The sequence below is a fragment of the Emys orbicularis genome, chromosome 2 (genome assembly GCF_028017835.1).
Source record: "Emys orbicularis isolate rEmyOrb1 chromosome 2, rEmyOrb1.hap1, whole genome shotgun sequence".
NCBI classification, from domain to species: Eukaryota; Metazoa; Chordata; order Testudines; family Emydidae; genus Emys; species Emys orbicularis.
In genome coordinates this window covers 89479567-89713025 of record NC_088684.1, presented here as the reverse complement: position 1 = coordinate 89713025, position 233459 = coordinate 89479567, and the positions used below count along the sequence as shown (strand labels likewise).

General features: G+C 42.7%; 3 protein-coding genes and 1 pseudogene across 6 annotated transcripts; 1 reads left to right on the top strand and 3 right to left on the bottom strand.

The window, feature by feature from the left end:
• Positions 1-8791: 8791 nt before the first annotated feature.
• Positions 8792-57861, bottom strand: TWSG1 (twisted gastrulation BMP signaling modulator 1). Its single transcript, XM_065399545.1, has 5 exons — positions 57838-57861; positions 54373-54537; positions 28557-28656; positions 19001-19267; positions 8792-9627 (listed from the first exon to the last, which is right to left on the bottom strand). The coding sequence occupies exons 2-5, from the start codon at positions 54493-54495 to the stop codon at positions 9446-9448; spliced, it is 672 nt and encodes a 223-aa protein (XP_065255617.1). The 5' UTR covers positions 54496-54537; positions 57838-57861; the 3' UTR covers positions 8792-9445.
• A 9983-nt stretch (positions 57862-67844) lies between these two features.
• On the bottom strand, positions 67845-177053 carry ANKRD12 (ankyrin repeat domain 12). Of its 4 annotated transcripts, none has more exons than XM_065397810.1 (13): positions 176914-177053; positions 142839-142976; positions 132460-132607; positions 127030-127098; positions 116870-117016; positions 113263-113463; positions 109221-109363; positions 106475-106622; positions 95012-99717; positions 80430-80528; positions 72547-72690; positions 69550-69645; positions 67845-69156 (listed from the first exon to the last, which is right to left on the bottom strand). In XM_065397810.1, exons 2-13 carry the CDS (start codon positions 142923-142925, stop codon positions 68971-68973), a joined length of 6174 nt encoding a protein of 2057 aa, XP_065253882.1. In that variant the 5' UTR covers positions 142926-142976; positions 176914-177053; the 3' UTR covers positions 67845-68970. The 4 variants fall into 4 exon arrangements, with proteins under 4 accessions (XP_065253882.1, XP_065253884.1, XP_065253883.1 ...); XM_065397812.1 differs by lacking the exon at positions 176914-177053 and adding an exon at positions 175988-176012; XM_065397811.1 differs by lacking the exon at positions 176914-177053 and adding an exon at positions 145085-145159.
• Positions 177054-190090: 13037 nt separating this feature from the next.
• Positions 190091-227681, bottom strand: NDUFV2 (NADH:ubiquinone oxidoreductase core subunit V2). The gene is made up of 8 exons (XM_065398588.1): positions 227567-227681; positions 226058-226123; positions 204154-204216; positions 203945-204061; positions 200744-200912; positions 197027-197136; positions 191788-191864; positions 190091-190251 (listed from the first exon to the last, which is right to left on the bottom strand). Exons 1-8 carry the CDS (start codon positions 227606-227608, stop codon positions 190158-190160), a joined length of 738 nt encoding a protein of 245 aa, XP_065254660.1. The 5' UTR covers positions 227609-227681; the 3' UTR covers positions 190091-190157.
• LOC135875063 (negative elongation factor A-like) lies at positions 220110-220867 on the top strand (annotated as a pseudogene).
• Positions 227682-233459: the final 5778 nt, after the last annotated feature.

Here is a 233459-nt window from a genome sequence, read left to right as displayed (position 1 = left end):
GCATTTACTAAACCCATATTGAACAGGCCTGCACCTAGAAACTCAGCAGCACATCTGCTCTTCCGAACAGAGGTTTTTTTAAATACAAAAAAACTAGCATTTGCCATAATTCAATTAGAATATAACTAAGTCATGTTATATTCTCCTTAAAAATGTTGCAAGAGTAGAAAACCCAAGCATTCTTTAAGAAGCATTGATAAAACCATAAGGATCAAGACAGCTCTCTAGATCTGCACATTCACTTTGCTTTTGGAATAAAATTAGAACAAAGCTTCATGGTTACCAGTGATATACCTATATCACAAAACAGCAATATATTATGACATCCGCATTTGCCAAGAAGTCGTCTAGCATCTTTTTTGATTAGTCTTTGCCCTTCCATAGAATACTAGAGAATGGAGAAATAATTTGGCTGTTGGTTGAGCATGTGATCGGTGCCAGGAAATGCATCTTCCATCTCAGTGCCTACTTTGTATGTCCCCTAAATACATTTTTGTACTCTGCCTCCTTTGAAATGTGAGTTTCTGGATACATTAAACACCTGCATATCTTGAATCTCTTTCAGGAGTCTAATCAACAAGGGAATTTGTTTCCGTAAGTAGTGCTCTGACTCATTTCCACAGCCTTCAAGCATAATCCTAAAGCTATTGGACACATTAATACTGTGGCAGTTTGCCACCTGCTTCATTTATTCACTTGAGATTCAGTACTCCTTGATCTTTACAGAATGGATTCTTTGTGCAACTTTCTGTGGTAACGTAAGGGTCCCCCACATGAATTTGTGTGTGTCTATTCAGTAGAAAATACAAAAGGGAGGGTTGTAAACACTCTGATTAGTGTTCATGAGCACAGAGATATTGTCCTACAATGTATTTCCTAACCAAGCAACTCCCACACATTCCTTTAGAAGAAAATCCTAATGTCAAAGACTAACTGTTACAGTTTAATATTACAAGCAATATTTTTGTCATACAAAGGCTATAATACAGCTGGCAACAGGAGGAAACAAAGGTTTCTTCACTAGCCGCTCTAGTTCTTTTAGATGATTGCTTGTATGGATCCCTATTCTTAGGTGATGTTCACCAGAACACTCACTCCCAAGAATGGGGATTCATGTAGGCAATTCTCAATGTAAGCTCACAATCATCCCATTGGCTCACTAAAGCAGAATGAAACTTTTCCCATTTCTAAGGAGGGCAGACAGGTGAAAGCATATTACACTGCACTAGCTTCCAGTTCACTGTCATGTGAAATTCACTATATTAGTTTCTACGTCTGTAAAGCTTCAAGTGGGCAGGGTCCCGGTTACCTCAGAAATAGTCTCACTCTCTCCATCTCATTACATTTACTGTTGGCAGAATTTTGTTGGCTGTCTCAAGAAAAGAGCTCATAGGAGCTGGGGAAGGGTATCTGAAATGACAGGTCCTCCCTCTGGAATTCAATCTTGCTGCTACCGCTGAGCCTCACAAGTATAATAAATAATGGGTTGGAGTTTTGGAAAGGGTGTGTTTAGAGAAACCAAGAAAAGCACAGCTGTATAAATTAAGAAGTGTTCATTCCCTCTCCTGCCAGCTTTAACACTACTTCAGGAAAGGCAGTTTGTTTGTTTGTTTAGAAATCATGAAAACTATTTCATGGAAGATTTTAAGTACACTGCTGAACTGACACACTAGACCAGTTCCATTCCAGCCTCCGAGAAAGTAGGTTTATTGAAAGAGTTACAGAAAATCTAGTTGTCCCATAAAGAGTTAATGTGGCAATATAGAAGAATGTATTCTATCGATAAAAGGTATAAAACAGGGATTTTAGTCCTGTTTTACTTGGAAATCTCAATGCAACATTCAGTTACAGAGTTGTTACCAACACCACCATAATAAAAAGGAGGAAGTGGCTAACAGAGGAGAAAAATCTAGTGTATCTTTGCAGAATGCTTTTCAATATTGCAGAGGGATCCAAGGAGACAACTATTGGTAAACTTGAACACTAAAATTAAGGGTTGACTCAGCCAACATCTACACTACAGCACTTACAGCAGCACAGTTGCACCAATGTAGTGCTTGTGGTGGAGACGCTCTAAGCCAACGGGAGAGAGTTCTTCCGTCAGCTTAATCGCTCCTGCCTCTGTGAAAGGCGGTAGCTTTGTTGGCAGGAGAAGCTCTGCTGCTGACATAGCGCTATCTACACCGGCACTTAGGTCAGTATAAACTTTTTTTGCTCAGAGGTGTGGATTATTCACACCTGTGCACAACACAAATTATACTAAAGTAAACTGTAGTGTAGACAAGGTCTGTGTATGCAAAGCCAAATTATTTACCTTCCAGTCTTTACCAAAGGCTCTTAAGCAAAGTAAGGTGTCAGGCTATAAGAGGGAACCAGTCCTCTCATGGATCAGTAACTGGTTAAAAGATAGGAAACAAAAGGTAGGAATAAACAGTTTTCACAGTGGAGTGAGCTAAATAGCAGGGTCCCCCAAAGATCCATGCTAGGACCAGTTCTGTTCAACATATTCATAAATGATCTGGAAAAAGGGGTAAACAGCGAGGTGGAAAGTTCACAGGTGACACAAAATTACTTAGGATAGTTAAGTCCGAAGCAAACTGCAGAATTACAAAGAGATCTTCCCAAAGCTGGGTGACAAAATGGCAGATGAAATTAAATGTTGATAAATACAAAGTAATGCACATTGGAAAACATAATCCCAACTATATGTACAAAATGATGGGATCTAAATTAGCTGTTACCACACAAGAAAGAGATCTTGGAGTCATCATGGATAGTTCTCCGAAAACATCTGCTCAGTGTGCAGTAGCAGTCAAAAAAGCTAACAGAATGTTAAGAACCACTAGGAAAGGGATAGATAAGAAGACAGCAAATAGCACAGTACCATTATATAAATCATTGGTATGCCCACACCTGGAATACTGCATGCAGTTCTGATCACCCCATCTCAAAAAAGGTGTATTAGAACTGGAAAAAATACAGAAAAGGGCAATGAAAATGATTAAGGGTATGGAACAGATTCCATATGAAGACAGATTAAAAAGACTGGGACTATTCAGCTAGGAAAAAAATGACGGGGGGGAGGGAATTACAGAGGTCTATAAAATCATGAATGGTATGGAGAAATTGAACAAGGAAGTGTTATTTACCTCTTCACATAACACAAGCCAGGGTCACCCAATGAAATTAATAGATGGGAGGTTTAAAACTAACATAAGGAAATAGTTCTTCACACAAGACAGTTAATCTTGTGGAACTCGTTGCCAGGGAATGCTGTGAAGGCCAAAAGTATAACTGAATAATATACTTTATATTGTATAATAAGAATTAGATAAGTTCATGAAAGAAAGGTCCATCAATGACTATTAGCCAAGATGGTCACGGATGCAACCCCATGCCTTGAGTATCCCTAAACTTCTACTAGAAGCTGGGACTGGACAACGGGGATGGTTCACTTGACAAATTGCTCTGTTCTGTTCACTCTCTCTGAAGTTTCTGGCAATGGCCACTGTTGGAAGACAGGATACTGGGCTACGTGGCCAATCTTATGTTCTTATGTGCACAGGAAAAGATCAAAACAGCTGATCAGAGGTGGTCACCATTCATCTCTCAGCTTGTGGAGAAGGTGTAAGGGGGTAAAAGAAAGGAAACTGCCTTAAGAGGATTGCAGAATCAATTCACATTTGGATACTGAATGGCAATTGCCTTAAAAAACAATACCCACCCACCACACAGAACACGATTTAACCATACTAGACAGGTAGTGAAAATATCCTGAACACCTCCCCCCAAGAACTCAAGAGAACATTGCAGGGTCTGGCCCTCAGTTTTGATAAGCTCAGTCATCAGGAGTTAAAGATTCATTTTATTATTCTCCATTGTTAATTTTATCCCAGGGATGCCATACATCTCCACTCGCTGGCAGCTGGGAAGACTACTGGGATAGATTTGCTGCATGACATTTTGTTAACAAAACTAGCATACATTTTTTAAAGCAACAGGAAGCACCAACTCCTCAGGAAGGCAGCAAGGCTAGTTGTTAGAGCAGAGGACTGGCAAGTAGGAGAGCTAGGTTCAATTCTTGACTGGTACTCACCCTGTATGACCAGTCCTGCCTGTGTCACAGGTCCTCCTCCCCCTGCCATTTGTCATGTGAGCATCAAACCCTTTATAAAGAACTTTGAGCTCCTCCAATCAGAGGAGCTATATATAAAGTGAAACGTATTAGACCAGTGGTTCTCAAAGCCAGTCCGCCGCTTGTTCGTATCAGAATTGTCTGAAAGCTACATACTTTACCCCAGGCATTTTTTATGCTTACCATGGATGAGTGTCACCCACCAGACTCACACCCTGCTTGTTAGAACAGCTTATGCCAGCAGCACTATCTCAGCATGTGAAGTGACATGTGAAGTACTAATTTTTCCTGGTAATAGATTGTAAAAACATTCTCCCCATTCAAACAAAAAGGGCCAAAGAATCCACTCACTCAGAAAATAGCAACAGTAGGAACTGGTAAGCCCCAAAAGTATAAATCCAGTTCTTGTTATAGATGTGGTGAGGTGCTCACCCTTATATCCATTTCTTAAGAACAGGAAAGTGGAGTGGATGTTTCCTAGGGCAGTGGTTCTCAAACGTTTTCTTTGTGGACCACTTGAAAATTGCTGAGGGTCTCGGTGGACCACTTAATGATCGTTCCAAATGTTGTTTGTACCGTTAGCTAACTATTGTAAAGCACTTTGGATAAAAGCACTATATAAAAAAACTTTATACTAATTAACGTTTTTTTGTTCTACAAATAAAAGCACACAACTCAATTTAATATCAGTAGACGTAGTCTTACCTTTCTAATGCGATGGATGTGCCCTCTCTCCCCTGCCGTGGCAGCTCCCGAGCTGGGGCTGGGAAGGAGGGGGTCTCTCCCTCTCTCCCCCACCGCAGCTGCCCCCAAGCTGGGGCTGGGAAGGAAGGGGTTCTCTCCCCCGCCACAGCAATCACAGAGCTGAAGCTGGGAAGGAGGGCCGTCTCTCCCGGGCAGCCGCAGCCCTGGAGCTGGGGAAAGTCACCTCTTTCTCTGGCCGCCACAGCCCTGCATGTCCCAAATTCCCCCCACCCCGTCTTCTCACCCCACTGCCCCCTCGCACCTACCCCGTATTCCCCCCAAGGCCACCACCTCACCTTACATGTGCGTCTTCTCCAGGGTCCAGGCACCTAATTAGTGCAGCCACGCCTGCGCGACTCCACTAATTAGGTGGGTGGCCCTTCATTCTCTCACATGCGGCTGCCCAGGCACGCACCTTAGAGGGAACTATCTGCGGACCACTTGAATGGAGCTCACGGACCACTGGTGGTTCACGGACCACAGTTTGAGAACCTCTGACCTAGGGCATGACAGGAGTCCCAACAAGTGATATGATAGCGTTGTGTGGAGCCTTGTGTGCCCTCTCTGCAGAGAGGGACAATTATTTGATGATTCTGAACAAAAATGCCAGGTTTTCAGCATACGTCAGATGACTTTTACTAAGGAGCTTCAGTAAGACAAGATATTGACAAGATTTAGGAAATTTACCTCTCCCAGTAGATACTAGGACCCGGTGAAACTAAATGAAGATTGACAGGAACCAGAGAAAGACTAATGTGTTCGATGTGTGCACTGCAGTAGTGATGGGCATGCAGGATGATCTTCTATATGTCAAAATACAGTCTGGCTTTAGACACCGTGGGCCAGATTCTCTGCTGGTGCACACTGGCATAATTCAATTGAAGTCAATGAGGTAAGCCAATATACACCAGCTGAGGGTCTTATTCAATGGGTTTAAGCACAGTATCACTGGGCTAAGTCCAGTGTATTAAAATTCTGTGCTGTGCCTCCCTGAAATGCAACATAGAAGGTGCAGCTCAGGGGACGGTGGGGCAAAGGTGGCTTTAAGTGTCCTTTTCACCTTTGGGATTCTGGGCTGCTTCAGGTACCGAAAGGCCCCCCTGGCAAAAATTAAAGCAGTCCCAGAGGTGCTCTAGTTTATGGCAGCCTGATATAGGCTGATGCACACTCCAGAGCAGCCCAGAATCTCCACAGTGCACTGCAGAGACTTCTTCCTACACACCTGAGTGACCTTCCTGCTACCAAGATTCCCTCTGCACTGAGGATCCACTGTAGAGTCCCCATGGAGAACCTGGACTGAGATAATTCACCCTTAGCCCATTGCAGCACAGGTCTATCCCCTGTATGCTGTCAGAGCTACCTACTGGAGCAGATATGATCTGGCCCTCAGTTGTTTTTTAAAAGTATATGACTTCAAAATGAAATGACAACTGAGTTATAAATCACACTGCATTAAATACTACACTGGCATTACATTACCATTCCACAAATTACACATCAATAATTTTTACAGATATTAGAAATCTGGGGCTGAGAGACTAATTGACTGTTAAAATATTTTATATATTACATGTCTGTGCTTTAACATATCAGATAGCAACAAAGAGAATTTAGTTGATCAAGAATTTACCTGGGATTTGTACCACTGATTGTTACACAGGGGCATTTTTTATTGAGTACTTAAAGTTTAAGGATTTACAATTTTATAGTGAGTGTTTAATTATATAAGTTGCCCAGATGCTTCAACTGGATAAGATACCAATTCAGCAAGGTATTTACGCATATGCTTCACTTCAACCCCGTGTTTAAGTGCTTTCCTACAATTAGGGCCTAACTGAGATGTGTCCCAACAATAAAATATTTATTATTTTTCCCTCCATGCCATGTAAATTACATAGTATTCTCCTATAATGGGATTTTCATAGATAAGAAAATTTCAGAATGTTACACGAATTGCATTTTGTAGGTTTCATGTTTTATATAAAGTAAATACATTCAGTTAGAAGCAAAATTACAATTTCATCTGTAAAACAATTTTCAAGCTGCTAAAAAGGCACTTTGTCACTACACGTTAAGAAAAATAAAGTTATCAATTGAGACTACAGTAATAGGATTAAAATTAGTGAAATCACTAAAATAAATTTATACTTCAACTCCATTAAAAGCTTTTGCCCTGAGAGCTTAGGAAGAAGCAGCAGTGATAAAAGAATCACACAATCCAATAATGTCTCATTATTTATTAAAATACTTGTTTAAACAAATGAAATATAAGAAAATACATCTGATGTTGCCATAGATCATTTGCATACGCACTGAGTTTACAGCACAGACTCTCCGGAGACCATCATACATTACAAAAATAGAGCAAACCTAATTTAAAGTGGACTGTCCCTACAAGCAAAAACTTTTCAAGGTATTACACACACAAAAAATTACCTTTTGTGATTTTCCATGATTTTTATGGACATTTAACTCTTTAAAACAGAGGTTCTGTCTCCCTCCACACACAACCTCTCTACCCCTCCTACTTGATCTTGAAGTAAAATCATAATGTAAAGAAGGGTGATGTCATAAATCCACGCAACAGGGTCCCAAATAGACAATCAACTTGATTTGTCTTAAGATTCTGAATCCACAATATTTTACATTTCAAACAATCCAGTATATGATAACTCAAAGCCTTCAGTGTGTCACTGATTTGCAGGGACACTTGTAAAATGTTTTATTAAATCTTGATCAGAAATAATGTATAATCCTCAAGCACACAAAATACAGATACTCACAACATAAGCATATCCTCTCTCCCCCTTCACTATAAGAAATTCATGAAGAATTTCTTTGCACAAAAAAAAAAAAAAAAAAAAATGGAAAAGATGCAAGGAACAAACCATAAAAAGAAGAAGAAATAACATTTCCTTCAGTTTAGGCTGATCTTTGCCCTTCGCCCAGAAACCATGAATTCAAAACTTTTCCCCATAAATCCCAACTTTAAATAGGAAAAAGTTTTGTTTACCACCAGTTTAAAAGTTTAAGCAAACCTCCAGCTTTCAAGTAATACCTGGAAAAGAGTTTAAAAAATTAAGTCCTGCACAACAGCAGACATTTTTAGATTTTTCTTATTTGAAGAGTTGTATGTATCAGGATAACTAAAAATTCCCAAGTCAATTTTTCAAATAAAATGAGAGTTGAAAATAATTGATCTCGGTGTTTAGGAACATGTTGGTAGGAGGCAGTTTGACCTAGAGAGGTTGAGGCGAGAGGGAGAAACAGGAATAGTCAAATCCATCTATATAAAAAATTAGTAAACTTAAAAAAAGTTATTGTTATAAACACTATCATGAGTTTCTGGCGAGATCACAATTGTACTCAGACTTTATTCTTGTGGTTTCTATGCCATCATCACAGGAAAAACCTAATGGTACCATAGTAATTACCTTATAATTTGCAGTTGCCTACTACTCCATATATTAAAACACAGCAAAATGGACAAAGTGTTCCATATTCAGAGAATGCTCATTTGTCTCAGAGGATAATTACTTCCCCATTAAGTCCTTTTATATCATAAATCTGAATCAAAACCAACCTCAAAGCCAAACCAAACAGTTAGAATAAGTGTTCCACAGAGCAGTACCAAATGTGGTAATGTGACAACTGCCAGCTACTCAACAAATAAACTTGCTGAGCTTATTAGGATATGCAGTTTAATTCCCAGTTTATACATGCTATTTTTTCTGTTCATAATAACCACCTTCCAAATTTGCAGCACAGCACTGAGTTTCCAGGCATAAGACAACCCACAAAGAGTGCGATAGCAAGTGGACATGACTAAACTTACCAGCTTTATTTTGGTTTATAAGAAGAGTGCACTGATGGAACAAAATTTCTTTATGAAATGCAATACCTTGCCTGCAGGAATGGAGGCATATAACAGCTGGAGCAATGATGTCACACACATGGTATTGTAGTGGGTGGGACACCCTGCTTAGGGCTGGGATTTTATCTATTACAGTTCCAGTTTTGAAGTGGGAAAAAAAAATGTTTTCTTATTTTTGAGGACATTTTCACAATAGGAGTCTGGGCCACTGGTGTAAGACCATAAGCCACTGGAGTCTTATGGCTCTTATACTGGAGAGTTATAAAACATACATGGAAGAGCATTATCTATTTGAGCACTTGTGGAACTTCTAAATAATGGGAATCTTGTTGAGGCTTCACTATTCTGAACTGCTAAATACAACATTACATTCTGAAAATGAGTATAGGCAATATATTCAGATCAAAGCAAAACAATCAGGACAGGAAGCATGAGGATGGTTATGCTACTCGACTAAGAATAAGGAAAAAATAAACAATACAGTTGAAACATTTGCCAATTAGCATTGTTTACAGGATTTAAAAAGAAAAAAAAATTACAGCTATGCTTTGAATTGTATACATCTTTTCTCAAATCATTCATGTTTAGTTGCTCCCAGAACATATCCCATAATGCAATACTTCCAATCCCCATCTTTTTAATTAAGAGACGCTGCTTTGGCCTCCACATTACTATTATACAGCTTCTCTGCTTCAAAACATGCAGTTCATACATTTTACAGTTTTACTGCCATAGTCGATACATTCTGGCCCAATACACTCACAGCAGGCATTGTGAAACCACCGGTATTTTGATGCTCCCATGGACTCACAAGAGATCTTGCACTGATGTATTGACATGCAGTCATCAAAATAGACCACAGTGCACATGTTTTCTAAACAAAGGGAGAAAAAATTTTAAAAGGTTACTTTAGTTAAGTATGTAGCTGTCAGATGTTTGAGTGTAAGTCATTCAAACTACGTGCCACAGGGGAAACGGAAGGGTGAGGAGAGGAGAAGAGGAGAGAACATAAGGCCTGCTCTATCAGCCTGGATACTTTCTTCATATTGTGGCTCTAACCCCCTTGTAGGTAGTACAGTAGTCTTTACTTCTATGATCATATACTATTTCTCAAGTACATGGTCATACCACTTTTTGCACATTACAAAGTGCACATTGTAAAATGCAGAGTGGATAAGGCAGGGCTACACAGGAGCCCTTGCCTCAATCACCGAATGGCTTGGGTGCGCCTACACTGCAACTTGGATCATGCTTGCCAGCACAGGTAGACAGACCCGCCTGGACCCCATGGATACATACTTAGGCAGCTAGTCCGAGCCGCCACCTGTGCTACCTCTGGCTCCACTGTTATTTTTGCTATGCGAGCTCAAGCAAAGTTAGTGCTTGTCTGTCTACTCACACTGGGAAGTGCCCTCCCAGTTGCAGTGTAGATGTACCCCCTTTAAAAAGCCTGGTTTTCATGAACTCTGCTCTACACAGTACTGCAAGATGCTGCAGATTTATATTTAGTATTATACAAAAAACATAAGGAATATTGTATTGCTTGAAAGACAATACGGTCATGGATTCCAATACAGTCCAACTACATACATGAGGGAGCAGAGATAAGATTGCACATGCAAACCTATTTTTGGCATTTCCTGAGTTGAGTGCTTACCTGTGCAAGCTAAAAGTATTTTTAATAGAATTTTTGTGAAATACCAAGTGTGCAAGGTGCTTTAACAGCGATTTATCATTTAAACAGATAATACATAGATCAAAGATCAGATTAAAAAAGGCAAGTAATTTAGTGGAGATATATATAATCATGTTTCATTAGTTCCATCATTTCTCTATTCTACAGTATCTTATTACCACAGACTACCAATCCAGTTTTTAGCTGAGAAATTGTTAGATTGCTTCCTGCTGATGCCTATACCAATTCCAACTCTCCCATTTGCCGCCTTAAATTCCATGCTAAACTTCCTTCTTGGATGCTCATAGCATCATCTCTAGCCTTCAATCTGTTAATCTTAATCCCAGCTGCAAGCTTCTCTTTGCAGCATCCCCGACAAGCTCACTCTTCTGCAGGGGTGAAAGTAAGTCCAGTGACTTACCGGTACGCTGGGACCAGCTCTGGCCCCCGGAAGGGGCGGGGCCTAGGGCAGAAGGGGCGTGGCTGACGGAGTCAGAGCCAGTCCCAGCCCACCCTGTAAGGTAAGTGCCCCACCACCACCAGGGTAGTAGCAGCAGCCCGGGGCTCCGGGGGCTATTCAAAGGGCCCGGGGCTCCCCTGCTTCTATGGCCCCGGCCCTGTAAATAGCCACCGGAGCCCTGGGGAAGCGGCGGGGCTCCCGTGGCTATTTAAAGGACCGGGGTGGCAAAGGCAGCTGGAGCCCCTGGGCTCCGGGGGCTATTTAAAGGGGCCGGGGCTCCCCTGCTTCTACCGCCCCGGCCCTTTAAATAGCCGCCGGAGCCCTGGGGAAGCGGCGGGGCTCCGGTAGCTATTTAAAGGGCCGGGGCAGTGGAAGCAGTGGGAGCCCCGGACTTTTTAAATAGCCCCCAGAGCCCCACAGCCCTACCCCAGGGCTCCAGCAGTGAGGCTCTGGTGGCAATTTAAAGGGCCTGGGGCTCCAGCCCCTGTTGGGAGCCCCAGGCCCTTTAAATTGCCCCCTGAGGAAGCTGGGCCGCCCCAGTACAGCAAACTGGCTCTTGCCGGTACGCCGTATCGGGGTGTACCGGCTTACTTTCACCTCTGCTCTTCTGGCTTCCCTGTGCCAGGGGTTAGTGAAAGCTTACACTATCTAGCAATTAGACTGAGGTTTCCAGCTCTGCTGTGGAGGGGTTAAATACAAGTAGGAGATCAATTAATGGGGGATAGCCATTTCCTAGTCAGCAAATCATCTCTAGTACTAAAAAAATTTTGGGCAAATGTGTAAAGGCACATGCCAATTAAAGAAAAAAAGGAAGTGATGGATTAAAGAGACATCCCAAATTCTAAGCTATTATTTTATATATATTTTTAATGGATGACCTTCTGTGAGTGAGAGACACAAGCTTTCGAGCCTACATAGAGCTCTTCTTTAGGTCTGGGAAACATATTCAGTGTCACAGCTAAACATAAGGTGGAATAGATTGTTTACCATAAGTAATTAACATATATTTCGAGGGACCATTCAAGGTGAAGTGGTTGGTTAACACCCCACCAGTCATAGTGGGAAAAAGAAGGGGGTGCAACTGTGGGGGTTGTTAATGGGTTACAGATTGTTGTAATAAGCCATAAATCCAGTGTCTCTATTCAGTCCATGATTTTTAGTGTCTAGCAAAGTTATGAATTTAAGCTTCCAGGCTTGTCTTTTGAAAGAGTTTTGCAAGTTTCCTTTGAGGATGAGGACTAATAGGGCAGGTCTACACTACAAATTTACATTCGCACAGCTGCACCGATGCAGCTGTGCCACTGTAGTGCGTATGGTGAAGATGCTCTAAGCCGACAGGAGAGCGCTCTCCCCTCAACTTAATAACTCTACATCCGTGAGAGGCAGCAGCTAAGTTGGCGGGAGATCTCCCACTGACATAGCGCTGTCTACATATGGGGTTAAGGTCAGTATAACTACATCGCTCAGGGGTGTGGATTTTTCACACCCCCGAGCAATGTAGTAAGTATGTAGTGTAGACCAAGCCATAGAGTGATCACTTTGTGATAGGGTGCTTTTATTTTTTATCATTTTCCTGTGTGAGTTCATTTGAGACTGTAGTGATTTTATTTAGTTAATGGGCCACTTCACCTTGAATGGTCCCTTGAAATATGTGTTAACTACTTATGCTAAACAATCTGTTCCATCTTGTATTTAAATGTGACACTCTTAGTATGTTTCCCAGACCAGAAGAAAAGCTCTATGTAAGCTCAAAAGCTTGTCTCTCTCACCAACAGAAGTTGGTCCAATAAATATTGCCTCACCCACCATGTGTCTCTAATATCCTGGGACCGACACAGCCACAAACACCACTGCATACATTTTATAGATTTGTTTGCTTAAGTCCACATAATTCTTAATATAATCAACATTTCTCCCCACTCCAAAAACAAAGGTCATGTCTCTTGGGAAAAAGCAACCAGCAGCCCAGCACTTTTGAATAACTACACTAACAAACCAACATGCACACTAGGGAGGAAAGATCTTTGTTTCCAGGATACAGATTTCAGTTTCCCATTTGCCAGTGATTTATTATGAACTATTAAGAAAAAGCCAATTTTTACAAGTTATGGTAGCTCTATTGACATCATCCTTAATCCATACCGAATCATAGAAGCATTGAAATGTAAGGCTTGAGAGGTTATTTAGTCGATCCCTTTGTGCTGATGCAGGACCAAGTATACCCTCACTAGTGTTTGTCCAACCTGTTCTTAAAACCTCCAATCACAGGGATTCTACAACCACTCTTTGAAGCATATGCCAGAGCTTAGCTATCCTTATAGTTAGAAAGATTTTCCTAATATCTAACCTAAATCTTCTTTGCTGCAGATTAAGCCCATTACTTCTTTTCCTACCTTCAGTGGAAATGGAGAACAATTGATCGCCATCCTCTTTACAACAGCCCTTAACATATTTGATGACTTATCAGGTCCCCACTCAGTTTTCTTCCCTCGAGACTAAACATGCCCAGTTTTTATTAACCTTTCCTCATAGATCAGGTTTTTCTAAACCTTTTATCATTTTTGTGTTCTCCTCTGGACTCTTCTCCAATTTGTCCACATCCTTCCTAAAGCGTGGCGTCCAGAACTTGACACAGTACTCCAGCGGAGGCCTTCCCAGTACTAAACAGAGTGGGGAAATTACCTCCTGTTTCTTACAGATGATACTGCTGTTAATACACGCCAGAATGATATTAAGCCTTTTTTGTAACTGTATCACATTGCTGACGTATTCATTTTGTGATCCACTATAACCCCAGATCCTTTTCTGCAGTTCTGATGCCTAGCCAGTTATTCCCCACTTTGAAGTTGTGCATCTGATTTTTCCTTCCTAAGTGTAGTACTTTGTGTTGGTCTTTACTAAATTTCATCTTGTTGATTTCAGATAAATTCTCCAACTTTTCAAGGTCCTTTTGAATTCTAATCCTGTCCTCCAAAGTGATTGCAATCCCTCCCAGCTTGGTGTCATCTGAAAATTTTATGAGCATCCTCTCCACTCCATTATCCAAGTCATTATAAAAATATTTAATAGAACTAGGTCCAGGACAGACCTCTATAGGACCCCACCAGATACACCCTCCCAATTTGACAAGAAGCAAAGACAACTCAGTCTTTCAACTAGTTTTGGGGCGCCCATCTTTTATAGTAATTTAATCTCTAGACCATATTTCCCTAATTTGTTCATGAGAATGTCATGTGAGACTGTCAAAAGCTTCACTACAGTCAAGATATAGCACCTTTACAAATAACGGAGTTGGACTTGTTTTCCTCCTTACCTTGACATTGCAGATTTATACTTAAAGCGTGATAAAGGAGACCTAACACTTAACAAAATGTACAATTTCAAAAATGGTTATTTCTCAGGAATGGGAAGCTTTTTGTTTGAGTTGGCGTTTAATAGTCCTAGTCACCAATTCCTTCCTCCAAGGAGACCAAATCATCTGTGAATACATACTTGGATCCTCCCCTCTCCTCTGCATTTGAAAATCTCTCATAACAATAAAATAAAGAAACAAACAAGTTGTCTGATGCAGAAAAAAGAACAAAGCAAGCACACTGTTTCTGCTATATCATTGACTCTCTCTCATCCAGCAGTCCAAGAACAAATCTTTGTTCATGTATGACAGGTGATGGAATTCTGCCTGTTGCTTCTAGCAAGTTCAGGAGCCCTTATCTAAAATGATTATTTCTTGGTCTGGTGAAATGGGGCCATGTAAAAAAAGTTACACCTACAGGTTCACAATATATTCTGGAAAATCTATTTAACTGTTGTCAATTTCAAGAACCAATTATGTAAAACATCCACTTGACTGTCTCACTGTAGATAAAAGGATGTTACTTATTTCAGTAACAGTTCTTTCATTTGCATTTTAACAGTTTTCACGTATGTCTAAAAAGGAATGTGGAAGAGAGAGTTTTCAGGGGAAGAAAACACTGCAGATAAATAACTCATTATCTCAGAAAATGAAGATTTTTTTTTTAAATTCAGAATAAAGGGAGGTTTGTGTGGCAGAGAGAATAATGTACAACTGTCTGAATTCAAAGTAATCAAAAGAAGAGAGCCTCGTGCTTCCATCAGCATGTTGTTATAATCTTCATGTTTTCCAGTGCAAGCAATAATTATAAAAGAACTACACTGCAGAGTACTCTGGGAAGTCACAAGTTCAGAGCACACCACCTCTGATGTGCAATATTTGTCTTTAAAATCTTATCTATGAGATGAAAAATTCTTCTGATCCTCTCCAAGCCAAACTATATTTACAGCATTGCCAACAAATGAAAGAGAAACAATACATTTCTCGTAAGAGAAAATAATTAGGTAGTCACATACAGTGCTTTTCATCAGTAGATCAAAGCACTTAACAAAAGAGATAAATATATTATCAAAATAAACCAGCATACAATTTTCTGGTAATTAAAGATGATAAAAGAGAGACCTATTTCAACATCCACCTGTTGTATCCAGTAAGCTAGATACACTGTTGGTGACAAACTCTCTTCCTTGGTTGGCGTTCCAGAAGAGGGTGAATTCAGAGCCCATCCAGAGAGTAACCAATGGTTAATGTAAAGACACCCTTCCCTGCACTATGGATTTTGTTTCATCAGCTGCCAAAAGATACTCTGCTATCCTTCCTCCTGCTGCCAAGATTCTGTCATCACCTGTGACAATTAAGTTCATTCTAAAAGGTACTGAACTGCAAGTTCTGAGCTCTGAGGCCACCAAAAAGGAGTTTAAGCTAAATATGTGGAATAAAAAATGTGATTTCCAGAAAAACATCCTGAAGTTGTGACTCAAGAGTTGACAACCCTTGGTATGAACAATTACCACTAGTTCCAGAAGTTCAAAATAATATCTAAAGTGTCAGAGTCAAGTTGGTGAGGAAATCAGCAGCATGGTAACATAATGTGATTTTAAAGTCCAATAGCTCGCAATGTGCCAGGGCTAGAAAGGAATGCTTTGTACCAAGAGAAGTTCCAGCTTCCCAGTGATATAAAGCAGTCCTTTCTAGCCCCTGTGGTTCATGAGGTATCTGTCATTACAACTCTCAGTGGTCCCTTGGTCTAGTGATACTATTTTCAGTTCTAGATGAGTACTGAAAAAGTAAGTCCAACACCTCAGACAAGTTTAGTTTCAATCTCTGCATAAGCATTGTATGGAATCAAAGCAGTCAGAGAGGCTGTGGCAGAACATGGCAAGTGTAGTTTTAGGCAGGGCCCATTCCAAGTTTTGTGGGACCCTATACAAAATAACGTACAATAAGCTGGGTCCCATCTACCTCTGACAATCCCCTCTTTCAAACCTCTAGTTATTGACAACACACCCCCAGCTCCAAAGCTAGGGAAAAAGTGGAGGGGGCATATGGAAGCCAGCATTGCTCCTTATGGACAACAAATAAAAGAGTCATGGGTAGAAAGAGGATATCTGGGCCGTACCCTCTTAGCATGCAATGCTAGTGCCAGATGGCAGGTGTCCACAGAAGGAAGACAAACTGAGCAGAGAGGAACCACGGCATGCAAAAAGCCCAAATGTCTTTCTAGTAGCCCCATTACAATCGTTAGCAGCACTACTAGTGGGACTGATGGATGTTTGGCATCCAGGGCCCTAGATGTGCAGGGCTTTATGGGATTCCATAGGCTTAGTGGACTGAAGAGCACCGCCGACTGTAGGATATGTTGGTTCTAGCAGAGCATTTTTCTTGTAGATGTTTTAGCTTGAAACAATACGGCTGTTGTTGGTTAGCCTATGCACTGTCCTACTTATCTGGTTTTGATAGTCTGAATACCATGTATATGTATTTTGTAGTACTTGTGCTTACACAAGCTGTATGAAAGCCTTCCTGCACAAGTTACATATACTGTGATTGAGCATATTATCTGTATGTCCATACTGCCCAGCAGTTTCTATTCCTCCTCCAAGTACATGATGTTGGAAGCAATTTTACACCTTCCCCATCTACAATCACTGAAGATCTCAAAAGGATTAGATCTGCTCAAGTTTCTTAACAATAAAAAGTTCACTTTTATTTCTGTGCTGAATTCCTACCGTAGCCTGTTAATAAAGGGCATTGAGTACCTATTTCTAAGTTTAACTCAATTGTCATTCTCGGAATTTAGCAGTAGCATGCTGATCTTTGAACCTAATACTGAATACAATGTTGCTTATGGAACAGGCAGTCTCATGAAATAGACAAAACAACACCTGGATTTTGGACCTTTCCCACTATGAATAAAATGCAAATTGTTATTAGAACAAGTTGCCCTTTTCATAAAGTCTTGAGAAAATTTCCCCCCCAAAACTCCAACTTTTCATCCAAAAAGGCAGCAAGTAAAATTGACAAATGCCTTCCAGAGTTACGAACATCAGAGTTACAAACTGACTAGTCAACCACACACCTCAATTGGAACAGGAAATATGCAATCAAGCAGCAGCAGAGAGCAACAACAACAACAAAAGCAAATACAGTACAGTACTGTGTTAACTATAAACTACTAAAAAATAAAGGAAAAGTTTACAAAGAGATTTGACAAGGTAAGGAAACTGTTTCTGTGTTTGTTTCATTTAAATTAAGATGGTTAAAAGCAGCCTTTTTCTTCTGCATAGTAAAGTTTCAAAGCTGTATTAAGTCAATGTTCAGTTGTAAACTTTTGAAAGAACAACCATAATGTTTTGTTCAGAGTTACAAACATTTCAGAGTTACGAACAACTTGCATTCCCGAGGTGTTCGTAACTCTGAGGTTCTACTGTATAATTCACATCTTTAAATATTGTACTTTGTGCACATATGGCTTTCTGCAGCTTACCATTTAACATTGTTACTTTCATTATTCTAAAACCAGACAGCAAATATTTTAATAATGTCAAACACAGATATGAAGTAGATGTTTTCTGACCATATGGTTTCCTGCATCTGGAATTAATTTATTTTCTTAATGTTCCTTAAAATCAAAGGAAATTAGTAAAGTCTCTCTCTGAGTTCCATTTAATGAAGAACAGTCTTGTTTAGAAACAAAACTAGGTCAGAGGTTCACACTTATATGGAAATGCAATAGGTCTCTATCAATTGTATTCCTTTCATTAATTAAATAAAAGAGCCAGCACAGGAAGAACAGCACACAGTTACCAACAGTCAAACACAGCACTGCTTATAGATATGACTAATAAATCAGACGGTATTCCTCTTTAAAAAAAATTGTGTTAAGAAATCATTTAGTTAAGACGAAAGAACAGTTTAAGAAGTTTCTCTAAGTTTCATGGGAGGGTGTCGGAGAAAATATCGTAAATTCTGTTTAAAAAAATCAACCGGCAGAAAAGGAGTCTCTCAGCCCCCCACTATTGTCACTACAACTGAATTTGGCATCATTTCCCCCTGGCAATCAATATTTTATCATCCTTCCTCCAATCACGTACATCCCCTGAATCAATGCCATCAATGCCAAGAAAGAGATAACACTTATTCAGATCTACAGTTAATCCAGTATTACCTGGAATATCATTCTGTCACTCAGATGCTCAAAACATGCCATCTTGGAGCCACGAGTTTAACCTCTATTCCAGATCCCGCAGCAAAAACACCAGCTCTCTGAATTTTTCCTTTTTAGCTCTTTAAAGCTACATATTTAAAACTGTTCCTGCAGCCTACTTTTGTATTACTATGGGATAGATTAGGTGTAGTTCCTGATCTGAGTCTGATTTTCTCTGAGTCAGAAGAGGCAACTGCTTCAGCTTCTGACAGCATTTTACATTATCCCACCTAGAGTGGTGTGAACTGATGAAACCTCATATGTTGGAGGGGGAATTCCATGTTGACAAATTGTTTTATGGTTCATTTCCCCCCCCCCCCCCCGGACTGTCATATGCTCCTCCCTTTGCCCATGCTGTTGTGTTACTCCCCCTTTGTCTGTCACATTGTGACAGAAATTACACCAAACTCTTCAGGGCAGGGACCATGTCTTTTATTTGTACTTTAAGGAGGCTAGCGCACTTGAGCATAGTTAATAAAAAATTGTTGTCCTTTTTAGGGCCCCTTCACAAAGGTAACACTAGAAATTTAGCCTTTAGACAACTAACTGTTACCTTTGTCGCTGGAGTATGGTGAGTGGACAGTGTTGCTTGGAACAGAGACATTGTGGTGCTGCGGCTGGTTAACTGTTTCTAAAAATGACACTAGATTCTCATGATGTGACAGTTCTTCTGCAACAGGGAAGGAAACAATATTCCAGTTCAGCTGAGTATCCCCTTCTGTGAGTGCCCGGAAGAGGGAAGGGATTGGTTCATGCAGCTCCTCTACAGTGCTCTTGGAAGTTGGAGGGGTGTCACTGTAGTTGCGAGGATTGCACATACCTGCAGAGGAATGAAAAGTGTAAAATGAAAAGTCATAAAACTGTTTCCCGTCCGCCCCCAGGAAGGGCAGCATTTAGAAATAATTTTTTTTTTTTTTTTTACAAAAATTAAAGGGGGTGAAATCCTGACCCCCAATGGTATCAGTGGAAAAACGTCCATACACTTCATTAGGGACAATATTTCACCCATTGGGTTTAAGATCTTTGCAGTGATGCACTAAAGTTTTAAGTGAGATGCCTTGCAACACTGAAGTACATAAATGAAGACACCACAAGAACTTTTGTGCACAGCACTCTGCTTCCCTTTCTCCATTACTCCATTACTGTTATGAAAAGTTCAACTGAAGCCGTTTGTTTTGTTGAACAAAAATACTACAATACTAGAATACCAGCATCTGAAAGAAAACAGATATTTATTTACATTAGTATGATCAGAACTTGAAGAGTTTATCCAAAACCTAAGAGCCAGGGTGAAAAATACCTATAATGCCACTCCCCTAAAGCCAGGCCTCCCGGAAATGAAAGGAACACATAATTGTTTACTGTGTATTACAATTAATACAATATTCATGTCAACATTTTATGTTGTTCTTTCTCTTGCTTTTGTTTCATCTTTACTCCACATCTTTCTTTTCTACTTGAGATCATAGTGCACCTCTTCCTCAGTGCTTTCCAGTCATTTTCCTCTTTTCTTTCTTCCCCATACACCTGCTCATCTCTCTTTTTCCTTGCACTATGTTCTCTGGCTCTGCCTCTATATTTTCTATCTTTCACTCCCCCCGCTTCCCCAGGCTCTCAATACCATACTTATGCTCTCTCCCACACCCTCAACTCTAACCACCCCCATTTATATTATTAATAATTCATATATAGAGCTTGAAAACATTGCCAGACACCTAATGGCCAGAACTTCCTTGACTTTATGAAGGTGTTTGATAGGATCCACAGAAAAGCCTTCTGGAAGATCCTGAGACACTATGGAATTCCAGCAAACATTGTTAATGTGATATACACTTTGTATGACGAATCTGCATGCTGCATCAGCACACGGATCAGTGACAGGGAATGATTTAAGATTGCTACCGGCAAGGTTGTGTACTATCCCCACTTCTCTTCTGCATGGTCACAGACTTTGGGATGAGAACAGGAATGGCTGCTGCCTAGTGCACTCGTATTGTCTGTGCAAGATATAAGCTGTGAGACTTAGATACCAACTTGGATGGAATGAAAAGACTCTCTGTGAGCATAAAAGCAGAAGTGGCCAAAGTGGGACTTTGTATCAGTACGCAGAAGACCAAGATCATGGAAAGAGAACGAAATGCTGCCAACACTGATGGATGTGTGATTGGTGGAGAAGCGTATGAAAGAGTTCACAACTTCATCTATCTTTGAAGTACAATATCTACTAACGGACAGATCATTAAGAAGTGCAGGCAAGAACTGGCAAAGTCAGTGGATCTTTTTCCCATTTGCCAAACATCTATCAGAGTAAGATGAAAAATATACACACTAAAATGAGATTGTACAATGCAATTGTCCTCACAACACTACTGTATGCCTCAGAAACACAGCAGGTGGTGGAAATACACAACAGGAAGTTCATTGGAGAGATTGTGTAACCAATGTGGAAGTGTTGCACCACACAGGTCAGCAGAATGAGGACTCAATACTCAGACAGAAATGGTTACAGTGGTTTGACCATGTCATCAGGCTATGTTGTGGCAGAAGCACACGGTACATCTTAGATTGGATCCCACCTGGAGGGAAAAGAAGAGGTGGAGGACAAAGAATGACCTATTGCAGGACAATCAAAAAAGATGCTGCCACAATGGAGACAACTTACGGTAGAGTCAAACATCTTGCTCTGGACAGACAGCAGTGGGAAAAATGGGTTGCCACATGTGCCATTAGGCACAGGAGATTCTAAAGCTAAAGCTAAGCTAAAGGCCAGAAGACAAACTATAACAAGGGGACCCAGTGTCCTTCCTTTTATCAGCAGAAGAGAAAGGGAAGGGTGTTTAAATTCCTACCAATGTGCTCTCCCTGGACCCTGCTTGGGGACTCCCCATTTTGTAGCATCCAGATAGTAGGTATCTGAAAAAAGTGAAGCTCTTCTTGATTGCTCTTCTATGAGCCACAGACACTCCCTCACTGTTCCCTGACTCCCAACTGCTGCAAGGGTGGTAGGGATCTATGCTGCTTCATCGCTATCCTGGCCTCCATTTTTTAATAAATTCCTTTTGATTCCTTGCTCTCCACAGTCATTAGCTCTAGGAGCTACCTCTACTGCTGCTCAGAGCTCATCCAAGCAGCAGCATGAAATAGACTCAATTGAGGACAACCGTGAAGCTATCAAGAGAATTCTAAATAGCACCAGTGAAATTGACCAAAAACTTTTTAATTCCACTCCTGCAGCTGCTGCAGGGCAGCAATCTGTGAAACACTAATCTTTCTCGTGCTGCTGTTGTATCCGTTTAGTTTTTGTTGGAACCTTTTCTCCACAACCATAAGGGCTAGATGTATTTTTTTTTTTTTAATATTAAAACTTACATCTTGCAGAAGGCAGTAAGCCTGGACCCACTAAATCATCCTACCCCCCCAGATGAATGGACTTTCCAAGGCTGAACATGACACAGGAACATGCTTTACTATTCTTACACTTCACATAGGCAACAAGTGTCTCCCCCATTCCGCCCCCATGCAGTTTTCATACAAGATCTGAATGTTATTTGGGCTTGCCATTGCAACTAGAAATAAAAATTCTTATCAGTCCCTGGGAGTTAAAAAAAATTAAGTTTATATATTGAAAAGCCCACTAAAAGTAAGGACAAAAGTCACAATGGAAAAAAGCCAAATACCAGTTCAATCATTACCAGTAATGTGGTTTTCAGTTCCAAATTCATGTGGCCTCCTAGAGCTGGAAATTCTTTATGCCCCTGGAAAGCTAAGCATTACAACTGTTCAGCAGCATTTGCAGGACTTGCAGGACTCAACACTCTCATGTTGAGCTGAAAGCATCCCCTGCTGAGCATGGGTGCCTCAGTCATCAATTTCTGCAAACCTGAAGCTTTCATTTAAGAAGTTAAATTTCTAGTCCCGTGGTTGCAAAAATAATCTTCCAACTATGAATCTAGTTTAAGTCTAGGTATAGTTCTCTTTTTGAATCTGCCTACCAACAACTGCAGTGCCTCTGCTGTTGCTGATACATGGCAAAACTACAAGCAAAGTGAAGTTTTGATAGTTAATTGGCCAGTTTCAAAGTGGGCAGTCAAAACCCAATGACCAGAGCAGAACAACCAACAATCATGTCCATTTCATGCTATTGCTTGGGAAGCTATGAGCAGCAGTAGAGGAGGCAGGCGCTGTAGCTATTCATTATCTTCAACAGAGGGGAGAACCAATCAAAAAGAAGCTGTGGGGAAGGTAGAACAATGAAGACTTGCCCCTCTCACAGCAGCCAGGAGGATCTTGAGTGAAAAGAAAGGAAATTAATTTTCCTTTCCAGCATCCAGAGGAGGGTTGAAACTTCTAATATATCAGACACCTATAAGCATGTGGCTAAGGCCTGGTCTACACTACAAGTTTAGGTCGACTTTAGCAGCGTTAAATTGAATTAAGCCTGGACACGTTCACATGACGAAGCCCTTTCTTTCGACTTAAAGGGCCCTTTAAACCGGTTTCTTTACTCCACCTCCGACGAGGGAATTAGCGATAAAATCGGCCTTAGCGGGTCGGAATTGGGGTAGTGTGGACGGAATTCAACGTTATTGGCCTCCGGGAGCTATCCCACAGTGCTTCACTGTGACCGCTCTGGACAGTACTCTCAACTCAGATGCACTGACCAGGTAGACAGGAAAAGCCCCGCGAACGTTTGAATTTCATTTCCTGTTTGCTCAGCGTGGAGAGCACAGGTGACCACGCAGAGCTCATCAGCACAGGTAACCATGATGGAGTCCCAGGATCGCAAAAGAGCTCCAGCATGGACAGAACGGGAGGTACGGGATCTGCTCGCCATATGGGGAGATGAATCAGTGCTGGCTGAACTCCGTAGCAGTAAACGAAATGGCAAAATATTAGAAAAGGTCTCCAAGGCCATGAAGGACAGAGGCCATAACAGGGACGCACAGCAGTGCCGCGTGAAAATTAAGGAGCTAAGGCAAGCCTACCACAAAGCCAGAGAAGCAAACAGAAGGTCCGGGGCAGAGCTGCAAACATGCCGCTTCTACGCGGAGCTGCATGCCATTCTAGGGGGTGCAGCCACCACTACCCCAACCGTGTGCTATGACTCCCTCACTGGAGAAACACACAGGGAAGCGGGTTCGGGGTACGAGGAAGATGAGGATGGAGATAATGTAGATAGCTCACAGCAGCAAGGAAGCGGAGAAACCAGTTTCCCCAACAGCCAGGATATGTTTATCACCCTGGACCTGGAACCAGTAACCCCCGAACTCACCCAAGGCGTGCTCCCATCCCCTGAGGGCGCACAGGGGACCTCTGGTGAGTGTACCTTTGTAAATATTACACATGGTTTAAAAGCAAGCGTGTTTAATGATTAATGATTAATTTGCCCTGGCAATCGCGGCCAGTACAGCTACTGGAAAAGTCTGTTAACGTGTATGGGGATGGAGCGGAAATCCTCCAGGGACATCTCCAGAAAACTCTCCTGGATGTACTCCCAAAGCCTTTGCAAAAGGTTTCTGGGGAGGGCTGCCTTATCCCGTCTGCCATGGTAGGACACTTTACCACGCCAGGCCAGTAGCACGTAGTCTGGAATCATTGCATAACAAAGCATGGCAGCATATGGTCCCGGTGTTTGCTGGCATGCAGACAACATCCATTCCTTATCGCTCTTTGTTATCCTCAGGAGAGTGATATCATTCACGGTCAGCTGGTTGAAATGGGGCGATTTTATTAAGGGGACATTTTATTCAGAGGTGCCCCTTCCTGCTCTGCTGAACAGAAATATTCCCCGCTGTTAGCCACGCGGTGGGGGGGAGGGGTGAAGTGATCATCCCAGAGAATTGGGGGGGGGAGGGGAGTTAGTTGGCTATGTGCTGCATGTTAACCCGGAAACCGCAGCCCCTCCTTTTACATTGCAAACCCATTTTAAGGGGCCAACCCAACGGGTGCTTGGTATGGGAAATGAGAGCGCTACTGTTTGAAACCATTCCCACATGTTAAGAAGGTTAAAAAAGCCAAAAGACTGTGTCTTACCATGGCTGCCTGCAAGCCGAAATCTGTGGCCTGGCACTGCGTGAGTGATCTCTCACACCAAACTGGCAGGCCCTCAATATAAGAGGAAAAATGCGACCTTGTAACAAAAGCACATGTGCTGTGTAATGTGAACAGCAAAACTGAACGTGAAAGAGTGTACCCATTGTTCTCTAAAATGTGTCTTTTTTAACCACCTCTCCCTTCTCCTCCACCAGCTGCAAATGTTTCTCCTTCACAGAGGCTAGTGAAGATTAGAAAGAGAAAACGGAGGACGCGGGATGATATGTTCACGGAACTCCAGATGTCCTCCCACGCTGACAGAGCACAGCAGAATGCGTGGAGGCAGTCAATGTCAGACTACAGAAAAGCACAATATGAACGAGAGGAGAGGTGGCGGGCTGAATCGCGGGATGAACAGAGCAAGTTGCGGGCTGAAGATGATAGGTGGCGTCAGCTTGCAGACAGAAGGCAAGAGTCGATGCTCCGGCTGCTGGAGCATCAAACTGATATGCTCCAGCGTATGGTTGAGCTGCAGGAAAGGCAGCAGGAGCAGAGACCGCCACTACAGCCCCAGTGTAACCAACAGCCCTCCTCCCCAAGTTCCATAGCCTCCTCACCCAGACGCCCAAGAACACGGTGGGGGGGCCTCCGGCCACCCAGTCACTCCACCCCAGATGATTGCCCTAGCATCAGAAGGCTGGCCTTCAATAAGAGTTAAAGTTTTAAACCGCAGTGTGTCCTTTTCCTTCCCTCCTCCCCCACCCATCCTGGGCTACCTTAGCAATTATCCCCCTAGTTGTGTGATGAATTAATAAAGAATGCATGAATGTGAAGTAACAATGACTTTATTGCCTCTGCAAGCGGTGCTCGAAGGGGGGAGGGGAGGGTGGGGTGGTTGGCTTACAGGGAAGTAGAGTGAACCAGGTGGGGGGGGGGGGGGGCGGAGGGTTCATCAAGGAGTAACAAACAGAAGTTTCACACCATAGCCTGGCCAGTCACAAAACTCGTTTTCAAAGCTTCTCTGATGCGCACCGTGCCCTGCTGTGCTCCTCTAACCGCCCTGGTGTCTGGCTGCGCGTAATCAGCGGCCAGGCGATTTGCCTCTACCTCCCACCCCGCCATAAATGTCTCCCCCTTACTCTCACAGATATTGTGGAGCGCACAGCAAGCAGCAATAACAATGGGGATATTCTTTTCGCTGAGGTCTGAGCGAGTCAGTAAGCTGCGCCAGCGCGCTTTTAAACGTCCAAATGCACATTCCACCACCATTCGGCACTTGCTCAGCCTGTAGTTGAGCAGGTCCTGACTCCTGTCCAGGCTGCCTGTGTACGGCTTCATGAGCCATGGCATTAAGGGGTAGGCTGGGTCCCTAAGGATCACGATAGGCATTTCAACATCCCCAACGGTTACTTTCTGGTCCGGGAAGAAAGTCCCTTCCTCCAGCTTTCGAAACAGAGCAGAGTGCCTGAAGACGCGAGCATCATGTACCTTTCCCGGCCATCCCACGTTGATGTTGGTGAAACGTCCCTTGTGATCCACCAGGGCTTGCAGCAGCATTGAAAAGTACCCCTTGCGGTTTATGTACTCGGTGGCTTGGTGCTCCGGTGCCAAAATAGGGATATGGGTTCCGTCTATGGCCCCACCACAGTTTGGGAATCCCATTGCAGCAAAGCCATCCACTATGGCCTGCACGTTTCCCAGAGTCACTACCCTTGATATCACCAGGTCTTTCATTGCCCTGGCAACTTGGATCACAGCAGCCCCCACAGTAGATTTGCCCACTCCAAATTGATTCCCGACTGACCGGTAGCTGTCTGGCGTTGCAAGCTTCCACAGGGCTATCGCCACTCGCTTCTCAACTGTGAGGGCTGCTCTCATCCTGGTATTCTGGCGCTTCAGGGCAGGGGAAAGCAAGTCACAAAGTTCCATGAAAGTGCCCTTACGCATGCGAAAGTTTCGCAGCCACTGGGAATCGTCCCACACCTGCAGCACGATGCGGTCCCACCAGTCTGTGCTTGTTTCCCGGGCCCAGAATCGGCGTTCCACGGCATGAACCTGCCCCAGTAACACCATGATTTCCACATTGCTGGGGCCTGTGCCTTGTGAGAGGTCTATGTCCATGTCAATTTCCTCATCACTCTCGTCGCCGCGCTGCAATCGCCTCCTCGGCTGGTCCTGGTTTTGCTTTGGCAAGTCCTGGCTCTGCATATACTCCAGGACAACGCGCATGGTGTTCATAGTGCTCATAATTGCCGCGGTGATCTGAGCGGGCTCCATGATCATAGTGCTAGCTATGGCGCCTGGTCTGAAAAAAGGTGCGAAACTAGTATCTGACGGACCAGGGGAAGGAGGGAGGGAGGGAGGGGCGAGTGACGACATGGCGTACAGGTACAGGGAATTAAAATCAACAAAGGTGGCTGTGCATCAGGGAGAAACACAAACAACTGTCACACAGAATGCCCCCCCCCAAAGATTGAACTCAAAACCCTGGGTTTAGCAGGCCGTTGATTTCACGGAGGGAGGGGGAAGCTAATGAATACAAAAAAAATCTATTTTTTACATCTTAAGACGACGGTGCAGCATGACTGATAGCCACTGCAGTATGATGACGATGGATACCAGTCGTAATATACCATCTTCTACCAAAAGGCAAGGGGCTGCTGCTGTGTAGCAATGCAGCCCCACATCTGCCAGCCCCACGTCTGCCAGCACCCAGATCGCCCTCAGCCTCTTCTGGGTGCTTAGCAGAAAATACTGGGCGCTTGGCAGAAAATAGCATACTACGACTGATAGCCATCATCGTCAAGACAGTTCAATAGAACTGAGCATGTCTGCCCAGGTGCCCATGATCGACAGTCACTGCAGTATGATGACGATGGATACCAATCGTAATATACCATCTTCTACCAAAAGGCAAGGGGCTGGTGCAATGCAGCTCTACGGCTGCCAGCCCCACGGCTACCAGTCATGCTGCACCGTCTACCGCCAAAAGGCAGTTAGTTGCTGCTGCTGTGTAGCAATGCAGTCCCACGTCTGCCGGCACCCAGATGACATATGGTGACGGTGAGCTGAGCTGAGCGGGCTCCATGCTTGCCGTGGTATGTTGTCTGCACAGGTAACCCAGGTAAAAAGGCGCGAATCTATTGTCTGCCGTTGCTCTGACGGAGGGGGAGGGGCCTGACGACATGTACCCAGAACCCCCCGCGACACTGTTTTGCATCATTCGGGCATTGGGATCTCAACCCATAATTCCAATGGGCGGCAGAGACTGCGGGAACTGTGGGATAGCTACCCATAGTGCAATGCTCCAGAAGTCGACGCTAGCCTCGGTACTGTGGATGCGGTCCGCCGACTAGAGCACTTAGAGCATTTTATGTGGGGACACACACAATCGGCTGTATACAACCGATTTCTATAAAACCGGCTTCTATAAATTCGACCTAATTTCGCAGTGTAGACATACCCTAATACAGAAGATGGAATCCCTAAGCAGAGTCCAGGGATAGCGCTCACTAGTAGAAGCCTTAGCTACAAGCACTGGGCTTCTTGTCAGGGCTTTATCCCCCCCAGCCTCACTGGTGGAACACTCACCCTCATCTTCCATACCCGTTTGTGGATAGTAAGTTTACTCTTCTGGCTAGTAGGCATCTGGTAAAGTTTTTGAGTATTTGTTTCTAGCTCTCAGGGTTCACAAGACAGCAAGCCTTAAGCTCCACTGTTTGTATATTTCTAACGGCACTTTGTAGTTAGTACTTCCACTGGATCACAAAATGTGATAATTGAACACTGTTGGTGTACTAAGTTCCTCTCAGGTGACAAATCAAGGGGTTGTCCATAATCTAAAACAGAATTAGCAAATCAGTTATCATGACATTAAACTGAATAAAATCAGGAATACCACAGATAATGTAATCAAGTGACCCAGTAATATCTACTTGCTTATAATTAGCTATTCTGCTCCCACAATGTGCTATTTATTAAAATATTTAATATAGATCCTGCCCTGAAGAATTTACAATCTAATTACAGAAATGATGCAATGAGCAGTAGTGGTAGGTAATAAATAATGAACTTACCAACACAATCACAGCACTCATCCCAAAGTGTGCCTAGGCAAAGCATGCACTCTTTGCAACAGGAACAGTTTCCTTCACCAGGTCGGCATTGACATAGCTCCTGAAAACACAATACATTATGTTGGAGCTTTCTGAGATGTAGAATACTAATAAGTTATGACAATTCTCCATCTAGCAAGCATTATTTCTTTGCATTTACAAAGGAATATATTTACTATTTTAGGTTTCTTTAAGGTCAGGATATCATTTTTATCAGCAACTGGGATACTGAGCATTTAAAACAAAATCATTACGCGTAGGAGAGAATGTACCTACCATTTCTCCCATGAACACCTGGATTTACAAACTCTCTGCTAAGAGCTAAGTGAATATTTTTGCATCCTGGGCATGGTGTTCTAAGAGATTTTCTCTTTTCAAAATAGAAATGTGTGGTTTCTAAAATGTAACTTCTCTCAAACAACAAATAACTATAGGCAATATATGCATATTCATAAACCTATGAAATGTTCACACAGATGCTTCATCCATGGATTCTGATAGCAACACATTTGGTGCAATCACTTGAACCCAAGATTTGTGTACAATTTCTAAGTTTTCTTATACAATATTTGAAAAAGGTCACTAGATTGTCACCATATTTTAATAAGCTCTTAGAAATATCTCTTTGTTGCCCTGCATGCTATTTTTAACAGCAATATTGTTTGTTAGACAGAGAAAAGACAGATATGTGGTCAAGACCAGCTTTTGATAATGACTGAGAGACATAACTTGTCCCTTCCCTTTACAGATGGCAGTGGTATTTTTGCTATCACAAACACACTACTATGATTTAGCTGAATAATTTATGGAAATAAAGTATTTAAATAATCAAAGGGCACATTAAAGTTTATCAGAAGGATTTTTTATTCATTATTTTTTCTTTTGTAATAGAAAGTCAAAGGTGATCTACATAGGAAAAATGGGTTGTGCTTTTTTGGGGAGAGGACTCAGGCATTTTTGACACGTCACCTAAGCCTGAGAGCACTGGCTGAGCTGCCCTACTGAAGAAAAAGTGCTTACAGAGTCTCTAAGTATGGAAACACCTTTGATGTATAAAGGAAGCCTGGAAAAATAAAAAGTGTTCCGCTTATTTTATTTATTTATTTTACATTAGAAACTTGCGGTTTAGTTAATCTGCTTTTACTGAATGACTGAATGGTTGGCTGGTTGGAGAACACATATAAAATCAGATCACAGGCACAAGGTGAAAGCTGAACAACTGAGAGGGGAAAGGTCTTTAATTCAGATGGTCTAAGACTTGGTTTTTCATAACAATGCATTTAATTTAAACCTCAACAAACAACTTGGAAGGAAGTTCTTTTTGTTAAAAAATTCAATAATGCCACTCCTCCAATAAAAGCTGAGAAAGCTCCTCTGGGCCCCTCCAAAGACAACTCCAGCAAAATCAAGACGGACAGAAACATCAATTACTAAGTTAAACCAAATTAAAAAAAAAAAAAAAAAGCACCACAGAAAACAAGCTTGGAACAGCTGTGGGGCCTTCTTGCTATCTTTTAAAAGAAGCAGTGAGAGGGCAGAAACCCATTTTTTTAATTCTTTACCCGTCATCGTTAAGGAACATCAAACTCTTTTGCAGAGCTACTTGAACGTATCTTGTTAAGAAAGTATTGTGGGGAGGGGAGTGTGCTTGCCACATCCTTTCAATGGTCAAGCTATTCTTGTATATATTTTCTGGTACGGCAGAAGGATGAGTTTCAATACACTCTTGATTTACAGTTAGGTGTAAACACAAGGGGTGGGGGAGAGAAGAAGGGAGTATTAGTTATTATAGGGGGCACCTTCACCCTGAACTTCAATAAGTTAAGGCTCAGATTCCCAGATAAAAAACAGGAGTACTTGTGGCACCTTAGAGACTAACAAATTTATTTGAGCATAAGCTTTTGTGGGCTACAGCCCACTTCATCAGATGCATAGAATGGAACATATAGTAAGAAGATATATATACATACAGAGAACACTCCACTTTCATCCCACCCTTCTCCTAACACAGCAAAACACAAAACGGGCAAATGCAAATATGCACACAACATCAATGGATTTTCACTCTGTTTAACTGTGCAGAAGGTCTGAAACAAACAAACAAACAAACAAAAAAAAGGTACATATATAAGACCAGGTCTGGCTATATGGGGTCCATCTACCTGAGTGTACGAGGCAGAGCCAATGCAGTGCAAAGAACAGTTCAGTCCCCTTTGACCTTATTTGAAAATTACTGTGTATAATTCTTAACTTTCTATTTCCTACAAGTCAAATTACTGATGAACAGATTCTGAACATAGGGTTTTGTTTGCTTATTTACATTTCTTGTGTATTACAGAATTAAGAACTACAAAGCTTATAACCCACTGTGGTAAGAACACTAGGAAATTAACTGATGTAGAAACATCAATAAAGGTAACAATGTAAATCATATGCAAAGATATAAAGAAACCCTTCTCCGTGCCTTTTTGTATTGGGCTCAACACCATTTGTTGAAGCAGCACTGCCAACTTAAAAAATATACCTAGTCTTAAAAACTCAGAACTCAAGAACTGAAATATCAGAAAAATGTTTCCAATTTACTTTACACATATGCCAGCACATTAAAGACTCAGTTTCACAGTTCCCCCTATATGGTCATTTTTTTTCTTGTCTGTGTGGGTCTTTCAACAAAGCCACAGGACAGAGAAAAAACATTTTAAGAAATAGGAAAATGTAGTAAAGCCACAAAAATTGGAAGGGGGGACTCAATGGCAGGGCAATACCTGAAGTTACTTTTATCTCTCCCTGCTGACCAGCCCCTTACAAAATGGCTGCCAGTATATACTGCAGCGATGTCATTTGTTTTCATCATATGGGGTAGGGTTACCATATTTCCACAAGTAAAAAAGAGGACACAGGGGGGGGAGGAGCCCCGCTCTAGCCCCGCCCCTGCCCCGCCCCCATCCACTCCCTCCCACTTCCCACCCCCTGATTGCCCCCCTCAGAACCCCCAACCCCCCCGCTCCTTGTCCCCAACTGCCCCCTCCTGGGACCCCTGCCACTAACTGCCCCCTGACTGCCCCGACCCTTATCCACACCCCCACCCCATATTCACACCCCCGCCCCCAGACAGACCCCCGGGGACTCCCATGCCCTATCCAACTGCTCCCCGCCCCCTGACAGGACCCCCAGAACTCCTGACCCATCCAACCCCCTCCGCTACCTGCCTGCCTCGAACCCTCTCCACACCCCTGCCCCCTGACAGCCCCCCCAGAACCCCAGACCCATCTAACCCCCCCTGCTCCCTGTCCCTGACTGTCCCAACCCCTCTCCACACCCCTGCCCCCGACAGCCCCCCCAGAACCCCCGACCTAACCCCCCCACTCCCTGTCCCTGACTGTCCCAACCCCTCTCCACACCCCTGCCCCCCTGACAGCCCCCCCAGAACCCCAGACCTATCTAACCCCCCCTGCTCCCTGTCCCTGACTGTACCAACCCCTCTCCACACCCCTACCCCCCTGACAGCCCCTGACAGCCCCCCGCAAACTCCCGACCCATCCAACCCCCCCCGTCCCCTGACCAGGGCTGTCTTTAAAGAGCCCAGGAATCGGGCTGCGCTCCGGCCGGAGTTCCGGCCGGGGTTGCGGGGCTTGGGGCCGGGCCGGAGGTGCTCGGCCGGGGCTGGGCCGGCGCGCTCGGCCGGAACCAGAGCCGGCGCTGCTGGGGCCGGAGCCGGGCCGGAGCCGCCGAGGCCGGCGCTGCTGGGGCCCGAGCCGGGCCGGAGCCGGGGCCGGCGCTGCTGGGGCCCGAGCCGGCCCCGAGCCGGGGGTGCTCTGCCGCCGCCGGGCCGCCACCCTGGGGCCGGAACCGGGGCTGCTGCTGCTGGGGCCCGAGCCGGGCCGGGCCGGGCCAGCGCTGCTGGGGCCCGAGCCGGGCCGGGCCGGGGGTGCTCAGCCAGTGCCAGGCCGCCGCCCTGGGGCCAGAACCGGGGCTGTCGCTGCTGGGGCCCGAGCCGGGCCCGAGCCGGGGGTGCTCGGCCGCCGCCGGGCCGCCGCCCTGGGGCCGGAACCGGGGCCGCCGCCCTGGGGCCGGAACCGGGGCCGGGGCTGCTGGGGCCCGAGCTGGGCCGGGGCCGCCGGGCACCGCTCGGCCAGGGCCGCGCCTCCCCAGAGCTCTCCTCCTCCCGTCCGCCCCGCCCCAGCTTACCTCCTGCTGCCTCCCGCTTGCCCCTGCTTCTTTTCAGACTTCCCGCGAAGATCTGATTCGCGGGAAGCAGGGAAGGGGGAGGAGAAGGGGGGCGGAGCGTTCAGGGGAGTGGAGGAGGGGGAAGACAGCTGCGGGCCGGACAGCGTGGTAAGGCTGCAGGGGATGGGGGGAGCCGGGAAGCAGCTTTGGGTGCCCAGCAGCGCTTGGCCGCGCTTTTCTGTCTATAAATAGCCGACGGGGGGAAATCCCGGACATTTTTAGATTTTTAAAAATCCCCCCCGGACGGCTATTTATAGACCGAAAAGCCGGACATGTCCGGGGAAATCCGGACATATGGTAGCCCTAATATGGGGTCTATACCTGCATAGCACTTACTACTATGAGAGTGTACAGAAAGAGGGTTAGTTTTGTAACTCTGACAGCGGAGCAAGAGTTCTAGGCATAGAGCAGATGTCCCCTCTTGACCTCTGTGAGGAGTTAAAGGGGATTTGGAGAACCAATATTCTTGTTTTAAGACAAACAATTTGGTTTTATCTTCATTAAAGATAAGCTTTATAGAAACAATGCTAGAAAGAGGATTTTGGAAGATAGTTCATTTTCTTATCCTTCTAAAATTGAATTTGTTATAGAATTTGTTTTTCTTATCCTTCTGAAGTTGAATTTGCTGTAGAATAGGATTTTTGTTAATCTTACTGTGAAAGTGTCTGGTGCCTCATTCAGGCCTCAGGGCCCCATCGTGCTAGGCCCTGTTCATACAAAATTAAAAGATGGTCCTTTCCCCAAAGAGTTTACAATTACAGCTGGTCATGAATTTTATGTCAGAATGATTTTCCAATAGAAAATGCAGTTTCCACAAAAATCAAAATTTTCCCCATGGAAAACTTTGATTTTGCTGGAAACATTCGGTTTTCCATTGGGAAAATGTAAATGAAAGCTCCCAAGCTTTGCATCTCCTTGCCTCGCAAGCTACTGGGGAGCCCAGGTTTCCAGATTTTCCCTTTGCTTCCAAATTCCAAGGTCAGAAGTTAAAAGTTTGAAATAGTAAAAGTCTTGTTTTGATGACGGAGTGGAAAAACACTAAACATTTTTACTTCTTTACCTTCTGCCAAAATTTATTAAGATGCTTCTTGGCACCACTATTTCTGTATCAACTGTCTTGGGAGAGGATCACTGAGTTATACCGAAGAGAATTTAAATAAATTAATTTAATCATTTTTAAGGGAAAATGCTTATCAACATTAAAACATTTTTCTTCTTCCACTTGAAAAAACAGAAGGAAAGGTAAATTAGTACCATGCACAGCTCCCCATTCTGCCCCCTCAGAGTCTGATTGTGTGTCTTTAGGGCAGGAACTGTATATTTTTCCATATATGTTTTTCTAACCCACACTTTCAGTTCTTCAGACTGACTCATCCACACTGGATATTTGTAAATCTTTTTAAAGCAAGCTAGCATGAGACCTGGGTGAAGTAAAGCTGAATGAAAACTGTACCCTATTGATAGCTGAGGGGTGGGGAGGATACAGTGGAAAAAATATTACTCATAAACTTGGCTACTTTCCAAACTGAACTGTTGAAGGTACATCAAAGAGTAAATTTCGCTACACAAAAATAGGTCTTTTAACATAAAAATATAGCATGAAGTAGGAAAGAGACATGTTCACACAATGAAGATATTTCTGCTCTGAAGAACAAGATTTAAAGGCCATGTCTACACTACAGACTTTGGTTGACACAAGCTACGCTGAGTACAGATGCCAAAGTCTGTGTATCGCTCATGCACAGTTGGCTGCTTGCGTCGGCGCCGGATGTACTCACCAAGAGTGCTTGTGTCAGTGCAAAGTGTGGTGCACCACAGGTAGGTATCCCAGTGTGCCATGCACCACTGTCCGGCACAATGCCTTTTGGGAAATTTTCTCAATGTATTGTGAGAAAGAAATGATGTACCTCTGGGACCTAAAGGTCAAGTTTCCAGCATGCAACTTTCTCCATCCCATAATGCCATCCATATCCCATAATTTTCACATATTTTTTTTTAAATCCCACAAACGTGCCTGGCACTTTTCACTGTCATCCATCTCTGACAGAAGCCAGGAGCCCGCAGAGCTCTGCGCTATTCTCATGAACATTACAACTACAGTATGCTTGATTCTTCCGTATTTGCAGACCCACAGGAAGTACTCCAACAATGGGGGACATGATGATTTCTTTGATGATAGTTTGCTAAGGGATACAGGAAAAAACAATTCAAGGTTGGTGATGGCGTTCACAGAGCAGCTGCAAACAGTAGAACGCTGCTTTTGGGCCCAAGAAAAGGAAAACTGACTGTAGGATCGCATCCTAATGCAGGTTTTGGACAACGAGCAGTGGCTACAGAACTTTTGGATGTGAAAGGCCACCCTGAACTCATGCCAGTCCTCCAGCACTGGGACAGCAGAATGAGAGCTGCATTGATAGTGGAGAAGTGAGTGGGGATCGCACTCTGGAAGCTTGCAACACCAGATTGCTATCGGTCAATGGGAAATCATTTTGGAGTTGGAAAATCCACAGTGGACTATTAATCATCGCCTGCTAGGAAGGACTGTGACTCTTGGCAATGTGCGGAACATAGTGAATGGATTTGCAGCAATGGGGCTCCCGGAGTGCAGTTGGGCGATAGACAGCACACATATCACCATTTTGGCACCAGCCCACTAGGGTTGCCAGTTTTGGTTGGATGTATTCCTGGACGTTTCATCACATGATATAATCTTTAACTAAAGATTAATCCTTAATTCCTGGAGACTCCAGGATAATCCTGGAGAGTTGGTAATGCTACAGCTCACCTTGCCACAAAGTACATAAAAAGAAAGGGCTACTTTTCTGTGGTTATGCAAGCATTGATGGATCACTGGGATGCTTCACTAATATCAACATGGGCTGGTCAGGGAAGGTGCACAACACACATCTTTGAGAACACAGGACTGTTCCCATGCAGAGACATTTGTTCCCAACCAGCAGATTACCACTGCTACCCCTATTGAAATGCCAGTAGTGATTGTGGGGGACCCAGGCTACCCCTTGCTCATGAAGACATACACCAGCCACCTCAACAGCACCAAGGAAAGATTCCACTACCAGCTCAGTAAATGCAGAATAGCAGTTGAATGTGCTTTTGGAAGGCTGAAGAGATGCTGATAGTGTTCCCTAACTTCATTGGATCTTAGTGAGAAAAACAGCCCCATGGATATAGCTGCCTGTTGTGTCCTGTATAACATCTGTGAGGCCAAGAGGGAAGAGAAGCTGCCACCCAGGTGGAGGACAGAGGTGGAGTGGCTGTCTGCTGACCAGTGAGACTCAAGGGCTAATAGAAGAGCTCAATGTGAAGCTATGCAATTGAGGGCTATGCTTTGAAAGAGCACTTTAGCAGTCAGCCACAGTAGTGTTCTCTGCTGGACTGTCCTCTGAGCCTGAAATTTTGGGTGCTGCTAAGAAGTGTGTAGTGCTAGCTGTACATTTGTAAATACAACTAGGTGTGTTCTTGAAGCTAAGAATTATGTTGTTTGCTGTACATTTACAAGTTTGCTTTGAGTACTGCTATGCATTCTGCAACATGTGTTGTGAACTAATGAAAATAATTTTATTCTCAAAAACAGAACTTTGTTTTTCTGCCCTTCTTTCCCACTCAATAATGTACAAAATAATACAGACAATGTAATACATATTTTTAACATAAATTAACTTTAAAATTGGAAAGGCAGTAAACATTTCTATCCATTTCAGTGCAATAATGTAGTCAGTTGTGGCTACTACAAATTCCAATGGTAGTTCTCACAGGTCAGCGTATGTGAAGCTGTGGTTTTCCTTGCTGTCCCCAGGTGCGGAGTGGCAGGGGTAGGAATGCAGCCTGTGATCCCACGTGGTATGTTGGGGAGCTCTCCAACGACCGCCAAGAGTGGATTTTTTGACCTGTGGGTCAACCACAGTCTGCAGCATTTGTTTGCTGCCTGAGAAACCCCTGGTGCATTTCCCTCTCCTGGCCCTGCTGGGACTTCTGAGCCTTTCTCCTGTCCTCTCTTTCCTCCTCCATGCCATCAGTTGTGGTGGCCCTCCAAGCCCTTTGCTCACGATTCAATGCAGCGTTGGCTTGCAGGATCTCACAGAACATGTCAGGGTTCAAAAAAGAACTAGATAAGTTCATGGAGGATAGGTCCATCAATGGTTATTAGCCAGGATGGGCAGGGATGGTGTCCCTAGCCTCTGTTTGCCAGACGCTTGGAATGGGCAACAGGGGATGGATCACTTGACAATTACCTGTTCTGTTCATTCCCTCTGGGGTACCTGGCATTGACCACTGTCGGAAGACAGGATACTGGGCTAGATGGGCGTTTGATCTGACCCAGTATGTCCTCCCTTGTCCTCTTCTTTCTCCTCCCCACCAGCGTCAGGCATTCTGCAGATGTGGGTGGGGGCATCCTTCAAAGCCGCCATGCCAGAAGCTACTGATAAAAACAGACTGATATGCCATTGAAATTACAGTCACAATGGAAAGGGAAAAATATGTTTCACAACGACCTTCCTTTATTGCTATCAACACTTTTAAGAAGACATGCTGATTAACACTTTAGCTTTGGAGTGCCTCTGCACGGCACCGCTCTTCAACCCCAGCCATTGTGGGCATGGCCTGCCAGAGCCACTATTTTCCACAGGCAGCAGTAACTTTAGCTGATATCTCGCTCCCGAGGGTCACAAAGGCACAGAGAATACAGCTACTACTGATGTCCTGAAGATGCCCGGTCCCACATGCCGCTAACCTGTTTACTGCAATGGTGCCAGCCGAACTGATTGCAGGGCGGCAAGGGAAAGTGCCCTACTGCATAGGAAGAAATAAGGCAGCCATCCCTAGAAACCTTTGGGAGCGGACTGCAGAGTATCTCCATGAATGTTTCATCAACCTCTCAGGAGCATAAAAGGGATAATTGCATTCCTCCCCATCTAGCCCAAGAAGGGAATACAAAGCAGACATAAAATTTGTCTCTGTTGTACCTCTACCTCTTCTTGTACGAGTAAAACAATGAAGAGTCGATACCTGCGTCTTGGTAACTTGGGGATGGGCCGGGCCTCACCCTTAAATTTAAACATTGTAAGGGAAAATGAATGCACACATTTATCCAAGATCCCTTCCCTTTCATCAAACTAATCCGTGCTCAGGAAGCTAGGCTGTGGCAGAGAGTTTTGAACAGATCCTGGCTTGCAGGATGGCTGGAGCCCCCTGCTGCATCTCCTTCCCCTCCCCTCTCGCTGTTCATGGCAGGAGCCTCTTTCTCGAGCGCCTCTGAGGTATCCACAGTGCTCTGCAGGGTTCTGGTGGGGTCTCCACCCAGTATGGCATGCGGTTTGTTGTAAAAGCAGCAGGTCTGCAGGGTACCACCAGATCTATTGTTGGCCTCTCTGCCCTTGTGGTATCCCTGGTGAAGTTCCTTTGCTTTCACACAGCTCTGCTGCTGATCCCTGTCGTACTCCTTTACTGCATCTTCTGTGCAATCTTTTCATAGATGTCCACTTTCTCCTCCTGATCCATAGCTGTGCTTGCACAGCCTCTTCTCCCCACAGGCCCAGGAGATCCAATATCAACTGTCTACTCCAGGCAGAAGTGCATCTAGTGCATGGTCAGCTGGGCAGTTGCACACAAGGGTGAGCTGCTAAGTGTGCTCACCAAGGTGGGCAATCAGAAAAAGGCATTTCAAAACCACACAGGTGTTTTTTTAAAGAGGAAGTGGTGGCTTCCAGTCTCGGATGTCTGGACAATAGAGTTTACATTTGCGACCAGAGCAGTCACTGTTGCAGGGAACAGGGCATTGTGGGACAGCTGCTGGAGGACTGTTAGGGTTGACACAGGTCACACACTGTCTACACTCACACTGCGTCAACCTCAATAGATTGACTGTGGCTCCATATCATTTGGGGAGGTGGTTTTACTACACTGCTGTAACGAGGTGCTCATGTCAGCCAGAGACAAATTGGAGTGTAGACACTTGCACAAATAGATCAATGCAAAGCGACTTATGTCAACCTAACTTTGTAGTGTACACTAGGCTTTAGTAAACAACTGGAAAGCCTGCGTCCTTCCACAAAGGCTTTGAGAGATGCAGATATTAAATATCCTGTATTACAGACTTCAGTTTCTGAGTTCAGTGAGAAACATGATCTCAAGGTATTGGCAACAGCTGAAAAAGTGAATCCTTTCTTTTTTTCCCCAACATAATTTAATATGAGAAAAATCTGTTGCAAGCAACCAGATGAAAACTATTTTGTTAACCAAATTTTATTATGTACTAGACCTACAACATATAAACAAAGTTTATTTGTGGTATAGCAAAAACACAAAGTTACAAAATATTCTTTATTCAATATTACAGTGCTGAAAAGACTTCAAAATCCTTTATAGCTGATTTAAGTGCTTAAGCAAAAAATTAACAGCAGATCATATCTTCATTGAAAAATACATCTTAAAACAGAATGAAATTACACCAGCCATGGTTGTTTCAGGCATGCAGAGTCAAGTTGACGGATAAACTCTTTTCATTTCTTGATATAATAAACTCCTTTCTTAAGGAAAGATCTTTAGTCCAAGTTTGAATTATAGTATATTTTGTCACCTAGGTACAGCAGTCATTAAGAAATAGTGCATTTCAGTACAGAGTTCAAAGTAATTCTATACATCTGCTTAAGCTCTAGTTGATCTTACCAAAGAAGACAAAGGTGAAACATGTTTCTTTTGTTACAAGCGCCTGGGGAGCAGGGGCAGGGAAAATACTCAAGCTTTTAAAGGGTTTGCTCTTATGTTAAAGAGCTAGCGTTTAATGCTAGTATCATAATCTAATTATGTGTCTTTACCCAAATTCTCACACCCCTCCAAACTCTAGGACCCAGAATGGCTCCTGCTTACCACAAGCCAGCCTGGCTCCTGCCTCTGAAACCTGTCCCTTGCAGAGTGATTGTGGGAACACCCCATCAGAGAAGTTTCTAGTTCCAAGGGCTTGTTCTGTGTACTGAAGTGTGTGGAGGCGTGTATTACTCTTCTAAAAGGCAGACTGGAGCCTATAGCTGGAACAGTCTGGGGTGTAATGAATGAGACCCTACCCTGCTCTAGGGCTGGGCTATATAAACAGGAAGAGGAAGCTGAGCAAGGGAGAGAGGTGGGGGAGTACAGGCCATGTAGTCTGTATTTGGCGGTGGTTTCTCTCAGACTTAAGGAAACCAGCCTCATCAGATTTGGAGTTACCAATAAGTTTGGGAGCTCTGAACCAGGGTCCTGAGATGAGGACCTTATCAGTGTTTGTTGTAATTGCTCCTGTCCTGAAGCCTGGTTATATCGATGCTACAGTGCCATATCGTTAAGGTTGCATGACATCACAAGTTCTGTTTAAAGGTTGTCTTTTTAAGGGCTTGTCTACTTAAAAAGCTACAGCAACACAGCTGCAACTGTGCCGCTGTAGTGCTTCAGCATAGACACTAACTACAGAGATGGGAAGAGTTCTCCTGTCAGTGTAGTTAATCCACCTCCCCGAGAGGCGGCAGCTAGGTTGACGGAAGAATTCATCTGTTGGTCTAGCGTCGTCTGCACGGGGGTTAAGAAACCTTAACTACATCACTCAGGGGTGTGAATTTTTCATATTTCTGAGCAACATAGCTGGGTAAATTTAACTTTTTAGTGTAGACATGGCCTCGAAAGTTGACATGCTTAGTAGTATAATTCAGTGCACCTCAGGAGGGTGCAGTGTAAGGTTGATGACCCAAATTGGGGTAATTTGAGCTATGGATTGTGGAAATATAAGCCCTGAAAAAATTACATTTTTTCAAAAGTTTCTAGGTGGGTGGTTTTTTTTTTTTTTTGCGCAGAGCTAGGGATCAAACTACTGATATGATGTGGGTCAAAATGGTCTTAATGTATCAACTTTTACCCAAGGTAGGGCTTGGCACCCACTAAAACTTTGGGAAATGCAAATTGAGAACAGTGTTTAAGAAAGTGTATATTTTGTGTACATTGTGCATACACCAATACAGAAAAATAACTAAAGGCTACCATTCCCACCATTTTACATGCTTGAAAGCTCAACTCTTGTACATGCTCTAAAATCCAAAAGGTTAATCTGATTTCTTTCAAATCTGGTGTGCTTTTTGGGTGTGCACGGTAGCATTAGTCTTTCAAGATTGGAATCATTTGACAGAGGGGGGTCCTGAGTTACAGGCCCTCCAAAAAACAGTTTTCTTTTGCTGTCTTGTACTTTAAAGTGAGAGAGGTACTAATGACTGGATGAATCATAGACCTTGTTGAGATTGATGGTTGTGAACACACCCTTCCATTAATATAGCTAAGGATAAGTTAATCACCAGCCTCTATCTAAGACAGTGGTTCCCAAACTTTAGCAACCTGTGAACCTCTTTCACTAAAATGTCAAGTCTCGTGAACCCCCTCCAAAAAATGAATATTTCCAGGGATTTTCTCCTTTACCTGAGTATAAATTATAAAAGCAGTGCTCTTGGAAATATAAAATTTGTTTTTATAACATGCTTATTACACACTATTTATTATTATTTATCATTACAGTATTTTTATTACATTATGAAAACGGCAATGCTCTTCCAATATCTCACTTTCGTAGCTTGTATCACTTTGAATAAGCCTGTTATAAGACAAGGCTCCTATGTTTCATCAAGGAGTATCAGATGTGAAACAGCATGAAGGTATTTAAGAAGCCAACTCAAAGAGTTCCTCCTACACAAGCATTCAGGTCTTGAGCAGTCCAGGCAAACGACACACGTTACAACAAAGCTTAAACTTGATCTTCATAATAATTTTTAAAACAATACTAGCTGCGTATTTAATTTTAAAAACAGCAAAAAATATCCACCTCCCTTTCCATTTCTTATAAGGAGTCTTGAAGTTTAAATCTCCTCAGTGTGATAGATATGCTTGCTTTCATCTGCTTAGCTCTCGGAAGTCCAGGGGCTCCGGGCTGCTGGCCCCGTGCTGCCTGGGGTCCCTAGGGACAGCTCTATCCGCCATTAGGGAATTTTTTTCCCCTAGAACCCTCTGTAACATTTCGCAAACCCCCAGGGGTTCACGAACCCCAGTTTGGGAACCACTAACCTAAGACAAAAGGAGTTCTGGACTGAGTGTTCTGTTAATTGAATTCTGTGATTCATTCAGTCACTACTACCTCTCACTTTAACAGTAAAAGGCAGCAGAAGGAAACCATTTTTTGTGTAGTCTGCAAGGATTATGGTGCACACGACAAATAAAGAGAAACATTTAAGAGGGTTTCCAGGCAGCCACTTCATGCTTGTCTCTTGCCTGGGAATTTCAAGGAAATATGCCAATGTCATTGCCCTGGTGAACAACCTGCCACTGCCATTTCTAGTCCAAGCCTTTGTACACCTGGACAATAAAAATTTAATAACTCATTGCTTGCGACAAACTGTCTGTCATAACAATGGGGTTTTTTTTATTTTAAAGGAAGGTTTACTATGAACACAGAATAGTCAGCAAATTTTCTAACCAAAACTGTTGTTCTACTGGGTGGGGAGGAACTGGAGACAGAGGACTATGTGTATGTGGGGAACTGGGAGAGTGGTTGTGGCTATGGAAGAGGTGGGAAATATGGACCCTTCATTTGCACGGATGAGAATCTGTATTTTATTAGCCCTTGTGGGCGCAGGGGAGGTAGGATGGGGGAAGAGATAGTGTTTCTGAAGATACACACTGCAGAGGTTTGGTACAGACCACGCAGGTACCTTGATCACTGAAGGAAAAGAAATGTTTGTGCTGCCAGGATTGCCAAAGGGTGGACACTTGGCAATTCCTGGGTCACCAGGCTGAAGAAGTCTGCAGGAGAGCAAGGAGTACATCATGACATGGGGATGGCTCATTTGGATGTGTTTTTCCCACTCTGCAGTGTCTAACCCGTGACATAAGAGGTTGTGAGCTACTGGACACTATGATGATTGACTTGGGTGGAAATGATCTGGGCCTTACTCCTGGTGTTCACTTCATACAATGTATGAGAACAGATTTGTACCACAGTGATTTGTGTCCAAGAACTATGGACAGTATGTGACAGTTTTCTCTGATTCAAATGAAGTTCTGCATAATTGCTCGTGATACTATGAAAACTATTAAATGTTGGAAGAACAATAATTGGGAAACTGGAGAGTCCATGGCTGACCAGAAAATGTACATCATATGGCACAGACCCATTACAAGCTCTGATACATCATTGTTTCTCAGAGATGGGGTACATCTATTGGACAGAGCTCAAAGGATCTTTCTCTCAAACATAAAACTCAATATTTTGGAACAGAAACCCTGGCTGTGATTTCTTGCACCAGCCATGCCACGAACTCCACCCTGCAATCATTCTGAAACATGATCAGGAACACCATTCCACTGTAATGTAGCTGTCGTTCGCGCCAGGAACTGCATGTCAGTCAGGTGGGAGGGTGGGGAGTAACAGCAATAGAAATGTTTGTACAGCAAGGAGTGAAGACTTCAGGGAGATGCATTCCTGCTTCTGAGGGTGGGGGCAGGAAGAGAGAGAGAGGGAAGATAGAATGAAGTAAATTGGTCAGGGTATGGCTGGGGAGATACGCCAAAGCAGGGCCCAGTTGCTGGGGGCCGTAGCAGGAGGGTGGGCGGGCTGCCTGCCTGGGTGTGCAAATTGCAGGACATGATATCCTCAACTGCCTAAGTGACTATGAACTCTTACCAACCCCATATCTTTTCCTTTTAAAAAAACTAGGAAATTCAACAGCACAGAAGTGTTAATAAAGAGTTAAGGTTGCTTAGTGGTATGTCATCCTCTTGCAGAAAGTTGAAGTGAGCAAAATTCAACTTCTGAAAACCAGGAAATACACAGTTAAGGTTGCCCTGGCAACCTTAACTCTGCCCTCTTTCAGCAATGCCTGAATATGCCTCTTTAACACACATACCTTTACTCTGCCACCCACACGCTTGCTGAAATGTACAAGCTCTTCACTTCCTTTTACAATCCATTTCACTCTCACCCACAGAATTCTATCAACACTATAAAGGACAAAAAGAGAAAATAAAGGTTTTCCACTTCACTTTACCTCTGTTCTTCTGGAGTTGGGAGAGGCCATTGGGAATTATTTGCATACACTCCGGGGCAATCAGTGTGTTAGCTGTACCTACAGTAAATGGTACAGGCAACAGCTGGGTCCGCTTGGTAAAGGTGTGTTTCTGATATGAGGATGAGTGAACTATTTTGAGGTGTGTGACAGAGCTGTGATTCTGATATGAGGAGATATATGTTGTGACAGACCCAGACCAGTGGGGTACAGGAGTCTGGTAGAGGGCAAATATACTCGTCACTAGATGAGTAGTTTTCTGTTCCCTGAGTGACCAGAGCAGGGGCTGCACTAGAGTAATCAGGAATCTGCTAGAACCAGTTAAGGCAGGCAGGCTAATTAGGACACCTGGAGCCAATTAAGAAGCTTCTAGAATCAATTAAGGCAGGCTAATCAGGGCACCTGGGTTTTAAAAAGGAGCTCACTTCAGTTTGTGGTGCGAGTGTGAGGAGCTGGGAGCAAGAGGTGCAAGGAGCTGAGAGGGTGTGCTGTGCTGCTGGAGGACTGAGGAGCACAAGCGTTGTCAGACACCAGGAGGAAGGTCCTGTGGTGAGAATAAGGAAGGTGTTTGGAGGAGGCCATGGGGAAGTAGCCCAGGGAGTTGTAGCTGTCATGCAGCTGTTGCAGGAAGCACTATAGACAGCTGCAGTCCACAGGGCCCTGGGCTGGAACCCGGAGTAGACGGCGGGCCCGGGTTCCCCCCAAACCTCCCAATTGACCTGGACTGTGGGTTCTTCCAGAGGGGAAGGTCTCTGGGCTGTTCCCCAACCCACATGGTGAATCTCTGAGGCAAGAAAATCCGCCAATAAGCATAGGACCCACCAAGATAGAGGAGGAACTTTGTCACAATGTTTTGCACCCTCCCATGTGTGCAAGCAAAGAGAAGAGCTGCATGTGTATCTTCAGGATCCAGTATGTATAATTTCAATGCAGAATTGTGTATGCTATATAATTAGCAGGGCACAGGGGTTTTATTACAAAGGGCGTTGTCAGTAGCAAGTTGGGATATGGGAGCAGTCTAACCATTTATCTGCATGCACTTATGTACAGTGAATGTGGTCGGTATCAGGCACAGCTGTACTGAATGGTGGGGGCAGTAGTTTGCTCTGCTTGGTATAGGTGTGTTTGCAAGATCTGGGGATTACTTTGAGGTGTGTGACAGCCACTGTGATATGAGATCTAGGTTATCCACCCTCATATGTAAACAAAGGGAAGAGCTGCTTATATACTTTTAGGACCCAGTATGCATCATTTCAATGAAGAATTGTGTAGGTTATGTCAGTAGCAGGGCACAGGGCTTTTATTACAAAGGACATTGTCAGGAGTAAAGTGGAATACGAGAGGATTCTAATGTTTTAATGATGGTTAAGTGAAAGTATAGGTTGAAATGGTACCTATGAGTAAGGCTAGGTTTTAATCAGGGGTACTTTTTAATAAAAGTCATGGACAGGTCACAGGCAATAAACAAAAATTCACAGCCCGTGACCTGTCCATGACTTGTACTATAGAACCATGACTAAATCTTGGGTGCTCTGGGACAGGGGGTGGCCTGGGGGCGCCGCGGGTGCTCGAGGGGGAGGGGGCGGTGGCACGAGGCCCGGGACCTCTGCTGGTGCTGGGGGGGTGGCGGGCAATGGTGCGCAACCCGGGACCCACGCTGCTGCTGGGGGGGGAGGAGGGGGTGGCAGCCTGAGAGGGAGAGGGGCAGCGGCTGAGACTGCCCCAGCAGCAGCCGGTGCGGCTGGCCCAGGAGCTGCCTAAGCTGCCCTGGGGCCTACCACACCACCCGCTGCAGAAGTCACGGAGGCCCTGGAAAGTGATGGAATTCGTGATCTCCGCGACAGACTTACCTATGAGTAAGTGTCATCATAATCGGCGATGCCTCGATTTGAGGATGATCTCTATCACAGATTTACGTATGGGTCCTGAGATGACTCAGGAGTCTGATCCTGGAACCACAGATCCGCCTGCAGTAGGTACAGACATTTTCTGGAGGGTCATCTGCCTGCTGGGAGAAAGTTATTTTTCCTTCCTTCTCTCTCTCTTTTCAGCTTCAAGGGCAAGGCACTTAATCCTCAAAGCGAGCCACTGCCTGACAGAGGATGTGGCACCACTGAGGTCAGTTGGTGGCTTGCTCCTCCCAGCTTGTGATGTCCACATTAGTTTTCTTGAGATACGCTTTCAGTGTGTCTTTGTAGCGTTTCCTCTGATCACCCGGGATCTCTGATCATGGGTGAGCTGAGAGTAGAGGACTTGTTTTGGGAGGCTAGAGTCTGGCATCCGCACACAATGTCCAGCCCAGCGGAGTTGGTGCATGAGGATCATTGCTTCAATACTGGTGACATTGGCATCAGTGAGGATGCTGGCATTAGTGCAGAGATCTTCCCACTTGATGCGAAGAATCCTCCGGAAGCATCGTTGGTGATACCTCTCCAAACTCTTGAAGTGCTGTCAATAGGTCACCCAGGTTTCCCATCCATAAAGTCTCGGGAGCAAAATCAGGACCTGTACATGGCCTTCTTCAATTTGATAAAGGCCTTCGACTCCGTTAATCATGAAGCCCTATGAAAGGCGCTGGCCAAATTTGGCTGCCCTCCAAAATGTATTAAGGTCCTAAGGCTTCTCCATGATCAGATGACTGCCACCGTTCTCTGTAATGGCCTGGACATGGACCCTTTCGTCATTAAAACTGGGGTTAAGTAAGGATGCATTATTGCCCCAACCCTGTTCTCCATCTATTTAGCAGTCATTTTGGTCCTTGTTAAAGACCGCCTCCCCAATGGAGTTGACATCCAATACAAAATGTATGGGCATCTTTTTAATCTTCGACTCCACTCAAAGTCTAAAGTCCTCAGGGCGTCCATTACTGATCTTCAGTATGCTGATGACTGTGCCATCCTCGCACACACTGAGAATGACCTTCAGTCCACACTGGATTTTTTTGTACAAGCTTACCGAAGCATGGGACTCTCACTCAATATTGAGAAGACTAAAGTGCTCCATCAGCCAGCTTCAGGCCTTGCACATGACCCACCACAAATCACCATCGAGGGACAGACTTTGGAGAGAGTCGAGTACTTCTGTTACCTCAGTAGCCAACTTTCTCAAAACACAAAAATTGACAGTGAGATCTAGCACAGGATCTAGTGCACAAGTGCGTCCTTTGGGAAATTGCTCTGATGCATTTTCAAAGACCGTGACCTACAGAAGCACACCAAGATCCACGTCTATAAGACAATTGTTATTCCTACACTCCCTTATGTATGCAAAACCGATGAGTAAGTGTAAGGGAGATGTAAAAGACTGTGATGCAGTTCTTAAAGTGGAGATGTGTGGTATTCTTTCTGGGGAGCTGGCAAAGTATATGACTGTACACCAGGATCTGGAACCTCCTGAATCTTATAGTACCAATGCATATTGAGGCATTGCTTGAAGAGAGTCGAGGGAAGATGAAGAAGGCTATCGTATTTTTTTCCTTTTTGTGCTTTAATAGTGTTAGATGGAATCTTGTAGGCAAGAGTCAACTGGCTGCAAAAGGAAGTAAAGAGCTTGTACATTTCAGCAACTGTGGGATTGGCAGAACAGAATGAAAGGAAAGATGGATACCATCCTACATGAACAACAATCTGGATTTAGACAAGGGAGATCGTGCACAGATGCTATTTTCACCCTGGGATGGATTATTGAGAATACAATTGAATTCCAAGGCAGGCTTGCCATCAATTTTGTGGACTTTCAAAAGGCATTTGACAGTGTAAACAGAGAAACAATGTGGAAAATTGTGGAACAATATGGAATTCCAACAAAATTAATTAACATTATGAAGGCATTCTACACCAACTCAAAATGCTGCATTAAAATGGATTGAATAAGCCATTCAGGATCAAGAAAGGTGTAAGGCAGGGGTGCGTCCTGTCTCCTTTTTTTGTTTAAGCTAGTCATCGACTATGGATTAAAACAACGCAACAGTGATACATATGGCCTAAAATGGAACAATTCAAGGCTATTTGGTTTAGACTTTGCTGGCGACATCACTCTTATCAATTAAGATGCCAAAGGACTACAAAAATGTACAAACCAAGTCAAAGTAGTAATGGAGAAGATAGGTTTGAGATACAATGCAAAGTCATGTTAATGCAGACTGTAGGGACAGAAATCAAAACTGAAGAAGAGAAACTGGAGAAGCTGGACAATTTTATGCATCTTGGAAGTACCATCAGCCAAGATGGTACTAGTTCTGAGGAAATAAGAAGAAGAATCGGGAAGGCAAACGCTGCATTTGGAAGACTCAAAAACATCTGGCAACTCAAACCTCTCCCTCAAGACAAAACTGAACATGTACAAAGCAATTGTTATCGCCATCACAACATATAGCAGTGAGACATGGCAATTTATCAAGAAAGACACAAAAGCTGGATGCATTTAATCACAAATGTCTGAGAAGAATATTTGGAATAACATATAGAGATAGGAAGACGAACGAAGAAGTCAGACAGGGCACTCTCTCACAAATAATCTACAAAAAAAGACATCAGTGGCTGGGACATGTGCTCAGAATGGAAAAAGAACACTTACTAAATATCACCCTTGAATGGAAACCGGAAAACGCAAGAAGAAAGAGAGGAAGCATAACATGGAAACAAACAGTTCTGAATGACATCAAGCACCTCAACATGAAATGGGAAGATTTGGAGAAAAGGGCAGTTGACAGGCAAGGATGGCAAATGTGGGTAGCCCAATGTGCAGCAAAGCACAGGATGGACTAAGGTCTAAAAGTAAGGGGTTGGCAGAGCAGAAGTTGCATAGGCAACCGCAAACTGTGTTTGAATTTCGCTCAACTCAACTTTCTGCAAAGGGATGACATACCACAAAGCAACCCTTACCTCTGCATTAACATAGGGGGTTTCTTTGCAATTGAAATAAAAGAGGGGATAAGTTACTTTGTTCATGTGTGCTGGCTTCTCCTTGACCCAGGCTTTTAGAGCAAAACTATTGCTGCCCCATCATGGGAAATGAAGGTGGGCACACCTGCAGTGCCACACCAGGCCACAAAAGGGCTCATAGGGACTGCACACACCTGTTCAAAGGGACACAAGTCACCTAGCATGTCTCACTCTGAGCACAGAGGCAGAGAACCATCATCCACGAACTGACAGCTAATTTGATATTTATTATTTTATTTTTAGGGACACCTGTAAAGCATATGGACTGAACTCCCACTCCCTGAAAAAGAAGCTGTTTGCTTTAGCATCTTATGACTTCAATTGCTGACTCTACTAAAATTTCATCAACATGGGAAGGATCTTCCAGTAATGGGTAACAGCTGGCTAACTAAGGCGAGGTCTACACTACCGCGGTAGTTCGACGGCTGGCAATCGAAGTTCCGGGTTCGATTTATCGCGTCTGGTCTGGACGCGATAAATTGATCCCGGAAGCGCTCGCCATCGACTGCGGTACTCCAGCTCGGCGAGAGGAGTACCGCGGAGTCGACGGGGAGCCTGCCTGCCGCGTGTGGACCGCGTCTGAACCGCGGTAAGTTCGAACTAAGGTATGTCGACTTCAGCTACGTTATTCACGTAGCTGAAGTTGCGTACCTTAGTTCGAATTTGGGGGTTAGTGTAGACCAGGCCAAAGGTACATGCATGACTGCAGAAATCTAGCTTCATAGTCTTACACTGTTTATTTTCTTAAACAAAACAGCCCTGCATACACATACGCACACACAAAAACTAACCCTCAACTCCTCAGATACAAGACTGTTAAATCTTTGTGGCTTGTAAACATTTAAGATATAAAGTCCCAAGTTAATTTATTATAATGTTTGTTTAGAGGAAAGACTAAAGGGATACAAAATTCTAGCCAGCAAACCAAGGGCACAAATGAAGCAACTGTACTTGAAATATACAAGAAAAGCTTTATGAATATGAAGTTGTTGATCTCGTGCTCTTTTCTGTTATGGTTCTAACAAAATAAATATTTATGTCGGGACCACCCTTAAGCACTGCAGCTTGTAAGGAGTGGAAGTAATGACTGTATTGCCTTCCAGCCATGCTGGCAAAAATATTTACATAACTATGTGCTACATATGAGAGAGAACATGTGTTTTTTTTCAGTATTTCTTCAGTCCAGGTGGCCTCACTATTTGAACATTAAAATGACAAATATTCACATGCTGCAGCAGTACCCCAGTAATATTAAAGAGACATCATCCATATTCCAGACCACAAGTTTTACCTACTTTATGGCTGTTCTACTTTGACAGGGAAAATCCTTTATATTCCAGATTCAATATCTAGTAGTTTTACTTATTTAAGTTCACAATTCCATTACCAAGAAAATTTTAAAAAAATGTAAAGTTACAACCACCACCCCAACTCTTAGGCTTGGCCCACACTGGGGCAGGGGATCGATCTAGGAAACGCAACTTCAGCTACGAGAATAGCATAGCTGAAGTCGACGTTTCCTAGATCGAACTAAGTTTACTTACTGCGGGTCCACGCGGCGCAGGCAGGCTCCCCCGTCGACAGCGCTTCCTCCTCTCGGCGAGCAGGAGTTCCGCAGTCGACGGGGGAGCACTTCTGGGATCGATTTATCGTGTCCAGATGAGACGCGATAGATCGATCTCTACCCGCCGAATCAGGCGGGTAGTGTGGACCTAGCCTTAGACTCAGGGCTCAGTCAGAAATAATACATATCTCGCTTAGCATTCAAACACTAGTCCCAGAGCTATGCTAATACCTTAAGTGCTGGTGCTGCGGAAGCATAGAAGCAAATAAAAGATGATATGATGCTTTAGAGGGACAGTCAAGACTTTAAGAGTTATTCTATTCATGAGCTGTTTTATGTTTGCACCCAAGTTATCCCTTCACTGTTCCTACCTGATACTGAAGCACATCATTCCTGTTCATAAGACGAAAGCAGACAAGCAGAGTAGATGAACAGCTCACATATTCCTCAGTTGTAGAGACACCCTAAATTACTGTAGGGTCTCAGCACAATTGCACATATTTTGCATTCTTCAGTTTGGGGAGCAATTTTAGAGGGATAGAGATGACCATGTGAATTTAAAAGCAACATAAAGGTAGGTTAAATGTTGGGCCTCTAAAGCTCAACAGTAACCCTATGTACTCCATTAAAACCAGATGAATGCTTGAGAGGGAGAAATCAGTGTTTGACAACTTAAATGGACAACAGGAAGGGGGGAAAAAGTCTTATTTTCTAATATAAGGCCTTGTCTAGACTTGGAATTTGCTCTGAATACCCATCATTGTAGCTGCACTGGTGCTATGTGTACAGGGGGAGCTTAACTCTATTTCAAGCAGGGCTAACCTCCACTAGTGCAAACAGCAACTAGGCCTCTCTGGGCTGGAGAACATAGCTACACCAATCGCTGTACAGTAACTCCTCACTTAAAGTCATCCCGGTTAATGTTGTTTCATTGTTACGTTGCTGATCAATTAGGGAACATGCTCGTTTAAAGTTGTGTAATGCTCCCTTCTAACGTCCTTTGGCAGCCGCCTGCTTTGTCTACCGCTTGCAGGAAGAGCAGCCCATTACAGCTAGCTGGTGGGGGATTGGAACCAGGGTGGACCGGCAGTCCCCCTATCAGCTCCCCGCTCCCAGAGGTGAAAGTAAGCCGGTATACCACGGTACAGCGTACCGGCAAGAGTCGATGCGCCGTACCGGGGTGGCCCGGCTTCCCCAGGTGGCAATTTAAAGGGCCTGGGGCTCCCAGCAGCAGCTGGAGCCCCAGGCCCTTTAAATTGCCGCCAGAGCCCTGCTGCCGGAGCCCTGGGGTAGCAGCGGCAGCTGGGGGCTCCGGCAGCGGTTTAAAGGGCCCAGGGCGGTAGCAGCGGCTGAGCCTTGGGCTGTTACCCCGGTGGGGGAGGGGGAGGGCACTTACCGGTACAGGGAGGGCCGGGGCTAGCTCTGACCCCCCATCCCCGCCCCTTCCGCCTGAGGCCCCGCCCCTTCCGGGGGCCAGAGCCGGCCCCAACCCAGCCCCATACCAGTAAGTCCCTATTTCTACTTCCACCCCTGCCCGCTCCCCTAAGTTCCCTGTGCAGCAGCTGCCCAGCAGGCTAGCAATTGCAGCTGTCCCTTCCCCCAATGCCATGTGCTGCTCCTGCCCTCTGCCTTGGAGCTGCTCCCCGAGACTCCTTTTTGCTGTGCGGGGGGGAGAGGGGGAAGAGGGGGGCTGTCAGGGTATCCCCCTCCCCGCTGCTCCTGCACCCCGCTTACCCCATCTTCCATAGAGCAGGGGGGACAGACAACGGAGGGAGCTTGCTGGTAGCAGCTGGTCTCAGCAAGCTGATCTAATTAACAAGGCAGTGTACTTAAAGGGGAAATGCGCATCTCTCTCTCTCTCTCTCTCTCACACACACACACACACACACACACACACACACACACACACAGAGTGTGTGTCTCTGTCTGCGATGCTGTCTCCCCTCTCTCCATTCCTGCTGCCTTGTAGAGTGAGAGAGTTAACCCTTCAGGGCTCAACCAATTGCTAGTTCATCATTTAGCAGTAAGGCATTCCCTGGGAAATATCCCACCCTCTGACTCCTCCACTCAACCAAGCTTCACAATCATCATCACCGTGTACCAGTATTAAATTGTTTGTTTAAAACTTATACCGTGTGTGTGTGTATACAGATAGATAGATAGATAGATAGATTAGTCTTTGGTGAAAAAAAATTCCCTGGAACCTAACCCCCTCATTTACATTAATTCTTATGGGGAAATTGGATTCGCTTAACATCGTTTTGCTTAAAGTCGCATTTTTCAGGGACATAACTACAACATTAAGTGAGGAGTTACTGTAACTCACGGATATCCACAATTTGCACAAGGCCTAAGAAGGCATTACAAACTATGAAATGTAAACTTTTTAAAATTAGATCATCTCAGTAGATGACAGGGTCAATTCAAGACAACGCACATAAGCATTTGCTATGGTTCTCTAAGTCACAATTCTTTGAAACTGAAGTTCTTTCAATTTTATGGTTCTATTTTCAGGGATGCTAAGCACCCACAATTCCAATCACCATCAGTAAGAGGTGTAAGTGCTCAATGCCTCCGAGTATCCGGACATTTACTAATTAGGCATTTTAAACTGTTTTACCCTACCAATTATTACCAAAACAAATAAGTTGTTAGAGAACTTTACAGTAACTAGTTAGATTTCAAATGCACTGTACATTTAAAAGTTATAATTGGTATATTCCTTTTAAAGAGGTTTCAAGTGCAGTTTTACTCAGAAATGAGACAATAAAAATGATTCTTACAACACATCAGCTCTCTGTAGGCACTGAGTCCCATCTGGTAGCTTTACTAGCAAAAGTAACTTTTTTACTTTAAACAAAACCAAACCCCACTCCTGTTAGCACTTTTCTAGCTCATCCATTATTCACAGAATTATTAACTAGTTTCCAGATGCAGCAACTTACAGTACTAGAGGCAATGCAGGAGCCAAAAAAAACAGTTTGGTTTTCAGATCCCAGTATGAACATGCATGTTTGGCAAAGGTTTTTATTTGTAAACTGTGCAAATTTTATATGGAAGTCAATGAAACAAACATGGAAACTCTTGATGTTGTTTTTAGTCACTTTTAAGACTACAGCATACTTTAAGTAAGCAGACAAAATACATTGCAGACAGGAAATGAGGGAGAGGAGAGAAAATGTCATAACTTCACTCATCTAAAACCTGAGGTTAATTGTAAAAAGCATCGTGCTCCACTGCCTGCAATTTCTGACGCCAGTACATCATCCTGAGCTGAGGTGCACATTAAGAATTCCTGGCCATCATTTCCAGCTGCCATATTTCTACAGCTGTCACAAAACAAAATTTAAAGATTTCCTTATGCATCTAGGAACCCTAAGAAGTTTCCATGTCTACATGAGACAGTTTTAAAGAGCTTTAGGAGCCTCATGGAAAACACTGAAAGCATCCTAATTTAAAGAAGCAAACTTAATGCTGATGTAGGTTTTCTGTAGTTCTCTTCTTTCCTACTAACATTATTAAAAGCGTGACTGTTATCTGTTATAACCCAGATGAAATTAAAATCTTTTGTTAGCAGAACAGATTTCAGAAAAAATACAAACCACACCTCTTATGTCACAAACAAAGGAATCCACCTTCATCTGCTTTAGAATGTACAGGAGTCAAATGAACTCTTGTTTTGTGTTGGTTTTTAAATTTGGAATTAATGTTTTCATGAAACCATTCTTAGCAATAAAAATAGAGAAAATGTCATAGAAATATACTTGCTTACAAAGAGAATGAGGATTCAGCTGCCGTTCAAAGTACTAATAAGCAGCTAAGCAAAATAAAGTTTTTTTTATTTCAGCATATTTCAGTATCATTGGATATTGTCTATTTAAATCACTGAATCTATTTGAAAGACTTAAAAACAAATTCTGAAACTAAGTCTTTAGGGTAAAGAAAGGAAATACCTGTATCAGACATTTACTGACATCACTAGCACAGAGAGCCTTATTGCAGCCCATTGATGGTGGAATCCATAATAAGAACAGCAGGATAGTTACTATAGGCACTGTGACGTACTGTGACCTCATGATTTCCTGCAGGCAGTCAATTTCTGGAATCTCCAAGCAGCACTGAAATAAGAAAAAGCAACTGAAAATACTGTATTTGCTGGAGTGGAAGCCAAATCCTTTTTGTTTTTCTTATGTAATTCCTTTAAACCAATTTTAAGGGCTTTGCAGGGTGGAGTGATTTAAATCAAATTGAAAATTGTGAAATCAATGTGAAGTTATGCTGCTGAACATTAAACTTTATAATAAATTAAAATATAAGCATGTGGGTTTTCTTAATTGCCACTACTGATTAGGGAATCTTATTTGAATGTTATAAATCTGCTGTATGCAAAAAAAATGTTTTCAAAGTATTAAAATTAAGGCCCTGATCCTGCAAACCCCAAAACCAGCTATGTTACTTTTCTCACACAAATACACTTAAAGTATGTACACAGGTGTGCGTAGCATCAAAAGCTAAAATTGTATTTTTACTAAAAACTTCTTAGTGGCATGAAATCTTTATCACTTCAAAACAAAACCGCTTCAGTGTTAACAATAAGATGTTTAGACTTTCAATACATTAACAATACACACATGCCAACATTTCAAAAAAAAGGAGCCTAAAGTTAGGTTCCTAAACCTGTACCTTAAACACTTAAAGGTGGGATTTTTCAAAAGCACATAAATGACTGGAGTCAATGAGACACGTGCACCTAAAATTGGAGGAATATAGCTTGGTCAAAGAATTTCAGCTTCCTTCACTTCTGGAAGTTCAGTATATCATAGATGATATGGTTTTTCAAATACTACGTGTTTGACTTCAATATTTATGTTATCAAAATAGTTTATGGACCCCAATCATAAACTAGGACCCCATTCTGGCAGGCACTGTACAAATACATAACAAGGAGCTTAGAATGAGCTTGTATTGTTCTTATGGTAAAGATGTTAATGAGGCCCTGGATTTGTCTTGTTCAGAATTTATGAACCTTTTAGTAGAAAAACAATTCTATGTAAACTAAAATTCTACTAGCAGTTAGGAAACTAATTAAAAAAACCCAAGTACAACATATCCACTCGAGCAATTTAACACTATAAAATGGGAAGAAATTAAATAAATACCAATATATAAATAAAAATGATTTAAATATAGAATATCATTTAAAATTAATACAGTTATTTTTTAAATAAAAAAAAAAAGCATTATTTGTATCCAGAGTTTTGGGGGGCTTCCCCTATTCATTCCAGGGGCATATACAAAGAACAGAGGATCTTTCACACAATCAAGAGCCATTTACTTTCACTGTTTACATAATAATGTTTTGACATACATAAAGTTTGATGTTTTATCATAAATTATAATCTAGATTTAACAATAAATATCTTAATAAAAAATGGCAGGAACTAAAATAAATATATGGTAAGTAAACAAGTACTTACTTTACAAAGGAGAAGCTCTGATAGATTAGTGAATAAAGATATGTTTTAACACAGCACCAAATTGTTTCAACGCCATCAATCTGGATTTAGTCATTATATATCAAAGGGCTTCTGAATACACAACTGGATAGATGTCACTAATATGAATACACTGCAATGGAGTTATATTAACAATTTAATACAGATGTGTGTTGTGGGGTGAGTGGCTAACAATTTCCATGCTTCACTGCTTATTCTTAGTTGCCACTTATCCTTTCAATCTACATTTTCACTACACCCCATTTTCTGCTTGCCCTCAAAACTTTCTCACTGGCTGTCTTCATTCCTTACCTACATTCAGTTTCTGCCTGCTACCTATCCCTGTTGTTTAACCCTTCATAATTCAGTTGGCTCATTCCCAGTTACTCACTTCCTAAACTGCACACTACAGCTTGACTTGGAAGGTCAAGTTTAAGTCTCGCTTAACTAACACTAGTTACTCCTCACCTTGTATCTACATGAAAGGCAGTCAACACCTTTAGTTGATTTCAGGTGATCGAGTTAGCCAAAGCATGTGTTAGTTAAGTCCATCCTAAATGCCCATTTTTTCTAATCTAAACAAAAGAACCATGACACAGGGGAGAAAAATACTTCTGAAAGGCCCACCATGAGCACTGATGATTAACTCCCTTTCCCTGCACAAACAACTGTTACTGCTGTCTGAGAGGCTGCTACGGCAGCAAAGGAGTAGATCACTCTCTTTGCATGGGTCTGGACCAACACATGATTGGTCAGAATGATATGGAGAAATGAGGAGCAAGGTACTTGAACTGTAATCTCTTCGGGACAACCTCTTTTTTGTTCTGTGTTTGTACAGCACCTAGCAGAGCAGTCCCCTTCACTATCTACATTGCTCTTGCCCTTTGAAATGGCTGGGGTCGTGGCGGTCTGTATTTCATACCATTTGGTTCCATAAACAGAAAAAAGACTGAGGTCTCTGTTCCTCAGAGATTCATTTTGTCCTGGGTGGCTAGGTAGTCTTCAAGTAAATGACTGTACAGAAACAACTCACAAATATATCTGATGACAACTTGAACTTGATCTCCCAAATAACGTAAAATATGCATAGAAGGTTGGGGTTGTTTTTTTTTTGCAATGCAACCATTTCCCCCTAAACGTTTTTCTACCAACTCATGTGCTAACTGCTCACAAAACACTCGGAATTGACTTAATACTCCAAATAACAGTCCGAGCTCATCCACACACCCTGCCCTTCTAACCGAGTCACCATTTTCCTACCAAAGATGGCCCTGGCACAGGCCTCCCGACGGCTGGCGACAGGGGGAGAAAACAAGCACAAAATGTTTCATCCCGATACTTTCCCAACCTTCTCTGGGGCGGAGGCGCTGGAACAATGTGTCTGGCGGGGATGCTGAGAGCCATTGCACCAACCTGCAAACGCCGCATTTGATGGAAACCACTTCAAGCCAGGGGGTGCAGCGGCAGCGCCCCCAGCACCCCTGCAGGGCGGCGTGGGGGGAGGCAGCCGCACCAACCACAGCCACAGGCAGAGCCAAGAAACAGCAACAACTCCCCGGCCAATCCCCACCCCCCTTTCCCGGGAGCGTGTGCCAGGCGGTGTTTCGGCGCTGGCCGGGCCGGGAGTGTTTCCAAAGCGCCGTTAAAAGGCAGCAGTGGCCTCCCCAGCGCAGACTAGCGCCCCATGCCTGGGAGTGTCTAGCCTGTCTACAAAGGGAGCAGTTCGCTTCGAATCAGAGGAGCGAGCCGGAGCTCCTGAAAGAGCCACAGACTCCACGCCCACCGCCCCGCTCCCCCTTCCCGGCACCGGAGCCCCCCGATCTCCTAGCCCGGCTGCCCCTCTCTCTGCCCGGCCCCTGGCGCCCCAGTGCCTCCGTCCCGGCTCGCAGCGGCCCCCCTGCCGGCAGCCGGCGGGTCTCTTACCCCAAGGCGTCGCGGGCTGGGCAGCCCCCCCCCGTGCCTAGCGCTCCGGCTGCTCGAGAGGCGGCGGCAGCGGCCGCGCTCTGCAGCCCGCGGCTTCCTTCGCCTCGGCCGCACGCAGCGAGGAGGCGGCCCGCGCGTCGCGCCGCTCACACAGGGCCCGGCAGCGCCCCGCCTAGGGGCACCGTCAAGGGACAGGACCCTCCCCCGCTCTGCCCGGCCTGAGGGAGGGGCTGACTCCCCCCCTCACACTCACTTGGGGGGAACCAGGGTGCCCCCGCCCGCTTGCATCGCTCTGCCTAGGCCCCCTTGGTCCCATCCAAGTTGCCCCAGGGAGGGGACGGGCCTGCTCCACCTTCCTCACCAGCTCCAAACCGGGACCATTTGGCGGGTGAGTTTGCCACAGTTGCCAGACTTTTCACCTCTGCAGCAGACAGGCCCCTGGGGCCCAGATGTGGCAGCAGCTCCACATTTGAACACTGGACTGACTCTCTGCATGGTTGGGGTGGGGTGGAAATTCACCTTGAACGCCTTGTGCCGCGCTGGTCGCCCCGTCTCAAAAGAGTTACACTGAATTGGAAAAAGTACAGAGCAGGGCAACAGAAAGGAGTAAGGGTGTTGAACAGCTTTGAGATGAAGAGAGATTAAACAGACTGAGACTGTTCAGCTCAGAAAAGAGAGGCGAAAGGGGGAGATAGGATAGAAGTGTATAAATCATGCATGGTGTGAATAGGGAAGAGGGGGTTAGTTATCTGTAACTGGAGGTTCTTCAAGATGTGTGGTCCCTGTTTGTATTCCACCCATGGGTGCGCACGCGCGCCATGCACCTGAGTCCAGAAGTGTTTCTTAGCAGTAGCCATAGACCCACATGTGTAGTGCATGCTCAAAGCTGAGGGTATAATAGGTCTTGCGGGTCGACACCTCTCCAGTGTCCCTTATTGTTGTGCAGTCCAGTCCACAGCAGAGGGGATGGAGGGTGGGTATTAGAATACAAATTGGGAACACACAGCTCAAAGAACCTCCAGTTGCAGGTAAGTAATCTCTTTTTCTTCGAGTCATGGTCCCTATATGTATTCCATACGTGCGTGATTAGCGAGCAGTGATCAGTGCAGAGGTGGGTGCGAGGATGCAATAGAAAGTGCAATCAGCAGTACAGCTTGGCCCACAAAAGTCCGTAGCCGCTAGTTGTGCGATGGCATTGTGGGGTGTGGACGGAGTGCCAGGTTGTTGCATGACAGATGTCTTGCCACGAGACGTCAGCGAGGCAGGCTGATGTAGCTGCTTGCGCTTGCATGGAGTGCACTGTGGCTCCATCAGGTGGAGGTACATTGGATTGTCTGTAGCATTCACGGATCCACCCAGAGACGCATTTGGGGATTCATTGGGAGGAGAGAGTTTGGCCCTGGGATCAGTTGGCAATGGCCACAAATAGTTTTGGCAATGTGCAAAATGAGCGAGTCGGGTGGAGGTAGAATGCCAGTGCACAGCGGACGTCTTGGGAGTGCAGGATCCTATCCATGTGGGAGGTGTGTGGTTTGGGTCAGAACACAGATAGGTAGTTGCACTGATTTAGATGGAACTTCAACACTATTTTTGGGAGGAATTTAGGTGTAGCCATAAGGAACATTTATTCTGGTGAAACACGGTGTAAGGGGGGTTTGCCATCATGGCCGCCAGTTCACTGACCTGTCTATCTGAGGTAATGGCTACCAAGAATGTCACCTGCATGGAGAGCTGGAAGAGGGAGCATGTTGCCAGTGGCTCAAAGGGTGGCTTTGTGAGGGCAGAGAGAATGAGATTAAGGTCCCACAGGGTGTGAGCTTGAGTACTGGTGGGAAGGTACTGAGTAAACTCTTCATGAAACGGATGGTGGTAGGGTGTGTAGAAACACAGAGGCGCTGTCCACGGGGGAGAAAAAGACACTGAGTACTGCCAGATAGACTCGTATAGAGCTATGGGCAAGATTGAGAAGGTGGTCGAGGACGATAGGTATAGATATAGCGCTCAGTGGATGGTGATAGCAGTGAAGTGTCTCCATTTAGCTCTGTAGCAGGCCCTGGTGGATACCCTCCTGCTCTGGTTAGGGATGTGTTACGCTGGGGTGGAGAATGCCCTATCTCCGAGCCCCATCCAAATACTAGGCTGTGAGGTGAAGATAGCCCAGCTTGGGATGTCAGACCTGGTCCCAATCTTGCATGAGGAGGTCCGGGAGTGTTCAGAGGCAGAGTGGTGTGTGGATGGAGAGTCTGTGTAGGTCTGTGAACCAGAATTGGCAGGGCCAGAATGGGGCTACGAGTATCACGGTGGCTCAGTCCAGGCGGATCTTGTGCAATGCTTGTGGAAGGAGGGGAAATGGGGGGAAAGGCATAGCGGAGGTTCTGTTCAGGGGAGGAGAAGGGAGTCACCCTGCGAGTCTTCCCTTACGGCTCCCCTGGAGCAATAAAGGGGCAGTTTGCAGTTCTCACAAGTGGCAAAGAGGTCCCACCACAGGGTGCCCCATTTATGGAAGAGCTATCCAAGCATGGCATCATGTAATTCCCTCTCGTGGTTGAGGTAGAGAGTCCTGCTGAGCGCATCAGCTAGGGCATTTTGGGTGCCTGGGAGATATATGGCTTGGAGCATCACCTAGTGCTTGATGCACCAGTTCCAAAGATAGACAGACTCAGAACAGAGGGAGGGAGACTTGGTGCCACCCTGCTTATTCATGTAGTGTTGTTGGAGAGCAATTGAATGTGGTCGGACTGGATGAGAGAAAGAAATGCCTGGCACACGAAACTGACTGCCCACAGTTCTAGCATGTTTATATGCATTTTGCTTTCCCATGCATTCACACCCCCTGGGCAGCGTGACCATGGTCCCCAACACACAAAGGAGGCATCCATTGTAATGGTAGGATCAGTCCATCATGTGAGGGAGGTAAGCACTGTTCAGGAAATGAGGATCCTGGCCTCCATATGGCCCATGCTGGCGCTGTAGATGGAGAGGAGCCACATCTGGAAGCAACACATATGCAGACATGCATGCAGTGTATATGTTCAAGGACAGAGACACAATGGTGGACCATGGTGCGTGGCTTGCAATGCAGATCTGCAATAATGGTTGTCAGTGTTGCAAATTGGTCCAACAGAAGAAGAGCCCTTGTTATGGATGGAGTTGAACCATGCTTCCAATAAAGTGGATCATCTGTGTAGGTCTGAGCACTGACTTTTCCTTGTTGATGCAAATACCTAGAGACCCCAGGAAAGTGCAGAGGGTGAGGATGGCAGAGGTGAGTTCTTGTTGGGATAGCGTGACAAGGAGCCAGTTGTCTAGATAGTAGCCGAGATGGTGTATTTGTGCTGCTACTATTGCGAAAACCTTCATGAAGACTTGTGGAGCCATGGCTATGCCAAAAGCGAGAACCCGGAATTGCTAGTGTTGTGTCCCACCTGAAAACGTAGAAATTTCCACCGGGCCGGGTGAATGTCCACATGGAAGTAGGCATTCTTCATGTAGAGACTGTGAGCCAAGCCCCCTGGGGGAGAGATGGGATAATTGATGCCAGCATCACCGTGCGGAATTTGGATTTTCTGATAAAGGTGGTCAGCAGCCGAAGGTTGAGAATGAGGCAGCACCATCCGCCCTTCTTAGGGATGAGGAAGTATGGGGAGTAGAAGTCTCATCCCATGTTAGGAGGTGGGATCTACTTTATAGCTCCCTTTAGGCAGGGCCGGCTCTAGGATTTTTGCCGCCCCAAGCAAAAAAAATTTTGGGCACCTCCCCTTTCTTTTTCGTGCCCCTCTGCCCCCGGCCCCACCCCAACTCCACCCCTTCCAAACCCCTTCCCCAAATCCCCAGCCCCGCCTCCTCCCCCGGCGTGCCGCATTTTTACCCCCCATTGCTTCCTGCGGGCCCCCCGTGACCTCCCGCCCTAGCTCACCTCCGCTCCGCCTGCTCCCCCGGGCGTGCCGCTGCTCCGCTTCTCCCCCCTCCCTCTCAGGTGAGGGAGGGCGGAGAAGCGGAGCAGCGGCGCGTTCAGGGGAGCAGGCGGAGCAGAGGTGAGCTAGGGTGGGGGGGCGCAGGAAGTAATGGGGGGGTAGAGGAACCGCTCCCCGCTCCAGCTCACCGCTGCTCCACCACCACCGCCTCCCCCAAGCGCCTGCCACTCGGCTTCTCCTCCCTCCCAGCCTTGGTGCGTGAAATAGCGGTTTCGCACGTGGCAAGCCTGGGAGGGAGGGGGGAGAAGTGGAGTGGCGGCACGTTCAGGGGAGCAGGCGGAGCGCAGGTGAGCTAGGGTGGGGGGGCGCAGGAAGTAACGGGGGGATAGAGGAACCACTCCCCACTCCAGCTCACCTCCGCCGCCTCTCCCGAGCGCCCCGCTTGGCTTCTCCTCCCTCCCAGTCTTGCTGCGCGAAGCAGCTGTTTCACGCGCGGCAAGCCTGGGAGGGAGGGTGGAGAAGCGGAGCGGCGGCAGCGTGCTCAGGGGAGCAGGCGGAGGCAGAGCAGAAGTGAGCTGGGGCGGCGAGGGCACTTGTTCCCCATGCCCCGGAGTCGGCAGCTATGATGACCGGCGCCAGAATGCTGCCCCTAGAAATGTGCCGCCCCAACCACCTGCTTGTTTTGCTGGTGCCTGGAGCCAGCCCTGCCTTTAGGAGAAGAGAGTCCACTTCTTGTTGGAGAACACATTGAAGGGAAGGGTCCCCTGGGGGTATCCAGGGGTGGGGGGCTGATGCGGGGGAAATGAGAGAAATTCTATGGAGTATCCATGGTAGATGATCTCCAGTACCCAACAGCCCCAATTGTTGGCAAATAGGCCAAAATAGCCCCCAAAGACAACATGAGGATCTGCAGGTGGCAACTGGGGAGGTTCGCGGGTCTTGACCATCACATCAAAACTGAGGCTGCTGGTGGAAGAGGGTGGAGGAGGTGGTCATGGCAGCGGCAGGGAAGCAAGGTCACTGAGAGCAGTGCTGCCTACGTGGGGCCTCCTGCTGGCATTGGTAGTAGGCTGGGTAGGGCGCATGCGGGCATGGACGGAACTGCTACCATTGTTGTCTGAATCGCAGGGCCATGGTATATATCCCTAGGAACTGTAGCATGGCCCTGGAGTCTTTCAAGAATGAAGGGACTAGTCTGTCTTGCTGTGAAACAGTTTGCACTCGCCAAAGGGGAGGTCCTCAATTGTACTTTGGACCTCCCTTGGGAAGCCAGATGACTGGAGCCACAAGTCCTGGCGCATGACAACCCCAGTTGTGTGAGAGCAAGAGGATGTGTCAGCCACATCTACAGCTGCCTGGAGGCCCACTTGGGCAACCAGGTGCCCCTCGTCTACCAGCACCTAATATTGCTGCTGTTGGTCTGGTGGCAGTTTGTCCCAGAACTCTGCTAGCTTAGCGTAGTTATTAAAATCATACTTGTCTAGCAGAGCCTGATAGTTTGCGATCCAGAACTGTAGTACTGCTGAGGAATATACTGTCCTCCTCAACAGATCCATGCACTTTGCAGCCTGGTCTGGAGGGGTTGACTTCTATGTTTGCTGGCATGCCTGCTCAGCTGCCACGTGCAAAAAATAAAATCCATCCTTTTAATAGGTACAAAATATCTCCACCCTGCCCTCTAACATGTGGGGACACAGAAGGAAGGGGTGTGCCACACTGCTCACACTGGGTGAAGGATGACTTCATTAATAGGTAGTGCCACCCTTGAGGGCCCCTGAGGTTGGAAAATGTCCAGGAGCTGGTGTTGCTTGTCCTGAACCTCCTCCAATGGGATGCCCAGGTTTGTTGCTACCCTCTGCAGCAAGTCATGATATTGCCGGTAATCATCCTGTGAAAAAGGGAGAGAGGAATAAGTGCCTCATCCAGTGAAGAGGAAGCAGCCATGGGGACTGGTGAAGCCAGCGGCACCGGTTGGACATCTGCCTCTTCCTCAGACAGTGGCGGTAGAGGAGCCGGGCAGTCATAATAGGATGCCTGGCAAGGTGGGTAGCATTGGCGGTAGGAGTCCCAGGGTGCCCAGTACAGCCCAGGCGAAGGGTCCTGCGGTTGCGGTGGACCCCACGGGTACTGGTACTAGACCCTCACTGCTGGATCATATTCCAGTGGATAAAGTGGTCAGGGATGTGAGTCGGAATTGTGGTGTGACATTGGGGAGAATGAGGGTTCTGGCTCCGAAAACTCCTCAGACTCCAAGGACAGTTCTGGCACCGGGGAACTGGCGTACCACACCACAGCCACAGGTGGGCTGTGGTGTGGCACCAGTAGGAGCCTGTCTGGCAGCAGTGGAAGTGGTTTGTCCTCTGGAGTGGTGATCTCTTGGGTGAAAAGGGGTCCAGAGAGGAGCAGAGAGGGCGGGTACAGGAGTATCAGCTCCTCTGCCAAAATGAGGGGCTCAGAGCAGCCGGAAGTCCTTGGAGTGCCCGTGGAGATGCCAGAGGATCCCGTGGCATCTGTTGGGCTGACTTGTCTGAGCAGCGTGGCAGTGGCGATGGGATGGGTGGTGTGTGCACCCCCTATCCAATCACCCCTGTTCCCCGTCCCCTGTCCCCCTCCAAACCTTTGCCCCATCCAACTGCTCCCTGTCCACTGACTGCCCCCCAGGACTCCCTGCCCCATATCCAACCCCCCGGCCCCCTTACCATGCCGCTCAGAGCAGCATGTCTAGAGTCACGCCTCCCGGCTGGAGCCACACACACTGCTGCGCTGCCCTGCATGAGCACAGAGGCCGCGCAGCAGAGTAGCTGTGAGGGAGGGGGAACAGCAGGGGAGGGGCCGGGGGCTAGCCTCCCCGGCTGAGAGCTCAGCAGCCGGGCAGGACGGCCCCGTGGTACGGACGTGGCCCGCGGGCCGTAGTTTGCCCACCTCTGCTCTAGGTTTTCCTAAACCTCTGACTGCCAGAAACTGAGACTGGGTGACGGGATGGACCACTTGATAAATTGCGCTGTTCTGTTCACTCCCTCTGAAGCATCTGGCACCGGCCACTGTTGGAAAACAGGATACTGGGCTAGATGGATCATTGGTCTGACCCAGTATGGCCGTTCTTATGTTCTGAACCATTTGGTGGAAAAGAGAGAAGTGGGAGGAGGGGACAAAACATCTCCAGACAAAAGAGTAACATTTTGCACTGGGTTCCCACAGTTCTGCTTCTTATACTACTGCATCCTCACATGGGTTTAAACTGGTGTGGATACATGGGAAGGGAGGAGACTTTGGAGCTTACAGTGCAGGTGGCTTGTGTAGGCTGTGGAAGAATGACATTTTAATTGCTGATGTTCAGGGTGGATTTGATTTAAATCACTAGTCAGGAAAACTCTATTTAATCATGGATTTCTACATAAAAGTGCATTCTTGTTGGTTGTTATACCTTAATACATATTCTTCACAACTCAGAGATAGATGTCAGTTTCATTTTTAGAAGGTACATACTATACATTTTTAAAGTGATTTATTTTGAAAACTTTTCAGATTAGTTTTACAGCTATATCAGAAAATGAATGATTGTTTGGTTATTTCATTTACCAAAGGTAATTGAAGCAGATATTTATGAGGTTATCAGGAGGTGAACTGTCTCCAATTCAACAAGTCAATCAATATTTGGAGGATTTTCTTGCCATGCTGAATTAGGAGGAGAACATTACCAGACAGACATTTAAATTGTTTTATTTAACTAAAACAAAAACGTTATGTATCCCTGATTTTTTTTCTTCAACAGTAAACATAACATTTTAACAAAACAAGCATCTGAATTTTTTAATTTAGTTAAACATTCAAGTCTTTTAAAATCAGGTTTGTTTTTGTTAAAATTGTTTTTAACTAAAATAGTTAAATGAAATATTAAAAAAAAAAATTAAATCAACTATGCCAGCCAGGTCAACATGAGAAACTGAAAATATTGGCTTCTGCAGCTAACTCAGTCGTCTTCACCTTCATTTTCCTGTTTGTTCATAATCTGGAAAAGAAAAACAAGCGTTCCTGCTATTTCAGGTCACAAACGATTTCTCAATTTGGAATGAATTAGTCTAAACGAAGAAAATATTCTTTCTACACCAGCAGAAGAAGCTACTGCTGTTAAGAGTGAGATTATCACTTCAACAGTTTCTGAATCCAAGTGCTTAAGTGACTTCCACCAGTTCACTGGTGTGACTTTCTTTAAAACATCATCAGCAAACATATTTCTTGAATGGTTCTTATTCCCAAACTGGGTCTCTTTTAAGGCCTGCTGCCATTATGGGTTTTCCCTTCTAGTGAGAGAATGGTATGGTAGATCTCAAATCAATGAAGGCTACACTCAGAAAGACCTCAAGACTTCTGGAATATGCTGCTCAAACAGTTTCACTTTTGTTTCTACTACCCAGCCAGCACATCCCTCGGCCCACACCGCTTCCCGCAGCCCCCATTGGCCTGGAGCAGCGAACCGTGGCCAGTGGGAGCCGCAATCGGCTGAACCTGCGGATGCGGCAGGTAAACAAACTGGCCCGGCCCACCAGGGTGCTTACCCTGGCGAGCCGCGTGCCAAAGGTTGCCGATCCCTGCATTAGAGGTTTAACCTGTTACACATGTGACTGTCAGGTGCCAGGGTGACGTACTTGATCCCTAGGATAAAAAAATTGGGAATTTGGGGTAAGACATCTTCCTGAAGAAGTCTGACTATAATCTATGAAATAAGGCCTTTTCCACTACCGTGAGTGGTGGTTATTTTCAAGCCTGATTATTTTTTAAACCACACCAACACTCTTAATGGGGTATGTGGTAAGACGTATATAAGAAATCCTTGTACAATGGATTAGAAGGCAATCTAGAGAAACTCAACAACTGGAACAAAACCTGGGAGAGCTGAGCATTCACTAGAGAGCTTGATGGCCAAGAGCCCTTATTTGTCTACAAGGGACTGCAACACTAGAGGACACAGTCCTTTCCTCAGGATAATTGCATTTCTGCTTAACCCATCCACAAGAAAATGTACCTTTTATGTGCAGTGGGAAACTGAGGACAATTAGTCTTCTCTCTTTTAAGACTGTTACTGTTACCCATTGGACGATGGATAGCAAAGTCTCTTAACAAACTTGAGTCCTGGAGAGGAAGCCACATAACCATTTAATGTTCAGCAAGCTTATAGTACATGCCATGGTGAAATCCTGGCCCTAGTGACTTCAATAGAGCCAGGATTTCACCACCCATAGTTTTAAGTTACTCGTTATTGTTCTAATAGATTTTGTTACTTTCTTGATCTTTGTGAATGTAAATGCAAGTTGAAAAAGAGTAGGTGTATAGTGTGGAAGTTTAAAATTATTTTATTACTTTTTGTAGTTGGCACAAAGTGTAGCCCTATTCTGTTTGAGTTCGTGTCTCTTATCCAGGAATGGGCCTAGTTAAGACCTACACAAGTGAGACCTTGATATTATGTCAGTCTGTTCAGTTTGTTTTTTCTTCATCTGAAAACAAGTACATTCTGCATTCATACAGGCACATGGCATAATATTCTGTATTTCACCAAATAACTAAACAGCTACTGTAAGTTCTACCCTCCATACTTATAACAGCTTTCCAACTAGCCAGTTTCTCTCAGATAAACTCTTTTTTAGAAAGCAATACCTTCAAAAGTAATCTCAATTGCGGATATCAGATCCAAAGTATTCTTGAATATTTCCCGCACTAGCTAGTACAAAAATATTTTCATGAATATCTGTAACCTCCTACCAATAAATATTTCATTACCCACACATTAGTAGTGCTAATAATTATAAAAGTGTTAAATGTAATAACACAGGGAAGTTTTTCCATAGTTGAATGTTATTTCTGCTCTCAACCCTTACATGACTATGATAGAAGTGATAAAAACTGACCTGATCATCAGCTGTTCATAAACTACTCCAAAGGTGATCAGTATATATATTTACACACACATTTTCTCTCTGGACCCTTTCAGCTATCAATTATAAATCAATTCTTATAACATTTTAAAATATTTTTGTTAAATATCTAAAGCTTCAAGATTTAATTTCAGTCAAAAAATCCAACCATTTGTTAACATGACCAATAAAATTTATTAAACATATTTACAACTATTTACATATCCTTCCATAGGTAAATATTAAAATAGACAATGTACAATTTAAGAATTTTCATTCAAAGGCATTTTGTTGGGGGAAAAAATAGGCTCTATTGTGAGACCACCATATAAGAGCAAAAGGTGTTTTAGTTTAAACAAAAATATTTTCGTCATAGTAAGTCATAGGTATGGCATTACAATAGCAGACTAATATGAAATGTGGTTTTGTAAATATTACAATTATTTAGGTATCAGTTATTGAAGTAAGGGAGTTAAGTTGAGTGAAGCATGCAACACCATTCAGTTTCAAACCTTTTACAGTTATGGTGATGAAACAAGCAGCTAAATCAAACACATGCCTTACTAAAAGAACTGCCAACCAGAAATACACTACACTTAATAAAAACTACAACTTTGGTCCAATAAAACATTAGACAAAACAGTTTTACAGTTAAAATATCTATTTTTGTACATGTTTTCAACATTAATTACAAGACTATTTACATTTTCACAATATGTATAAAATAAGTTATTTAAAAAGGACAACAATATTACATCTTTTCCAAAAAGAAAACTGTACAAATTTACAAATATAATAAAATGAACAGACTTTTTTCCTTTCAAATCTTGTATTTCTTCCACAGACTGTCATTTTTCTGTGGGAGTTCAACTGTTACTGAAGTTTCATAATACAAAGCTTTAAAGCAGGCTTTATTAAATATCAAATGCTTTTCAGTGGTTATGTAACTTGTTAACAACTTCCAGCGCTGTTAACTCACCGTATCTTGTCATCTTTTCAATGAATATGCTCTAAAGTTGTAGTTAACATTTAAAATATAAATAATGGCATTTATTGGAAAACTGCTTTTTGGAACTACCATCCAATATAATTAATGTCATTTATCACTAAATGAAACAGTATTTACTATCATCCATTTACCATATTTAACAAGACCATATTTGTGAACTATTTTTCTGAAAGAATACCTTGATTATTGGACAAGGAGATATTCCACAGAATTAAGTGCTATACCTCAAGAGATACATACATTTCTGCCCATTGCTGTCCATTTCTCTCAGGCTGTCTCCATTGAAAGAGACAGCCAGCTGTCATATAGGTGTCAATTCAAAATCATCATTAACATCAACAAGAGGAACATAAAACTCCTGAATTTCATAAATGCTGATAGATTTGTATGTAGCAGGATCAAGTTCTTGTAGTTTAAGCTGCCATTCCAGTCTCTGTACAGCATTTAAAGCTGCTGCTTCATGCTGTTGCCTCATCAAAAGGCATGTCTATTCAAAATGAAAAATTAGGTTAATGTTTTCAAATATTTAAAACAAACATTTTAAAAAGAAAATTGCATTTAAGTAACACCAGAGACCTTTAAAGGGAACTTCAGAAAGCTGAAATACATATCTAATATAATATTCACTTGGCTTAATTATATATGGATATTTAATTAAAAACTAACAAAACAGGTTCTTCCACCAAAAAATTTCTTTACATATCAACGTAACAGTAAGCTGCTCAAGATTATGATTTTTTTCTTTTAAATGCTCCTTACATTACTATAATAATTTATGGTATTGCACTCAAAAAAGTTTACCATGCTTATTCATCTCATCTTTGTAGTTGCATTTGTAGTCTAATTTTTTGGCTTTAAAAGGACAAATGCAGATACATACCTTTAATTTGTCAAATTTATCATCTACATCTTGTAGCCATGACATGAACTGCCTTGCATTAAATCGATCCCTAACTGATGTTTTACTGTCATCCGCCTAGAAAAGAAACACATTAGAAACAGTTTTTCAAATAATGAAGTAATGCAAGTTGTTAACCATTACTTACTCCTGTTACAATACTGGAGAACAAGGGGTTAAAAAGCAGCTCTGGGCCCAGATGGCCCTGTCCTGCTACACCTGCAAAGTTTGCACAAGCGTGAGGTGGAGTTTAAAAAGGGAAGCAGGCAGTGAAAGAGAGCAGACCTCTGCTCTGAGCTCTGGGCAAGTATGGCCCAGGAACTCTTGTTGCCGGAGACATGGCAACACAGCCCTGACAAAGCCTGCAAAGGAGAGATTGATGACTGATTACAAAGGCCAGAAACTTTATTTGTGGTTCTTAAATTTACCCCATGGGGAAAAAGGGGACTTAGGTAGGAAGTGATCTCGGGAGGCAGCTGCTTAGCACCCCAAAGGGCAGAACTTAACTGCCCACCATTGGGCCCTGGATCAGACCTGGGGCTCCCCTACCAACTCCAAAAGATATGACAACAGGGATGTTTACCTCAGTGGAAAATCCACAATGGGAAGAACCGGGCTGATCAAGAACCCAGATCCCCAAGTCCCCAAACTAAGGTGAAAGCCCTGAAGCCCTTGCAGGTGCTGAAAGACTTCACCGTGCTTGGACTTTTTGTATACCCCAAAAGGGGTGGACTGGGACATGTGGCCCTCTAGGGGGTGGGGGAGGCTGATCCACAAAAGGAGGGACAGACCCACAAGACAGAACTATAACTATAAAGGGGGGGTGGGGGGGAATGTCAGGGAAGAAGACAACCTGCCGCACCCATGCCTGACCACTAGGTGGCACTGGTGGCAAACATCCCCTTTACAGGTGCCTACATAAAAAATGCTTTTTTAGATGACAAATAGTAGACTTTGATTCAATGTCTCCAGATTTTACGTGCTGACACCACAAATGATGTAGAAGTCACCATGCTTACTAAAGACTGGAGTTTGCAGATTCTATGACCCAAAGTTATCTGCTGTATACCAGGTATAACAATTATTTTTAGGAGTCTCTGAAAAGTAAAAGATTTAAGTATGTCTTTCAAAATTTTATGTAACTTATATACACTAAGATAAACCTACCACAACATTGCTAAACTACTTGTTCTACTTGAAAAAATGGCAGTAACCAAACAAAAGACATTGAACTGTCTTTCAGGCTCAGGGAAAGCAACAATAGCACTCAAAGGAACGTTCAGCAACCTGAACTGATTGGCTGCAGAAGATATTCAAAAGCAGGACAAGAGAAAGATCCATATTACTTTTTATCCCACATGACAAAAACCCTTTGCAAAGATGTTCCACCTTAAAATGTCCATCATTCAATGCCTCAGTATTTTTCTTATAGCCACAGAGAAATCAAACTACTTCTATTACGAAAGGGGTCACAACCATCATAATGGGGGTCTGATCATATTTCCATTGTCATTCTTTGTTGGGACTGTTCATGGAAGGCTCGTAATATGTAAGCATATTCAGAATCATGACAGCAGCAAACTTTAATGTCATTCCACACATAATTAAATATGCAGAGTAATCTCCGAGTTTACTGCTTATTTTTAACAAACGTTGTACATTGAGGATGAAAACTAGGGAAACCATAGTATGCTTTTAAGAAAAAAGTCTTTCAGTTGGCAGTGTCGAAGATCTTCACATTTGCAACTATAAATTTTTATGACAAAGAGGAGTATAGTTAATAGAATAAGGTATATAAATACTAAACAACTGAACAAAAACCAAAAGAAAAACATCACCACAGTACTCCTTCAGTGAAAGACCATACCGCTATACTTCAAAAATTCCTTAGGGAACAAGCAGATATTTTACAATACAAAACTGCCACATTCTTTCACCAGGTACTAGACCAGGGGTCGGCAACGTTGGCACGCGGCTTGCCAGGGTAAGCACCCTGGCGGGCCGGGCCAGTTTTATTTACCTGCTGACGCGGCAGGTTCGGCCGATCGCGGCCCCCACTGGCCGCGGTTCGCTGTCCCGGGCCAATGGGGGCGGCGAGAAGCCGCAGCCAACACATCGCTCGCCCGCGCCGCTTCCCGCCGCCCCCATTGGCCCGGGACGGCGAACCGCGTGCCAACATTGCCGACCCCTGTACTAGACTATTGAAGAGTATTTTAAAATATCACAAATCTCTTAAAACACTGAATGAAATTAAAACATTAAACACTATACAAGTTTTTTTCATGTAAATATTGTTCAGATATATATTTCTACTTCATTTCTTATACCACACTGGAATCCCCCCTTCACCCATCCCTTCAAAACAAATCAACAAACAAACAACACCTAAAACTATGGTAGCAACCATAATAGCAAATACTCTGAATAGATTATATGAAATACTGGATTGGGTCTATGCGTCTAGTAGCCTGCTCCAATAGTAATTATGGGAAGAAGGCAACAAGCCCCTATAATAAACCTAGTTAATTGTGCAATGCTGTCTAGGGAGAAGAAATCCCTCCTCAGCTGTGCAGGCGAATAGTTTATGTCCTAAAACATGAGATCTGACTACCTTTATCTTGGCTTCTTTAACTACAAATATGGCTAATGACTTTAAAGTTATTTGGTGAAATTTTAGTGTTCATAAAAGTGAGGAACTTTCACTTTTCAAATAACTAATTATTGCCATACACAGGGCAGGAAGGTATTGTATGAGCTTCTCCACAAAGCTTTTCCAGTCAACATTTGTGCAAAATCGCACCACTATCCATGTTCCAGACACCCAGGAAGTCAAAGGAAGTTTTGCCATTGACTTCAATGGTACCAGGATATTACCCAATATCTTCTGTCAAGTCAGACTTAAAAGTACTTATCAAAGATAAGTAATAGGAGAATCATCTAACTGAATGTTCTGAAATCCTAAAACAAGTCTCCTTTTACCTGAGAGTCCAGGGGCACATTATATACTTCAGCATCCAGCAGTACGGTGCAGGCACTGAATGGTAGCGTCTGATTAGCTAAAGTTCTTGCAGCTCGATAATGGACACGCAGAACTTCTTGTTCGTTGGATACAATAAGCTTTTCCTAATTGGATAAAAATATTAACATATAGCTGAATACTTCATAAATTGTCATTTGAATTTGCATCTGTAAAAATATTTGCACACCAAAATTCTTCTTTTCAGGCTTTTGATTTTTTTTTTTTTTTTGAGGGCTTTAGTGAGAAAAAGCAACATTCCCCTATTTTTCTGGCTTGATAACATTTACATTCTGTCATTTTGAATGTCACAAGATTTCTAAAGAAAAATAAAATAACTTTTGTGAACTTGCATTCTAGAAATTTCATTAGAAACCTAAAGGTGTGGCTCTACTTGATGATGCCACTGAATTAAATTGAAACTTCTGAAAGTATAATTTAAAATAGAAGCAATATGCCCTACTGTAATAAATGGGATCCTCAATAACTTTTGTGTTTTATGAGGGCCTAAGAAAATGCTCTGTTCTACTTTTAAAATTGTTTTTGACAGTATTTGCTCTCTACTTTTAGGCATGAACAATAAGGGTCCGAGTAAAATCTTTTATTGTTTAGTCTTGAGTACTCTCTTTCTATTTAATGACTAAGTTCAGAATTACCGTAATGTGGTCTGCTTGAATTTCAAATGTTTACCTGATCTGACTCAGATAATGAAAATAAACATGCGTTGGTCTGTACTGCTTTGGATTGTTATCGAGCAGAACCTGTCATCAGCATGGACGCATGTCCCCTGGAATGGTGGTTGAAGCATGAAGGGACATATGAATCTTTAGTATATCTAGCGACGCCGGTTAAAACAGTGCAATGCGAATACCTGTTCTCACTTTCAGGTGACACTGTAAACAAGAAGCAGGCAGCATTATCTCTTGCAAATGTAAACAAGCTTGTTTGTCTGAGTGACTGGCGGAACAAGAAGTAGGACTGAGTGGACTTTCAGGCTCTAAAATTTTATATTGTTTTAGTTTTGAATGCTGGGGTTTTTAATACATAATACTACATTTGTAAATTCAACTTTCATGATAAAGAGATGCACTACAGTACTTGTATTAGATGAACTGAAAAATACTATTTCTTTGGTTTTTACAGTGAAAATACTTGTAATCAAAAATAAATATAAAGTGAGTACTGTACACTTTATTCTGTGTTGTAACTGAAATCAATACATTTGCAAATGTAGAAAACATCCAAAAATATTTAAATAAATGGTATGCTATTATTATTTAACAGCGTGATTAATTGCAATTACATTTTTTAATCGCTTGACAGCCCTAATATAAAAACAATATAAAATGTAGTTACATTGGCTGTAATCAATGAGAGGACATAGACCCAGAAACATATTCTCCCATTAGGCAAAGGTCTGCATATATAGAGAGATTTATTTTAAACACACTGTGCCTTGAAGGTCCACAAACTTTGATTCAGTTGGACCAATGAGGAAAGAAAATTCCAAAGTTGAGGGCCCCTGCCCTGAAAATGTCTTGCCAGTAGACCCCCAAACCTTTAAATATAGGGACCAAGTACTGTAGTAATACAAATAATTAATAATAATCTGACTTCAAATATTGTGGCACAGTAGGGAAACGGAGGCAATTTCTCAGCTAACTAGGACTCTGATAAATAGGGCTTTATAGAGCACTATTAACATACTTATGGCATCTGCAAGGAGCCAGTAAAGTCTTTGGAAAACACATTTTCCTTGTAGTTAAAACCACTAAGCATGCAGATAATTACATTCTACAAAAATCCGTTGAAGACCTCTCAGAAGCTGCATAGTTTCCTATGCAGCACATTATGGTAAATCTAGCTGGCTGAGTGGAACAAGGACCAACATTGAACTCAATGGCATTTCTCTCTTTGTTTATATCTATATGAGATAACTTTTGAACACTCCATCTGACTAATTCCAAAATTTCAGTGAATGTTCTAGGCATCAATGGGCAGAACTCTATTGATTCTGGTGAAAACTGGAAAGCCAGAAGAGCTTGATTTCCATCTTTCAGGCCCACAGAGTGTCCATTTGGTGTTGCAGGCACCGGATTCCTTAAAGCTGCCTAATGCATCACAAGGCAGCAGCAGCTTAATATACTGCACTCTCTCACTGGCTGCACAGGTTGGACTACAAAAGCAACAAAGTGTTTTCAAAGTGCCAGAGATGTTTGTACCAACAATGCAGAACTGCCTCTGGCAAGATGTAGCTGACACATAAGAAAACAGTCTCTGTGCCAAAGAGCTTACACTCTAGCTCAGACCCATTTGAACATTTAAGTCCCACAGAGCACACCAGGGATTGTTTGCAGGGAACTCACAGAAGTCTCTCTCAAGAGAAATGAGCTCTTGGGAGAGATGTGAAGGAAGAGCTGGAAGTCACATGATATGGGAAGGAGGCAAGATTGTTCCATGCAGAAAGATGGGGGGCATACAATGGGGTGATAAGTAGGGAGGCTTGGGTGAGTGCAGATGAGATGAAAGCAGGAGTGGAGCTGGGTAGGGCATTGCAGGTGAGAAGTCTGATCTTCATGCAGCAGGAACAGGGTGCAGCATAAAGATCTGAAGAACTGATTGACATAAGCAGAGTATCAGGGGAGGAAGGTGATTTTAGGAGTAGCACTTTGGCTGAGCTGAGGGGAAGTAAGGAGAGAGGCAGTGAGGTCAGAGAGAAGTCTGCTGCAGTAGTCAAGGGAGATGACCACCAAGGCCGGAATCAAGGCATGTGTATGTGGATAGGTGGGGGGGCATGGGTATGGAGAACAGAGAGGATTCAATGACAGCCTGAGTGTGGGTGGAGGCAACGTGGGGAAGTAAAAGCCAACATGGAATTTGTAAGCCTGAGTGGTGGTGAAGTCAGGGACAGAATGGGGAGATCTGCAGAAACTGACTGTAATGAATCTTATTTTCTTCTGTCCCCTGTAGGCCAAAGGGGATGGGAAGGTGAATTCCCTCAGACCTATAAAGTACTCTAAGATCCTCAGATTGCAGTGCTCTAGGAGGGCTGGGTATTTGCATTCAGGAGTAGAGTCTGTGTTCCTGCCCCTTCCCCTCCTACCACCTGCCAACAACAGACAATTCTACTGAATCCTTAGCAATCACATAAGCTTCAGGTTGAAGGGTTGTGGCACCATGCAGCCAATCAATTCCAAAATTTCAGGGAATATTTTATGCATCAATGTGCAAAACCTTATTGATTTTAGTGAAAATTGGAACACTGGAGAAGCCTGATTTCCACTGCTATGAGAGGAAAATCAGTACCAATGTGTCTATTTGGTACTGCAGGAAACAGAATTTCTTATATGCTTAATATGTTATTCTCTCTGATTGAGTGTACAAGCTCAGCCTATGAAAGCAACAAAGCGTGCAACCCTCTAGTAAAAATGCAGGGAAAAGAGATGATGTTGCGAAAACATGAGGTAGTTGTGGGTACATAAGAACGGCCACACTGGGTCAGACCAGTGGTCCAACCAGCCCAGTATCCTGTCTTCTGATACATCTCTACCCCGATAATGTGACCTGATAGAACACGAATTTGAATATAACGCGGTAAAGCAGTGCTCGGGGGGGGGGGGGGGGGGCGCACTCCAGCGGATCAAAGCAAGTTCGATATAACGCAGTTTCACCTATAAAGCGGTAAGATTTTTTGGCTCCTGAGGACAGCGTTATATCGGGGTAGAGGTGTATTAGCCAAAGCTAGATGCTTCAGAGGGAATGAACAGAACAGGCAATCATTGAGTGATCCATCCCCTGTCGTCCACTCCCAGCTTCTGGCAAACGCAGGGGACACTCAGAGCATGGGGTACATCCCTGATCATCCTCGCTAATAGCCACTGATGGACCTATCCTCCATGAACTTATCTAGTTCTTTTTTGAACCCAGTTATAGTTTTGGCCTTTACAACATCCCCTGGCAAACAAGTCCCACAGGTTGATTGTGTTTAGTGTGAAGAAGTACTTCCTATTGTTTGTTTTAAACCTGCTGCCTATTAATTTCATTGGGTGAACCCTGGTTCTTGTATAATGTGAAGGAGTAAACCACTGGTTCTCAACCGGTAGTCCGCATACCCAACTATGTCTAAGGAGTCCACGAAAGATTTAAAAAACGGACTGAACAGAATTCAACTGTATATACAGACAATAGATTTATAAAGAGGTCTGCACCTCCATTCAAAATTTCCAAAGGGGTCCTCAAATGAAAAATGGTTGAGAACCACTGGAATAAATAACAATCTGTTATTCACTTGCTCCACACCATTCATGATTTTATAGACTGCTATCATATCCCTCCCTTAGTCCTCTCTTTTCCAAGACGAAAAATCCCAGTCTTTTTAATCTCTCCTCGTATGGAAGCTGTTCCATACCCCTAAACATTTTCGTTGTCCTTCTCTGTAACTTTTCTAAGTCTAATATATCCTTTTTGAGATGGGGTGACCAGAACTGCACATCGTATTCAAAGTATGGGCAAACCATGGATTTATATAGAGGCATTATTATATTTTCTGTCTTATTATCTATCCCTTTCCTAATGGTTCCCAACATTCTGTTAGTTTTTTTTGACTGCCATTGCACATTGAGCGGATGTTTTCAAAGAACTATCCACAATGATTCCAAGATCTCTTTCCTAAGTGATAACAGCTAATTTAGACCCCATCAGTTTGTACATATAGTTGGGATTACGTTTTCCACTGCATTACTTTGCATTTATCAACATTGAATTTAATCTGGCATTTTGTTGCCCAGTCACTCAGTTTTGTGAGATCCCTTTGCAACTCTTTGCAGTCTGCTTTGGACTTAACTATCTTGAGTAATTTTGTATTATCTGCAAATGTTGCCACGTCACTTTTACCCCTTGTTCCAGATCATTTATAAATATGCTGAACAGCATTGGTCCCAGTACGGCCCCTGGGGGACACCACTATTTACCTCTCTCCATTCTGAAAACTGACCCTTTATTCCTACCCTTTGTTTTCTGTCTTTTAACCAGTTACTGATCCACAAGAGGACCTTCCCTCTTATCCCAGGAGTGCTTACTTTGCTTAAGAGCCTTGGGTGAGGGACCTTGTCAAAGGCCTTCTGAAAGCCTAAGTACATTATATCCACTAGATCATCCTTGTCCACATGTTTGTTAACCTCCTCAAAGAATTCTAATAGATTGGTCAGGCATGATTTGCCTTTACAAAAGCCACATTGACTCCTCCCCCCAACAAATTGTGTTCATCTGTGTGTCTGATAATTCTGTTCTTTACTATAGTTTCAACTAATCTGCCTAATACTGACATTAAGCTTACCAGCCTGTAATTGCCAGGATTGTGTCTGGAGCCTTTTAAAAATATTTAAAACATTAGCTATCCTACAGTCATCTAGTACAGAAGCTGATTTAAATGACAGGTTAGATGCCACTTAGTAGTTCTGCAATTTCATATTTGAGTTCCTTCAGAACTCTTTGGTGAATACCATCTGGTCCTAGTGATTTATTAATGTTTAATTTATCATTTGTTCCAAAACCTCCTCTACTGACACCCCAATCTGGGACAGTTCCTCAGATTTGTCACCTAAAAAGAATGGCTCTGGTGTACACAATCTCCCTCAGTGAAGACAAGCAAAGTATTAATTTAGTTTCTCCGCAATGGCCTTATCTTCCTGGAGTGCTCCTTTAGCACCTCGATCGTCCAGTGGCCCCCCTGATTGTTTAGCAGGCTTCCTGCTTCTGATGTACTTGCACTTTTTTTTTTTTTTTTTGCTGTTAGTTTTTGGGTATTCGGTCCTGGTTTGTGGTACTAAAAGAGCAGAATGCTCTCATATGTAACTTGGTTTAAGACCCCACAAAGCCCAGGGCTGGCCCTGATCTACATAACATTGCATTATATTTCCACTCAGCCAGTGATCAAAATAACTAAAATGTGCAATTTAAATATATACAGAATTTGGTAGAACATCTGAGAAGACAGAATTTTGTGTGTGCTAAGTAAAAGGAATTTTTTTTCATTAGGTATAAAGACTCAGTAAGGCCATGATCCTGTATTGTGTAGCTCATGGCAGACTGCTGCATTTGCAGAAAGCTTCATTGAACTCTGTATTGGTACAGAAGTCTACCTTTATGACATACAATGCAGGATCAGGACCCAATATAACATTAAAGTAGAATCACAACTGAATTAATTATTATACTTTCCTCAAAGTAAAATTATTTAGAAGTTCTATTTATGGACCCAAATATCCCTAGAGTTCAAGCAGCTAAAAAAAAAAAAAAAAAAAAAAAAATCTGCTATAAAGTGAATGAGAGACTCCCATCAAAGGAAAACAAGAGTGGATTTGTAAATAGACAATCTGAACAAGGAACAGCTAATATTATGGAGAAACAATAGCCTCTCCCTAAAGTTGCAAGCAGTTTTCCATTCAAAGGAAGATTCTGGGCCACCTCTACATTGTCCAAAATAGGTCCTTTGTGCTCGAAGTTTCATATGTTGTCTTTGATAAAGATACCAATCTTAGAAAAAAATAGATGTTTTTCACTTTCTGAAAATTCTAATGCTTTTTCTCAGGTTATCTTAAAAGCAATTTGACCTAGAAACTTCACATGTGTTTCATTCAAGAATACTTGTGATCTAGTGTACAAGCTTTGTTTGCAAGGGTCTAAAGGAGGAAAAATTGGGAAAAAATGCCCTAAATCAAAATTCTGGGTTAATGTACTCATTCCTGATGGACAGACTCTTTGATTTTCTTGGTATAACCTGTTGGATTAAAAGACTTTAAAAGATCCCCAGACTTTTCCTTCCTAAAGTATGCAGATTTCTTAAAGCCCACAGCCCAAAAAAACATGTTGAAATAAACATTTAAAGAATATGCATTCACAGATAGATAGTCTTCCATTTCTAACTTCCACAAAGTCTGCAAGTGTAGCCATAAAAAAAATGTTGGTGAAATTCTAACAAGCAGGAGACCAAAACATGTTAAGTATCAGAGGGGTAGCGGTGTTAGTCTGGATCTGTAAAAAGCAACAGAGAGTCCTGTGGCACCTTTATGACTAACAGATGTATTGAAGCATAAGCTTTCGTGGGTGAATGCATCCGACGAAGTGGGCATTCACCCACGAAAGCTTATGCTCCAATACATCTGTTAGTCTTAAAGGTGCCACAGGACTCTGTTGCTTTTTACAAAACATGTTAGTTAACATTTGTAATCTAGGATATATCTTTCAAAGCCAGATAAGTCTCCTGATTTAAACTGAATAAAACTCTAGTTGGGAATTATTACACCACGACTCAGACCCAGTTTTATTATTATTAATTAACTAACAAAACGGACATACATTGTATTATTTCCTTAACAGAGTACAAAACAGTCAAGTAAACCAAGTACATGCCAGTTGTAATATTTACTAGAAGTATTGGCATTCAAAAAAAATCCAAAATGTCTGACTTTCTTGGTTTCCCACAGTTTACATGGAAACTGCTATTTGGACAACTGAGCAAATTTTCATTGCAATAAGCAGCAAATTGCAGCAAGTTCTCATGTTAGTATATAAAGGACTGTTGTGTATATTACCTCATATACAGTACTGAAATTATACTGTTATTTCTAGTTTGATCTGCAGTATGAATGTGTGCAACATTTCTCTGAATTGTAAAACAGCAGTGTAAGGAATTTACTTCTAAAAGCAATGTTAATTTAAGTAAAAAAAAAAAAAAATATATATATATATATATATAGAGAGAGAGAGAGAGAGAGAGAGAGAGACTAGACTAAATGTATATATATAAGTTTAAAATAGGGAAATGAACATTTTTCTGTATTCTTACCCTTTCAATACTGTGCTGTAAACGCAATTTCATCCTTACAACTTCCTGTTGTCTAAAAAGTTCTTTAAGTGGATCTGACAGTGATGGTGGTGGTGTAATCTAGGAAAAAATTGTTACAAATTTAAATTTAACATATAGCGTTTACCTGGACTGGCTTTATAATTGCAAACATGCATTTAAAAATAAAAGCACGAACAGAATATTTTTCACTGGAAAAGTATATCATCCAGCCCCAGGAACGTAACTGAATTCACAGATTTTTGTTGTAATCTATTAATTACACCACTGTGTACCCTTTTATTAAATCACAGAATTAAAGATTAATTTAAAAAAAGTTAAAATCTGTCCATCTGTGGTTAAGTGCAGTTTAAAACAGTTATAAAGAGTTCTAAAGGAAAGTAAATTATTTAAGCATTATTTGTTATGTGTAGACAGTGCCTTTAGGACTGTATAAGACACACAAAAGAAGAAAGTCCCTATCCCAAGGATCTTGCAATTAGAACACACAAATGAGACAAAATGCACTGGAAAGTCCAAATGAAGTATTTATAGAAATGGTATTGATTTTGAATAATGGGTAGATGACTCCATTTTTAAAGTCCCACTCCTAGATAGCAAAACATTCAGATATATTTCCATGTGTGCTGTTTTGTACTAGTATTTGTTTGAGGGCAGTTGCACATGTTTATTATTATATGGGACTCTTCAGATTTAAATGAAGGAAATAAGTATTATATAGTTAACTAATCTGTACAACAAAACACTGTAAACATAATGGTTTGTGGTCATGATAGTAACCAGACAGCAAAATTAGAGTTGTCTGAGAGGTCATCAGAACCCTGAAATGTTTGTTAAAACTTTGTCCAAAGTGTTCTTGTTTTATATATACCACATTTCCATATTTTTATTCTTTACCTAGCTTCTTACCAACAGTGCTGAATATTTCATAACTATTTGATAAATAGAAGAACACTTGATACTGCTTTGGATGGACTACTCAAAACTAGCTGAAATATTGTTTGCCATAACTGGTGTCTAGATAGCACAGCAGAAATACATTTATAGATGAATAGTAATATCATCCACTGTATATAAAACTAACAAATTGATCTAATATCACACGTTGCTATTGATATGTTTGTGGCTACTCTGAAATACAAGGTATTATACCTACCTCACACTAAACACATGTTACATTAAGGATATTTTTGGCATTGTGAAAGAGTGATGTATCTATAAAGATTTATTTAATGACTGATATCCTGAAATAATTTTTACCATAGAATATGAAAATGAAGGCAGTCTCTTTTGGAAGCAGGGTTTATCATGGTAATGAACAAATCCCTTTTACTACTTCATATAAATATATATATATATACTGCCTGAAAGACTCATACTGCTAACATTATGTATCTACTTTTTATGAAAAAGCGTTTGGTCTCTGGACAGTTGAACAAAACATATAGCATTTGCAATTATGTTCAACTCACAGACACATTTTTAAATAGGCTTAATGCATATCTCATCATAGCTGTGGCTATCTCTTATGGTTAATTATAAAGGGGTAAAGGAGATCTTAAATCCTGCTTAATAAACAAGGGAAATTCCAGACACTCAAAATTATGTTCTCTAATATACCAAGAATCTCACAGTAAATATAGTGAATTTTGAAACTCCCCAATATAGTCTGGCTTTATAATCTAAGATACTACAAATAAGTGCCATGGCATTCATGGAGGTATTAAAAAAAAAAAAAAAAAATTTTCCCCTATATAGTAGCATACACAAAAAGACCCAAGAAGTGGAACTATTCTGTATGGTCGATATAGAACAGTTATTTACCCAACAATAGTTGTGGTTCTTCAAGATGTAGTCAGTGTGGATCTTACTATAGGGGCACTTGCACCTCATGCACAGGATATCGGATCCTTTTGAATAGCAGAATCTATCAGGCCACATATGGGCCCTCTGCTTCCTCACTCTCCTGTGCAAGAGAGGCTGCGAGTTTCCCTCAGTTCTCTTATAATTCAAAGCCTGTGTCAGCTGAGAACTCCAAAAGTGGGGATGGAGGGCAGGTCACAGGATCTATGCTGACAAAACATGAAGAATCAGTTACTATAGGGTAAGTAACCATTCTTTCTTCTTCAAGTATGTGTAAGCGTGGATCCACTGTAGGTGACTTGCAAGCAGTATCCCCTTAGGATGGTGGTAATGAGGAGTTCGAACTGAATTCTGTCAAAAAGATTGAAGGACTGCTCTCTAGAATTTGCGGCTAAGTACAATGCATCATGTTTGACAATGTTACTCCACATCATCGCTTTGCAGATTTTAGCATATTTTGAAAGTAGACAGAGAATGTCGCTTGAGCTGTGGTGGAGTCTGTCTTGAAGTTCAGTGGGATAAGTACACCAGCCAACTGCTAACACATGATATATTGTTTATCTACAGTACTCATATATTCTCTGTGAGATGGCCTGACCTTTAGAATAGACATCAGAAATAAATGAGAAGCCAGTCTGAACAGTTTGGTTTGGACAGTGTAATAAAGTAAGGCTTTGGAAACATCCAGAGTATATAACTTCTCTCCTGGTATGGAGTGGGGCTTCGGGAACATGACTGTTAATCAGCTGATTCAGGTAGAATTCTGAGACCTTGGGGATGAATTTATGGTGAGGTTTCAGCATCACTTTGTTCCTATGAAATGCTGTGTAAGGAGGTTCAGTCAATAGTGATTGAAGTTCACTCACTCTCCTGGCCAAGTTGATGGCAACTAGAAAGGTTGTCTTTGGAGTGAGATGATATAAGGAGCATTCTGAAAGGAGGTTTGAAGGGAGCCTCCATAAGCCTCAGAAGGATGATACTGCGGTCCCAGTAGGAGTAGGTGCTCTGACCGGTGGAAAAGCTTTGATACTGTCAGGTGAGAGGATGACTATACAGGCGGATAGCACTCAGACTGCTATAAGGTGAAACTTAATGAATCTGAATAAAAGGCCAGAATGTTTTAAGTACAACAAGTATTCAAGGATCTTCAGTATCATAGTCTGCACTAGGCCCAGGCTATGTTAAGCTGTCCAAACAGAGAATCTCTTCCATTTTAATAAGTCTTTCTGCTCTGTATCAGGATCTTCTGGACCTGCGGGGAACAGTTTCTGTCCGTGATTCTCACCCAACCAAAATCCATGTGCCTTCAGATGCAGTGACTTTAGGTCGGGATAGTATCTGACTGTGGTGTTGTGAAATCACATCTAGGCAGACTGAGAGCTGGATAGGCAGTTGAACGGACAACTTTAGCAGGTCAGTCAAGTAAGACTGCCATGGCCAGTCAGGAGCTATGAGGATGATCGTGGCGCTGACTCATTTCATTTTAGATATTACTCTGGGGATCAGTGGAATCAGCGGAAAGAGATATAGGAGGTCTTGATTCCATTATAGAAGAAAGGTGCCTACTAGTTGTCTCAGGCTCATGACCCCTCTGGAACAAAAGTTCTGATACTTGGCATCCCTGGTGGCAAAACAGACCTATCACAGGAGCCCCCCAAGGATGGAAGATTGTCTGCCAGGAAGTCCTCCAGATGGTTACTAAGTTCTGGGAGGTAAAGAGCCATTGGAGTTATCCCATGTTGGTGGCATCATGTCCAGAGCTTGATAGCTAGAAGGGTGATGAGCAAGTGCCTCCTTGCTTGTATACATAGTGCATTGTACATGTTTTGACATCAGGATCTGTACCATGGAATTTTGAAGAACAGGAAGGAATGCCATACAGATTAGCCTGATGGTTCTGAGTTCCAGGACATTTATGTGAAGTTTCATATCTTTTGTGGACCAGGTCCCTTGCACTTGTAGATGGTTCAGGTGGGCTGCCCAATCTGTCCCTGATGTGTCCATCATTAATGTCATTGTCAAGGAAGGGCCAGAGAACGGTACTCCTCCTTTTACAGTCTTGGATTCTCACTATTTATCTCAGTTTTGCAATTACTTGAGGTGGCACTAAGACCTTCTTGTTCATCTGATACCTTGCCAGATAATACATTGACCTGAACTAGAGTTGTAAAAACTGCAGATGAAGTCTGGCAAATGGTGTCACATAAATGCAGGCTCACATATGGCCTAACAGCCCAACGTAAGTCCATACTGTCTTAGTCAGGTTCGATTCCATCTTGAGTAATAGCAACTGCAAAACCAGGAACCTGTCCTTGATCAGGTATCCTCTGGTCGACCTGGAGTCAATTACAGCTCCTATGAACTCTATCTGTGATGAGATACGAGACCATTTTTTTGAAGTTCACCAGGAGGCCTATCTGGGTGAAAGAGGGAATATTTTAGTCACACCACCATCTTCTGCTGGGATGGAATAGCCATTGATGATGATGTTTGTGTCCATTTGTCAGACCAAGCCTGGTAGAAAGGGTCTGGACTGGCTCCACTGTAACTCCCGACACTTGAGTCAAACATTCTGCATCTGGAAGAGGAGAATGATGGGAGTCTCCTGAAGCATCAAAGTCTTTTTCTTGGTGGGTACCTAGACTGTGAGTCCTATGAGTAGGATGGTGTCCTTTGCCTCTGTTGGAATTGATATTTGTATGGCTTTATCACAGATTTACCAGGTTGGTGCTATGCCCCAGCCTTCAGTCTCCTGGGAGTAATTCCTTTACTGTGCCAGATCACCAGGGTCCATCCACATAGCCTCAATGACTCTGTGCTTCGGCCTTTGGGCTCCAGCACCCCCACAGAGCTCCTACAGCAAATCCACCTTCTGAGGGAGCAATGCAACTGAGTAAGTATTGCAGTGACAGAGAGTAGCCTTTTCAAAGCAAAGTAGCATTGATTAGTCAGTTGGAATACAGCATCAGAGAGTCATCAGATTAGCATTAGGTTAGGGAAAAGCCAGGTTTAAGACAGCATCCATATTGGTTGAAGCAATGGCTATGCCAAGCCATGATTCTCTGAGGTCCATCTTCACTCTCTGTCCCTGTATGTGAGTCTCTGATCGCTGAATGAACCTTAAAAGAGAGTCCCCATGATACTTCATACCTTTGTTTCCAGTTGCAGTCTTTTTACTCTGCTTCCTTCAGAGAACTGAAGGAAGTAGCCTGCTCTTGGCTGTCCCACTCATTAAGTGTTAATGGACAAGTTCTTGGCTCTTCCATTGTCAATGTAGGGTCTTTCATTCACATGTGTGTAGATTCCAGCGAGTCCTTGTTAATATGGTTCCAATCAGGACATTTTACATACTTCAACCCCCATCCTTATCTCCCTTGTCCCAGGAAGGAGAATAACAACCCCCGACACCCATGTCCCATCCAATGGGTGGCCATACAAAGTGGGTAGGTACCCTGAGTCTTATATATGGTTCATAAAAATATTACAAAATTCCAACATTCATCACAGACTCTCAAAAGGGAGCCAGTATGTAATTCTCTAATTATCTCAGAGTGGCCCTTGAGTTTTTAAGCAAATGGTGCTCTTCATCTGTTCTGTTGCTAAAGAGTTCCATCTCTTCAAAGGGCAGTCCTCGATGGTGAACTGTACCTCCTTGGGAATGCTGGCTGCTAGCATCCATGAGGACAGTATCATGGCGACAGTTGTGGCCATTAATCTCATAGCTATATTGGATGCATCCATGGCCACTCGTAATGCCTTTCTGTGACCATCTGGCCCTCTTTTTTTATGTCTTTTAGTTCTTCCCTATTCTCCTGTGCAATCTTGGACAAAAAGGGTGTGACTCCTTCCCAGGTGAGGAAGTTAAATTTTGTCAACAGGGCCCAACTGCAAACTATCTGGAGCTGTAATGAAGCAAAGGAATAGGCCTTGCACCTGAAGAGTTCTAGTTTCTTAGTATCTTTTTTCCTTTGGGGTGTCCTTTGTGGACCTGGATTTCTCTTGCACCACTGATAATACCAGAGTTCCTGGATTTGGTTAGAAATAGAAATATCTGAAAACCTTTAGAGGCACCTGAGTATCTCTTTCCACTTGTTTGGATGTGGGAGGAAGAGTGGCCTGAGACAGAGTGCCTTCACTGGCTTGAGTATAACCCTGTTGGTTGGGAGTGGAATCCTGGCTAGGCATGTGGAGTTCAGTATTGTTGGGGCTGGTGTCACTGCCTCATCTGGCAACAAAGATGATTCTTTGGGAGAGGACAGAGGTTATTGCTGTTCCTCTGTCACCTCAAGCTGCTCACAGAAACTGATGTCCTGCTTCATCATGTGTGGCCTGACTAATGACACCACTTGACATCCCAGCCATGCTTAATGTTTCATTCAAAACTTGATGGATAGAGTTCTGGATTTGTCAGTAAAAACCGTGAAAGAGCCTTTGGATACACCCCCCCTTCACTTTTGTTGCTCTGTTTTTATGTTCTAGGGCAGGGGTCAGCAACGTTCGGCACGCGGCTCGCCGGGGTAAGCACCCTAGCGGGCCTGGCCAGTTTATTTACCTGCTGACGCGGCAGGTTCGGCCGATCGCGGCCCCCCCTCGGCGCAGTTCACCTTCCCAGTCCAATGGGGGCAGCGGGAAGCAGCGCGGGCCGAGGGATGTGCTGGCCGCGGCTTCCCGCTGCCCCCATTGGCCCGGGATGGCGAAACGCGGCCACTGGGGGCCGTGATTGGCCGAACCTGCCGCATCAGCAGGTAAACAAACTGGCCAGGCCCGCTTGGGTGCTTACCCTGGCGAGCCGCGTGCCGAACATTGCCGACCCCTGTTCTAGGGCTTCATCTGAACCAAGTGCACAGAAGGGAGCTGGTGACCTTTTAACAACCCAATTTCCCTTTAAAAATTCCTCCATTTTTCTACACCTCTTATTTCAGGGAGGTACCAGGCAATCATTGCAGTATAGCTAGTTAAATCTAAAGCAAAGAAGTATTTAACAAAATCTTCCAGTGCTGCAAGGCTACAACACGGCTACCCCTCTGACACTTGAGAGTGAGAGCTCGCTTTCTTCCTTGATGTGTGAGAGGGGGATAAGCTCTGGGACATGTGTAATGATGCTCTTCAGTAAGGCCAATATGGCATGTTGTAAGGATACTGGCCAGGTCGAGGCAGGTCACCGCAGTGCCATTCATGTCTTGCTTGAGGGGAGGGTCCTAACTGAGAAGCCTCTGGTATCCTCCTTAGGGTCACTTTCTGACGTATGGGAGAGGGGGAGTCTCTGCTTGATGTCAGCAAAATCTAGTGGATTGGAAGTATTCTCTCTCGAAAGATGGTACCTTAGAATAGTGTAGCCTCTGAGCCAGGATATTTCAGCAAAGGACATCAGCTACTCCACTAGGATATATCTCCAGACCCCGATGGGCTTGACCTGATGTCAGTGTCAAGTTGTCACTTGTGTGTGCCATACCAGCAACCTGTGTTGCATTTCCAGTCTTAGAAGCAGTGGATGACTTGCAGGCTTTATCTCTGGAGGACTGGTGTTTATGCTCTCCTTGCAAGGTGATCCCATGTGGTGTTTGGAGCCATGCTTATGCTCTGTCCTGTCCTGCCTCTCTGTTGCTTTTCAGTGCCAGGGCATAGGTATGAGAGCTATCAGTACTGAGGCTGGTGCCGAGGCTTTTGTCATCAGCACCAAGGCTGTCAGTGCCAGTATTGTTGGCATCATCACTGATGCCTTTTTTCTCACCAGATCCCAGATCATGGTGCCTGCTTGAAGGCATGCTCAATAATGAGAATTTCTTTGGTTCTGATCTGGCAGTTATTGCTTCCTTAGGGTCAGAAGTGGTCCACATGGACTGTTTTAGCAGTAGTTTTTTCTTGAAGACCTGCCCACTGAGCACCAGTCCAGGATGTGGCTTTCCCCTAATCAGAATAGTCTTCGACTATGTCCGTCAGTGAGGGGGATGAGGCTGTCACAGGGTGGGTAGGGTTTGAATCCTGACAGTTCTGAGTATGCCAGAAGGTGTGGCAGTTAGCACAAAGTGCCTCATACTGCTGTACAGAGAACTTACTGGAAAGTTTCTCCTCTCTTTTCTTTGGAAACATCAAATTTTGGGGTTTGTGAAATAGTAATAGTAGTAGTTCTTAGAAGATTTGTGAAAAAATGAATTTTGAAGTTCTGAAGAAAGTACCACTCGCTGGGTTCTGTCTCACTGCCATGGGCAGTAAGAGGGAACTGAAGGAGGGTCGCAGTTGCTCTGCCCTTTATGCCCTTTCATGGCAGCATGAGGAGACACAGCCCCAGACACACTACTCAGAAGACTTTGATCTCACATGCATGAGGTGCATGTGCACCTACAGTGGGATCCACACTGACACAAACTCAATGAAGAACTTTGTGAATCTGGGCTGATTTTACTTAGAGTATTTCTTACTGTGAGGAATTTTCCATGTACTTCATAGACAATATCCTTCTGGGATTTGGACTGGATTGTGTGCCTCCAGGGTAGTGGGTTTGAGTATGGCTGAGTCTATCAGTTTTATTTGTTTTTGTTTTTTTTGCCAACAGCCTATCATCTCCTGTTTCATTATACAGAAATGACTATAGCCCCAGTCTTATGTCAGACACTTTACTGAAAAATGAAGCAGAAGATCTTTCTCTAAAATATAAGTCTTCTGTAGTGGAGGAATAGTGACAGTTACAGGCAAAGTAAACTTGCTTTGTCTACAGATATTTTTATTCAAGTTTATCCAGTTATGCAAGTTCTCTTTTAAAATAAAATAAAATGGACAAGTGTTCACACTATCTTGAACAACCTGAAGCTTTTACCTTTTTTAAACCCTCCCCCCACCCCCCAATTCACATACAATCACCACCACTACCCAAATTCACATACAATATGTAATTTCACAGTAAAAATAAAAAGCAAAGAAAAATATCCTGAAACCAAATTTAAATAAATTCCTCCACAACATACATGACAACTCTGCCTCTGTGAAAAACTGATATTGCACATGGGAAAAAAATTATTTTTCATACCACTGAATACTGCTTTTTAAAAAAATGAATACTCAGCATATTGACTTTCATACGAATAACTAAAAGGGAAGAAAAATGTTACTTCATCTAATATTTGTTAATAAATCTTCACTAGTCCACATTATCGGACTTCAGGTGCACTATAACTGCACATAAAGACTTCTTAAGAAGAATTTTAAACAAACAGCAGGTGGCACCATAAAACTGTGAATTAAAACAACTTCATTATTCAAAACTCAGGTGACACATTCTGCAATGGATTTCATTCACATAACTTTTCCTATTACAGTGGTTAGCTATGGTTTGACAACAGAACATCTATTTTAAATAGCAACTGAAATCCCCCCCCCCCGAGTAACAAAGAAATAAAGGATTAAATATACACTCTACAGACGATTTCCCCCCAACGCTTCAATGTCCAGCCTTTTCTTTTTTTAAAAAACCTTCCTTTTGTTGAGCACTGGATATGACTACATTTGGTGCCCAAAGACCACTCATAGGGTGGCTAGAGGATTGCGGCTGCTGCTGAGTAGTAAGTTCATTCCCTCTGCAATGTTCCCAGGAGCTACTGGCCTAGGAAGAAAGATTTGAACCTGAGTCTCGGTAGTGATGAGAAAAACCCATCTTCCTTTTTTCCTGAATATATATCCTTTCAAGGTTTATCACACATCCTGATTTGACTGGGTCCAGTTCCATTTTGAGCAACACCATCTAGTGTGTAACCCAGGGCAGAGGAAACAAAACAAGTTTCTCTCTTAAAACTCAGGGTGAAATCCTGGCCGCACTGGGCATGCCTACAAAACATGCTAAATCCAGGATCTGACTCAGGTTTAAGCCCAAGCCCAGCTTCTGTTTACACAGAATATAGTTTGACTCAGGCCAGGAACCCTCTCTGAACTCGCTGCTGGGAGGGGCGGGTCAGAGACTGAGTCCCACTGTGATACAGATCAAAGCCCAGGCATTCTATAATGTGGACACAGCTCAAGTCCGGATTGCCAGACTCGAGTAGGGAGAGTCCACCAATGCTATACCACAATCCCTTGGGACTGCGTTTCCTAGCCCTTCCATCCTAGTTGCTTCCCAGGAACCAGAACAACCTTCTGGTTCAAATGCAGCTGCTCAGCATTTAATCCTTCCATAAAGACTGCTCAACTGGAAACACAGTTAACCCTCACGCGTATTAGCATGGACAGCACTAAGAAGAATCACTGCATCGAGCATGCTGCTAGCTGGCCAGAGGAACACAGCCCTCTGGTGCCAAGTGAGCAAGATGTTCATCTTCAGCAAGAGCACAAGAAATGGTTCACGCTTCCACTTGGGTCACAAGAAGGTTCTCCATTGGTCACCACATCCAGAGCTGGATTAACCTATCTCTGGGCTCTGACCTAAGCAAACATACACTTTTCCCGGCCTGGGAGACTCTTGGGGAAGGAGGGGCATGTTGGAGAGCGAGCCTGTGCTGCATCCACTCTGCATTGGCAGCTCCTGTTCCATGGGGCTGTGCTTGTCTACCCAGCTCCAGGCATTGCAACCTGGTGCCCAGGGTCACAGTGCTGCTCAGGTTTGGCACGGCCAGAGGCTGCACCAGGTCTCAATGCCCAGAGAAGGGAACTGGGTCTAGCCGCACAGGACAGACGCTGCCACTGTGGGGGGAGTGTGGGCAGGCTAGCTCTCCAACCCCCTGGCCCTCCCTCTTGGGGCCTCGTCTCCACCACAGGCTGGGATTAGGTTTGTGGTGCCAAAGCTGAGGGTGCATATATGTAATGGTGGGTTGCAAAGAAAGAAAAAATGCAGTTCATTGATTGCCTTAGTAAAAAGTTTGGGAAGCGCTGCCCTAAGCTACAGGATGTTTGATGTGTCTGTGTCTGACTGACACACAGAGAAAACATGTTGTCAGAAGTCCTCTGCAGACTGCAGTCCATCACACAAACTGTTATGAGGGTGAAAGAGTTGACAGTGGTGGCTTCATGTTGATATATTTATAGATAATGTTAAAAACATCATAAAAATGAAAATAAGGTGGTGTACTTCTAAATAGCATATATGGATTAATGTGAGGCAAAACTCAGATCCAAAGAGGTTATATATTTTTGCCTAAAGGGACCCTTAGTCTCAAAGAACTGTTTGGTGAATTATAACAACTATGTATGGTCTTGGGGAAAGACAGGTTTTGCACAAGAGTATTAAAGTCACCACAGGGAATTGCCTTGCATACTCCTGAGATGGAACAGAAGGCTCTTTATCCTCATCCTCCAGGTTCTTAGTCTATCCTTGCCTGATGAACACTCATGTTCCTCAGAACTGGAAAAGGCCTTACCAAGGGAGGATGCCCAGGGCACAGCCCCTTTAAATCTGGAAGTTTTAAAAAAAAGTCAGGAAAACGTGCAGTGGGTGCACAGTGAGAAATCCTGACTATGACTTCATCTGCTCCCATGCTGTTGGGGACAGAGAGGGAGGAAAAGGCAAATGCAAGTACAGCCTTAGAATCATAGAATATCAGGGTTGGAAGGGACCTCAGGAGGTCATCTAGTCCAACCTGCTGCTCAAAGCAGGACCAATCCCCAGACAGATTTTTGCCCCAGATCCCTAAATGGCCCCCTCAAGGATTGAACTCACAACCCTGGGTTTAGCAGACCAGTGCTCAAACCACTGAGCTATCCCTCCCCCCCCCATTTTAATAAAGAGTGGGTCCATCCAGGGCCATCGTTAGGCATACCTAGCATACGCTGCTGCATAGGGCACCCGAAAATTTGGGGCAGCCCTGGGTCTTAGTGTCCACCCTCCAGTCTCTTTCTATCCCTGTTCTGACCCTTCCTGCAGGCTCCCACTACAGCTGGCTGCTGCAGCCTGGTGAGTCTTCCTCCAGAGGGGATCTAGTACTTAAAAGTGAAAAAGCCTTCCAGCCTGCCAGACCTATTAGCACAACATTGAAACTGTTAAAGAGCCATTTAACAGGCATTTGCCAACTCCCAGGTATATGCTGTCAGTTTCTGAATTTACTGACAACAACAGTTGTGCATTACTGTAATACTTACTCAGAACATGTTAGTCTACAGGACCTTAGTTTAAAATCTGCTTTAAAAATATTTCATTAGTGTGTTGCTGACGATTATAAAATCACATCTCTAAAAAAATCCTTGCATAGATTTTTAGATGCACAATCTGAGTATTCATCTTTAGCCTTAAATGCTTGGATCTTCAGACATATAGTTTTTTAAATAAATCCTTCAAAAGACTACCCTAATCTAAAATACACATGCGAGCCCGGGCTGCTGTCGGGCATAGAGGCACCAGTTTAGTAATACTGCATAGGGCCCCATAAATCCTAAGGATGGCCCTGGGTCCATTAGCAAAGAGACTTCCAAATACCCAGCTTCTATACATTCTGGCCTTAGCAAAGGCCAAATTGAGAAGCTTATGAGGCAGAGGTAGAGCTGGGAGAGCCATGGGGTTGGCGGGTCCTTCCCATTTATTATTTCATGCTAAATGGGCTGCAGAGGAGAAAATCCCATGGAGAAGAATACTGCTCATAGGAAGGTGCCTTCTCTGCAAAGGACACAGAATGGGCACCATCAAACATATAAACCTTACTGGTGGAATAATCAAAATTTTAACTCTTCTCTCCCCCACTCTCTTTGTCATGAAGGCAAACATATAAGATAGAAAGACCTCATGAAGCCCTAAAAGTAGCCTTGAGACCCCAAGAGGCCATTAATAGGTTTAGAACATGAATCTTCCAGTCAAAGATGGATAAACTAATCATCCCTGATCTGAGAAAGCAAAAACAACAACAACCTCTTTAGGAAAGTGTAGTATGTGAAACTAAACTGGGAAAGACTAAGCTAGATGTATTTAAACACAACCTAAACTACCCAGATTTATTGGGATCACTGACATCTAATGTGTTTACTACAGAGACTTCACTCAACATTTTTCAACTGACAGACAGGAGATTTCTTGTAATGGTCACCTCCTGAAGAGTGTTCACCAGACTTGTAAGTCTTGGGCTGAAGACTCTTTAGGTTAGATCATTTCTTACTTCTAACAATTTTTTAAAAATGAAACCATAAAGCCATCACTTTCAGAATATTAAGAAAAATACTAATAAATAAACTGAGAATAATTGTGTGATACTAAGGACTTCAAGACCCAAAACAATAGGCAGCGGAAAGACTAATTGAGGGAGCTGTATTATACTAGTATGTTTACAACAATGTATATAACGTGGATTGTTGCTAAATTTCAGGAAAATTTAAAACTTCAACATCTCTTGTGACTACTTAAGAGGAAATTGTAACAATTGAAAGATTGTAAATTTGACAAACAATCTTATTAGTGAAGGATATTTTTCCATATTAAAAGGAAGGTTAGTATTTTTAGACTCTGACCTTGTCAGTCAGTCCTCAACTCAGCCTTCAATTGTAAGCGCAATTTGCACTTTTTGGAGCCACAATTAATTGCAGACACATATATTAGTAAATAGTGCAAATTACAGTTAGCCATCTACCTGTATGTCTGTGTCTGGAATCCAATACAAGGGTAAAGACAACAGGCACAAATTAAGTAAAAAAAAAAAAAAAAAAAAAGGAGGCAGCCTCAGGAAAATCTGGCCATAACTTTCTACAAATGTTATCAGGAAATATAACTATGATTTCAGAGATTCTTACAGCTGAAGTCTTTAATTTTTTTTTTTTTACTTCTCTGGGCAATGGGTGTAATCTGCCTATATTTGAGTCTCTCAAACCTTCATAGAAATAAATTTGGTAAACTATGCTTCTCATCTCACATTAAGGACATTAATGGTATTCAATTCTTTGTACTTTTTGGTACAATCTCTAATTATTTGTATAAACTACATAATCAGTAGAGTTTAACATTAGCAAAATAATTATATGTAGCTATTACAAATATTTCTCTTATTCAAAGGAACTATGAAGGACTTTGAATCAACAGCAACCACATTTTTGGCAACTATTTTTTACTTATTTAGTGCCCTTCATCTAAGTATCTCAAAGTGTAAGGTAAGAAGTATTATAAGTAAATTGACAGAGAGATTAAGCATAACGTTTTCAGAACTACTTAAATTATTTAGGAACCTAAATCCCATTGACTTTCAACTCTACCAAATAGCTTAAAACATTTAAGTAATGGTTAAATTACTGGCACTGTCAGGTTAAAAATAACATTTAAAGAACAAATGTCCCTACCTGCATTACTACCAACTCCTTAATTTGTTAAAACTGATACAATTCTAAAAATCTTTATTTACTTTAAAAAAGGGAGGGGGAGGGAGAGAACTGAGGTCCTCAAAAAAGAATATAATTTTAGCATTGATTTCACTTAGCAGGACTTTTAAACTGGAGAATGCTTTTAAGTATCAGAAACATTTTTTCTGTGCATACCTTTTACATACATCTTCTATTATGGTGACTGCTGGGATACCACTGCTCATTGCTTATGCAGAGGAAACCATGTGCACTCAGGGGCAGTACCCACAATACCATTAGTCAACATTGGTCAGCTTATGCTTTTCAGCAAATGTGCTCTGCCCAACATACCAGAACCAGGGATAAAATTTTCAAATGTGCCCAAGTGAACTGACAAGAATATGAAAGATATACAGTGAGCTGAAAACATGCCATTCATTGAATATACACCAAAAGATCTGGTTACTTACAGTTGGAATGCATATCTTGCTCAAGGGGTTGCCATCCAGTAGGTATGATCCATTGAAGGTCACATATTCATCATAATACTGAGGTGCCTGAGGAATAACGCTACACAATAATTTACGTTTCTCTTCTATTTTTCTCCTTATATGCAAGTATTCAAAATATGGATTTGCTCTCTCTGAACTGTATGGCTGAATCTCTTCGAGTTTCAGAGAATCTACAATAGCTGCCAGAGACTGCTGGGTTTTCTCCTTAGCTTGTAGTAAAGAGGGATTCACTTGTACAGGCTGAGGCACACGTGATACCTTTCTTTTGCGTGGATGGTGTACTTGAGCATCATCTTCCTCAATTAATCTTATCCTTCCTTTTATAGATGCAGCTGACTCAGAGTCTTTTTCTGATGTTTGTGTGCAACCAATAGAATTCTGTTTACTCTGACTAGCAAGCATATTTGCTCTATTTCTAGTAATTCTTTGAGAAACTTCTTGCTGTTCTGTTTTATGATCCTCAACAGTTTCTTCTACTTCTAGTTTAACTGTCTGACTGTATTTATGTACTATTTCTTGTGCAGTTTGCTGTGAATTATCTTCCAAATTAGACAATGGGTACTGTGGCGGGTCATGTGTTGAAATATTTTCTCCGCCATCTATAGTGCAATTATTTTTATTAGCTGATTCATTTATAATTCCTTTTGGTATTCCTGCATTTAGTTCACATAGATCAATGTCAGCTTTACTATTATCTAAATGTGCTGAAACCAAATTTTCTAGTTGGGCTTTTTCATTTTGGATTTCTTGAGTGTTAGCTGTGCTACTATCTACTTCATCAGCATGAGAATTCTTGTAAATAATTTTACTCAACGCATAAGAATTTGTATTTAGTTGTGAACAAGCATCATCTGCAGTAAAATCCTTTTCTGACAGTAATGTAGATAGAGTATTAGCTCTTCCAAAATTCTGTGAAATATCCTTAGTGACACTTTCAGGATATACACTGATAAGCACATTGGCCTTTTTAATATTTGATGGGAACAAAGTGTTTTCAGCTTCTCTTGTACTACTGGTGTCTGTGTCCAAAACAGAACTGGTAGTTTGAACTAGATTTTGTTGCTGTTGTACAAATATTGGCTCTTGATTGCTAATACCTGGTAAAGATATGTGTTTAGACATACACTCTATATCTGGGAGTGGCTGGATATGCAAAGAGCAGGGTGACTGTGAAGGCAAAAATGATGTAGATTCCGGAAAACTGGAATTTCCCACAATTTCAGTGTGTTGAGGTAAACATTCAGACAGTTTCTGCTCTTTTAATGTCCTGTTTTCAGAATCATGCAATGCTATGACAGTACTAGTATCTTGCTCGGACATTCCATAACCTGAGCAGTTGGATCCATTACTTAATAAATTAAGTCTGTCAAAAGGCACATCCCATGGTTTAGATAGCTGATTCAGACCACTTTGACTATATGGCTCTAGATGCATATGAATTTCTTCGGAAGGGCTCAACTGAGCAGTATTTTTAACAATATTTGTATCCAGTGTAACATGCTTGTTGCTACCAGTTTTAGTTGGAGAAGATGTAAAATTGGAATGTAAACCAGACATACTATTTTGAAAATCCCTTTCAGGCAAACTACAAGAAGATACTTCTGGTTTGGGAGAAGTGCAAGTATGACTTGGAACTGCTAGTAGAGCACTCTGACTATTTTCTTCAGATGTTCGAGGCTGTTTTGTGTGTTCAGAAATAACACTAGGCATACTGCATCTTCGCACTTCTACAACAGGTCTACAGTCATTTAAAACCACTTTAACATCTTCAACAGAAGCTGATCTAATGTAGGCTGGTGGAAGTCTGTTTGCAAAAGGAGGTTTAATGCGCTCTGGCAACTCTGCTAAGCTATCAGTCTCCCTTTCAAGAAGGGCCGGAGATTTGGCCAAAAATGGTGATTGTGAAAAGGACATTTGGGAATCAGAACCTTCTAGCATAAAGTCTGAATCATATTCAATTATGGGTCTTGGAGTAGTTACTGTAGTATGGCAAGAATCTTCTGAACTAGCAACTGAAACCATTGACACTGACCTGGAGCTTAGACCTGTCTTTTCACTTTCTGATCTAGGAGATCTATTTAAGTTGTTATCTAAAACTAATAATGACTTTCCAGAATTTGTTAAGTTCTTTATGTCTACAGATTGGGATCTACTACTTGTAGCATCTTTCAGCTGCTTCTCTTTCATGTAAATGTCTGACAATTCTGAGCTTTTTGAACGAATCAGCTCTTTGTTTTTTGATTCAGTTAGTGAATGTTTTGCTTTTTCTTTATCTTTTATCTTGTTAAGTTCTAAACAGGACCGATTCCTTAATCTTTCCTTCTCTTTTTGTTTTATTTTTTCTTTATGTTTCCTATGCCATTGTTCAATTTCCAGATCTTTAAGGCTAAGCATTCTTTCGAAACTAGTTTGCATTAAATCATCATTCACTAATCTCTTTTCTTTAGGTCGAGTATCTTTTGGTGTTGATGATGGCTTAGGCTTAAGTTTTTCAGATTCAAGTTTTAGTTTAGGAAAATTATTTTGCTGCATTTTATCTTTGTGTTTGTCTCGTTCTTTGTATCGATCTATGTCTTTATCCTTTTTATCTTTCTCTCTACCATCTGGAGTTTTCAGCAATTCATCTTTTGGTTTCTCTTTCAAGGACAATAATTTTTCATGCAATGCTTTACTATCTGTAATATTACATTTCCTCTCTTCTTGCATGTGCTTTGAGTTTGCTACTGTTAAGCTGTCTTTATCTCTGGACTTTTCCTTTTTCTCAGCCTCCTTTTCTTTGTCTTTATTTTTGCCTTTTTCTAGTTTACTATACTCACTTTCTTTTTCTGATAGTTTGACCTTTCTCTCAATGCAATATTTTTCTTTGCTTTCAGGCAGGTGTCTGTCTTTGTCAATCTTTTCTTTGTCATGTTTTTTATCAACTTTTTCTTTGTTTCTTTCTTTGTCATCAAGTTTTTTAATAGTACTAACATTTTTTATCTTATCATTTTCTTTATGACATTTATCTACTTGCTGGGAATTTGTCTTTTCCTTTGCTTTTTCTATACTTTCATTTAGCTCTGCTTTCTCTGGCTTATAGTCATGTTTTATCTTTTTCTCTTTATCTACATTTTTTCTTTCTACCTTCTCAATGTCCTTTTCTTTAACTGAGGTTCGCCTCTCAGCTTTTTCTCTGATGTTTTTTTCCTGCTTTTCAGTATCTGCTTCTTTTTCTACTAAATGCATACTAGCTGGCTCATCTTTAGTACCTACAGCTGAACAGAACAATTCTGTTTCTTTATCTGTGAACATGTTCTCTTTTTCTTCTTTTGTATCTTTCACTTTTTCATCCTTAAATAATTTCTCATTTTCCTTTCGGTTTTTTTCTTTTTCTTTCTCATCTTTAAAACTTCTCTCTTTCTGGACGTGTTTCTCTTTTACTGATTTATCTTCTTTCACCATAGTTTTTTCCAGCTTTGATTTTCTCTCTGAGGGAAGAGATTCATGGTCCATATTTAACAATGTATCTTCAGTTTCATCACTTTTAAAAAAGTTCTCTTTCCAAAATTCTCTATCAAACTCAATATTTCTTTGTACCTCTTTAGCACTATCTTTGTGTTTGTGTTTTTCCTTTTCCCCATCCTGTTCTTTTTTGTGCTTGTCCTTTTCTCTTTCTTTATGCTTCAGTTTATGCTTTTTAAGCGTTTTACCTTCCTTGTCAATTTTTTTCAGCATACATTCTGAATTCTCAAATGCTGAACTATTTTCTTCCTCTTTAATTTTAGGACTAGATTTTTCACTCAATTCTAAGTGCAAATCTTTCTGATGCTTGCTTTTTTCTTTGTGTTTGCAAGATTTGCCACTAGAACTTTCCACTAGATATTCAGAATCTGTATTATGATCATACCTAACTACTTCAGATTGTAATGATATTTCAGAACCTCCTGGTGATAAGCATGTTTTAGTGTTTTCTTGCTTTAGTGGTGTTGACTGCTTTTCACTTAATCCACAGGGATGTTTAGGAGATTTGCTAGCAGTAATATGAAATAAGGGTAATGAAGAATCTTCTTTTGGGCTAAAAGATTTTTTAAACATCTCCTCCTCTCTAGCTTTGTCTAAAGAATCTAGTCCAGAACTAACTACATTCATCACTCTAGTATTTTCCTTTTCTTGCTTTAGTTCTTGATTCTCTTTATTTTTGCTCTGATTTTTTAGCTTCCTTTTAACTTTCCCTTTTTGCTTGTGGTCGTTTGAGACAATATATTCTTTTTTCATTCTTATATCAGAGTTTGGAGTTTCTGAACAAGGAGGAGAGACAATCTTTTTGTCTTGAAGAATTTCTTCATCTGAACTTTCAGAACTTGAGTACAAAACTCTAGACGGTTTCTGTTTTTTACTTTTAAATGATTTTGGAAAAACAACTTTTTCCTGTTTCACAAATAAATTATTTTCTATTTCAGACTCATCCTCTTTTCTTAGATCCTTTCTAAGAATACGTTTGTCATCAATCATTTTTATTTCATCTTCCTCATCATCTTTAAACTCATATTCATCAAGAGCAGTTGAAAGTGGTGCCTTACTAGGGACCATCTGCTTGCTGTCAATGACTAGAGATTCTTTTTCTGCTTCAGAATCAACATTCCCATCTACACTGGAAGGATTTACAGATGGAGCTTCTTCAAAATCTAGATTGAGAAAACAAAAACAAAGAAAATAATGATGGAGATATTGACAACTCTGAATCATATAAATATTATGGACATGTATGGATAAATCATTAATTAATTACAGAGGTAAAATCTTCACATGACAAAATATAGAAGTTTACTGTTACACAATAGTTTTATAAAAGACAGCATAAAATATCACATATTCGAGAATTCACCAGTACTATTACAATATTGTCATATACTCTATACTTCAAAAGCCAGTGGTTTTAAAGTAGTAGTCTGACCTAACCAGACATCTTTTACACATACAAACTTAAAACCGAACAAAACTTTTTTTTGCATCCAATAAGATTAACTATGGTAAATGTATTTACAGCTTTCAAATTCACAAAACAAATGTGAAAAAACAAAGAGCAAGAGTATGACTAATAACACATTATGAAATACAGTTTGTGTACATCATATAACAAGCAGTATATTAGTTTGTGACTTGTCAAAATCAGGATTACATTACTTTATATTTTCTATGGTTAAGTGAGTAAAATGTGATACACTGTTTTTCATGCATTAGTTTTTCACCTCTTGTGAACTAGGACCAAGTTCTGATTCAATTCAGTAAGAATTTGCAAGTCTTATCTCAATTTATCACAAAATTGCCACTTACGGCTTGTCTACACGTGGGGTTTAGTCTGCAGTAACACGAGTTTGTCTGGTGTGAAAATGCCTACATACACACAACGTAATTCATTACAGTGCCCTAACTCTGCAATTACCGGAGTCCTCTTTCAAGCTCTGCTAAGTTTGATACAACTTGAGGTAGTGCAGCCTATTGTTCATTTGCATGCAATGCTGCCACGCACTACTTTGGCAGTCCTCCAACTACTATCCTAAACTGCTTTGTGTGTTTGTTACTGATCTGTCTGTTTGCCTGTGTGCTTTCCACTGCTCTGGGATCAAGCTGACCAGATGTCTCCCTCCCCTGCTTAAAAACTGGCATAGGGCCAGAATCTGCCTATTTGCTCTTGGATTCAAATATATCAGCATCGCTGCATATTACTCCAGAAGCATTACAACAAGCCTCGAGCAGCTGCTTGGAGCTGTGCAAAGAGCCTAGATCTCTTCACCATCTGGGGAGAAGCACTGATGCAGCAAGCTCTTGTGGCCAGTCAACAAATAAAGACGTGTTTGTGGACATTGCTATGCAGATGTCTTCAAAGTGTCACAACCAGGATGCTGACCAGTGCCAGACCAAAAGCAACAGCTCAGGAGGACTTTCATTAAAACCAGGGATGCCAGAAAACAGTCGAGACAGAATATAATCTGTCCTTTTTTTGAGAAGCTGGACAGGATTTTGAGCAATGACACCATTACTGAACCCAAGGAGGGTTGTAGGTACCCTGCTGCGCCCCTCCCCTCCCAACCTATGCCGATGACAAGCAGCAAGAATCTTTAGAGGAGGAACATGAGGAGGGCAGTAAAGAGCTCTCCCCACAAAGCCAGGATCTGTCTGGGACTCAAGACCTTGAAACAAACTGTGTAAGAAGCAAGTCCAATTCCCAGCCAGATACCCAGGCTGAGATTAAGGAGGCAGATCCTAGAGAGGGAGCCTTAGCATGTAAGTATCTGTCTTTACAGCATATTATTCTATTCTGCTGTCCTAGCTTCTGTTCCCGGTGTCCCATGACCACAGCCATTTTTGGCAGATTTGAGCTAGAAGCTTCTCTGAGGCCTGGTCTACACTACGAGTTTAGGTTGAATTTAGCACCGTTAAATCGAATTAACCCTGCACCCGTCCACACAACGAAGCCATTTACTTAAACATAAAGGGCCCTTAAAATTGATTTCTGTACTCCTCCCCGACGAGGGGAGTAGCGCTGAAATCGACATTGCCGGTTCGAATTAGGGTTAGTGTGGACGCAATTCGACAGTATTGGCCTCTGGGAGCTATCCCACAGTGGACCATTGTGACCGCTCTGGACAGCAATCTGAACTCTGATGCACTGGCCAGGTAGACAGGAAAAGCGCCACGAACTTTTGAATTTCATTTCCTGTTTGCCCAGCATGGAGAGCACAGGTGACCATGCAGAGCTCATCAGCACAGGTAACCATGCAGTCCGAGAATCGAAAAAGAGCTCCAGCATGGACCGTACAGGCGGTACTGGATCTGATCGCTGTATGGGGAGACGATTCCGTGCTAGCAGAACTACGTTCCAAAAGACGAAATGCCAAAACATTTGAAAAAAATCTCAAAGGGCATGATGGAGAGAGGCCACAATAGGGACTCATATCAGTGCCGCGTGAAAGTTAAGGAGCTCAGACAAGCGTACCAGAAAACCAAAGATGCTAACGGAAGGTCCGGAGCAGAGCCGCAGACATGCCGCTTCACGTTGAGCTGCATGCAATTCTAGGGAGGCCGCCACCACTACCCCACCCCCCCATGCCTGATGATAGTGACTTTAGGGAATGAGTCAATCAAGGGGGCGGGTTTTCATCAAGGAGAAACAAACAGAACTTTCACACTGTAGCCTGGCCAGTCATGAAACCGGTTTTCAAAGCTTCTCTGATGCGCAGCGCTTCCTGGTGTGCTCTTCTAATCGCCCTGGTGTCTGGCTGCACGTAATCAGCGGCCAGGCGATTTGCCTCAACCTCCCACCCCGCCATAAACGTCTCTCCCTTACTCTCACAGAGATTGTGGAGCACACAGCAAGCAGCAATAACAATGGGAATATTGGTTTGGCTGAGGTCTGAGCGAGTCAGTAAAGTGCGCCAGCGACCCTTTAAACGTCCAAATGCACATTCTACCACCATTCTGCACTTGCTCAGCCTATAGTTGAATAGCTCCTGACTACTGTCCAGGCTACTTGTGTATGGCTTCATGAGCCATGGCATTAAGAGGTAGGCTGGGTCCCCAAGGATAACTATAGGCATGTCAACATCCTCAACAGTTATTTTCTGGTCTGGGAAGTAAATCCCTTGCTGCAGCCGTTTAAACAGACTAGTGTTCCTGAAGACGCGAGCGTCATGAACCCTTCCCGGCCATCCCCCGTTGATGTTGGTGAAACGTCCCTTGTGATCCACCAGTGCTTGCAGCACCATTGAAAAGCATCCCTTGCGGTTTATGTACTGGCTGCCCTGGTGGTCCGGTGCCAAGATAGGGATATGGGTTCCATCTCTCGCCCCACCACAGTTAGGGAATCCCATTGCAGCAAAGCCATCTACTATGACCTGCACATTTCCCAGAGTCACTACCTTTGGTAGCAGCAGCTCAGGGGGAGGGGGAGACTGCGGGAACTATGGGATAGCTACCCACAGTGCAACACTCCGGAAGTTGACGCTAGCCTCAGTACATGGATGCACACCGCCGAATTAATGTGCTTAGTGTGGCCGCATGCACTTGACTTTATACAATCTGTTGCCAAAAATCAAATTCTGTAAAATCGGAGTAATCCCGTAGTGTAGACATTCCCTGAGTCTCCAGCCCTTGCTTCCTTGATTCCTTGGACCACACTGTCTGTTCTCCCCCCTCTACATATTTTCAAAATGGTGATTGGTCTGGCCAGGCAGTCGGCTTCTGTCTCATACTAATGCCCCAACCATTCACTGTTTAAAAGCCCATTTCATGGAGGGCACATACCCATCTACCTATTTTCCTTTCCTCTCCCTGCATCTATCCTGTGGGTCTTAGGTCCATTTGCTCTCTGAGAAGCCTGAGGTTGGAGAGGAAAAAACACACAGAACTACTCGAAGAGAGCATTGCAGTGTCCAGAGACAGTGTCATCATGACAAAAGACACTATGGAGAAAAAGGGATGTGGAGAGACAACCGAGAAGCAGAACACTCTGCTGCAGAACATGCTGCTAGCAGGCACACAGACAATCTAATGCGCTCAACCAGGACCAAGCCATCTTCTGCAGCCCGTGGACAATATGGGGTACTGGGAACACCAGCATATGTTCTCTGCTGCACCCCTGCAACCATGCTCCCAGAGACCATTTCCCTCCCCAGCCCAAGGTCAGGGCAGTGAAAACAATTGCACCTGGCAACCCAGCTTTTAGAGCCATCGAACGCCTTTGATTTAGAGCCCTGACACTGAACACCATAAGGCCCAAGAACAAGAAGAGGCAGAGGTAAGGTGTATACTTGCCTGTGAATTGGAGAGCCCCCCCATCCCATTGTTGTGTTCTGTACTCCTCTGTACTGTGTCACTTTAAAACTGCATTTCATTGTTTTAATTAAAGGTTTATTTCTGGTCGTTATATAATAAATTGTTGTTTAATAAGAAAAAACATTAAAAATTCATTCAGGAAGAACTGACAATACATTTTACACAGAAATCTTTAAACTGAGCATGTCATAGGCTTTTACAAAAATGTAAGATAAAATGAGTGCCACAATGTGCTACTTGTTTCACCCCATCGAAGACACTGTAATGCTCACAATCCATTTGCCCCTCTCGCCAGGATAAAAGCTGGATATACAGCTGCACAATTTAAATGCTCTGAGTCTCAGGCCTGAAAGCAACAGGCATCCCTGACAATTATCCTAGCTGTTTCCATTTTTCAGTGGATGTCTTGATGGCTGCTCAAACCTCTGAGCAAGTCTCTGCAGTCTCAGCCTACCACCCATCATTAAGGCTTTCTCCCTTAGTCTCACAATATTGTGCAAAATTCAATATGCAGCTACAATCTTAGGCAAGTTTTTTTCTGCAACTTCTAACCTAGCTCATAAGCACACTCAACTGTCATGCTGCAACTCCTGAGGCAATAGTTAAATAGCTCCTTCCTTCAGTCCAAGTGGCCTGTAAGTGAACATCTACACTGGAATAAAAGACCTGTGGCACGACCACAGCGGTCTTGGGTCAGCTGACTTGCAGGGTCCCAGAGATTGGGCTCTAGCCCAAGCCTGAACGTCTACATACCAATTTTACAGCCCCGCAGCCTGAGCCCTGTGAGTCCAAGTCAGCTGACCCAGGCCAAGCGTGGGTGTTTAATTGCTATGTAGATGTACCCTGAATGGCTTCCTTAACCAGGGAAGCAGAGGATAAAATGGGTCTCCCAGGATGATCAGAGCAATCTCCATGCCATTAGTGTCCATAGTGATCCTGGGGGCAAACTGTCTTTTATTCATTAAGGTAATCAAAGCTGAATTCTGAAATATCCTAGCATCATGGACCTTCCCAGCATTTTTGTTTGTGAACCTTCCATGGTGGTCAACCATGTTCTGGGAAGACCCTGGAGAAATACCTTTTTCTATTGATCAACTCTGAGCCTTCATGAGGATGGCAAACAATAGGCACATGGGTCCCATCAAAATCCAATACAGTCTGGGAACCCCAGGTGTGCAAATTCATCAATAATTTCCTGACCATTACCAAGCTTTATAACCCCGTGCAACAGTATCTTATGCATGGCATCACATCCTTGCATGACCATGGCCCCAACAGTCAATCTCCCTGTACCAAATTGCTTTGCTATGGACTAGTAACATGCAGGAGTGGCCAGCTTCCCAACTGCATTGACGATCCACTTCTCAATGGGTATGGGGCACCATACATTGGCACGCTGCTGCTGCAGCAGTTTCAGGGCTACTTCAGCACAGATCTAAAAAAAGGTTGCCTTTGCAATCCTGAAATTCTCTTGCAACTAGTGGTAATTCCGGGTCTTCAGAACAATCCTCTCCCACCAATTCTTAGGCCGGAACAGTGTTGCACTGTGTGAAGCTGATCTAGGAACCGTTCCTGTAGTACCAGTTGCTCGGTGTCATCTTCTTCTTCCTCCCTTCTCTGCTGAAGCTGCTGCTGGAGAAGCTGCTACTGTGGTAACATCATCTGTTTGGTGGTGCTGAAGGTGAAGTCCAAAATTGAAGCCACCCAGCTTCAAGAGCTCAAATAAGCCCAAGCAGCCTCTGTGTATTCACAGTTGCCAGCAAAGCAGTGCAAAGGATTGTTGGGTCCATGCTGGCTAACAGCAATTCAAAAATGGCATTAGCCCACCCAGAAAGAGATGATGCATGAGGCAGATCAGAATCATGGGATTTTTTAAAAATTTGACCCAAGACCCAGAATATACACTGGCTTCCGCTATGCACCCCACAGTGCACACAAGAAAAATCCCAGAATGCACACTGTTCAGCAGCAAAGCAAAGGCCCATGGGACACCCTCCCAGAATGCCATGCGTTTAGTGTACAAGAAGCCCTCGCAAATGATGCAAATTGAAAGAGGGCATAGCCATCCTGCGTGTACGCTACTACTATGGCTTATGTACAGTGCATCAAAAAGCATGTGTCAACTCAACTAACCCCCCCTTGTGTAAACTAGGCCTTTTTTAAAAAAGGGATATGAAACAAACGTCACATTATTATGTAACTGAAATAAAAAGTTATTTCCTCCTTCTTAAGACTTGCATTTTTAAGCTTTTTTGAGCCAACTGAAAAGATCAGAAAAAAAATTACAGAGTTATATACTCCCTTTACGGTATAACTGTCTATCCTGTCTATCTAGATTCTTATATCACACCAATAATTGTTTTACTTGAATACACTAATCAGCATATAAAAACAGGGTCTTGAAATGAAAAGTGTTAGACAACGTTAACTACAGGTGTTGCTACAAACTCTCTCTCTAATAAACTGTACTAGCTATCATTACTAAAAGACTGTCAAAACATGCAAGTTGAGGTGAACAAATCTATGTTCTTTTACCAAAAAAATATAAAAGAGGTTATTTATAATGCATTTTTCTAGTACTGTGCAATTAAGGTTTAACTCTCTAACCTGAGCAACTGTCTTCATCATCAGAAATAGGCACCTCCTTTTTCAGTAGCAGTTCCAGTTCTTCTGTTTCTGCTACATCAACTGGTCTCTCCCCATGTTTGTTGGCCTGAAATGGATTTCCACCATGTCGAAGCAGCAGCTTCACAATCTGCAATGTGAGAACTTGGTTGTTACATTTTGTAAGAGCTAAGAAGTGACCCACTAAATAAAGACAAAAACATTAATTGTGCATTCTTCCTCATTTTTGCCTTCTTGAGTAATAATCTCCAATTTGACATGGGCTCTGTGTACTGTAATGACATAACAGAGTGCTCCAACCTTTTACCTACGGAGGCCCAGATTGCAGAACTGGACTTCTGGGTTGCATACTACCTGCTGAAATGGGATGTAGCCCATCAAATTAAGGAGAAAAAATGCACCCCCTCCCCAATTAAATGTCTTCAGTTGTTTGGACCAAGCAACAGCAGGGGGAGCAAAGGAAGGAGCCGCTCTTCACTCTTGTCCCCTCTGCTCCAGCCCTGCTCCCACTCACCCAGCTGCAACTCCTGAGCTCTCCCTTACTCTCCTCGACCCATCAGCACAGCACTCTGCTCTGAGGAAGGGGAAGTGGCACTTCAAGAAGTGTAGTGACAAAAAGCCACAGGTGGTTTTTGGGTTTTAGGAAGAAAAGGGCTGTGAGCCACTGCTATAAGATGATGAAAAACTGGAGGACCATAACTTTTTATTAAGTAAAAATTTACTTGTTTTCAAATTGAAAAGAGGTTCTAACAATTTGTTGATTTTAACTAACTGAATCAGACAAGGCAGCACAGTGAGTTATTTTTACCAAGCATGCATTCCCATGCCATGACCTATTCCTCTTCTCCATAACTGATGGCTGTCTCATACCTTCCCGCCAGAACTCTCCTCTCCTTCCAACATTAACCAGCGCTCTCTTTCTCTTCAGACCCTTTCAATATCCTGCATTATTTGGCAGCCAGATCTGAGCAGTTGGCACGTCTTCCTGGAACTATTGAGCTCTCCCTGAGTGCTTGAGGGAGACAGCAGAGGAGCTTACAACTGAGCATGCAGGTAAACAAGGTACCAACCCAGCACACAGCAGCAACTGTGACCTGTAGTACAGGCCATGGCAGTAGGCAGTATCAACATAAGCCTTTCAGTGTTGCTTGAGGCTCAAGAACTTCGTAGCAGTAACTGGTGAGAGAGTGAAGTGATTGGCTAGCATATTTTTTTTAAATGCATAAGACTTGAAATTTAACTTGTGATTAACAAATGAACAGGCCAGACAAAATCAGTGGGGGCCAGAGTGGGCCATCTGAACCACATGGACAAAAACCCCAAATAACACTATATAATAAAATTAGTAAATTGTAAAAAAGTGTATATTCTATAACTGGGTTTAGAGGTACAACTAGAAAAAAGAAAAGTTTGTCCTTATGTAATTCAGTAGTTGTAAAATGAATTTCTGGTAACTCATTACACCAACTGGACAGCTGTGATTCCTGCTCAGCTCTCTCAAGTAGATGAACTAATAGGAAGATTTAAAATTTTTGTTGCCATCGCTCATTTGGAGGATAATTTCTTTCCCAATCCAAAATACTTTTTGTAACAAAACAGAAAGCACTGAACAAACAAGAGACAGCTACAAAATCCCATCTAAAATTATCTTCCTTGCCTACTGATCTAATCACATCACCAACCCTTTTTGAATCCCTCCAGTTTAAAACTTCTTGTCCTTACCTTTACAGACCTATATAATTCTGCCCTGGCTCATGCATCTCTGAACTTGTTTCTTATCACATGATCCCCTTAATTCCTTTAAGGATGGAAGCTTTCATGCCCCTTTTGTACACTTCTTCCACAACTATCTTGGGGACTTTGTCCATCCAGGTCCTACATGCCTAGAACGCTCTATTTTCTGTTTTCCAAGCCACTATCCTTTCTTCATTCAGTTCCATTCTGAAGCCCCTCTTCTGCCATGATACCCACAAGAAGGAAGTCAATAATTATAATATAGCAAAAAAACTTGTCATTTTCTACTCCAGATTTCCCAGTGTACCCTGTCTTGTTTAGAATGTAATCTGTTTGATGTACAGATGATCTATGTTTTTAGTCTCGTACAGTGATCAAAGCACATAGCACGTAAAATAAGGATTATTAATAAAGCTAACAAATAAACAAACAATCAATGACTGGAGCATCTAGTCTGCAGAAATCCTGCATAGAGATAAAAAACACAAATCCAGAAATGATGGAGAAAATAGATGGATGTAAACCTACAGAAATAATTTCAATTTCCTTCAAGACGTGACAGCAAGTAATTCTTAAGAGTATCAGGAGAAACGCTTATCTAGCTTCATACATAAGTCCATAAATAAATGGATGAAATACTATAAAAATACTCTATAAAATATCAATTTAAAATATTCACTAGAAGCTACAGTGTAGTTTAGAAGTTGTTTTCTGTTGAAAAACAAACACAGCAGAAAAAGCCTTAGGGAAAAAAAAATCTTGTTTTTTAACCTGCTTCCATTCAATAGCTTTTAGAGTCTTTCTACATTTTTTGAAGCAGAGAGTAGGACAAAAGATCTGTCGAGTACTGAAAATGGCAAAAAGCAAGACAAAAGATTTTAAGATGTCACAAAGAGCAGAATCAGGATTACATGGTCATTCGGTAGAGACTACACTAGATTCAACATTTGCACCTACAGATATTTACTTTTTTTTTTTCCTAAAGCATACTTACATCTCTATGCCCACTGCTAGCAGAATCATGAAGTGGAGTATCATCATCCAGTCCTTGTGTGTTCACATCTGCTCCTGCTGCTATCAGAACCTTAGCAACATCATAATAACCAACATTACAAGCTTCATGAAGCGGAGTCCAACCTGTAGTCATGGAAGTCAGAATGTTTAATTTTTGACTTATAATATTAATATATTGTTTGTATGGGTCATTTCAAAGTGGTGTGTGTATATCCTAAGAAAATTCCTGTGCTATACTGGACTTTATATACATAATGTGGCACTATTTGTAACACCTTCCGTCTCAAGATCAAAATTTGTTTTATAAATGTTAAGCCTCACACTAACACACTATAGAAGGTAAGCATCCTATATTTAAACTGAGAACGGAGCTCACAATGCAAGTTTTTGGCAAAACTGAGAATCTGATCAGAAACCACCACCCTAATTATACACCTCACTCCTTCCTGGTAAATAAATATATTAGACACATTATTATTTGATTTATATGCAAATGACTGAATAAGACTCCATTTGGAATTATAACAAACCTCCATCTTAAGAAGTTTGCTTATGCTAACTGCCAATCTCTTCTTCTAGAGTAACTGAACATACAACGGTAATGACTGACAGCTTTCACATTGTTGAGTACAGGTGTGAATAGCACCTACCCCTTATCAATCATTCTAGATAAGCTACTGACAAATAAACCAAAAAATGTATTTCCTGATATTTCTTAAAGCCACTAGCATTAATTCTCATAATCAGGGACTTCAAGTTCCATCTTACTAAGCCATCTGACACCAAGGCTGCACATTTTCTCCACCTCACTTCTTCATTCAACTTGCATCCCTAGTTCAACTCTCCCATTCACCAAAGGGCCATTTACTTTACTTGGTCTTCATCAAGCAGTGCTCACTCCCCTTCTCTCCGATTTCTCTGTTGCTGAGTTACCGCTCTCCAACCATCAGCTGGCCTCTTTTCAGCATCATCCAAGAGCCTCCCCTCACGCCCCATACTTGGCCTTTCTGTGACTTCCAGCCAATCAGTATTGATGACTTCTCATCTGCTCTCAGCCCTCTCCTCCCTTGATATGGCTGTTGATTCTTTCCAGGCACCAATCTCCCATCACAAAGTCTGTCCTACCAACCTCCCATCCCTAGCTCCCCACCCCTCCCCAGGGCCAATCAGCGGGGGAGGCAGGGACCTGGAGGGCCATTTAGCCTGGGCCTCAAGCTCAAAGGGGGCCTCAAATTTAGACACTGCAGGTCTGCTCTTCCAATTCAAACCTAGACCCTGTCCAATCTGGTTTCCACCCACTGCCCTCCCCCTAAACTGCTCTCAATAAAATCTCTAATAACCTCTTCTTGGCCAACGGTCAAAACCAGTGCTCCATCCTCAGTCTCCTTGACTTTTCAGCTGCCTGTGACACTGTTGCCCATGCTCATCTCAAATCTCAGCCTGCCTTGGCTTCTGTGAGTCTGTCCTGCCCTGGTTCTCCTCCTACCCCTTTAATTATCGCTTCATCAGCATGTCCACCAGAGGATCCTCCTCAACACCCATCCAACTTTCTGAGAAAGTTCCACAGGGCTCCGTCGTTGGCCTCTTCTATTCTCCTCTACACCTTATCAGTGGGTAACCTCACTGGCAAACACAAATTCAGCTACTGTCACTATGCTGACGACTCTCACATCTCCCTTTCTCCTCCAGACCTCTCTCTTGTTCAAATTAAATTTTCACCTTGTCTGTCTGACATCAATTTGTGGATGTCTAGCTGTCAGCTCAATATCAACATGGCTAAAACATAACTCCATCTCCCTCCACCCTAAAGTTCACCTCAGTACCTCATTTCCTGATCGTTGTGGACAACACCACCATCCTGCTCATCACTCTAGCTCAGAGGTCTCAAACACGCAGCCCGCGGGGCTATTTCCTGCAGCCTGCCAAGCGGCCCGCACCCCCCCCGGCCTACCTCCAGGCCAGGGGTAAGCAAACTACAGCCGGCCCGCGGGATTGCCCCCCTCGAGCCCCGCGTCGCTCCCTGAAGCGGCTGGCATCACGGGGGGGGGGGGGGGGGCGGAGAGCAGAGGTCTCCGTGTGTTGCTCTGGCTTCCAGGCACCACCACCACCACCACCACCCTGCAGCTCCCATTGGCCGGGAACGGGGAACCACAGCCAATGGGAGCTTCAGGGGAGGTACCTGGAGAAGTGGCAATCAGCGTGCGGACCTCTCCGCCCCCCCTCCCCCAGGGGCAGCAGGGACATGGTTCCAGCTGCTTCCCGGAGCGGGAAGGGGTGGGAAGAGGTGGGGTGGGGCCTCATGGAAGGGGTGGAGTGGGGGCAGGGCCGGGGGCAGCAAGGGGTGTGTGTGTCAGTGATGTGGCCCTCGGGCCAATGAACTAGTCCTCATGTATCCTTCGTGGTCATTTGAGTTTGAGACCCCTGCTCTAGCTTGTAATCCAGGTGTCATCCTTGACTCAGAGCTCTATACAGGTTCTCACATCTAGGCAAAAATCTAAATCTTGCAGATTTTCTGCAAAAAACATCTCTAACATACGACTTTCATGTCCAACCACACAACTAATCCTCTTTCCCAGGCATCCCTTGATTTTGATTACTGCAACATCCTGTCTCTGGCCCTGAGAGATAAAATCTTGTCCGGCTTATATCCACCAGAATGCTGCTACATGGATAAATTTTCCTAGCCCATTGCTTTGACCACATCACACCTCTCTCTTTGCATCCCCTCACTGGCTCCTTCCTCTCTACTGCAACAAACATATGCAGCTTGTCTTCACTTTCAAGGCCCTTTCTGGCCTATCCCCACCCTACCTATCATCTCTCACTCACTACTGAGATGCCAACTCCTGATTCTGATCAACCAATACCAGCCTCCATCACCCACTTGTTATATTTTCAAACAAGCATCTTTGTGCTTTCTCCCACATTGCCCCTTATGCTTGGAGAAGATCTTCATAAACATCTGCAAAACTAACACATTGTCCTCCTTAAAACTCTCCTTTCCACTAGGTCTACAAAACCATGACAAGCACTAGGCTGCTGGTGTGCTAAGACCACTTGATGATCATGCTGACCAAAACCACCTGTTTCTTTGTAATCCCCAACAACTAGACTGCAGGTGTGATACAACCACTGCCTGTCATGCTGACCATTGTTTCCTTGTACTCCCATCTGCCTATATCCATCTATTGTTTCTTGTCTTATACTCAGACAAGGAGCAGGGATCGTCTTTTGGTTCTGTGGTTGTACAATGCCTGGCACAATTCCTGGTCCATAACTAGGGCTCCTAGGTGCTACTGAAATTCAAAATTAATAGTATCTGTAATCAGCAATAAAGACAAAGCTGATGAAATGTTACCTACTGTTCTGCCCCACCAATAATGCCATCAGCCTCTTACAAACATCATTGTGCTTTCTTCTACTTTGCCACTTGTGTACAAAACAGCCTTACTGAACTGATCTGCAAAGATACGACTCTCTCTGCCTTCAAATACCTTTCCATGGCCAATTTCTACCATGATGTCAACAACAAAAACTGGCCAATGTTTAATGAGGCAAGTGACTCAGAAGCAGGTAAGGAAAGTCTCTTTTTAGTGTAATAACAAAAACTATATAAAAACCCACAAGTGAGAAACAGACAGTATAAATAAATAAAAATGGTATAAATTGCTGGTCTCTCTTATCACCCCATCATATATTGCTCATAATCTTCAATTAGAAGTTCTTCAAATATATACCCCAGTTTTAGACAATACATAGCGTAACAGGGTCCTGATCAAAACTGAGGCCTCTGGATGCTCGTATTAATAATAAAAAAAATATATACACAAACCCAATCTCATCCACCAACTACCCCAGCTGCCTTCACAACCACTATAGCACAAGTTGAGAGACTTCTGGTAATTATTTTTAAGTTACAGTATTAATTCATATCAGATTTAAATTGGAATTAAGTCTGACCTCTAGTAACAAATTCGGGACTAACGTTGACTTTTAATGAAATGAAGGCATATCAACCTTACCTGCAAAATCTTTTACATTCACATTTGCGCCTAGGCTGATTAACTCTTTAACTTGTTTAACATCCCCTCGGATGGCTGCCATATGTAAAGGAGTTTCCCCTCTTTCATTTCTCTTATTAACTTTGTCTTTTTGTCTTGATGAGGAGCTTGGTGTTTTCTTTTGTGTTGGTGTTGTCTGTAAAGGATGATGCAGGTTGGAATCTACAAAATAAGTTTAAAAATAGTCAATATAAATTTTGTAGCTGGATAATTTTTGCTTTACTTTATTTTACTTTCTCACTATCTTCAAATTTCAGTGTCCACAATTGGTCATGTCTTTTAATAGATTCCATAGTTTATGGAAATATCCTGTAATCCAGGGGTGGACAAGCTATGGCCCGCGGGCTGGATCTGGCCCATGGGATTGCCACCCCTGTGGCACCGCGGGGCTAAGGCAGGCTCCCTGCCTGCCCTGGCCTCGCACCACTCCCAGAAGCAGCCGGCACCACGTCCCTGCGGCCCTGGGGGGAGGGGGACAGAGGGCTCCACGCGCTGCCCTCGCCTGCAGGCACTGCCCCCCACAGCTCCCACTGGCCTGGAACGGGGAACTGCGGCCAATAGGAGCTTTGGGGGAGGTATCCGCAGTCGAGGGCCAAAACAAATTGCTACGGGCCAGATTTTCAAAGGTATTTATTTCAAAGGTCTAAAGGTGCAGACAGGTGCCTGGTGGGACTTTCAAAATTACCTAAGCTTCTTGGGCACTTTTGAAAATTCCACTAGGCACCTAAATACTTCCAAAAATCTGGCCCTAAGTCTACTTCACCAAAATCTTCTCACTGTCTCTAAGCAGAAAGGTGAAGAACTGAATGTATATGGACACTGGACTATCCTCTCAACAACAGAGATGGGAACCCAAAGTAAGGCAGTGTGATGCAGCTTGCATAACTGCTGCCCAAAATATAGATGTTTTGTGGATATAGTGGTTTTCAGGTTACAGGAATGTCAATTCAGCATCTTCCAGGAGTAAAAATCCTTTATAATTAAAAAAAGAAACAAACAGAAAAATGTACCCATTTGAAATAACAGATGGTTCTAGAATAATCAGAAGGTACTACTCAAGTAGAAAATATCATAAATCATGAGACTATAATTAAAGATGGTCAGCAATACTCAGAGAAAACATTCTGTGGAGACAATTTTGGTGGAGGTCTGACAGAAAACACAAGGTGGGTGAGGCAATATCTTTTATTGGACCAACTTCTGTTGGGAGAGACACCAGCCACACAGAGAAACTTTCCAGCCATACAAAGCTCTTCTTCAGGTCTGGGAAAGATACTCCCAGCATCACAGCAAAATGCCAGGTGGAATAGATTGTTTAGGATAAGTAGTTAGCACATATTGTAAGGGATTACTCAAGGTAGAGTGGCCTTTTAACACGTCTGCACTCATAGGACAAAAAGAGAGGGTTAGTGGGTTTCAAATTGTTGTAATAAGCCATAAATCCAGCATCTCTGTTCAGTCCATGATTTTTAGTGTCAAGCAGAGTAGGCAGATTTCCACTGGAAACCTGCCCGATTTCTTGCCAGCTGTAGGCCTTGCATGAACAACGTAAGAAGTAGTAAGGAAGGGAAGTAAGGAAACAGAGGTTAACACTGTACGAAGCATAAACTTATAAGTGGCCTTGTAAATAACATGTAGTTAGATAAATAAATTGCAAGAAGAGTAATGTGTGATAAGCTTGCAGCTGCAGCTTTGCTTACTACCATACTCTGCAGCTTGTGAACCGTTCATGATGTGCACATAGACTGGTTACAATAATTAGTAGCCCAATCATAAAGTGTGTGATACAATGTATTAACCAACTTATTACCTGTAAGTGTGTATGTAAGCTGATTCATGATTATATAAATTGGATATGTGGTATAACCTGTCCCCATCCCCTATACTTGAGCCAGATCAATTCAAGTGTAGTTTGATTGTATGCCAATAAAGAAACCTGTGACGAGTCCAGAGTTGAACTAATTTCTTGAATTCCAGAGAACTGGATAAAGTGTACTCTGAGCACAGGATGAAGTATTCTGGATAAGCTGAGTGGAAAGGGCACCAGCTTCCCCACCCAACTCTTTGACAGCTTGGCTCCTGGGGAGCCCAGGCTTCCAGGTTCCTGGGTATTCAGGAGCCTGTCTGCTGGGCAGCTGAGAGCCTAGAAGTCTGGAAGCCTTGGCTCCCAAGCTCTGAGGCTCCTCAGCAACTCACTAGGTAGGCTGATAGGGAGCTGGGAAGCCCTGGAATCACCTGCTCCCAAGCTCATGGCTTCTCAACAGCCCAGAGTCTCAGGGCCTGTGGCTCCCAGGTAGCCAGCCAGCCTGCCCTTGGGCTCAGGACCCCGGTGCTTCTGGAGTCCACAGCTTCAGGGAAGCCAGCTAGAAAGTCTGCTCCTGAACCAGATTCTCCAGGATCCCCTTTCATGGAGAATTTTGAAATTTTTTATTTCTTTGCCAAATCAGAATGAAACCAAATTTTGAAATATTAAAATCCTACACAAAATGGAAATATCTTTCTCTTCACAGCTCTGGTTATAACCACAACAGAACAACTTGGTTTATCAAAGGGCTCGGCAATCTTTCAGAAGTGGTGTGCCGAGTCTTCATTTATTCACTCTAATTTAAGGTTTTGCGTGCCAGTAATACATTTTAACATTTTTAGAAGGTCTCTTTCTACAAGTCTATAATATATACATACAACAATAGTTTAGTTAAAGTAAATAAGGTTTTTAAAATGTTTAAGCAGCTTCATTTAAAATTAAATTAAAATGCAGAGCCCCCCAGACCAGTGGCCAGGACCCGGGCAGTGTGAGTGCCACTGAAAATCAGCTTGCGTGCTGCCTTCGGCACACATGCCATAGGTTGCCTACCCCTGGTTTATCAACTACCACCAAATTCTGAAAGTTAATTTAGTCATTTACCTTCAGATTACCTTTGTTAAAGTATTAACTTCATAAACACTTATGTTAAAATGGAAGTTAAATTGTTGTTATGTTAACAAAAATATATTACAGCTCCTATGATGATTGATTTTTATAGTTTATTCCTGTAAACAGCATTAGACACTAAGGAGCTGATCCAGCCCCCGGCTGAAAATCCTGACTCTATTTAAGTCAATGGGAATTCTGTCACTGATTTCAAGGGGGCCATAATTTCACCTCATATGAAGACTCCCATGGTCTTCAGTGAGAGTTGAATTGCACACTAAACTAGTAAGAATATATTAAGTGCAACCCTCCCGCCCGCCCCAAAAAACACCCCAATAAAAATGTAACATGACATCTGAGAGATGGAATACTCAAAAATGGGAAATTCATTATTAGAATCACCACAGCAATCCTAAAACAACCCCTTGTATATTATAACTAAAGATAGTTAGGAATTTTCCATCAAAGTATTTGACAGAAAATGCAGTTTTCTACAAAGATGAAATTTTCCATGAGAAGAATTTTGCTTTGCAAATTCAGAAGAGTGCTTGATTAAATCAAAGATTGCTTTAAAAAACAAGAAAAAATGTAACAGGTGGAGGGGGGTTTAATAGGGAGGAGAGAGAGAAACAGTAACTCAGTGGTAGTTGGTATCACCTGGACTGTTGTCTCTAGCTGTCATCTGCATAAGAAGGGCCATCTGTTTGCGCTCCGAAAGCGGATAACCAAAAAGAATGCTAACTGGTGTCGACTTCTTACTTCCAGTTTCCTTTTTCATTTTCTTCTTCTCTGGGCCTTCTTTCTCTGGAAATATTAGCACACTAATAAGTTTCTGAAAAATAGCCAACTATAGTACAGAATCTCACACAGACAGAAATAGCCATTTTCAATTATTTATGTGAGCTGGAGGTTGGAGAAAAAAAATTCATTACTATGTCATGCTGCCCCACTTAGTACATTTGTGTTACTTTTTCTTCTGTCAGGAGGGTATGCACTCCTAGTTTTGTCATAGCTTTCAGCTGACTGGAACAATATGCTCATGAATAAAGCACTTAAAGATTTTAGAAGTATATCATACAAATAAAACTATAAAGTCAATAACTTGTTTTCAGACTGATGTGTAGTCACAACTTTGATTTTTCATAGAATCAAGAAAGAGGTGGAAAATTCCTTAAAGTCCTCTAGTGTACCCCAATCCCACTGCAAGAGGGTCCCCAACTATATCTTCTAGTGCTTTGTAGAATCCAGTTTGAAAACATCAGAAATAATGGGGAATTCATTACCCTCAGGAGACTATCCTACTATTTAACAAAACTCATTATTAGGAAATTTTCCCTGATATTCTGCCTAAATACTGCTGCCCTCAAATTCATCTCATTACTCCTAATTTTACCTCCCTTTGTCCCACCTTAAGTAATTCCTTCCCCTCCTTACTCTTCCAATATGTGCAGCTACTATGTGTTTTCCCTTGGTCAACATTTAGCAGAATTATTTAATATTTAGGATCAAAGATTTTGAATTTGGAGCCTAAAGTTAGGCACCTAAATAAATGGCCTGACTTCCAAAGGTGCTGTGCACCTAAAAATTTCCACTCATTTCAATGTGAGCTGCATATGCTCTGAGTATCAGACCACTTTTTAAAGTTCCTAAAAATGAATGTAGAACATAATATTATTTGTGCCAATTTGAAAACTTTGGTCTGTGTCTTTTTGTCTTTCCTCTTAAAATTCCATCGTTTGCCCATTTTCTTCTGACTGAACACAATATTATAGGTGTGGCTTCACCAGAGCTTTATAGAGATGGGAATAACGTGTGATGTGTTACCTCTGACCATGCAGTCCTAAACTGCACTAGTGTTTTTTCCACCTTTCTAGGTGATTTTTATTTTTTCTATCCTCAGTGATGTTTATAAATGCATGTATTGTAGTGTTGTGTAAATGTAGATAATATACTGTTCATCTTCTCTCAGCGTATTAAGATGGTAAAATTATCATTTTTACTTGTAAACTTGCTTTGGAATTCTAAGGTAGCCCTCAAGTGTTTAACAGCAGCTTTGGTAGTTTGGCCTTGTTTTATTTTTAACTTTTACTTTACCTTTTTTTAAAGATTGTATTTGCCATTGTTAGAAGGCAGGGTCTGTAGGTTGCTCTGAGGATGTCACGCAGCAGAACAAAAAGAACAACTCAACACACTCCTGCTAAACAAATTCTCCCCTCTGTCTCGCCTCCTTAAAGGCCCAGTACAAGCAATGGATTAAATGCAGAAAGCAATCCTCTAACAATACTAGCAGGAAGTATAATATTTCATGATGGCACTGTCTGCCTTACCAGTTCCTCTCTCTGAGCCTGCTTGCTTAGACCTCCTCCTCATACCATTAAGCTCAGGACCATACTCTGCCATGTACGGTAACTGGTAACCCCTTTGCCTTCTTAATTAGATCAGTAGGGGCAGGAAGATGGAAGGAATTCAGGTAGTTGGGAGACAATGTCTGCTTAGCTGCTTGCTTTCTCCTGTTCAGCTGGCTGACATTCTAATCCAGGGGTCGGCAACCTACCACGCGTGCCAAAGGCGGCATGTGAGCCGATTTTTACTGGCACGCTGCTGCCAGCCGGGGTTCCAGCCGCCGGCCCCGCTCAGACCACTGCCTGCCTGGGTGAATGGAATCCTAGGCCGGCAGCGGGCTGAGTGGGGCCGGGACCCCAGCTGGCAGGAGCCGGCGGACAGAACTCCAGACCGGCGGCAGGCTGAGCATTGGAAATGCATTTACATTACCCTTACGACCATAGCTCTGTCCCTGTAGTGACACTAGCCTCCCATCTTCCCTTCCCTTCATTACCAGATTCTGAAAACCTGATTCACATTATTAAGGGTTTGCAGGCACAGAACCCATGTATTATAAGCAAAGTGGATAAAAATCTATGATTAAAATAATATCTTTTAAAATTTAAATTAAATATATTTTTCTGTTAGAAAACAAATCTATTTATAGTTAGGTTTGGCCTTAATGTATTGTCATAATTTCTAATTTAACTTTAATCTATTAACGTCATTTAAAATTGAATTTAAAAATATCCAAGTGTTTACTGCTGAAGTTTTAAAGAAAGAAAAACCACTGAACTAGAGGAAGTCACTGGCTAAGCACGTGGAACCATAGTTTGTTGAAGTGTTAAACTGGCGTTTGACAGCAGTAGCCTCTTCTGCAAGTGCAGAGAGAATATTTTCTCCATTTCAGTTTATTCAACTTGTTCTGTTCAATGATTAGCTCATTGAGGGTTGAGAAAATGCTTGGGAGTTGAAAAAGCAGGAAAGCTGGTTTTCCTTTTCCAATCTATGAATAAAAACAGGGTCTGAGAGAATGAGATCTACTAGTTCTAAAATCCCAAAGGACCACAATGAGTTCAATTCACTAACTACTAACAAATTTTCTTTGTTTAATAGATATTAATTTTAAATGCAAAACATGCTTTGATAAACTTACATACGGGGGGGGAAGTATCCAACATATTTAAGGTAGTTTTATTTAACTAAAAAACTATTTTAAAATGCAATTTTCATGCATTTTAATTGAATTCCAATTTCTACCCAAATACAGCTTGACACAAATAAATAAAATTTATTCAGAATCTAGAAAACAAAAAATGAATCATTCATTTTCTAACATCATAAAAATATAAAAATTAAGAATCGGAATAAATATACACTAAGCTATAACTGCTTAAATAAATGTGCATACTGTAGATGTATGCAGTGGTGTTGTAGCCATGTTGGTCCCAGAATAGAGAGACAAGATGGGTGAGGTAATATCTTTTATTGGACCAACTTCTGTTGGTCAGAGAGAGAGAGAGAGAGAGACCAACAAAAGATATTACTTCACTAACCTGGTCTATTTATAGATATAGTGTATCCTCTGGTTTAGCAAAAGAGGGTTACCTACCTTTTGTAATTGTTGTTCTTCGAGAGGTGTTGCTCATGTCCATTCCAATAGGTGTGTGCGCGTGCCGCATGCACGATCGTCAGAAGTTTTTTACCCTAGCAGTACCCATCGGGTTGGCTGTGGAGCCCCCTGGAGTGGCACCTTTATGGCAGTGTATATAGGTTCCTGCCAACCCCGCCGCCTGCTCAGTTTCTTCTTGCCGAAATATTCCAACAGAGAGGAGGCGAGTAGGATTTGGAATGGACATGAATAACACATCTCGAAGAAAAAGTTATGAAAGGTAGGTAACAGTCTTTTTTTCTTTGAGTGATTGCTCATATCCATTCCAATAGGTGACTCCGAAGCAGTTTCAACAGAGAAGAGGTCGGAGTTCACCGAGTTGCTGATTGCATAGTGTGACGTGAAGGTGTGGATGGAAGACCACATTGCTGCCTTGCATATGTCCTGAATGGGGACTTGTGTGAGGAACGCAGCGGAAAAGGCCTGTGCTCTTGTGGAGTGCGCCGTCAATGCCGGGGCTGGGATCTTAGCCAGGTCATAGCACGTTCTGATGCAGGACCTGATCCATGACGAGATGGGAAGCCCTTTCATCTTCTCAGCGATTGCAATAAAAAGCTGAGGTGACTTACGAAACGGCTTTGTGCATTCAATGTAGAAGGCTAGGGCACGCCTGACATCCAGGGAATGGAGTGCTCGCTCTTTGTTGCTGGCATGAGGTTTAGGAAAGAATACCAGTAGAAATAGGTCCTTGTTAATGTGAAATTGCGATACTATCTTGGGTAGGAACGCTGGGTGAGAGCGTAGCTGCACCTTGTATTTGTAAAGGACCGTGTAGGGGGGCTCGGAAATCAGCGCTCTGAACTCTGAGACCCTTCTGGATGAGGTTATGGCCACCAGAAAAGCCACCTTCTAGGAAAAGTAAGATAAGGGGCAGGTCGCCAGGGGCTCGAAAGGGGACCCATGAGTCCGGAAAGGACTAGGTTAAGATCCCACTGAGGAATGGGCTGCCTCACCTGGGGGTAAAGCCTATCCAAGCCCTTAAGAAACCAGCCCACCGTGGGATTGCTAAAGACTGACCTGCCCACCACACCCTGGTGGAAGGTGGAGATGGCCACCAGGTGCACCTTAATAGAGGAGATTGTCAACCCCTGTTGCTTCAGGTTCAAGAGGTAGTCTAGCACAAGGGGAATAGAGGTTTGCTGCGAGGAGGTACTTTTCTGTAGTCGCCAAATGGAGAAACGCTTCCACTTCGCCAGGTACGTTGTGCAAGTGGAGGGCTTCCTGCTCCCCAACAGAACTTCCCTAACAGAGTCTGAACACTGCAGTTCAAGCTGGTTCATCCATGGAGTTTCCATGCCCTGAGGTGGAGGGACTCCAGGTTGGCGTGTTGTAGTTGGCTGTGATCCTGTGTGATGAGGTCCGGGAGCATCACCACTGGCCCGTCCACAGATTGGTTCACCACGCTGCTGAACCTGTGCTGTCGGAGCCACGCTGGTGCTATGAGGATCACTGAGGCCCTGTCCTGCCGGATCTTGATGAGGACCTTGTGTATGAGGGGGAAGGGCAGTAACATAGCAGGTGACTTGTCCATGGTAGGTGAAAGACGTCTACTATGGAGCCGTGGCTGTGGTTCTGAAAGGAACAGAATAGCTGACACTTTCTATTGCTCCGTGTCACAAACTGGTCCACGTCGGGATAGCCCTGCCTCTGGAAGATCAAAAGGGCAATGTCTGCTCTGAGTGCCCACTCGTGAGTGTTGAACAAGCGACTGAGGTGGTCCGCTAGTTTGTTCTCTGCTCCCGGCACATATGAGGCGTGTAGCTGGATGCAGTGTGCGACACAGAAGTCCCACAGTCGGAGAGCTTCCAGGCACAGGGGAGAGGAATAAGCACCACCCTGTTTGTTTATATAGAACATCGCTGTGGTGTTGTCCATCAGTACTGAGACACATTTGCCCTGAAGATGGGCCTGGAACGTCTGGCAAGCCAGGCGAATCGCTCTAAGCTCCCTGACGTTGATATGCAGTGATAGTTCTAGTTGTGACCATACGCCTTGAGTTCTGATACTACCCAGGTGCACTCTCCTGCCTGTCTCTGATGCGTCCATGACCAGCGACAATGAGGGCTGAGGTTTGGCGAAGGGTACTCCCACACAGACCATTTAAGGTTGTAGCCACTAGCTGAGGGACTTGAGAATCTTGGGTAACCAGGGTCCAGAGAGTCCCATCTGGGTCTGTATACCCTCGCCAACCAAGCCTGGAGGGGGCGAAGGCGCAACCTGGCATGCTGCACTATATACATGCAGGCTGCCATATGCCCCAGAAGCTTCATGCAGTTTCTGGGCGTGGTAGTTGGGAACCAGTGGAGGCTGCCGATGTTGCCCTTGATGCTTTGGAACCGGGACTTGGGTAGGGAGGCTCTGGCCTGAGTGGAGTCCAGGAGAGCCCCGATGAACTCTATTTTCTGGGTTGGGACCATGTAGACTTGGGCACATTCAGAATGAGCCCCAACCTGCTGTAGTGCCAGGGCTACATGCTCTAGCACTTCCACTCGGGAATTGCCCTTGATGAACCAGTCATCCAGATACAGGAAGACCTGTACCCGGTGTTTGCGCAGGAAGGCTGCCATGACTGCCAGGCACTTTGTGAACACATGCGGGGCCGTTGAAAGTCCAAATGGTAGTATGGTGAACTGTCAGTTCAGGCCGCTGATTACGAATCTCAGGAATCTCCTGTGTGCTGGAATAATTGATATATGAAAGTATGCGTCCTTCAAGTCGAGGGTGGCAAACCAGTCCCCCGGATCCAGAGAAGGAATGATGGTGGCCAGAGAGACCATACGAAACTTCAACACGTTCATAAGAAAGCTGAGGTTTTGCAGATCCAGAAAGGCCTGAGCCCACCCTTGGCCTTTGGGATGAGGAAATATCAGGAGTAGAACCCCCTACCCCTGAACTCCTATGGAACCTCCTCTATTACCCCCAGTGCAAGGAGCAATAGCACCTCCTGTAGCAGGAGTTGCTCATGAGAGGAGTCCCTGAAGAGGAACGGGAAGGTGGGTGGGAGGGCACAGAACTGGATAGAATATCCCACCCCTACCGTGCTCAGGACCCAGTGATCTGAAGTAATCTGGGCCCAGGCACAGCAGAAGTGGGACAGACAATTCACAAAGGAAGGGCAAGGATCCGGGATTTGGGCTGGTGCTCCATCCCTGGGTGCACCTTCAAATGTTAGATTTAGAGCTGGGGGGGCTGCTTGGAGGAGCCCTGACTATGGCCGGAGGAAGACTGCGGGGGACACCTCCTGTTGTTTCTTCCCCTCCTTCGATTATAGTCCTGCCTGGGGGGAACTGGATAAAATCGTGAGGGGGGCTGGGGCTTGAAGGGCTTTCTCTGGGGTGCTGGTGTGTGAATTCCCAGAGACTTGAGGGTTGCTCACGAGTCCTTGAGACTGCAGTCTCGAGTCTGTCTTGTCAGCAAACAGCCCCTCAGTCAAATGGGAGGTCCTGTATGGTATTCTGGACCTCTGCTGGGAGTCCCGAGACCTGTAGCCATGACCTACGCCTTATTGTGATGCCCGTAGCCATGGTTCACGCCGCTGAGTCAGTGGAGTCCAGAGCAGCCTGGAGGAAGATTCTAGCCACCACCCTGCCCTCTTCCAGGACTGCAGCGAATTCCTGTCAGGTGTCTCTGACCTTGCACTTGATGTGGGAGACCCAGGGTCTGAACCCCGTGGTGGGTCCTTGGGAGCCCTGGACTGATCGGGGCAATGGACGTTGCAGAAGGAGGGGCACAGGCAACAGAGACCACCGATGCTGCCCTCGAACCATGCCCTTGGCCCTGGTGGTAGCCCCAAGGTGTCCAAAAGAGTCATTGTACCGTTCCCTGCCACTGGGGAGGCCAGGACAGCATCGGTACTGAGTGTTCCTCCACCCTACAGTGCCGAGACTCTTGACTGGTACTGGCTGCGTCGGAACATGTACGACTCCGCCTCTGACTCCAATGAATAGTCCGAGCCCGGGAGGGAGGGGCGGATCCTGATGGTGCCGGGGAGCGGTCCCATGGCAATGGGAAACGCCGGTGCATCATGGTAGACTTGCCCTAGTGCCGGATAGGAGATACCTATCTGTGTCGGAAGTGGTGCAGCAGCCGGGGCTTGTGCCGCCTGCACCTAAGGCAGTGCACAGGAATAGGAGACCGAGGACTGTGCCGTCATGGCAATTAAATCCTGCGCAGCCTCAAAAGTGTCTGGTGTGGAGAGGAGGTCCAGGTCCTCCTCCAACACTTCCCGGACTGGAGAGTCCACCAACATTGGACTTGACGGTCCTCCCCTCGAGGCCGGAGTCGACGGTGCCAGGACTGATAGACCAGCCTTCTGGTGTCCCCCCATGAGAAGCACCACACTGGAGTCCTGCCCGCTCTTCTTGGCGGGCGAGTGGCCCCGTTCCGCCTTCTTCTTATGCGGCACCGGGGCTTATGATCGGTGCTGCACCGATGAGCCGGCCTTCCGCACAGGGGAACGGTGCCGATGCTCCTTATACGAGTCCTTCCTCGGTGCCGAGGTGTCCCGCACTGAGGCTGGTGCGCTGTGCACCAAGGCTGCTGGTGCCCGCTCTTTAGCCGGTTGGGGCTGGAAAGCGGACTCCATCAAGAGTCTCTCTCCCTCTGAGTTCTGGGCTTGAAGCCTCTGCAGATGGTGCACTTGTCTTGCAAATGATCCTCTCCCAGGCACTTTAGACAAGCGGCGTGCAGATCCTCTCTGGGCATAGGCTTACCACACCTATCGCACAGCTTGAACCCCTGGGGCAGCGGCATGCCCCAGTGACGGGGGGGAAATATCAGGAGGGAACCCCCCAACTTAAACGTACTAACGAACTAACTGACTAACTAACTAAGATAGTGAAGGATAACTATATAAAGGGAAAACCACTAGGAAGCACTTGCTAAAGCTAGAGATCAGTTGTTCCAACGACTGTCACTGGTGGTAAGAAGGAACTGAGCAGGAGGCGGGTCGGCAGGGACCTATATACACCTCCATAAAGGCGCCACTTCAGGGGGCTCCGCAGCCAACCCGATGGGTACTGCTAGGGTAAAAACTTCCAATGATCGTGCACGCAGAGTGCGCACACACACACACACCTATTGGAATGGACGTGAGCAATCACTCGAAGAAGAAAAAGTAGTACTAAATTTAGCGTAAAGGCTATATTTAGTTGCATATCAATGTGTTTTAATGGTTACCTGCCAATGAGAATCAACTTTCCTTAGGAAAGTAACTAAAAAGTACAAATGCAAAACAAGATTAAAAGTTATTATTTAAATCTACGTTTCCTACTTGCTGATTTAAATAAATCACCAATTTTAATAATGATTTAAATCAACCTACCCTGATCATAAAATGTGTTATTTTAAAAACAAGGATTTTTTTCTAATGGATATAAGAAGTTTGCAGACTATGGCTGCAGACATCTTAAATTTCGAAAAGCCTTTGTACTAGTACAATGTAATTCTTCCATCTTCCCCTCATCCTCTTTTTTCATGAAAGCTTTTAAGAATTCTGCAGTCTGTGGAAGCAATAATCTTAATGCTGGAGGAGACATTATTAGTACAGACTGTAGTAACATATAGAGGAGGTAAATTGCAAATGCACTAAAAGAGCAAACTTCATGTAAAGCAAATAAAAAGTCAAGGTGGGTAAAGGAGTTGTTGGCATATGTTGATACACTAAGTGCAAAATTTTCAAGTTACTTAAGTATCTAGAAGCCTAAATTCCATTAAGGACTCCACCATATTCCATACTCCTCTAGTCCTCTGCAATAGTCCCTTCTCTCCTGCCCTTCTTTGCCCCCTGCAATCCCTTTTCTGTTTGCATCCACTTCCTCCCCTAGCCCCAAGAAGTCTCCTTTCTGCTCCTATCCTCTCCCTTCCCACCTCCCTTCTTTTCTGTCATAGATCTGCTGTAACAAACTCCTCCTCTGCCTGACCCAGACTCCTCTTTGCTCACCACTCTAAGCTCCCCCTTCTGCTGCTGCCTCCCTGCAAAGCTTGATGTTCCTACAGTTTCTCCAGACTTAATGCTCTCTGAGGAAAAGAGAAGCAAACAATAGATACATACTTTTGTTTTAAATTTCAAAAACAATGTTAATCGAAACTGTTTTAAGCATGAAAAATTATAGAACTGTGCACATGTGAATTTATAGTTTTTTATTCTGGTTTCAACTATGGAGAAGTGTGATCCGCTCCATGGAATATTTACTGTGTACTCTTCATCCGCTAATTTAGTAATTCTATCCCAAAAAAAAGTGCTTTAGTTTGTCTGGCATGATTTGTGTTTATAAATTCATACTACTTATTGCCCATGGTTCTTTTCTACAAAAAAGTTTTATATATTTAACTTTTATTTCAGAATTACACCTCAATGTTGTTTTAACAATGTTCAACGTGGCAAAATAATGTGCCAAAACCAATACTGATATAGTTAGACACACTTTAAAGATCTGTCTTGCATGTTTGCAGTGCAGTATACTGTACATTTTCTGTCACCTTCTATTTTACCTATGTTTATTATCACTTTATATTTTGAACAGTGTATTCAGCAAATGATGGTAATACATTCCTGTCCTAACTGCTTAGCATTGAAGAATGGTGTTAAACAGTTGCACTTATGGATACTTGGTGATGAAAGGTAGCATATAAATTAAATTATGTTCATTTAGGTTATTTCCAGTCATTCCTTTGTCATTCCGGAAACATTTCTTTATCCATCTTTCTGTTAGAATTCACAAAGTGTTTTAAAATAAACTCTAAATAGTCGATCAACACTGAAATTAACAATGTTAACAAAAAGTCACTGGACTACAGCAGGTACACCTGATAATACATTTACCTGAATATGTCCTGTAAGAAGGTATTAATCTCTCCCCCCAGTTTTCATGTGTATGTCCTGGATCTGAATCTACAGAATGAGAAGACACAGGAGACAAGGGGTGGAGGGAAGTATGGCATACAAAAGAGAAACTCTGAAATACCATTTAAAAAGATCTCTAGATATTTAGTCAAAGACTACAGGACTAGTTTTTCCCACAGCTTTTAATTGATAATCACATAAATCCACAGAAAATTCCCGATTAATGATCAGGACCCTTGAATCATGCAACCAATTATAGCAATATATACGATATGTAAAAATCACTCACTGCTCCAAGATCTCTTCATAGAGCGCACTGTACAATATACTACAATAGGCAGGCAAGGCTTGGTAAAGTGCGTTATAGAAACCTTGAGTTAAAATATTCTTGCTTTTCTGGGTCTCAGAACACTATTGTCTTCACAATTTGTGTATTTAATTTGTTTTGTTTTATAAAGGTATTATTTGAACTGAAATAATTTTCTTATTAAAAGTGACAGTGTACGTTTAAACATGAAATTTTTAAAAAATTCCTAGCCTACCGGATTTCACTCAGAATATCCTAGACTGTTAAAAGTTAAGTCTTAAAAATCTAACTTCTCTTTCACTATTTTGTTGTTTACTTTTTACATTTCTCCGCCTGGACAATACAACCAGAAAAGTCAGTTTTCCTTCTATTTATAGTGAATTCCTGGTCAATTTCACTTTCAGATTCTCTGTACTAGTACAATACTACAATGATAGGGTTAGAAACTATACGTAAGGGAATTTCCTTTTTTTTTTTAAAACATCTTTCTTCTGCTAGAGACTGTTTTGTAAAAAGTTTAAAAAACAACCTCAAATTTTTGGGCCAAATTTGGTTGGACAGCATCCCTTTAACATTTTCCTCTTTTGCTGTAGCTTTCTTAACATCTTTAAAAACAATTAAAAATGGTTAAGTTATATAAGGGCAATGTTCTTAGATGCTTTTCCGCACTTCTTACTGTAGGGGTTCAAATGATCAGCCCTCATGAAATTCACACTGAAGCACTAAAGGAACTAGAAGTAGAAATGTCAGAACCACTGGCAATTATTTTGGAGAATTTATGGAAAACAGATTATGTCCCAAGGCAAACAGTATTGTACCTATTTTTAAGGTTAGAAAAAAGGTGAATTCCTAGAACAAAACATCAACTTCTAAACACTTTAGGAAAATAATATGCAACATGGGCTTTTCAAAAACAAATCATGCCAAACTAACCCAAATGCTTTCTTTGGTAGGGTAACAACATTAGTGGATAAAGGAAATGCAATATAATTAACATATTAGCTTTAGTAAGACATATCACATGGTCTCATGCAAAAATTTCCATAGGGTAAAATGAGACATATGAGTACACATCTGGTTAAAAAACAAACAAACCAACCAACCAGAAACAAGAGTAGTTAATAGGTCTGTGTGAAGGCAAGGTGTGGGTTAGTACTGAGAGGAAATTGATGTTTATAAATCACGTAGAAGTGATAAGTATCTTTACTATTAATAATGTCAGAGGACAAAGTCAAGAAAGATGACCAAATTAAAAGGACAATACAAAACTGATGGACTCAAACTAACCTGGAGGTTAGGTTTAAACCAGTATAATCCTGGTAAATTCTCTGAAGTCAAAATGATTTTAAAGAAAAACATATGATTTAATGTAGGAAGGAGAAGTCAAATGAATAAATATAGAATGTTGGGAAATAGGGATGAAGGAAATAATGATTAGGAAGTATACCACAGAGAAATGTGTGTGGGTTCTAGTGGATGTTAAACTAGAAAGCTTGAGATAGACACTTATTTGACATTTATAAAACAAAAACCACTAAAAAACAAATTAAGAGTTAATAGCATTTTTAAGAAAGCTAAATGCCCCAATCCTCAAAATTAAGCATTTGTATAAGTATTTAAAGCATGCAAGTAGTCCCACTGGCTTCAAAGGAACTACTCGAGGGTGTAAATTGAAGCATGTACATAAATGTTTGCAGGAGCAGGGCCTTAGGTTCTATTAATAAGATCTGCACCCAGAAAAAAAAAGCTATAATTGATACTGGTTAAGCCTCAACTGAAGTATTATTATTTTGGGTATCACATTTTTCAAAAGAGGGAAATTGGAGAAGAAACAAGAAGGGGAAAACAAGGAAGTTATTGTTACAAACAAATAATAAAAGGTTTGGAAAATAAGACTTGTGATAAGAGGTTAAGAGAACCAAACATATTTAAGTTTTGCCCAGAGACTAATTATTCACAAAAAGACAAGAAGAAAGAACCGCAATCAACCATGTAAAGAACTTATAAACAAAAACCTATACCTCATTACTCATGGTAGGTGGGGAAAGGAAGATTTTCCTACCTTCAATAGAGTTTCTACTACTTAGACAACTAAATTATCTTTCTGCCTGTTAATCAGGCAGAAGAATCAAACAGAAGTGTTCATACCAAAAACAATTTTGTCTTACTGTTCATCCTCAGACTACCAGAAGAGAGGAAAAATTGGAGTAGAGATGCAGGGCCAGATGGGGATGGGGGGGAGTGGATGTCTGAGTGGGGATGGAGGGACACACATGGACAGGGGGTGCAAGGACACATGGAGGTGCAGGGACACATGGGGACAGGGGCAAATGTGCCTGCCTGAATGGAAGAGGCTAGGGGTCAGCCAGGGTCTCCATGGGGGAAGCTCCCTAACAATCCCTCGCTGCCCACCCAAAAAACCTGTTCCATACTTTTCCCACCCATACCCAACAACCCTCCAAGTTCACACCCAGGCTCCTTCCCAGCAATTACTTCCCTCTCCCTCAGCTCCTGTGTTACCCCTGACTCCCCCAAGCCTTTGCACTGCTTCTGAGGGATGCGGGAAATACGGTTCTGTATTGTAGTTTAAATGAATTATTACTCAGAGTTCTGTATTAATATGCCTAGTAAGGAATCTATTTGTCAAAAAACATTTCCTGTATCATTTTTGTTGTCTGCATTGTTACAGACATACTTGCTGACAGGTATTTTGAAATAAATGACCAAAAATAATTGACACTGGTGTAATTAATTGTGTTATTTTGACAAATAAAATATGCAGAATTTTGCAGAATTTGAAAATATCGTGTGCAGAATTTTTCATTTTTTTGTTGCAGAATTTTAAATTTTATGGTGCAGAATATAGTTTAGCCTTCGAAGCGGCATTTTAAGGGGTATTTATTTTAAAAAGCAGTTCATCAGTTGCAGAACCCTTTTTTAGGCCTGGTCTATACTTAAAAGTGTAGATGCAGGTAGGTCGAGAGAAGAATGAATCCCACTTCTCTCCAAACTTATTCTCTCTTGCTATTTTTCTCCCACCTCCAACCCCCTTTAAGTACAGACAACCAGAACTGTTGGCAATCTCTCCTAAATACAGTGAGCAAGCACAGATAATGGCAGAGGCAGCACAGTTAGTCTAATGGATTAGTCATGGGAGTTTGGAGTTAGGAGATGTGGGTTCGAGTCCTAGCAATATCAATGACTCTGGGTGATTTCAGGCAAGTCACTTCACCTCTATGTTTCAACTTTCTCATCTATAAAAAGTGGATAACAGCAGTAACCTACCTACTGGTGCCATAATGCATACAGAGATCTGCAACCCGACTGACAGCAGCTAGCCAGGTGGTGAGTGGTGATCACTGCTACAGAATGACTAATTGTGAACATCCTATTATTATATTACATTGCCCTACCCGCTTGTTTGTCTCCTCCATCTGTTATGTCTTGTCTTTTAGACTGTAAACTCTTTCAGGCTGGGAGTGTCATTTATTGTAAGTCTGTATGATACCTAGCATAATGGAGCCCAACTTGGTTGTGATGATTGCTATTGTACGTGCTACTACAATATACATGTTAAACAGTTAATAGTAATACGTCACAAGACATTGTGATGATTACTTAGTTCATATCTGTAAGTAGTTCTGAACATGCAAAATACTATATAAAAATGCTAAATATTAATAATAAATGCTTCTAAAATCCAGACATTAAACTATTACTAGTATCTAGCACTAAAAGCGCTACCTGAGATAGCAGATACTAATAGCGCATTTAAAATCTAATGCTAGGAACACGACTTTTTCAGAAACGAGAGGGAGCATTATTAATTAGCATAATATGCAACAATTCCAAAGTACTACTAAAAGTTGAGGTCTAATGCCAATACCTCATCTTGAATGCAACATAAATAGCTCTACTAGCCATTCAAATTGGTATAACATGTGATAGTCTCTCAAGCGGGGCAAAAAAAATTATGCTTCATAGTGGGCCTACATGTTCAGGGGGCAAATCAACTGCATGAATGAGCCCTGGATAGACAATAAATGACTAGTGGTGGATATACTCTTATCTTGCACTGAGTTCTAAACTTGTTAACGGAGGAAGTTTACAGAGATAGTTAAACTTATTATGGGTAGAAGAATATATAATTACGGGCACTTAAGAAGAAAATGTAATAATAATCCTACTGAGGAAATGCTATATGTGGAGACTGCCTTGCAACGATCTCTGAGAGCATGATGTTTTCTTGCTACTATCAGAATTCTCATTGGACTAGTGTCATATTCAGTGAAGTTAAAATACTGTGGGTTGGTGCAGGTGGGGGCGGGGGTTCCTAATATTCCCCCTCTTGATTCTAAAACAGCTATGTTAAGAAAGACCATGGAATCTCAAAGAAATTGATTCTAGTTGAATATGCTTGAATGTGTCACACAGTTGCATCCTATATAGATCACAGAAGATTATACCGTAGGAAAAGTTTCTTTCCAGGGTTGGTTTGAGACCAGTTTGTTCCATGAGCTTAGCCGTCCTAGTCCTTTCCACATAGGAGGACAGAATGTGAGCCTATAGAAGGCAGAGGAGCTGTATTTCAATTATCAGAGGGGTAGCCGTGTTAGTCTGGATTTGTAAAAAGCGACAAAGAGTCCTGTGGCACCTTATAGACTAACAGAAGTATTGGAGCATAAGCTTTCATGGGTGAATACCCACTTCGTCAGACGCATCATACAATATGCACTGTATTTCAATTGTGGCACTTAAACCTCTGTCTTTTCATATTCATCAATATGTTTCTTTGAGCAAATGGGCATTTAGAGATGACAATGAAGGAGGCAGATTTATGACTAAAATAGAAGCAGAAGGATGAGTTTGTGGAATTGTTGGAAAAAATATCTGAGAAGAATTGTGCCAGCATACAAGTTCTCGGCAAGTGCCTGACGGGATGAAAGCCTATCAGATGGGACTGAGATCTGAATCAGAAACAAGCAAGCACATCTATACTAGTTAGTATCCTTTGCATTTAACTCACTATCATAACATAAAATAATTATAATCAGGATGTATTTCAGCAACAAATGATTAGCCAAGGAAATAAAGTGTTCTACCTGTATCTGAATTTCGATCTTCATTTCTGGATGGACTAATAGTAAAAGGAAGTTTACGTTTCATGGAAGACTTTTCTTTCATCTCCTTCCCCACATCATTCCTATCCACTTTTGGAGTTTTGCTGTACGATGCAATCTTGTCCTTGCTCTGATAGAAACAAAAAGTATACTAAGCAATGTTTGTATAGAGAATAGTGTACTTACTAAAACAGTGCATACTTATTAAAAATAATGACGTACATATTTAACTGTTAAAGCAAAGTACCACTACTGAAAAATAGAAAAATAATTTATGTTCTTGCTAGAAGCACAAGTTAAAAAAAAAAAAAAAAAAAGGTGAGGGTGGGAGGGAATAAAAAGTAGAATTTTACCTCTAAATGTTGTTTCTGTTTCTTAAATATCTGAATCCAGGAATGATGGGCTCCTTGACTGATCAGTACAGGAACAGTACCAAAGGAATGCTAAAATAATGGCACCCTTTGGTCCCAACTCACTTCTTGCCTTCCCATACCATAAGAATCATATTAAGAAGATATAATCTATCTGATATTGAACAAATGTAACCCAGAACTGAATACAGTAATGAAATATAAAATATATTCAAAACTACCTTCCCACCTCAGAGAGGGGACGGGGGGAAAGCAAGAGAGGAAAAATAGTGAAATCTATTTATTTGGAAAGATTTTATTAAAATCTCACAAGTAACATTGAAAAAGGTTTTGGCAAATCTAGAAAAAATTTCTTAGATTGGTATTATATGCAAAAGCAACATTTACAAGTAAAATTATACTTTCTGGGCTCTTCGGATACACAAATTTGAAACTTTTGGGATCATTTTGGGCATACCTTTATACAAGGAAGAGAAAAATAATAATAAAAAAAAAAGACGGCAGGGTAGTAGGGGCAATACAATTTAACATCTTTGCTGTAATAGCCAAAAGCGTGTAAAGGACAGTCTTTGGAAAAAAGGACAAAGTCAACAAAGCCTACTTGACAGATTTTCTCTGCCAAAGCCCCCCCTTTTATTTTTTTGCTGTTCATAGCACAATGTACTTAAGCACAGAGAAGACATGGAGTCCTCTTTGCATTATAGTCTTTGGAAATATAGCATCTGAGTAGGCCACAGAAATTTAGGTATTTTAGTCCCCATCCCTCCCATCCTGAGACACTCTCAAAGGATAATTAGGTCAAACTACCAGATGACTGACTAATTCTGTCACAGTAATACATCAAAGTACAGTAGACATCCAATGAATAACAAAGCATTCTTCTGGCACTTTTGGAGAAGAGGAGATCTGTACAAGATTTATCTCCTGCATAGATGAAACTGGAAGAAAACACTTGAAAGAAAAGAAGGTACAATTCTCAAGACCACCTTCGGTTTATTCGGAATCAAAACTAGGAATGAAAGTGGAGTTCAAATAGACCATCTGACCAATCTGGTTGAAACTACAGCCAAAGTGAAGATAATTCTTTCTAGCCATCAAAGTTAAAAACCTCAGAGATTCAAAAGAAATAACACAATCTGCACAGGACTGGATTTAAATTACAAAGGATACCCTAATCATGAGTCTAATTAGGGAGACTTCTTGAAGGAAAAGTTATGATACCCCACTGAAAAAAATCTACCTTTCCTATTTGAGTCCACTGAGATTGGAAACGTCAACTCAAAAGGATACAGGTAGTTTTTCTAAGCCACCACAAAAGAAATCTAAGACCAATCACAAGCTCTCCTAAGGTCTGGGACAGATCTTAAATGTCCCTGCTGTAACTGTTAGCTACATCAGCAGCCTTCAACATTGCTGATTGTGAAGTGCTGATAATCCTCTTACAAATCTAGCAAGGGTAGACATGGATTGTGTTAAGAGGAGTCCATTCCTACCATTTAGATATGACACAGAGGGTTGAGGTAGGCAATTGTTCTCTCTCACCAAGAGCTCTTGCCTGTGTCCCATACAACTCAATCCAGCCATCCCTCCTATAGGTTTAACATCTAGTTAAACATATGTGGGGGAGATAAGAAGACACTAAGGATATAATGATAGCAATATACCCATGACACTTAGCTCTATGTCTCCTCATTAAGTGTGGACAGTATATGACCCTGTTGTCTCAACATCTGAAAGTTAGGTATCTGAATGAGAAACAGTTGGCACAAACTCTATCTGGGTAACATTGATGAAATACTCGTAGGCAGAGGTAAACAAGTTGAGAAGTTAGAAGTAGGCATGAAGATGGCATAAACAGTGCACCTGCACGGCAGATATTTCACACATATGTAGGTTAGAGACTGGAATTTTGATTTTACAAGAAGCACAGCACTTGAAAAAAGACTTTTTGTCACAGTCCACAATGCCAACAAATGGAAAACAATGACACTGAAGTTGAAATGCTGACAATACCATCTAAAGAGCTCAAAGTGCCACAGTCCCGGGAACCACAAAAAATACCACGTAACTAGCGAACACTAAAATTATTAGCGCCCTGTGCAGATACAAAATTTATATCTGCGGATATAAATCAGTATCCACGGAGCTGAAGAGCTCTATTAGGAACTGCAGCAGAAAAAGCAACAGCCCGGTGGGCAGCCACTCCCAGGACTGAGAGCCCCAAGATGACAGCTCCTTTGGGATGGTTGTACCATCCCCAGCCCTGCCTACTGCACTAGCATGACCAGGAACATCTGTTGGTGAGCCTGGTGCCCGCCCCACTGGGTGGGATGGGGGGCAGCACAGCCATGCCGGAGGAGCTGCTGTCGTGGGTGCTGGCTCCTGGGAGAAGCAGTCCACTGGGTTGCTGCTTTCACTGCTGCGGTTCCCAGGATGGCATTGTGTAAAATGTATGCAACAATATATATTCCAAACAAAAAAATCCATGTTAATGCAATTTTTAAATTAGTTTATTATTTTTACAGCTCTATAAATGTGCCTAGTGCATTAGAGATAAAAAAGCCCTATGTCCTGAAAAAATAAAGGAAGGTGAAAGATATAATAAAGCATAACTCAGCTCCTTAATACATTCTCATAGGGGAGCAATCTTTATACGATTACTTACTGTGATAGACCCAGACCAGTTGGGAACAGCAGAGTAGCAGAAGGGAGATATACTGGCCACTGGATAAGTAGTTTTCTGTTCCCTGAGTGACCAGAGCAGGGGCTGCTCCAGGCTAATAGACCACCTGACTCCAATTAACCTGCTAAGAGTCAGGTGAGGCAGTTAAGCACCTGACTCTAATTAAGGCCCCCTCTGATGCTATAAAAGGGCTCACTCCAGTCAAGCCAGGGGGAGCCAGGGAGTGGAAGTGTGTGAGAGGAACTGGGAGCAAGAGGTGTGCAAGAAGTTGAGAGTGAGTAGGCGTACTGCTGGAGGACTGAGAAGTACAAGCGTTATCAGACATCAGGAGGAAGGTCTGGTGGTGAGGACAAAGAAGGTATTGGGAGGAGGCCATGGGGAAGTAGCCCAGGGAGTTGTAGGTGTTGTGCAACTGTACCAGGAGGCACTCTAAACAGCTGCAGTCCACAGGGCCCTGGGCTGAAACCCGGAGTAGAGGGCGGGCCCGGGTTCCCCCCATACCTCCCAACTCCTGATCAAACACAGGAGGAATTGACCTGGACTATAGCTTCTACCAGAGGGGAAGGTCTCTGGACTGTTTCCTGACCCACAGGGTGAATCTGTGAAGCGAGCAAATCCGCCAATAAGCACAGGACCCAACAAGGTAGAGGAGGAACTTTGTCACATTACTAATTCTCACAATAATACTGTTTCTATAACCTTAGCTAAGTTTGCACTATTACAAATGTATGCAAAATGACAACTTTTCATTCTTGTATCACACTTACACTAAACTGTAAAACCGAAGCTAGTTCTACTGACCCTAATTTATTATGGAAGCCAACTGAGTTCCTCAGCCTACCAGGAATACAGATGTGGCAATGATTATATGCCATGGAGACAGCATTATCACTGAGTTCCACAATTTCAGAGTCTTGACTAGCTCTAGAATTGGTATTTTCTCACCACTCTCTTGTATTTCTGTTCATAGCATTCTCAAGTAATAGTAGCAGTAATTAAATTCACAAGACTGGTCAGTTTCACAGCTGCTATTCAGAACCCTGTAGGTTGCAGTGAAACTGACAACAATTAGAATTTCACTCTACTGCTGTTTGGGAAAACTATAAAAAAGAGTAGCATTGATGGCAATGACTAGCTCTCCATGAGGGAAGGACTGTGACTGAGCAGATATCCTCCACTAAGAAATTATATTAGATATAAACAGACAACATAAGAATCGGGCCTTTCTGATTACACTAACAGAGAATGGGTTTGTAACCTAAGGATCTAGTTAGACTTCCTGCTACTAGATGAGCAGGTAGCAGTAATGGCCATGCCACTTTCCCCCCCTATCCTCACACACCAAAAGGGTAAGACCACTTATTTCAGATGCAGACCATACAACTGTCATCCATGCCTCTCTCATCTTGAGATTGGATTACTACAGTACTAGATCTAGAAATCAAACTGCAGCAAAATTCATTAATCTGTTTATGCTGTATATATTTGTTTGGATTTTTGACCTGTGCTCAGGAGGCAGATTAAGATATGTTGGGGCCCTGCCCCCTGCTCCTCCCCTTACCCCCTAGACCCCAGCACCTGTACTGACTCAGGCGAGCAGCTCAGCCAGCTCTGCCTGGGGGCAGTGGGAATATGCATTGCTCACCACTCTTCCACAGACTTCAGGCTGGGCTGGAGGCAGGGTCTCAGAGGGAAGAGGAGGAGCAGGGGGTATGGCCTGAGTTCCCGCCACTCCTGCGGGGCCTCCAAATTGTCCGGGGCCCCCATCGGCCCATGCGGTAATCCGCTGCTGCCTGTGCTCCATTATTGGCACTTGCTGCCTATATGCTCCTGGGGCCCAGATCCTTGGATGGTCACTTTTTGGGTGCACCTTCAATAGGAAAACAGGTGTGTTCTTACCTTGTTAACTAGTCTAGGTTTCCCAAAGTCTTTTCCCTCATCCTGGTAACACATGTGAAAGCTACAAACTACCTTGTCACTAGGATTTTCCTTAGTAGTAGTTACCACAGATTAACTAACATGAGGTAAGACAAGGCCTTTTTCAAAGTTAGTGCAAATAGAAAAAAAGAAAAAGGAAAGATTATTGAATAAAATGGGAACATACCATGTAGAGAAGATCTAACATTCAGATATCACTAAATCATAAGTATTGTTCACACCTAAACCCATTAAAGTAGCCAAAAAGTTTAATCGATAGGCCTCTTAACCACTCAGAATGTCATTAACACAGAAGTGGGCATGCTGACAGCAGAGGTTGAGAGGTTCAATGTCAACGAGAGACAGAGAAACTGAAAGATGCATGAACTCTTAAGGGGTGAACATTTTATTACCTTAATTATCTACCGAGTAACTAAGGGCAGGTCTACACTTACTTCCTGGTCCGGCCATAAGCAATCGATCTTCTGGGATCGATTCCGGAAGTGCTCGCCGTCGACGCCGGTACTCCAGCTCGGCGAGAGGAGTACGCGGCATCGACGGGGGAGCCTGCCTGCCACGTCTGGACCCGCGGTAAGTTCGGACTAAGGTACGTTAATAACGTAGCTGAATTTGCGTACCTTAGTTCGAAGTGGGGGGTTAGTGTGGACCAGGCCTAAGGTTTTAGCCTATCTAGATAGATATGGGTGTAGTCCTAGATATGGCTTAAAAAAAAAAAAAAAAAAAGGCAAAACTCTTTTATTGCAAATGTTAAAAGAATATACATGAATATAATGTTTTCCTTTTGTTTTCAATAATATATCTAAAACTAAGCAGGATGGCACCATACCGATCTAATAATATGAAATTGATACAAAACCATATGTTAAGAGTAAGTCTATTACTTATTTTGAAACATTTGATTTTTTTCTCCCATTTAAATTGATTGTCAATTTTCTAATAATTTAAAGGTAATTTTGGTTTCAGGCTATACTTTGGAGGCAAGAAAACAAGAAAGTCCAAAAGAGTCCAACCTGTGGGGAGAACAGGCCAGGGAGGGGTGTGTTTTGACTGTGGTCAACAGGGGCACATAAGCAGGAGATGCCCATTTATGAACTGTGAGGTGAAGGTTATAAGGTTATATAAAGTCCAGTAGCTAAGCACCTAGGGGCTGCAGAGAGAGAAACTGCAGTCACTGTCAGGGTAATAAAAGGCAAGGTAGGAAACAGCCCAGGGATACATCAGTGAGTGACAGGAACTGACTCTATAACAACATTAAACTACCAATACTTAACACTACCTTATACTAAACTAAACACTAAGAATAACAATTATAAACTATAAAACCTTCCAAATGCAATCAGTGGAGAAAACCCCTGGATTCAAATAGACTGGAGTGGTTCACTTCCATCTGGCTCACTGGTTGGAAGAACTGAGATAGTAGAGGACACACCACCCATTTACATAGTCTCATCCTCAGAATGTTGGAGGACACTGAGGGAAGGGATAGGAAGGACTCGTATGAGTTCTGACATTACTTCTAGGCGGCTCATTACCCATAAGTGGAAATACACAGAGCCACTTGAACTTCAATTCACACTATCACACAAATCAAAACTGCTTTTGATTTCACAGAACAGTGGCGTGATTGTCTGTGTACCACTATCAAAAATTGTGTGTGGACAAGGAGTTGCAATACCAAAATATTTTAGTGAAATGAGCTTCTTGCCTTGACATCTCCTCATTCTGAATCTACTGCAGCAACTTTACTACAGTATTGTCTAATCATCAGTGTCAATGCCTTCGCACATCAAGTTCAAATAGTAAAAGGAGCCAAAGTTTTAAAATTATAAAGCTTTAAACATTTAAGTATCCATAAGAGATTTATTTTGCTGTCTTTGCCTATTATCCAGCCCTTTTAGCCACACTTGGGAGAATTTCCTTCTGCAACATTGTTATAATTCATTTGTACTGCTTGGTTTTTACTTCAGAGGTCTGAAACTGTATTTTTTTTTAAATGTAGGCACTTGGCTTCATGATTTTTTGTTGCTCAAACTCATTTTAGATTATCCACTCTTCTAAAGATTTTATAGTGCTGGTACAGGTACTAGGTTGAATCAGAAGAATTTAGCACTAGTAATAGTTTGTGCATTTTTTTGTACATGAGAATAGACTGCACCTCCCTCAAATGCAAAGGTCAATTAATAACCCTGTAGATGTACAAAGAAGTCACTGTTTGGGTTTATGATTGTCTAAATGATAATTTATTTAAAATCTTGCTTGCTAGATTTAGTTATATAAAACTAGCCAAAAAACGTAATTAAACTAAGGTTTTGCAGAATGCTAAAAACCTGCTTTATAAAACTATCTAGTGAAACATTAAAATATTAACTACTATATTAATTTATCCAGGACTTCATTTTTTTGAATGTTTTACACCATGGTTTAAATTGCATAATCCTGGAAAATCCAAAATATAGTTCTACATCTTCCTCTGGTCACAAAACAGCATCATTCAATATATTCCCTATTTCCACACACAACTGTAAATACCATTTCAACCTGCATTCTTCTTAATCAACACAGTATTCAATATTTTTATGTTTAACATCAATATAACCACATACTTATTTTTCCAATCCATAGCTGGAGTATGAAGTTGTGTACATGCTAGAGAAGGTAGGTATGTTGATGGGTAGTAGCATTGGAAAAGGTAATCTGAAATGAATATGGGGCAGTGTGGAAGGATGAAATTAACTAGGAATTTCCCATATTTTTTGTGTTTGTATTGGTGACTGAAATTTCAGCAAACTTAATTTACACAACAAAGATTTTGGTGATTGAATAACCAAATAGTGACAAGGTTCTTCAGAGCTCATGTGACAATGAAGTGGTTTTATGCAGTCACTAAGAGTGTGATCAATTTGTTCCTTTTACCCCAGGTAAGAAATTACAATTGCTCTGAGGGATTAATGCAGTGAAACAATATACTCAAATCTATGAACAAATGTATTACCTATATGTAAAATTATACCTCTGACAGAGCAATGATGTGCTAGACAGTGCAAAAGAGGTGCATTGTCTTGCTTTGAGGCTTGTGTCCTGGGATAATGTCAAACTGTTTAAAGGGGTAAAAGACGATAAAAAGTTGTTTCAGCCTATACAGGCATTATATAAAATTGTTATTAAAAATAAACAAATTGAAATTGAAAATGCTGGCACAGACAGGATGTGTAAGAATTAAAATCTATGTATTATGGGTTTTCAAAGTTCCTGGGATATCACAAAAATGTTTCAGCAATAGACAAAAGTGGTTAAGATGACAGGAAGCATCCGTATATGAAACCACTGGATAACTGTTTTGATTGGTTAATTCTGATGAGACTTGGCTGCCATCTCTTTTGGACAGTTTTTCTTGGAAGCACTAGACAACTTATTTAGGAGTGAGGAGCAAAAAATGATGTTACTGTGTACCAGTGAGCTTCACTGTGTTGACTTTTCCCATCCTCACCACCTGATGGGACCCCAGGATTTACCTTTGAACCACTTTCCTGATGTTGAACAATATCCTCACTAAATGACACCATCTACTCCATCAGGTTGGCCAAATCCTAAGAATTTGGATGTGAACATAAGGTTCTTACCATTATTTCTTCCCTTGCACGTCAATTTCTTTCCCCTACTTTATTTCTCTAACCTCTTCCTCATCTTCCTCTTTCCTCCTTCCATCTTAGCCAGGAAAAGTATAACTTTGCATTACTTTTCTGTGACCAAAAAGGCAAGCTGAAATAAATGTCTTAAAAGCCCAATTCAGTTTGCCAGATTCCAGGAGTGGCAAACAAAGTTATATATTGTGTTCTGTGCCGTGATTTTCCAGAAGTTAAACTGCAATCAGCAGAAACAGAACCTAAATCTTCACCTTGTTAGTTGTTGTTGTTGTTTTCTCTCACCCCCTTCATATTAATTAGCTTAGCTTCATCTTAAAAAGAAACAGGATTGACTCCAACAACTCAAGAGGTAACACCTGTAACTAACTCTTTTTCTCAAGGTTATTTAATACCAACTGAGAGAATGTCAAGCAATGGATTTTCCTTTTAAAAGACTGTACAGCTAAAGAAAATAAGGGAAATTAAGTACAAATTAATTTTAACAATTTAGGTTTCAAATTATCTTTCTTTTTAAGTGTTTAATAAATGGTTTAAGAGGTATTGATGGTGATTGTTACAGTAGGAGTATTTGCTTTACGTAAAACCTGAGCCACAATTACTGTTTAATGTTCCAACGGTAAAACAAGGATTCTATCAGTACTTTAACAACTTCAAGCCCAGCACCCTTTCAACACAACAACCTGAGTTTTTCTACCTGGAATCTTTACACCTTTGAAAGACATAATATCTCCATTGGCAGAAGAGGGGGAAGAATAATACTGGGTAGCATCACTTAGCACACCCTCTCCCCAATGTAACTATTGTACAGAAGAGGACAATGTATGGCACCCTGGCATACCACCTTCTGGGATTTGATAGTGCTGTAGACAGCACTACCTCCCCCTCAATGTCTCTGAGCCCTACTGCCAAATTATGGATGCTCATTACATGTACAGGTACCCCAAAGAACTCTCTGTAGCACACTTACACAGAGTTCATCATAACTGGGTCTTAGAAGTTTTGAAAATGGGTGAGACAGTAATATTACTGAGTAAAATTTCAGTTTGCATAATCATATAACAACAAACGGTATACTGCTTAGGGTCAACTTTATCTTACTTTTTTTGCTTCACTCAAAAACTAAATCACACAATTTTTAAAGTAGACTCACACTCCAGGAACTGCAGCATTTCTAAGGTAATTACACATCTTTTTTCTGTATTAAGGCTGGAAGTCAAATGTCAAACACTCAACAACGGCCTGTCCTACGCAAGGAATGTATTTGTGTTTACAACATTGATCTGTGCTTTTTCTAGAGGAATTCAGAAAAAGCTACTAAAACTACACATACCGGTACATATATATAGAATTAAATGCAGTAATCTAAAATAGCAACATCAATACGTAAAGACATCAAATGACATAAGACACGAATAGCACAATAAAAATAAATTCAGCATGTCCAGTTTCTTTTAATATTAAACTGAAAGAGTAAAAGGTTTTTAAAAATTCCTAATGTCTGCTGCACATATACTGATGAGCATATTAACAATCAAAAACCTGTAATCTATTTTAGCTAGATTTTTAAAGACCAGGATACCAAAATACAGATTCACATATATTTCCTAGGGTTGTAATGGCATACCTTGACCTATGATATGGTTTCTTATGGTTCATACATGTTATATAGTCCTATAAAATTAATCGTATTCCGGTGTAATTTATTTAATTACATTTCCTTTTTACCTTTCTTCCAGTTGGTTTCTCCACCATGGTGCTATCACTGTCAGAATTTTCAATCTGAGCTGCTTTTGTAGACCCAAATTTGGGCATTTTATAGCTGTTCAGCTAGCTGTATCTTGTATGAGTGTGTTCATCGTGTGTCTGCAAAAAGAGAAAATGTATTTTATATACAGATGCATGCGCATCACAAAGCCATGCAAGCGGCAGTGTTGTCACTGTAGAAGACACTCGAGTAGCGATGAGACATTAGAGTAGAGCTGAATCGGATTAAGAGTAGGAATAGAGCTGAATCACAGCAGACAGACTCTCTTCAGAAAGGAGCAGGCTCAGCTCACAGCTGAACTCAAGCTTATGGCTACATCACACTGGACACTCTGACAAGTACAGCTTTGTCCTTGGGATGAAGAACAGGAAGTCTAGCATAGACACAAAGCTGTTACTAAATGGTGTTAAAATGGAACTGAGTTCAGCTGCTGAACCAGCTCCACCCTCTAGCGTGCCTCTTTCACTGACTGCTGTTAAGATTTCTATGCAGTTCACAGACTTATTGACCAAGGCCTCATATCTCTGAGGTAAAGCAATTTATCACTGCACCCATTTTACAGTTAGAGACTGAAAGATTGCACAAAATCACTTCTAGCAGAGCTACAACAGAATTCAGTTCTCTAGTATGGCAGATCCAAAGTCTCATTCACCTAAACACACTCCCTTTCAGAATGAATGTGTCAAATCTACGTACTTGGCTATCTTATCTATAACCATCTATGAAACTAACATACCACACTTTCTTTATAGAGACTAGAATTTAATTCAGGAACCTTGATCTCCAGGGTCCTACTTTGCTATCAGCAAAATGCATTAAGTGAAGTTCAAGAGGTTTGTGGTATGAACTCAAGGTGTTCAATCCCCACAGCTACCATCCAAGGGTCATTATGGTACTATCTGAGAAAATATCTGGAGGGTTCCCCCCCCCCCCATTTTTCCAATTAAGTTAAGGTTGCAGCTAAATTACTGATTAAAAACATATTTTGTATCCTCTCTAAAATCTACCAAGGAAGTCAGGTTGGCCTGAAAATTGGTAGGTCAGAAGCCTGGCACAAGGTCACCTCTGGCAAAGCAAGGAATACAATCCAGCTCCCTCAAATAGCAGAATCAAATCTCATCCTCTCAGCCACACTGCACCTAAAAGGTTACGCCAGATCTGTGCCTGGCTAAGCTGTCCATACACTGGGGCTACTGTTACCTATCCAGCTCTATAAAGGACAGATATATAAGTGAGTTTGCCTAGCAAATAGTTGCACGATGGAATTTTGTGCAGAGAATGAGGAAGGAAGAAATGGTGTGGGAGGGGACGATAGTCCTGTGGTTAAGGCACTTGCTGCCACTATGGCATAGCTCCAGCCCTGTCAAGAATGGGGAACCCTAGACCTCTGTTGTGCAGGAATAAAAAGACTCATGGGTCATGAATATGCTGGGTAGTGACCCTGTAACCAACTTACTGAGATGTGCACAGAGAAGCCTGACACTGAACTTCAGGAAGCTCACTGATCCAAAAACTATGTGTCTACATCCAAGTCTTCCATCATTAGGCTCCCTGGCGGCCAACCTACACTTCTGAGCCTTAGAAGGCTCATATGGGCCACCCACAAAATGCCCATGAACCTTAATAAGCTATTTTGGCTAATCCAGGACTCAGGAGCTAACTTTGACTGATTTGAGGATAAGGAACAGTCAGCCCATGCTCCAGAGAATCACTTTGTAGAGGGTCCTGGGACAGGAAGGAAAATGGGGAGTGGAGTGTTTGGTTAAACTGAAAACTCATGGACCAGTGTTGTGTTTTGTGTAGCTTTTATTTTTAAACGGGCGACTATGCTTCCAGTTATTTCTGGAGCCACCATTTTACTGTAGCATTCCCTAAGCTACCTACCAAGTTCACTATAGCCACTTTATTGCCATACTCCTGAAGAGATCAGATGGGATGTCCAGAGATGGTGTATGCTTAGGGCCATTGTTGTGCTTGGCGTAACATAGAATTGTCAATAAAGATTAGGTCTTTTCCTTTCGTGAGATAATTACTCTGAAAAGAGCTGTTGTACACACAGACTCTCTTGGCTGTGTTTTTGGAAGACTTATCAATGATGACCGCCTGAGTCAAACTCTTAGATTCAAAACAAAGTTTAATATTGTCTGCTAAAACTTGATATCCCAGTCATAGGAAAGCAGACCCAAACCAGAGGAAATTCACTTACAAAATACTTGGTTATGGTGGAGTTGTTTGCTGCTGCACAACAGTGCCACCTTGTCTTCATATCTTTTCTGACTGTGGGATTTCAAAATGCCAAACCTAAACGTCGGAAAACCAGGAAATGTATTTCTTTTAACACTAATCACAAACTTATGAAAACCAAGAAATGTGCAATTAAGGTGCTTTTTCACACACACACAATCTTAACTCTGTCTCACTGGGATGGCAATATGTAGTGGGAATTTCACAATATCTCATCCTGCCATTACCAAAAAAAAAAAACCAACCAAAACTATATTCTGTTCCCCCACAATTCCAGACCATGACTCATCCTCATACAATGCAACAGGACCCTTAATGTGGCCTCTGTAGCAACAATAATATGGAAAATAATTGCTTATGGTTGACAGAGCACACTGGACACACTGAGCTCGCTCTCCTCTTTGTTTCCAGCTACATAGTCACAATTAAAAAGGTTAACACCACAATGGAGGATATCCTAAAATTAGTTTTCTGCAGTTTCAGAATATAGTCCTCATTCCCAAGAGAAGGGATCAAGATGCTGGCCTCCCTGTGCACAAAGAATTAAGGCTGTGTGATTACACTGTATGTGAAGAAGCATCTTAACCATGCAATTCCTGGTTTTCATAAATTTGTGGTTTGTTTTTTCTTGTAATGCTAAAGTTCTTTTGGGTATAGGAGGAGAGACTGAGCACAATCTCAACTTTAGCTGTTGCTAATGGCTCTGCTATAAAAAAGTAATCCTGTATATGTTCCTGGCAATCAATAAAACTTAGCTCTTGATAAATAACTAATTTAGCCCTCAAAATTGAATTATTCTAATATCTGATTTTGATAGTGTGGTGACAATGCCCTGTAAATTCTTATTTTAATTACATTTCACTATAGCACTGTAATTGTGATTGTTTTAAAATAAAAGTAAACAAACACTTATTTGTAATGCTGCTTGGAATTATTATTTTTGATCATTTTACTACACTTGAAGGACACCAAGCTGAACATATTCCTGATGATAGTGAACCTATTCATAGATTCATAGACTCATTAGAACACGCAGTACAAGGAGCTCATGATTTTCCTTAAATAAGGGAGAAAAGGTTCTGAAAGCTCTCTGATGCGGTAATGTAACTTTTCTTGCTATAGAATGTCTTGTCATCTTAGCATTTGTCTTCCATGCAAAGTTAACTCAAGTTATAGGTCAAGTGTTGCCCCTACTTGAATCATGCCCACACACAAAAAGCCAGGAGCATGGTGGTGCTTTTAATTCAAGTTTGCCAGCCTGTCATGGGGTGTATGCTAAAGCTTGAGTTAGCACAACTCTTCAGCAGCTAATGTGACCATTCTGCAATGTGGATACCGCTAGTCCTCCAATACCTTCCCTAAATTCCCAGCAAGTGCCCCAAAAGGACAGACAAGTTCTCCCACAATTCACCAGGAAAGAATTAATAGAGCAGCTCATCTTAGTGAAGCAAAAAGAATGATACAATATGCCCACAGAAATTTTAATGCCACAGCCTCATAATTAACTTTTTGGAAAGTGTGAACATTAATGGTTCAGATGTTTAAGAATGAGTGAAGGGGGAAAAGTTATCTTGGAGGGAACATCTCTTCCTGGAGATTATATACCAATCCAGATGCTTGGGGCATAGCTCATTCCACCTCAAAGAAGAATACAAACTCATGATCATTCTTCTGCTGTGATGGATGTAACATGAACACTGAACTGAAGATGGAAACAACTAACCTTGCCCTGGTTTTCTAGGAATACCTGCTTCCTGTTATAGCAAGTTCATCATATATACCAGAAGGGGCTTACAGTCTCTCAGATTTCTAGGTTCTTATGTCTGTAAATCTTAGAATCATAGAAGATTAGGATTGGAAGAGACCTCAGGTCGTCATTTAGTCCAACCCCTTGCTCAAAGCAGGACCAACCCCAACTAAATCATTCCAGCCAGGCTTTGTCAAGCTGGGCCTTAAAAACCATTAAGGTTGGAGATTCCACCACCTCCCTAGTTAACCCAGTCCAGTGCTTCACCACCCTCTTAGTAAAATAGTTTTTCCTAATATCCAACCTAGACCTCCGCCACTGCAACTTGAGACCATTGTTCCTTGTTCTGTCATCTGCCACCACTGACAATAGCCTAGCTCCATCCTCTTTGGGACCCCCCTTCAGGTAATTGAAGACTGCTATCAAATCCCCCCTCACTCTTCTCTTCTGCAGACTAAATAAGCCCAGTTCCCTCAGCCTCTTCTCATAAGTCATGTGCCACAGTCCCCTAATCATTTTTGTTGCCCTTCGCTGGACTCTCTCCAATTTGTCCACATCCTTTCTGTAGCGGGGGCCCAAAACTTGAAGCAATACTCCAGATGTAGCCTCACCAGTGCCGAATAAAGGGGAATAATCACTTCCGTACATCTGCTGGCAATGCTCCTACTAATGCAGCCCAATATGCCGTTAGCCTTCTTGGCAACAAGGGCACACTGTTGACTCATATCCAGCTTCTCGTCCACTGTAATCCCCAGGTCCTTTTCTGGGGAACTGCTGCTTAGCCAATCGGTCCCCAGCCTGCAGCAGTGCATGGAATTCTTCCGTCTTAAGTGCAGAACTCTGCACTTGTCCTTGTTGAACCTCATCAGATTTCTTTTGGCCCAATCCTCCAATTTGTGTAGGTCACTCTGGACCCTATCCCTACCCTCCAGTGTATCTACCTCTCCCCCAGCTTAGTGTCACCCACGAACTTGCTGAGGGTACAATCCATCCCATCATCCAGATCATTAATGAAGATGTTGAACAAAACCGGTCCCAGGACTGACTCCTGGGGCACTCCGCTTGATACCGGCTGCCAACTAGACATTGAGCCGTTGATCACTACCTGTTAAGCCCGACGATCTAGCCAGCTTTCTATCCGCCTTATAGTCCATTCACCTTCTGTTGGATCTTTATTTTACCACACAATGTTTAAGGCTACGATTATGTCACGGAGATCACAGAATCCATGACTACCATTGACCTCCATGACTGGAGATCCCAGCCAACCCCGCCCCTGCAGCTCCCCACCCTGGTGGGGGGACCCCACAGCTGCTCAGCCGCGGCAGGGACAGGCGGTCGGCAGACCCCGCAGCTGCCCAGCCACACGAACGGACCCCACAGCTGCCCAGCCGTGGGCGGGCAGCCGGCGGTGACTCCCCGCAGCTGCCCAGCCCTGAGCAGCGGCTGGGGTAACCTGCAGCTCCCAGCTGTCCCAGGGGCAAGGGGACCCCGCAGCAGCCCAGCCCCACAGGCAGGCGGGCCCCAGAGTTCCCACACACCGCAGTAGTGCAGGACCCAGGAGCCCCAGCAGCAGTGGGTGCTGAACCTGCCTACCCTTTTTGCCAGGGATATTTTTTAGTGAAAGTTAGAGACAGGTCACAGGCTTCTGTGAATTTGTTTATTGTCTATGACTTTTACTAAAAATATCTCTGACAAAAACTTAATGTTAACAATGGTATACCTTATTGTGGTACCAATTTAAAGTACTATAACAGTGGTGCTGGAACAATCTATATAGTGGGGGTGCTGAAAGCCATTGAACCAAACCATAAACCCTTTATATGATGGAAACCACTCCAAGCCAGGGGGTGTTGCCACATCCCTAGCACCCCTAGTTCCAGCACCTATGGTACCATATTTAGTCTTAGTTGCGTTAGATAAAAACATAGGTTATACTGAAAAGGTCTTTAAATTACTTTAAAAAGGGTAACAAGTATTATTAGAATTCTGAAACATTTACAGAGGAGGACAACAAACTAGGATTAATAAAATCTAAAGCAGAGAAGAAAGGGGACTTGACTGAGGTATGCCCAGTTATAAAGATACAATGCTAAGTGATCAATCACTTTTTGGTACATACTGTCTCATAACAAGTGAGTCATTTGATTAAATTTATGGAAGCTTACATTTAAAGCTAATGGAAGACCATGTATTCACATTATATATAAACAACCTGTGGAATTCATGCTCCACATTGCATCATAGTTGCTGTCATCTCTTCTCTCCCCATTCTTTGCATTTGTTCTTATTTTTTTCTTTTTGATTTTCAAATTTAGTCTTCTTTATTTTCTTGTTCTGAGGTTTGCCTTCCTTGTTCCCCAGCCAGCAGAAGGCTACATGCTGCTAAGGGTCTGTGGCATCTTTTAGTAGCTGCATGCAACTAATCTCATAGTTTAGCTGAGTGCCATGGAGAGGAGAGAAGCATGAGACTGAGCTGATGTAGGAGCAGAGATAGTGGGTGGATGATCTTCAAGGAGCTACTCCCACTGCTGCTTTATCCACAGGTTCAAAAGCATATTTGATTTAGAGGGGATGGGATCTGGCATAATGCACCTTCTCCACCCGTACTGTTCTCTCATGCCTCTTAACCTGCCTGGGAAGTCCCTCCCCACTCGGAAGCGACACACTCCAATCTGGGAAAACCTGTCATAAGCTGTTTTATGGCACCTATATCACAGACGAATGCATTCTGAAGCATCTAAGTGATCCAGAAATGCCAAATGATTTCAAAGAGGAGTGGGTTTTTTGTTTTTTTAAGGTTAAATGACTGCTAACAAATATATTCATTTTGCCAAGCTGCAAACTACACTTTAAACCTACGCTTTTGCCTAATTAGAAATATATAAATGATGAAATCACTGTTTATTCTACAACAAAGTCTCTCCAATATGTGCAGAGCATTAACATTGAAGTTCTATTTACCTAAGGGCGGTGAGTCATGTTTGTTCTAAAAGACAAAGTACTTGGAACAGTTGTTACTGCAGTATGTGCTAGCTGCAGAAACAGGATTCTACAAATTAGCATCAGTTCATCAAATGACTGAACACAATTTCTTACTCCTCATGAATTATTTTCAACCTAGAGCATTAATACTGTGTATTCAAAAGCAAAGATGCTGATATGATAAAATATCTCATAATAATTTTAGCAATCTGTGCCATATTTCAAAACTGTGTGAAAAAATGCTGTGAATGTTTATAAGGCTTTGCTGCTTTTGCAGAATGCTAAAATAGAAACCAGGCATGAAGATTGAGGCCTGAGATGCAACCTATTCATTTTAATGACGTTAGCAGAAGATTTAAAGAGAACTATTTTACACAGTTTGAAGCATCATGGTATTCAAAAGCAGCAGCAAATAAGTGTAAGAGCAAGTCATTTATAATTGATGTGAAAAGAGCCAATATGGATTTCTTTTCTATTTCAATGGAATATTTGAAAAGTATAAAAAAGATCAATTAACTTCTGGCCTAAAATTTCAGTGACTGGTAATTTTGGGTGTCCAACTTGAGACATCTCATAGGAGCCTGATGTTTAGAAAGTGTAGATCACCTGCTCTCTGTAAATCAGTCCCTTTTAAGGTGTCTCAAATTGGGGATCCAAAAAGTTACTAGTGACCTATGAAAATTCAGGCCTCTATTTTATGCAAAAGTTGGAGACATGAGGAAGGAGAGACTCAAGAAGGCAGAAAAATTGCCTAGAGTGGAATCACAACGGTGAATTTCAATTTGCTATTTCTATCCAACTTGATCTCAATTTGTTCAGCACTATTTGTAAAACACACAAGCAGATCTACAAGTGAAAAGGGGAGGGGAAGACTATTAAATTTCAAGAACAAAACAAAGGACTTCCACTAACAATAAAATAATTCATTTTAGTTCAACTTTATTAATAGACAACACACAAAAATTGCATTTTGCTTGATGAAAATGCCATGTTAGAGTTCACTACATTTTTTTTTTTTCAAATAAAGCGAAAAACAAAGTCACAAGATGTAGAATTTAAACAAAAAAGTATAGGAAAGAAAACACTAAGAATTGGGAAAAATATTTGCAGTTAAACCATATTCTGCCCCAGTTCAGCACACCGTCAGCAAGGTGTCATTTTATAGACAAGGCTACACAACCCCATACAACCCCTTCTCCAAAACTGTGAACATGAATGCCAGGTCTGAAAGCATGGAGCATCTGCAGAGCCTCTATTTTCTCTAGGATGGAAAAATTTAGTTCCCTGGTCTTGACCCCTGAAGGGCAAGGATGGGTATCCAGGCTTTGAGGTACCTCACCACTACTACTTGACCTTCGCATGAAGCAGTCTTGTCTGTGCCTGCTGTGGCTCAGCTCCCTGAAACCAACAGCTTCTGATTACAAACAAGCACTGTTTTCCAGGTCTCCACAGACCCCAGCAGCTCTGTACAAGCTAGGGATAGACACACACCAACACCCATGTCCTTGGAGCATCTCCAGCAATATCCAGTCCCAATCTCTGCTCACAATCAGTAGTCACCAGGTAAGCTGTCCCCGAAGAGACAGTACACATAGTTTGACTGGCACAACTCAGGATCAGAATTTTTATAACACCACAGCACAGAGAAATAGTTATAGTGAAGCAATCTTAAGTTTATTATCAAAGATTAAGATTTAAGAGATACTGAGTAAAGATAATGGAAACAGAAATGATTACATAAAAAACAAGATGTATAACATGCTTATAAGAGTCTAAACTTATCTTTGACAGGATAAAATCCTTGTCTAAAGCAGTTTCTCTCCTAACACAATCTTTCCCAGCATCACCAACCAACATGACTGAGGGGGATCCACACTTCATTGATGGAAAAAGTGCTGTCCTTTTTGCTCCCTCAGTGAAAGGTGTCCTTTTAACTTTCCCCGATACTCCCTGTCATAACTATAAAGGGAAGGGTAACAACCCTCCTGCGTACAATACTATAAAATCCCTCCTGGCCAGAGATACCAAAATCCTTTTACCTGTAAAGGGTTAAGAAGCTCAGGTAACCTGGCTGACACCTGACCCAAAGGACCAATAGGGGGACAAGATACTTTCAAATCTTGAGGGGGGAAGGCATTTGTTTGTGCTCTTTGTTTTGGGGGTTGTTTGCTCTTGGGACTAAGAGGGACCGGACATCAATCCATGCTCTCCAAATCTTTCGGAACAAGTCTCTCATATTTCAAACTTGTAAGTAACAGCCAGGCAAGGCATGTTAGTTTTATCTTTGTTTTCTCAACTTGTAAATGTTCCTTTTGCTAAAGGGTTTACCTCTGTTTGCTGTAACTTTGAACCTAAGGCTAGAGGGGGTTCCTCTGGGCTCTTTGAATCTGATTACCCTGTAAAGTTAGTTTCCATCCTGATTTTACAGAGATGATTTTTACCTTTCTTTCTTTAATTAAAAGCCTTCTTTTTAAGAACCTGATTGATTTTTCCTTGTTTTAAGATCCAAGGGGATTGGATCTGGACTCACCAGGAATTGGTGGGGGAAAGGAGCGAGAATGGTTAATTTCTCCTTGTTTTAAGATCCAAGGGTTTGGATCGGTGTTCACCAGAAAATTGGTAAAGTCTCTCAAGGCTACCCAGGAAAGGGTTATAGTACTTGGGAGGGAAATATTCTCGGGGGGAGGTAGACAAAGTTTCCCAAATAACTCATAAATAATTTGGGTGGTGGCAGCAAAACCAAATCTAAGCTGGTAGTTAATCTCAGAGGTTCTCATGCAGGTCCCCACATCTGTACCCTAGAGTTCAGAGTGGGAAAGGAACCTTAACAGTCCCCCTAAAATTATTTTTCTCCACTCAGTCAGTAAAGCCCATTAGTGTTTATTCTCTGGTTCCTATTGACTTCACACGTCTGGTTTTTATTAGCATTCAGTTCAGACCGGTGATGGGAGGCACAGTGAAACAATACAATGCTTAATTTACATATCATTTAGCTAGCTAGATGGACAAACTCTCCTGCTCTGAGAGAATATGCGTCTCTGTGGTGACTCATACTTTCATACATACTCTCAGGATATATTTTCAGTATATACACATAACTTTTAAAATATTGTCAGTACCTACATTTCATAAAGATATTAATGACCAGCATTACACCAGCTTTCAACTGATACCGTACAAGACACTATATGAATAAATACCACAAAATCGATGTGCTAGGTCTAGTGAGTTTGTCAGGCCTGTTAGGAGTTGCTGATACAGAGTAGTGAACTCTTTGCCAGCTGGCACCAACAGACTTCTGTGTCACAGTGAGGAACAATATTCCACTGCTGCTTCATTCCTGGTAACATCAGTGTTCACTAAATCCTTTGCTGGACTTTACCACTGCAGCGCAATTCATCCTCCCCTGCCGTCTGCTGTTTCTCCAGAAATTATGCTCTACAAAACACTATCCTTCTGAAATTCCAAAGATAAATATTGTTGTCCCTTTTTGACCTGAATGACTAGTCAAACCTTGAGGTCCTGGGGATACTTTTGGTTTTATTTTAATATGAACAACAACAACAACAAAACAGGACAGGTACAAAATTATATGGCAGCGTTTCTTAAATTAAATTGAGAAAAGATTTAAAAATTTAAATCAGATTTTTCTTTTAAACGTACAACTTATTTAGAATTCCCACTTGAGTTTAAGTTTGCACAGTATATAGCTAGAATTACTTAAATTGAATCAGTATACCATATATTGCGTATCTATGCAACTGTCATCTAGGTAAAACATTCAAAAGCACCTAAGTGACTTTAGACACAACTCAAGTCACTTTTGAAAATGGAGAGATGCTTTTCAAAATTCTACCCTTTGTCTTTTGTTTTCCCCCACCATTTCCATTTCAATGACACCATTAATCTAAACACACTCATCTACTTCTCCCATAATCACTTAAGGCTCACCCCTCCCCCCCCAAACAGTGCCCCTTATAATTGGAATTTCATTCCAATATATACCTGCCAAACTTCCATTCTTGCACATTTCAAATAACGCCTAAAACTTGCACTAGTGCTCTAAAAATTACTGTATAAACAGCACTTTGAAGTTGTGGCTTGGGCTGGAGCTTGGGCTCTGAAGCCCAGCCTACCCCCTTCCCTAGTCTTCAGGGTCAAAGCTCCAAGTCCGAGCCACACCTTCAAAGCGCTGTTTATACAGCTGTTTTTAGAATGCTAGCACTAGTGCAAGTCTGCTGACCCAGGCTGGGAGGCTCGCTCCTGCTTGCTCCAAAATGTTACGTAGGCATAACCCTTAGACTGTAAATGCTATGTGTGCATAGCACCGAGCACAACAGAACTTCAACTTGACTGATGCCTCTAGGTGCTACTACAATACAAATAATCATATTGAGAAAATAGGTATGTTCAAACTAAAACAAAAAAATAATCTTGAAACTATGCAAGTAAACACAGCAATCTCATTGTGGTATGCATTATATTACAGTAATTAATTATATGTCACAGTTTCAGGATAATTGCACTTGTATTCCCTCTCCGTGGTCCCTTAAGGGCACCCACTTAAAGGTTTCTGGCTCCCAGCCATCACCTCTCCTGGGCGCAGATGCATGTCTTTCCCTCTGCTGACTCAGGGTTTTAAGATTGCACAGCTCTCTGATTTACACTACGATACCCCAGCAAGCAAGTCTGTCTAAGAGGTAAGCACCTGTGTTTTGCTTTCTCTCCAAGGGCTATAACAAGCATATTGCCAGAAGTTACAAGTTACTATGCAGCTCTTTCTAAGCAAGTGCATTTATGCTTCAGGTAAAAGCATTGCAGAGAAAACACATAAAACTATAGAAGTTCCTATATGTATGCTAAAAGCTCATCAGAGGTTACCCCTAAGCCTTATGGGGCCGTAGTAGGCTAAAGTCTTTCCTACCCTTCTGCAAGGGTTGGAGCCCCTCTTTGGCAGAAAGTCCTGTCTGTCTGCTGGACCAGGAAGAAGAGCACAGAGGAAATTTAAACTCAGGCTATTTACCCAAAAGTCCTTTCTTTGTCTCTTGGTCTTTGGAGAATCCAGTTTGAACTAGTATATGCAAGCCTTCCCAGGAAGTAGTATCTCTGAGGATATTACAATCTGGCTGATCTGCCTTAATTCCTACACAGTATTTTTGGTTCCTGGAGGAGCTGTGGCAGCCCTCCCCCCTGGAGTAGGACACAGTCATACATAAATCATTAATTTAATACAATAGATCCCAAATATACTTTAAAACTTAATTCAGTAAGGTCTCTCAAGGATATGGCAAGAAATTGCCATATCTGTCACAATATGATGACATTTTTTCCATAGGATCCCTGCCTCATTCAGTGCACCATAGCAATATTCTTTTAATGTAGTAGAAAGTGTAACTTCCTATATTTTTCAAAAAGCAAACTGAGCCTACCAAATTTCATCAGGTGACATTATACTGACCCCGCTCCCTACCTCAATGGGTCATCAGCAGGGTTGGGACCTTTAGATCAACCACATAGATCTCTGCCACTTGAGCTAAGGGAGTAATTGACTGCAGTAGTAGGTTGTCATGATTTGTGTGTTTCAGCACAAGGGGGGGGGATGGGATGCTTGTCAATGCATTTCACAGATATTTGCTGGCAGCAGAAGAATGGTAAGACTCACGGATCTTGGGTTTCATTTCATTTCAGGCTCTGCAGGGAGTATGCTCCAGTGGGCAACAAAAATCTTCTGCCTGTTCTCCCCAAGCCTGGCTCCATCTGCTCCACCCTTTCTTCCCCACTTTTGTCTCTTCATCCCATTCCCCTCTCTTAGCCAATACCAGTCTCCACTTCTCAGTTTTCTCATCCCAATCCCCGTGTCCTTGCCCCAAGACAAAAAAAGGCAGACCCCAACACCAGGTGTGAGATAGAATATCTTCCAAGTAAGAACTGTTATTTTATGGTAAGGAGTACAGAACCAGTCCCAACACCCACAGCATCTCAAGGAGCAGTATACACCCCTAAGGCCTAAAGGATTAGAGCCTGGAAAATCAACACCATTCTTTCTCAATACCAGGAATCCTACTTCTTAGAGTACTCCCTGGACTATGGTGCTTCTTTGTCTTTTCAGAAGGTGGTGCAGAGTCTTCTGTTAAGATGATTCCTCACTGCCATATCCCTCTCTCTTCTGTTTCAAATCATTACCAATCCCACCCCCACCCCAAAACAAAATAAAAAAACCCAAGCCCTCCCTAAAAGACTGGACTTCTGAAAACAGGCCTGAGGGGAATAAAGCACCCTTGTTTGGGACAGATTTGTTTTGATGCGAACGATACCTGTGGCAATAATGATATTGAGTCTTGGGGCACTAAGCTTTTCATTGCTGAGAGAGACCTATCTAGAGAAAAGTTCTTCAATGTTAATGGCAAAATACTTTGTCCCTTGCTTGTTCTGAAAAGGATGAACATAGGGATTTCTTAATCATCACTTCAACAAATCTAGAGCTGCTTCTGTCTCTGAGTCAATACCACAAAAGCAAGTCAAATGAATAATAAATGAGAACTGAGCTTCTCACAGATATATTAGGCAATGAACATGGCTGAAAGACTATAGCCTCTTATGGAAAGCGGCACATTGCTTTAAATGGAATTATCCAGGTCAGCCATAACTGACCTAGGTGGTGAAATCAAAGTTTGATTGGGGACAAGATCTGTGCAACAGCACAAGAACAAGAAAAAAAAAACACAAAAGAAAAACACTACACTAAAAACACTGAACTACAAGGTCCCAAACAGAAGCTGAAATTTGTCTATAAAGGCAAGTCTACCAGACACAGAAATAATCCCTACTTCTGCAAATACCCACAGAGAGCACTGCAGTTCTTTAAGGCCCTATGGCTCTAACATAGTTCCAGGTCTGTACATTCAGATCCATAAGGGGCCACTGTGCAGCCTAAATGGATACAGACGCTCTCCAGGTTACGCAAACCCGACTTACGCAAATCCGCACTTACGGAAAAAGTTCTGTAAGTTCCGTAAGCTTTTTTTTTGGGGGGGTGTAACGGTCAGGTATACGTTCCTGACTTATGCAAAATTTGACTTACACAAGGCGTTCTGGAACGGAACGCTTGCGTAAGTTGGGGAGCATCTGTACTGCTTTCCAGATGGCTCCTGAAACTTGTGGGATCACATCCCAGAAACATGAATAGTTAGCGTTCTTAAGAACAGTGCTGGCTTACAGGTGGAGAAAGGCAGAGAAAATGCTCTAACTGAAAACGTAGATACATCCATGAGTGCACCTAAGATAAGGAAGTTTTTGGTATACTTTAGAGAGTCTTTGGGCCACAACAAAATAACTCTTGAACTAAATAATAAATTATTAATTGCTGCTGATGAAACTTCAAAATTCCTCCTTAAAGAAGCCTTGATTTCTCTGTCTGGCACCACAGTGGATGGGGAAACTCTACCTGATGGCCAGCAATGTAATGGATTCCTCAACCTCGTTTATATATAACAACTTATTTCTTGCAGCTTATAATATTCTAATAATGAATTCAGTGGAATCACAATCTCACTTTGTTGTATGTAGTAGAAAAAATCTCAGTAGACATCATAGTCTCTTGCTGTTCTATCTGAAGACCCCAGGTTCTGACAACTATTTTTATTACCGACTACATACTAAGAGGATGGAAAATACATGACATTTAGGACTGAATCTAAGAAAAAAGACCCTACTGTTTTCCCTCCCAATTAAAAAAAAGATGCCACAATTAAGGAAATAAATATTCCTTAAGTATATGTTACTATATTTTTTCAGTCTTTTTCTCTTTCATTTTTACAGCACCAGTAAAACAGGGTACTTATCAGATGGGTACTTATCAGAATTTGTTCTTTGATCCATCCCTCTGGTTTTGCTACTAATTTTTTTCCCTGAAGACAAACTACCATCACGAGACATCTCAGATTTATTGAGAGCTTCTTTATTTGATATTTTTGCTGAACTATTGACCTTGAACAATCACTGAAGTGGGAGATTATAGGATTTGTGGTTTTGTTTTTTTAATTTAAATCTACTGAATGCAGAGTCCCTATGTATCTATCCACACTGCACATACTAACTGAAAAAAATTATTGCATCATTTACCAAGTTTCTCATAATAATCTTATTTTGTGTTAGATGATGTAAACTATTCCTGTAGCTGTGGCAGGGACTTCACATTTGTACTCTGCAAAAACAGTAGAGAGCCTGAACATATTTTGGATAGAGAAAATGACAAAAGGAACAGTGACTTATTTCTTTATGAATATTACTAAAGGTCAATAGTTACCACATTCTGTAACATGGCTGAAGATGAACATCACATAATATAGTAACAGCATGATTTAATATGCACTCTTTTTGTCTGCCCACTATGTCATCTTATTGACTGAAAAGAACTCCATGCTATCGCAACACGTGACTAAATTACTAATAAATGCTTGTTGACTTTATAAGTAACACCGATTTAATAGGTTGGCAAGAACATTTACTAAATTATCTACTCAATATCTCTCACAAACTGGAATGCTCTCCTGTTGCCTTTACTTATTCATACAATCAGAACTTGAAAGGGATGGTCTTACAAGAAGCTATAAAATCGAAATTCAGTCTACCAGGTTTCACTGAAATATCAAAGACAGAAAGGACTGAGATCCAATGCATGCCCCCAAAATAACAGGACCCTAATACAACATTAAATTCCATTGTCCATTACAGACAATTTCTGCGCTGAGTGTGGATTTGAGTCATAGATCATGCTATAAAAGCTGAAAAACAGGGCCAATAAAATATGGCCAAACATTTTTATTCCAAAATTAGATGACCCCAGTTACGGATCAGTCTTCTCTCACCTTCTAAACGAAGTTTCCAAACCATTTGAATACGGCTTCGTGGCTAAAACAGAGGACTGAAACCATGACAATTATATTCTTTGATTTACTACAGGTTTCTAGTGTGACCTTGGACTAAGTGCTTAAAAGGTAAACCATGATGCCCCCCCCACAAAGTCTAGATTCTTGAGTCATATTTCAAACTGAAGTAGACAACATGTCTACTGGTTCTGTAGACTGAGATTCCTTAGGACAAACTAGTATTAAAAAGAACCCTCTGAAGGCATGAATCATACTCCAGAGAAAACATAGAAAGAGAAAACAGGAGAATGGCAAGCTGAGATCACTGCTAAGTGGACCTTAAAGGAGCTGTACAAAGGTTGGAGTATTTCAGATGCAGAAAGGAGTTGAGAACCTGTGATATCAAAGCCTGCTTAGGATCCAAGCCCTCTAGGGCTGCCCAGACAGAAATCTTCCATGTTGATGAATAAGTCCTTTGTGTGGATATCTTTCTGCTCTGCATCAGGATGTTCTGGACTTGTCTAGAGCAGACCCTGTCCATGGTACTTAGCCAGTCATCACCTAGGCTGGACATCTGTGACAAGTCTGTCAGCCAAAACTGCCTCAGTCAGTATGGTGCTACAAGAATGATCGTGGCTACATCTCTTTTGGTTTTGGAAATCACCCTGGAATCAGGGGGAAGGCACAAAAGAGTCTCTGATTCCATTAGAGAAGGCACTGGGCAATTAGCCCAATGGAACTGAAGTTCCAAAATTCTGCATTGTCCTAGGTGGCAAACATCACAGAACCCTGCCTCCCACAGCCCCAAACAATGGAATACTGGCTTTATGATGGTTCTCCACAGAGCCCACTTGTGATTGATCACAGATTGTCTGCTCAGGAAATTTGCTAAGTCATTGCTGACTCCTGGGAAGTGAAGAGACATTGGGGCTACCCTGTGATGGTGGTCCCATGTCTAGAGTCCTATGGCCTCCAGGTAGATAGACAATGAGCGGACACACCTCCTTGCTTGTTTATGCAGTACCTTGCAGAGGGGTTGTCCATTAGGATCTCCACTGTGGAATTTCAGAGCACAGGCAGGAAAAGTTACACAGGCCAGCCTGATAGCCCTGAGTTCCAGAATGTTTATGTGGAGTCCCATGTTTTCCAAGGACCAGACTTCTTGCATTTGCTGGTGTATCAAGTGGGCTTTCCAACCTGTCCCTAGTATGCTCATGATTAAAGTCTTTGCCAGGGTGGGGTATGAAAACTATACTTTTTTCCTTACATTTTCAGGTTCTAGCCCCCATGTCAATTCAGTGAGGACATGAGGTGGCAACATGACATTTCCTGTCCATCTGGCATCTGCTGGAGAGCACACAGACCTGAGTCAGAGCTTTAGAGGCTTCAGGTGAAGTCTGGCAAGCAGTGTCACATGCTTGCATGCTGACGTATGGCATCACAGCCTAGGGCAAATCTATACTGTCAGTCAGCTTTAATTTTATCTTGAGTATCAGGGATCACAAAGACAAGAACATGTCCTCAGGCAGGTATGATCTCTGACCTTGAGTCTATCAAAGATCCCACGATGTCTACAATCTGTGATATGGAAAGGGATTATTTTTCATAGTTCACTAGGAGGCCAATCAAGGCAAGGATTGCGCGAGTATATGCGCTAGGGTTATTGCCATCTCCTGTCGGAACCTGACTCTGATCAGACAGTCATCCAGGTAAAGGTAGACGTGGATACCCTGTCTCCTCAAGTGCACTGCAACTACTGATAGACTTTCTTGCCAATTCTTGGTGCTGTGGAAAGTCCAGATAACAGTATCTTGAATTAGTAGTGATTCAGCCCCACTATGAATCTCAAGCATATCTCATGAGTCAGGTGGATGGCTTTGTGGAAATATGCACCTGGCAATTCAAGAGCCTTGGGCCTGCAAGGATGGAATGAGGGAGGCAAGCATTATCATCCTAAAATTGAGGTGGCATATATATATATATTTGTTCAGTCTCCCCAGGTCTAAGACAGGGCGAAGACAACCTGTCTTTTTGGAATAAAAAAATATCGGGAGTAAAAGCCTCTTCCCTTTGACTCCTGCAGGACCTCTTCTATGTTTTCTAGACGAAGCAGCAAGGCTACTTTTTGTGACCTAATGAGAAAGAGAGGTAGGGAGTAAGGTGTGAATAGGGAAGCAATGGGAGATGTCTGAACACTCATTTGTCCCGTGAACCAAGCCAGGCAGAAAGAAGCAAAAAGGCTCCTGAAGATGGCAGCAGCTCTGGTGTCACTCTTGACATTACTGTCAATCCTGCTGTCTCTGTGCCAAGTGAGCAAAAGGAAGCTGAGGGCCAACATGTCCTAGATCAGTGGTATCTTTTCTGAGATGATTACTCAAGTGGTCATCCCTGAGAGTAAGCTGGTATCCTTTGTTTCGGCTGGGGATGGTCCTTGCATTGTTTTCAGTGGTGTCTCAGAGTGTAAATCCCTAAGGATCTTAATATAGCTCGAGTCCATCCCCTCAAAGGGCAGGTCCTCAATAATGGCTTGTACCTCTTTGGTTATCCCAAACACTAACAGACAAGAGGACCATCTCATAACGATGGCCATTGCCACAAACTTTGCAGCCATATCAGATGCATCTACAGCTGCCTGCAGTGCTGTTCTAGATACTGTATGGCCTTCTTTTAAGAAATCTTAACTCCTCTGTTCTCCTGAGGGATCTTTAAAAGGGGAAGAAGTTGTATTTTGCAAACAAGGCCTGATAATTTGCCCCCCGGAGTTGAAGTGAAGCTGATGAGTATGCTTTGTGCCCAACCAGGTCTGATTTCTTCAGGTCTTTGTCCTTAAGTACTGTGACAAAGTTCCTCCTCTATCTTGGTGGGTCCTGCGCTTATTGGTGGATTTTTTTCTTGCCTCAAAGATTCACCATGTGGGTTGGGGAACAGCCCAGAGACCTTCCCCTCTGGGAGAACCCACAGTCCAGGTCAATTGGGAGGTTTGGGGGGAACCCGGGCCCGCCCTCTATTCCGGGTTCCAGCCCAGGGCCCTGTGGACTGCAGCTGTCTATAGTGCCTCCTGTAACAGCTGCATGACAGCTACAACTCCCTGGGCTACTTCCCCATGGCCTCCTCCAAACACCTTCCCTATTCTCACCAAAGGACCTTCCTCCTGGTGTCTGATAACGCTTGTGCTCCTCAGTCCTCCAGCAGCACACCCTCTCACTCTCAGCTCCTTGTGCCTCTTGCTCCCAGCTCCTCACACTCTCACCACAAACTGAAGGGAGCTCCTTTTTAAAACCCAGGTGCCCTGATTAGCCTGCCTTAATTGATTCTAGAAGCTTCTTCTTAATTGGCTCCAGGTGTCCTAATTAGCCTGCCTGCCTTAACTGGTTCTAGCAGGTTCCTGATTACTCTAGTGCAGCCCCTGCTCTGGTCACTCAGGGAACAGAAAACTACTCATCCAGTGACCAGTATATTTGCCCTCTACCAGACTCCTGTACCGCACTGGTCTGGGTCTGTCACAGTACCTTCTGAAGACTCGAATTTCTCCTGAACTGCAGAAACTACCAAAGAAACCTAGGTTTGGGTAGGTGTGACACAGAAGCCCATTTGCAGTTCACTACTCTGTATCAGCAACTGGTCAGGCCTGACATACTCATGACACCTAACATTCTTTTGTCATAATCTATATCTAAAAGATGTCATGTAAGAGATCACTGGAAAACTAGTAACTTAGTGATGATTAATATTCTTGTGTGATGCACGTACATGGAGTATACAAAGTTATGAATACATGCTAGCATTATGTTCTTAAGATGAGTTTGACAAGCAATGCAGTAAGTACACATTCCTTTGTCTAAGACAAACTGTATTTGTTTCTCTGAGCAGCCTGGTGGTCAGGCAGGGACAATGAAGGTTTACATTTACATGAAAGGTAAACAAAGCCTACCAAATGGCAGAGATACCCCCTTGTGGTGGGTATGAACTTCAAATGATAAGTAATTGAATCCACTGATTGTATACAATATTATTGTATTCTAAAAGTGTATCAAGCAAGGTTTTTTTTATGAAAGCTAATGACACAATGGTGAGTCATACCATTGTAAAATGTACATATTAAAACTATATGAAGAATTATAGAGACTTAATAATATTATGCTTTAAAGTCTGTGACCAAAACAGGGGGAAGCAGATTTTCCCCCAGACAGGAGGGAAGGCAACTATCTGTCTGTCTGTCTTCAATGAAACTAAGCAACATGTGATTAAAAATAATGGAATCCCCATTCACATACAAATCAACAAGGGAATGGGAAATTCATAGGAAGGGAAGAATCAAGATTGCAGCTTGTTAAGTCTTAGCCACTAGAAAGTGTATTTTACTTTTATTTGCTGGTAACCATTAGGTCTTTATCTCTTGTACATTAACTCACTTAAAAACTCTCTTTTTGATTAAATGAACTTGTTTTACTTTTATTCTAAATCAACCCAGCACTATGTTTGACTTGAAATGATTATCAATTCCAGTCAAAGCAACAAGCTGCTGTGCTTTTGTCTCTTTAAAGGAGCAACAGACCTTATTACTCCTCAGTGTTCCAGAAGAGGGCTGGATATTTTGTGGCAGACAGTTTTGGGGAAATTTGAGACTGAGGAAGAGTTGGGGTCACTTGGCTAGTAGTAACCAAGGCAGGTAGAGACCAGAGCGTGACTATGGTGTAACAGGCTGACTGCTGGAGTCAGAGTTGCAGAATTAGGATTGCACAACACACACACAGTGCATGCTTATATGCTAGCTGGGAGCATCCAGACAGTAAGCTACAGCAGCAAAGCATTTTGGTTACAGGACAAGCGGTGACAACCTCTCATTGGTCTGAACTGCAAATCGAGATGTGATAGTGGACCTAAAAGTGTTCATAGCCCTCTGGAGGCACCTGATATCTTTTCTCCACCTGTTTAGAGATGAAGGAAGAATGGTCAGGATTTGCCACTGAGTTAGCGGGCCCCAGTGTGCCCTAGCCGACTGGGAGGGCAATTGTGGCTGAAGATGGTGTATTGAGAACATGAAGCCGTTTATGGGACTTCTCTTATATGACTATTCCAATGTTCAGGGTCTCTGCTATGTGGGACACAAGATCCTGGAAAGCTGTAAAGTCATTGACAACAGGGGTAGGGTCTGGTTTCACTGCCTCATTGGATGATTAAGACTGCTTGGGGGGAGACCTTCCTTTATCTCCCACTCATGGTGGCTGATGCTGGTGGTGTTGGAGGTCTGATCAATGATGCTGTAGAAGGGCAAGATTTTATCCTCTTCCTGAACATATGTGATGACAACCCCCAGTAAAGCCAGTAGGGCCAAGACAGCATGCTACGGGGTACCTGCCTAGTTGAGGCTGGCCAGCCCAATATCATTACCAGGAATCTACTCTGACACATACTGGAGGAAGAAGAGGAGGAGAGAGGGCTTCCTTTTTCACTCTGAGACCCTGTTCAATCTGTGCCCCCTCAAGCCCCCATTTCTCCACCCATATCCTGTTTCCCCCTTTACCCTCAGATAAAATGGCCACCTTTTCCTCCTACAGCCTTTCCAAGTAACAGTTAAGCTGAGCCTATCAAAATATACATCACCTAAATCCATCTGAGATGATGTTCCCATAGCTTAGTTCTCTCAGGACCAATGTGAAGCTCTGAAAGATGGTGGGACAATGAGAGTTCAGTTGTTGAGGTCTCCCAAGTACTGAGACTGAAGCAATGGAGGTGCAATGGAAGCATCTTCACTTCCACTAGTCAATGAAGAAGAAAGGGCAAATCACATGAAGCTAGACGGGGAGCCAAAAAGATCAGGTATAAGGTTTTTGCCAAATATTTATTTAAACATGGCCGATTCCTATAGGCATATTTTTACTTCTATATTTGGGGGGTGGGGGTGATGAGGCTTGACAGGGGGCTCTGGATGCAGGGGGTAAGGCTCAACAGGAGATTCAGTATGGGGGGCGGGGGTCAGAGTGTGTGGGGTCCAGATATATGGGGGTTGGGTGGATGGGGGGCAGCAACCCATACAGTGACCCCTCCCCCCTGCAGCTGAGGAGTGATGGGGCCAGGAAGTGGGCGAGGGGTGCAGAGCTTCCTGGAGCCAGGGAAGGGTCCTGGGGGTGGGTCTGACCTGACACTATTGGCTCACTGCAGACAAAGTCCCATCGTCCTCTCCCCCCGCTCCCCTCCACACAGCGGGACTAGCAGCTGAGCACTCCAAATACTGATAATTATGGAAATAAAAATTGTGAAAAAGCCTTCAATCTGTATAAATTTCAGAATAAATATTCTGAGCTCTCATTAAAAATAACTTATGCAGCTTCTGTAAAGAAGGAAATCATGCCTCATTAATCTACTAGAATGAGAATGTCAAGAAAATAGTGGGCTAAAGGAAAACTGGATGCTATAGATTACTGGACTTTGACACAGGTTTTTTGAAAGTCCATCACAAGAAACTATCAAGGAATTTAAATAGTTGTGAGGTGTGACAAAGTTCTATAATAATTTAAAATCTGATAAAATAATATACAAAGTATAGAAACAAACTGTCAAGGTTCACCTCTTTCAAGGATCTATACTGACTCATATATACGTGGGCCTGCACTACCAACTGGAGAAGAGAGAAGTGCCATTCATGATATGGAAAAATGTGTCAACCTAAGTTCCCTCTAAGCTGCACAGCCACGCAGCTGCCTATTAAGCCCCACGCAGGGGCTCAGGGCCGCGGCAGGGAGAGATGCCTCTCCCCCAGCATGGACCTGCTGTGGCAGGGAGAGGTGCTTCTCCCCTCCAGCCCCAACCCAGCCCTGGCACAGACCTGCCGCGGTCGGGGGAGAGGCACCTCTCCCCCCTGCAGCCCAGGTGCTGCTGCGGGGAAAGAGAGCTAGGGGAAGTCCTCTCTCTCCACCGTAGCCCCTGGCAGCCTGCACCCCAAAGACCTCATCCCCGGCCCCACCCCAGAGCCCACACCCCCAGCCCTTACCCGCCCCCCCTGCACTGCAACCCACTGCCCCAGTCCTAAGCCACACACACACACACACACACACACACTCCAAACCCCTCGGCCCCACCACATGAATTTTGTTATGTGCACCAATATGGAGATGATGTGTCACACATCACCTCCATATTGGTGCACGTAACAAAAGTCATTCAGCAAATGCGTGGGGAAAAATAAAAGGGAACACTGGTGGCAATAAATAAACAAATAAATAAATAAGTAAAATAATTGTCATCTACAAGATTACAGATATCTGTAAGAAAATCCAGAGGGGCATAGAAAGCTTAACAACAGATGAAGTTCACTGTAAACAAGTGCAAGGCAATACAGGTCAGAAGGAATAATTCAAATCACTTACGTACATTGTTGGTTCTAAGTTAACTGTAACCACTCAACATCACTGGACATTTCAATAGAAACCTCTGCTCAACATGCATCATGCATATGTCCAAAATGTTAGGACATATACAGAATAGGATAGAGCAATATTGAAAATATTATGCTGGCCATATTGAATTTGATGGTACAGCATTACCAGGAACGTGGAGTTCAGTTCTATTTTTTTTTCACCTCAAAAAGAGTATAGCAGAAGCAAAGATCCAAAGAAAGTTCATGAAAATTATTAGAAGCATGGAGAAATGTCCATATGAGCAAAGGTTAAAGTTTTAAATGAAACAAAGGAAATTAATAAGAGAACACATAAATGTATATCAAATTATTACACTCACAATGTTAAAAGGACATTATTAAGGTTGTAAAGTAATGCACCCAACAGTTGGGAAATGCCAAAATTAAGGTTGCCCATGGAACCTTAAAGTGTACACCTAAAAGAGTCAAATTCTGATCGTGTAATTACAGACTATCATATACACTGTACTGTCTTTTCCACAAGACCCTACCTCATTCAGTGCAAAGGATGACCAGTGTTCACTTAACGAGCGGCTATTCAATATTTTGTTTTTTCCACTTTGTTTAATGTGTGGCCTTATGCCTTATTTGCTGCACATTGTTCAAACCCTGCTCTGAAGACAAAATTATTAATTTACTCATGGGCATTTCTAGGATTTTCATTACTATAGTATGAATGCTTACAAACATTAATTAATGCATTTTTCAGAACAGCCCTGTGAAGTGGGGGGTGGTATGATCCCTGTTTTACAGTTGGGGAGCTTAAGCATAGAGAGATTAAGGTCAGAGTATCCACTAATTTTGGTTGCCCAACCTGAGACACCCAAGACCTCTTTCTTTAGAGTACTTAACATTACGTAGCACTTCATATATTCAAAGCACAGTTCCCACTGACTTCATCTGCAACTATGAGTTCTCAGCACTTCTGCAAATCAGACCCAAGGGTTTCAGTCAGGTTCCCAGAAAATGAGGAACACACAATTAGTGATCACCTGGGAATAGTCTGGTTTTAAGTGACTTGCTTACATCACATAGGAACTTGGTCAGAACAGAAGCAGGGAAGGAAACCAGTTCTCTAGGAGAGCACTGAACTGCCTAATCATGAGACCATCCTTTATCTTCCTGCAATTCCCAAGCCACAACCCTCTGCTCATTGACTACATGCCTTCCAATTTCTGCAACAAATGAAACAGGAGTCGTAAATGTCACAATCTCCTTTATTACACAGCCCTGATTCATCCCTAGAGCAGGTTCATCCTATGCACTGAATGAGGCAGGTTTCTGTGGGGAAAAAAATGTGTGATTATGATTTGCCTCTCTCTTGGGGGAGGGCAACAAATTAAGCTGCTGTATGTGACAGGCAGAGCTCTCCCACCCCACTTAAGAAGAATAGAGGTTTTTGAGTGAAGGAAGGAGACTACCATTTTTGCAAGAGACGAAGAAGAGGAAGAAGTGCCCAGTAGCTCAGGATCTCTCTGCTCCGCTCTCATGAATAATATCAGTTAGCATCTCCTTTCTTCCTATTTCTCTTTACCCCCAACCTCAGGCCAGAGAAGAGGATTCAAGATGCTCCTGCTGCAGATGCCACTCTCCATGCCAAGTTTAGATGGGGAGAGTGTGAAGAACCACCCATAGAATTGCCCCCCTCAAGCTTGGGGTGATGTAAAAGAACCACTCATGTACCTACAGCATGAGCAAAGGTACTAGGGGGGGGGCGGGGGAAGGGTGTCAAGGAGCAGATGTGTGGCTGGGGATTTGTAAAATTAATTGATGGGGCATACTGCTTTGGAAACAGGTGAGTCATTAATTGATGTGGAATTAGGGAGCATATAATTAACTGCTGTAGGGGTGGTGAGGCTGCACAGAATTAATAGGCATTTAGTTTTTTGGAGGAGTTCAAGTCCCCATGCTATCAGGCAACACTTTTTTCAATTTTATGAATATTTAAAAATCCTCTTTGTCACAATCTGTTGGCATGTATGTGTACTATTGTGCAGGAGTAATAACCAAACTGTCCGCTATTGCTGGGGGTTTAAAAGGAAATACGATTGATGGAACATGAAAGACTGAGAAACAAAAGAAGCAACAAGCTACATGTAACTGACTTTTTTCAGAGTTATCTAGGTGAAAAATGGAAGAAAGCAATGGCAAGTAGAGCGTTCTAGACCAGGGATTGGCAACCTTTCAGAAGTGGTGTGCCGAGTCTTCATTTATTCTCTCTGATTTAAGGTTTCGCGTGCCAGTAATACATTTTAACGTTTTTAGAAGGTCTCTTTCTATAAGTCTATAATATACAACTTAAACTATTGTTGTATGTAAAGTAAATAAGGTTTTTAAAATGTTTAATAAGCTTCATTTAAAATTAAATTAAAATGCAGAGCCCCCTGGACCGGTGGCCAGGACCCAGGCAGTGTGAGTGCCTCTGAAAATCAGCTTGCGTGCCACCTTTGGCACGCGTGCCATAGGTTGCCTACCCCTGTTCTAGACAGTTCAGTTTACTTCTGCTTTAACATCTCAACCTAATTAGCTAGTTATTAAAATTCTGATACCTCAAGAGGCCTCATTTTCAAAAGCATGGCCACACTGTCAGTGAATCAACCAGGCTCATAGTACTGAGAACTAAGAGACCCTTCTGAAATAAGCCACACCTGTCAAGAAGTCCCTACCCTTTGTTCCCATTTTTGAAAACTGTACTAGGGAGAGTACAAAAGAAAGGAAGAGAAGAGTGGATGAAGAGGATTTCTCCCCTCAGACATGAATGACATTTAAAATGAAGGCAATGACCCTAAGGAATCAATTTGCCTGTACAACCCTGTTAAGAGTGAAGAGTACAGTTGGCCAACTATGGCCTACAATGACAGGGGACACAATGGCAACCACTCTGGCAAACAGATGAGTGGGGGAGATGTTGCCTAGCAACAGGAAGCTCCGAAAGAGATTTTTGTACAACAGTGACAGTTGAAAGACGCCATTGCAATCTAAGAATTGAGAAACTAAAGGAAGTAAAATATCATGTCCTGTGATTTCTCCACTTTATTATCAACCTTTTCCGTTTAAAAGTAAAAAAAAAAATCAGATTTGTAGTCTTTAATATTTTTCTTAGTTACAAAAAAGAAAAAATGGCAATGGAGGGGGCCATGGAATAAGTGCCTGGGAACTGCTCAGCTAGGCCCCAATTCTGAAGAGATTTACATACTTGAAATTAACCATGTACAAGTATTCAATGACACTATTTGCTGCTTAATACAAGTCTGAAGGACTGGGGACATAATTAATATAAGAGACATATGGAATGCACATGTATTTTATTGATTAGCTTGCAAGAACACAATCTTAACCAATTACTAAAAGTCACACGTGAGAGGTGGCCAAAAAAAAAAAAAAGTAATGAAATGTTAGAATTGTTCTGTGAATGTACAGAACAATAAAAACTTGAAAAGCAAAGGAATGTGACGCAAGATTCCTCAGATTGGCATAATACATGTCTATACTACAGTAATTTCCTGCTGCTGAATTATCACAAATCTAATGGAAAATCCTCTCAGCCTGACTATTCTCTCTAGCAATGTTTACTGTGTAATGCCTTAAAATTTTAAAATATAAAATGTACTTACCAATATTTATGATGTTTATTTTGATATTTATTATGATGTTTTTGAATTTCATCTTGGATAATGGAAAAGAAATTAGTTGGTTTCATTTGAAGTTTCTCACCAACCATATAGCGTTTTAAGTTTCAGACACAAAGAGAATTTCCTTTTTAAATATGTTGCAGTACAAAATATTTTGTTTTGTAGAAGATTGCTTTACAAAAATCTAAAATTGTGGCAAATGTGATTAAGCCTCTTATTTCTCTGCATGCTATTCTACTTCTATTTCCTCAGCCCTAGTATTTTGTTAACATATCCAAATGTTTAATTATCCTTCTTAATAAAAACCAAAGTAAGGGCTTAGTGGAGGTTGTGTATATTTGAGACATTAAAAAAAAAAATACATGAGTAATGTTGCAAAACTCTAATACCAAATACAAGTATGATATCATCTAGCCCTTATATAGTTAATTAGTAGATCACAAAAGGGCACTGTCTGTTTAATATTAAAAATGAAAGCATAATTTAGGCAAACCAATTACCTGCAACTGTCTTTGAAAAGCTAGAAGAATATTATACCAAATCTGTTTGGTAAAGACATTTGAAATGAGGCAGCTCATAAACCTGTTGTCAAAGGCCTGATTACTTCTAAAATTCATCAATGAACCACAATCTATCACTAAATTAGGATTTAGTGTTTATTCATGGTAATGGATTGTATTAGAAATTCAGATTTCTGATTTGGAGGCATTAGATCTATTGATTTTTTTTTTAAACTTCCTGTTAGTACTTTTGCTCTTTCATATGCTGAATGTCACCGTTTTTATTATCCTCCAGCATCTTGTCAGCTCAGACAACACCTAGTTCTATATAGGCCAAAAGAAGGTACCTAGAAAAGCCTGACTAGTATGTAAGCTGCCTTGTCAAGTCTATATGATGTTAGAGAAGGATACCAAAATGACTACTTTAAACAGTTCTAAATGGAAACATCCCCACTCTTTGGACAAGAAGTACACACAGTTCTCAGAGAATAAAATGCACAAGTACACATGGTCCTCTGAATTTTCTAAATTTCATTGTTTTTTTTCAGATAAATACATAGAAACCTCCTAACAGAACTCCTGAAGATGCTTCTTGTTCTGAGAGGACATTTGAATAATGGGAGAGAGGTTTCTTGAGTCAAGTAGAGAAGAAAAGCCATCTTTGGAAAGAAATGAGGGACAAGCTTAAACATCACTATGTAGTCCCAGTGAAAAAACAGGAAGGAAAAAAATCACTACACAAAAGTTTGAAGCTCAACAATTCTAAGTAGATGGCCACTAGAAAGACAGTTTTAGTATGAGGAGTCTGAGTTCTTATATGGCATCCATCACTGCAATAAAAACACCTCATAAATATTTATTCTCACCATACCCCCTGACCTATTGAAATGCTGGCCCCATTTTACACAGAGAAAACCAAAGCTCAGGGAGATTGACTTTTTGATTTTTCGGAGGTGCTCAGGAATTGACATTTTTCCATCAACAAGATTTGTAGGTACTGAAAACTTCTGAAAAGTCAGGACTTAAGTTATTTGTCCTTGGTCATACAAAGTCTGTGGCAGAGCTGGAAACTGAACCCAGATCTTATAAGCCCCAATCCACTGCCTTACTCCCAAACCCATTCTTCCTCCTCGCTTTAGATCTATGGGTCTGAAATCAGATGCTGAATATCTTCACAGGTGCTTCCTCTGAATCCCTTAGGATGGTGTCAGGGTTCAAAGGAAACACCTGCAGAGAAGTTTAGCATCAGACTGCAATCCCAGAGGACTAGAGACAAGGAAGAATGGACTTATGAGCCTCAAGTTTTAATCAGCCTTTTTTTTTTTTTCCTTTTACACCCACACCCACAGGATGCTTACAGGAAGAGTGCTATATGTTGCCTTCAAGGCCTCAATAGTCACTGCCTGAACACTTAAGAGGCTAACACTTAAGGCTTTATTAAGTTTTATGCTAGGTTGGATAATGTTAAGAACATCACATTTGAAACCATGTATTTTGTGCTCTGTACCAGGCCCAGAAGGCACAAACACATTAAGGCCTTGAACCTGCAATGAGATATGCACAGGTGGAGCCCTGCTGCTCATACATAGCCCCTTTAACTTCAGTGGAGTTCAGGGGTCTGACCGAGTGTTTTCTTACTGCAAGATCAAGACCTAGAGCAGGAGGTCTTGCATACATGAAACAGCATGGAAGCCCCTTACTGAGGTAGTTCCAATTTCCTCAGCTGGATATCCTGGCTTTAGCTCAACCAGCCTATCCTGAAGTTCAAGGATTCCAGCAGTCTGAATGACCGTGTTTCACGGCCACGACCTCCTAGCACAGAGAAGTACCATAATGAGGGAATTGCCAGATACTTTTAAGGAGTAAAACTCATGGTTCTTAGGGGAAAGCTACTTTCATAAAAGGTAAACCCCTGCAGCAGCGGTGTGACATCACTAACAGATTGTCTGATAAACAAAGAATGAACATTTTACTGTCTAATTAAGAGATTAAAGGAAAGGTGGCCGGGGATGACCAAAACATAAAGGTAAAACCCAAACGTCTAGTTTGGCTATTGAGAGAGCTCTGTTTCTCTGAGCCAGGAAAAAAACAAAAAATGAGTAGTATCAACCAATTTTAGAGGGGAGTGTCATTACAAGACCTTTCAATTTTTCCTGTTTCAATTTGCTGATAATAAGATTTAAACTCACTGTCTAGCACAGCACAAAGGGGCACTGGCAAAGGATTATGTTATGTTTTATATAAACTACTTTGTAGAATATAATAACTGAAGTGAGAACTCACCTATCAGAACTAAATGTTTCCACCAGATGGACAACTTCCCATGCCAATTACCAGGTGTTGAAAAATTTTATCAGATAACTTCTAATCAGAGATAAATACAAAAGACGGTGGGAAAAAGTGAAACTTCAGGTGTAATTCCTAGTATAAGCCCAGCTCCTCCTCCATCAGAAAGGTGGAGTGTTCTAGAATTTCTACCATCATGGTGGCCTTGAACACTACCAGGCCTATCTGACAAGATGGGGTGTAATCAGCTTCTGGAGGGCTTAATAAATTTGAAGCTACTGGAGGGATAAAACTCTCACTGACTTTCCATTGGGCGTAGATGTCTAAATGCCTTTGAGGATCTGGGTGAAAGAGCTTTTTGGGTCTTCATTATCTTCCAGGGTCTCCTGGCTGCCAGTGAGGAGAAAAGGAAGAGGTTCCCAGTACTCCGTTCCTCCCCAGATAACTGACAGCTGAAAAGAGGCATGGAGACGGAAGAAAAGATTTCTTTTACTTTATGTCTTCCTGAGTCTCCATTTTCAGGTATTCTGTTCCTGATTCACCTGACTCTGGTGCTGCTGCCTGGGAAAGGCAGGAGCAACAGCATGAAACTAACCTGATTCATGCCAATTTCTCTGCTACCCACAGTGTTCCCAACAGCAGCTAGGAAACTGATCAGCATCTTGCTAGTTTCACTCTTTTGCAGCTTGTCAGATAGGAGTAGTAAAGGAAACAACTTCTGCAGACTCAGGAAGAAGATTTTATTTGTTTATATTTGGTTCATATTTGAAAGATTACCATCAACTCAGGTTCTAGAAATGTTCATTTTCTTTAAGCTTAGATTCTACAGAAGTTGGTGGTGTAGATCCCCTCCTCTTTACTAGCAAGTTGATTGTTCAAGCTCAGCAAATCAAGATTTGCTAACATTGAGAGCTGGTTGACCTGACAGCCTGAAGGATTCCACTTTTTTTTTTTTTTTTTTTTTTTTGCAAAGACTATAAAGGAATCCTGAATAATGACAAACTGGTTAAGAACTAGACAAATCAACAGGCATCTGACTCATCTTCTGGTAATAATATTATTTAAGGTTATGATAGCAAGGCCAGATACAGTTTGGGCTAATATTTATTTCATACCATCTGTCAGTGGAGTCTAAGAACACTTGTAATGAAGTAGTTACAAAACATGGTCTGACATGGAGACTAAATGACCAGTCAACATTCACACAGCTCTCTTCAATCAAATATGCAAAAGAAATTAAGTCAAAAGCTTTATTTGCCCAGCCCATCTCACAATAAGATAGAATCCAAATATTTGAAAGGGTTAGAGAAGAAAATTGTTCTATACCAACAGCAGAACGTGTGTATTATCACTGTGGTAACAGGCTAAACACTATATATTTTGTGATCAATACTTCTGCCCAACTTGAAAGTCAAGATGCCCAGCTTCAGTGAAATCTACCGAGTCCTTCCAACCTAAAGCCTTTGGTAAACATGACAAATCAGTCCAACAGATAACATTTTTTTATATTCACAAATCAGTATTCAAATAGAAGGTCAAGATTTTTGTAGGTGCTGGCGTTCGAGCTCTGAAAGATCTAGATACCTTGTATGTGCCAAAACATGCAGGGTAGTGAGTTTTTTTTGTTCAGCTGAAGCTTAAACAGATCAGGAAATGTATGAAACTCAGAACAATTGCTTGAGATTGTACTTGATAATCCACGCTTGGTAAAAATCTGCTTTTACTTATATATTTTTGGTGCTCCTACCACTATCTGAATAATTAGGTGTTTTAGAAAGAGTACTCATCCAAGTATTCAATCATCCTAACAGACCTTTTCCTCTAACAAGTGATATATTTTGCAAGCCAGGAAGAGGCTTAATTTGTTGTGCACTATCAACACATCATCCATCAGAAGTTTTATACTAGTTAACACTAGCATTCAGAATGCATGCATGTTTTTTTTCTTGGGTAGGGGAAAGAAAAAAACCACATTGGAAACACAAAGAGGTGGTGGTTAAGTCCAAACTCTTTTCCTGTGCTAGGAGTAGAGCTGGTGCCAACAGAAGGGGAGAATCCTTTGCATACCTCAACTACAATGGATCTCATGGTAAAAGACCACAATCCTATACATGCACTGGAGCTAATGGTGGGGACTGCCACAGGAGAACCAGGAAGTCAGAGAAAGGAACTGCTTCATACATAGTCACAGGAATGCTGCCACAGTCCCTGTGGTGCTCGTAAGCACCATTCTATTCCAGCACTTGCTCTCCTTGATTTTTAACTCACAAAATACAAGTAGGCAAGTAGAGTTGTCAAAGGTTGCTATGGGTTTACCACTACCCTCCCAAAACAATATTTTACTATGACCCAGATCTTGCAATTGGATCTGCACAGACAGAACTTTGAACCTGCAGAGTTCCACTGCATTTGTGAAGGACAGGATTAAGGCACATGCTCAGGGCTCCAGCTCCTAGAGTCATATGATTACATTAGAATCTGAGCTTTCATTTGGGGGAAAAATGGTAAGTTGTTAACCCTCATCTTTATGAAGAAATGTAAGTGTAACCCACCATCCACCTAAGTCTGCACAGGGCCTAAAACAATAGCTCTGAGAGGTGTATACTTTCCCAGTGCATCTCAATGTGGTGTTAACTTTAAGATCCACTTCCCTGAGGGACTATGCTCTATCTACAACACCCCAACAGAAGACTAAGGTAGAAAAAAGCACAAAGGGTTGAGTTTGCATGTTCATGGCAGATACACATTGATTGTTTGTTAGGGGGTGATCCCCTTACTGTTACCCCACCTCAATCAGGGGTAAAATAAAGGGTTAAAGGAGGCTCCTCCTTTATAAAGAGGAGCCCCTCTCCACACATCATGACGACCCATCAAGGGCCCTACATTTTAGTGAAGTCCTGACTTCATGTAGGCACTGTGATTCAATCCTTCTCTGGTCACCTTTTCTGGAAATTAGCAAAACTTTAAGACATATTCCACATCTGTCTGGTAGCTCATGGGATAACAAAGCAGCTGACACATGGAAGAGAATGAAGTTGGGACATTCTTGGCTTTCACTGTGGTCTTGCAAATAGATACAAACAAAAGCCTAAAGTTATGAATGCCACAAATGGATTCTCTTCCATATGTCATCTACTATATTCCCATGAGCTACCAGACAAATGTGGAATACACCATTCTAAAGCCAAATTAATTTCCAGGAATAAAAGGCTCTTGACTGAGAAGACAGAGACATGTTCAGACTTAACAATTTTTTAAAAAGTCTTACAGGGCAGTTCATGATAATTTTCAATTGGGAATTGTGCTTTTGTTGCTATCCTTCCACTTGTCATAAGATGCCCAGTCAGTTTTAAAAACTGAAACAAGAGGGGATGGATATTAATTTGCTGGTAATTTGGCCAAATCTGAATTGAGGTAATTAGACTGTTTACCTAATCCATCCTTCAGGTTCAACTGGAAACAGTATTCTTTGCTTTCTTGTCCTAAATAGCTACTTCGTGTTGATGCTGTCAATCAGCTGCTGTGCTCCACCTCAGAGGTGGCTGTATTTTAGTGATACACAAGGGAATTGATACAACTAGCTTGTAAAACAATATGGGATCCCTCAGACTGAGGAAAGTACTTAAAAATCCTAGATGTATTCCAAATGCATTTAGGCCACACAGTAAACCAGCAGCAGGCTTCGGCAAAACGCTGACAGGCAGCCTGGTAGAAATACAGCAAGCAGCTTCTAGCTTTTTAGATGTTGCCAAAAATCCCAGCCCTGAGTCACAGGCTGCAGCAGCGCGCCCCCTCCTCCGCCGGCCCGCTGTCCACAGCGCGAGCCCCGCGCCCCGCCTGCACACGCACACCCCGCGCCCCGGCAGGGCTCGCGCCGCTGCAGAGGCGAAGCCCAGACTGGCTTGCACAGCCCCGTGTGCAGCAGTTACCCCCGCCCCGGCGTGTCCCCCAAAAAGCAGCCGCGCGGGGGACGAACCGTGCAAGGGACACGCAGCGGCAGTGACAGCGGCAGCCATGGCTCCTGCAGCAGCCGTGACAGGCTGCGAGAGCGGCTGACAGAGCCCTGCCCCCGGCCGGCATCACCCGCAGGCCGGGGAGAGGGGGCCGCACACAGCGGGACGGGGTGCGGAGTAGGGCAGCCACCCTGGGGCTACCCTTTCCCCCGAGCGGAGACACAGCCGGGGGACGGGAAGGGTCACACCCCCCGCACGGGGACACACACACACACGGCTGGGGAAAAGGGTTACCCCAGGGCGCAGCCGGGTCCGGGGGGTGGTGCCGCCCCCAGCACAAGGACGTTAGAACTGCGGCTCCCATCGGTGGTGGGGGGTGGGACAGGCTCGGGGGTGTCTCTTACCTTGTCGGAGGAGGAAGCGGCAGGACTCGTTCCTCCTCCTCCTCCCTCCCGCGCTGCCCCTATGACAGGACCCGACGAAGAACCGGATTCAGCCGCTGCGGACTGTTCCTAAAGACTCAGCCCCGCACCGACCGCCGCCGCCGCCGCCGCCGTGGGTGTAGGGTTTGAAAGTGCCCCCCCTCCCCGGCACTGCCGCTCCCCTCCCCCCCGTCAGAATGTCGGTCTCCGTGTGCAGCTCTGCGGGGCTCCCATTGGCCGCGCCACCCCACGTGACCCCAAACACGCACGAGAGACAGACGAGAACGCGCCGCCGCGAACGTTACGGGAGTTGGGCGGCGGTTGGGGAAGGAGGAAGAGTCAACGTCACAGTCCTCCTTCCGCAGTGGATTCCCCCGGTGCCTCAGATCTCTCGTGCACACGCGCGCAGCGCACACACACACGGAAGGAAAATAACGGGCCCTGGCAGGCCCGGGGGCGGGGCAGGCAGGCAGGTGCGGAGCAGGGCGCAGGCGCCGGGGCGACTGCTCTTGGTCTTGGCTCCTGCGACTGGAACATTCTGGAAATGGCGGCTGCGGTGTCCCAGAGATTGAGATGGGAGGGAGTTGGGGGGGGGGGGAGAGACTAAAGCGTTTGCTTCCCCTTGTGACAGGAACCATGTAGGAGCCGCCAACGCTTCGTCCCGACTCCCAGGGCCCCTTACTTGGGCTACTCCGGGTTTTCCGGCAGCGATGGCGCAGTGAGTTTTAACTACCCGTAGAGTGCGCATGCGCGGCTGGCTCCGGTAAGCGGTGACTGGCTTGCGCTGCGCCCGAATGTGACGGGGGACGGGCCCAGGGGAGGGCGCGTGTCCTCCTCCCCCGCTTGCCTCACGGGCCGAGCCGTGGCCGCTGCGCTGCGGGCGTCGCGTGGCATGCTGCGCTGTAGGGGCAGCCGCTCGGGCGCGTGGCGGGGAAGCTGCAGCGGCCAGGGCGAGCTCTGGTCCCGTGGCTGAGCTCACGCAGCGCTAGGGGCAGCGTGTCGGCTCGGCCCTGCCGCGCTTTGCACCGGACAGGGTCTGCTCCCCACCCCAGCGGGAGCTGCCTTTCAGTACCGAGACAGGCCCCGATCCTGCGGAGACTCGCGCTAAACCTTACCCCCACGGTGAGGGCCGCTCATTTGTCTTCGCCGGCTCAAGGCTCCCCTCTGCAGAGCTCGGGGGAGCCGCGTCCCCTACAATGTAATTGAAGTTTGTATTCAAGCTTTTAACACTGAATCATTTCACCCATTGGTGTAGTTCAGTTTTACCTTTTTTATTGAGGACATGACATGCACCTTCGTTAATCTGTTCCTGGCTCAGTCTGCCAACGCTTTTTCCAATAAAAATCAGCATCCTGGCTTGAGATAATCATAACCGTTTACTGAAGTCAGCCGACACGAGTTGGACTTAATTCTAATCGCCTTTTACAGGATTAGTACGTTTGTAGTGTTTTTAAAAACAGCATGCTTTCCCCCCAGTATTTTTAAAGGAAATAATCCATTTTCATATGCCAATGTTTGAGCATCCATACAGATGACACAACCTGAAATTTGATACTGTACTGTTTCCTGCCCTGAATTACTCCTGAGGGCATTCTGCACCAAAAAAATAAAAATTCTGTGCACAATATTTTAAAATTCTGCAAATTTTATTTGTCAAATGTGGAGTCTTCAGCATGGCAGGGAGAGCACAGGCCAATGGCTGCACAGAGGTGGGAGATCACTGTGCTGCCCCCCCACAGGGACTCAGTGGTGAGGCTGTACTCAACCCTGACACAGCACAAGGATCAGGCCTACCCCAGAAACATCCTAGGGCCCTGTGCCTCGGTGACAGGTGCATCAGGTGTGGGCAGGAAGGCTCAGCAAGGCAGGATCCAAGTGTGGATGGGTTTAGTGGGGGGGGGGGAATCCAGGTGTAAGTTGAGAGGGTTGTGGGGGGGGGGGCAATTGGTGCAGGCAGCTGAGTGGGGGATCTGGGGGCAACAGTTATGGGACTCTGCAGGGGGGTCTAGGTGAAGGTGGTTGGGGTTCAGCAGAGGGGTCTGGGTGTGTGGGAGGAGCAAGGTGTGGGGGGCTCAGTGGGGGATCTAGCTGCTAGGGGAGTGGGGATCCAGGTGCAGTTGGTTGGAGCTTGGGGGGGGGGAATCTGGGTGCAGGTGGCTTGGCAGGGTGGTCTGGGGGATGGGGGGTTCTCAGTGCAGGGGGGGTGAGGCTCAGCAGGAGGGGCTATGAGGGGGTCTGGATGTATGGGGATTGGGTGGATGAGGGAGCAGGGCCCTGTACGGGGATCACTCCCCCTGCAGCTGAGGAGCGATGGGTGCAGGAAGTGGCAGGGGGAGTTTGCTGAGCTTCCTGCAGCTGTGGGAGAAATCTGGGTGTAGGTCTAACCCAGTCCCAGATGTGGTATGGGGAAGAGGAAGTCCTGTCCCCCCCAGCCCAGCTGGGACTAGCAGCTGAGCCCACTGCAGGGTAGGAGCCATCTGCCGGGTCTTCCCCAGTCCTGTCCTCTGCTCCACAGTGATTTACCTCCCAGCAGGCTGCCTGGGGCACCCAAAAAATACTGTTGGGGAGGGTCTCATGACCTCTCTTATGGCTTCCCTTTGCTTCCTTGTCAAAAAGTCATTTTTTCTGCAGGGAAGCAAAGAAATCTGCAGGGGACGTATAGTCTGCACATGTGCAGTGGTGCAGTCTGCAGAATTCCCCCAGGAATATTGTATATAATTGTAGCACCACCATCCCCTATATCATGTCTCCTATCTGTATCTAGCAGTATACTACAGGAAGGGCATTATACCTATCAAGATTTCTACTTTGTCCCCCTTATAGCAGCAATAAACTAGGAAAATTTTATTGACTTAACCTGCTTTTTAATGAGATATAAAGTTGGCCTATAAGTTTGGATTTTTTTAAGCTTTTTTCCCTTTTTATTTTTCAATCTTAAACCTTAGCAGTGTCAAGTCTTATCTTTTTTGTTTTTTCTGGAGGTTGTCTTTCAAGACTCAAACATGGATTGTTCTCTTATTCTTTAATAAAAGAGGAATGGTTGTTGAAACTTTAACAAAACATCTTCCATAGATATTTGGTTAGATATTTGTTCAAAGCTATTTTGTATTTTATTAATATACTCCTAGCTCCTAAGATCTATCTACACAAGGAAATTTTAAAAAAAAATCCTATGCTTGCTAATACTGACATTGATATCATCAATGAGCTGGTGAGCAACTTTTAGAAACATTTTATTGTGTAGATCAGACCTTTGAAGTTTGGCATTTTGAGGCAGGGAAAATTGGGCACAAGTCTATTCTCTTGAGTTCCCTTTCAACTGGCATGCCTAAGCTCCTTCTAGAAAATTCTTAGTTGCTAAGTGTGCCAGAAATAAGAGTTTCTCTATTAATAGCTTCTGTACAAATCACAAATATTAATTCTCTACAAGATGAATTTTTCAAGATGGAAATAAAACAAAAACTTAAATGCTTTGAATAAAAATTTCTCTGTCAATCAGCATTAATTTCTTTGGTCAATGTGGTAATCCTACGAATTCTGTAGTCAGCCGCATAGTCTTGCAAAAGAAGCAGATTTGAATTTCAAGTGTAAAAAAAAAAAAGGCAAAAAATAAAAATACTCCATAGATCTCTTCTGTACAACATAAGCAACAAAGAGCTCACACTATATTTTCCCCATTGCAGTTCACCTCTAAAATCATTAGGTGCTAAGTTACCCCAGTGATAGTCATCTTAGAAATAAGATAGAACAAGATATAAGAGAAAAATTAGTCATAGTTACAACATAAACTCGTACAGAGGAGTCATCTCATTGCCACATTGCAGGCAAATGAGTCCTTATTTGTGCCAAGAATCAAATAAGTCATTGAGAAAGTTGTCAGAACAGAAGACGGTCACAGCTGGGCACTGCTAGCATAAGCCTGGTCTCCTGAATTATGTTTCCACTGTCACTCAGTTGCTGTGGTCTTATGTATACTAGAGAAATTTGACTTCTGGTTCTCCCTAGCGTGGCATACCTGTAACCCACCTCATTTCCCCCCACCCACAAGTGTTTGAAGTGGTGCACAGGAGTTCCAAGCACTTTTTTGAACTAACTTTTTTTGAGCAATGTGAACCATTGTATGGTCCTCCACTATACCAATCTCTACCTTTGCAATGTATGCATGGACAGAGATTGCTGCAGCCCCCTAAAAGCAAATATTCCTACTGCTACCATTCCACAGGGTATTGGTCACTGCTTAGGCAGCCTGTCTGATATGCATTCTGAACTCTGCAACATAGGGATCAAGTTTTCTGGAAGCCACTTTCCTATTCAAATAGCACTGTGCCCAACATAGAGCTCAATTGTGCGCTACTTGATTCTGTTACTAGCATGTCTTGGAAGCTACCAAACAAGGGTGCTGCCAGCTGGCCTGAGGCTGACATGGGCACTGGAGACCATATGCAAGGGCAGCTGCACTTGTTCATTCACAGTATTTTAATGTGTGACTGGCTGAACTGGTCATCAGATGGGGTACATCTACATTTGAGCTGGCAGGTGTGATTCCCAGCTTGTGTAGATGTAGCCATGCTAACTGCTTGAGCGAGTGCCTCAAAATATGTGTGTCTGTGGCAGTTGAGGCTAGCCACCCAGGGACTCTGGCGGGATTGTATTTGGGGCAGCTAGTCCAAGCCACTGCCTGTGCTGCTGCTGACACACTATTTTTAGGTGCTAGCTCAAGCAGAGATAGTGGGGGGTACATCTGTGTGAGCTGGGAAGTGTAGATGTATGCTTAGAGGGGAGAAGAAGTGCCAAGAGAAGACAAAGAGCCTGGAAGTCCTGTATAACAAGACATGGAAGAATAACAGTCGGTCCTTCTCAGGGCAGAAAACGTGCCTCTTGCACAGTGATCTGGATCAAAGCCTGAAGGCTCACCCTTCCACATAATTAAAGGTGCTTCTGGATAGCACAAAGTCCATACAGTGCAGTCCATCAGGACAAGGAGACAAACAAAGAGCTCTTGTATACATTTGCAGGATATATTTGTGGGGATCTACAGACAGCAGTTGAGCCAATACAGAAGGAGGAATTGGCAGGTGAGGGGTCATCTAGAGAAGATGGCTGATTTTGCAATCTTGATTGTTGGAAAAAGAGTTTCCCAGGTTCTTAGAAAAGCCACCATTAGGATTAATAAAAGGAAAGAGAGAGACACTTTCACTGTTGTGTAATGCTACCACTTCAGTTCCACCAGTAACCTTCTCCTTCCCAGTCTTTCTGTCTCCATCTCTTTGCTGCACAAGTGCAGCTGCCAAGTTCCTCTGTAGGTCAACCCAGTTCAGTTCCCTAATACATCCCCTGTGCTGGCAGGTACATGAACCACTGCTCCTGGTTAAGATAAAAATGTTCAGCTTGGCATGTGCAGCATCAGCTTCAGCTCTATCAGATGGGTGAACTCAAAATAGCAGTGAGGGAAAATTACAAACTGCAATATAAAAAAAGGCAAAAAATAATAACTTTATTGCAAATCACATGTTGGGCACTACAGCAAAAGCATAGTGCATTTTATATATTACAATGTAGCTATAATGGCATATATGCCAGGCAGGGAACTTAACTAGCATTCTGCTCATATTTAGATGAAGTGGCATTTAGCTTTGCCCTGTAATTCAGTGCATGGAAACCGCTCGAGGCATATGTTGTTGGCAAAGTGATGTACAGATAACACAAACTATGAAAGTTGGGGGAAAACTGCTTATCATGACCATTGCCTGACATTAAATACATTACTAGAAATCTAGTGGAGATTCCCGTTAATTTTATTTCTTATTTTTCCCCGGCCCTTGGGAGTTATATAGGAAAAAAATCAAAACAATGCTCCAGCCTTGCAATCCAATTTTGGGGCAATCCATCGTAGTCTTCCCAACCTTTCCCCTCAGTTCCTTGAAAATTGCCTTTTCCCCTTGTTGCGACCCTCCACAAAAGGTTGGGTTTTTTTGTTTTTGTTTGCCTGCAATAGATAGCCATTGCAAGTGCCCCTGCTTCTTCTTTCCATTCTACATTAACACAACATCTCCATCCTTACTCTTGGAAATCAAGTGTGTGAATTTAATATGTCCTTTCCAGCTCTTGTCCAAAGAGAGAGATCCTTGTAAAATGTCACTGTAATCTGAAACTGAACTGAAATTGTTACTTTAATTGCATTCAAGTGATGGACTGGCTATTGCTATAGCAATACTATGAACTCTTTCATTTAATTTCATTTCACTCACCAATATGGCTGCCTCTAAGAAGGTGTGATAACAAATTGGATCCACAGCAGTAGATGCCCAACAACTGAGGTTCAGGAAAACAGCAGAGCAAGGGAAATTTATTTCTGGTCATGCATCGAGACTTGGAGCCCAGGTAAAAGTCTGAACAAAATGAGACTCATTAAGAGACAGGACAGATTCAAGCAGGAAACCAGAAATGATGCTTACTATTTCTGGAATAAGGAGATAAGAAAGAATAAGCAGTTCCAATGGGATATTTTCAATGAATAGATAAGGGCACAAGAAAAATAAACAGGTTGGCCTAATACAACAGGACAATGTTACTTAGATTGACTTTCCCCCTACTCAGGCTCCCTTAGTCATTCCCTAGACTTCCATGCCTTCCTAGGTCATGGAATGGAAAACAGGAATCCCAATTAGATGGATTTGAGAAATTTAATTTCTATATTGGTCTTTGTAGAGTGTACAGGTTAACTGATTTCTGTTACAGCTGGTCTTCAATCTTGTGTTTAATAACAAAGTTTCTGGAAAATACGGCACTGTGCACTTATCACATCATAGTGTTTATGATCAAGACACCATCATTTAACTACTCCATATACTTCCTCACCAAAAGTAATACAAACTACTAGTAAAGCATAAGATAAATGCATAAAACCATTACTACCAAAGCACATAAAGGCTCTTCATAGCAGCAACTCCCAGTTGTTATGCTATCAATAAAATAAAAATTTGCTCCTCCATAAACTCCTTCACTATGCAAAGCAAGAGAAATAGACAATTAACAAAAGTTTATACAGAATACACAAAGAGGAAATCCAGCATCACTAGAAACGATTAAATAAAACCAAGAAACATTTACTTCACTGCTCCAGCCCCATTTCTCACCATCGTTTTGAAAGTTTGTGCACAAACTATAGCACATGCTAATATAAGTAACAGCTTTGGGTGCAACAGTTGTCAAGCTGTGCATCGATTGCTGGAAGTCACAGTGCCTCCTCTGATTTCATGTTACATTAGATGCTTGTTTGCAGCAATACCTTGTAAGAGCAATCACCACTTACGAGAAACATTTACCCTGGGAACACTTTCCCTATCGTGAATTGTCCAGTCGGTAACAGCAACATATCCACGGCATAAGAGCACCATTTGTGATGTCACATCTGGGGCGGAGCTTGATGGGCCATGTAGAGGTGTTCCCCCACAAACTGAATCTTCAGCACAGCTCCAGGGCACACAGCTTTGTCCATTTGCCCTGTCTGACAGAGCCTGCATGGAGGCCATGTGTAGGGGGGAGTTTGGGAGGAGGGTCTGGAAGAGAGGGCTTTTTCGGGGGGGGGGGGAGCAGTAGAGGTGCATCTGGAAAGTTTCCGCCATCCTTCCTCAATATCTGGCTTGCAGGTGGTGGTGGTGGTTGCTATTTTGCAGTGGGGCGTATTGGGGACCCCCCTGGGCACTGAGCTGTCCCCTCCATCTCGGTTGCTGGCAGCAGGATGTGGATGTGCTATTTTGCAATGGGGGATCAGGGGACTGCGCTCCTCAGGGCATTTACCTGTCCCCTTCCCCTCCCCCATCTTCACTGCATTTTCCCCCCCCCCCCCCTCCATGCAGGCTGTGTATGGTACCCTCCCCAGCCATCCATCCCTTGCCAGTGCGGAGCATGAAGCTGCCACCTGGAGCATCAGCCTGTTCCCGGCACTCATTTTGCTGAATGGGGGCTCCCCTGCCCCATTCTCCCCCACCCTACAATTTCTTCCCACCACAACCTGGCTGCTCCCCCACTTTCCAAAACACACTTAACTCTTCATATGCTTTTGGTCAGCCAACACTATAACAGCAACAGGTGCTTAGGCGCAACATAGCAAAAGAGCACCTATATGTTGCTACCAAGGAGTGTCTACTGTTTTCTGGCAGATATTATAATGGCTACATTAGTCACTAAACTGTTACTGCAGGTTAACAGCCATTTCAGTTTTGCTTTCAGTTGCGCAAAAGCACGCTCCACCATTGACTTGTTCCAGTTGATTAGTTACAGTTAAAGTGGCATCTCTCTGTATTTATGTTATCTGTGGTTTCATTAACCATTGTAAAAGTGAGCATGCAGTTTTACCCAGAATTAGTGGGGATGAAGATCCCTTTAATGTCAGTGTTTGATAGGCCTGGAGATCCTCTCTAGTCATTCTTGGGCTTGTTTTTTTGAAAGTCTAGCATCATGCACTTTGCCATATGTACACAAGCAGGAACTTTCTGCAATGATCAATTAAGACTTGTGTCAGCATTAGTAGTAGCCAGGGCCCATGTATTTAATGGTTATGGAATTCACCCTTTACCACTGAAGTGTGCTCCAGGGTCTAGCCTTTTGTTAAAATACATGTACCTTGTTTCTGTTATGGTTGAAAAGAAATGTTTGAAATGTGAACTAAGTGTATGTGAATGCACTAGAATTTACAAAAAGCCTGAAACAATACCTTTGAGAGGTGTAAACTGCCTAATTTATCTTAATGGATTGAAACCTAAAGATAATACTCTGCAGCATACTGAAAACAAAGTGCTGGGATGGTATAAAATAAACAATGTAATAATTAAATATAGGCACATCTGATGGTACTGTAGAACCTCAGTTACGAACACCAGTTACCAACTGACCAGTCAACCACACACCTCATTTGGAACCGGAAGTACACAATCAGGCAGCAGCAGAGACAATAAAATAAAAAAGCAAATACAGTACAGTATTGTGTTAAATGTAAATTACTAAAAAAATAAAGGGAAAGCAGCTTGTAAAATACTTTTCCCAATAAGGCACTTATCCTGATTGGGGCATTTTTCTTCTGCATAGTAAAGTTTCAAAGCTGTATTAAGTCAATGTTCAGTTGTAAACTTTTGAAAGAACCACCACGTTTTGTTCAGTTACGAACACTTCAGAGTTACAAGCAATCTCCATTCCTGGGGTGTTTGTAGCTCTGTGGTTCTACTGTATTATTAAATTTCATATATAGTTCAATAAAACATATATTTTAATTTAGATCAATAGAAGTATACTATATTTGAGACAGCTGTAGGGAATGAGGACACTTGCTTTTTTGTAAGCTAAAAAAAGTAGAAACCTTTCAACATTAATTAGGAATATAAATGAGGTAGGGAAATCTGATAAAATAAACATGTACTATGATATTTAGCTATTTTTGGCTCAGCTTTTTGCATTTTTTAGAAAGTTGAGGACTATAAAAGATTGACTTCAGGAAATATTTCAAAAGCTGTCTTAATTTGTCTCCATTTGAAATAGTTGTTTATGTGCATGGGTTAAAGCAATTCTGGAGTTCTCAATCTTTTTCCTTTGTGCAGATCATTTTTATTGTGAGACTGCTTCATAATTAACCTCCCCTTCCCTTAATGATCATGCTGAACACTTACCTGGACAAATGCAACAGCATAACATCACAGTGCTAACTATAACAATTTGTTAAAGGAAACAAAATGTATGTAATTTTAGCTATCTTTTAATGGGATGTTTTGTCTTTTGTGGAAAAAAAATCTAATTTTACTTTTGTATGTTATCACCCCTTTCTGAAACTTGTCCTCTTCCTTTCTTTGCACCTAGTTCCCGGCCACTTTTTCGTGGGACATGCTTCCCAGTCAGCTGATCCTTTCCTCCACCTACTCTCCTGCCATACTGGCACATATGCTCTCCTTTCTTCCCTAGGTACTCACTCCCACTCTTTTCCTCTTATGTATCAACAATCCTCACTAAAGGAGCTAGGCTAGCTCTTCCTCATTTCCAGCTGCTTTTCTTGGCATCCAGGCTCCTCTTATTATTTATCTACTGTATCTATCTAGTAGGAGCACCCAAAGGCCCCAATCAGGATAAGTGCCGTATTGGGAGAAGTACTTTACAAGCCCAAGACATTATCCCTGTAAGCTTTTCACAACAGTGTAATTTCAGGTGACACAAATGTGTGTCTGACACAACAGGAAGGAAGATGAGAGTAACAATAATGTGTGGATTCTGGACAGAGATGGAAGCACCTGAAAAGAGCCAACTCCAGATTACCTGCCAGGTCTTTGCTCTCCAGAGCACTAGTTCCTGGACCACAGTTTAAGAACAGCTTGTTTAATTAATTAATTGGCCTAATTTTATAAGACCAATTAATGTGAAGATACACAAATAATTTAAAAAGTTTTTGGCTTGAAGAATTACAAAATTAAAACAGAAATGGACTGATAATGTTTGAAAATAAATGAAAACAGTATGATGGTACCAGTAGTGCAGGAGAACTGGACAGTGAATTTAACTATAAAGAGAAAATGAAACTGATAGTTTAGTTTCACTGTCCAAGCTCAGTGAAGTGCATTAAGTCAAATAAACATTAAAAATTGTAATGGTTCTTCATCTTCTACAATAATATAAGAGTTAAAGATATACCAAGAGTTAAAGATTTTTTTTTATGTGGGCAAAGTTCCCCTATACTTTCACTACCTCTTGGGGATTATGTGAACACAAAGCCAAGTAGCTTCAAATCCCTACATGTTTTATTAAATGCATTGCTTATAGTTTAGTTATGCTACCACCCCCAATAGATTATTCTAAATGAATTTGAAAAAAATCTTAATTTTCTTTTTTTAGACTGTTTGCTTACGTTTTGAATTGCTCTTGACCCAACCAATGAAACTGGACGCCTGTTTCTCTTTTGTTACTAGTCAGTTTCACTTCATGGTTCTTATGCAATTCTGCAATATTTGACTGGAAATTTTACTGATAAGTATTTGTTTAAAAGAGTGCACACTGGATATTTCATTGCACGGAGATGTTTTTCTTTATAAATATTTTCAAAGGATTCTTAACTCAGTTGAAGATGGTCCCGAACTCCCAAAGCTGAAGGGTTCTGAAGGGATGTACTCCTCTCTCCCCCTATTCAGCAGATGGAAGATTCCAACCTTGCAATCAGTGGTATAATCCATCAGTGCCCTCAGCTCTCAGGGTTTTTGTTTGCTTTCTCCACTAATAGAGAAATCCCTGAATGCTCCTGTTAAAGACCTAGTCAGTCAAGTTTTTGTTGTCTTTCTGTTACCATATAGAAGTATAAGACTAAAAAGGACCTCCTCTTGATATACAGTCCAGGCCCCTGCTATTGCAGGAAACCCCACCATATCATCTGATCCATAAATTTATCAAGCTCTATTTTAAAACTAGTTAGGTTTGTTCCCTCTCTCCACTGGAAGGCTGTTTCAGAAGCTCAGTCCTTTGATGGTTAGACACCTAATTTCCAGCCTAAATTTATCCATGGCCAATTTATACTCACTTGTGCCAGCACTGTCCTTTAGCTTACATAGCTCTTCTCCCTCCCTGCCATTTACACCCCAATGTATTTATAGAGAGCAATCATATCACCTCCCAGCATTGATTGAAGTCTTATTGTTGGGGAGTGGGATCGATTGTACCAAAAGGATCTTCTTCCACATCTTTCCTGCTCAAACTTAATTGATTGTGACAGGATTGTTAGAGGTAAATCTGCTACTTATTTCCTTATTTTTCCCCACACTATTAAGTTTATTGTTGATTGGTGATACCATGTCAGGAGTATCAGCCAATTATAATGTACTTTTCATTCTTCCCCTAAACCCTGCTCCCCAAATGTAATCATATTGGTCATAATGCCTTAAAAGTAATCTACATCTAGACATACATATTTTTAAGTGATGAATGCCCTCAATAGCAGGACAGCGTCTTCAGCAGATAAGATAGTAAACTATTTTGTCCTTTTTGTGCTCATAAAACCGAAAGCAAGGTTTTCACCCAAAGATTTTGGTGAGGGCAAGGCAACATGTTTCACATACACCTTTACAAATGGGGGAAGTTTGGCAATCTACAGATTTTTTTTTTTTTTTTTTTTGCACTTTGCACTAATTATTTTTCTTACTGTGGCATAGAGTATCAGGGTTGGAAGGGACCTCAGGAGGTCATCTAGTCCAACCCCCTGCTCAAAGCAAGACCTAATCCCAACTAAATCATCCCAGCCAGGGCTTTGTCAAGCCTGACCTTAAAAACCTCTAAGGAAGGAGATTGCACCACCTCCCTAGGTAACCCATTCCAGTGCTTCACCACCCTCCTAGTGAAAAAGATTTTCCTAATATCCAACCTAAACCTCCCCCACTGCAACTTGAGACCATTACTCCTTGTTCTGTCATCTGGTACCACTGAGAACAGTCTAGATCCATCCTCTTTGGGAACCCCCTTTCAGGTAGTTGAAAGCAGCTATCAAATCCCCCCTCATTCTTCTCTTCTGCAGACTAAACAATCCCAGTTCCCTCAGCCTCTCCTCATAACTCATATGCTCCAGCCGCCTAATTATTTTTGTTGCCCTCCGCTGGACTCTTTCCAATTTTCCCACATCCTTCTTGTAGTGTGGGGCCCAAAACTGGACACAGTACTCCAGGTGAGGCCTCACCAATGTCAACTAGAGGGGAATGATCATGTCCCTCGATCTGCTGGCAATGCCCCTACTTATACAGCCCAAAATGCCGTTAGCCTTCTTGACAACAAGGGCACACTGTTGACTCATATCCAGCTTCTCATCCACTGTAATCCCTAGGTCCTTTTCTGCAGAACTGCTGCCTAGCCACTTGGTCCCTAGTCTGTAACAGTGAATGGGATTCTTCCATCCTAAGTGCAGGACTCTGCACTTGTCCTTGTTGAACCTCATCAGGTTTCTTTTGGCCCAATCCCTCTAATTTGTCTAGGTCCCTCTGTATCCTATCCCTACCCTCCAGCGTATCTACCACTCCTCCCAGTTTAGTGTCATCTGCAAACTTGCTGAGAGTGCAGTCCACGCCATCCTCCAGATCATTAATGATCTTTATGTGCTTCAATGGTGCTACTATTCTCTGTTTTTTAAAAAACTGAATTAAAGCCATTTTAATGAGGTTAACGGTATTTTATTTTCAGACAAAATATGTTTTTATAATTTATTACATAAATGCTTAGAGGTCTGCTCGAACTCCAAATCCAGGTCCTTTGGGTGGTTCAGTCAGAGAAGTAAGACCACCAGCTGGCTCACAAGAAAAGCGTCCACTTCTGAAAAGATAAAGAGCAATCAGATTTGTTCATCAATACTCAGTATTACAGCAATCATCTTCTACCCATGAATGACACAAGTCTAACTAAATCTTTGGGCTGCCATTTTTCCTGTTTCTCTGAAGGATGAGCAGAGAGAAACGGGAGGAGGAACAACAGAATATAATATCTGTAAAAATACTAGTGGTAAAACGAAGGCATTCAAGTAGAATGTCAAATATGGAACTTGATAACCAAAATACTTCATAGATACAAAAATTAAATCTATATGCTTAACAAAAAACCCAGGAGCCAATGGCTTTTTTACTCCAGCAACGGCAACATCTGATTATTTGTTTCAGATCCATCTTAGATTCATATATTCCAAGGCCAGAATTGACCATTATCATCATTTTGTCTGACCTCTTTGTATAGCACGGGCCATAGAACTTCCCCAAATTCTTAGAGCATATTTTTTAGAAAAACATACAATCTTGATGTAAAAACTGCCTATGTTGAAGAATCCACCACAACTGTTGGTAAATTGCTCCCATTGTTAATTACCCTCACTGTTAAAAATGTATTTCCAGTCTGAATTTGTCTAGATTCAACTTCCAACCACTGGATGTTATACCTTTCTCTACTAGACAGAAGAGCCCATTATCAAATATTTGTTCCCCATATAGGTATTTACAGATTATAATCGAGTTACCTCTTAACATACTTTGATAAGCTAAATAGATTGTTTTGAGTCCATCACTATAAGGGATGTTTTCTAACCCTTTAAGTCATTCTCATGGCTCTTCTCTGAACCCTCTCCAATTTATCTGCATCTTTCTTGAACTGTGGACACCACAACTCGACACAGTATTCCAGGAATGGTCACACCAAATACAGAGGTAAAATAACCTACAAATTTGAGGTTCCCGTTTATGCATCCAACAAGGATTGTATTAGCCTTTTGGCCACAGCACTGCACGGGAACGCATGTTCAAGTGATTATACATCATGATATTGTTCAGCATCAATTAGCTCCCCCATTCATATATCTTCCTATGCGTATGAAATTGTGCAGGAACAGTGGGAATTAAAAAGGAAAAGAAAAAAAGAAGTCAGTCTTTCACAAGCGTCAAATCCAGCATAGGTTTGTAGGGATCAAAAGTCTACTAGCTAGTAGTGTTTTGGGTGATTTATGCAAAAAAAGTTTGTGATCACATTCCAGTTCCTCTCAGGTATGTAGCCACTTCAGACCCACCATCTCCTCAATTGGCACTTTCATTGGTAGTCTCAAACAGGCCAGGGACCGAAGAGTTCTGGACATGAAGCTTTCCTCTCACCTCCACACACAGCCTCTCCAGGTTCAGGTTTACGCATAAAGCAGGTCAATGTGGAAAAGCCTGTAATGCCTGTGCAGTTCAGTGAATTAATGCCTTCAGTTCTAGAGTAATCAATCCAGTAACTTTTCCAAGAACTAGTTGCCAACATTAAAAATAGCTTCCCTTCCAAATGGATTCTCTCTCTCATTACTCACCCCAGTATTATACAAATACAATTTACCTTGGGCCAGGTTTGGGAACTCTGCCAGCCTTTAGTTCATCAATTATGTCTTCAATATCTTTTGATGTCAGATCTTCCTGTAAAATGAAAGAGATCATGCTATTAAAAGAAAATTTAAACAAAATCTATACGCAATTGAATCAAAAGTAGTATCCACAATTCCTCAAAATAACAGTTTTTAGCTTTTAACCAAATTCTTCACTCAGTTTTGATTTCAGCACAGGTAACTATGATCCTATCAGTTAATATATGCATCCAAGTTTAAAGAAGAATTAACAAACCTAAAAGATTTGAAGTTTTATGACATTCTAATGTCACTGTTAGCTGTGTTACACACGAGCAATTGTTTGTTAAAATGAACTGATTTTAAGCCATTTATGTTTCTGAACCAGCACATAACGGCCATGTTTTAAAAGGGGCTGTGTTTGAGTACTAGGAGCTACCATGCGAGCCAGCACTCTGATCACTCTGACACCAATTAGTTGTCCCAGAGAAGGCTTAATGGGATGGGGGTAATTAAAGTTAATTACCTGATCAGGTCAGTGGAGGGGCTGGGTGAGCTAAAGAGCCAATTAGCCCATCAGCTCAAGACTGATAAAAAGGACACAGGAAGGAAGTGAGGGGGAGAGGGACAGAGCTAGCCGAGTCCAGTGTCTCAGAAATCTCTCAAGCCCTGGGGAAAGGGCTGAGAGCACAGGAAACCGCACTGTAAATAGCACTGCTGCAAGGGGCTATAGAGGTGTTGGTGAAGGGAACATAAACGGCATGGTGTGAATACACAACCAGTGAAGTTGGAATAGTTTCTGTGGTATTAGAAGGCAGGAGCAGAGTATGCCCTGTTACATGTGGGCGCTTATCCAAGTTTGTGATTCCCCCATCCATGGTGGCAGAGGATCAGACAGGGAGCCAGTGTGAGGATTCAGCATCAGGGCAATGGAGGAGAGTCTGCAATGGTTGGTAGAGCAACTAAAGGAGAAACAAGAGACCATGCACTTGTTCCAGCAATCCCATCAAATGGAAAAGCAGTTTCTCCCTGCATAGCAGGCTGAGCAGCTGAACAGTCTGCAACACAGAACCTGGTGAATCCTGTGACTGAACAGCAGTAGTTTCTGGGGGTTACCCTGTGCAAAATGGGCCCAGTGGATGACCCGGACACATTTTTAGTGACTTTTGAGAGGGTAGCAACAGGAGCCAGATGGGATAAGGGATCATAGGTCTTCTGAGTGGCAACCTATTTATCAGGGGAAGCCTAGGCAGCCTATATGGCCCTGTGCAAGGAGAAGACCCACAACTATGATGTGGTAAAGGCAGTCATCCTGGATAGGGTAGGCCTTTTGGCAGAAAAATACAGATTTTGTGCCACTAGGTGGTCTTATGGAGTATGGCACTTAGCCTTTCTGCAAAAGTTAACTGACTGGGCTCCCTGCTGGCTAAGGCCAGATATTCAAGGTGTGGAGGAAAATAGCAGCAGCCATAATATTAGAAAAATTTCTCCAGAGCTGCTTTGAAAACACATGCATTTGAGTCTGGAGGCAGCAGTCAAACTCACGGAAGAGTTCATGGAAGCGGACTTCTCCAAGAGAGATGTCCAGCCATTTCAGAGACCAGACTCAAGGAAGAAGGGGGGCAACCTGATCATAGCATAGGCAACCATTTGTGTGGTTTGTACCAAGAGCTTCCTCCAATAAGCAGCCTGTGACACAACCCATGACTTAATATTCCTTTCTGCTGCCCTCTTCTCCCTCCCTTCCTGCCAAACAAAAACAAGGGGGGGTGGGAAGGGGAACATCACTGCCTCTCATATACAGGCAGGAATTAGTCAATTTACTTGTGTGGAGAGCGCACAATGTTAGTGTGGTGACAAACTACAGTAACTCCTCACTTAAAGTCATCCCAGTTAATGTTGTTACGTTGCCGATCAATTAGGGAACATGCTCGTTTAAAGTTGTGTAATGCTCCCTTCTAACGTCATTTGGCAGCCACCTGCTTTGTCCACTGCTTGCAGGAAGAGCAGCCCCTTGCAGCTAGCTGGTGGGGGCTTGGAACCAGGGTGGACCGGCAGCCCCCCATCAGCTCCGCCCTCCCCTAAGTTCCCTGTGCAACAGCTGCCCAGCAGGCTAGCAACTGCAGCTGTCCCTCCTGCCATGTGCTACTCCTGCCCTCTGCCTTGGAGCTGCTCCCCGAGACTCCTGCTTGCTGCGTGGGGGGTGGGGGGGGGCTAATGTCAGGGTGTCCCCCTGCACCCTGCTTACCCCATCTTCCATAGAGCAGGGGGGACACGCCACGGAGGGAGCTTGCAGCAACTGCCCTCTCAGCAAGCTGATCTAATTAACAAGGCAGTGTACTTAAAGGAGAAATGCGCGTCTCTCCCTCCATTCCTGCTGCCTTGTAGAGTGAGAGAGTTAACCCTTGAGGGCTCAGCCAATTGCTAGTTCATCATTTAGCAGTAAGGAAAATATCCTACCCTGATCCTCCACCTCAACCAAGCTTCACAATCATCATCACTGTGTACCAGTATTAAACAGTTTGTTTAAAAGTGTAAGTGTGTGTCTCTGTCTGTGTGTCTGTGTATGTAAAAATATGTCCCTGGAACCTAACCCCCTCATTTACATTAATTCTTTTGGAGAAATGGGATTCGCTTAACATCGTTTCGCTTAAAGTCTCATTTTTCAGGAACATAACTACAACGTTAAGTGAGGAGTTACTGTATACACTTACAACTGGCTTCATAATTACAACATCTGATACTAAAAACAATGCTATGTTGCATATTTTTGATATTCAAACCATAAACTGTACAAATACAGGGATTTCTTTAAGATTTCTGCAGTCAGACAACAAACTGCACAAAGCCCCTATGAAAAAGGCCTTGATTCAAAAAGAAAGAAGGGAAGATTCGAGGCTTCCATCAGTACAGGGCAGGGTTAAAGAGGCTTGGATGTTTTTTGTAACCTTAACTTGGAATGGCCTAGTTTTATAAATGTTTGGTGTTTGATATCACCAATATTCCTACAAAACTTTTTAAGCTATTGAATCACTGATACGTATTTTCACCCTTAACCCCAATTTAATGAAGACTTTTGTCTGGGAATTTTTTAAGACATAGTGGGAAATAGCTGTAATGTGACTCAATTGAGGTAGACAAGGAGAATGCCATTTAAGGTTTGGAGCTTAGCTCCCTCTGTCCTATAGTAAAGTGCACAAGGGTATGGTCTAGTACTTTTCTATGAAATCTGCCATAAGTGTTTTAGAAAGCATACTAGATTAGGCCACAGACTTAAGAACTTGGAATGAGTGATTAGCTCCCTTCATCACATATAATGTACACTGGACCAGGCCTAGGACTCTTCAAGTGTCTTTTTGCACAGCAAGCTATGAAAAGCATTCTGGGTTACACTGATCTACAGCTGCACGGCTCCTCTCCTGCAGACATTCTTAGATCAGGGGTCCAAGCACCTACAGCCACATCAGTATCTCAAATACCTGGTCCCCTGTCACTGTACTTTGGTGGCTTGAGTGCCTTTGGAGGCTTTTCTATCTTTCGTATATCTGGGGGAAATGCATCACTCTATCATGCCTTAGTCTCATCAGCATATCTGTTTGGAAAGCACATCACCAACATGATGCCCAGGAGTACCCTACTCTTGCACATCTTATCTGTGTGCTGGTGGGTACACTGGGGCACAATATCTGAACTAAAGATCAGCACACTGCTTAGCTTCCAGCTAAGCCCCTAAGTAACCTAACAGAGATTCTTATTTCAACATTAACTTAAAATTTGACTGTAAAGTGCAGAAATTTGATGTGCACTGAATCTTGACTTCACGAATCCAATAAGCTTAATTATAAATGCCTTCCAGTTGTTGTTCTCAAACTAGGAGTGTCTAAAGTGTCATATCAAATTTTTAAATATGATGGACCCATACAGATTTTTGTGGGGAGGGAAGGGTTTGTTTTTGGGGTAGTTTTTTTAGTTTTCTTACTTTACTTACTTAGTTCCTCTAAACTTCAGTTTTGGTAGAAAACTTTTCTGTTCTCCACTGACAAGCCTCCCTAATGATCAGTTTCCACTGAGGCCCATCTATGCAAGAAAAAGGCTTAGAGACATTTTAAAATAAATGAAAACTCACATCTCCAGCAGTCACTTGATTCCCTATTTTAAGCCCAAAGCCAAATTGCTATTCTGAAATTCTTGTTTAAAATATTCATAACTTTAAATTACAGTTCAAACACCTAAACTTTGACCTTGTTCACTAGGACTAGATTAATCCAATGTTATGTTTTCTCTCTCTTCTCTTTTCCGTTTTTATGCTTTCTAGTAACAAGCAAACAAAAAACCAACCCAAGACTTCTTGGATTCTTGATATTTTTAATGTCACATAACTTACGAACCCTTGTCCGATTTACTTAAAATTGGCTAGAAAAAGTATACCATGTTCACAGAACTCAGAATAATATTTTCAACATCATTATCAACATGAGAGGGAGGAAGGGAAGGGGTAGAGGGGAGGGCTCACAAAAAAAAAAAAAAAAAAAAAATTAAGGAAAAAAATCTCTTACAATGGAAACTGAATTTGCTAAGGCTGCTACCACTCCAAAATATGTTTGTTTCCCTTAATTGATTATATATATATTAAAAAAAAAAAACTATCAGAGGAGAATATCACTCAGAGTGAAAGAACCTCGAAGATTGAAAAAGGATTTGATAGTTTTTTGTTTTTGTTTTAATAAATAATAATCCCAGAGAGAACCAAATCCTCCTTCAACTAGAAGGTATCTATGAAAGTGCCCTAGTTCTAATGCCTGGATACCCCAAAATGTATTTCTATATGTATTTTAATTCTCTTTCTTCATGATCCTTTTATGAAAATATGTGAACATTAAAAAAAATTCCACTGGTCTCAGGAACTTTACCTATATCACAGTGTATTGATGTGTATTTTCATGTAGAGGATATCTAGAAGATATTCCAGCTCATGAACTGTCCCTCTCCCACAAAATGAGAGCTTCTTCTCTTTACATTGATAATTAAGCCTAGGGAAGTCCTGTTCCAATATCATTTTGAGAGACAAGCCACCCACAGCATAGCAATATAAACTATCAAATTAATAGGTCAATTAATAACTTATATTGAACTACTAGAATTTCATAATCTAAACCAATGACAATCATTTAGTGTAATAATTAACATACCAGTTAAACAAAACATTGTACCTTTCAAACAGAATGAAATACTTACATAATAATTATCATTTATTTGTACCATCGGTGCATTTACGCAAGCGCCTAAACATTCAACTTCTACCAGTGTGAAAAGTTTATCAGGTGTTGTTTCCCCAACTTGTATACCTACAGTAATAAGGAATATTAGGTTAAGTGGTGATTATTTAATACATTTAAAGCAAAATCTTAAATATTTCACAGCTAATCTATTACTGTTATTTCATTTCATGTTGTAAAACATTTGTATCTTATTTTTACATGATTTGGACCATTTTCCTAATGTCAACACTTAAACAGCTCCAAGACGCTTCCCATTAAGTAAAAAAAAAGCTTCACAAACTGAAACCCCTCAGATACATTTTAAAAACTGATTTACAGACCTGCTTCCTATTTCATAAAAACATTTTCTAAACCAATTATAGGTATTATTAATTGTAGACTACTATTCTATTTTTAGGAAGCAATGCAATAGGAGAAGTAACTTAAAAAGGAATTATATATTACAGCAGCATGGTGGTCAGAACCTTGTAGATTCAGGCATTAAGGCCCCAATCCTGCTAAGAGTTGTGCATGAGCTTAACTTTAATACCATAAGTAGTGCTGTTGATATGCATGACCAGTGCTAGGTCAATTAGAATATTGTCGTTAATTTAAAAAGGATCAGTATTGGGCATAAATTATCAATGGGTTAATAATTATTACAAAGAAACTATGCAAATAAAATTAGATGAATAATAGCAGCTGGGAAGAAAAAAAGATCACGATTTTGTGAATATGGTCAATTTCTGTAAGCACAGCTGTAGCAGTGAAATGTATTTCATTTCAAACTATACTCCCTGGAACAGCTTCATGAAATACTTTTTCATGTGGCTCCCAAGGGACTACAAAGAGCACTCCATACCATATTTTATCCCAACAAATTCCATTTTGATAGCAGGTTACAAACAAGGAATGTCATCTTAATGTCAGATCCACACAATTATATCAGCCAGGTAGACTGAGAGTCAATATTTAAGGAACTAACTTTTTTAAATACTAAAAGATCCAAAATTACTAAGTATTACAAAGATTATATTCCATACCAGGATAACTGCTACACAGACTGTTTTCATTATGTTAAATTCAGCTACACTAGTCCTAAAAGCATATAGCATATATTCAAGGACATTATAGCAAGCCTGTCAAAAGTTTTATTATTTATCAAGAAGCATTCATGATATTGTGTGTACATATGCAAAAGCACCACATATTATAAGGCAAAACAACTGGAAGAAGTCATGTGTACTCCAGGAGACTGCACTGGCTTCCTACTTGTTTCCTGGTGAAATTCTAGTTATTGGTTTTGACCTGTAAAGTCCTTCGTTATTTGGGAGCTGTGTATCTTAAAAACTGCCTATGTTTTAAAAACTGACACCAAAGATTGGTTGAGATTCTTGAGCTGCAAGTGCTTAGATATGATCACTTGTGGCTGGAGACAGACCATCCAACTGGTCAGCCTTCGACCCCGACTTAACAAGCCAAAGGTTTTTAGTGGGAGTTACCTTCAGGACACTTTACAATTCCTAGCTGTTTTGATTGATTGATGGGGGAGCCCTTCTGGCAGCACTGGCTACCCTTTTTAGCAGCTATTTAGTTGCTGGCATTTGTACTGTAATTTATAGTAAGTAATATACATAGCAGTGTTTGAGAAGTGTAATGTACTAATGTGAACAGTTACAATAACAATGTTAGACAATCACTTCACTGATTTCCAGATTTTACTATTTTATCTGTGCAACCTTAATATTAAAATCGTAGCTATTTTTAATTCAATTTCCTTGTTTAAAACAATTAAGAGGGGAAGAAATCACTTGTGCTTAATAGCAGCACTACTAAAATGGTCCCCATTAGACTGAAGTTCACAGCATGGAGTGTTAATTTCACCCCTTTTCCTGTGTTTTAGTTTGGTTGCAGAGAATTCTCTCTTACATTTTGGGGTTACTTATCTTTGCTACAGAAAACCCCCCAACTTTTCATGAAAACTTAGAATTTGTGGAATATTGTAGAATATAGGAAATATTACAAACACCCTAAAATTGAGGAATAAAAATGTTTTACGCAGCTTCAGTTTTTTTCTTGTCCTTAATGTTAAGACAGTTATTTTAGAGAATTGAGCTGGGTGTTAAAGCAAGACATTTACAATCTCTCTCACATCAGTTTTCCCACTGAAAGCATTAAAGTGGCAGTCCCTGTTCCTACTAGACTATGGAGGGAGAATGTGCACTGTGAGGTCACAAATGCTTGGGGCTTCTTTAGGCTCTGCTAAAATTCTTAGCAGATGCCCATGGAGCATATTTAAAAGTGTTTTTTCCCAAATAACTTTAGTTTTCCCCCTCCTACTCCCTCCAAACCAAGAAAAGTCATTAGTTCTCAATGAGTACTGTGTTGTCACGATTTAAACTTTAGACATCAAAAAAATTTGAACTTAAAAATTTTTAACACTGGAAAAAAATATTTTTTACTCTCCTTTAAAACTGATACCGGGATTTTGTTCAAACTTTCAAAAAAATTCACCTTTGGAAAGAGACCAAGCATGGAAAATTTCAGCCAAAAAGTGCATGTTTTGGAAATCTGCATGCATAATAAAAGGTTATAATAAACTGTTTACTGCCTTAATTATAGTGGTTTGTACCAAGAGCTTCTTCTAATAAGCATAGCCTGTGACACAAACCCATGACTTAATATTCCTTTCTGCTGCCCTCTTCTCCCTCCCCTCCTGCCAAACAAAAACAAGGGGGGAGGGGGGAGAGACACATCACTGCCTCTCATATACAGGCAGGAATTACTAAATTTACTTTACTATTAAGGATTTATAAATTACATTCCCATTATCCCATTTAAGTTAAACAAAGATTAGTGTAACACTCATATAGCAAATGTCTCTTCCCCACACACTGATCCATGTGTTGCAATATTAAATATATGCATCTAAGATATGCAATATTAAAGATATGCTGAAGGGAACCTGACTAGCTGAGTAGACTGTTGTATGTCTGGTAGTCTTGCTCTAAGATACATTACTGGAAAAAAATAAAGGATCAAATCAACACATTTAAATCCCTATTAAGTTGGAAACAGTTATTTTTACTCAGAACTTTGAGCAAGGGCTTGCCTTCAACACCAGTCCTTGATTTCAGGTATATTCAAACATTTACTTGGATTACTGGAGGGAAAAAAATGTGGTTCACAGCTACATTAGAGAAAATAAATGGTCTCTTACATAAGCAACAAAAACAAAACAAAAAACTTGATTTGAGACCCCCTATTCCAATTGTTTGAGGATACTGACACAAGAGAACATGCCTCACCCTCAAGGGGATGGGATAATCTGAATGTTCTCAGGTCCCCAAAATTCACATTTTAACTTCTAAAACGGACAGATTTATTATCTGACAAATTGCCTATAAAAACATCAATGGGCACTCCTAGCCAATAGTTTCCCCCCCAACCATCACACTTTTGTTTTCATTCTGCTATTAAATATACTTATTCTTTTTATTTCAAATCTAAAGTTTTTCAAATTTAGACTTCAAAGAATTAACTTATGAATTTAAGTATATTTTCTTTTTGTATCGTCACCACCATATCGATTCCTTGTTTAGAAAGTTTTTGTTGGATAGGTGAAATGTTAAATATTGTAAGCCTGTAAAAACACAAATAGTTATAGAAAACATAATATCAATTTGCATCATACCAAGCTTCTTCTGAATGGCCTCTAGTATGCCATCAGAGTCTCTCAGCATGCAAGGTGTAGTTGTGCAGATCTGAATATGATATTTTCCAACAGGCTTCCGATTATACATTGTATAGAAAGTTGCTACTTCATATACTCTCATGGGAGGCATCTGTAAAACTTCAGCAACCTATAGGATGGGGAAGAAATTTTTTTTTCTAATTTTTATTTTTGTAGGGCATTACTAGAATAATTTCAGCTAAATGCAATATTTTCAAAAGCACTAATTACATTAATTCTGGTTCACAACACTGTAGTAGTATACAAACGAAAAAATACAAAAATTACTTCTGCATTCTTGTGTTCTGAAGATAGCCATAACAGATCACCACTATGACTCTCAGACCTTTGACAAGTGACAGGTTGAAATGTATATAGTTCATGTTTCTGAGCTGGCAGACCAGGTGCCAGCTCATGCCCAGGCCCCAAGCCTCACTGAACAGTGCATAGCAAGACACCAGTCTGACACACCATTCTGTTAATATTGCTAAAACAGGTATTAGACTTGTAAACATGCATTTAGTGTTTAGATTTCATGAAATATTTGTAAATTGCTGCATATGTTATTCTCACTTATAATATCTGTAACCCATGCTATAAGGTAATACTTAAGTATTTGTTCTGTAACTAAAAATGTTTGTTCTGAAACTGTAAATCCAGTCAGGAAAGAAATATCACCAAGTGTGAAATACTGGTTTGCACCCATGAAGAAGTGTCATCTTTTCCCCCCAAAAAAGAAGGTCTATAGACATCAGACAAGCCATTGTGGACAAAAGACTTTGTTGACTGCTTCCCTCAGAGCCCTGAAGAGGGTGTGCCCAAGCCCTCATCCCATCACAGCTTGAACACTGGGGAAGGGAATAAAAATGCCTGTGAAAGAGAATTTATTATTTCTATGGTGCTTGAACTCTGAGGGTAGAGGATTTCTAAGCATAAGCAGGGAGTCCCCAGCTGTTTTTCCTGGGTTAGCTCTAAAAGATAGAGTCTGCTTACTATAGAAGTTTCTATTATCTTTCAAAATCTAACTCACTTCTATGTGTATGCATACCTGCTTTAACACTGTAAATAACTCATTTTTTTCCTAGTTAATAAACCTTTAGTTAGTTTGTTACAGGACTGGCTATAAGCATAGTCTTTGGTGTGAGATCTAAGGTGCAAATTAACTAGTCGGTCTTTGGGACTGGAAGTAACCTGAATATTGATGTGATTTTTGGTGTAAAGCAACTATCACAAAGTCAAGCTTGCTTGGGTGGCAAGATAGATAGTAATGCCATAGGGGACAGTCTGTGACTTCAAGGTAAGACTGTGACTGAGCTTTAGGGAGCTCAAACTTGTTACTAGGTTGGTGAAATCTAATTATAGAAGGTGTACAGCCAGTTTGGAGTTTCTGCCCTGCTTCTTGACAGTCTGCACTGAGGTTGGCACTCTCAGTCGTGAGCCACTGCAGGCAGCGTGACAACATCAAAAATAATTCTTTGCTGGAATGAAAATTGAAAGCACTGGAGAACTTGGTCAGACTACAAATAACTATCATTGAATGATATTGTTTCCGAGCCTCTGTATTACAGCAAAGCTCATTTTAAGCTGGGTGCTACAAATGATCAACTAAGTGGGAAAGGACTTATAGGACCTCCATGCATAAAAACAGCTTAGTGTCACTTCATCTGGCAAACATGACTGAGAAGATTGTAAAAACTACTAAAGCAATACGGTGATCACCTATCAAAGCCATAGGACTGGTTTTTTTGTTTTATTGTTTTTTCTGAAATGACTCCTCTCCCAGAGACATTTTGGAAAGTGTTTTTTACCTCTTAAAGGGGCATATGAGGAGACAGGAGTTGAAACAGCTACATTATTCCCAGCAAAACTATGGGTTATTAATGAAGAAAACGTCTACATTTCCGTTACATTACTTCAGCTGAAGCTGTGCTGGGAAAGATTGTTAAAGACAACCAACACCGCTCCTCAGAAGAACATAATTAATATTAGATCGGGTCAGAAATTTGCCAAAGGAACATTTTTTCATTGGAGAATGCCAATTCATTGAAATGTTCCACAGAAACAGTTCTATTTGGACAATGGTCCAACAGAAAGCACACAGAACCCAGCTTGCCCCAGCCTCTCTTGCACAGGGGTGAGAATCTTTGTCTATAGATGTATTTAGACGTTTGTTCACAGTGAAAACTCACCTGTAACTGGTGGGTATGTACTCACCATGGCTCAGCCAGGCCTCCATTGCCACTACCCATGCTACCGTGGCTACACTGCTATGTATACTTGTGCTGCTCAAGAAGAGCTAGCATGAGTATTTGAACATAAGCAAGACAATCATACCCCTAGCTCATAGTGTAGACGTAGTCTAGACCTGCGGTTCTCAAACTTTAGCAACCTGAGGACCCCCATTTTTATTTTAAATTTTTCCCAACCCCCCAAGATCCTCACCTCCACTCCACCCCTTCCCCCAAGGCCCCACACCCCTGGCCCACCTCTACCTACCCCTGCCTTCGCTTCCCTGCCTCTTTCTGCCCCCTCCCCCGAGTGCGCCCCATCCCTGCTCCTCTCCCTCCCTCCGAGCACCTCCTGCCTGCTGCATGTTCCCTGGCATGCAGGAGGTACTGGGAGGGAGGTGGAGGAGTTGATCAATCAGCAGGACCTGCGGACTCCCTGGAGTACCCTCGCGGACCTCCAGGGGTCCGTGGACCCCAGTTTGAGAAATGCTGGTCTAGAGTAGTTTCTCCCACATCCTCCAGATAAAGTATTACATTCAGCTGCAGTACAGATAGGATTCTCTCCCAGCTGAAGAAAGGGAGTCTAACCAGTACTTTGTCCCTCTTTCCTTTCCCATCAGCAGTGAACAGTCCCACACCTTTGCTTCAACCTTCTTCACTAAAGGTCACAGCAAGTCTGAATAAAGTTCACTGAAGTTTTGTTTTGCGGATATTTTGGAGTTTCTAGTATTAAGCAAGCATCATGTGCAGAGGCAGGATTCTCCTACAGGGAAATTTCTGAATTTCTGGGATTCTCATGATCCTGTGCCAAATTTAAATTCTTGAATTAGCTTATTTTAGTATCGAAATTATAATTTTCTCGTCCTATTAGTAAAGCTACGATTTAGCTCAAAAACTAGTAACAGTAATGCTTTTAAAAAAACAGATTAAATACCTTGTTCATCGCTGATATGGGCAACCATCCATTCTGTCTCTGGGCCAGATCTAGTACTGGAATCACAGCAGCTGATCTATGTCCCTCTGGGTAGTTGTTTACTATCGCTTCTATTCTCTAGTAAAAAAAAAAAAAAAAAAAAAAAAAATTGTTTACAACACTTATTTAAGATTCAGATTTGGATACTTAACATGCCGTTTTCTCCATACCTTATAGTTTTCAGGTGTGAAATCAAATGGAGTATCTGGGTTATTTTCAGGAGTATCTCTGTGCTGCAAGGAAAAGGAAATAAACATATCAAAATATGATTTTAGACACACACACTTTAAGGCCAGAAGGGACCATCACGATCATCTAGTCCAGTGGTTCTTCAACTGGGGTGCACGCACCCCCGGGGGTGCGAGATGAGCCAGATTTTTTTAGAAGGTAAATCATCGAACACACAAATTAAGCACAGGCACGTAAGTACAACTACTTTGTTTAATCAAACCTATGGATTTATTAACATTATGCGTTTTTAACCATTACTGTAATATACAAACAAAAAATATATCTAGGTTTAAAGAACTGACCTACTTCAACGATTTTTGATAAGGGGTGCGAGAACATATTTTGAGAACCAAAGGGGTGCAGGCTGCAGTAAAGGTTAAGAACCACTGATCTAGTCTGACCTCCTGAACATCACAAGTTACAGAACCTCACCCACCCACTCCTGCAGTAGGCCTTAACCTCAGGCTGCGTTACTGAAGTCCTTAAATCTTGATTTAAAGACCTCAAGTTACAAGAATCCACCGTTTTCTCTGCTTCAAGATGGCAAGTGACCTCTGCCCCAGGCTGCAGAGGAAGGCAAAAACCTCCCATGTTCTCTGTCAATCTGACCTGGGAGGAAATTCCTTACTGACCCCAAATATGGCAATGAGATCCTGAGCATATAAGCAAGACCCACCAGACACACACCTGGGAAAGAATTCTCTGTAGGTTACTCGGGGCCTTCCCTCTCTAACGACCCATCTCCAGCCGTTGCAGATATTTACTCCGTTAACCTCTATGTCAGGCCTGCACAACTCGTAAAGCGGCGAGGGCCATATTACTCCAAAGAAAACAGCTGAGGGCCGAAACCTCCCGGCCCCGCGGAAACACACACGCCCCCCCAGCCCCGCGGAAACAAACCCTCCTTCCCCAGCACCGCACCGCCGAAACAGCTAAGTTTTGCGGGGGAGGGTGTGTGATACTTTATTAAGAATTTTTCAATTAAATCAAACAATTTTTAAAATTCTTTTAAATTTTTTTATTAATCATGGAAAAATTAAAAACATCTGTTCCGTTGAAAGAAAACATTTGTACTTTTCATAATTACCTTGCAAATTTAATGAGAAATATTACATCTCTTCTCGGCAACAAGCTTGTCGCATTTGGGGGTCATATTTGAAGTGGATATTTTCATAATGTCTTCCAAATGGTCGTCAGTCAGAGAAGAACGTTGCTTGTTTTTATTCATGTTCATGATGGAAAATGTTTGTTCACATATGTAAGTGCGTCCAAAAATGCTGAACGTTTTCAGTGCAACTTCATTGTCCAGACTTTTGTAGAAGTCCCGCAAGCTGCTTTCTCTGTGCTTATTTCGGTAAACTGCTGAACACTGAAGTTCAATAACCTCCAACTGCAAATCTAGTGGCACTTCCTCTGGATCCACAGAAAAGGGATCTTCAATCAGCTTCAACTGGACGTCTTCTTCTTTAGACAAAGTAAGTCTTCTGTCAAATTCTTCAATCAAAAGAATGATGTGCTTTGCGTATTTTTCTCCCAACTCGGCGTGTTTGTGCTGAGGGATACGCTGTGCACAAGTGGGAAAGTGACACATTTCACCTTTTGACAGCTGACTTCTGAAAAGTTTCAATTTCATTTTGAAAGCTTTCACTGCTGCACACATTTGAAATATAAGTTGATTTTTTCCCTGAAGTTGAATGTTGAGATCATTCAGGTGTGCTCTAATATCACAAAAGAAAAAGAGATCTTGATTCCAGGACTCATTTTCAAGCTCTGGGAATTTTATTGGCCCATTTTCTAGGAATTTTGCTACCTCCTCTTTCAAAGCAACAAAACGCTGGAGCACTCTTCCTCGACTCAACCATCTCACTTCTGTATGGTAGATTAAGTCATTGCACTCGGTGTCTACCCCTTCAAGAAAGGCTCGAAATGTCCTATGTTTTAGTCCTCTAGAACGGATGTAGTTTACAATGGAAACTACCACTGACATTACATGCTCAAATTTTAAGACTTTGCTACACAAAACCTGCTGATGCATAATGAAGTGATGTTTGGTTATTTCTCTCCCGATAAATTCTTCAAGAAGAGTAACTGCTCCAACATTTTTTTGGCACATAGCTGGAGCACCATCAGTACAAATGGCCACCAAGTTTGTGAAATCTAATCCCGACTTATCATTCGTGCACTTTATCACTTCACTGGAAATTTCTTTTCCGGTTGTGTGACCCGTCATGGAGCACATGCCAGCAAGTTCTTCAGTAAGTTTTTATCAATACCTCTAATAAAAATAAGAAGTTGGGCGGTGTCTTTTAAATCGGTGCTTTCATCCATAGCTAGGGAGTAAAAGCAAAATTCACTGACTCTCTGCTTTAACTGATCACTTAAATTGGTAGAAATGTCAGCTATTCTTCTCCGTACAGTCATGTGTGATAGACTGACATTCTCAAATATTCCCCTCTTTTCTGGACATAACTCAGATACAGCAATCAACATACACTTTTTTAATAACTCGCCTTCTGTCAAGCATTTCCCAGCAGCAGCAATTTCCTTAGAAATTTTAAAGCTTACTTTAGTAACTGTATCGTTCTCAGTGCTCACTTTCTTGAAAATTTGCTGTTCTCTACTAAGGTTTTTCGCTAAACTGGCTGCTTTAATTATTTTTTCATTTGGGCTCAATTTGGCGAGATTGGGATGCTTAGTTTCAAAGTGCCACCGAAGGTTGTATTCTTTCGGAACGGCTAACGTTTCGCGACACACGAGGCACAGTATTTTGTCTTTGGAAATAGTATATAAGTATTTATTCGTCCATTCAGTGTTGAAAACTCTGTGCTCTGATTCTATTTTTCTCTTTTTCTTTTCACTCATGGTATCCATTATGAAGCTCAAGATTTTGTTGAATAAATTCACACACAAGGGAAACACTCACAGTCACACACAAAGAGAAGAGATATCTCACGGCGCATGGCACACTATCAAGGCACTGACGGTGTGTGGAAGCCTGTAGGTCCAGGGGTCACTATATTACTGCACACAGCAGTCAATCAATGCAGTTGTAGATAAATCTCTGCATTATGCATTTTTGTATAACTTTTATATGACTTTGTATTGAACCTTGGTACTATGTTATAGCGGGCTCCTAAGATAGTATAATTAAGGTAAAAGAAAAATTTCTTCTGTGCAAATTTTTGAAGCAGAGTTCAAATTTGTGTGCCATGAGGCAAATGCGCCCAAGTGAGTAAAATGCTTATACATTTAAAAAGTTTTAATTTGCAATTTGTGTCAATTTATATGGGTTTTCAGATAGACATCATAAGTAAAAAAAGAAAAACAGAAGTTTGTGTTTTAAATTGAAAATTTTCCTAAAAAATATCAATAAATGATTATCAGCCAAGAATAAGATATGTAATTACAAATGCATTTTAATGTCCTTATTGGTCGAAATGTCAAAGACGGCTAAACTAACCTTACTGTTTTTCCCTGCGATCTTTTTCATTTGCCCATTCAATATAAACTCTGTCCAGATCTATCAGTCCTCAATCCAGCTGGTAACTCTTAATACACATCAGCACCCCACATAGAACCCCCCACTCGCTAGTTTCCCAATACACACAGATTTCTCCTCCCTCCCTCCCAGTGCCCTTCCCCAAAGCCCCACCACCACAACTAAACAATGCCCCACACAGACCCCCAGTGCCCTGACACACACAGATCTCCCTCACTGCCCAGCACCCCCCAACAGGCCCCCACTGCCTAGCACCCCAAAACACACAAACCTCCCCCACTGCCCAGCGCCCTCCACACCCTCACAGCCCAGCACCCCCCACACATCTCCCAGACACTCACTCCACCACACCCTTCCCCCTTCCCTGGCCGTACTCACCAGCCCTGCTGGGAGGTCTCTGGCTCCTAGGGTGAGAGCGGCAAGGGGAGTCTCCAGTGGTGAGCGGGAGCCGGTTCGCGGGAACCAGTTGTTAAATTTAGAAGCCCTTTTAGAACCAGTTGTCCTGCGTGGGACAACCGGTTCTAAAAGGGCTTCTAAATTTAACAACTGGTAAGTTGAAGTGACCAGGACCGTAGCTGGGGGGAAGCAGAGGGAGCGGCTGCTCCCCCTGAGCACATTATCCAAAAGTGGCGCCTTAGGAGCCGACCCCATGAGTGCTCCAGCTCTCCGCCCCGCTCCCCAGCCCCAGCTCACCTCCGCTCCGCCTCTGCCTCTGAGCACTCTGCCCCGCTTCTCCCCATCCCCCCCCCCCGCTTCCCGCGAATCAGCTGTTCGCGCGGGAAGCCTGGGAGGGCAGAGAAGCAAGCGGTGGCTTCGCGCTCAAGCCCAGGGAGCCGGAGCGGAGGTGAGCTGGGGTGGGGGGAGCCGCCCGCGCCACAGCAGGTAACCCGGGGGGAGGGGCGCGGAGGGGAACCGCTCCCCGCCCCAGCTCACCTCTGCTCCGCCTCCCTGGGCCTGAGCGCGAAGCCGCCGCTTGCTTCTCAGCCCTCCCAGGCTTCCTGCGTGAACAGCTGATTCGCGGGAAGCAGGGGGGCTGCAAGCTCAGCCTGACCCGGTGCTCCAGGCATTGCACGGTGGCGGCGTGGCCCGGCTCCAGCCGAGCGGCGTGGCTGTAGCGCCGCCAGCCACCTCCAGGCAGCGCGGTAAGGGAGCAGGGAGGGGGTGTTGGATAGAGGGCAGGGGAGTTCAGGGGGTGGGGTGGGGGGGTGGATAGGGGTCGGGGCAGTCAGATGGCAGGGAACAGGGGGATTGAATGGGGGCAAGGGTCCCAGGGGGCAGTCAGGAAGGAGCAGGGGTTGGATGGGGCGGTGGGAGGCAGTCAGGGGCAGGGGTTCCAAGGGTGGTCAGGGGACAGGGAGGGGTGGTTGGATAGGGAATCAGGAGAGGAGTTGGATGGGGCGGCGGAGGGCAGTCAGGGGACAGGGAAGGGGGTGGATGGGGCAGGGGTCCCGGGGGGGGGCATCAAGGAAAGCGGGGGGGTGGATGGGGCAGGAGTCCCGGGGGGGGGGGGCCAAAAAGCGCTCAGGACGGGGGCGGTGGCTGAGCCCCGTGTCCCTGCTGGGGGGGGGGCGAGGGCTCCGTGCCCGTGTCCCGCTTGGGGCAGTGGGGAGGGGCAGCGGCGCGCGAGGGCTCCCTGTCCTGCTTGAGGCCTGCGGGGTGCGGCGCCGCGCGCGGGCTCCGTATCCCACTTGGGGCGGGGGGTGGAGGCGCGGCAGCGCGCGAGGGCTCCCTGCCCGTGTCCCGCTTGGGGCGGGGGGGGGGGCGGCGCGGCAGCGCGCGAGGGCTCCCTGCCCGTGTCCCGCTTGGGGCGGGGGGGGGGCGGCAGCGCGCGAGGGCTCCCTGCCCGTGTCCCGCTTGGGGCAGGGGGGCCGGTTTCGCGCGCCGCGGCCGCTCGGGATCTCCCCCCCCTCCCTCCCAGGTTTGAGAGCCTGGGAGGGAGGGGGAGAAGCGGCACCCGTGCCGCGGCCGCTCGGGGTCTCCCCCTCCCTCCCAGGCTCTCAAACCTGGGAGGGAGGGGGAGATCCCGAGCGGCCGCGGCGCGTGAAACAGCTGATTCGCGCGCCGCTGCTCCCCCTCCCTCCCAGGTTTGAGAGCCTGGGAAGGAGGGGGAGAAGCGGCGCCCGCGCCGCGGCCACTCAGAGTCTCCCCCTCCCTCCCAGGCTCTCAAACCTGGGAGGGAGGGGGAGCAGCGGCGCGCGAATCAGCTGTTTCGCGCGCGGCCGCTCGGGATCTCCCCCTCCCTCCCAGGTTTGAGAGCCTGGGAGGGAGGGGGAGACCCCGAGCGGCCGCGGCGCGCGAAACAGCTGATTCGCGCGCCGCTGCTCCCCCTCCCTCCCAGGCTTGAGAGTGAGCCCCCGCGGGCCGCACAGTGAGCCCCCGCGGGCCGCATGTTGTGCAGGCCTGCTCTATGTCCATACCTACTCTTTCAAAATTTGTTTTAAGACCTTGCATACAATTGAGGTCAAACCAATGGACCTGCAGTTTCCCAGATCACTTCCCCGCCTCCCCTCCCCCCCTTCTTAAATATAGGTGCTATATTTGCAATTTTCCAAACACAGGGTACAACCCACCAAGTTTACAGATACATTACAAACCCTTGCTATTGAGCTTGCAATTTCATGTACCAGTTCCTTTAATATTCTTGTATGGAGATTATCTGGGGACTCCCAGATATGGTCCCATCAAATCTGTTTTTAAAGAAAATTTCAGGATATTTTAATAAGGGATTCTCATATCTATAAACACTAAACTATCTACTATTTCAGATGAGTTTGCAAACATTTAAAATCTCACCTTGAATTTTAACTCTTACATGTCAGAAGTTGGAACTCGAATATTAAATGTTAGGCCAGCAACTATGAAAATTTGTATTAGCAGTTAAAGGAAAAATATATAACTGCACAATAGTTTCTTTTTACTCTAGACAGGAACTAATTAGGTTTTCAAAGTAAGCGATTCTGTGACAACAGTAAGGTTTGATCCATGAATCCTGGCTCTTAATCTTACCAGCATTTATTAAAAGTCATCTTATCCAGATACATTAGCCTACACTACAAAGTTTCAATACAATAATAAATAATCTGATTTGACAAAAAAATTTCAAATAAGAAAATTTCACCGTATTCCTGCAAATTCCTAAATCACTCTTAGAAAGTTATCAAAAATTAATAATGCTACATTTAGTCTTTAATCTCAAAATGGATGTCAGATGGAATACAAAGTATTCTAATGTCCAAAAGCATACATTTATTACACCACTATGCCGTTTGCAACTTTATGTCCAAATTGATCCTAGTTGCCCTGATTAAAATAGAAAGGTACTAAGCCTATTTTCAGTTTCTCTCAGACATAAAATTAAAAATTCCCATCTGAAGGTGTTTGCTCTTTTTGTAATGTTTTATTTCTTCGCTCTAAATCTGAGAAAATTTCTGGATTTAGAAGGTTTATCACTAAGGCCCTGATTCTGCTCCTGACTACGTGGGTAGATCCCTGTACCCATGCAGGGCCCCATTAAAGTCAATGGAACTCAACAAGGGCACAGGGTTCGGATGACATATAAACTGCAGCACTGGTACCTAAAGAAGTACTTCTCTATTTTTAAACAGGAAAACCCCTTCACGCTGGATCATTTCAAGACATTAGGATGGGCATTTCTAAAATAAAGTCTTCTGGGCATTTTAGTATGAACTGTAAAGATTTTTTTAAATGGAAGTAAATTGCCTTTTAAGCAAAACAGACCACCTTTATTTTAAATCATCTGAATTAAATTATGAATTTTGGCCTCTGAAAAATCAGTCCAGGTAGTAACAGGTTGACCTGAAGAGCTGTGTGTAAGCATGAAAGTTTGTCTCTCTTATCAACAGAAGTTGGTCCAATAAAAGATATTACCTCGCCCACCTTGCCTCTATTTTTCCTTTTAGATTTTTATATTTTTTATATAAATATATATTTATAATATATAAAATAAAATAAAATAAAATAAAATAAAATAAACAATAGTGTAGAGTTGTAGGCTTGGAGCACTAAGCAATCTGAAACATGCAGACTACTAGTTCAGGTCCATTTGCCCACCAGGGTGGATAAAAATCAAGACTATCCACCTTCAAGATCACTATCATTTTCTATAGTTTCAAAGTTATATGCCAATGATAGTGTTTCAGTCACATCACGTATGTCACTGTAGCAAAAAGAAAAAAGAAAAATCTCCATCATCCAGAAACAACTATAGATAAGTTTGTGATAAGAACCAGCAGATTACAAAAAGAGGTAACTGATGAAAAAAATCGCCCGCTTTGTTTATGCAACAAAATCTCCTTTCCGTATGATTGAGAACCCACACTTCATTAACATGGTTCAATCATTAAGACCAGGATACAGTCCACCCAACAGAGCAGATGTCGCAGGCAAACTGCTGGATAAAGTGTATGAAATAGAAATTGAGCAGTGTGCAAAAGGTCTAGAGGGTAAAATTGTTAACCTCAGTCTTGATGGGTGGAGCAATGTCCACAAACTTTAGAAATCTCACATTGGTACCTTTTGCGTTTTGTCAAATCTGTAGTGCAAGTGTTCTTAAAATGAACAATATGTGCTAGGTCATCATCGAAGGCGGCTATAACATGAAATATATGGCATAATAAGGGTAAAACAGCAGGAGACCTACAATTCTCTGCCAAGGAGTTCAGTCACAAATGTAATTAATGCATTTTTTTTTTAAATGAGCATCATCAGCATGGAAGCATATTCTCTGGAATGGTGGCCAAAGCATGAACGGGCAAACGAATGTTTAGCATATCTGGCATGTAAATACCTTGCATGCTGGCTACAAAAGTGCCATGCAAATGCCTGTTTTCACTTTCAGGTGACATTGTAAATAAGAAGCGGGCAGCATTATCTCTAGGGTCCTAGCAAATTCACGGCCTTGAAAAACACGTCACGGACCAAGAAATCTGGTCTCCTCATGTGAAATCTGGTATTTCGTATGCTTTTACCCTATACTATACAGATTTCATGGGGGAGATTGGCGTTTCTCAAATTGGGGGTCCTGACCCAAAAGAGAGTTGCGGGGGGGGTCACAAGGTTATTTTAGGGGGTCACAGTATTGCCACCAATGTTCGCTCTAATGTTTTCGATTCCATGTGCGGAATACATTTTTTTTTTTATGTGCACCGAGGTAAATGTGGATGTGTGCCACCAATAGAAACAAAAAAAACCTAGATAAAATATATATATTTTAAAAGCTACGATAGGGATAATTACTCCATCCAGGACAGGTCAGGCATTTTAGAACTCACTACTCAAAGAATTAAATTTAAGTATAAGAGAAGTAAAAATTATGAAATGCATAGACCAGTCAAAACACTAAAACAACACACTTTGAAAGAATAAAATTACAGAGAATATATGTGCATTGTAGGAAGTACCAAGAAGAAGTCACAACAACACAAGTGTGAGAGAGAGAGTGAGTGAGAGTGTGCATGTGCTGGCTGCTGGGGAAATTTCTGAGAGACACTGTGCGCTGTCTCTTTAAGGCACTCACTGAAAGCTCTCCTGCTCTGTCCTAAATCTGAGCCCTGTTGTCAAGGCTGCTTCCCCACTTTGAACTGCTGGGGAAGTCTCAGAGACAGTGCGCTGTCTCTTTAAACAAGACACTCACCGCCCAGAGGCTGGAGTCTTCAGACCTCAAACCGCAGCAGCTGTGAGTCCTGAGCCAGGCTGTCCACTCTGCCCTGCAGAGATGGGGTACAGGGGCAGAGGGACACCCTGACATCAGCATCCTCCTTCCCTGCCCCCCCCCACTCTGCACAGCCAGCAGGAGGGTCCTGGGAGCAGCTGCAGGAGCAATGTGGCTGCAAAGCAGCAGGGGGGAGGGGCACCTGAACACACGCTGCTGGATGCGCACACACTCTGCTAATCAGCTGCGTGTCACTTGCCTTATTTCTGCACCGCTCCTGGCAGCGGCTCTGCCTTCAGAGCTGGGCTCCCAGCCAGCAGCTGCCACTCTACAGCTGCCCAGCTCTGAAGGCAGCGCCGCCACCAGCAGCAGCGCAGAAATAAGGGTAGTAGTACAAGAACACCCCCAATAACCTTGTGACCCCCCCCCATCCTTTTTGGGTTAGGACCCCTACAATTACATCATCGTGAAATTGACCAAAATGGACCATGAATTTGGTAGAGCCCTAATTATCTCCTATATATGTAAACAAACTTGTTTCTCTTAGCAATTGGCTGAACAAGAAGTAGGACTGAGTGGACTTGTAGGCTATGAAGTTTTACATTGTTTCATTTTTGAGTTCAGTTATGTAACAAAAAAAAATTTACATTTGTAAGTTGCACTTTCACAATAAAGAGAGGGCACTACAGTACTTGTATGAAGTGAATTGTATTTCTTTTGTTTAGCAGTTTTACAGTGCAAATATTTAATCAAAAATAATATAAAGTGAGCACTGCACATTTTGTATTCTGTGTTGTAACTTAAACCAATATATTTGAAAATGTAGAAAAGCATCCAAAATATTTAATAAATTTCAGTTGGCATTCTATTGTTTAACAGCGCGATTAAAACTGCTATTAATCGCGATTAATTTTTTTAAATCACGGTTAATTTTTTGAGTTAATCACGTGAGTTAACTGCGATTAAATCAACAGCCTTAGTTTTGCATTTTCTGGTGTTTGTGAGGAGACAGACAGGTTCTTGTTCCAACAAGATCAATATGAATGGTTTGGTTAGTGCTATATTGTTTTTTCCTGCATACTAAATGGTCTCTTTGAAAACTTCTCATCTAGTAACAAGAGAGGTTTCTTTCTTGTTTTGTTGAAATATGCATTTGATTTCAGAGAGGGAAATGACTAAAAGGGTAATTCACCACACATCTGAAAGACCTATTTATGTTTCACATAATGCTCTCTGATCCTCTTTTCACTTAGAGCCTGATCCAAAGCCTACTGAAGTCAGGACTGTCTTTCGATTGACATCTGGGCTTTGGATCACGTCCTTGAAGTGTACCTTGGAAGATTAAGATCTGGGTTTATGATCTGTTGAAATCCCACCCATAACAGCTAGCAAGTTTAGAAGTGAGGCCATCTGGACACCAGTGTGCAGGAAACAGGAACTGGCAGCATGTAGTGGCATATAACCAGGTAAGACTGAGTTTTTCCCCCATATATGAATTCATATCCAGAATATGGCAACAGAACCAACCACCCCCAGGGGAGTACCATATTCACATACTCAGACTCAACGGATTTAGCCATTTTACAGTGTCTCCTTTCATAGTTTGTAGTTTCCGCATTTAAACACATGTCCACAGAACAATTACATTTGCTAAATATCATGGAGACTACTTCCCCATTCAAAGTGCTACATATATAAATGCTAAAATTAACAAAAGTAACGCTCTCAAAGTGCATGTTAATAGTATGTGCTCCTACTTCAATTCCAAATTATGTAAGCTCCAACTGGAATATACTTATCTGTTTACAATTAATTTCCCTTTCTGATAAGAATTATAGAAAAGGTAATCCGATATATTAAATATATATTACTTTTAGAGAGTAGTTTATATTTATTATACATTAGACCCATCTGTACAAATTGAAAAATAGTATAAAAAGCAAAGAGGAATACAAATTGGTTTGTTTTAGGCAGCCTCTCCCCCTTTCATTACATTTTTCTACATAAGGAGTCTGATTCTGCACCATTGAAGTCAATGGGAATTTTGCTATTGACTTAAATGGAAGCAGGATTGGGGCCTTAAATGAGGGTGGGGAGAGAAAAGAACTTTTTTGGAAATAGCATGCAAGAATAAAGACAGCAAACTTGATCTGTGGGTGACAAAGCATTCAGCAGTTCTCTTACAGTTCAATTGTTATTTCTGCACTGCTGGCATTCCATGAATTTAGAGGCTGCCATTAAATCTTGGAAGAATATTTTGTTGTAAATTCTATTTTCAACTCGACAGGACATAGCATAATACGTGCACTATTGTAACTGAGGATTTTCCTGAATTTGGGAAATTCCATCTTTGGATTTTAAGATTATATGTCAAATACACAGAAAAAATAAGAGAAGTTATAAATGACAGTAGATTTTCCCCTGGTCAGCGTAAAGATTTTTTTGGAGGGTGGGGATGGGGCGCAAGGTTACACACTAGAATACCAAAGGAAAATTACCTGAAGAAAAGAAGGGACTTTGTACAAGCATATGATGGGCTCTCCGAGTTACAGAAATAGGATCCTTTTATTGTTCTTTGAAGCTTCCTCACAGAGTTCCTTACATAGCAATCTTCTGCCATTTCTAATAGGCACACCAGACATATGCCACACATCCTGGATCTACTTCTAGATCTTTGGTTTTCCTCCTAAAATTTCAGTTCTTTAATCTGTGTTTTATTTTAGGATTTTAGCCTGCTGTTTGCTTTCTTTGTTTTCCTGTTGTTCTTCTCTGACTCAGTTATCCTTGTTAACATGTTCTTAATTTCTGTTTGCAAAAAAGTCAGCTTGATTTCTAAATCTCCATCTTTGTTTGAATTACAGCTGTTATTTCTCGGGTATCTGTCTGCTTGAAGAATCTCAAGTGGGGGGAATAATAAATGAGGATTGTATCTGCTGCCACAATCTCAGCACAGTTCTGTGCTGCAGAGCTCTGAGTGGTTACATTAGAAGCTATACAGCACGTTAAAGCTAAAAATTTCCATTTGTTGGCTTCTTTAGCGAGCTCCCGTTGATGATGTTTTGGGTGACTAAAAGGAAGAGTTTGTGTAGAGTTTGAGGGAATTTTCACCAAGATCTTGCAGAGTTCCAGTCACACAGTTGTGCAGGATCGGTTTCTCTCATGGTCTCTAATCTCTTCTATTTAATAGAAATATAACATTTATCTTGGACATACACTAGCTCATTTTATCCCTGAATAAGGGCTCATTTATACCTTTTCCTAGGCGCAGAATTCTGGAGAATAAGAGTAAGCTCATCGCTGAAGCATCAGTGCCGGGAGGCAATTATGCCTGAGTGCTGGAGGGAGCATATTAGGAAGTGCCCCTTGCTACACTTGTTGAACAAGCGCAGACAGAGTTTCTTGAGTACAGCTATGCAGGTGTGTGGGCGGGGCAGGGTCATGCTTCACCCAGACACATCCTGTTTATGTAATCAGTTCCACTCTTTCCTCTGTATACCCAGTGTGACATTCTGTACCTCAAAATAGCACCCTGGAACTCCCATATTCATCACTGTGATAGGATTAGGATAGGTTTTGTACAATGCATGCCTTGTGAGGTATCATTTAAAAAGTCTTGATCTGTTGAAAATTACTATCTTGTTTAATTGTATGTACTATTATTGTATGTGAAGTTATGAAGTATTGCTATGTGTGTTACTGAAATATGTGGTAAGTGTGGTAAGCCCACAACAAGCCTTTCAGTGGCAACAAAGGAGCAACTATAACAGGAGTACTTGTGGCACCTTAGAGACTAACAAATTTATTAGAGCATAAGCTTTCGTGGGCTACAACCCACTTCTTCGGATGCATATAGAGTGAACCATATATTGAGGAGATATATATACACACACATACAGAGAGCATGAACAGGTGGGAGTTGTCTTACCAACTCTGAGAGGCCAATTAAGTAAGAGAAAAAAAACTTTTGAAGTGATAATCAAGATGGCTCATCTTGATTATCACTTCAAAAGTTTTTTTTCTCTTACTTAATTGGCCTCTCAGAGTTGGTAAGACAACTCCCACCTGTTCATGCTCTCTGTATGTGTGTGTATATATATCTCCTCAATATATGGTTCACTCTATATGCATCCGAAGAAGTGGGTTGTAGCCCACGAAAGCTTATGCTCTAATAAATTTGTTAGTCTCTAAGGTGCCACAAGTACTCCTGTTATTTTTGCGGATACAGACTAACACGGCTGCTACTCTGAAAGGAGCAACTAACACTGACAAGACAGATTTACATCAGGATCAGCCAGACATGTGTTGATGACCCATCAAGAAGAATCCACTCTCCCAGAGATTCCTCAGAGTGCACATACACAATGGGGGCCACCTAACCCCCACATCACAGCAAGGATCTTTCTAGAACCTGGGAGAAAGTATAAATGGAGGTCGATGACATCACCATTTGGCCTCTCTCCTTCCCCATCTCAACACCTGGAAGATCATTTGGAAGACAAAGACTTTGAACTAGAGAAATTGGTCCAAGGCTGAGAAGGGAATTCAGTCTCTAATAACAACTATAAACTGCCTGGAACATCCAGTGCAGCAAGAAAAGCTGTTTGATTCAAATCTTGCTTAGTCTGCGATAGTGTAGAATTTAGACAGTGATTCTATTTTTATTTCTTATGTAACCAACTTTAACTTCCGTGCCTAACGCTTAACTTAAAACCTAGCTTTCCGCAGTTTTATACTTACCAGTGAGTTTGTCTAAGGTGCTTGGGCAATCTGCTTAGATTACAAAGGCTGGTATATGTCCACTTTCCTTTGACAAAGTGGCAAACAAATTAATGAGCTTTTACTGTTCAAGAGACAGCCTTGAGCAGTGTAAGATGGTACATCACTGGGGTGCAAGGCTGGGGCTGGGTAAAATTGGTTCGAGTCTCTCTGCGTATAATTCATGGGTGGCTTATAGAGCATTCATGCAACTCAACTGGGTGTGTGCCTCCACATGTTGATGGCTGAGTGATCACAGCACCTGTAGGGGTTTGCTATATGTCACTAGCACAGCACTGTGAGAGACAACCCAGGCTGACGAATTTAAGGGGACTCAGCAGTCTCATGTCACACCCAGTTTCTCATTTATGTAGGTCTTTAAAAAGTGTTTTTCTCCCTTGACACCGTGAAAGATGGAAAACTTGATTGTAAAATAAAAATTTGCAATGGGATTACTCCTTAGAGAGTATAACACCCTAGACTACTTTTAGCCAATTTTTAAAAAATGAGTATATTTTAAGTTGGTTATGTCCCTTTTAATTTCTCAAAATGGTTCTGCGGGCCAAAGAATGCAAATAAGCACTTTCCTTCATCACATACACACTACATGTGTATACTGCCCACTGACATGCCAGCCTGGTGAGGAGGGCTTTAGACTAGGTTCAAAGGAGGCAGGTAACAAAAGCCCACAGGTAGGTATAAAAAAGGTGATCTCAACACAGAGCTAGACATTAAGAGAGGGGAATAGAAAACTACAATAGGCACTTAGGAGCAACAAGATACAAAATGGTGGGGGAATCTACTCTACATTTCAGACATCTATGCACAAATGCATGGAGTACGGGGAATAAACAGGAAGAACTGGATATATTAGTCCATAAGCTAAATTATGACTTAATTGCCATCACAGAGACCGAATGGAATAAATCTCATGATCGGAATATTGATATAAAAGGGTACAGCTTGTTCAGGAACGACTGGCAGGGGAAAAAACAGAAGGCGTTACATTATACATCAAGAATATAAACTTGTTCTAAAGTCCAGAAGGAGATGAGAGGCAGACTAACTGAGTGTGCCTGGACGAAAATTAGAATCGGGGTGAAAACAGACCCTACCATGCAGGGCCAGCTTTAGCAGGTGTGGGGCCCCACACCGGGATGCGAATTGTCTCGCGCCCCCCCCACCCCCCCCCCCTGCCCCATTGGATCCCTCCCCAAATCCTCGCCCTGGCTCCGCCCCCAGCCCCTCCCCATTGGATCTCTCCCCAAATCCCCGCCCTGGCCCCGCCCCTCCCTGCCCCATTGGATCCCTCCCCAAATCCCCGCCCTGGCCCATTGGATCCCTCCCCAAATCCCCGCCCTGGCCCCACCCCCTCACTGCCCCATTGCATCCCTCCACAAATCCCCGCACTGGCCCCGCGTCTTCCCCAAGCACGCCGCATTCCTCCTCCTCACCCCTCCCTCCCAGGCTTGCGCTGATCAGCTGTATGGCGGCGCAAGCGCTGGAGGGAGGGGGGAGAAGCAGGACGCGGCTTTTTTTTTCTTCGCTCCACCGGCAGCCCCGGACGTTACGGGGCCCCATTCCGGGGAATCAGCTTAAAGCCGGCCCTGCTACCATGACATTGACCCTACTACACACCACCAAACCAGGAGGAGGTAGACAAGGCATTTCTAGAACAAATAAATATCCAAAACACAAAACCTGGTAGTAATGGGGGACTTTAACTACTTGAACGTCTATTGGAAAAGTAACATGGCAAAACACAAAATGTCCAATAAGTCCTGGACTATACTAGGGACAACTTTTTGTTTCAGAAGGTGGAGGAAGTAATCAAGGGGACTGCCATTTTAGACTTGATTCTGACTACCAGGGAGGAACTGGTTGTGAATCTGAAGGTTGAAAGTGATCATGAAATTATAGATTTCACAATTCTAAGGAAAGAAAGGAGTGAGAGCAGCAAAATAAGGACAATGGACTTTTTAAAAAAGCAGCTTTTAAACAAGCTCAGGGAACTGCGAGGTAAGGTAAAAAGGAGTTCAGGAGAGCTGGCAGTTTCTCAAGAGACAATATTAGAAGTGCAACAGCAAACAGAACCACGGCCCTCTGAACAATGAGTCCACACTATCTTCTACAAACTATTTGCCTGCAACCCCCAGCATGTCCTCAAACTTCTCCTATATCCCAAGCTCTGAAGCTCAAACAGCTGGATCTGTGCAAGAGGCTAACAGGCAACCAGAACACCCTACAGATCCAAACATTACTCCCCTTCCTGCTCAGTCCAAACAACAAACATACATGTGTAACAGTAACTCAAATCCAGTTGTAGCTATACGAACCTCACCCCTAACACCTAATATGCCACCTGCCATTTCCCCTGCAATACAAGCACCACATGTAGCTCCCTCAAATTCAGCAGCAGCCACGACACAAGAAAAGTCTCTCTCTCTCACAAGGGAACAAGTGTATGCAGCACTGGAAATGTTGAAGACTGCAAAGTTACGAGGCCAGAAAAGGCGCTTATACTTGGGTTCCTGGCAGGATCCAGAGAGTCCTTGCTAAGAGCAAGGCGACATCATTCAGATTAAACTAGTGAGCATACAGAAGTTTCACCAAAAGTCACGGCACTGGAAGCATCACCTTGTTAGTGGATACAGTCTTTGAAATGAACTGTATTACTGGCCAGTGGACCCAGCTCAAGAAGTACAAAACTATACCTAATGTTTCCTAAAAGATTCAGTAACAACAAACTGTGGACCAAATCAAGCATAGAATCAGGCAGCACATATAGTGTGTGTCAACTGTTCAAAATGGCATTCATATGTCAGTCTTTACTTTCCAGAACACAAATTGTGGCTATCCAAACTAACTGGGTTATCTGATTGCAACATGAAGATGGTGCCGAACTGACAAAGATTTTTTTTTTTTTTTTTTTTTAAGGAAGGGGGAAAATGTTAACATTTGTTCTGTGATTCAATATGCCAGAAATAAAGACTACAACTGAAAGTTTGCTTCCCAGGTTTGGAGCAGTTCAATTCCAAGCACTGGGGAAAAGGACAATTGTAGAATCACAGTTTACCATTAAACAAAGGTATAGATTTTATTGCAGAAATATTTACATTGACTATATGGGTTTAGTTTAAATATGGACACTTGCACACTACAATATTTGCAGTTATTCCTATAATTTGATTGCAGTAAATCTAACTACTGCAGGTGGTAGATGTCCAGCATCTAATAGCACCCACGCTATATTTGGCTTGTCTTTGCCAGGATCACAGGGGGATTTGAGAAGCTGTGTTAACTCTACTGTACTGTGGGAAAAAAACAAAGAAAAGCAAACTATCCCGACGCAAAAGAAAGGTAGAAACACTAGTAAGAGGCCAATACAGCTCCATCAGGAGCTCTTTAATGGCTTGAAAATCAAAAAGGAATCACTACAAAAGAACAGCACAAGCATAACAGGGACAAAATCAGAAGGCTAAAGCACAGAATGAATTACACCTAGCAAGGGACAAAAAAGGCAATAAGAGGAGGTTCTGTAAATACATTAGAAGCTAGAGAAAGATGAAGGAAAGTGTAGATCCTCTATTTGTCAGGGAAGGAAAGCGAATAATGGACAACTCAAAAAGGCTGACATGTTTAATGCCTATTTTGTTTCAGTCCTCACTAAAAAGGTTAATTGTAATCACATACTTACCACAATTAATATTAACAATAAGGGGGGAAAGGAACACAAGCCAAAATAAAGAAAGAACAGGTTAAAGAATATTTAGATAAGTTAGATGTATTCAATTCAGCAGCACCTGGTACTTAAGGAACTAGCTAAAACGCTAGCAGAACTGTTAGCAATTATCTTTGAGAACGCATGAAGGACCAGTGAGATCCCAGAGGACTGGAGAAGGGCAAACATGGTACCCATCTTTAAAAAGCAGGGGGGGGGGGGAAGAGAGAGAGAGAGAACAGGATCCAGGGAATTATAGACCCGTCAGCCTAACTTTGATACCTGGAAGATACTGGCAATCAATTTGTAAGCACCTAGAGGACAATAGGGTTATAAGAAATAGCTAACATGGATTTGTCAAGAACAAATCATGCCAACCCAACCCTGTTTCCTTCTTTGACAGGGTTATTGGCCTAGTGGATAGCAAGGAAGCAGTAAATGTGATACATCTTGATTTTAGTAAGGCTTTTGGCACAGTCCCCACATGACTTTCTCACAGGCAAGCTACAGAAATGTGGTCTAGATGAAATTACAAAAAAAAATGGTTGAAAGACCGTACTCAAAGAGTAATTATCAATGGTTCACTGTTACATTGGGAGGACGTATCTAGTGGGGTTCTCAGGGGTCAATCCTGGGTCCGATACTATTCAGTTGTTTCATTAATGACTTGGTAATGGAGTGGAGAGTACGCTTATAAAATCTATGGATGACACCAAGCTCAGAGGGATTGCAAGCATCTTGGAAGACAAGATTCGAATTCAAAACAAACTCTGACAAATTGGAGAATTGGTCTGAAATCAACAAGATAAATTTCAGTAGACAATGCTAAGTACTTCACTCAGGAAGGAAAAAAAAAATCTACAAAATGGGGAATAAGTGGCTAACTGGATGCACTGCTGAAAACAATCTGAGGATCACAGTAATCACAAATTAAAAATGAATCAACAATGCGATGCCATTGCGAAAAGGCTAATATTCTGGGGTGTATTAACATGAGTGACATCTGTGAGTCACGGGAGGTAACTGTCCCACTCTACTTGGCACTAAAGATGCCTCAGCCAGAGTACAGTGTCCAATTCTGGGCACCACACTTTAGGAAAGATGGGGACAAATTGCAGTCTCTCTAAAAGAGAGCAACTAAAATGATGCAAGGTTTAGAAAACCTAATCTATGAGGAAAGGTTAAAAAAACTGCATGTTTAGTCTTGAGAAAAGAAGACTGAAGTGGGACAGTCTTCAAGTAAGGACTGTTTATAAAAAGGATTGTGATGAACTGTTCTCCACGTCCACTGAAGATAGGACAAGTAGTAATGTGCTTAATCTGCAGCAAGGGAGATTGAGGTTAGAGATTAGGGAAAAATACTAAATATAAAGATAGTTAAGCACTAGAATAGGCTTCTAAGGGAGGCTGTGGAATCCCCACCACTGAAGGTTTTTAAAAACAGGTTAGACAAACACCTATCAAGGATGGTCTAGATCTACTTGGTCCTGCCTCCACACAGGGAGGCTGGACATGCTGACCTCTGAAGTTCCCTTCCAGCCCTACATTTCTGTGATTCTAGGTACTTGAAATGTGACAAGTAGTACAAAATAAGCAAGAAAAATCTAAATAAAAATGCAAATGAAAAGAGAAAGCAAACCATCTACACTGAAACTGGCATCAAAACAGAACCACCACATTGGAAGGAAAGTTAGTGTTGCTCCATAGTAAACCCCCTTCAGCTCCAAGCAGGCTTTATTGACCTTCAACACCACAAAGCAAAAGGCAGGAAAGAGGATGGAGACTAGTGATACTCCAAGAACATGATTACTTAAAACTGTGTATAGTTTTCTCTGTACAAATCAGGCAGCCAATAAGACATCCACCTTCTGATGGTATTAAAACACCCAATATTGATTAAAGAACTCAAAAAAAGTGTAACCTCAAACCAGTCAGAGCAATTGACCAATTATCTATTACGGAGGTTCTCAAACTCTGGTCCGTGGACCACCAGTGGTCTGCGAGCTCCATTCAGATGGTCTGTGAATAGTTCCCTCTAAGGTGCACGCCTGGGCGGCCGCACATAAAAGAATGAAGGGCCACCCACCTAATTACTGGAGCTGCACAGGTGTGGCTCCACTAATTAGATGCCTGGACCCTGGAGAAGATGCACATGTAAGGTGAGGTGGTGGCCTTGGGGAAAACAGTGGGCAGGTAGGAGGGGGCAGTGGGGTGAGAAGAGGGGGTGGGGGGGAATTTGGGACATGCACGGCTGCGGCGGCCAGAGAAAGAGACGGCCCTCCTTCCCAGCCCCAGCTCGGGGGCTGCAGCTGCCAGGGGAGAGAGGGCACATCCATCGCTTTAGAAAGGTAAGACTCCCGATATTAAAATATGAGTTGTGTGCTTTTATTTGTAGAACAAAAAAACGTTAATTATTAAGGTTGGTTTTTTTTTTTTTAAATATAGTGCTTTTATCCAAAGCGCTTTGCAATAGTTAGCTAACGGTACAAACAACATTTCAAAAGATCATTAAGTGGTCCACCGAGACTCTCAGCAATTTTCAAGTGGTCCGCAAAAAGAAAAGTTTGAGAACCACTGATCTATTAGATAAGCTCCCAATTTGTCCTTAAACACCTCATCAGTGGTTTTCAACCTTCTTTCATTTGCACACCCCTAAAAAATTTCTAATGGAAATACAGACCTCTTTGGAAATCTTATACATAGTCTACAGACCCTCAGGGGTCCATGGACCATAGGCTGAAAACTACAGCTCTATGTTAATTAATGCCTGAAAGTTATAGCTCAAAAAGCCATTGCGTAACTGAGGCAAACAAGTATATAAAATTGTATTCAAGATTCAAAGCTATTGTGAGGAAAAAGGAGCATTAAAGGACAGCAAATATTATCAAACAACTAATAAGACACAGATCCCCCAGGTTGCTATAAATTAAATTCAAATGGTGACATAGATCTTGAGGATGGGTTTTTTGTTAAATTCGCCAAGCCAACTGGCTCTACACCACAGGCCTTGGCATCCCTGAAATTGTCCTCAGAACCTTCTGTGTGTGCCAGGAAACAGGGGAGCTTGTAGCTGGCTTTTGCAGCTTATCTCCCTGGCTTCCCAGGCTCTCAGCTGCTGACCGGTTCTTGAGGATGCCTAGCCTGATAGCCTTCTGTCTCTCCCCCCCTCCTGGCCCCCTCTTTGGACATCAGCTCTCACTCCCTAGGTCTCCAACCCCTTCCTGCCTCACTTCATGGAAAAGTGCAGAGAGCATGAACTGTAATCCAATTAACTCTCCCTTCGGGGAAAAGCTGAAGAGAAAGAGACTGCTGCAGGGAGACCAAACAAAATGTTGGGTGCCTGGCTGCAGCAAAAGGTGAATTCTGTGGCAGAAATGCTGAATTCCACTGCATCTTGAAAAAATGCCAATTGTGCAGCCTTGGAACTACAAAGCTCACAAGGCCATGAAGGATAGGAATAGGGCAGATCACACCCCTCATAGCAGTTCTCTTCAGATTCAGGCAGATGGCACTGATTCATGTGCCCCAGTTCGCATTTGAGATGCCTGCAACTATAATTACTACTATTTATATTTGTATTGCATTTGTGACTAAAGACCCCAGTCATGGATCCTCATTGTTCTGGGAACCACACAAACATGGGCTAGAAACATTTTTAAAATTAAAGGTCAAATTCTGGATCTCAGCTCAATGGCAAAGTGAGTTCTGTGGCAAATTCAGTAGTAGTGGAATCAATGACTACACAGGACCATGCCTAAAACCTTCCTTCTCAAAGAAATCCTCATGTTCGGAGCAAAACTAACTATTCTCCAAAACCTCTTTAGAAAATGGCTGAATTGTTTTTGTTTAAAACTTTAATAGTGAAAGTTTGGTAAAGTTATAACCAAATGAAAACAGAGGCTTATGAAGTCAAGCGTTAAGCAACCTCACTTAAGGATTTAAAATTATTTAAGATAGGGAAGGGATAGCGGGGGGGAGGGGGGAAGGAGGGGGAGAGGAGAGAGGAAACAGATTTTCACCCCCCAGAGCAGGGAGTTCTACTGAAAAATAAGTTTCCTTGTAAGTTTCTACTAAGGTCTGAAAGAACTGTTCTTGCCAATCAAAAGTTCATGTGTGAATAAAAACCATATTTCATCCAACCCTCAACTTTAACTTATTTATTCATTTATGTTTTCAGTATCTAGAAAAATGTCTTACCAGAAACAAGGCTCCTCCACCTCCACTGCGCACAGCTGTTTTATGCAAGTAGCGGATCTGTCTCACCTTTAAACAACATTTTGAAAGTATTAAAAACTATAGGCAAAAATGTGCTTAATTGCCATACACTGCTTTCAGTATGAGTTTGATTTCTATACCAATCATAATAAAACACAACCAAAAGACCGAGTGGCTTATTATTTGATGAGGCAAAGTGGAGAATATTAAAGGCCTCTCCTGATATCAGGAATATCTTTGTTTATTTAACCCACCTTGGTCACTGCAGATCAAATTAGAAAGTAAACCCTGTCATCTCAAAGCCAGAATTTTACATAACTCTCCTCACGTGTAAGCACATATCAGCCAATGTACTAAATAATTTACTGCCACAACACATACTTTATAAATACACATCAGCCATATATGTTTTACAATGTATGCATAAGCTACTGTTTCAAATCTAATGCATTTAGGGAAGTTTGGAAATCCCATTAGGTGCCTATCCACATCTTTAGACACATCTTTGTAAATCTGGCCCTGGCCTTTTTCAAAAAATGAAACCTCAAAGTATCAGAGTTAGAAGTGTTAGATTAGACTTCTTTAATCAGTTTGACCTAACTCTTTGATTGGTAAAGGAGAGACCATAGTAAGGGAATTAGAAGGATTATTAACCTATGTTTAGTCTTAGGTACAAGAGAACTGCATTGTTAGCAGCAACATTTGACAAAGATTTTTCCTAGTAGGAAAAAACCTTCTATATTCCAAACTTAAGTCTTAATAACCCAAGATACATATCAAGTATTCATTTCCTTAAAACTAGCCTTTTCCAGTTTGAAAGTAGAGACAGGAACTTTATAGCTCACTGATCTTAAATAAACATATAGGGAGTCACAAATTTGACAATGTCAAGTCTGCTGAAGATCAGAGAGCGAGAATAAAGACATCTCCCATGTGTCTGTCATGAGGGGCTAAAAAAAAAAGACTACACACTATCAGTCATTTTTTATAGCAAATGTAGATGTGTACAGAGCTATATGCCAGATGAACAGTATTCTGCCTCAAGGGATATATGAGCCATAAACACAAGTGGTCAAAAATACAATACTCAAAAGAAAAACAAATCAACCAACGATCACTGTAGTTATATCACACATGACAGAAATCATAACTAAGAAGGGGGTGCACAGCTCCTATACACCCACCTCCACCGTATCCCCAGAGCCCCTCCCCACTGAACCTCATCTCCTCCTCCATCTCCCCCGAGCCCCTCCTCCTCCATCTCCCCCGAGCCCCTGCTCCTGAATCCCCCTCCTCTCCTGACTTTAATGGGGGGAGGACGGCCCCCCTTTCCGTGGGGCGGGGGGTGACATGGGCCGGGCTCCCGGGGAGCTGAAGGCCGCTGTGCCCTTGCCTGCTGCCTGGGGCCCGTCTCTACCAGGGACGCCGTCTCTCGCCGCGGCGCCTTGAAGGAGGGGGGGGGAGCGGCGCCTCGGCCGCGGGTTTCCTTACCGACTGCGCGGCGGCGGCACGAACAGGAGCAGCGAGGAACATGACGCCAGCCCTCGGCCCTGCAGGCCGCAGCCCCCCCGCACTGCAGCCGCCACTAGGAGCCCTGCGCGCCTCCTCCCTTACCGCTCCCTCCCACTCGGCCGTCGCCGTCGGCGTCAGCGCGGGAGCGCGCACGCCTCGCGTTCGAGGGCCGCGCGCTGATGCCGACGGGTCCGGGCGGGGAGAGGAAGGAAGGAACGCGCTCCACGACAGAGTCTCCTGCGCGCGCCGGCCCCTCTCTCGCGGGGCTGGGTGGGAGCGTGACGTGAGGGCAGCAGCTCGGGATCAGGAGCGATATGAACCCTTATCGATACCTCAGGCCCCGCGCACGGGGATGCTGGGTGACTCCCCGGCCTCCCTGTAGGGCGCAGCACCGTGCGGCCCAGCCCCAGCCCCGTGCCCTGTAGCTACCAGGGAGGGAAATGTTAGGCTCACAAGCATTGCCCACGGGGAGCAAAGGCAAAACACCTATTTGTTCCCCCGCACTGGCACCTCTGCTGCCAATGAAAAAGTTTCCCAAATCTCATTATTTTTAAACTAATCTTATTACCTTGGGGGGGGGGGCAGTGCTTAATTTGTGCCAGAGCAGAGTCCCGGCACCTCTGGGCTTGCCAAATCAGATTATGAAAGATTTAAATAATTGCTTGAGCCACTGCACCTCTTTCATTACAAATTAAGCACATGGGGGGGACGTGATTTTTGAATGCTTTGGGTTGGTAGTACTGCAACAGCAGCACCCACGGTGTACTAGGCAATCTACACATACAGGAAGAGGCCACATCTGAGCAGTGATCATTAGGGTGGCCACTCGCATTTCCAGACATTCTGGGACTAAAGGGTTACCATTCGTCCGGATTCCCCCGGATATGTCCGGATTTTTGAGCTAAAAATAGCGTCGGGGGGAATTTGTAAATGTCCGGACTTCTCCCCCCCCATGCAGAGCGCACGCGGCTAACAGGGCAGCCGGCGGATGGTGCCACTTACATGAGGCTCCGACAGCCAGAGAGAGCCCCCCCTCCTCTCCCCTGCGGCAGAGATCACTCCCTCCCTCCGTCCCTGCATTTGCAGATCGCCTCCGGCAGTCTGGAGCTCCTCCCCCGCTCCTCTGCCCCTGCCAGCCAGCCTGCCGGGAGGAACGGCTCAGGCCGTTCCTGAGCAAGTTCACAGAGACATTAGGCGAAGGCCAACAACAAGGTGGCCAGGGGGTCGGAGAAGGGGCAGGGAGGTTTTGGATGGGGCAGTCAAGAGGGGGGGGGTCGGGAGTTCGGGGGGGCTTTCTGCGGGGGTGTGTGGATAAGGTTTTGGGCAGTCAGGGTACAGGTAGGGGGTAGGGTCCTGGGGGGCAGTTGGGGAGGGTCTTAGGAGGGGGCAGTTAGGGGATAAGGAACAGGGAGGCTTAGGTAGGGGGTGGGGTTCTGGAGGGCAGTTAGGAGCAGGGGTCCCAGGAGGGGGCAGTCGGGACAAGGAGCGAGGGGGGGGTTGGGAGTTCTGGGGGGGGCTGTCAGGGGGCAGGAGTGGGGAGAGGGATCAGAGCAGTCAATGGGACAGGGAGCAGAGGGGTTTAGATGGGTCGGGAGTTCTGGGGGGGGCTGTCAGGGGGTGGGGAGTGGTTGGATGGGGTGTGGGAGTCCCAGGGGTCTGTCTGGGGGTGGGGGGGTGGATAAGGGTTGGAGCAGTCAGGGTACAGGTAGGGGGTAGGGTCCTAGGGGGCCAGTTAGGATGGGGGGAGGGTCTCAGGAGGGGGCAGTCAGGGGACAAGAGGCAGGGAGGCTTAGGTAGGGGGTGGAGTCCTGGGGGGCAGTTAGGGGCAGGGGTCTCAGGAGGGGGCAGTCAGGGGACAAGGAGCGGGGGGGAGGGTTGGGGGTTCTGAGGGGGGTGGGAAGTGGGAGGGGCAGGAGCGGGGCTAGGGCAGGACGGGGGCGGGGCTCCTCCCGTCCTCTTTTTTGCTTGCTGAAATATGGTAACCCTAGGACTGATGTGGCCCCCAACCTGTCCTGGCGTGGCATCGCACTTACTGTGCATGCCAGGTCATATTGCGCCAGGGGAACCATTTTGAAGAGGGTAATGCCCCACCACCCCTCTCATGCCAGCAGGGGCAAAGTGGCATGCTCTTCAAAATGGTGTCCCCCATCTGATACCAGACAAAAGCACATCCAATTTTGTCTCAGTACTGGACTGGAGACAAACCATGCAAAATAAGGACTGTCAGATTTACAACCAGACAAGTGTCCTCCCTAGTCACAGTGTTCTCAGAGAGCTACACAAATATAGTTAAAATAAGGGGTGTGCTCTCCTGTCCCTGCTGCCCTATCAGTGGCAGATCCATGGTAGAAAATGGGCACAGTCAGGGCTGATACTAGCTACCAGATTGTAAATGGGATGTGCTGGTGGCATCTCCACCCCATTTGTGAGGACAGAGCTACCAAAGTGCATGCAAACTTCAGAAGAAGGATGTGTTTACTGAAGCAATTAAGAGGTTTGAATTTTCCTAAAGTTGTGTACATCCCTGCAAAATGCAGAGAAAATTCCACAATATAATGCCCTTTTATATCCAGCTGTCCCTCAAACAGCAAAAAGTTCTGTCAAAGCCCAGAAAAATTAAACAGGGCACAAAAGAGAACACGTTTATCAGCAATATTGGTAACAATTCCCTTCCACAGCATGGATAGCACAGTGAACCTGAACCTCGTGGTTCAAGGAGCTCACCACAGCCTACCAGAAAGTGCCAACACATAACTGCTGGTTCTGAAAGAGAAAGGCTACCAGATTGTTTTGCCTATGAACTCATCATTCCTATCCTGTTGAATGCATATTGTGTATCAAACTACACAAACGAACCCGAAGATCTGTATGATCAACCATAACCATCTATAAACATTAACTCCCCATATCACACTTTAGAGAGAAGAATAATTATTCTCTTTTTGAACAAAAATATACATTTGTAATAATAAAAGAGTAAAGGAAATTACATTGTAAGGACTGTGTCATTAATAACCCCCGTTTTTCCTTCTCATCTTCCTCATTAGGCAGGGCTGTGGGGATATTTGAAGCTTGAGCTACAGGCATTCATATTGTTATCACCATGGATCAGCTAAAGGCTTTGTTCAGTTGTTCTATTAATCCCTGACCCTTAATCAGCTTTCCCATTTTACATTAAAATTCACCATGTACAGCAAAAATATCTGAACTGGAGGAAATTAATCTGATTAGATAACTAAATAATGTTCTTCCTCAGACACAACATGACATTACATATGCCAACCACAATCACATCTTTATAAAGTGCCTCATTACTCAGACCTGCAGATGAGAAATGCAGATTGTTTTTCAGTGCAAAAGCAACTTCACACTCTTCAGGTACTAATTAAGAAATACGTAATTTACACTGAAAGGGTACTTGAATGTGCATATTTGCAAAGCACTAGTTAAAGTTACAAATTATACTTTTCTCCCCATCTCCTCCCCAGGACCGTCCCTACCCATACGCAAACTACCAAATTGCCCCAAATTTCCTGGTGCCCTATGCAGCTGCGTGCTGCATCCAGCTCTAGGGGCCAGCCCAATCTCCCGGACGGCTGAGCCGGCCCCTCGTGGGCTGCGCACAGCAGGGCCTAGGAAAGCTCCCTCCGCCCCTGCCCCACCCCTTCCCCTCAGCCCCTGCTCCGCCCCAGCCCTGCCTCCACTCCACTCCTTCCCCCTCAAACCCTGTCACCTGAGCTATGCGTCCCGGGGGACTGCAATAGGGGTCGGGGGCCCGCCCTGCACTCACTGGGCGGTGGGAAGTGGAGCAACCCGGTCCCAGCCCGCTCCACTGGCTCCCAGCCACGCCGCTGGTGAGTGCTGAGGGGCGGTTCCAGACCTTCCCACAAACCTGGGAGCCTGGAGAGCAGAGCGGAGCAGGCTGGGGCCGGGTCGCTCAACTTCCCGCCGCCGCATGAGTGTGGGGGGCTGGCCCTACCCCTGCTGCCTTCCTGCACTGGCTGCCAGTGGCTTCCCCAGGAATTGAAATTGGGGGGGGGGGGTGTTTGAATTTACAGGGGGGGTATCAGGGCCGCTGAGGGGCGAGACTGTGAGGGTGAAGGTGGGCTGTATGGCACCATAGTAAAAACTGAAAAATGTTTCATGACCATTTTATTAGATTTAACTCATGTTTTAAAATCATCACACAAATTAAAGTTGGCTACTCAAGCCTTCTATGAAGCACTACATCTACATCCGTCTTCGTTTCTTGTTATAATTTTGCACAACTCTGTTAATGAACTTCTTGAATGCAATGCGTTCATCTTTGGTGGCTTCTCATGTGTCCAGTACTTCCATTCTTTCAGTTGATATGCTCATTAGCTCATTCACATGATCAGGCGGAAGGTGACTTCTTTCAGAACACAAAATTCTATTCAATGATTAAAAAGAACGTTCAACGGTAGCTGTTGTGTCTGGGAGTAGCAAGAGATGAATTCCTACTTCTTTCATCCCAGGAAACAGAACACAAAGATCGGGTCGAGCCACTAGTGATGATAAAAAAGAAGTTGAAGTCAAATCTTCATTCATTCGTTGTATGATATTCAAATTCTCTATTCTGTCCTAATCACATGGCAGCCCCATTGCTGGTAGTGCCTCACTCCACTGAACTGTTGGTGTTTTATAGGACAGGCATCTGTAAAACCTATGTAGAGGTTGAGTAGAATCTAGAAGTCGCTGTTGTAGATTTTAAAGAATCAAGTCTGTGTACTTTTTCAGTTGTCTTAACAAACACTCCTTCACTTAAGGATTCAATATAAATGCCTTCATTAGTCAACTTCTGGACTGAAGTCTTTGCTTCTTCCAGTACTTTTTCAATGGATAGATCTCTGATTGATCCAAATGTAGCTTCTATTGCTGGACAAAGATCTACTACTGTTGTAGCAGATGCCTGGATGGCATTGTTTAATGACCCAAGTGGTTTCAACAGTAGACTTACGAGAGAGAGAATGGCAATAGTCTTCTCTGAACATAGTAGCAAAAGTAATCCACCAGCCTCACTACTTAGATCCATCCCATCTTGGTAGATACTTTCCAAAGCCAGTAATAACGTCTGGAGTAATTTTAAGACAACAGCCAAGGATCGCTCATGAGAAAGCCAGCGGGTTTTCCCAGGTTGGACTAATTTGAACTTCAGTCCCAGTGTATCTTCTATATTTTCCAAGGTATTCAGTCTTTTTGGACTCTTGCTGAAAGAAGAATATAATGAAGACATTAAATTTATAGCTTTTTAAATGTCTTTTGAAGAGTCTGCAGCTCGTACTAGTGCTAGTAGGAGTAGATGGCCTCTGCAGTGTGTATAGGAGAGATTAGGGTCACACTTTTCTCTGAGCAAAGCTTGTACTCCACCATGTCTTCCAGAGAAGTTTGCAGCTCCATCAAATGCACAAGCAGCCTTCTGTTTGGGGTCCAATTGACAAGCATTTAACTCTTCTAAGATGTGGATTGTCACAGATGCAGCCGATGTGTCTTCTATATCTTGAACATCTAGAAATGCATCTACTGGCCTACCCGTGACATCAAGATAACGTACACAATGACTTAATACTTGATGCCCATTTGCATTGGTGCATTCATCAGCCATGTATGCAAATTTTTTGAATGTGGTGAGAGAGTTCTTCACTTTTTTAACTGTTGAGTCTTTCACTGTTGCACCGCATGCTTCTAGCCAGTCAGCTGAGTTTCTTGCAGAAAGATAGTGAGCATTTGCTGGTCTTGTTCGGAACCAGTGTTCAACTTCAGGATGAACAAGTGACAATGCACTTAACATTGGCCTCCAGTTTGTAGTGTGTGGTATCTCTTGCTTAAATAGAAAGTATGATGCCACAGACAT

Coding starts and splice junctions, on each gene's coding strand:
- TWSG1 (XM_065399545.1), bottom strand. CDS start 54,495: ATGAGGTCACAGTACGTCACAGTGCCTATAGTAACTATCCTGCTGTTC. Junction 28,657..54,372: donor TCAGTAAATGTCTGATACAG/GTATTTCCTTTC, acceptor TTGTGTTTTCAG/GAGCTATGTCAATGCCGACC. Junction 19,268..28,556: donor TGAGTGCTGTGATTGTGTTG/GTAAGTTCATTA, acceptor ATTCCTCTGCAG/GTATGTGCAATCCTCGCAAC.
- ANKRD12 (XM_065397810.1), bottom strand. CDS start 142,925: ATGCCCAAATTTGGGTCTACAAAAGCAGCTCAGATTGAAAATTCTGAC. Junction 132,608..142,838: donor AGAAACCAACTGGAAGAAAG/GTAAAAAGGAAA, acceptor TGTTTCTATCAG/AGCAAGGACAAGATTGCATC. Junction 106,623..109,220: donor CTAGCAGTGGGCATAGAGAT/GTAAGTATGCTT, acceptor CTCACATTGCAG/ATTGTGAAGCTGCTGCTTCG.
- NDUFV2 (XM_065398588.1), bottom strand. CDS start 227,608: ATGTTCCTCGCTGCTCCTGTTCGTGCCGCCGCCGCGCAGTCG. Junction 204,062..204,153: donor TCACACCTGAAAACTATAAG/GTATGGAGAAAA, acceptor TTTTTTTACTAG/AGAATAGAAGCGATAGTAAA. Junction 190,252..191,787: donor GTTCCCAAACCTGGCCCAAG/GTAAATTGTATT, acceptor TTATCTTTTCAG/AAGTGGACGCTTTTCTTGTG.